The sequence below is a fragment of the Sceloporus occidentalis genome, unplaced genomic scaffold, assembly GCF_023333645.1.
Source record: "Sceloporus occidentalis isolate IW3139 unplaced genomic scaffold, rSceOcc1.0.p SCAF_40, whole genome shotgun sequence".
Taxonomy (NCBI): domain Eukaryota; kingdom Metazoa; phylum Chordata; class Lepidosauria; order Squamata; family Phrynosomatidae; genus Sceloporus; species Sceloporus occidentalis.
Window position 1 is genome coordinate 2,591,544 of NW_028317020.1, and position 288,358 is coordinate 2,879,901.

The window sequence follows — 288,358 nt, forward strand, 5'->3', positions numbered from 1 at the left end:
AGACATTGACGGAGGTATACCCTAACTCCCATCACTGTATACTGAGCCAGGCACTGACAGTGATAAAGCATAACTCTCAATATCACATCAGTATATTAATGGTTCAAGCTTACCCAGTTTTTACACCAAGTAGCTGCATTGTATCCAAATTTGATAAATTTTTATGGTCTTAACAAAGTTAACAAAGAATCAAAAAACAAATAGAAAACTAACAAAGTGTGATCAAGTGAACAATGCACTATATAATTGATGGTCACCCACTGAAGGCCAGCCATGGCACCAAGATTGCATCGACAGGACTTGCCCAGCACCCAGATCGCACTCACAGGACTTGCCGCAACACCTAGGCTCCATCCACTGGATTTGCAGTAGTACCCAGATTACACTCATAGGACTTTCCCAGCACCTAGAATTCACTCATAGGACTTGCATCAGCACCCAGATTGCATCCATGGGACTTGTCCCAGCACCCAGGTTACATCTAAAAAATTTGCTCAGCACCCAGATTGCACATATATGACTTGCCCCAGCACACAGGTTGCACACATGGGATCTGCAACCTTTCTTTTGTTTCCTCGTTAACTCTTCCCTATATGCTTCTCTTTATTTATTTCAATATTCTCACTACCCACTCTTTCTCACTATCTACCACTTCTATAACTATATCTAATTTTATACACCCGTTAGCAATGAGTGCGACTGAAATGCCTAAATTCAATAATTAGGACGGTGTCCTAATACTTTAATAGAAGTTACTTGGGCCTTCCTGTATGACACTGTTTTGCATATGTTAATATTGAGTTGAACTTTTCTCATGTATTTAATCAAATTTGAATTAGAAGAAATGTTGTTCTTGTTGAAAGCCCATATTATACTTATAGGTTTGATGTAATGCGATAGTCAAATGTTATTTCTGGACATGACATCATATTACATAAGCAAACAGTTTTAGAAATGATGTGATCACTCTGAAGTATTTTTACTAATATCTATGAATACTAGATTGGCTATAAGACAGTTAGACTAATTGCTCGTGCAAGTATGTGACACATGACAGTATAAGTCAGAAGTCAATATATAGTTGCCTGTATGCTATTGAACTACAGCAGTAATGATTATCCACTATCTCTGGCTGGCCAATGGTAGCCTGGGAATCATAGATCTTGTATTTGGGAGGCATTTGGAGAGGTTATTGTTGTTTACCCCCGGTATAAATCGAGCCCTTTTAAAGAATACTGAGTTGTTTTTTATACTTGGCCATACATATCGTGCACTAAACTAGAAATGATTACTGCACATGTGAAACCCTTCATATGATCTATACCTGGGAACTTCCTGGAGCTCTCCTGGGGATTGTGGCTTTGGAAGGGCTATGTGTGGTGGCACAGCTAGCTGCACAAAGAACTAGGCTAGCCCCAGATAGCCTTTGATCAATGGTGAGTGGGAGGGAAATGGATAGGGAATGGGAATGGGCAACACCGTTCCCCTACCTGGAGAAAGAATGAGCTTACTGAGAGACCAGGGGAAGCAGGGCTACACTCATTTACTCTAGGACAAATCTGGGGGTTCCAAAGCATGCACATGAGTGCAATTAGCTTGTCTTTCTATTAATGTGCAAGCCACCTTGCTCCCTTTGAGTATAGTATGGTTCACAAGAGAAATGCCACCTTCTCCTTTCTTACCAGTATGTCTTAACCATATAAAGCCAAATGCCTCTCCCACCTCACCATTGCTAACACATACATATCCACTGTAACTCACAGTAACACACACTTACTGTAAACACAGACACTCCCCTTGCATAGAGCCTCTCTTCAGGGCAGTTCACACTTAATGCAAGGGGTAACCCTGGGGTCACATAACATTACATTACATGACCCCGCTGCCAAGATAACAGCTCTTCTCCTAAAATGCCTGATGAGGTTGGAAAATACATGGCAAGGGATTTGAGATCATTCCTCAATACAAGGTCGATATGTCAGATTACCCCAGAGGTCTTCTATTGGGTTCAAGTCAGGCCAATGCGAGGACCTTGATTTTGTGGTCAGTAAACAATTTTGTGTTGATTTTGATGTATGTTTTGGATCATTCTCCTGCTGGGTCCAACCAGGGCCCATTTTAAGCTTTTTCTGGCAGAGGCAATCAGGTGTTCATGTAAAATCTGTTGAGTCCATCTTGCCATGTATCCTAACTAATTGTCCTGGTCCTCTGGCAGAAAAACAGCCCCAAAACATTAAAGACCCATCACCATATTTAACCGTAGGCATGAGGTACTTATTTATATGGCTACCTCTCTGTGTGTGCACCAATCCCACTCCTGGTGTATATTGTCAGAAAGCTATATTTTGGTTTCATCTGAGCATAGAAGTTCTAGTAGAGTCTGGTGATGTAGGTTTCGTTGAATTGTAGTTTTGGAGATTTTCTGACCCTAAGATGCTACTAACTTCTGCAATTCTCCAGCTGTGATCTTTGAAGATTTTTCAGTCACTCAAATCATCCTCTTCACAGTGCATTGAGACAATATAGACACAGGTAATCTTCCAGGTTGATTCATAACATATCCAGTTGACTGGAACGTCTTAATTATTGCTCTGATGGAAATGTCATTTTGAATGCTTTTCCTATTTTCTTATTGCCACTTCCCGCTTTGTGAAGCTTGACAACCTTTTGCGGCACATCACAGCTATATTCCTTGGTCTTACCCATTGTGATGAATGACTAAGGGAATTGGGCCTATGTGTTGCCTAATATTTATACCCCTGTGAAATAAGCAGTCGTGGTTGAACAATTTCCTTTTCCTAGTCACCCAGGTGTACTAAAAATGTAAAATAACAATGGGAATATACTTAAAATATATTTCCTCATATCAATTCATAGGGGTGCCAATAATTATGCCACATGTATATTTCACAATTTTTTTTATTTATTTTTTTATAAACCTGTATTGTGTTTGCAATTGTTTGATTTCCATGAGAGCACGATTCTTGTGTATCAACAGGGTAAACAATAAAGAAATTTTTTCACATCATTCTTCGCTCACGTTTTTCAAGGGTGCCAATATTAGAGGAGGCTACATCTATATAGATAGATATACATATTTATAACACACACGCATACTTTATACATACATATATTCACAGCATCTTTCAAAAATATCCAAACTCTTATGAAGCCTCTGGTGCAGGGTAATCAACAATAAACGAAAGTCTTTTTAACCCCTTCAGTACCGGGACGTACCTGGTACTTCCTGGTTAACAGTCACTGGTAGACCGGGACGTACCAGGTACGTCTCCTCCAAAAAACGCCCCCACATCACCACAATCGCGGTGATCGTGGGGGCGCTGCTGCTGCTGTCTGCCCAGGACTCCTGGGCAGACAGCACAGCCTGTCTAAGACCGCCCCCAAGCCTACGATCGCTCCCACGGAGTGATTTTGTAGGCAGAGGCAGCGATTGCAGAAAAATCTGCAATCGCGGTTTCAGCTGCCACAGGCAGCTTCAGGGAAGGGGGGGTGTTGAATGGGTCACCACACAAGTGTGGGGACCTGATCCAACACCCCCCTGCTGCCTGATCGCTCCATGAGAGCGTCAGTGCAGCGTTAACCCCTTCAATGTCGCGGCATTGAAGGGGTTAATTCCCGTTTTGTAGGGGGCTCTGCTGCTGGTGGTCTGCCTGGAAGCCCAGGCAGACCAGCAACAGCAAAAACGACCCCCCAGACTCCTCCCCTACAATCTCCAGTCTATTGGAGATTGTGTCCCAGCTGCCAGAGGCAGCTTCAGGGACAGGGAGACAGGGTTCTTTGGTCTCATGTGGAGACCAGACCCCCCCCACCCTTCCTCAGTTAACCCCTACCCCACCTCTTCCTCAATTAACCCCTTCAATGCTGCGATTGTGTATGACCCCCATCGCAGCATTGCAAGCTTGTGGGGACTAAATATCAGTCAATGCTGTGCTTCAATGGAGCATCAGCATTGAAAGAGTTAAAAAAAATGTAAAAAAAATAATTATAATAATAAAAAAAATAAATTAAAAAAAATTATAAAATAATAATAATAATAAAAAAAAATAACAGCACTGACCTGAAAGTCCAGGGTGCTTCCAGGTCAAATTCTGGGCTGGGCTGATCAGATCGCTCCTGGCCAATAGGACTGATCGGATCATTATGGCAGCCCACGGATGACCCTGCTCTACAAAGAGAGAGGGGTCATTTAGGGTAATTATGAAAAAACACAAATTATTAATAAATGAAATAATCATAATTATTACCTGATCACTTGTCGGTGACATTTTAAGTCGCTGATTATTGATCGGTCTCCCTGATTGATGTCAGCGGCCTAAACCTGTCACTTACAAGTAATCTGATGAAAAAAAATATTTAAAAAAATGTAAATGCGCATGTTCCAGTTTTGCCCTCATAGCTTCCTCAAAAAGTGCATGAACCATGCATGTGAGGTCTTGTTGGATCAGGGGATCTTGGTGTTTTCTTCCACTGTTGCACTTATGGTGTGCAAGAAATTCAGTGCAACATTGAAATGTATGCGTTAAAAAAGCAGTAAAATAATTTCCCTGTGAAGTTTGGCAGACATAAGTGAAGAAATGGCTAGCTGAAAACTGTCAAAACTACCCTAGTTGAACACCTTGACTTGTCTACTGTTCATAAATATATACTTTTATGGGGTAATTTACAGTGGGGGGCTTCCAAAATGTCCCAAATGGGATATGGGCCCAGGAAACCAATTTCTGAAAATTCCAAATGTGAAAACGAAAATGCGCATGTTCCAGTTTTGCCCTCATAGCTTCCTCAAAAAATGCATGAACCATGCATGTGAGGCCTTGTTGGAACCGGGGGATGTTGGTGAACACAATTTGGTGTTTTTTTCTGCAGTTGCACATATTCTATACAAAATATAATATGAAATCTAAAGCAACATTGCAACATATGCAAAAAAACAAAAAAATATAAAAATACCTCAAAATTTGGCAGCAATTGGTGATAAAATCCCTGTTTGAAAAGTGTCAAAATGACCCTAGTTGTACACCTTGACTTATCTACTTTTCATAAACATATAATTTTGGGGGGATAATCAGTATCTGTGACAACTATTGCAGTTATTAGACTACCATGCCAAATTTGAAAAAAATTACATTTCAAAAACGTGATGCATGCCATGCAATATTTGGCCTATACTGGTCAAAATAGATAAAAATCCTGGCCATGCTGGGTGGTTTCCAAATCAGGACAACTTAATGAATATATTTGGGATAATTTTTTCCCATTGGTTCAATGTGTGTACAATTTGTATGTATACAAAACTGTAAAAAAATGCGTTTTTTTCATTTTTCCCCCACTTTTTCCAGTTTATTTCAAACAAAACAATGTACTACCCAGCTTAATATGGTTTCAAATGAAAGCCCTACTTGTGCTGAAAAAAACAATATATGATTTGTGTGGGTGCACCAATTGATAAGAGAGAAATTACAGTTGAAGAAAGACATGGCAAAAACACAAAAACGGCTCCGGTCCTTTAGCGACACGTTAGTATCAAAATCCCGGTCCTGAAGGGGTTAAGGTTAATGTTTCTCATTCACAGACACTTGGTGGAATTAACTGACTGGACAAAGATAGAGACTGACCAGTAAATGCAGTGAGTTTGTTCTATTCTGGAAAGGCAGCTCCGCCCTTCTCACAAGAAGCAGCAGCTTGGAGTAAGCCTTTTAGAATATGTTTAAATGTTCACACATCCTGTAAACTCACAATCAGTGTATATCCTAAATACCATATTAAATATTTATTCTAAACAAATGAAATACAAAAAGATAATTCTATGGGAACAATCAGCTCCCCACCCCATGGCTGAATTAATGAGGAGCATCCAGACCAGGACAACTTGGGTGTTCAAGGATCATTTACAAGTGACCATTACATAATTTATTTATGACTCATTTATACTGTAAGAGTTAAGTTTCTATACTTAATTGGAAAAGTCTTGGAAGGGGAAACAGGTGTACTCATTAGGACTATACACTACTCTGTGCTCATTTTCAAAGCCCGGGTTGACATTTTCTTCTGTGGTCAGGAACTACTGGTTTAGGAAAATGACATATGTATTTAAAGAAGCCAACAGTGATCTTGATCTGTTAAATATAGTAAATGTATTATGTGTAAAACTGGTAGCATTTCAGAACCATTTAACCGAGGTCAAACTTTTGGCAGAGATTATGGTAAGGAAGTGGGAAGCTCGCATCAAGTTGGATTTTTACATATCTAGCCAAGTTCTCAAACTTACAGTAAGTGAATGGATCATTATGAAGATAAAGCTATATTCAGATGTGAATCAGGTACCTCTGTACTAAGGAGGTGCTTCTTCTTTCTTCAAACTTTGTTATGAATGGTTAGAAAGAGAAAGTATATACATGTAAAAAGTTTTTCCCATGGCAATATATATGTGTGGTGCAACCAAAAAGGATCCAGTATGAGTCCAATGTTACACAGGAGTTCTAGACCACATACCTCCAAACATTTTGAGGCATCCAGAGATTTTGGTAGCGGGGCTTTTGTTAATGTACTTAAGAGTAATGGATTTTATTTACATAATGTAATTTATGAACAAATCCTGTGGTTTTACACATACTGTTTTGCCTTTTAGGTTATGGCCACCAAACATTCTGAACTCGTAGAAAAGAGGGACATCAGGAGAGGAAAAAGGGTTTTCGTCTCTCCTAAAGGGGGACACTTAGGAGACAAATGTGGGCAAGGGTGAAGTGCCAGTTACCATTACCAACATGGATATGGCAAGGAAGCATAAGGAGTATTTCTAAAGCGACATGCTTGTTTTTCTATATTACTCCATATTTTCTTTATTTTCTTTATTTTCTAATGTTTGACTATTTATGAAAATAAATAAATGGACTAGGTACAACTCAGTCTATTGATCGTCACATTTTTTGGCATTAACTTAAATGAGGGAGAAACGCTTTTCTTACTCTTTCATATCCTTTTAAAGGGTTTTTTTCTTGAAGTCTATTTGCTTCAATTTATCCTGTAAAGGCACTTTAGTGGACTGAGTAACTTGGCATGCTTGTCAAGTTATTGCTTGGACTAACTTGGCATGTTTGTCACCTTAGCTTAGCTTCATATTTCATTGACCTTTCACTTGCCCATGATCATTTAGCTTCTACTGCAGTGTACAGTTACATTTATATATAATTGATTTGATTTGCCAGGGCACATTTGAGCTAATACAATCTATGAGGAACTCTAGATGTCTGCATACTGATGCTTTACACAGGTAGAGAAATGGACAGAGTTGTTGGATGGAAGGGTATTTATCTGATGGTTATGGTCTACGAGCCTTATTTACTGTATAAATACTGTATATGAATTTGGCAAATTTGCTATTCATCGGGTATCTCCCAACTTCCACTATTTGCAATGGTCTCACATTCCATAAACTTCTGATGAGGGCTGAACCCACTAGAAATGCCCAACTTGGTGTGATTTACCATATTGTATCTTAGTGTGATCACTATGTCCCCTGCTAATGAATACCTCAAGATGCAAATATTGTCAGTATTCTCAGGACAACACAGCCTTATTTAATATGATCATTATAAAGTATGACAAAATCTACATAAATGGCTTTTGGATTCAACGGGGTTAAAAATCGAAAGTAGCAAAGGTGAGTCTAAAAGTCGGATGGTTGTAATCTGTATTTCTGCATTTATCTAAAAATATAGAAATGCTTATGTTGTTATATTATTTGTAACACCATTATTCCTGATAATAATCATTTCTCTTCTCTCTTATTTCCCCTCATCCCTTCATACTGTCTGTCCAGTGCTGGTTGAAGACTAATGTTTCACTTGTCCTGCGTGTATCACTCCTGAAGCATCAAGGCACCTCCAGATAGTGTAACAGCATGGCTATCTCTTCACGTCTAGCACTATGGGAACAGAAGGAAAGTGTTACTTCTCTCACTCTGAGAACACCTGCATGCCATAATAATCACGCATTAATGTGGGCCATTAGAATTAGGCCATGAGTCCTCGTAAAACTAGAGGTGATATTTACTAACAAAATCTGGTTGCTACATATACCAAGCAGTCAGAAGATTACCTTTTAGGCATGAAACAATTAGCTTTTCTAGTCCCCAGCTTTACACGTCATACATACTCATGTTTTGACAGACATATTTAAGGCCTTGGCTAGGAATTAATTTTATTAGCCCACATTCTGTTACCTCGTCAGGCCCTTTATCATCTTTCTTACATTTAAGTATGTACTCATCCTGTACTTCTTAAATCTAATTTCTTCTTTACACTAACAAGCACAATCTGTATTTTTTTTTAAGAAAAGTTTTTAAGAAAGTTTTTATTTTATTTTCTGACCTATAGTTAATAATAACCTTTAGAATATTTGGGTCAGATCAATCATATATTTTACAATTCATACACACTTTCTGCCTCTACACTGTCCCTGGCTTTCATAGACACCTTATCACCACTCGATGTTCCCTCACAGTTTTCGGTGCAGGAAAGCAACTAAGGACAATAGAGAAGGACAGACAGATGTTGTATATGTACTCTGGGCAGCTAGACATTATAATGGAGATTTTATGTAACTGATGAGAACGAACAGTTGGAATACCCAACAAAGACATGTTTCTGACTAATCATCCATTACTTAATAACAAGGCAGTTAACCTGCATGTGCTTTCTGATAATTATTCTTCATTAATTACATGGCATTTCCTATCCTAATACACTTATTCTGCCACCAGAAGATGCCATTTCACGGTTTATGTTTATCCCTATCATATTATCTGAGTATGCATTTTAATTGAAGGTTATGGTCTATGCTTAAATGTGCCATGATCATATCCATAAATAACTTCCAACATATCTGTCAAGATATATATATACAGTATATAGATTTTGGTCCTAAATATACTTCTATTTGGAAGTAAAATATAGACTGGTTAATATGGTAAAATGCATTTTCTTTATTTTCTAATTGGGCTATTTAACCTCTATCTGATGTTGACTACATTTTTATGTGAATTTAGATAAAACCTAATACATATAAAAACAACACGTTTTTGGTTTCTGGTAGGTAAGGTCTCAACTGGTCACTACCGGTGCATTATGTTAAAGAACATACATTATGGCTGGATTCTTTGTTAAAGAATCAAAGACTATTTTTAGGCTTAAAGATGACTTCATTATTTAAATGATATGTAGTTTATGGACCTAAATAAGGCATCCAAGTTGTTTTATTTTATAAGTAGATAAGAGGCTTATATAACCTCTTATCTACTTCTAATAGCATGCATCATTATGACTGGTTACCTTTCAGGCAAGTTACACCTCTTTAAGCTGCATAATTAAGAATGGCCTAGACTTGACCCTTTGCACATATATATATAGAACAACATAGAGTAGACGTGTTGGCGGGAACTCGTGCATATATCATAGACTAGACATTTCTTTCTTATGTCTTTGTCAGCAATAATATTTACGATAACATAAGCATTTTTCTAACAATATCAATATGTTTTCAGTGGATACAATATACCTTCTATGCTTTCAAGAGCCTATAAAATATTCAAAAACAATATTTATAAATAAATTTATAAAACTTTAAAAAAAAATATTAAAAAACAAGTAATGTTCTAAGAACACTCAATACACTTGAAAGACAAATGTTTTAAAGAATACCCGAGGCTGAATATTTGGATGGCTGCTGTCATATGCTCTGAATCCCTGAAAATAAGGAGCATTTACAAATCCTGAAAGTGATCTGTTTTAGCTTTTGTCTGATATGTTACATTTTACATATAAATAGATCAAGGAAGAAGACAAGGGGCCAACAGTTTCCTCTCCTCCCCCATTGTTTTCTGTAATACCTGGTGGCTTCATCAAACAGCTAGTTAGAGAAACTGAAAAAGAAGCAAAGCAGAAAGAGAAAGAATCGAAGGATAAGCAACCAGTGAGTATAATAAAAATAATGAAGACTAGAGAACCTAACACGTTTATGTCAATGTACTTACATACCTTACAAAGTTATATGCCAAAATATTAGCAGTACAATTTTGCCATGGCTAATATGTATATTTTTTCTGTGAATATGGCTACCTTGGGCCTATATCTTTAACACTGCCAGTTCATTTTCTCTAAGTTGAATCCTATATTTCAGGATAACAAAAAGACAAAATCATTGTATACAAGAAATGATAATAAAGTTTACTTTCTAATATCAATGTATTTTTTTCATTTGTTTATTTTAATTTGGGGGTCTAGAATGTGAAAGAAAATTGTAGCTAGTGTTTATGTCTGCTATGTCCATGTTGAATTATTTAATAGAACAATATTCTTGTTAATCAGTAATGATTCTGTCTATAGGTAAAACAAGAGCCTGCGCCAGAGGTATTAAAGGTACGTCTTTCAAATTTTAATAATTTATTCCATGCATTACAAGGATAGAACACAACCGGGTAATTAGGTATGGATCCAGTCCAGATGCATCTTAGAAAAAATAGAAAACCAACACAAGGAAATCAAATCAAATTTGCATATTAAGGAAACTCAGATGATAATAATGAAAAACAACAGTGTCATAACACTTGCAATATATACCACCAATCATGGTTTCCTTTGTGTAATCTATCTATTATGTTTAAAAAATACTTGAAAAACATAATTAATAGTAAACATCTGAAACTATTAATAACCAGTCCAGACATTGCTTAAACCGAACACCCAGCTTGAAAGTTAAGGTTATTTAGGAAAAATGTCAATGCCTCTGGACCTTTACATATTTAATATTATATTACATAGTTTGATGGTTGCAGTAATTATGTTTTTAAAAGGCAGTTTCCATTTAATATTGACTGCTTCTATGCCAAACTTCACAGCTGTCACAGAGTAAGCTTGGTTGTGTCCTTAAGCGACCCTTTCCATTAGAATAGTATCACAGTGAAGCTAGCATGACACTTTGAGGCGTATTATTCTATGATTTAAAATAAATCAAGCTTTGTGTTTTGCTTGTTAAATATACAGTGACATGTTTCCTTATGCTGAAAATTTAAAAGCCAAGTTAAACAATACTCATTGAAACCAGAATTTATGTCAATGGTCAAACTGTATCTTACATTTTATTTACATGCATTTGTCCAGATTTTTAGAAATTCTACTTTGGAATACTGAACCCAAATTTATATTTGTGTAAGAAAAGTGTAATTTTATTTAAACAGTGTAAATACTAGCATGTAGTATATGAGGTCTTCATGACAGTAAGGTTAAGAAAAAAAAAATAAAACAACTTGGATGCCTTATTTAGGTCCATAAACTACATATCATTTAAATAATGAAGTCATCTTTAAGCCTGAAAATATTCTTTGATTCTGTAACAAAGAGTTATTTTTAGGTGGATCTACTTTTACTATCAGATCTCAGTTGGGGTGTGTGTGAGAATTGTCAAGATCCCAGTATGCCTATTTGCACACGTGTCTGCTGAGGGAAAAGTGACAGGAGCCATGAGCACAGATTCCTGCCATACCCTATTGGCGTTGGACAGTTCACATGCAGACACAAATGTTTGTGTTCCTAGATTTTGTAGGTCTTATAAATGGACATCCTGATAGATACAAAGATAGCACAAAAAGTGTGTTGCTGAAATAAAATGATGGCTACCTAGCACCTGGGATTTGTCAAGCCCCAACAATAACCATTGTATGTCCCAAATGAAAGCTTAGATATAGTTGTTTTTAGTTATTAATTGATCTCATATAGTGTTAGTTGTTGGGTTGGCCATACTTATTTGTTTATACCTTAACTAGTGAAGGATAGGAGAAGTGAAGCAGTAGGCAGTGGCTCAGATGCAGCAGCTGTTTCAAGCAGCTGAAGGTTTACGCAAGCAGAATTTCTTGGGATCATATAACACCCACCTGTTTACCAACAACCTGGAAGACTTTTCAGATGTCTAGAGAAAATCCCATGACTAGAGAAAGTCATAATTTACAAAATAAAGAGATAAATAAAAATTCATCTGTAGTAAGCAATGTTAGGACAAAGGGCCCTTATATTGGGGACACAGATCTATATCATATTTCAACAATATCTTTGTGTGTATCTGAGAATGTAATTACTAAGTGTGTGTATTTGTGATTATTTGATGAAATGTATAATCTGAAATTTTAGTTAAAGAGGGCTAAAACAAACAATCAGAATGCCTTCAAGGCTTAAACCAGCTCAGAATAATTGTTTTACTGTGCATTGAATATATATAAATTTTGGCAAAGCCCTCTACCTTCAAACTAAAACTATTGCACATATTTCCTATGTTGTAAACCAAAGGAAAAACATTAAAGGGACATGAAATACTGGATTTAAACTTCTAATAAGGCTACACGGTATGTGTTATACTGTATTCCATGTTTAAAAGGCTTGTTTTACTCTGTAATGCGCATAAACTAAACATATAAACTAATCTAATAGACATCAATAAAAATCTATTAACATGTTAAATGATTAATGATATTTTTTCATTTTTTTAGTCTCCTAGTAAACTAAGCAACACTCTTGTTGATCAATTTGTCTTCAAAGATGAGAACATTCTTTCAATAGAAGAAGAAATGGCAAATAAAAACAATCTCTTGATGAATGGACTCAATGGGGACAAGCACCCAGCAAAATTACCGGAAAGACCAGCCAAAAAGACAATAAATTTGAAGGCTGTTAGAAGTCCTTCAAAAAGACAGACCCAATCTGAACCTAAAACAACCACAAAAACTGAAGATACTGTCAACCAGTCAGAAGTCTTAACAGGTTGCAAATCTCCTGTTCCGGCAGAAGAAGCAGGACCTTCACAGGCAGCGGAAGAGAAGTTTTCCCAGAAACGTACAAATACTAATGTCCAAGAAAGTAAGATAGAAGTTGTTGAACAAAAAAGCATTGCTTTGAAACATGGGAAACTTGAAGGAAGTAAAAAGGAAGAGGTAGCTGACCAAGAAAATGTAAAGGAACCTGAAGGAAGTAAAAAGGAAGAGGTAGTTGACCAAGAAATTGTAACAACAACTACAGGAAGTAAAGAGCAAGAGGTAGTTGACCATGAAAATGAAAAACGACTTGTAGAAAGCAAAACGGAAGAGTTAGTTGACCATGAAAATGTAAAGAAACTCGAAGGAACTAAAAAGGAAGAAGTAGTTGACCATGAAAATGTAAAGAAACTCGAAGGAACTAAAAAGGAAGAGGTAGTTGACCATGAAAATGTAAAGAAACTCAAAGGAACTAAAAAGGAAGAGGTAGTTGGCCAGGAAAGATCCGAAGAACATGAAAGTACAAGTACAGTAAAGGTAATCATTCCTGGAATAAATGTGTTCAGGTCATAAAGCTTTAACAGGGAGGAAAATGTGATGTCCTTGAGTGTCTTATACTAAAGACAAAAGTTGTTTCCACCATATAAACACAACATTTGTGTATAATATAGTGAATTCACCTAAATTTGATTCATATTATTTGTTGAACTAGTATGGTTTGCTAATAGTTGAGCATACGAGAGCACCTTTCTCAAGACATTTTATCTCTAATATTCTGATTTTAAAGAAAGCATTCCCTGTGTGTGTGATTCTCATGCCATAATTTGACTCACTGAACCTTGAAATCAAAAGTAAAGGCATATACACTATGAATGATGGTAATTAAATATTAAGGATTTTAGTTCCAATTTAAAAACACAACTAATTAATTATGCTACATTTTCCATACCTTGTTGCAACAATCTGGTATTGAAGCATATGTGTGTGGAAACATTATATTGGATGTAAGACAATGGCCCAAACAGATTACAGTGTCAGTATGTGGTTTACAACCTGTCAATCATGAGCGGTAAAATAAAAATCATCAATTTAATGCGTGGTATAGGAAATTGTGCCAATTTCTAGCCAATTACTATTAATGGCCTTAAACAACCATAATACATGTTAATGATATATGTTAAATCATGTACACAGCAGCCCTGGGAAAACAAGGTGAGGCCTGCGGCCCTGATGGAGGTTCCTGTAGGAGGATTGTGGTGTACGTTTCGCTGCAATGAGTTTCACCCCCTGACGAAGCTCATTGCAGCGAAACGTACGTTGGGGTTGGTACGTTTGGACTTGGCAGCATTCATTACCAGGCTTTTTGCTGTTTTCAGCCTTGCTTCTAGGTTTGGTTAGTAACTTCCTATATGCGTCTTGGTGCCGAGATGATTTTATATTATATTTTTTTTTTATATGTATTTAAATCATATTGTTTAATAAAGATTTACTTTGTATATACCTTTTTTCCTTACATGCTCTCCTTGCAATAAGTTTTGGTGTTTATAGAGTCAACTTATTCAATTGTTATATCTACTTTAAGATTTGGAAGCGGCTGGAAGGTTATTTCTTCCTTTGTTCTAATGAGAGAACATTGCCTAGATATAATACCAGCCGTTGCTAAGAGAAGTTCCTTTCAATTCGCAGTTAAAGACAGGTTTGGGATAAAATAGATCCAGAGGGTGTGGATTCTTATTATATGAATGATTTTACTCGGTATTATGCTTTAAGCGCTAGGTAATTATTTTTTACTTTAATACCAAGCAGGTTTTGTCTTTTTTTTTTTCTATATCGGCTGTATAGGTGCATATAGTAAAGTACTGTTCATATTATTTGAGAAGTAAATTAAAGGTTGTGTTTTTTTATTGTCACAAAACGAAAAAAAAGTCTTTGTATTGAAATGAATTAATATTTTGTTAGTTTCATTGTTTTTCTGCATTATATATATATATATATATATATATATATATACCTTTAAATGTGCAAAAGCTTAAACATAATTTACAGGGATCAAGAGTATAAAAACAGCTAAACATAAAACTGTAAGCAGAATAAAACCAAAAAATCACTGGATTTTAACATTCAGCATTTTTAGATTAATTTTCTTTATTAAATAATCCTATGCATGTTTCATTTTTTAAATATATTATTTGATCTATTTCCATTGTAAGTCTATTTTATGTTCTTGTTCAGTGCAAAGTAGATGCATTTATAAAAATAATGATTATTAACATGTCCACTTTGTACCTTGAAGGTAATTTGCAACCATAATTTTGACATAATTGGACTGTTGACGCTACAGTTATATTCTAAACAATTCAAACAATTACAAACTAATTTGCTAGTCTTATGTTCCAAATATGCACTTTTTCCCCTCTATTCCCGAGAATGCAATGAATTCCAGCAAAGGGATTCTGGGCAACAGCACACAGAGAAGCAATGCATCCATTTAGAAGTGGTCACCAGAGAGCACGTTAGAGATGAAAGCCATTTAGCATTGAGGAAATTTTTTCTCAAGATGTGATGTTTTAATGGTTTATAGGAAATGTGCCAGTGCTTTTAGAAAAAGAACAAATTATTTATATTTAATCAGCCAATGCATAATTCACATTTAAATAAGAAAAATGTACTAAAAAAGGAAGTTGTTTCCTTTCATTTCCTCGTTGCTCATAATTGTGATATATCAATATAAGGTTTCTTCCTCCATGCTAAGTAATAATATAAAAGACAAAAGAAAAAACTAAGAAAAAAAAACAAAAGACTGCTATGATAAATAATTCCAGGAATGCAGAAACATGTAGCGGTTCAGTTATTCAATAATGCATGATTGCAGATGAAATGCTTTATTTTACAATGTTCTCTGTTCTTATCTTGACTCAACATCTGCTGGGTAAATCACTCATTAAGGCTGTCTCCCTAGGTGCCTGAAGATGTGTGGTACGAGAGTGAACAAGTTTGGTTCGTTCATAAAGATGGCTTCACGCTGGGTATGTGTGATGTGCACAGTATTATATGAAATGATATATATATATTTATTATCGGACAAAGCGGCCATTTTGGCTACAGTAAACAATTCCCACCTTACACGGAAGAGCGCATATTCCAATCCACAGACTTTTCTCACTTTTCTTACAGCTACAGAGCTAAAGCCAGATGTTGGGACACCAGAGTTAGCAGAAGGCATTGTGAGGATTCGTATAGAGGATGAAAATAAGACTCTAGAAGTGGAAGAAGAAAATATTCACAGAGTGAGTATATATACTTATCTATTTGTCTGTCCATTCATCATTAACCTATTCTTAGCTCTGGCATTACATAGGTTATGAGATACTAAGTTGTATATTGTATTACAAATGGATAAGAAGGCCCTGCTCATAAATTTACAGTTTAACACAGGGGGGGGGCATGTGAAGCACAAAGTTTGGAGGAGCATGTATATATTTGAAATATGGAGAATGAGGGATCTGGTAATGATATGGAAGGGAGTTCTAGAGACACAAGGCATGGGAGACATTTTGAAAGCATAGCAGAGGAGGGAGGCTGTATATGTTTATGAATATAAAAAAAACATTAGATCCATATGTATTGGCGTTACATCCACAAACACCCAACAAATCCACATGACTTTTAGAAGTTGACTCTGATCATTCTCCTAGAATTACACATTAATAAGGGTCACCAGAGGTCCCCAAATGTGGTCTAAAGGAAAATTATATTTTAAGAGCAACTTTAAAAAAGAAATACTATAGTCAGTGGAATTTTAAAAACTAAAACAATGAAACTAACAACTTATTTTACTGACTATCATCCTTAACAGTAGCATCAGTGATACTGAATGTAATTATATTGTTTGCTATGTTTATATCTCAGGCAAACCAAGATTATTTCTGATTACACTTTTTTTATGGATGGACTACTTTTTCAATCCACCAAACAAACATATATGTCCTTAAAGTAAATACTAAATACCATTTCCTACCTATACAACTTCAGATGTTCTACATGTCTATTAACTAACTGTAGCAACCTATACCAGTTTATTTGCTTCAACTAGACACAGTTATTGTTGCTAAATCCATGTGTGGTACATTGCTGGAATATAGACACTTGGTACATATTTCTGTTTTTACATTTTAAAAAATTAAAATAAGTTCAGTGGGAGTGCATCCTGCTTCCTGGATTCAATACACTTACAATATGTAAAATGTGTATGCATTATGTATAAGCAACGTCCTAATGGTCTTCATGCCCTTGTACTTTTATAGGAGACATTTTATTTCTCTACCATGGTGAATGCACAGAGCTAAAAATAAATAATTAGACGAACTAAGTATCTAGAATCGCCTTTATAAAAGTATTTTTACTTCAATTCTTTAGCATGTTTGCAGTACATAGTTGGAATGTTTGACATCTATTAATAAAATAGATGAGGGCTTTAACTTTAGGGCCAATATTATCTTGTTATAAATACTACCCACCAGACTAGTTTGAGCACAAGAAAACTAGAGGTCTGGTCCCAGAAGCTTTCATATGGTAATTCTGCCAATATGCCTACAATGATTCTAATTATGTACATAGTTAAAAATGTCCTTTTTTGGTGGTAAATAATTCTTTAATCACGTGAGTGGGGTATTTACGTTGGAAGATGTCCTAGGCCTGACACTGTGCTTAGTGACCCTGTGCACTATGGAGAGGCTTTAGTAATCCTCTCCATAGTGCAAATGGGCCAGTTATGGGTATCAAATATCCCCGTCCTAACTAGCCCATTGGGCAGTGACACACCAAGCCACTTGATCTCACAGGAGTGCACAGGGACTGAATACATCTGGGCACACCACCCAAGGCTGGGGGTGCATCAAAAGGGGCATAGATGCCCACGACAAGGAAATAATTCTACCCCTGTACAAGTCACTAGTCAGACCACACATGGAATACTGTGTACAGTACTGGGCACCAGTGTACAAGAAAGATATAGTGGAGCTGGAGAGGGTTCAAAGACGGGCAACCAGAGTAATAAGGGGAATGGGAGGACTACAGTACCCAGAAAGATTATCAGAATTAGGGTTATTTAGTTTGGAAAAAAGACGGCTTAGGGGGGATTTAATAACTATGTATAAATATATAAGGGGACAGTACAGAGATCACTCCCAGGACCTATTTATACCCAGGACTGTATCTATAACAAGGGGACATCCTCTACGGTTGGAGGAAAGAAGGTTTCTACACCAGCACAGACGGGGGTTCTTTACAGTAAGAGCGGTGAGATTATGGAACTCTCTGCCAGAGGAAGTGGTTATGGCAAACTCAATAAAAGAGTTCAAAAGGAGCCTGGACGTGTTTCTTGAAAGCAATAATATTACAAGTTATGGATATTAGATTAATAGGGACAGAACGTTGATCCAGGGATTTATTCTGATTGCCATATTTGGAGTCGGGAAGGAATTTTCCCCCTGGTATGGGGCAATTGGCATCTGCTTCATAAGGGTTTTTTTGCCTTCCTCTGGATCAACACAGTAGGGACACAATATGTATATAGGTTGAACTTGATGGACTTTGGTCTTTTTTCAACCTTATGAACTATGTTACTATGTTACTATGTTACTAGGCCACAATATGTATATTTTACCTCATTTATAATGCCACTGGAATACTTAATTGTCTTGTGACAAGAAATAAGGTACTGAAAGTTTGTTGCCAAAAATGAAAAAAAGTATCTTAAAAGTTTCTGTATTGTTTTTTTACATGATTAAACTTTGATTAAAAAGTCAAAACAGCCCTATTTATATTTTCAGACTGAAGGAGTGCAGTAAAGACAAGTTCATATGGATTCCTATCATTAAACAAGACATGAGCATACAAAGTCCCACTTTTCATGTAGGGTATCAGTGTATTTGATCTCACTATTTTGGTCTATTCAGTTATGAAGATGCTATTAGTATTTTTACTTTGTCTCGAGAGTCCAATCATACCCTTTTCTTCATTCTACCTCCACTCTGTCATGAGTCAAGCTTCCCATTTGCATTATTGCTGACACCTCTCTCTGCAATGGAGCTTGCTCATTGTACGCTACTGCTGTTGGGAATTTGACTGCTTTTCTAATTTAATTGACAGATTTAGGTATCATAGATTGAACTAGTTGGAGGAGCAAAAAATGCTTATTACTGCTACATGTAGTAATTAGCACAAAGAAGTATTTAAAATGTCATTTTTCAAAAATAGTTAATGTGCTCACTTGGGAGAAGAATAACGTTGGTATTAGTTTGATCAGTCTAGAAAACAGAATATAAAGTTCCATAACAGATGAAATCCCAAAATCATTGGTACACAGTGGGTAAGTGATTGGCAGTAAAAGGCCAAAGCTCTCCTACCTTAATGAAGCACACAACCCACTCGCCTACATTAGTATTAGTGGTCTGCTTACTTTGTATCTTGTTAGAGATGGTAATTCAGGTATGTATCCAAAATAACAAATAATTACAATGTCTCTTGTGCTTAGTATAGACACATCTCTCAGCAGAAAATGTCTCATACAGTTTGGAATCTCCAGAGATCTCTGTGATGTTTTGGGTGTTGTGTTTATAACGTGATTCTAAAACAAAGTTTCAAATCTGGTTTTATTGCCATAGTAACTTATCCAATTGGCAAATGTTTTTTCTTCTGGTTTCTGTTTAGACTTAATTTACTCTTTACACATAAGCCTTGTTGATTCTAGTATGGACATTGGGTTAAGCATAAGGTCATATATAGTAAACAATGGAATGTACTTTAGGTTTTTACCCCATTTTTTTACTTCGATTTTTTGTACTAAACTCACTGGTAACAAAATGTAAAATATAATGTCATGGCCCAAGTTGATTTGCTGGAGATAGGTAGTGAGACATGCATGCATAATCATATGTGGTGCACCACTTTGCCACTAATACGACTAACATTGAACATGTATGAACTTTTCAAATGAAAAATGTATTGTTATGAATATAATTATGAAAACCTGTTTTCTGTCTTCCCCTTTGAACAGACCAATCCTTCCAAGTTTGATTATGCAGAAGACCTGACAACGCTTATCAGTTTAAACGAGTCCAGCATTATCAATACTCTGCGGCATCGCTACCAATCCCAGCTTATTCACACCAACGCTGGACCTAACCTGATAGTGTTTAAGCCGAACGTTCCCGTCTCCAACTTTTCCGCAAAGGTTTGAGCTGCAGTGCTTCCACTACTTAGTTCAGCTGGATCTTTGTAATACACATGCTCTGGTTAGACTAGCAGTACACTTAATTGTGCTATGCCAATAGAGACCACACCAGGGAACTTACTCCTTTTCACCTAGAATCTGCATTACCAGAGATATCTTCAAAATCCAAGCAGGGGAGACATGTCCACTATCGACCCAAATTGTGCCCACACACGCACACCATCTGTCAAATCCCTACTGCTTTAAAGGTTAATGGGGAAAGCTCAGCCCGTACATGTGGCTATCCCCAATCACTTATCACAGTCGCAACTCAAAAGAAGGGGAGCTCCAGAGAGACAACCCCGGTGAGTTCCTAGGTATGACACAAAAATGGAAAACACGTGGGCATTCAAGAGCATGCCTAGCTACTGCATACCTAATACACACACAGCCAGTTAAATAGTTAGGTGCAAGAATGAGATTCTTTTTACTAAAACTGAGCTAGCAATATTGCATTTTTTAATTTCTAATCTTGTTTTGGTGTTTTGCATAATGTTACAATATGGTACACACAGTAACAATAAGTAACATGACACAAGGGGTATCAACTGAGACTGGCCTCAACAACCAAAGATGATGCATGATCTTAGGTAAAGTAGAGATGCCAGGGTATTCTACCTTGGTGGCTGAGTTTAAAATTAAACCCAGAAGCAAACCCCACTGTGCCATTGGCATGCTGTCTAACTAGGTTAACGCCTTACATACATATTACTAAATACAGCATTGCTGCAGAAAACAATCTGCAGGGTGCAGAGAGGCTAAAATATTTGATTTTGATGTGAAAAACTTCAGTATAGCCATGTACCGGCTTGCTCCGATATAGTCAATACCACTCCCAGTGTTTTGTATGAGACTATATCATCATTTAACACAATTCTAGCGACATGAAACGTACAAGATCACTTGAAGAAGTCTGACCCAGGTTTAAACATAAAATCTCTATTATGTCTGGCCCTATACACCAGGGCAGCACCCGAGGTAAATACATCTCTAAGTGGAGGCTCCTAAGTCATGCCTGTGTGTGATATCATGGGTTGTTTATTCAGAGCATACACTAATGTTCCTTCTATAAAATGAATGTGCCTCTATTAGACAAAAGTAGAACTAAAGCTACTTATACTTTAGAATTCATCCTGGAGAATAAGTTGACATCTCCCACCAAGGCTTACTTAAAACTGCATTTGAGTTGGGCCCTCCTCAGCTTCTGTATCTATAACTCCAGATTGTTGTCTCTTCACCCACTGAGCTGTGCTGCAGAATCTGATGGTGCTATAGAAATCAATACATAATATTATTAATAATAATAATAATGATAATGACAACATGGTTGTGATGGCCCATAGTATTAGGCTACATTGGTAATATATTGCATTTTTCTTTTGGTACACTAGATGGCACCAGATAACTGTTACAAAAAGTCAGCATCAGAAAATCGACATAACTATTTACAATCCGTTCTCATCGCTTTTACTTTTGCTCACAGCCTAATTTGCATGTGGGATTTCTTCTCTAAAGGGAGAGTTGTGAGGAGAGTTTGCAGAAGAGTTGTGGTTGCAACTCACTCATTCGCTATTCATTATAAAGGGTTAACATTAGCAAAAGGTTGCGCTAGCTCTGTATAATGCATAATTCACTGATTCACTGTGCATTATACAGGGCTGGTCATACTCTTCCTGCAGCAGAAGATCACTGGGGTTGGACCTTCATAATGTGTAGGGAAATGCAGGAGCTGAAACACAACTCTCATGCAAACTCTCCTTTTAGTGAATAGACCCCTAGGAGTTATACGTGATCCAAGAGAACTGGATGTAGGAATATAAATGATGTATGTATTGTTAACATCATAGACACACATGGCATACAGAACTGTATTTTAATCATCTGAGTGTTTAGGAGGAATACATGCATTTAATATTAAACATGCTGACTTCGTCTGTAAAGAAGAGAAGCCACTGATGGAGCAGGCCACCTAATATATTTGTGTGCGTTATATTGTACTGTGTGTGGATTGCATGCTAGTAAAAAAAACATGATCCCTGTCACGTTTTTCTCCACTAATTGTCCACTTTTCTAGAATAATGGATGGTGGGAATACATGTATCAGAACGTTCTACAGCGCTAAAAGTCACAATGATGTACAGATACACAAAACATACATTATATTTATGCCAAATATCTTACATAAGTTACATAACTATCTTTCAAAGGTTCACACAATCATTAAATGTCTTGGAAAGGCTTGAAGAGGTTTACTACACAAACAAATGTGTCACCTAAAATGTCAGGAGGTATGGAATCAGATGTCTCATGTGGCTAGATACCTGCTGGAGAGATATTCACACTTATAGAGCTTATTTTGTAGGTGTTTAAGGGAAAGAAAGACAGCATGCCACCTCACATCTGCGCAGTGGCCCAAAAGGCCTACTGGAACATGCTGACACAGCGTCAGGACCAGGCCATTTTACCCATGGGGAGAAGCAGTTCTGGAAAATCAAGTTGTTGCCAGGATGCACTGGAATACCTTGCAGAAGCTGCTGGAAGTGTGGACAACCTAGTAACAGGTACATCCTATCAAAAAGTTTAAAACCAGAATGATAGACATGCTACATGCATATGTTACTGTATAGGTATATATATTTTTAAACCTTTTTACTTATGTGTAAATGTTGTACACATATACATACCTGGGAACTCTCAGGGTGTGACCTGGAATCTCTGGGTGAACCCCATCTTCCCTGTATAGGTTTCTGCTTTTTCTAGTGAGGAGCAGGCACTTTTTGCCTATGCCCCTCCCGTATGTGAGGCTAATCTAGCCCAGCACCTACACAAAGCTACTCACTTAGGCGGGGGTAAGCCTAGGGTTACTGGCATTTGGGTATAGTATTTCTTTGCCACCCATCTGTATCTAACTCCTACACGTATTAACAAACACGCTAACACCAACACTCACACACCCACATGCATACAAAACATACACTAACACACATACTCAGCCATAACAGTATGCAGTAAAGCACAAACTTATGTTAACTCCCCTATACGCTAATACTCAAACATCCATTAATACATACACACTCAATCTGACTCTACCATACACTAACACACACTCTCTCACCCTCCACCCCTTCCCATCACATTCTTTCTCTCTCTCTCTCTCTCTCTCTCTCTTTCACTGTGTTCTTGCACAGTTACATAATGCTGCTTTTTATCAGGTTGACTAGGTACCATATCATGCCCCAGAAGAGGGAGAGCTCTGATACCCTACCTTGGGAAGTTTCTACAATACCTAGATGCATTCTAAATTATTCCAAAGCATTTATAATGCATTCATAATGCATTTTCTACCTGATTTGTAAGAACTTCTCATTCACCAATTTTTCGATAAGTAGTTAACCGCAAAGTACCCCCTTACAAAAGTAAGGATATTGTAAGCAGTGGATGTAATGCATTAAATTAAACGTTTATTTGTTAATCAATATAGTTAAGTGCTAGAATATATGTTAAAGGCCCTGTTACTCTAGAGACTCTAGTAGTCCTATGTGCAATTTAAAGTAAAACGCACAATAAAGCAGCAGACAGCAGCTGAAAATATTTTAATCAGGGCAATCCAGGGAGCAATTTTCCCATTCACCTTGCCCCTCCAATGCTTGTACTTCTCAGGTTTCAGCCATGATCCCCAGGACAGTTTCTTAAGTCTTGGCCTACACCAGTTAAGGGTGTTGGCCCCACTAAATGAAGCCATAAACCTACAAGGGGAGCTCCAGGTACCCTACTCGAGAAAGCCAAGAGCTTTCCCTGGTTGTACTCACATCACTACAACATAGACCATATTATATTATATCCAATATCATGAGATCTCTGTGGAGAGTACACTGTTGCCATCTGTGTACTCTTGCTGTCTCCATTGCTCATTACAGAGTCTAGTTTGCATGTAGTGTCAGCCAGAGAAAGGTTCCACAAATGGGAAAAAGACAGGCAGACATGTGTAGGTTAAAGTTTGAGAAGCAGTGAAATAAATATTTCTGCAGTGATTTGCCCTGTGTTTTTCAGTTGAAAAGATTCAAGCGATGTTCACAATTCTGAAATCCTTTGGTTGTGTTTCTACGAATGAATGTAGTAATTCCACTCGCTTCTCGATGATCATGTCCCTGGACTTCAATGCTGCTGGCCGTATAACAGCAGGACACCTACAGGTATGGACGACAGAAAAGAGATGGATGTTCACATGTACCTAAATAAGACAGGCCATCTTTAATCTCTGAGCAGATCACCTTTGATCCTCATCTTATCCACTGAGTTAGTAGTGTATCAGGGAGTCCTAATTCTCAATAATGCGATCTAGGCCAGAGGCCACAAAGTGCTGCTCCAGATGCAGCAGGTTCTCCTAGAACCTCTGTAGCTTGGCTACTGTAGAGAGAGAGTATTCTTTTTAATTTTATATTGAAATCAGTTTTAAGTTTTTAAACAATATTTTCTATAAACTCTTCTCTCACTGTAAATCAAACTATATTTTCATTAAAATATGAGTTTTAAGTATAACTCAGGGTCTTAATTAGTATTTTTGCTGCGCTAGTGACCTTGGTGTCAAGAAAGGCTGCATAATATTTTACGAATGGGTTATAATTTATGTACGTTAGTTTGTCCTGGAGTAAAGTCTTCTATTTTACAACTCACATCAGAGTATTATTTCTTGAAAGATAAAACGCAGCATTGAATCAATTTCACATTTTATTTGAACTTTCTTTATTTTGACACATTTCACTTTCTACAGAGAAATGTAGCTTACCGTTTAGAGTAATAAATGTAAATGTTTATATGCTAGTGGCAGGAACACCTATTCTTTTGAAGCTTCTGTAAAATTTGAAAGAACAGAAGAAGCTTTAAAGCGTCCTTTTTTAAAAAAAGAAATCATTCTTTTAAAGCTAACTTGAAATGTGTGTCATAAATTTCCAGCGTCCCAGTATCTACTTGTTGTATTTCAGTGCCTATGGCATAAGCTTTGCATTCTTACATTGATATAAGAAGGGGTCCATGGCATATTACCAAGTGCATTAGTGAATTACAGAATTTACTTATTTTTCCTTTCTTTCAAGACTATGCTTTTGGAAAGGATGCGTGTCGCACAACAACCTGATGGAGAAAGTAATTTCAATGTATTTGCTCAGTTGTTGGCTGGAGCAGATTTGGATTGCAGGTAAATAATACTTCAAATGGTACTTAGTTGCTGTGGTTCCAGTTGATGATAAAGTGTCAATTTCTTCAATGGTCTCAATACAATGAATATACCGGGAAATGCAACAAAAATGCAAGTTCCGTATGTGCCTAATGGGAACTAGGACCTTTCTTTATGTCTCTATTTGCATAAGTAGGATTTTATACTGCTAACTGTTAGAGGAACAGTTCTTGACATAAGTTTAAGATGCAACATGCAGAATACTATAATATAACATTTAGAAAATTAGAATATATTTTGAGTACCATGATGTACCCCCATATACCATCCATAGCTAGAATGTTATTTGTACTCTGGTAGAGATTAAGCAAATTTACTAATAGGTGGAAATAAAGGAACAACAAATCAGATTAATTTAGGTCAAGGAACATTTTTTAAATTTGTTTCCCCATGGAATTCTACAGTAATCATTAAAAACTACAAGGTGGGGTCTACCAATGTGGGAAAATCAATCAGTTTGAATCCTCAAGATTGTAAGCTTGCGAGCAGAGCTCTCTCCACCTAATGTATCGGTTTGTCTTAGTCTGTCAATTCTCCTCTTGTCATACCCTTTGAATATATGTATTGTATTAAGCGCTGCGTAAACTGTTGGCACCATATAAATAAAAGATAATAATAATAATAATCTGTTGTGTTAACCACGTGAGTTACATGTGCTTTGTCCTCTCCATCGGTTTACCATGACATTCACAACTTTGCTTAATGGAGGATCCAAGTTTGACAAATTCAGAACACAAAATCTGATGCTTATTGACAGTTCAAGGCAGAAATCTTCTCACTGAAGTTTGAAAGTAAAACATCTCCGTAGAAGATACCAAAAACGATTCCACTCAAGGATTGTGTTAGTTTTCATTTAGTTTTGCTATAAAGCAGTATGGACCAATGTATCACATTGGTTCTGAAATATTTCATCTTCAAAATAAGGTTTCTGACTTCATGTTGCTTTAATTACATTATATGCATTGTGTACATGATTGGAAAGAAGGAGGAAATTGTAATAAAAACTGTTGTGTGCTGGAATCCTATGGGCTAAGTAATTTGTTTCTGTCCATGGAAGCTATTGTTTGAGTCTGCACATTCTGTTCTAAGAATTTTTTCAGCATATTAAGTAATTCATGCCTTCCAATGTTTCAAATATGAATAGACAAGACACTTTTGCACAAAGGGTTGTGTCTGGAGGTAGAGTTAAGGTGCAGGGATCTACCAAGGCTTGCTTCTACAAGCATTACTTCTTCTAGACTACAGGATACAAGGACCACATGGAATATACATGATCATATTATAGCTATACACTCATGTGAAAAAGAAAGTACACCCTCTTTAAATTCTATGGTTTTCATTTGCTTTTCGTTTCAATAGGGTTGAGGTCTTGACTTTGACTGGATGATTGCAACACCTTGATTCTTTTCTTTTTCAGACATTTTGTTGTAGATTTGCTGGTGTGCTTGGGATCATTGTCCTGTTGCATGACCAAATTCCAGCCAAGCTTTAGCTGTCAGAAAGATGGCCTCACGTTTGACACTGTGCATTAAGGCCAAACATCTCCACTGTGGACTTGGCTGTCGTAAGGACTTTGTTCCAAAAATCTTATGGTTTTTCAGATGCAACTTTGAAAACTTAAGCTGTGCTGCCATGTTCTTTTTAGAGAGAAGAGGCTTTCTCCCGGCAACCTTTCCAAACAAACCATACTTGTTTAGTCTTTTTCTAATTGTATTGTCCTGAACTTTAACATTTAACATGCTGAGGTCTGTAGAGTAGAGATGTAACTCTTGAGTTTTTTGCAATTTCTTTGAGCACGGCATGATTTGACCTTGTGGTGAATTTGCTGGGACGTCCGCTCCTGGGAAGATTGGCAACTGTCTTGAATGTTTTCCCCTTGTGGATAATCTTTCTCACTGTAGAATGATGGACATTGTTTTACATTTACATTGTTTTGGAAATGGCCTTACAACCATTTCCACATTGATGGACAGCAACAATTGCTTCTCTAAGATAATTCCTTATGCCTTTCCTCCTTAGCATTGCGTTAACACACACCTGAATGCTCCAGACCAGCAAACTGCTAAAACTTGGACTCTTATAGAGGTGGCCACACTTGCTGATGATCAAGGGCATTTAATTTGCAGCATCTGCCTCCTGCTTAGCATCTTAATTCCTATGGAAGCAGGAAGGGTGTATATAGTTTTTCACAGATGGCTTCTCCATTTTGGCTTTATTTTTGTTGAATAAATCACAACACAATGAAATATGTCATGTGTTGTTGTTCATCTGAGATTTTATTTATGTAATTTTTAGACCTGCTATGGAACAGTTGATTGTTATTACGTTCCTATATGTAAAACCATAGAATTCAAAGAGGGTGTACTTTCTTTTTCATACAACTGTACATTTTGTAGTGGCAGCAGCACATGGGTTCCATCAGAAAAGCCATGAAACACCTTGCACCCATTCTGTTTAATCTGAACATATTTAAATACATTTAGATTAAACTCTTATATTTTTAATAATACAGATTATGCATTAAAAAGTGATATACTTACTAAATGCCCGGCGTGAAGTGAGTATTTAGTTTTGTGTATAATGTTAATCTCTTGATGTATAAGATTCAGCATAGACATAACTGTCCTCACCCTAACATAACAAATGGTTTATACATCTCTTATAGATACTCTTTAAATGGCCTTTTGCAAAATGCACTTAGCACACACAATGACTTTTCAGAAATTGTACCTGCTATTCTGTTGTATGATGTGCTGAGTAGATTTTTTTTAAAAAACAACAACTTTTAAAGTGAAGAACATTAGGGCAGCAGTACAAATGCTGTGAGAGCTGTGTAGGATACAACATGTTTGTTTTCTAATATGGCTGGTGCTTTCAGATTGGAAATAACACTTTCAGGAACATTAAGCAGTTTTAAATAGATACAGATATGTACATTTACCAACGGGGGGGTGAAAGTCTGTAAAATACAGGCTCAAACAGCAAGAACTATACAGACCACTTATACAAGATCCTTTGTTGTAAAAACTATTAGCAGATTATTCACAGATATTGCTATTCACATATTTTGCTGACTCTGAAGCAGAATTGTTGCAGAAGACTGCTGTAACTAGTGCAAGTTGTTATTCTTCTTCCTCTTTTGTACATGATATAAATACATCTATGTATATATATGGTCTGGATAAAGGTCCCCTGTGAGGGACTGAAACGCTGATTTTTATAATAAATTACTGCATCAGGGCATTTATCCCATGTCGTCCAGAGTGTATGGATATATATATATATATATAGTTATATAAGTAAATGGGGGTGCAGGCGCATATTGCGTATACGCACGCACAGATGCTCATGGGAACCACTGCGTCATCACCTACACAACGTAGCAGACATTACTACACAGCACACAATGAAATTGAGAAATAACTTTGCTGAAGAAGGATTATTAATAATTATTAAATAAGTACATTATTCAATAACAAAATAGGGAACCCTTTTCCATTCCTTACTGTAAACTATTTTTCTGTTTCAGTTATGATGTCACCAGCTCTATGTCTTCCAGGCATATAATGGTTGTATTTTTCTGTATGGATTTAAGACTGTGTCTTTCAAATTTACTGTTTTGGGAGGCTACTATTATGTTAACCATGTATTATTGTCCACTCATTTGAACTAAAGTAAATACAATTATACTATTTATTGGTCATCTGCAGATCTTTTCTTGGCAGTGACCAAGCCTTACAGATTTAAAAAAAAAGCTTCTGTCCATTATCGGCTTCAAGCTATATAACAATGCGTCTAAAGAATATGATATGTGGTTCAGGCAATGGGAATTTTACTTTCTGGGAATAGTCTGATTAATGTCCTGTGTCAAGGCACAGTCTAATGGTAATCAGGAGGAGGCACATGCATTGTAAACCTGTAAATAGAGTCTCCTTGTGCTTTACTTTGACATTGTATGGATGGCTCATAGGACACTCGGTGCTGTTTACTCTGTGTGTGGCGCGAAGTGGTTAAAAACATACAATAGGTGACATCAGTAGATTGGAGGGAAGGGGAGATATGTTGGTTTGACCTCATTTATATACTGTTATTGTGAACAAAAGAGATATCGCCTTGCATATAAACAAAAATGATGTTTACATCAGACAAGAACCATTGATTTTTTTTTTTATCTTGAAACCACAAATAATATAAACCTTGATGTATTTTCACTGCTTGGGGATGCTGTTTGTGTATCCTCACCTAGTCACATTTTAACTCCTAGTTATACACATGTGTTTGATCCTAAGTCTCATGGTTTTTGTCCTAACCTTAGAGTCATTTTGTTAGCACATTTTGCGAGTCACTACATAGAATCATCACAATGATATGCTAATATTTCTAGAGTCCCAGGGGTCAGGTTATTTAGAAAGGTACGTAGAAAGGTCACATGAGAAAATATTGATAACGCCCTGTACCTTGGCCCACCTCTAGCCATTGGTCCCTCTTTGGCCATTTGAAATGTTGAAGGTTCATGGAGCATCCAGTGCTAAGGTTAACTAATGATCTGTTGAGTTCACCTAAACCTATTTGAAACACGGCACTATGCTTACTAGGCTTACTAAACACAGCTTTATTTTTCAGTTAAAAAAACTGTAAAGTGCGTATGTATAAACTCACACCGGCAGCATCATAACTTTAATAATATAGAGTAAAATCTGCTGTTGTAGAAAGCTTGATACGTGAGCTTAGTTTGTTTGCTTTCAACACACAGTGTAATTTTTATCTCTTTTTAACAGGTCGGAAATGCACCTGCACCAGATGGCAGAGAACCACTCCTTTGGAATGATGCCATGCGTGAAGGTAGGAAAGGCGCTTTATTATGTAAATACATAGTCCTTGGTTAAATTGCTGCCCCATTCGCATCTACTGCATTTTATTACATGAAATGTAGCAGAATGTATTTTCTTGGGAATTGATTTAGCAGCGGCGCATAGAAAGAAACTATTTAATAAACCTGGCTTCCGGGTCCAAGTCTCTGGGGCACTTACAGACTGAACCTCTTATCTTCTGACTTTTGTCTGCAAAACCAGGGATGTGTTATGTTCAGGGGAGTTATTGGTATTTTACTAGCCATGGTCTATTTATTAGAAAAATATAATATTATAGCTTACTAGTCTTGTAATTATATGTCAATTGTTCAATCATAATGCAAATTTGTTGCATATGAAATAAGATGGCTGAATTTTTAAACTGTATATATATATTAAACTATATAAATAAAAGAGAATAATAATAGTTTCAAACATGTTATAGGCAAGTGAGCAGGAAGTATAAAATATCATATAACATATTGATACAAAGAAATATGTTGGGGTAAAATATACTTGCAAAAAAAAGTGTCCCACAAGTATTTTGAATGTTCTTCAGGTTGCTCTACATCACCTCCACAATATTTAGCAGTATCCCTGGTGTCCCGATGATGTCCTCATTGTGAGGGAGAGGTGGGGATGGGTGGGAAAAAGATGATGGTAGAGGAGAGGGAATGGAGAGATAGAGGGAAGAGATGGAGAGAGAGAACACGTAGATGGGCATGGAGAGGGGAGGGAGAGAAGGAGGGCAAGAGAAGAGGGGGAGGAAAGAGAGAGTTAAATGAGAGAGAGAATTGGGAAAACAAACAGAAAAGGTTGATAGATAGAAGACGGAAAAGGTGGAAAAAAGGGAGATAAATGGTGGGGAAAAGATTTTCGGTCATGTCATTCCAGTGATGGGCACATACACTAGTAAGTTAAATACCGGTAATTATATCACATTGAGCACTAAATCGCTGGTGGACATTTTTTTATTGTTGTAGACTATGATAAAAATCTTATCTATATCTTGCCAGAATAACATCACCTTTGAGGTGTCACTGCTTTTTCAAGTTTTTGAATATACCTGTACAAAGAGTATTCTTACATTAAAAATCTTGAGATTTCCTATATAACTGCGTTGCTTACCACTGTATTTATAATCAGTTTGCAAAGTGAGTTTGTATTATGCTACAATGGATGATTTAGGTGCAGTCTCCAGGGTGCTGAGTTCTACTGATGAGCCCACCTGCATTGCATCCGTAAATTTATAATGAGATAAGTTTCAAAGCCTAACCTAAGCACTGACTTTCTAAGCACAAGTAAATATATTTTGATAATGAAAATGTAAATAACGTTTAAGTGACATGGTCACAGTACAAATAGTCTATTTTGGCTATTTTGAAATGTTTGCTGAGTTACTTGGTGATCTTTGGGTTGGATTCCCTGTGCCTAGACAGTTCTGTATGTACAGTAAATGGGAAGGGGGTTAACTGTACCCACAACTATACATACCATGCTTTGCCACAACTCTTTTGAACAAACAAATGTGGGCCTGAGTGAACCAATACAAGTCCAAAACATAGAGTTTAACATAACTGAGCCTGAAAAGTTGATGTTCACTGTAAATCACAGGCACTATAAAAAATAAATGTATTTCCCTTTTTGGGTTTATCTGCTATATTCATCCTATTTTGCTGCAATAATAGCAAATGCCAATCATATAGCATTTGATGCTTCTGATTAGTCTTTTACAGAATTTTGGTGCTAATAGAATATTTGTTCTGGCCTACCATTTCCTTGCTGTTGTGACATGAGACACAGCTTTAATTTTGTTGCCTGAACCTTATTTACATTTTTAATTTAGCTATTATACGACTAGGAGGTTTAAGGAAATAAATAATAAGCCTAGTGAGCCTCCGTCTGTCTACTTGTAGTTGAACTTATCAAGTGCTATAGAAGGCGTTTTATCAGCCTTGTGCTATCCACTTTTTCCCTAGTGATAAAGAGTATTTCACATTGAGGCACATTAAAAGGAAACCTTTAAATAGGCCAGATGGAGAAGCTGCTATGTTTGTACCTTTTAATACTTCTAAGGGTTGTCAGGCTCAGTGGGGACCAAAATTCAGCTACAGTTTTAGAACTTCTCTAATTAGCATGTAATCAAGAAAGTATTATCGTCAAAGCCTGGTGTGCATGCGACCTTGCAGAACTGGATTCCATCAACTTTGTTTTAACTTAACACCATTACAAAGGCTGCCAGAATCAACAACACTCAGCCATTTGACAATAGAGTAGTGATAACTTAATATCATATTATTTTGTGGTAAAAAAAAATGGAATGGCTCAATCTTAACCACAGTCAGACACTGACTTCGTTAACATTGCCATAAAGAATCAGCTCAGTGTGGTGTTTGAGCCCTAGAAACGTTTAGGTGAAAGGCAGCATGGCAGGGTTAGCCAGCACGACCAAGGGCTTCATGTTTGAGGAAGCAAGCCCGGTCATGGAAAGGTCACTGGATCTCAGAAGAAGGTATAAGTTCAGTGGAGGGAGCTGGAGACTCAGTCTCCTGCCTTCCTGCCCTTGTGATTTGTAGGTGGTGATTTGCAACTGAGATAAGTGGATAAGGGAGAAATATCTGGCCTGATTTTCGGAGTTGATTGGAGTTGATGGTTGATGTCACTACACAGGTAGCCAGAAGGTGGCGGTAATTAGAAAGTTTGAAAAGGGGTGGTACTTCTGAGCTGGTGACTGGCGGCTAGAGGGATGAAAAAGGATGAGTGGCTGGCTTAGTTGAGGGTGACACTGGCTGGATCTCCACAGGGGAGAAAGATCAACCATAAGGCTAGGTTTCCACTTGGGCATTTTTTTGCAAAAACGCCCATAATAACGCCAATTCAGCCACACGGCGTTTTATTAGTGAAAAAAACGCTGCGGCCAGATGTTAGCTGTTCTTCAATAGGAAATCGCACAATGCCATTTCCACTTGGCGTTTTTTCTGTTTGGCGTTTTTCTGTTTGGCGTTTTTTCAGTCCTCTTTGGCGTTTTTTTTTTTTGGTGCTCAGTGGCAGTTTTTCAAAATCGCAGCATGTTGACACTCTGGTGTTTTTTTGCAAGGAAATCTTGGCGTTTTTGTCCAATAGAAGTCTATGGGAGAGAAAAACGCCATAAAAACGCCATGTGGGTTTTGCCTTGGTGTTTTTTATGGCGTCTTTTTCCACAGTTACAAAAAAGGGGCAGGACCCAGGAAGAGGAAGAGCTGCCATTTTCCCAGTACTGTGGTAAAACTTTTATCTGCTTGTACACTGTGTGCTGTCTCTGTGTAATTTATTAGCAGCATGACACCCAGAATTGTCTTTGATGTGTCCAAGCTCATTCAACTAGTGAGTATTTCTTGCAATTTGCACCATCATTTGGGGCCAATCTTCCTAGAGGAGCAGACATTCGGAATAAAGCATGCCTTACAAACCACAGAAAAGAGAAAAAAGGGTCCACCGGGGCGTTTAAGTAGAACTCTTCCAAGGAAATGACATCAGGGGCAGATACTTGCCATTTATCCTAATCCCTTTTAGCTGGGTGAAAATTCTAACTTGTAAAGGCTGGAAAAACTGCCTAAGGTCAAAAAAGCAATTTCCACAAAAAGGCTAAAATGCCAGAAAAAACGCCAAAACTCAGGAAAATGCAGTGGCAGTTTTCCTGGCGTTTTTTATCAAGAAAATAATGCAGGAAAAATACCCAAGTAGAAACCTAGCCTAACCAGGATTGGCTTTGACCGTTTGTTGCAATTACGTCATCAGGCGGCTGTGGCCCTAAAGTGCCAAGACAGGACTGGCGCTGGTGGGGTGGCCTTCACACTTTAAGGTGCCCCACCATCGCCAGTCTGGCCCTGGTGAACACCATTACTTATAATGACTTATTTTATGCATTGAACTTTTGAATTTTAAAAAGGTGATATCATCTATTTAATTTCAAAATACAGCAGAACCTTGCAATAACCCAGATAATTTACCTGTCACAAGTATGCCAGCTAATAATTGATGCCACTGTCATCATTCTGTTTTCTCTGCATATGGAATGACAAAGCAAATTAGCTGCTACAAGTAATCAATTGCAGCGATGTCTGAAGGGAGGAGTTTATATCTCTGGCAGAGAACTAAATAACCAATCAATGCCATTTCAACCTCCACTAATCAGCATCTCATAACTGAGATGCCAAGAGTTAATGAAGCAATCTCATTACAACTCTATCATTGCCTACTGTATTGCCTTGCTGTTATTTTTATCTGTACATGTTCAAACTGCCGAGTAGGCATCTTTTATTTATACAATAATGACTGAAAGACAGTATGCACATAGTATTATTAAATGGAAGATCTTTCAGGATCAATCGTAAGCATGGATGATGATATTAGGAGTCTGTTCTTCACTCGTTATACCTGGAAGGTGGTTAGTTTAATGCAAACCTGCCTTGACAGGAAGGGAAGGGTATTTAGACGCTAGATGTGTCCATCCGATCAGTATCTAGAGTGACACATTTATATAAAGAGAGATAAAATGCCCAGCAGTGGCATATATATATATCTGATAAAATTAGCTAAATTGTTGTGCCTCTCCCCCATTTTTATTTTTTTCCATAATTTCTGGAGGTATATAGAAAAAAACCACACAATTCATCTCAAATAAGCTTACAATCTAGAATGTGCTTATTTAACTGTAGCATTATCTTAATGTTTAATGCATATACACCCTCATCCTCTCTAACAATAAAACTTGTGCTCAATACGATTGTTCCAAGCAACAGCAATGGAGTTATTATTCTTATGGTTTATTTATAAAGCACCAGAAAATTCTGTAATGCTAAGTTCCAATCCATACACAAAGCAAACTGAACTAATAATGGCTTTGCTAGTCTAGAAACTTTAATCTACACTAAGGCAAAACTGCTCGGCACCTAGCGTTATTTCACAAAGGGCTTGGATATAGTGTACTAATGGATTTCTTATTCAACTAATGACAATGCCGTTTAAGCACGGAACAACCTTGCTTGCATGAGACGTACTTAAGTCTTTGAAAGTCTAGTTAAAGTAGTATCATCTGTATTAGACACGGGGTATGTGGAGATCTGATGGGAGCTCGGGAGACGTTACCTTTTTATTGGCCCAACATAGAAAAAGATGTAAAGTAGAAATTCGGATTCATACGAGTTGCAAATGTAACAAAACGTACATATTTTGTCAATTCATAGGAATCTCCGAAAACCCAGAAAACGAATGAAAACACAGCAAAAAAAATTTATTTTGTGGGCTCATTCACTCCTACCCTCTCTCACACTTATGTAATCTTATCATATAATAACTTATCTGCTAGAATGGATCATTTGCAAAGCAGATAGAGCTACTCAGGAACACTCCATAAATACACGGCAGATAACGCCAGTAGAGATGTAGTGCTCTGCTAGTACTATGTCATTTATTTGGAATGGTGACCTTCAAAATGTGATCGTAAACAATAGCTAAGCAAGTCGTACCATAGCTTATACAGTATATAGGTATCTACTTTATGATGTTAATCCAACATAAACTATAAACAGTCTTCGAGCTGGTAATGTTTTTCTTCTTTTTACTAAGTTAACCTGGATAGAAAAGTGGCCAAAAAATGTAATACTTAGTATAGTATATTAAATAGAAAATATTTTATTCAGGAAGCAAAGCAACCACTTTTATGGGTAGACACTCAAAACTCAAAATGTAATTTTTCTTCACATCTTTTATTATAGCCAGGTGTTTGCTGTAGAACAATCAGAGCCCACATTTAACCTTGAGATGCCTGAGTCTACGTTACTGCAGTTTGTGCTTCATCCTCCCCTCCGAAGGATAAACCTTGTACTGACTTCTTTGAGTCCTTGGATGGGTTACAGAGCAAAAAAGTTCATTTTTTAAACTTCACGGACAAATGTCCAATTATAATTAAATTGTCTGCATTAAGCTATGCACATAGCTCCTAATTCTAACACCCGCTGCACATCTGCCATCCATTTGGGTTTGTAATGATTTAGGATATGATTCTGCTAAGGATAATTAGAAAACAGTTGTCTAGTAATGGGAAGCTCTCCATATCTGCTAGTAAGGAGAAATAAAAACAGATTTGGTGAGCATGTTAATACTAACGGTATGTGATATACAGCACAACTAAAAGAGAAACCAACTAAATAGTTATGTTTTCTGTATAAAATACAAATATGTATCCATTTAATTGACATATCATGCAATGCCAATGAATGCAGATTTGTCCAGCATCACATGTTGGCCTAGGTTAACGAGTCTGATGGTGACAGCCCCTGTGCCGCTGTCGGTGGAAAATAATTTTATTGTATTATTAGGATCACAGATTGGGATTTACAGATTTCTGTGGCTAGATAGCTTGTGGAAAATGTCTCTGATGTGCAACATGTGTGGTCAGTAACAAGAGTGCGTGTGGTGCCAAGATGTGGAGACTCTTCTGCAGTTGCGCCATTGCTTGGTCAATCCACCATTGACTTTACCTGGACACCAGACCCAATGGATTAATGATCTGAGTCACACTAATGCTAAGCTTTTAATGCATAGGTGTGCAATAATGGACATCCCATAATCATTTGCAACCCTTATAAGACATTCCTCTTTAGCTATAACAGTTTAACAAAAAACACAATCCTGTGAACAAAATACAATACGTAATCTGCTGATGCTGCGCCTGTTTTTACCCCGTCTAAGACCTATGATATTAAATTAATAAACATTATTAAATGTTGGCTCACCAACTAATAATGCCACAACGTTTAAAGGTATAGCTGCAACATACAAGATTGTTAATGAACCAGTACACAAAGAGCAATAATATCCTTGCAGGGCCAGTTTTGTTATTCTTGCTGGTGTTGGATTTTTGTCAAACTAATTTTGTTTGAGAAAGCTCCTGATAAAGTAGTTAAATACCTGGTTGAATACATTTAAAAGCATTGACATTAAGCCTCATCTAAGTAATTGTTTCTCCAGTGTGCACTGCACACAATACAACAAAAATAGGAGAAACTTAGGGGAGTGCTAGCAAGGAAATGGATGATTTGCTTCTTGTGCTGAACTGGGGATAACTGGGTCCATTTGCCCTCTTGGCTAAACGTTGCCGGCGTACCTTTGAACATAAAAACAGATGTCACATTCAGATTTATACTCAATTTCCAAAATGTAATGTCACCTTACACTACAAGTCAGAGGCCAGCCTTCTAGCGGCAACTGCGGCTAGGCATTTAGTTTGAATATTTCTGTTCGAGTGAAGTTACAGTGTTATCCCTGTACACTGGAAAGCCACACATCTTAATCTGAGTACTAAAGAGCTGCTAAATATTAATTTCCTCTGTTTAATAAAACACAGGTAACAAGCCGGGCTGACGCAGCGCCTGCTCATGCATGCAGTGTTTACTTTCTAATTTGGCTGGAATAGAAATGTTTAACATAAACCCCAATCTGCACAATCATAAAGACAGAGTTATATAGTGCTTTATACTACAGAGGGATATTGGTTTTATGAGCTGGAAAAAAGCTGTTTTAACAGTATCTTTTTATACTGCATTGCATGCCTCAAAGACTACAAACCTTCCACTGCCAGAGGGGCTATAATAAAAGCACAGGAGATCAGCATTTCTAGAAACAGCTAAAAGGATCACCAAGATGCGGGTAACAGGAATATATTGGGCATCTTCAGGTAGAGTATCTGAGAACTCTCTTTCAAGTTCTGCCCTAAAAGTGCAGATTGTGTATTAGTTACATATTTACCTGGGAACTTGGTTCCTCAAAATGGGGGGCATAAACATGTGTTGGAAAAACATTTTGCAAACAAATAGTGTAATATAATATAGCATGGAAAAATTAACAATATATACAGGAATGTATGTACTTAAAATTCTTTAATAGTTAAAAAGAATCATACTCCTTAATTCTGAAAAGATAGGTGGTAACTAATGGCACTGTATCACCGTCCACCATGGCCTGTGTGAATGCATCTTTCATATACTTTCAATATAAACCAGCAGCCATTGTTACTAGTTATAACATTGTTTAATTAAAAATAACAATTCATATTTTGGTATGTTCAGACATAGAATACCAACATGAAAGACATTTTCTGGTAGCCCAATTATATGTTTTGTTAATGGAAAAACAAAAGGTCTAATCCCTGTCAGCTATTATATTTTTTTTGTTTTCCCAACAAGCAAATTAAATAAAATTTAAAAGTTTCTAAGTGAAAAGTTTAATGGACTTCTGAAGATTTGGTTAAAAAGGTTTCTAAAATTGAATTCCTTGGCAGTGGATGTAGTGCATAAAAAGGAGTCTAAACAAAAACAATTAGCACAATTTTAATTATCAAAATGACCCTGCATTTACAGTCTGTGCTTAGTGTGCTTATATGTGTATAGAAGTTATACGAATGGTGCACAAAATAGTTTTTCTACAATGTTTTTATCAGTTGAACAGCAAGAAGAATGTCTTTGAAAATAAATGTTACTCTATTGTATGTATATTATTATCATTATTATTATTAATAAAAATAACAATACAGTATTCAAATGGCAACTCTTTTTTAAGCTGTGCACCAACTAAAAATCTCAACATAGAATTTAACGGCAGTTAAGAACCATTCCATCAGATTTTACTCAGTTGTTGAGCTTATGTTAGGTTTAGGATAGCTTTATGTCTATCCTGTGCATGTTTAAATTCCCTTTACTGTATTAGCCTCTACCACTCCTGATGGGAGGCTGTTCCATTTACCTCCCCCGGGTTAGCCCCCCCATATTAAATTTTTTTACAAAAGATCATGGCATTTGTTAGATCATTGTTAGATCAGGTTTGATCAACTGTTTTTTTCGTTAGATCTACTCTAAAATAGGCAATATTAACAATCTTTTTCAGGGGGGGCTAACCCGTAGCCAGCCCCCCCTCAACAAAAATTTCAACAAAATGTTACTGATTATGATAGCTCTACGTTAGATCAGGTTTGATCAGACAAAATTTTTGTTAGATCTAGTCTAATTACTGAGATATTGCATATTTAATGAGGGGGGGCTGGCCCCCCCTCAACTGAAATTTGGATTTTTTTTAATGGATCTTGGTAGATATTCGTTAGATCAGGTTAGATCAACTGTTTTTTTCGTTAGATCTACCACGCAGGAGGCGGTATTCACAATCCTATTTTGTGTGCGGGGGATGGGTACACATACGGTCTGGCCCCCCCTCAACTGAAATTTTGATTTTTTTTTAATGGATCTTGGTAGATATTCGTTAGATCAGGTTAGATCAACAGTTTTTTTCGTTAGATCTATCACACAGGAGGCGATATTCACAATCCTATTTTGTGTGCGGGGGATGGGTATACATACGGTCTGGCCCCCCCTCAACTGAAATTTGGATTTTTTTTAATGGATCTTGGTAGATATTCGTTAGATCAGGTTAGATCAACAGTTTTTTTCGTTAGATCTACCACGCAGGAGGCGGTATTCACAATCCTATTTTGTGTGCGGGGGATGGGTACACATATGGTCTGGCCCCCCCTCAACTGAAATTTGGATTTTTTTTAATGGATCTTGGTAGATATTCGTTAGATCAGGTTAGATCAACTGTTTTTTTCGTTAGATCTATCACACAGGAGGCGATATTCACAATCCTATTTTGTGTGCGGGGGATGGGTATACATAGGGGCTGGCCCCCCCTCAACTGAAATTTGGATTTTTTTTAATGGATCTTGGTAGATATTCGTTAGATCAGGTTAGATCAACAGTTTTTTTCGTTAGATCTATCACACAGGAGGCGATATTCACAATCCTATTTTGTGTGCGGGTAATGGGTATACATACGAGTTGGCCCCCCCAACTGAAATTTGGATTTTTTTTAATGGATTTTGGTAGATATTCGTTAGATCCGGTTAGATCAACTGTTTTTTTCATTAGATCTATCACACAGGAGGCGGTAATTACAATCCTATTTTATGTGCAGGGGATGGGTATACATACGGGCTGGCCCCCCCTTAACTGAAATTTGGAAAAAAAATTATGGATTTTGGTAGATATTTGTTAGATCTGGTTAGATCAACAGTTTGTTTCGTTAGATCTATCACCCAGTAGGCTGTATTCACAATCCTATTTTGTGTGCGGGGGATGGCAATACATACGGGTTGGCCCCCCTCAACTGAAATTTGGAATTTGTTTAATGGATTTTGGTAGATATTCTTTAGATCTGGTAAGATCAATAGTTTTTTTCGTTAGATCTACCACGCAGGAGGCGGTATTCACAATCCTATTTTTTGTGCGGGGGGTGGGTATACATACGGGTTGGCCCCCCCTCAACTGAAATTTGGAATTTTTTTCATGTATTTTGGTAGATATTCATTAGATCCGGTTAGATCAACTGTTTTTTTTGTTAGATCTATCACACAAGAGGGGGTATTGACAATCCTATATAGTGTGCGGGGGGATGGGAATACATATGGGTTGTCCCTCCAACCGAAACAAACTGTTGATCTAACCAGATCTAACGAATATCTACCAAAATCCATAATTGTTTTTCCAAATTTCAGTTGAGGGGGGGCCAGCCCGTATGTATACCCATCCCCCCGCACATAAAATAGGATTGTGAATACCGCCTCCTGCGTGGTAGATCTAACGAAAAAAACAGTTGATCTAACCGGATCTAACGAATATCTACCAAAATCCATTAAAAAAAATCCAAATTTCAGTTGAGGGGGGGCCAGACCGTATGTGTACCCATCCCCCGCACACAAAAAAGGATTGTGAATACCGCCTCCTGCGTGGTAGATCTAACGAAAAAAACAGTTGATCTAACCTGATGTAATGAATATCTACCAAGATCCATTAAAAAAAATCCAAATTTCAGTTGAGGGGGGGCCAGACCGTATGTGTACCCATCCCCCGCACACAAAATAGGATTGTGAATACCGCCACCTGCGTGGTAGATCTAACGAAAAAAACAGTTGATCTAACCTGATCTAACGAATATCTACCAAGATCCATTAAAAAAAATCCAAATTTCAGTTGAGGGGGGGCCAGACCGTATGTGTACCCATCCACCGCACACAAAATAGGATTGTGAATACCGCCTCCTGCGTGGTAGATCTAACGAAAAAAACTGTTGATCTAACCTGATCTAACGAATATCTACCAAGATCCATTAAAAAAAAATCCAAATTTCAGTTGAGGGGGGGCCCGCCCCTATGTATACCCATTACCCGCACACAAAATAGGATTGTGAATATCGCCTCCTGTGTGATAGATCTAACGAAAAAAACTGTTGATCTAACCTGATCTAACGAATATCTACCAAGATCCATTAAAAAAAATCCAAATTTCAGTTGAGGGGGGGCCAGCCCCTATGTATACCCATCCCCCGCACACAAAATAGGATTGTGAATATCGCCTCCTGTGTGGTAGATCTAACGAAAAAAACAGTTGATCTAACCTGATCTAACGAATATCTACCAAGATCCATTAAAAAAAATCCTAATTTCAGTTGAGGGGGGGCCAGACCGTATGTATACCCATCCCCCGCACACAAAATAGGATTGTGAATATCGCCTCCTGTGTGATAGATCTAACGAAAAAAACTGTTGATCTAACCTGATCTAACGAATATCTACCAAGATCCATTAAAAAAAAATCAAAATTTCAGTTGAGGGGGGGCCAGACCGTATGTGTACCCATCCCCCGCACACAAAATAGGATTGTGAATACCGCCTCCTGCGTGGTAGATCTAACGAAAAAAACAGTTGATCTAACCTGATCTAACGAATATCTACCAAGATCCATTAAAAAAAATCCAAATTTCAGTTGAGGGGGGGCCAGCCCCCCCTCATTAAATATGCAATATCTCAGTAATTAGACTAGATCTAACAAAAATTTTGTCTGATCAAACCTGATCTAACGTAGAGCTATCATAATCAGTAACATTTTGTTGAAATTTTTGTTGAGGGGGGGCTGGCTACGGGTTAGGCTCCCCTGAAAAAGATTGTTAATATTGCCTATTTTAGAGTAGATCTAACGAAAAAAACAGTTGATCAAACCTGATCTAACAATGATCTAACAAATGCCATGATCTTTTGTAAAAAAATTTAATATGGGGGGGCTAACCCGGGGGAGGTTTCCATTTAGCTACCACCCGCACACAGTAAAGCAAAAGTAACATGAAATTTGTAAAATCCAATGATTACGTAAAAACAGATGCTATGTATGTTTTTACCAATGGTAGCTGATCACTTGGAACTTGAAACACCATTGCTTGTGATATACATTGTTTTTTTTGTGTCCAGCATTTCTTGCTGATAATGCTCTGCCATAGTAATAAGACATAATAATAGCAAATCAGTTGTATTCACATGGGTTATTCCACAGTATGAGTTAATGTCCCTTTCCTGTTGTCTCTCTCTTAGCCTGAAGAGAAGCAGAAGGCATCTGCGGCATTTGTTCAACTCCAATCTGCCATGGAGGCTTTGGGATTCACAGTGAATGAGCAGAAGGCCATTTGGCATGTGTTAGCCGGTATCTATCACCTTGGAGCAGCAGGTGCATGCAGAGGTAAGGGAGAAGGTGAAAATTCCTAATTTGTTTTTCTTTGCCAGCTGAACGGCCTACACAAATAAATTTAAAAAGCCATGGCATGGTCTTGATCACACTAACCCCCACAGGTCCTGAATCTTGGCAAATACTGTCCTTAACTAGTCACCCTGCAAGGATGAACTTCTGTGTTAAAATGTTTAAAATGAAAAAAAATAACAAGAATGAGGAATCTGCACACTCCAAAAGAACCCAGGTGTCAGGAAGGGCCAGTTCCCCAGTAAATCCAATAGATAAATAAAGGCTCCAGGCACTCAAGAGTTCTAAGTTCGTCAGGCAGATTTATTGAGATAAAGAACAACGTTTCGACCTCACAATGAGGTATTTTTCAAGTTGAAACTCGTTGTAACTCTTGAGTGCATAGAGCCTTTATTTATCTATAAAATGAAAAAAGTCTTAACACTGGATGTGGGGTAATAATAAATTATAAGATTTTTATGTGGGAAGTTCATCATGATGAGTAGAATGAAGAATGTTTTATCTGGTAACATATTGATACCATTTGAGCAGATGTTGTACACAAGTGTCAAACTATGTTGCCCATAGTTAGTTCTTAAACAAAGAACATTAGTATTTTTACATGAACTATGTCAGGGTCCATCCAGGCTGCGGAGCTGCATTTCTCTGTTTTTCCCTGCCATGTCTCAGTTCCCATGTTTTGCTGTGTTCCTGGATTTCCGTATGCTCTGTCCTGAACCTCTGATTCCTTTATTCCAGTCTGCTCTTTGCTTCAGCTCTGTTTCCTTTATAAGGTGTGTCCAACCCGTTTGTTCTGTTTGTCTCAGTCTGTAGTCTAAAGGTATGTCCTTCTCGGTTCTGTGTTTGGATTCAATGTTTAGTTTATCAGTACTTTCGTATGCAGGGATAAGCGTTAGGACCCACCGTCATTGGAGTACTTTGGCGTAGTGGTGGGCTAAGCATACTATGGCCATACGATGTGACAGAATCTCCAATTGTTATCACATAGTCCTAGGCTAGTTCCTGTATTCATGTTTGTCTGTCTCTTATGTACCTTTGCCATCCTTCCCTGAATCATCTGAGGATTTCGGTTCCTCTCTCCTCTCCTGTGTCCCAGTTAAGTTGTCCTATCCTTGCTTAAAGGAGAAGCGTCCGAGGATTCCAGCTCCTCTCTCCATCCCCTGTGTTCCTTGCCTTGTTCCCTGTCCTTTGTTGTGCCCTGTTTCATGTATGTCTTATCTGGTTATGTTCCTTGCTCGGTCTCCCTGTTCTTTGCTCTGTCCTCCTTGCTTGCTACGTTTCTGTTGATACTCTGCTTAGCTTCCGTACTCCCAGCTTGCAGCATCCTGCACATGAGTCTTGTGCTATGTCTCATGCCTGTTCCAGGGTGCCTGCAGCATATATCCAAGTTCTGATGCTTTGTCAGATCCAAGTTTAGTTTGGATTTCCACATCCAGCCAAGTTTGGTTCTGTCTTGTTCTGGACTACATCAGCTGCTATGTCAGGGTGCTGGTATGTGGCTGCTCAACCCTAGATGCCCACCTGGGAGAGTGCTGTCGCCCTGCACCAGGCCCTGTCCTACTCCACTCCTGCGCAATACCCCCTGAACTCCATATTTGGGCGCGCTGGGTCATTACAGTTGTCTGTATGGACCCAGGTTCCTGACAAACTACATCCTAAGTCCCCCAATTTATCTGAGAGTACATTAGCTGGATTTAATCTAGACTTTAACTTGAACAGCAGTTTTATGGAGAACCTTGGAGGTCTAACCCTGGTATCCATTACATAGCACAAATTGAAAGTAAAGCATGAAGAACATGATTTTTCCTATATTCCTCCATGCTAAATAGTAGCTTAGGATCCTTTGTAAAAGCAAAAATTACATAGAAAGTTACCTAGATATTTCTACACTTTTAAAATGTAAAATTAACCGCTGCTAATCAAGCACCACACCGTAAACTTTTATCATAGAACATGGAAATATATATAGTAAAACTGAGAATGCATTTCAAGGTGATATGAATAATTACATATTTTCGCACAGTTTTCTTTAAATTGTCTGACTATTGAATGAACTAAGTTAATATGCTTTAATTGGTAATAATTGTTTATTGTAAATAAAGGCTGCCCACTGTGAAATTGTGCTTTTAGAATGTGTCCATCCAGTTTGCTCAGCATGAGATATTTCTCAGCAGAAACTTTCATTTATTTCCAACACGTTTCACACAATGAGTAGTTCTCTGAAGGTCATGTGCATTACACACAGTGTAAAGAGGATTTGTGATGTTTTCCTTTTTCATCACCAATAGCTCCTGAGAATGGAAGGGTTAACAATAAATTAATTAGTCTCTCTAACAAGGTTACTGGTTGCCCAGCATGTAAGGTTAAGGGACATCGCCCTTTTTTCCACTTTTAATATTTTACATGAGATCTTGCACTTTCCACATCTAAGTGACATGAACTGACTGGAAAGATGGCCTGTGAATTCTCTCATTTTAAAAAAATGTAATGAAGAAAGCCAATATAGATGGTATGATTTCTGTAACTCTATATCTATCTATTTTCTATATTTTCAAAATAAATATATCTTCAGGTTTGGTAACAGATTATAGTGAACTGTTATATGGATATGTCAACAAATTCCTGTACTTATATCGTGATAGATCAACAAATGGTTAATACACGTGACACATAGTTAGCCATTCCATCTCTTTATATCATGCGATGAGTATTTGGTCAATATGCTAAAATATTATTTAACTCTATGCTACAGCAGCTTGGTTTGGGACAATGGGCCTACTGAATGGAAGCTACAGTGTCCCTGCACCAATTAACTCATTAGATCTGTTTGTCTGTGTCCACAGGTCAGAGGCAACTCAGACTTAAAGTAATATCAAATTCAGGCTCTTTAGAAACATCTTGGAATATATTTAATGGCGGATTCATAAGTAAGTCAAATGTTGTGTTAAACAGAATCACACATTATGACAGAGCTAGATGTACTGTCAAATGGCGATCCCTTATATCATAATGCAGTCATGCCAAGCTGAGGTTCCTAGTCTTTTAGTATACTTTAAGTCCTTTTGTATGACCAGAGCCGGCCTTAGGTGTTCTGGTGCCCCCCCACCCCCCCAAAAAAGGAAAAAAATCTTCTCTCTCTTTCTTTCTTTCTTTCTATCCCCCCTTATCACCATCTACCACCTCTGCCCATTCTCACTGCCTTCCCCCTCTGCCCCTTCTCTCTATCTACCACCTTTGCCCCTTCTCACTGCCTTCCCCCCCTGCCCCTTCTCACCATCTATCACCTCTGCCCCTTCTCACTGCCTCCCCCCTCTGCCCCTTCTCACTGCCTTCCCCTCTGCCCTTTCTCACTATCTACGCCCTCTCCCTACTCTCCTTACTTACCTTGTTGAGTCCTGCGGTGGGAGCGGAAGGCGTCCGTCTTCCCGCGGTGCGCACTTCACAGCTGAGCGCCGGAATATTGTGGCACTCAGCATGAAACGCCGGCACCGCGACGGAGTCACGGAGAGTGAGGGGCGCCAAGTGGTTGCTGCAAAACTTCATGAGCGACCACTCGGCGCACCTACCCGGGACATAAATTAAAACATCGGGGTTTTTTTATTTTAACTTTATTTAACATCCTCCATGTTAAATAAAGTTACAAAAAACTTTATTTAACATGGAGAATGTTAAAAAAAGTAAAAAAACAACCCCCCCCGATGTTTTAATTTAAGTCCCGGGCAGGCACCCCTGTTGCCATGGCGCCCTGTGTGGTCGCACAGGTCGCACACCCCTAAGGCTGGCCCTGTGTATGACATTTGTATTGGGGATGACCTACATGCCATTTATAATAATCTTGAGTCTAGTCAGTAGATCTTTCTAACATGATTGAAATGCAGGGTGGTGTATGTACTCATAACAGGAGGCTTGAATTTAGGAGAACCTTGAATATGAGTTGTCACATCTCAACACATTTCCATGAGACCATTGCTGAAATACATAATTATGACTTGAAAAGATATGTTAGATTTATGTTTTGTCGCAAACTACTTACTACACAAGTTAATAAAAGTGTGTATATGGCAAGACATGAAACCTACAAAATTGTGTTTTAATCCATAAAAGGACTGGGTGACTATATTGTGTTAGAGTTAGGTATATAATCAGATGCCACCTCATGGCTAAAGACTTTAGCTGTATATATTCACACCCACTCATAAATAAATAAGAAATTGAAAGTATGCCACTATATCCTATAATATTTATTAGAAATTATGCACCAAATGGTTCAGTTAGGGTGTATGTGTTGTCTTCACATAGTTTACATTCAGTTTTGTTACTATCATGACATTATTTTCATTGGTGGATTGGGTTGTGGCATGAAGGTATGGTCTACCCACATCGCTATCATGCTATACTCTGCTCATAATATTTCCACACAAAGTCGGTTTCACAAAAAATAAGGCATTAGATATATAGATTAATAAATTGCCATATTAGTTAGGACAGATGGCCTCATAATTCATTGTTGGGAGTGTTTAGAACAAATCGGGACAGTTGGGAAATATGCTCTGAAAATCCACTTGCTCTTCTGCAGACACTCATTATTTTGTAGTAAGGAAACCTTCAAGAAATCTCACTGGTTGAACTTTACATTATATAGAGTTAACTAAGCTCCTGCAGGAGAAACTCATAGTGGTTGGCAACCCTCCTTAAAACCCCTTTAGTGAGTAAGTCCCATAGGCAGTGATTGCTGGAAGGTATTCGCTCTCAATGTGAAAAATGCTGACCTTTCAAAGCCATATCCCTGAATGTTGCAGAATCTGCTTGGCAGAAGGTTGAATGAGGATTGTGAAACGCTGTATGCTATGCTAAGATGCAAAACCAACTCTACCTTTGTTGCTGTGAATGTTGCAAAGCACTCTTTTATATGAGACTGCCTTTTAGCTATAATTTCCCTTTAAAAAAACATGAGCTTTCTTTGACTCTGGGCCATCAGCTGAACCAAAAATGATTGATCTTCATCTGTCACAGGACTCTGAACAAGAATAGTAGATTTTGGTACTCGGCTGACATTGTATGACCTTGTGCTTTTCTGCTTCAATAGCTGAATTGACTGTGATGTGTGTGAGACAGAGGTGGAGAGAGCAGAGCCAATGGTGTGAAACACTCCACCTAATTATTTACTGAGCTTTTAGGAGAAGCTGATCAGTCTAATGTATTAATGGTGAATCGCAAAGCACCATTAATAACCCATTCAGTGGCTTCAGCTGAGAAAATGCCAATGTGTATGGATTCAATTTATGACATCACATTAAAAAAAGGCCTAATGACTCTATATATTACAAATGCTTGTCTCTTAACTTCATGACAAGCTTAAGATGCCTAACATAGTAATAATAAATATTTGCACTTTGTGATGCTACTTAGCAGAAATGACATTAGATTGGGTATCATATTACAGATATGGTATTCAAGGACATTACATTTGGAAATTTAGTTTTTGGACTTTTTCTTATAGACACAATCAGTTCAGAAGCAGCTAATACCTTTATGGTAAAATAACAATTGAATTCCCCCAATGCCTGTTCATGATTCCACAAAACCAAAGAGTCTCAATGATTTGACCCATAACAAATATCTTTAACTACCCAGCTTACTCAGCTCTTAGAAAATAAAGAAAGATAGGATTAAATAGTGTTTTTGGTGTTGTATTCAATATATATAATTTGTTGCATGAAAACTTATGATTCTCATTTGGAAATGTAGTCTAATGGAACCATCCCTTTTAAGATTTTTCATAATACTTATTCTTACTCTTATACAGTGCCTTGCAAAAGTATTCATCCCCTTAGCATTTTTCCTATTTTGTTGCATTACAACCTGGAATTAAAATGAATTTGTTAGGAGTTCGTAAAATTTGATTTACACAACATGCCTACCACTTTGAAGATGCAAAATATGTTTTATTGTAAAGACAACCCCCCCTAGAGAACTTGAAGTGCAATATTAATTTTATTAGTAGGCAAGTATACCTTTCAAGGGCATAACTAGAAAATAAGGGGCACACTCCATCTCACCCCATCTTACACCATTACACATGCATGCTCACACACAAGTCCACATCCATGCACATACAAACACACAATTACACATCCATGCTCACACACATACACAAGTACACATGCATGATCAAGCAAACACAAGTACATATGCTTGCTCACACACACATCAATTTTTTTTAGTTCTATAAATTGAATTATGTATACAATGTAAAGTTGTCTGCTTTGGCCTTATTTTCCTAAGGAAACCTGGACCAACGACTAGAAATTATGTATTGCAGTCCTCATTTGCAACATGGGGCTTATTAAAAGTGTATTAACATGTAGCCAGCCTCTCTGTTTCCATTATCGATTTCCCTGCCTTGTGCCAAAGATAGAAATGAAATGAACGGAAAGGCAGATAAAAAATGAATCAAAGAAGCATGTCTCAGATGAGACCCTTTGAAAGCCATAAACCTTTTAGGACTTGATAGACATTTCTCTCTGCTCTTCCTTTTTGACTGCCTTTGAAGTGATTCATTTTCTGAGACAGTCCTCTGCAACAAGAAGCTGTTTGTGATACATTTTTGCATGTGTCCCACTGGCAAAAGGGATTTGAATTCCTCTATTGACTCTGATGGCTGTGTCAGCTTTTAACCAACCCATATAATAAGCCTTCCTTCTAAACATACTTTACAAGTTCACAAGCCACATCATCACTTTTAGGAGGTCTGGTGGGTACCTATAACACACCACCAAGGGTCACGTGTGCAAGTAGCCACAGTATCTATGTGTACTTCATATATATTGTGAGAGTGTAAACCCCAGGCATTTGGGTACAGGTGCTATCCAGAATGTAAATATGGGTCCCTGGGGTGGAGCAATTGGAGATCAGGGTGGGCCAATGCTCCATTCCCCCATTCTGTGGAAAATCCATGCCGGCTTTTCCAGGAGGCTAGAAGTCTGCAGGATCTGGTCCAAGATTCCTATGGGGCCGGCATTAGGCACAGGTGCCGGGCATTAAAAACCCCTGGAGCCTGATAATCAGGGAGACTGTTGGGGGAAGAGGAAGTATCCCTGCGCTCCCAGGGCAAGGAGAGGCCCTGAAGAAGACCATCCCTGAGCCAAGTGAGGCAATACCTGCCTGGACATTTTGTGTGCTGTCTGGGGGAGGTTTTCCAGAGCCTGGCGTAGCTGGGTCTGGCGGGGAGGTTGAGGTAGTGGGTGATTAGGCTGGTCAGTCTGGACCAGCATAGTTCAGTTAGAGAGGGCTCCAATTGGGAGCTAGGTTTTCTCTTTATGATTTGGTTTTTTGGGGTTTAAGCGATTAAAATAAAGTGCTGTTTTGTTCAAAGCTGGTGTTCCTGACTCTTATTGCCCTAGAGGACTGTGCTTAGGACCCCTAAATGTGACATGTATGGCCCTCATGCAACAGGGTTTGTCACAATATATATATATATATATATATATATGAATTAAAAAAATAATTTGGATTCTTGTTTCCTTAACTGGCCTTTGTGATTACATCAGACATAATATGCAATGCTTTGTAATAAAAAAGTTGTGATTGTTCAAGAAAGAACTTGACCTAATTGTGTCCCAAATTCTCTCATTCTACTCGGGCTAACAGAAAAGTGCTCTTGTATTTAGCATTTGCGTCAAAATCAAAAAGGTTACAACTCTTTGTTCAATAAAGTGACAGGTTGAAATGTAAACTATTGTTAAAAAATTTCACTTTGATAATGCAAATATAAAAATAAATAAATAATTGAGTTGCATACATTTAAAACAGCCTTGAGCTTTCATTAGGAATGTAACCTATGCATTTAATGTGGTGAAGATATTTATTCTAGTTTATTATATTTGTTAAAAAAGCCAAATTCCCTTATTTTGTAATATATTCGAAATGAGCTTAGGTGTACTTATTCATAGTTAAACGGATTCACCCACTGACCCTATTGTTAAACATTTTTATTACACAGTTGGTTTACATCTGGAGTAACAGATCCCTATATAAGTTTTTTTTTTTTAAATACTTTGTTTAGTAAGAATACATTCTTAGACAAATGGGTGCTCTAAAACTAAATGACTCGGTCATGTAATCAAGTTTTCATTGTTGTTTTCTTGTTGACGTTTGTGCTTGATCTATGGCAGTAATGGCTAATGTGTTGTGAACTATCTCTCCCATAATGCAAAGACAGATGGTTTTCCCCAATGTAAGCACCAGGTTGTGTTTAATGTACAATGTGTATAACTGTGATGTAACTAGATTTTTCTTATGAGGTGGATTGCCAAGTTTCTGGGGGATTTATTTTGACCTCTGGGTGAGACATGATGTGAAGCTCCTCTTGTCCAATTTTGCTTTGTCCCTTCTTCTTATACCTGGCAACATCTCTCTTAACCTGCTGCCACATACCTGACCCATATTGTCTCTGCAAGCTGATCTGGTAATGCATGGCTATGAATCGGCCATTATTATACTATTTTGTGTATGGATAGTCATTCTGCTATCCATACAGTCTTTAGCTAAATAACTTTTAACTAGGATGGTGCCAAATTAAATATTCGGTACTTTGACACAGACCACACAAAAACATATTTTCAGAACACCTCTAAATAAATAAGCCCGGACATTTCAGACTGAGCAGCCCATTTTTATGAAAAAACATATATGTACATACATATACATAATACTTGGTCATTCAGCATGGGAAGCCTGAAGCCACAATTTAGTGCGACTAATCCTTGAAATAAATATTATAGAGTAAATAACACAATACCTTATCTTTTCCACTAAATGATTTCAGGGCCTTGAATGTTTTGTCCCCTGAAGTCACTACAAATTCAGGAGGGCATTTTCTCTCTGGATAAGTAAAAATGAAATAGTTCCTACTGTAAATTAAGGAAACAGATAACCAAACACATACCAGGACAGGCTTTTCCACACCGACACCCAGACACACACACCAGGACAGGCCCTGCCACACAGACACCCAAACACACACCAGGACAGGCTCTGCCACACCGACATCCAAACACACATACACCAGGACAGGCTCTGCCACACCGACATCCAAACACACACATACCAGGACAGTTAAAAAAAGAAGAAATGGTTGACAAAGGTTGAGCTTGACAAAGGTCCTGTTTGGCCGAAACGTTGCTTTTTTGTTTTGCTTTCTTTGAATAAAGTAGCCTAAGGATTGGAAGCTGATTGGAGTGCTGGGGTTCTTTTCTGTGTTCGTACACACACCAGGACAGGCTCTGCCACACTGACACCCAAACACACACTAGGACAGGCTCTGCCACACTGACACCCAGACACACACATCAGGAAATGCTCTGCCACACTGACACCAAGACACACACACCAGGACAGGCTCTGGACAGGCACACCGACACCCAAACACACACACACACCAGGACAGGCTCTGTCACACAGACACCAAAACACACACACACACACCAGGACAGGCTCTGTCACACCAACACCCATACACAAACACACACCAGGACAGGCTCTGTTACACTGACACCCACCCACACACACCAGGACAGGATCTGCCACACCGACACCCACACACACCAGAACAGGCTCTGCCACACCGACACCCAAACACACACACACAACAGGACAGGCTCTGCCACACTGACACCAATCACAAACACCAGGACAGGCTTTGCCACTCTAACACCCGCATCCGGAGGGTTTCCACGGACGGTTTCACTCAGCTTGCCTGTGGCATCTTTGCCCCCAAAACAGCTTGCCTGTGGCAACTTTGCCACGAAAACAGCCTGCCTGTGGCATCTTTGCCAACAAAACAGCCTGCCTGTGGCATCTTTGCCAACAAAACAGCCTGCCTGTGGCATCTTTGCCAACAAAGCAGCCTGCCTGTTGCATCTTTGCCCCCCCTTACACATCCATACTATCACACAGACATATTCATTCACTCGTTCACAAATATTTATTCACTAATTCACAGATAATAATTCACTTATTCAGATATTCATTCATACATTGATACTCATTAATTCCCTCATTCAGATACTCATTTACATATACTCATTCACAAACATTTACTCACTCCTTCACACTCATTAATTCACTCTTTCATTCAATCTCACATACTCCATACAGCCTCCCTCACCCCCTTACCTGAACTGATGATGCACGCGCTGCTCGCAGACTTCCGCGGATCTGCACTGGGGAAGCAGACGCGCAGCAGGGTCATGTGAAGTACGTGACGTACGTCACATGGCTCCGTTGGATTCCTGCGTCCCCCTGGCGGTAGAAGACATGCTGCTCACGCGTGTCTGCCAGGTAAGTAGCGGGCCCGCTGCTAGAGTTGCGGGCCCGGTCGCAGTTGCTGCGGGATTAAGGGGCAGGTGCCCCTTTTGCCCTGCGTTAAGGACGACCGCATAGGCCCAGTCAGTCCGGTCCTGACTGGCCCTATTTTAAGGTAGGGGCCTGGAGCTGCAGCTCCATTAGCCCCTAAGTCAATCCGGCCCGGGTGTGCCCGATGGCCAGTCCGGGCCTGGTTACCAGAAACAGGTAATATGTTATACCTTTTTAGTGTGTGGCTTTAAACTAAGTAGTATTGGCATGCCATTAAAGGACACCCAATGGCATTTTAATTATCTAGCCTATGTGGATCATGTGTGCCAGTCGGCCTCACATGAGTGGCTTTTTTTATCCCTTGAATAAGTCACAGCTTGAACTAACTTTATAACTGGTTCTCATCTGCCTATGAGATGTAGTAACCTTTCAATAATTGATGCGGACATGACATTTTCTTTTGATCTTCGCCAAAAGCTAGCTGGCTATAAGTTTTTTCTATTCTGGTTTCTGAAGTGTCACGCAAAATAATGAGAATGGATACATTAAAACCTACATACTGCTGCTGAGGGACTGGTTACAATAATTGCTCCGCAACATGTTGTGCGATGAACTAAACATATAGATGTTGGATATGCAGCTCACCTCCATGTGTTGTATGCATTAGAAACATATTTTATATTTGTAAGGGATCTTAACCCTTCACGACAAAGCTCACAATGCATTGTCCTTAATGGGGTTAAGGTCAACCCGTTGTCCTTAAGGGGTTAAGCAAGTAAACGGTGAAGTTAAAGCACCAAGTTGAGTACTACGATCTCAACTGAAAATTCAATAAACTATTTGTTTTCAGGCAAGGATACATAGAATATCTTGCTTGTTTTGGCACTCAGGTATCGGAATTGTGTACCCCTGGCTTATAGTTTAAGCCATTACAAGCTTATCGGTAGCTTTCTTTCTATGGTTGAACCGTGACTCATAGATAAATATTGGTGCTGAACCATAGGGGTTTTAGATCAACCATAGCAGGTTGGCTGCCTGTTGGGTACACACGGCTTATAAAAGATGTCTGCAATAGAATCATTACAGTTTTGCCTTTTGCTCAGTCAGCAGAAACAATCCATAGAAAGAAAAAATAATGCCTCCCCAATTCATCCATTTTTAGCACTTGGTAATGGAATTGTTTCAGCTTTTCCGTTACAAATATGTCCCAATATGGGATATGTATAAAACTATTACCATCTGCGCATCTGTGTGAAATGATTACCACCAGAATAAAGCATTAGCGTAACAGCTGCTCCATCACAGGAATGTAATCTAATTATTATAAATTTTGTTGCAGACAATGTATAAACTTCACCTTTTTAAAATTTAGATTGCTTTATTCCATTAGAATTCTCAACAATATTATACTTACATGAGTCTGTACACAAACACCAATTACAACTTCAGAATAAAGTGTTGCTGAGTTGCACTTCTATGCCCGAATGTATAAAACCCATACAAAATCCTTATGCATATAAGTACAGAATTGTTATTATTGTTGTTGTTTTTAATGTATATAATGCCAGCAAATTCTGTAGCATTACTGCTGTGAAAAGGAGAAAGCAAAGTTTAACAACAACATGACAAAATGTAAGGCTCACTGCACAGAAAACAATAGAGCCCTGATCTAGTGACCTTACAATCTATTAGAAGGTTAAGGGGATTGAGAAAGAAGGTGGGGGGAGTGCTTAGTGTTAAAAATGACATCATTATTTATATCTCTTGCCATTACACCTTTCACCCTTGGCAAACTATAATTCACCTGTTAAAACATATTTTCGTCTCCATCTTAAATTTATTCCTGGTTTTATCTAAAAAAAAATATTTCTCCTCATTATTTTGGAAAATTATTATTTTTGCTACATTGCAATCTATCAGAAAATGACCAAAAACTTCTTAATATGTGTGACACATTGTGTGATACACAGATCAGCTATTTTGTTCTTGACATTTGAACAACACACATAATTCTAACAAGTCTGTTGGTGCACTGGGCTCGCTAATTGCTCATTCTCCATGGACATTATTGTCAGAAACACATGCTTCCTGCAACTGTACATAAAATATCTTTATTTAAATTAGTTTATATGTCCTTTTTTAGAACATGAAATTCCATGGATAGGATTCCATTTATAGAATTGATACTTGCGTCAAGAAATATTTTTTAATGCAGACTTTATAGAGTTTAGTCAACATCCTTATAAAAGCCAATAAATACTTTGTATGTATGATGCCTTTCCCAATTTACTCTAGTTCTTAATGCTAACATTTCCTGGGCTTGCTTAAAATCCACAAAATGAAACATTTTTTAATAAGTAGCATTAATAAAATATTTTAAGTCAAAGAAGAGTGTTATTTAATGCGTAGTGGGTCAATTCCCGAGATTTCTGTCAACATAATTTCCCTACAAATTTTATTAAACAGCATTGTCCATTTAAAATGGGATTTATTGTTTTTACACATTTGCTGGCACTGTATTTAAACAGTGAATAATTTTTGGATGCTGCACCTATTATATAATGCATCCTAATGACATTTAGAGCCACTAAACTTTTTAGCCTTATTAATTGTATATTATGTAATAAAAATTATGTTTCCCCTCACCATATGGGAGCTGCAAAAGATGGAAGAACTTTCTTAAATATGGCAAATGGATATTTGTAATATCTGATGTGGAAACTATGGATATATTAAAAAAAATGTACAAATAATTAAATTAATAATTAATTTTAATTCCTTTTTGGATAATTCCTTTTTGGATAAATCACAACTTGAGAGGGGGCTTGAAGCAACAAGATACAAGCTCTGGTAGCAAGATGACGGCTCTCCCATACTGTTAAACAGATAATAGGAAATATATTAATTGAGTCAGTACAATCAGCAATATAACTGTCCCTTGTTAAGAAGTGGTACATCACTGTATGAAAGCCATGGAACTGCCAGCATAAACCTGGTAGGGAACCACAAGTGGGAGTTTAGTGATGTTTTCTTTAATCACATTGCAATTTCTTTAAATGATATCCCTTTCTCGCCAAGGGTGGAAATGTGAATCACATGTATATGTGACAAGCTTGTGATTTCTCAAGGCTGCTAATTAGCAAGTGCAAATTTAACACATTTTCAGCATATGAGGTCCAGCACTGTGTGGAATTACCATAACCACTTCTTTGTATTGGAAGCAGCTAGTCCAAAAAAGATAATTTTGCGTGACTTGAATAGCAATTCACTATAAAATATTGTTACGTCCTATGGAAGCTAGGTAGTAGATATGTTACTGTGTTCTTACACTAGTGAATGACTTAACTTTTCTTTGCCGTTATAGAGCTCTTTAACTAAATTGGGAAGCAAATTTGTATTGATGGTTTCCAAACAATTATTGTTACATGAGATTCAGCATTAAGACAGAGTCAAATCAAGGTTATTTTTTCCTGTGCTTTCAGACTTCATCTGTTGATGATAAATCCACTTACCACCATAATCTTTTTGTTCCCAGAAGGTATATGAGGAAGCTGTCTTATTCAAAGAAATATTGAATAATCCAGTCCCCGGGAGATGTAAATCTGGAAATGCAAAACTAACCAACTGATTATATGCAGAACCCAAACGAAATCCAGTTCCTAGCAATGATGCTTATTGCTTTTTTTTTTTTTTTTTTTTAGGATAGATATCATCCACGCGTAGTGGCTTTGTTAAGATGAAGCTCTTCTTCACACCACTTCTTTATTCCATAACTATTAACTCTTTGCTTGCTAGCCTTGAACAAGCTCAGGGTTGATTTGCATTTATTTGTTAATAAAAGAAATGATGCAGATAAAAACATGGTAACTGTACCATATCCCATTTGGGAGATTTTGGAAGCCCCCCACTGTAAATTACCCCATAAAAGTATATATTTATGAACAGTAGACAAGTCAAGGTGTTCAACTAGGGTAGTTTTGACAGTTTTCAGCTACCCATTTCTTCACTGATGTCTACCAAAGTTCACGGAAAATTTATTTTATTGCGTTTTTAACTAATACATTTCAATGTTAAAATGTATTTCTCGCACACCATATGTGCAACAGTGGAAGAAAACACCACATTTTGTTCACCAACATCCCCCGGTTCCAACAAGGCCTCACATGCATTTTTTGAGGAAGCTATGAGGGCAAAACAGGAACATGCGCATTTTTGTTTTCACATTTTGAATTTTCAGAAATTGGTTTCCTGGGCCCATATCCCATTTGGGACATTTTGGAAGCCCCCCCACTGTAAATTACCCCATAAAAGTATATATTTATGAACAGTAGACAAGTCAAGGTGTTCAACTAGGGTAGTTTTGACAGTTTTCAGCTAGCCATTTCTTCACTGATGTCTGCCAAACTTATTTTAAAATTATTTTATTGCGTTTTTAACGCATACATTTCAATGTTGCACTGAATTTCTTGCACACCATAAGTGCAACAGTGGAAGAAAACACCATATCTTGTTCACCAATATCCCCCGATTCCAACAAGGCCTCACATGCATGGTTCATGCATTTTTTGAGGAAGCCATGAGGCCATAACTGGAACATGCGCAAGTTTTCAGGAATTGGTTTACTGGGCCCATATCCCATTTGGGACATTTTGGAAGCCCCCACTGTAAAGTACCCCAAAATAGTATATATTTATGAACAGTAGATTAAGGACAGTAGATTAAGAACGATTAAGAAAAATTAAGATTAAGAAAAAATGAAATTATTTTTTGTAACTGGCAACTGTAAGAAAGATTAAGATTAAGAAACAATTAAATTATTTTTTGTACCTGGCAACTGTATGAAATTCCTTAAAACAGTTGCCAATGCACAGACCGGGCTTATCAGGGGAACCAGTAAAATACTGTGTCCTTCCTGTGCCCTTTGGCATAACACACCCTGCACCGTATTTGTGTTTTGGATTTTTTGGAGGTTGGAGGAAATTTGAAAGGGAAATGTTATTCCTGAATTATGAGAGACGCTGAGGGGCCTCGTTCAGCTGGAGCCAAGATTTCCTTGAGTAACAAAAACTGAAAAGATAAAAATGTGTTTTTTTTGGCAGGGTGTATTTTTTTTTAAAGTAAGAATGCATTGTGAGTTGCAATCTGCATTATATAAATGGCTACCTTTTTATACCACGTATTGGTTTTTCTCATTATGAGGTATGGCTGCAATAATTGATCGGCCAAATCCACTCCCCCCATATGCCTATTGTAGGCCTTGATGCAGGTAGGCTTTCTTCGGACCTGAGTTTTGCCCCGGACAGGAACAGGAACAGTGGCATCGTCATGAATTGTGCTTAACATGCACACATCTTTCTTGTCCCTATATTTTACAGCCAAAAGTTCTTGTTGGCGTAAAGCTAAGGATGCCCCAATTTTTAATTTGGTTTCTCTAATCTGTTTTGGGACCCCTATTCTGCTCTGCCTTATGGTGCCACAGGCCAAGGTGTCCATGCAAAACAACAACTTGAACAAAGGGACACTTGTGTGACAGGGCCAGGCTAGCTGGCTCATATGTCATATGAAGTTTAGCCGGGTCACGGAGCACTTTTGTGTCCGGTTCTGTATACCGTGACCCGGTAATATATTATATTGTGTGTTATTGTGTAACCGGCCCAGAGACTGATGTGGCTTCAGCTCCAGCCTTCAAAGAGACGATCCTATAATCTGGCTGGGGCTCTTAATCAGCCAACACAGCCCTGTCTGCCCAGACGGCACCCGCACTACAGGGAGGATAACACAGGTGGGGGAACCCATTGTATTCTGTAATCCCCTCACCTGATACATCCCCTGTATACTGATGGGATTTGTGATGGGATGTGGCTGATGGGATTGGGGGTTGGGTTCGGTACACATTGCATTGAGCTTGTATATAAGTTCTGTGTGTTTGTAATAAAGAAGTTCTTCTTGGTTTACTACGAATGGTGGTCTGGATGATCCGTGGATAGCTGAGTGCGATCCGTATGAGGGACTGACTGGTGATTCCTCAGCCCTCAAACAGGGGGACCCAGCCTTGGGTACGGTGACCCTGTAACATTGGTTGGCAGCGGTGGGAAGAATCCCACGATTTGGGTGAAATCCAAACCACCAACTGGGATTGCAGACGAGAGACACCAAGAGAGCTCCTGGAGGTTTGTAGCAAAGGAAAGGCTACTCTGATTGCGGACTGCAGAGAGATGGACCGGCACCAGGATGCCCCAGAGGAGAGCCTCGGACTGAGTGCTCTACAAAAGAACATTCTATGGCACCTATCCCTGTACCCAGGAGGGGCTACATCGGAGCAAGTGACGGCGGTGATTGAAATGTGTCACCAGGAACTGAGCCAGAGTGGGTCTGTATCTCCCAGACTAGGGGAACAGACCACCAAAATATCATACCAGGATATCCAACCCTTCCGAGAACCAGAGGGTGAGACAGACTGGGTTACAGCCGAGGTGTGTGAGCTGGAACACCAGCAGAGGCAGTTAGAGTCTGCGCCTGCAGACTGGAGGGATGATTTCTCCCATCCCCACTTTGAAACGTACTGGGCACAGTACTGGACAATGTGGGATCTACGAGTTCCACTCCTGGGGGACAACCCGTTGCCGGAGTGGGAAGACGAATTGAGGGGTCTCATATATGCAGAGCTCGACCTCCAGAGCCGCTACCAGGGATTCTCCCAGCAGTTAGCAGGTGAAGACCACAGCGACCCTCTGATGCTGTATAGCCCCGTCGACCCAGGACTGATATATGATGCCTTCCAATTTGACTCGTCCTTCGGAAGCCCCTGCCAGTACCGCAGGGATACAATCTGGGACAACCGTGCAGAAGTCCTGGTTTATGCTATTCCCCCCGAGCTGGAGGCTGTTATGGATTGCCTGGTCCAAGAGGAATGGCAGCTCGAGAGGGACTATAAAGAATTGCTGCGGAGAGTGGAGCTCCAGGAGTTACAAGGAGACTGGGAGCATGGTACTACAACTTGCGGGAGTGGGACCGAGGTCCTCTTCACCTACTCCTCGGCCCCTGCCCTGGCGAGAAGAACCGAGGTCCTCGCCAGCAAAAAGAAGCGGAGGAGGAAGCCAAAAGCTCCGACCCAAGTCCTCACCAACAACCCTGGCTGCTATACCACGGCAGAAGAGATGACTGTCCCCACCTCCCGAGTAAGTGGCACAATTCCCCTCACCAAACCCCTAGCTATTCCCGTAGAAGCCAGGGCCCCAGATTGTCCCCCTGATTTCCCGAGTGTCCTGGGAGAAGCCCGGGTCACTGCCCCAGAGGTTCCCACTGAAGTCCCCAGTGTCCCGGTAGAGGCCTCGCTTACTACCTCTACGTGTTTCCCTGGTTCCCCGAGTGCCCCCGGCCCGATCAGCAGGGTTTTCCTTCCATGCAACCACCCTGGCCTGGCAGCTGCCCCAGACTCAGTTCCCAAGACTAGGGAGCAAGAGTCTCCACGTGCCCCTGTTACCCCGGTGAGGGGGATAGCCATGTGCCCCCGGCTGAGCTGGGACCGTCCTCCAATTCAAAGAGGACTACTGACTATCCTTTTGGGCAACCAGGGCCCTGGCCCACCTTCAATGGATGATTCTGACAAAGGGGGCCATGAACTAAGGCCTGCACCTTTGAACTTTGTCCACTCGGACAGCCTGCAGCAGACCCGTGTGGATCTGCCTGGTCTGCCGGACCGTTGGTCAAGGGGGAGATCTGTGACAGGGCCAGGCTAGCTGGCTCATATGTCATATGAAGTTTAGCCGGGTCACGGAGCACTTTTGTGTCCGGTTCTGTATACCGTGACCCGGTAATATATTATATTGTGTGTTATTGTGTAACCGGCCCAGAGACTGATGTGGCTTCAGCTCCAGCCTTCAAAGAGACGATCCTATAATCTGGCTGGGGCTCTTAATCAGCCAACACAGCCCTGTCTGCCCAGACGGCACCCGCACTACAGGGGGGATAACACAGGTGGGGGAACCCATTGTATTCTGTAATCCCCTCACCTGATACATCCCCTGTATACTGATGGGATTTGTGATGGGATGTGGCTGATGGGATTGGGGGTTGGGTTCGGTACACATTGCATTGAGCTTGTATATAAGTTCTGTGTGTTTGTAATAAAGAAGTTCTTCTTGGTTTACTACGAATGGTGGTCTGGATGATCCGTGGATAGCTGAGTGCGATCCGTATGAGGGACTGACTGGTGATTCCTCAGCCCTCAAACAGGGGGACCCAGCCTTGGGTACGGTGACCCTGTAACAACTTGTATAATAGTTGTCCATGTACAAGTGGTACCCTTTGTTCAGTAAGGGGCAAACAAGGTCCCAGACAATTTTTTCACTTATGCCCAGATGGTCTGGGCAACCTGGTGGGTCAAGCTTGGCATCTTTCCCCTCATAAACCCGGAAGGAATATGTGTAGCCACTACTGCTCTCACATAATTAAAATTTTACCCCATACCAGGAGCGTTTAGAGGGAATGTATTGCTTGAACCCTAACCGGCCTTTAAATTTCATTAGGGACTCATCAATACTAATTTCTCGCTTGGGGGTATAAACGGCAGCAAATTTAGTTTGGAAGTGAGAAATAAGGGGGCGAATTTTAAAAAGCCTGTCATATGTGGGGTCATGTTTGGGAAGGCACTGGGTATTGTCATTGAAATGTAAAAAGCGGAGGAGGAGTTCATACCTTCCCCTTTTCATGGTGTTGGAGAAAATTGGGGTTGAAATAATGGAGTCTGTGCTCCAGTACGACTTTAAAGTGGGCTTTTTTATTATCCCCATTATCATGGTGAGTGCCCAGAATGTTTTTAACTCGCACACATCAGTGGGAGTCCATGCCTTTTGCTTGTTTGCTTTATTTGTAAATTCCTGGGCAGCGTACAAGTTAGTTTGGTAAACTAACGCCTCCCAAAACTCATTGCCCATGAACAGCTCCATAAACTGGCTTGGGGTATATTCTGCGACATCCGGATGAATGCCGGAATTGGCAGTGAAGGGGGGAACATCTGGAAAAGTGCCAGCTGCAGGGATCCACTCATCAGAGGGATCAGGAGGAGTAGTAGTAATAGTAGTAGAAACAACACGGCTCCTTTTAACTGGGGGTGCAGCATCATCAGAGCTGCTGGTAAACTGGCCCACATCAAAATCTGACGCAGTGTCAGTGGCAGAGTCTGACGCAGTGTCAGTGTCTGAGGCCAACATTTTATATGCCTCTTCCACCGTATAAAACCTATCCAAATTTTATTATTATTTTTTTTTTATATATATATATATTTTTTTTTCCCCCTACCTAACCCTAGACCCTAACCCTAATCCCTACCTAATCAATTCCCCACTAACTGATAAATTCCCCACTAACTAATCAATTCCCCACTAACTAACCCACCCACAGCCACCCACCCACAATTTTAAGAAAAAAAAAGAATTAACCCCTTAGGGTCAAATGCTGCTGATCAGAACACTGATCAGCAGTGAAAAAATTATATAAAAATTTTTTTTTAATTTTTTTTTTAATACAAAACGCTCGGGACTCTCTCCAACAACGTGTTCTGTCTCTCTCCAACTCACAACCACGAGTGAGGAGGAGGGAGACAGGGTAATATAGGCAGACACAATGTTTACAAACATTGTATCTGTCAATATTCAAAATCATGCACGTGATTCGCTTTTAAAGCGACGGCGATTGGCTGCTGCACGATCGATGGGGTCGCCCAGGGGTCAGTAGCAGCCAGCCCTTCGCGATCCCGGCGTTCTGTGCAACACGGTACCTGGTACGTCCCGGTCTACCGGCGAATGTTAACCAGGAAGTACCAGGTACGTCCCGGTAGTGAAGGGGTTAAGGCTAATAGCCTGATGATGTAAGTGCTGTCGATGGCTGGTTATGAGCTGCTGCATGTTTTTACAGTCACTTAGTGCATGTGGCCAAACACTGCAGCACCCAATCTGCAGCTAGAGAGGCAGATCAAATAATATAGGGCAATGTCTGCTAACTACCCTCTGGACGTTTGCCTGGTGTGCCAGATGGCTTGTCTGGGCCTGGCTGATAATGTTAGAAATGGCCACCTTAAGCATGAACCTTACTCTGCTAGTGCCCATGTGTAATTTAAGTACCTGATCTCTTATGAGTGTATTTGAAATTAAATACAGGAAAAGTCCAGCACCAATATGCGTCTTTGTGAGTCTTAATAAACATAAACAAGGCCATAGCAGTGCCAGAATCAGGGTTTCTCCATTCCATGAACACGTGGGCCATGAAGCCTTGTTTCTGAACATTACCCACTTGTGGTTGGATAGACCTGTAATGTTTCAGATGGTAGAATATAAGTTTATTGTTGTTTTTTAAAGTGACACATATTCTGTTCATTAAGAAAACCATGATAGCTGTTTGTTCCGCTGTTGAGAATGCAAGAAAGTGTTAAGAAGATCTTCCTGTAAGAGTTTTCCAAATTTTTTGAGACAAAGCAATTGTTTTTACCCAGCTGTACTAGTTATTGACATACCCGCTATTAAATGTTTTACACAGAATGAGAACAAACAGGTATGAGAATCCCACAATGGAGAAATTTATGAAAGAGAATTGATTTTGTTGAACACAAGTGAAGACTTTTTCTTTGCGGTTAATCACTTCCCCTAATGACCGATAAGCAAAAGCTAAAGCATGAGAGACAGTGTTAGTGATGTATACTGGCTTTTTATGGATGTTTAAAAGTATACTTAACTCAAACAGGATTAGAAAGTCTACCAAGAGACCTATAAGGATGTTCACCTTGGACAAGGGGGGATCAATTGCTCCCTGTGCTGGTCTTATTTAAAGATATCGGGCTGCTGCCTAAAGCCTTTTCTTGAGTTTGAACTGCAATTCTGCATAATGCCACCAGGGTGTCTAGGTTTACATGGCAGCATTTACCCTGGTTGGATCCTTTCCATGTTCCTTGTATGTGTTTTCTAAGCAGTCTCTTAGGGAATGTGTGTAGGACAGGCCTGGATGGTACCAACTGAGTGCATTGTTTGCCCTATATTACTAGGCCACTCCGTGGAATCAGCCATCCTCTGATCTTAAGAATTATTTATGGGTTTTTTTTAATGAACTTACATTCTTTGAATGTTTTTCTGCTACTGAGTATCCTAATAGTTTTGAGCAGTAAGAAAGAGACCCAAAATATATTTTTGCCACAATAAATGTGTTTTTTGAACTCCTATGGTGTCTGTGAAAGATGGGGCTAAATACTTTTTCCTCTAGAGTAGACACTGGTTAAGTAAACAGTATACCAGTGAGAATTACCAATTCTTCTACTGAACTTACTGTTTCTCAAAGCATTAATGAACGGGAATTTTACCCTGTGTGTAACTGGAAATGATCTAATCGAATTGAATGCTTCTTCAAGCTTCTGAAAAAAAGAATAAATACATGTATCATATTTTTTACCTGTTAATGTACTGCCAAGCAGATAGCAGGCTAGTGATTGATTCATACTTGTTAAGTGCTAGAAAAACATCTGCAAATGGAAACATTTAGAATGTCTTAATCGTGTACTGTAAGGTTCCATCAATTTGCTAAAAATCAGATGTAGAAACATTGTAATCCACTATGTAATAGCTAACGGAGACATTCACTTATCAGTTCCATAAACATATATAGGTAGAAAGCCACAGGCCAAGTGGTTTTATGTATCATTGTTATATTGCATTGCGAGTAGAAATATTAGAAAAAAAATATTAGAAAAAAGTAGAAATTATACACACAATGTAATGAGATAAACTTGCGTATTAAATTAACAAACTGCTGAGCATTCTTGGTGCTGTTTTATTGTTTTGTGAAAATCAAAGCTGCCATTTTAGACATCGTTATTTTTATGTATAGAAGTGGGGCACATATGACTGCACTTATAGCGTACTTATGTATCATGTATTGATTGGTGTTTATTGACGTACTTGTTTGATGTCTTTATGGTTCCAGTGGGCAGGAAGCAGTTCATGAGGTTTGAGTGGGCAAACAATGCAGCCAATGTGTTGGGATGCGATTGTGAAGAGCTTTCCACAGCAGTCTTCAAACACCACCTCAAGCAGATAATTGAACAAGTAACCTCAGGAACAAGGGGTGGGAGCCAAGACGATGACACAAAGACAGGTAAGGGTGTCCTCCAATTATTGGGTTATTTATAGATTCAACTATACAGATTTTGCACCTATTATTTCAGAAACACTGACTTACACTAATTGTGTGGCTATTCTGTCAAACAAACTATTGTCATTTGTACAATCCGTAATGAAAATGTTAACTGATTAGTTAGGTAGTAGTAGTAGTAGTAGTAACCTTGGAGTTGTTTGTGTAACTATGTATATAAATTTAACAGATTTACTCGTGTACATTTTACATGTTTTTTTTTTTACCTTTAAATCATTTTCTTTAAACGGGCACATGAAGAAGGATGACACCTATGAGATAATATGTTAATAGTCCTTTGAGTTATTGAATGTAGAATCTATCATCTATTTTTGCTTCCAATTATATATCTGGACTTCACAGGGCCGTCTAATTTAATGTAAGTTGCAGGCTTCTCTTTTAATAAGCTAGATTCACAACCTTATATGTTTTTATATTACCTTCTCATAGCATCTGAAAGGCATATATGAGTCTAGCAAGATGTTTAGTTACATATGGCACAAAGAAAAAGCCTCACTTTTTGTGATATATCATAGAAGACCAAGATGCCTGTCCCAGCTTTTTTGAGGAATTCAAAGATTTTAGGGACTATTATCAAGAAATAAAAATGTGAATTTCAACTCAATGCCAAATTTGTAAATAGTCTGTCCTGATATCCTCATTAAATTACAAATGATGCCTATTCTCATGATTCTGTAATTTCTGCATATTCATAAATGATAGTATTAAACTTTTAATCTAAAGGATCTCTAATATAAACGATATAGTACACAACATACTGTATTTGCATACAAACCTTTATAAGATTATATGATTGCAATTAACTAGATAGCAGCATCTAAAAATGAACTTGTGAAATGTGGGAAGCAATTAAGTCTTGTTAACAATTCTTTGTCCAACAAAAAATAGTCTTTTAGAAAAAAACAAAAACAAAAAAAAACTCCACGTCATTCCATAGAAGGAAACATTGGGTACCTATGTTTAACTATTGCTTCTTGTAGATTTTCTCAAATGTTTCTCATTCCATCTGTTTTGATTCCTGCATCTTTCTGTATGTTTGAGCATTTGCATGAGGCTATGTTCGAGGACCTTGGCATTTTCAGTTTAATGACCAGCGCTTTTATTATTCTGATATCTGCCAAATAAAGAACCCAGAAGACTGTGAAGATGATCTGTTTCCTAGCAACTGACCCAGGTGTACAGAAAATACTCAGTCGGGATTTAAAAAATAGGAACATAGAAATTGGCAACAGATAAATACCTTTTGGATTGCACATATCCTCTGCATCCAATGTGCGCCTATTATTTATTATTTTTTGATTGATTCTGCTCCATACATCATGATATATTACCCAAATGTGTACTTGCCTGCAACAGTGCGTCTAAAAATCACTCAATCTCATTTCTCCTTTTATGCTTTAATACCAGTAACAGTATCATTGTTCCCCCTGTGGGTTACTTGTATCCATAGCATTGAGCTTCTTATATTGATTGTTCTTAAGGGCATATTTATGAAAATGAAAACTCGGCTGTAGCAGCTAAAGTGCAGAACATTACCACATCAAGTATTGTAATAAATTATTAATCTGACATGTATTCAAATATGGAATTTTATCATCTAAGTATATATACACTTTCATTGTAATATGATATTTTTAACATTATTTTTTTCTACGTCTTTTACGATCCAGAGTGGTTATATTTTTTTGTGTAAACTCTGGGACACATAAGTAAAAAGTGATCTATTGCAATGGTTCAAAACAAGGATCTATAAATTGAGATGTCATAAGGTTACTTAATGTAGAATATAATAAATATTATTTATTGATTTAGGTATCACCATCATTTTCTGCAATTCTGTTTGTACAGTTATTGTAATCAAATAGGTATGTCAACATATCTGAGTTTACATTAAAATATTCAGTATCATTATTTTTATGAAAGCACCTTTAAGTCTCTAGGTTCATCTGAGCTGGAGAACATGAGCAATTTATTGAAAATATATATTTAGACTTTTATGTGATGTGGGATACAGCTGTCTATATACCACATGTCGCAGCTGGAGTCAAATGCCACCTAATGGTAATTACTATTTGTGCTCCTTAGCATACAAATCCACATAATGGTAAGGAACGAATGAATAATGGAAAGGAAAGAATAAACGTGGCTGCAGAAACAAATGTAGCTACTACTATGAAGTGGTAAATATCTTTAAGGAGCAGATGGTGCAACTACTATGAAGGTGGCACTTAGGTTGCTTGTATCGGTGCACCACTCATTGCAAAGGATCCGGTATGGTTGTTAGTGCAATTTAAAGCTTGTTTGGCTACAAAGGCACAAATGTACAGTAGCTTTTAGTATTCAAGTGGCTAAAGACCAGAAGCCCCATGTGCCTGCAAATAGTATAAAGTAACCTTCTAATAGAAACCTTAGAATGATATGCTGGTTATTACAATTGATTGTACTAATGCTTTATTAATGCTGCATCTGTAAATGTTTGTTGCAGGACCGAAAATGACTGGTATAGAATGTGTAGAAGGGATGGCAGCTGGTCTTTACGAAGAACTTTTCGCAGCCATTGTCTCTCTTATAAACAGGTACAATATACTGCTTTGTATAACAGTGTTTAAAATGAGATTTCTGAGGGAAAAACAAGCCTTCTGGCTTGTCTGGTGTCTGTAGATGAGTGTTTAATAATGCTTCTACTAGTGTTTAAAATCGAATACAGTTCAGATTTATCATCCAAGTGAGCTTCTCCTACAGGTTTATCTGAGTTTTCACTGCATGATGCATACATAATACGAAATACGTTTTCTGAAAACTCTTCCCACGGAGTTAAATGCAGGAAGAGATGGATATTTATACTAATGCTAATACAAGTCTGATGGTCTTCATAATCATAATGTGCTTATTGATAAATATTAATAACCATGAATGTTAACGAGCATTGCTTCTGGTCCCATTTGAAAATGGGAATACATCTTATCCAAGTAGCTATGTATTTAGTGTAGAGCAGCATTTACTCCTCCAAACACTAATGTTATACCATAAGTCTCTGGATGCACTTGACCATACCCAAAAAGCATGCAAATCTTACTATATCTTATCTTGACATGGAAATCATTTAACTTAAACCTGTTGCAGGGACACTGCAAAAAGCATGACTTGATATGTGAATGAAATGTACCCTTTAAGAAATGCTCAAATAATAAAAAAAGAAATATATAGTAATTCATTCTATTTGTTTGTACAACTTTCCTTTTAAGGTCTTTGTCATCAACTCTCTTGACCCTTGCTTCCATTATGGTGGTTGATAATCCTGGATTCCAAAATCCACGCCACCAGAAGAAGGAGAGGGCAGCCACCTTTGAAGAGCTTTGTCATAACTATGTACAAGAGCGTTTGCAGGGTCTATATTACAAGAGGACTTTTACTGCCACAATAGAGAGGTTCAGAGAGGTAAGATTAAAGTCACTGCAAATTCTGCAAGCTTTACATTTTCTGTCATGTTGGACCCCTTTAAACTGGGATTGTGAGATTGTCTTGCTATAGCATAGAGTATGTTCTTAGTGTAGTTCTCAAACTGTGATCCTATTTATATTATTTTTTTATATTGGTCATTTGGTATAAAAGCTGTAGGCAACACAATGCAGTCTGCAAAATTTCATGTCAAATACACTGTATTCCAAATCATAACATGTATCACTAGTTTTTATAACAAAATGTTCTGTTGGCGTCTATGGGAGACTTTCTGCCCAAATACCAGAGGTAAATATGTATCGGGTAACTGAATCCAGGCTATTGTGCATGCCATATTTCATATCATAAGCAGAACTGGTTTTATAGGATTAGGCACTCCCTATGGTTGGCATTTTAACCAGAGCAACTCCATTTTACTCATATTTATTATGAGAGGCTTCGGTATCAAGGCTTAGCATTCTTTTTTGTATGCATTTTCAAGGAGAATATTGAGGTGCCTTTTGAACTGCCAGATGACTCCCCATTTACCACAACCTCTATCATTGACCAGACTTCATTACAGGTAAGGAACAATCAATCTCCTAATTTGTAACATAAACCGGGATGGAAGACAAGTCTGTCCCATTTCCATGCACTGAAAATGTAACTTGTATTAAATGCTTATGTTACAATAGTGTGGACAGGGAACTGCTGGGTTCAATGTGTAAACCAGAGGTAGGTAAACCAATCTAAAGTGTGCCAGAAATAAGCAATGGAGTTGGTATGCAAGCGCAGGCAGGCTCTAACACTCCTCAATGAAAATGATAACAAGTGAGAAGATATTACTGATAGAAATGCTTTTCAATATTAGCACAATTAAAATTATATACATAGGCTTAGGAAAGCTAAGGTGTACATCATTTATTGTCAGTTTAAGATTTTGTCATCCGCCTCCTGGATTTCACTGAGACAGGAGCACATTCTTCATTCTTTCTTAGCAAAAGTGCCATATGATCTCATCTCGGGCTAAGCCTCTCTGTGAAGTACAGATCTTGATCAATTTAATCTCCATAACTGGCCAATGATCCCCCCTGCCAGCAAAAGTGACACAGCTGGGCATTCAAGCATAAGAGCAGGACAGTGCCTGAAAATCAGACAATGGGAGTAGCAGCAGCAAATTACACGTACTGTATACCATCTGAGCAACCATGAATGCTGGCATACTGGTGATTAGCTACTAAGTCAATTAATTCAATGGAGGAGGTACTGAGCACATGCAGGAAGTGTACATACCAATGCTTTCTGGTTTCAGTAGGGCTAGTCAGGGGAGGATTTACTGTAAATTAGACAGAAGTCTAATTTTCTGATTTCAATAACCAAAGTATATATGCGCCAATTTGTGTCTGAGTCTATGCAAAATGGAAGTCTGTAATGTCATCGGAATCTCAATTAAGTGAAAGAATAGGAAAGTTGTTGCCTTTGAGAAGCTGTGCAATTTAGTTTTCCTTTTTTTAAGATACATTTAAGATGAGAGTAATATCTGAAATCTTAGCTGAGAGCTCAAAATACTGATAAAATATTTTATCAATGGTTCTTATCTGCCGTCAAATTCTGTCGTCAAATGTTTCTATGTTAAAATAGTTAGCTTTCAAGTAGATTTACCATTTAAAATAAGCATGAATACAGCATACAGAAACAAACTATGGTAATTATCTGTTGATTAGTGCCCTTTTGTTTTGGTGGCATCATTCCTACTCTTATTATACTATAATATAGAACCCAATATGTGTCCATTGCAAACAGTCCCCCCATTCTTCCTTTCAGGTTACTTGTCTAATCCCCCAGGGCCCCTAGTCTTTTTCATTATTCATGAATGACCCACCCAGGGTCTCTAATACTGTTCATATGTATGCAGATGACACCATAATCTACACTGAAACACCAACCATTTCTTTGTAAAGCTGCTTCCCTACCTGAGCAATATGGTTACTTAAACTCCCTATACATCCTACACCCTCTGATGCCCTTTCAGCAACTCATTAATGGTCATTAACAGAAAAAAGCAGTTCAATCCACCTTCTTAAATCTTTCATAATTGTGGAGTAACCTTCCAGAAAACATAAAATCTCCCTACACTATTACATCACCGGGACTGAAAAATTATTAATGTATAATGCTTATTCCTTTGTATGTACTTATTTTACAATGTAACCTTTTATTGTGTTGCTTTATTTGCCACTCTCCAGGACATTCTTGAAAATAAATTTCAGTGTATTGTTTCTGGTAAAAAATTTTCTAAATAAACAAATGACAATTCTGACAGGTAATTGAGATGTACACACTGTGAAATAAGGTCCAGATGTTGTAATATTCTAAAGCTGTCAGCAGGAATACAATACTTCGGGGCTTACCACCTGCTCAATATTTTTTCATGGATCTAATACACAAATGGATTCAAAATCCATACTGTAGCTTTTTTGTCTCTTTGATGAGATACGTAGAATGTCAAAATTATATTACACGGTGAATTTAAGAGTTGAGATTACTTTAAGCTAATATCACTCCCCTAGCTATATGCTTAAATATATTTAATACACAACAAATATATGTATATTTATTATTGAGAAAGCTTGGTCACAGTAATGGGCTCCATTAACTATATACACTTATCAGCCATAACATTATGATCACTGACAGGTGAAGTAAATAACTCTGATAATCTTGTTATCATGGCACCTGTCAGTGGGTGGGATCTTTTCGGGATCAAGTGAACATTTCATCCTCAAAGAGAAAAAAAATGCACAAGCATATGAGCGAGTTTGACAAGGGCCAAATTGTGATGGCTAGACGACTGGGTCAGAGCATCTCCAAAACTGCAGCTCTTGTGGGTGGTCAATACCTACCAACAGGGCCGGCCTTAGGGGTGTGCGGCCGCACAGGGCGCCATGGCAACAGGGGCGCCTGCCCAGGACTTAAATTAAAACATAGTTTTTTTTTTGTTTTGTTTTGTTTTTACTTTATTTAACATCCTCCATGTTAAATAAAGGTTTTTTTTTACTTTATTTAACATGGAGGATGTTAAATAAAGTTGAAACAAAAAACCCCCCGATGTTTTAATTTAAGTCCCAGGCAGAGGCGCGGAGCGGTCGCTGGTGAAGTTTTCAGCAACCGCTCGCGCCCCTCACTCTCCATGACTCTGTCGCGCTGCCGGCGTTTCACGCTCCCACCGCAGGACTCAACAAGGTAAGTAAGGATAATGGGAAGTAGGGAGAGGGGGGAGGGGAAGGCAGTGAGAAGGGGCAGAGGGGGGAAGGCAGTGAGAAGGGGCAGAGGGGGGGAAGGCAGTGAGAAGGGGCAGAGGGGGGAAGGCAGTGAGAAGGGGCAGAGGGGGGGAAGGCAGTGAGAAGGGACAGAGGGGGGGAAGGCAGTGAGAAGGGGCAGAGGGGGGGAGGCAGTGAGAAGAGGCAGGGGGGAAGGCAGTGAGAAGGGGCAGAGGTGGTAGATAGTGAGAAGGGGCAGAGGGGGGAAGGCAGTCAGAAGGGACAGAGGGGGGAAGGCAGTCAGAAGGGGCAGAGGTGGTAGATAGTGATAAAGGGGGAGAGGGGATAGATAGTGACAAGATTTTTTTCCTTTCTTTTTTTGGGATGGGGCGTCAGAGGAGTAGTTCGCACAGGGCGCCAGAACACCTAAGGCCGGCTCTGCCTACCAAGGAAGGAAAAGCAGTGAACCTGTGACAGCGTCATGGGCGGCCAAGGCTGACTCATGGGCTTTAAAGTGCCAGGGCTGCCGCATCATTACCAGTCCGACCCTGCTTCTATAATTTTTATGTGCTCACTTTTTTTATTTTTTTTTTCCAAAAATATAGATTTTGTACAGGTCATTGAATTGAGCCCCATTTCTCTGGACTGAATTGCTCACAGAAAGAACAATTCTGATTGCAAAATGCAATTTCCGGACTATTCCACTGACCGAGGGATGCTTGGGAGACATAGAAGCCATTTTTATTTTCATTTGACCTTGATATTTAATTATGAAAATGGGGATATAGGAAGTGGAAGCAAGCACAAAAGAAAATAGTGTCAGTCAAATGTCTTTAATTAGGAATGTTCCATTTTTATTATATGGTTTCTTAATATGTGTGGCAATGACTTTCATCTTACCTGGCAAAAAAATCCCTCTGTGATAAATGGCTTTTCTGATATTCAAACATAAGTGGACAGTAACTTGTAGATACCATTTGTTATTTACGACATGAAAAAAAACACAAAATTGGGGCTCTGTGAAGTTTATGAATAGCTATTTTATCTGAGTGATGCATCTCATGAGACACAGACATTATGCAGAATAACATTAAGCAAATGTGTCTGGAGACATAAAGGCAGCCGTATGTCTTCTGAACTTTATAAAAGGCAACACTGAAAAAATAGATTTAAGCGGTGCCAAGAAGCAGAGACTGAAATCATTAAGGAGCATACTCTTATTTATGACTTTGCTTGACAGACCAGCGAGGGCCCATAAATATGCTAAATGCTTTAAAATCTCCCGTGGTGACTAGCGAGTTTTAGTGTTCTAGAGACATTAGTTATTTGGTTAGCATAAAAAGAAGAGTAAAAAATGTATAAAATAAAAATGTTGTGTAATGATGGTAGTCAAGGTGGCCACTGTGGAGATGGTGACCAAGGAGACTACATATTAAGATACCAAAATCTGTGCTCATTATGTGATTTTATGGCTCAGGTGAAATGTATTTGTTGCTTTGCTTAATAAAGTTAGGCGGTTTTCACATAACCTAGATTTTAGAGAAAATAAGGTTTTGATAATGCAAACGGAACATTTTTAGCCATGTTCACTTTCTGTATTACTACAGGGTTTTGCTTGGAAAGTGCACTTAAAGGGTACCTGTCATGAAAAAAATGTCAGGATACACTTTGTGTGTGAGGAAATTTTAAGTATACATCATGCTAGCTTACATACAGATGAAATGTTGAAATGTTATTATTAGTTGACTTTCCTTCCTGTAACCATTGCTTTTGGCATTAACCGCATTCTCATAATGTAGTGTTCACGATAACATGCATTTCGTTTTTTCATGGATCAAAGTGCATTTCAGATGCCTGTGGATGCATTCATTTCTTCCGACTACACTGTTGCCTGTTATTTTACTTTGTGAAATGTGCTTTTTAATTGCATATGCACATTCAAATTGCTTTCTTTACCTTGAGTCGATGACCAGGGATTCCTTCAACTCCCTTCTTCACCCATTTATTTTTTTCTCATATTATAGTGAAAATAGAACAACAATCACATGTATATGTATATATTAAGGTCACTGAGGCTTTGTGATCTGCTATTAAAACCAAAGTCTTTGGATGTACAGCTGGAGTTTGAGGAACATAGTCTGTCAAAAAATGAAGACCTTTATGTCCATCAGGGAATGCCATTTAATGTTCATTTGCATCTAAGAGTAAATAAAAGGGAAATTTGCGTATGGGCTTCATAACGAACCAGTATCAATGAATAAAATACTTACTGTTTGCCAGGAAGTATTGCACAAAATATCATCTGCTTTGTCCAAATGTGGAGGTAGTGAATAATTCATTGTAGTACCTTTTTCTTCTATTTGTGATTCTAGCATTACTGATCAATGTGGTATTTTTAAGGTCTTGAAATAAATTAGATACTTTAGACACTGATTACATTTTTACTTGGCAGTTAAACATTCAAGCCAGCAATCAAATGGAAGAGAAGAAGGGTCTCTTTTCGATTCTTGATGAAGATGTCCTAATCCAAGGTTCCAGTGATAACACTGTTCTCCAACGCTTATGCTCTTATTATGAAAACAAAGGTGATGACAAGCAAGGTGAGCAAGCTGTGGGCATATATTATTTTGGAGTTCAAATATGTTAATGAGAATGTATTCTTGTTTTTAACAGAAGAACTTAGGTCACATATAAATCTGGATAATACAAGGTTATCCAGCCTTGCCCTTCAAAGCCATTCACTTGTCAGAACTTAATGATTACTGATCACACAACAATATTATAATTATTGCATTCTTGTGGTATTTGGGGACTGACAAGTTGATAAGTTATTGCCTTACCAGTTATGAATTAGGGTCTTAGCTTAAAGCAGGTTTATATCAATAAGGTTTCATAGTAGAACAATATAAGAAATATATGATATTGATTTTGTACTACTGTTCAAATGCATATCTGCACATAAGTTTGCAAAAGAAAGCATAAAACAAATTTTAAATTATGTGTCGATGTGTAAAGAGCGAATACTATACCTTTTGCTGTAAAACTGTAAGAAAAATGGTCTTGCATGCTTCCAAAAGCCATATATTTTTTTTGTAATTTTCCTGATTTGCAATCACCTATAAAAAACCTTTCATACAATCCTTTCTAAACGATGCTTTTAAACAACCTGATTAAATGTTTAATCTCACCCCAATCGCCTGGAACTCACTGTTAGCTAATAAATAGTTAGACCCTATACATTAACAAAAGTAGTTTATTACATCAAAAGCTAACTGTACACACTGTATATAATTCCATGCATACTATACCTGCTTTCAATCAAGCCGGCCTGTACAGAAAATATATTAATATGTTGTGTGCCAGAGCTTATTTGTTGTGTTTGTATTATGACCTAAAATATGGGACAGTACTTGCTTACTTGATAATTTAACCTTTTACTGTTTCTGGTTGATGTATTTTGCAGTTAATGGACCCCTCCGTAAATGTGAACAAGCACTTCAGTTTGAAATCCACCATCAGCTGGGTAAGGACCCGGTTCGATATGATGTTACAAATTGGATCAATAAAGCCAAACTAAACCTCTCTGCCGAAAATGCCATTGAGGTACTCCAGCTGTCGAAAATGTAAGTCTACAGATCAGTATATATATATATATATATATATATATATATATATATATATACACACACACAGTAATGAACCATAAAAGCTGTCCGAATTATTTTTGGCCCATTTGCACATGTCTACTGCCTATTCTTCACTGTGAAGGAAGTGAACACAAACTCTATCCTGGAATGTGTTAGGCCATCAGGGCTGCCCCATGAAAAGTTGATGGAGTCAGGCCCAATCTGCCTATATCATCCCTCAGGGACACCTCTGATATTGTCTTTCTTAGAAGCTAGGAAGCCTTGTGCATCTTATCTATACAAACAGAGAAGCTACATCCCCCAATCAGTGAATAGTGATCTGGTGCTTTCCAACTGGGTCCTCAGGTTCTGGAAGAGTTCAAGACGTTCCTTGCCATTTGCAGAGGCATACATGGAGTTAAGCCTCACAGGCTCACCTGCCCTGATCAGAAGTCAACCACAGACTATGTCTCCTGAACAAAGTCAACTATGAAAATGCCCCCCACCCCCAGATTAGAACAGCAACTCTCGCAGGCCTGCTTCTGTACCAGTATATCTTATGTGAATAAGTACTAGGACTCGAATAGCATATTTCAAATCAGACGCTTGCATAAGCAGCTATATAATTAGGGGGAAGCACGTGATGGGGCCAAATTTATTCTTGCTCAATCATGTCCTCTCTCCTTCCAGTTCTCCCCAAACGTTGCTTCCTTCTTAGATTATACTCGACATCCTCCAACCTGTGTCCCCACAATTTTATTTAATGGGATTGCTGATGGAGGCTGCAGAATCGCTAACCATCCACTGGCCATCGTACCCTCTAGATTAAAATAAAAAAATCCTTACCCTGAGCTCTTAACAGCACTGCACCCACTAAAGCTCTGATCTATCAATTAACAGAGAAAAAACATCAATTATGCAGATAGACACTTTAATTGTACTGCCCAATTTCAACGATGTGCATGAACATTTTTAACTCTCTGTACTGGTTTTATATCTCCATTAGAAGTTATAATCACTCCTTTAGAATAATTATGTATTCAATACAATTTGCCTTTGTAGCTGAAAGAATAAGACAAGTTACACTCAGGAAGGCATTGTATTCAGGTGGCAGTAGAAATATGGACTCGTACTGCATTCTGTCAGACCTTAAATGATTAGCTTCATTAAAACTCACTTTAAGCCAGCTGATTTTTATAGCTTTATCGGGAAAGCACCTACATGCAATTTCAATTGAAACATAATCAGGACATTATGCTTTTTTACACCTCTAATCAATATAACTTGCAGTGACATAAGTTGAAACAATTTGATTTTGTTCATTTGTTTTAGTAATGTCTTTAATTCCTGCAGTAGAAGAGGAAAACAGATTAGCAGAGGTTTTAGATCCTGATTGGAATGAGCCTAGCACAATATTTCAGACCAACATGAGTCTCACTGTACTCACAGCAGTTTTTACAGAGCCATTTTATCATAGGATTATTATTGCATACCGAACATCGTTGGTGCGAAAGAGTATCTAAGAACCAGGTTTATTAAAGACTCTGGTAGAGAGAATCTAAGTCATAAGGAAGGGGATAATATTTACATAGAAACATAGAATTTGACCGTAGATAAGAACCATTCAGCCAATCTAGCCTGCCCATTTTTCCTGATGTAGGAACTCATTGGTCTTGTCTTAGATTCACGATACCTATTCCCATGCATGTTTAAATTCCCTCGCTGTATTAGCCTCCACCAATTCTGATGAGAGGCTGTTCCATTAATCTACCACCCTCTCTGTAAAATAAAAAGTTCCTTACATTACATCTAAACCGCTGATCCTCTAGTTTTAGACTATGACCTTTTTTTTTTTACATTTCTCCTCTGAAATAAACTTCCTTTCAGTAAGTATTTAAATGTTCACATCTCCCGTATCTCTACTTTACTATAGAGGCTATACATATTAAGATTCTTTAGTCTTTCCTGATCATTTTTAACCTGCACACCTTTTACTGTTTTTTACTTACAAGTCTGAAACAGTAAACAATGTAAACATTAGTCTTTCATGGGAATTTTTGTCTGGTCATCTGAATGATGAATGGTGGAAAGGAATTTACCACTAATAAAGTCATGTGAAACAAAAGTACACCCTCTTTCAATTAATAACAACCATCTGTTACTTAGCAGCAAATAAAACCTCAGATGAACAACAACACGTGTCATGATTTATTCAACAAAAAAAAAAAGCCAAAATGGAGAAGCCATGTGTGAAAAACTAAGTACACCTTATGATTCAATTGCTTGTAGAACCACTTTTACCAGCAATAGCTTGAAATAATCGTTTTCTGTATGACTTTATCAGTCTCTCACATCATTGTGTAGGAACTTTGGCCCATTCTTCTTCACAACTATGCTTCAGTTCATTGGGTTTTGTAGGTATTTGTTTATGCACAGCTCTCTTAAGGTCCCGCAACAGCATTTCAATCCAGTTGTGGTCTGGACTTTGACTGCCATTCTTTTCTTTTTCACCCATTCTGTTATATAATTGCTGGTATGCTTGGGATTATTGTCCTGTTTCATGACCCAATATTGGCCAAGCTTTAGTTGCAGACAGATATTTGTTATACTGTTACCTTTCTCTCGAGGCTCCGATGCTTCCACGAACATGGGAGCTGAGACTCAGCCTGTGCGTTTAGCCCCCTGCTTGTTCCGTTCGCGGGAGACGCCGTCAGGTCCTTCCTGCCTCTAGACGTGCGCCCCCGCAAGGATCGAGGGATCAAGACGCATGCGCGAACGGCTATCTCATGAATATTCATGTGGCTTCTTAAAGCAACAGTTATCTTTTTTCCTCCTCCCCCTAATTAGGTGGGTAGGAGGATCTAGGAGTAAGGAGGGATATTTAAACCCTCAGTTGGTATTCCACCATTGCCTCTGATAGTGCCTTATTGCCTACACTAGCGTTTTGACTTTCTTTGTATTTATTGGTTCTCTGAATTCTGTTTGTTCCTGACTATCTGTTGTTTGCCGCCTGCCCAGACCTTTGCTCGAGACCCCGACTATTCTTTTGCCTGATCCCTGAAATTACCAACTTGTTCCTGTACTATTTGGGACCCCGTATGGTTACCGGTTCTGCTATCCGTTACCTCGAGTCTTGCGGAGCTCTCCATCACCGCTTGGGGCGCCTTTCAAAATTACTGCAGTGAGGATCCGCTTCCTGACCAGCCAAAAGTGACATATACAGATTAGTTAATGGTCCACTCAATGACTGCAATGACTGTGGATGCAAAACAAGCCCAAATCATCACCCCTCCACCACCATGCTTGACTGTTGGTATGAGGTCTTTGTGCTGATATACTGTGTTTGGCTTTCGCCGAACATGACGCTGTACATTATGGCCAAACATCTCCATTTTGGTCTCATCTGTCCAAGGGATGTTGTTCCAGAAGTCTTGTGGTTTGTTTAGATGTAACTTTGCAAACCTAAGCCATGCTGCTGTTCTTTTTAGAAAGAAGAGACTTTCTCCTGGCAACACAAACCATACTTGTTCAGTCTTTTTCTAATCATACAGTTATGAACTTTAACATTTAACATGCAAGCTGAAGCCTGTCTGAGATGTAACTCTTGGGTCTTTTGCAATTTCTCTGAGTACGGCAAGGTTTGACCTTTGGGTGAATTTGCTGGGATGTTCACTCCTGGGAAGATTGGTAACTGTCTTTAATATTTTCCACTTTTGAATAATTTTTCTCGCTGTAGAATGATAGACTTTATATTGTTTGGAAATGGCCTTATAACTCTTCCCAGATTGATGGGGCAGCAACAATTGCTTCTCTAAGATCATTGCTAACGTCTTTCCTCCTTGGCATTGTGTTAACACACACCTGAATGATCCAGACCAGCAAACTGCTAAAACTTCAGCTTTTATAGTGGTGGTCACACTTGATGATCAATGAATTAAGGGCATTTGATTAGCAGCACCTGCTACTTAGCATCTTAATTACTATGGAAGCAGTAAGGGTGTACTTCGTTTTTCACAGATGGCGTCTCCGTTTTTGCTTTATTTTTGTTTAATAAATCATGACATGTTGTAATATGTCATGTGTTGTCCATCTGAGATTGTATTTTCCTAATCTTCAGACCTGCTAAGGAATGATTGTTATTATGTCCTGATATGTAAACTCATAGAATTCAGAGTGGGTGTACTTTCTTTTTCACACGACTGTATATAATGTACATGATCCTGCCTTTTTAAGGTTTCTTTGGATGTTACTAAAATACTAGAATACAGTGTTACTCAACCACCTGGCAACTCAAAATTTAAACTCTTTATAGTCACTTTCTTGATGTTTTCTTTTTTTTAATAAAAAAAACTTGTCATTAATCGAAGACTTCTATCTTTCAGAGCCAAAGCAGCTCTAAGTGGTATAACTTGTTAATTGTTGATGCACATTCTTCTTTATAAATACATGTAAGGTTGCCTCCAGGGGAACTACCATTAAGATATAATAATATATTATTTTTGCGTTCTTATGTTGTGTTACAGACTAATCAAGTGCCGTAAATGTGTTTTCCAGTGTTTCTATTATACTAAATTAGTTTAACTGGTCTCTTGTTGATAGGAACATTGAAAAAAAGTTTGATGGTAGATAACAACCATTCAGCCCATCTAGTCTGCCAGTAGTCATTCAATAACTATATATTCATTTAAAAAAAATCAGTTATGTGATATTTGAATGCATTTTCTTAGGGGAATGATTCGGTCCAGTTGTAATACTTCCACCCTGTTAGGCCCTGGTATGAAATGCAAACATTTCATATGCATTCATATGCATTGATATGAATCTGAATGCATTAGTCTAATAGATATATTTGGCACAATACAAACACATATTTGTAAGGTTTATTGATGTGGAGCTTTAATACATTTTGAGCTTCTGGAAAAGAGATATGCCAGAATGTAAATGAAAAACAGATGGACCTGGTCCTCAGAGATGGACTTTTTCTCCAATAGAAGGACAATCGGGAAGTCTATGTCTGCATTCTTATCAGTAAATCAACAGAATAGGCTCTTTGCTGGATCATCTGGCAAGAAAGAAACTGGCAAAAAGCTTGTTACGTCTCGTAATGATCTGTCTTGATTTTGTGTGCCAGGGACTATGTGAAGGACTTGTTTTTACCTCGAGCAAAGTTTCCACTGATATGTCGCTCTGTGGCTGGCATGGAGGGAAAGTCACAGCAATCCTTGCAGAGAATTGGTTGTGTGAGAAAAACCTTTGCCAGCAGCTTTGCAGCTGTAAGGAGGAGGTCAGTGTGCGCCCAAATCAAGCTTCAGATGGTGAGTACTGCGGGGCGTCATCTTCAGAAAGTTGAGCCTTTGACAGAGTATGCTTCTGAGAGAGAGATGTTGAAGTAAAAGTGTTTGTTTTTAACGTAGGAATTCTGCTTTTAATTCATAAATTATAATTATACCCTTTCTAGTTTTGTGCTTATGTCATATACCACAATTAAAGCTGTGAGGACCATTAGCAACAAATATCACAACTGCGAATTATCATTCTGCTTTAAAGTCTTTACTGAAGACTAGTGTATTTCAGTAATAGCATGCACTGTATAATTTCTATATTGTTTTTTTTTTAAATAAACATGGTAACATTTGCATATTAAAGAAAGTCTTGTTTACTAAACATTTTTAACTTTAAAATGGAAAGTATAAAACCATGCCTACCCTTTTGAGTTTTATTTTAACATTTGGTGATGACCCACATTGCCAAGTTTTCATTAAAAACTAAAGTTTCCAGCATGGCAGGAAATATTTGATTTCCTTTTTTTTTTTAACCTTCACATGAATTGACAAAAAGGCTCAAAGAATTGCCAGACTTTCAAGGCTGTATATCTAAAGTTTGAGACAGAATGTTATATGAGTTGGAGAGATGCTTGAAGCAAATTACCTTGCAGCTGCGCATCCTCTCACACATTTATGATTTTAAACAGGATGGCAGCTTGGACCTTAAACTCTTTATGTGCCACCTACACCTGTCTACAAAGTGGACTCTCCATGATTGAAGTCTGTTTGTTTTCATACTGGCAGCATTTGTTTCTGGGTGTCTTTCTTAATCCAACATATAGGTTATGAATGTAGTTTAAGGCAGACTATCTGATTGCCTAGAGCAGTGGTTTTAAGAGTACCTACATTAAGATGTCATTTAGGAAATCTATAGAAACAAAAGGCTCAAAGTTTGTGCATTCGTACATTTTCCACTTGTGTTACATAGAAACATAAAATTTGTCGGCAGATAAGAACCATTCAGCCCAATCTACCTAATTAATTCACTGTACACTGTACTGACAACTACCACCTCTGCTGGAAGGTTATTCCAAGCACCCCCCCCGTAAAGTACTATTTCCTGATATTACGTTTAAACCTTTGGCCCTTTAATTTAAGAATGTTGTGGTAGTTTTTCTTCTTTTAAATATACTCTCCTCCTTTATCTTGTTGATCCCTTTATGTATTTAAATGTTTCTATCATATACCCCCTGTCATGCTATACGTGTTTAGCTATACATGTTTTGATCCCTTAACCTTTTCTGGTTTTGGCCCCTTAATCTTCCCTTTTAGGATCCTATACATTGCACTCAACAAATTTAGTCAACAAATTAAATAATTAAGAGTCATACATTTAACATGTTACATTATAGCCAGGGGAGGGCTGCTACCTTCTGGCTCAGAGGGCAAGTGGCCCCATTGGCTCTTTTCCCACCCCCCATAACACGTACACATTAGCACACATATTTACACACACAACTTACAAACTCACGCTAACACACATAACACACAGATACACTATGCTTAGACATACTGACTAGGTTATTATTTACGACACCCCACTCAACCCCCCCCTCTTATACCATCACTTGTTTTAAGTTGTAACCTCTATCATGTTGATTAGTATTGCTTCAGACCTGATGAAGGGAGGATAACTCTCGAAAGGTTGTCTTTTTAATATTATGTTAGTCCAATAAAAAAAGGTATCACCGCATACTCTGCAACACTCTATTTTTTGACATCGTGTCTACTGGACTAATACGGCTTCACCCTTTTACATTATATATATATATATATATATACTGCCTTACCCTCTCACACACCCCCTGTCAGCTTTCCTTCTGGCTGCTCAGCAGCCTTGTTTTTAATGCATGGTCATCTAACATTGTGTTCCTGCCTCCCTAGGCCGGTCAAAAATTGTTCACAAATGACTTGTCTGACCTGTTCTCCAAGCCAGCCCACCCCTGATTACAGGCATGTAGCCTGATATAAAGGAACAACATTAGATTTTTTCAAATCTAATTGCATTAAAAAGTCTGTATTTGCCTTGATGTACATGCAAAGGAGACGGCAATAATATATAACATACCGTAGTAGCATATGTTTTGTTTTAGCATATAATGACAATGGTAATGATTTTTACTTTTCTTGTTTGCTCTAGGATGCTTTGATGAATTTGCTTAAACGGTCCCAGGTACATTTTGTACACTGTCTGGTCCCAAGACTGGGGTTGGATGGTACAGAATGTAAAGTCATGCCACTGAGCAAAGGAGCAGCAGGAGACCCAATTAATGTTGCTATTGATGTCCCCAATGTAAGGAATCAGCTTGCGGGAGCCCAGCTATTAGATGCTATACGTCTCTGCAGGATAGGTAAGAGATTTGTACTTCATGGCTAGACAGAGCTGCGTTTAAAAGGTGGATATATTGCCTCTACAATGTGGGCTCTGCCTAGTTTTATTTTCATTCATGATTTTTCCAGGTTAAATGTGTTGTTCATATATATATATATTATATACATTATGACCACTGACATGCACCTCTCAGTGGGGGGTGGGATATATTAGGCAGCAATTGAACATTTCATATTTAAAGTTGATGATGTTAGAAGATGGGGAGGACCAGAGAGACTTTGACAAGGGCCAAATTGTGATGGCTTAGATGACTGGGTCAGAGCATCTCCAAAACTGTCCACTATCAAAAGTGGCCCAAGGAAGGAAAAGTGGTGAACTGGCGACAAGGTTATGAGTGGCCAGGCTCATTGATGCATGTGGGGGGTGTTTGAAAGCTTGCCCGTGGGCAAATTCAACCGATGAGCTACTGAAGCTCAAATTTCTGAAAAAAGTTAATGCTGGTTCTGATAGAAAGGTATCAAAAAACACAGTGCATCACAGTTTGTTGTGTATGGGGCTGCATAGCTGCAGGCCGGTCAGGGTGCCCATGTTGACCCCTGTCCACTGCCGAAAGCTCCTACAATGGGCATGTGAGCATAAGAACAGGACCACAGAGCAATGGAAAAAGTCTAATGAATCACATTTTCTTTTACATCATGTGGATGGCCAGGTGTGTGTGTGTGTACATACCTTACCAGGCACCAGTGGCACCAGGATGCATCCATGGAAGCCCCACCTTGCAATTGCATATCACATAGAAGGAGGTGGACTTTGCTTTCCTAATAGTCCTGGCTTATTTAGAGATGGTCAGAGAACCTAAATATTGTGCATAAGCCACTATAGGTAATGTGTGTCCTGGAAAACATGTTATCGTAGTGGAAGATGAAGTCCATTTTCTTCTAGATGAAGATGCTGCATTCCCTACCAGGAGGACTACCTGCACTCTTCCCATTTTGACCAAACTCTATCCACTTCTATCCACTTTCTGCCCGTACCCCATCCATTTTTCAAAATCATTCCAACAAACAGTTTTTAATCAATAGTTTCCAACTCCAATACGCAAGGACTGCAGCTTGAGGACACGCATCTCAATAAACCTTTAAACTAAATGTTTTCAGTGAAAGATACAAAGAGATCATGGCCTGTTGGTGGAAACTGCTGCTTTAAAAAATGCAACATTATCAACAAGGTACAAAAGGTGTAAATATATTAGGAAAGAAGTCAGTTGCAGAAGTCTGTGTGCAGTGTAAAAATAATTGAAAACACAGATTCAGCAGCACTTTTCAGCTGAGGTGGGATACATGGCTGCATGCTGCCTCAGAACATAATAATCAAACATTATTTCTAGACTTGGGCACCAGGGGGCTCTTTGTCTTCGTGCTCGTCTTCGTAAAAAAAAAAATCTTCGTGTTCCGCGAATATTCGCCCGTTCCTGTTTTCTCTTCGGGCGAATATTCGTTTTTTCTTCGTTTTTTCCGGTTAAGGGCTTAATACGGGGTTAACGCGTACCGCAGCAGCTCTGGCGCCAGTAGTTTAAATGTGCGTATCAGCAACTCTATTGGTCGCCAGCAGGGGGCCTCCTGCTGGTGACCAATGAGCTCACTACCATATATATAGATAATATATTCTCGGGCAGAATATTATGCTACTCAGTGTAAAACCAACAGTAAATAAATAACTGGATTTCAAGCATATGGAACAATGCTACTTAATGTAAAACCAACAGAGGGCAGCATTCTGTCCGAACATATATTAGCCATATGTGGCAGTGTGTTCATTTTCATTTATTAATTATTTAAATAAAATATAGTCCCATGATCCGCTGGTCTCCCCGCTGCAACAGTTAAATGTCCGCACTCGCGGACATTAATTCTGTCGAGCTTGCAAACTATTTTTTTCTATTTATTTGGGGGGTTTTTTGTATTAAACCATTACACGAAAGGATCATGGGAATATATTTTATTTGAATAAATGCAAATGAGCACACTGCCACATATGGCTAATATATGTTCGGACAGAATGCTGCCCTCTGTTGGTTTTACATTAAGTAGCATTGTTCCATATGCTGGAAATCCAGTTATTTATTATGCTACCTAATGTAAAAACAACAGAGGGCAGCATTCTGTCCGAACATATATGGCTAATATATGTTCGGACAGAATGCTGCCCTCTGTTGGTTTTACATTAAGTAGCATTGTTCCATATGCTTGAAAGAAATCCAAAGTTATTATGCAACTTAATGTAAAACCAACAGAGGGCAGCATTCTGTCTGAACATATATTAGCCATATGTGGCAGTGTGCTCATTTGCATTTATTCAAATAAAATACATTCCCATGATGCTTTCGTCTAACAGTTTAATACAAAAAACCCCCAAAATAAATAGAAAAAAAGAGTTTGCAAGTTCGACAGAATTAATGTCCGCGAGTGCGGACATTTAACTCTTGCAGTGGGGAGACCAGCGGATCATGGGGATATATTTTATTTAAATAATTAATAGATGAAAATGAACACACTGCCACATATGGCTAATATATCTTCGGACAGAATGCTGCCCTCTGTTGGTTTTACATTGAGTAGCATAATAACTTTGGATTTCAAGCATATGCTACTTAATGTAAAACCAACAGAGGGCAGCATTGTGTCCGAAGTTATAGTAAGTTATTTATGCTAAGTTAAATGTCCGTACCGGCGACTTTGTTGGTCGCTGGCACTGACATTTAACTGACACAGCGGGGAGACCACTGGTGTCCCTGCTGTGTCAGTTAAATGTCCGTACCAGCGACTTTGTTGGTCGCTGGCACGGACTTTTAACTGTTGCAGCAGGGTCCCAGGTTGCTTTATTTTTTTTTTCTGCCTAGCAACTAGTGGTAAGGGGCCGTGCGAGTGAGCCTATTGGTCGCTTGCACAGCCCTTTACCCTACGGATTTCTGCTCCCGTTATCCAACGCAGGGGTTAACGGGAGCGGAAATCAGGAGTTAAAAAGGCAGTGCGAGTGAGCCCTATTGGTAACCTGCAGGGTCTTCCTCTGGCATCAACCAATTGGTTGATGCCAGAGGAAGACCCTGCAGGTGACCAATAGGCTCACTCACACTGCCCTGTAACCCCTGACGACGAACCTGCTGATTTCCACTTCAGTCAACTTCCGCGATGCTGTGAAGATAAGATAAGTTAGATGGGGAAGGGACCAGGGAGAATAGTAGACGAAGGCGAAGATTCTTCGTGTGTGAGTCTTCGTCTTCGCCTACGTTTTACCAGCACTGTCTTCTCTTCTTCATGTCTTCGGAATGAACACGAAAACGCACTCTTCGTGTTCGTTTTCATGTTCGCCCGAAGACGAATGCACAAGTCTAATTATTACATATATTAGGAACAATTTATGTCAAAAAGCTATAGCATAATGAGAGTTTCTGCCACCTAATGTTTGTCTTTGTAAATTAGCCTCTGGGCACAATATATTTTTTATGTGCTACATTTACACATACAACTATATGCTATTATATACTATTTTTATGAACTTAGTTCAGAATAAATATTTATAGATATTGGGTTCTAGCTGTACACACAGAACAATCATCAAGGCGTATAGAAAAATGCTGCTAGGGCACCAAATATCTAATCAATATATAGGCGGTTTAATAGACTGTAAGCACATTGTTTTTGTTATTTTTCTAGTTTAGTTATTGTTCATTTTGTATTCTCCTTTCATTGTAATAGCATTATGGAATCTGCTGGTGCTTTATAAATATAATGTAATAACAAAGTAACATAAGATTAGCAGGAGTTAAAAACATTGGCTTTAATTTTCTACATAAATGGGGAAAACATAATAATGTTACTTTCAGTTTGTTTTAAATACTCTTTGGAAATGTATTTAATATGCAAGCATCCAACAAAATCATTACCTCCTAGGAGAGCAAAACTCATTTCTGAAACACTTCTAAAACCAAACAAAAGCCAATATTTATGCCGAAGAAAAAAGATTAATGAAATATTTTACAAATTCCACATATTCTATTGGCAAGAGGTAACGGCAGTGGTTGTGACATTATAGCTCATGAGACACAGCCAAACACAAGCTGTCTGAAGATGATAGTAGGGGTCAAGCAGGTGTCCCTCAGCTCTCCCATTCTATACCCCTTCCTTCTTTTGCCTTTGAAGATGTAATGGTTAGTTCGTATAAGAATATATTAATTAAAGGCTGGGGTGGACCAGCTGCCATTCGAGATTAATTATATGTCTTTCACTCTCAGGTTTTCAATAATTAAAATGTACGGTAGAAGCAATGGTGTCGCTCACAGGACTCGTATATATGTTTTTGATGAGCTATATCAAATCTTCACCTTGCACATTTAAAGAGACACTCCAGTGTCCTAGGCAGGATACTTAACAGAGAATGAATATTAAGGTACTTTGATGATATATCACATGGCAGAAGATCTGTTCGGCCAAACCTACTTCCTACATGGCAAATAGCCGGGCAACAGGGAAAGGGGCAAATGTATATTGGGGGATTCTGCACAATCCCTCAGTTTACAAAGATGGCACCATGAATTGGTGCTACTAAGCTACCGATGCATTAAAATACACTAAACACTAATGCAGTTATTGCATCAGTAGTGGTCACTTTCATTTATAGCTTTATTTTCTCTTATGTTTCCTCCTTTTGTATATCTTCTATTTTGTGTTGTTGGTATAATGTCCCTTTTGAAGTATACTTACCCTGACTATTACCCTTTTAACAAACGCTCTTACCCGGTTGGATTATTTTTGGTATTATTTGGGTATTTTGCTTTCTTTTTCCCCATCTATATTGAGTGGTCTTTCAAGATATTTTCCATTAGACAGAACTAAATTTAGAATTATGCCACTGTATTTTGTTAATTTTTTTTACTGCCACATAAGAGAACTCCAAAAATATCAATAGCAGTACATTTTCCCTGAATCTATGTGCTCATTAGATTCCTGTAACTTTGAAGATAGCATGAACTGGGTAAGATGTACTTGCTTAAAAAAATATCACATTTCGTACCAAAATATTTTTTCATGAAACTGATGTGTCTTTATCTCCTGAGAGTGTTTTTTTTAACAAGTTAGTAAATAGTTTTGGTAATGTTTTACATAATACATGAAAACTTTTTGGGAACTTTTTCCCCCGTTTTCAGTGGCACCAGATAATACACCTAAGTTAAATCACAGAGTAGCCTCTCTCACAGACCCTAAGCAGCTCGCAGTAGGGTAGGGACAGTAAATCCAACAAATGTTCCTTGTGGATTATTAAACTTATTATTAAGTTACTATTACCTGTGGTACAAAGGGTTATAAAAATTGTTCAGAGTGGAATAACAGCAGACTTATGGAAGAAATGTAGGAAATTATTTATTGTTAGGGCACTATGGGGGTGGTGAAAAGGCTGAGGTACGAGGACTGAGCGCCCATTACTGAATGGGCCAGGGGACATGACAACCCAATAGTGTATATGTACGGACGAGTAAGCTTATAGCGCTCGTGGTCCTATATTTATATATGTATTTATTTACTGGGCCATGTGGGCCATGTGATTTGGCATCCTGTTATCCATGTTTAATAGTTCCCTGATCACAAAACCATGAGCTGAACGGGGTAACCACCTGCTTGGTTCACCCTACAGGTCTCTACTGTTTTTATGAAGTCTGTGCTAGACTGTCCAGTAATTTTAATACTTTATATTTAAATTTGAATCTAATTAACATGAATATTTTAATTTGTTCATGCTTGTTTGCCTTTAGGGCTTAGAAATCTGCCAGCATGGACCCCCTGCTTCTGCAGCAGACAACATTAAACCCGAACCCAGTGTCAGTCAGGAGTATTTCACTGTATTTAGAACAGACGGATTTTCTATACTTTTGTTCTCGCTGACTTGCTGTTGTGACATATAGAATAATTTATTTATCAAAGCTAATCTAGGACATTCAGCTGTCAAAAAGAAAACTGACAATATTGCAGAGAAAATGTTTAAAACGTAAATAATGTTATATGTTTGACATTAAGATAAAAAAAAGTAGCATGTTTTCTTCAGATTTGTCAGGATAAATACAACCTTTAATTGTGAAATGTGTGCCAGATCTGCTTCCAATGATACTGAGAAACAAAACAAGCTCATCAAAAATAAATAAAAGTTAACCAGTGATTATCATAAATTTTATATAACTGTATTTAAAATCCTAAAATCCCACAACACTCACGAGAACTGACGGAATACCCACTGTAAGAAAAATCTATATTAGATTTGTAACATTTGTATATGTGTGAATATATGTTGATGTCCATCCACAAAAATGGGTTTAAATTGAAACAGATATTACAAATACTAGTTGCAACATACACCGGTTGGGCACTAGCAATATATGGAAATTTTAACCTAATGTGATCAGATTTGTGTAAGATTCAGAGACTTTTTATGCAGTTATGTGGATACAGTGTAAGTAACTATGCTAAAACCATGCTTGATATGTATGCACATTTGTGTAATTTTTTGTGAATACTATTATTTGTGTGTTTTTAATAAAATATATAAAATGTAAAATTTTATATATATATATATATATATATATTCATAGTAACCACGTATATTTTTCATATATGGTAACTTTGAAATAGAATTTATCTCGTACAACTTCAGGAAATGTTTCTAGGGACCGAAGGTGACTGCTCCCTGGAAATGGAGATATCCAGTCAGTCGACATTAACCTAGTAAAACATAACATGGAAATATACAGTCTGGAATGGGATATGAGGTGGCAAAGACTATTGCTATTGCTGGTACCAGGGCCGGCCCGACAATGGAGCCAAGTGGGGCAACCGCTCCAGGCGGCACTTTTAAAAAAAAAAAGCGAAAGAGAGAGAAAGGGGCGCCGAGTGGTTTTCGCTTACCAAGCTGTCAGTACCCGCTCGGCGCCCCTCTCTCTCTCCTCTGCGGCGAGTCTTCCTGTTCGGTCTCGGTGCCGGCTTGTAATGCTGAGTGCCGGAAGATTTCCGGCGCTCAGCATTACAAGCCGGCACTGAGACCGAACAGGGAGACTCGCCGCAGGACTGCTGAAAGGTAAGTACAAGGGGGGGGGCACGGAGAGAGAGGAAGGGTAGATAATGGGGGGGGGCGGCAGGGACGGAGGGAGAGGAAGGGTAGATAAGGGGGGGGCGGCATTTTAAAATTCGCCCCAGGCGGCATTTTGCCTTGGGCTGGCTCTGGCTGGTACGTTAGATAATGGAAGATATGTGCCTTATTCTGGAAATAGTGCTACTCGGATTTATTTGATGAATGCGGCTATTGGCAACCAAGTCATGCAGCAGTGCGCAATTTTGTAATATATATATATATTTATTTGTGAAACAAATAAATGGATGCAAGCGTTTATTAGTAATGATCATTGTAGTCTATATAATAATATTTTTACATGGTTGATTTTACATCAGTTCGTGCCAACTCAAAGGAAAAATTAACTAAACTGCTATTAAATAAAAGAGAAAGGCTGGCCTTTCCTTCAGTCACATTTCATTATATAGAGAAAGTTAAATGATCCTTTTTCTGTTGGTGTGAATTAGTCAATATTAGTTTGCATAGAGCTCGTTAACCTTTTGTTTAATTGTAATGTGTAATTGATTTCTTGCAGAATCATATTAACGTTAATTTTATTAGTGCCGTAAATACCTGAAGTTACCATTCTTGAAGACATATAGTATAAATTGACAGGCTTGACCTAACTAGAGACCGTTTTATTTGATAGTAGTGTCCGAGTGTAGAGACATATCAAAATATTACTTAACTGATCCCATTCTCTCATTTGAGTCAATAGAAATGAAGCTGTTGAAATCCCAACTGCTTCACAGTCATAGACGGAATAAAAACCACTCAATGAATGCAATTCAGAAAGTTAATGTGTAGGTTACTTGAAAGTGATCTTGCTGATATCATACAGAGTCATTGCCGCTGTGAAGGCAGTGAGTTGAAATGCTCAACTCCAATGCATTTGGGTACCTAAAAATATTTTTCCAAGGCCTAGTGCCCTTAATTTAAAACACACAGAGCTTCCACAATATGAGAATGCTCATCATCTATATAATCTGTTATTTTATATAGATATTATTTATAGATATTTTTGTATTTATCATATCATGTGCAGAATTCCCTCTTCTACTAAGCCTATCCTTCAAGAAGACCCTATATGGATGGGTCTTCTTGAAGGATATATCAGTGTATCCAGTGTAAAATACATGTATTCTATAAAGCTGGTGATAATATAGGTATATATGTGTATGTATGTTTTTTGATATTCTATCATTCTAATAAACCAAAATCTATAAAACAATTTACACATTTCTAAGTGTCCATAATATACTGTAAGTGTTATTTTAGTTTCAGAGTCTCTGTTACCCAGTTGACTCTACTATTCCTTTGTCCTTGCCGCTTTATTTTAGTTCTTGAACCACCTAGTTAGTAATTGCTACATTGCATCCTTGACTTAAGGTTTCATAGACTAGACCTTGATAGAAGAGTTTTCTCTATATGAAAAGAGATTTCTTTCTATAATATCCAAAATGAGATTTTTCTGAATTTGAAATTCAAGTTTTCAACATTTTCCATCAGACGGAGAGTGCTATCTTTATTTTTCCACCTCTTCTTTGACCAAAGAACATGAAGTTTGCCAAACAAAATATACCCCATTAGTTCCGAAATGCACATAGAGTTGTTTTATTTAACAAACGGTGACCCATGTTTCATACTGCATATATATTTTTTTTTACCATAGGTATTCTGGTTGTTTTGGGAGGTTGAGGTGTGTGTATTCTACACTAGTATTTAATAAATTCTCCCAGCCTTATCCACAACACTTGTAATTATTTTGTAATGTGCTATATCAATATCCCATCACCTGGCTGGCAGTGTCTGTTTGCAGTTGTAGTCCATGGACTTGCTCTTCCTTTGCACATCGGAGAACTGTGTACTGGTCCCCATAATCTTCACAGAGTTATGTTAAGTGTCTCCTGGCTCCTCACTGGGGAAAAAACATTTTTAAGACAAATAACTGTATATTTCCCAGGAAAATGAATTTCTAAGAACTATACTCCTACAGAAAATGTATTCATGTGTTGAAGGATTTTTAGAATAAGAAAAAGAAACCCTATAGCCAAGATAACGTAACATGCACATCCTCAGTCCAAATCCTATTTTGGAATTTAGCAACGCCCTTGACTATCGCCCTATAAGTCTAAAAAAATGTGTATACTGCCAGGTTCTGTACTGGCAAGTTTCAGGTGATATCAGTAAATGTTTCAGAGGTGTACTTTTTATATCAGCTCATAGCAGCACCATAAGCACGGCTGTACTTTCGATGGATATCGGTTATCACTATTTTAAACATTGTGTCATCTTGCTTTTGTTTTATATTCATGCTATGTATTTATCCATGCCTTATTGAATATACTCTCATTCTTGCTTGAGGTCTGAATATTATACCCCAAGTTATACTTCAATGAATTAAACAATGAATAAGTAAACACCCTCATCCCAAAAAGTGTCTAAGCTCTGAATATATGTTCCTGTTTATAATAATTAGTTTGTAATGAGTATTTTATATTATAATCGATACAATTGATTCTTATTCGTTATTTGTCTGTTGAATATGTTTTCTTTTGCTATGAGTATTTATATTGTAATTGAAAATATCATGATGTAAAGGGCCATTTTTAATCAATAACGTTGTTTATCGTCTCACCTCTGTCAAATTTGAAAGGGTATATTTTCACATTGTCATTGTGAAGCCTTTGGGAAATCATAGGTTCTGGCAGCAAGTGGCCAAGCAGGGGATTCCATAAAGTAATAAGAATGACTGCACATGTTGCTATTGATTTTAATGTTTCACGGAAAGTATGAAGTTATAATTCTTCAAGTGAAAATGCATTTTACAGTATGTTTTTGTCCCATTGTTGATATCGTCAGGTGTTCAAGTTACAAACCAGCTACCAGTTTATTGCCTACATCCGTTTGAGTACACAATACAACGATCTGACTCCAGAAGTGTTAACTCGTCTCCATTTCCTCTTCTTCTACACGATAACACTGTATATTATATTCTAGAAAAATAAATATTAACTATATTATAATCATATTATATTCATTGATGTTGAACAAAAATGTAATGTTTTTTTTCTTTTAAACTGTGTTTTTCCACAGGTTATGCTGACAGGATTGGCCTAACTGAATTCCGACTTCGCTTTCAAGTACTGGCATTACCGGTCATGAAGAAATATATTTCCACCTACGAGCCTGTGGATGAGAGAAAGGTATGGTAAATAATTGAAAACATGAAGTAGTTTGTAGTTGATGTTCAAGTGGAGGGCTATTTCAACTAAAGTAGAAGTCCCTTTAGTTATTTAGTTTATTTTAACGTTAAATTCAGTACTGTACATATTAACGTAAATTAGCACAGGATTTGATTTTGTTTCAATAAACTCCCTTTATCTACAGACCTGGAGGCTGCCTTTGTAGACAGTCGTGATGATACACTGAGCTCATTTTTTTTATAGAAGAGATAATAAAGCTCTGCTTTCTTAATGTAGTTCTTTTATGCTTCTGGGTCATTAAGACTGAGATGTTCTACGGTTTACCACAAGACAATATGGTAAGGAGTTGGTGTCTCTTGTATACTGGACAGCAGAGCTACAACACATTCACATGCAGCTGTCCAAAAACATTTTGTAATGTAAAAAGTAGAATTATTTTAAAATGCGAAGAAGCTCAACAGCCACTACAATGGTTTAGAAAGGCTAAGAGGAGAAGTCTGATCTTGGCAGGAGGAGTTTTTTGAGATAGACTGTGGGACCTGCATTTTGTGTTTTGATGTGCCTGCTTACCTTTGCCATCCCATGAGTAGCCCCATTGTTTTTGGGCATTAAATCTGTTTTTGCTATACATACTATGTTGGGCTCTCCTTCTTACAGGATAATGATGATATTTGAATGGTTGGCTGGGTTACCTATTGACAGGGCCGGCCTTTGGGGTGCGCGACCGCACAGGGCGCCACACTCCAGGGGGCGCCGCCGCCACCGTAGCGTACCGCTGCCGCCAGCAGCGTACCTAGCGGCGGGGGGGGGCGAGCGGCACCCGGTGCTGCTCATCAGGGGGGCACCCGGCACCCCTCCAGAGACGGACAGTAATGTCCGCCGCTGGAGGAGCAGGCTCGCAAGGGAGCGGTATCGGAGGTCTTTAACAGACCTCCGGCTCCCTTGAGTGATTTTAAGCCGGTTCAAGGATCTCCCTTGAACCCGGCTTAACATCACTCAAGGGAGCCGGAGGTCTGTTAAAGACCTCCGATACCGCTCCCTTGTGATCCGCGCGGCAACAGCTGCTGTGCGCCGGGGTTTGTTGTCAGATCCCGGCGCACAGCACTGAAGCCGCGCCCACCGCTGTCCGTGCCCTCTGAACCGGAAGAAGACAGAAGAACTGAAGAAGAAGAACGAAGAGGAGGAAAAGGAGCTGTAAGGAGAAAAGAGGAAAGGTAGGAAAGCATTCAGTGAGAGTGGATTGGTATGTGTGTGGATTAGTGTATATGTGTGGATTGGTATATATGTGGATTGGTATACATGTGGATTGGTATACGTCTGGATTGGTATATATGTGTGGATTGGTATATATGTGTGGATTGGTATACATGTGTGGATTGGTAAGTGTGGATTGGTATATATGTGTGGATTAGTGTATACGTGTGGATTGGTATACGTGTGGATTGGCATACGTGTGGATTGGTATGCGTGTAGAGTGATGGGTGTTATGCTGTACCATTTCCAATGTCTTTTTCATGATCTAATTATGCTCTAAAAGTACATCATAACTCCCATCACTCTATACTGTTCCATACAGTGGCAGAGCTGGGAGGCAGAGGCTTTGCACCCCCACCGCAGGACTCCTGAAAGGTAAGTGAACTTCAAAGAGGGAAAGGGTAGATAGTTAGGAGGCCGTATATAGGGAGAAGGGAGTGAGACAGGGGAAAGGGGGTAGATAGGGAGAAGGGAGTGAGAAGGGGTAGATACGGCAGAAGAGAGTGAGAAGGGGTAGATAGGGCAATCATACTCCTATCATGCCAAGTCTGCGAGTAAATCCTGGAATCTGGGTATGCCTGGGCATGATAGGAATGTGATTGCTGTTAATCATATATATATATGATATATATAGACTTGAAAACCGAAGTTGTTTGTGTGGTTATTTGGAAAGTCCCTGGAGTGCCGGTAACTATTTTTGGACTTTATATATATATATATATATATAATATTATTTAATTGTTTTCTCCTATTTTGGTGTGTTACTTACTTTAAATAAAAGTGTTAGATTTTTTATGGCGTTGGGGGGGTCATATTCGGTTTTGGCCAGGTAAATGCTGCACTTTCGGTTTCAGTCCAGAATTCGTTTCGGTGCATCCCTACTACTAAGCCAGACAATTAAGTGGTAGGCCTAGACCACATCAATGTTTGGCGTAGTATATAGTGATTGGGGTTTTGTTACAAGTTTTTATTCCTTTCTTTTTTTGGGATGGGGGGGCGCCAGAGGAGTAGTCCGCACAGGGCGCCAGAACACCTAAGGCCGGCTCTGCCTATTGATATAGAACTCTGCTGCTTATATATCTATATCTATCTCTATCTATCTATCTATATATATATATAAATATATATAATATCTGATTACATTTATTTCTCTATTTAAGTGACCATTCAATCACCTGTATTTTTGTCCCATAGCCTTCTTCTTTTTGGCTGTGGGTGTTTATTTAAGTGAGAGTTTTTAACTACTTCACTGCCTGCTTTATGTAAAATTGGCCAACACAATATTTTTAAAACTCATTTCAATATGATACTACTGATAAAATATTGTTATTATAAGAATCATTCTCATTATGGCCTTATATTGAGGCAGACAACAAATGACATATCACAGGACTATATGTTAGCAGATCAATAGAACTTGTAAAACAACTTGTAAAACAGGTACACGTAGTTAGTAACCATTTGTAGCAAATGTGCTTCCTATAAATGTAGTGCTTGACAGGCAATACAGCCCTGAAAGAGAAACAGCAAGGACCACACACAGTCCAGGCAGATTGGGATTTGAGGCATCAAGGTACCTAACAAACTCCTGACTTTATTAAAATCATGTTTTATAAAACCCACCGTAGCTAAGGGGCATTTGTGACTCACCATAGGTCAGTCATGAAGGACTTTTTGCAGTCCCTCTACAAATCCTATTCTTTTAAAACCCTATGGACATAATAAAAAATGTAATCTAATGAGTGGATGAATCAATACTGATTCAATTCTATAAAGGAAATATGACAAGATGTTTTGGCGGTGGGAAATATGCCCCCCCCATGAATTTGACCCCCACAGCTAAAATGTTTTACTCTTTCATTAATTGATTCAGGATCTAGTCATTCATTAGTTGATTACATGCAGGCTGAGTGATCAATTTTATATTTTATGCAAATCTGAGGCTAGGTGGGGAAAACGTAAGGGCTGTATCTTTGTTCTTCTTCACAACTCTTGTTCCAGGAAGAAATACTTATTCAAACCCAGGGAGTGTCAGATCTGTACTCTCACTAGTGTTCATTAGCTGTTTCAAAACAAGTACGCTTGTAGAGTGATCAGTATACACCTCATTTGGCAAAAATAAGCATATGAAGAGATTCCAGTGATGTTATTATGATCTTATCAGGTGTTCTCACAATGAAGATCCCTGGGCTAGAAGATACCTCGAGAGAGTCTCTAGTCATGTTGCAATGCTCTCTGATGAGAGTCGTGAGAAAAAGTTGAAACAAGTAAAATAAACAATACATTTTAAAACACCCCCGTCAATAATTGATGTTTCCTTTATGATTCTTAACCCCTTAAGGACAATGGGCGGTCCCTAAACCCATTGAAAACAATGCATTTTGAGCCCGTACATGTACGGGCTGTCATTAAAGGGTTAAGGACATTCTTAAGCAAAATTACAAAGGCTGTAAGAAAAGTGACGATTCATTTTTTTGTCCCATGCGTTATGAAACGTTGGTCAAGAAATAGCTGCATGAAAATGTTGCCATGACCCTTGCGAAATTCCCTAGGTTGCTGTGCTTTCAAAAATAGATACTTTCGCGGAATGCTTTTGCAACGTGTGAATCCTATTACAGCCTATTATAGTCCCAGCATACCAGATATGAAAGTCACACAAACTGATATTTGTCTGTAAATACTAAGCGTGGGTGTTAGCAAATGTAAAACCTTTTCATTTGCTGTGTACAATTTAAAATAGGTAGAAATTATTTTGAAAAATTGGACCAATTTTTACATTATTTTTGTACTAAATTGCTTATATAAGTTTGGACGTGTACTTTAAAAGAGAAAAGGAATATATATTGTTGGCAAGGGAGGTGTGAAAATACTGACAACACTCATCCTCAAGTGTGAAAATGCCTTCATCCTTAAGGGGTTACGTGCAGAATGCTACACTCGGTTAGGATTGCTCTTTAACGAATTAACCTTGCAGGGATCTATTCACTAAACTGCAGGTTGCCCCCAAAAATGTGAAATTCAGTGGGTAAACTTCCTTAGTAAAATTTAACAATATTACCTGTAGCAAAGTCATCCCATCCAACCGGAGAACAGATGCATGAATAAGAGATCCAGTGTTTCATCACATCTCATGTGTAATTTATTCTTTAAATAACCCCTTTTGAGTTAAGGGTTTATCTAGTAGCCATGTTTCATCCTCATACCAGGTACACATGATATATTATGAAATATTAGCACCAACAGAAATGCACAAAACAACTGCAGAGCTAATTTATGGTTTCATTATAGTTTATAGTTGTTGTTTTTTTTATTGCATTATTGTTATCTTTTTACAGAATAATTCTGTATATTATTATTGTTTTTTAATCTTTTCATCGTGAATGTAATTTATATGCAAAGACCCTGGTGAGAAACAAAGCAGATGGAAAGACTATTCATTGATTCGGGTGAATAATTTAAACAAAAGGTAGAAGGAAGTACAGTTTCTTCTGAAAGGAGAGTTTTAACATTCAGTTTCCTGTAGCTATGCGTAAAATAAATCCGAGTGCTGGGATTTAATGTTCAGTGTGGAATATCCTCGCTTTTTGACACAAATAATTAAATATATATTTATATATTATAACTTATAGACATCATTGCCAGTGTGTTCAGTGATATAACTGCTTCTAATATTTCTAACTTCACTCTGGATATATGAGTCTATGATAATATCTCTCCATGGGATACGTAATGGCCTAAAAGTAACTCTAATTTAGTAGCGCTGCAGAAATATGGTAGAAATCATTCTTTTAATACCGTATTTGCTCGATTATAAGACGACCCTGATTATAAGACGACCCCCCAAATCTTAATATTAATTTAGGAAAAAAAGAAAAAGCCTGAATATAAGACGACCCTATAGGAAAAAAGTTTTACCAGTAAATGTTAATTCATTTAAACACTTTTTTTAATAAAAGCTATGCTTGAGAAAAATATTTTGGTTTTATTTCCTTCTATTTTCCAACCTGTCCCCCAGTTATGCACATCTGCCCCAGAAGTGCCTTATACCCCCTATATGCCACTGTGCCCCATGATATGCCTTTTAACCCTCTAAATGCCACAGTGCCCCATAATATGCCTTTTAACCCTATATGCCACTGTGCCCCATGATATGCCTTTTAACCCTATATGCCACTCTGGCACTTAGAGGGTTAAAAGGCATATTATGGGGAAGAGTGGCATATAGGGAGGTTTAAGGCATTTCAGGAGGCAGAGTGGCATTAAAGGGGTTAAAAGGCATTTCACAGAGCACTCTGCCTCCAGAAATGCCTCAAACCCACATTTAACACTCCCCCTCCCTCCTCCAAACTTACCGGTGCTTCTGAGTTGGGGGGGGCGCATAACACAGGAGGGTCCAGGTCCCCTGCATCTGAGCCCCAGGTGCTTAGTCCGGGCAGCATGTAGAGCTCCACGCGAATCGCGTAGAGCTCTAAGCACCGGGGACTCAGAAGCACCGGTACGTTGGAGGGGGCATAACACAGGAGGATGCAGGTCCCCTGCATCCTCCTGTGTTATGCCCCCCCCCCAACTTACCGGTGCTTCTGAGTCCCCGGTGCTTAGTCCGGGCAGCGTTTAGAGCTCTACGCGATTGTATCGTGTAGAGCGTAGAGCTCTACACGATACAATCGCGTAGAGCTCTACACGCAGCCCGGACTAAGCACCGGGGACTCAGATGCACCGGTAAGTTGGGTCGGGGGTTAACACAGGAGGATCCAGGTCCCCTGCATCTGGGTCCCCAGTGCTTAGTCCGGGAAGCGTGTAGAGCTCTACGCGATTGTATCGCGTAGAGCTCTACACGCAGCCCGGACTAAGCACCGGGGACTCAGAAGCACCGGTAAATTGGGGGGGGGGGATTAACACAGGAGGATCCAGGTCCTCTGCATCGCTGCGGGGGATCTGGATCTTAGTCTCATAATCAGACCTATTTGAGGTCTGATTATAAGACGACCCTGATTATAAGACGAGGGGTATTTTTCAGAGCATTTGCTCTGGAAAAAACCTCGTCTTATAATCGAGCAAATACGGTAGTCAAAGTGATGCATCTATAGAGGACAGTAACCTCCACTAATTTTTCAAATATAGATATAAAGTTGGCCATAATGTTGGGCGAAATTGGTTTTCTTACCGTAAGCCTACCCTCTATTTTATTGTGTTACAGATTCCACGGAACATATTCTTTTTGAGACATGTTGGTGATCTCTTATGTTAAAATCAAATTTACCGTTTTGGAGGATGCCTTTTTTTAAACACGGTTCTATTTCACAAAATGAGAAATTTAAAATGACATTAAATAACATTAAAATTTGAACCAAGGGTGCATTCTCAGTCAAGGGTGAAGTCTCATTAAGCACCTTCCGTGAGTCAACATATCTGAGTGAGGGGTCTCTTAAAGGCAAGGGTTTTTATTTACTGGGCAGAGTAAACCCAAGGGATAATAACAACAGGAGTTTCATTCTTTAGATGATTTACTTGGTGTTACACTTTTCAGATCAGAGCAGACAGTGTCCGTACTCATTCTCATTTTACTCCTATATTGTAAAAACTGTTGTTGAATCATCAGTCTTAGCTGAAGTGTCTGTGTTTTGGCTAGTTTAAATAGCATTCATTAGTAAGTAAGGAATGATAACCAATACTTTTCCACAGTTTTCTGCTATTCAAAAAATGGAAGAAGAACAAAGAAGCCTGTGTTAAAAAAAAAATCAATTTGAGTAAGCTACTAAATATTCAACACTTATTAAAGCCACTTCGGAGATGAATAATGCATTTTACAAGCCACATTGGACAAGGCTGTCAATACAAGTGTGTAGCTTCATTTAGAACTATAGGCTTTTAATAAGGTGTTTTCTTTCCCACACTTTGTAAAGGTCAATATTGTTATCACATGCTATCACAAGACAACATGGCAAAATGTGAAACGGAAGATACACAGGCACTTTTTTCAATATAGATACTTCACAAACCTCCTGATCAAATTCTGCATTATCATTAAAAAGCGATACGGAACAGTTTCCTTACCATCTATTTGGATAAGAAGACCTTACATTTTCTTTGTTTATCTCTAGCGAGATATGATGAATTGTGAGAACTGTGAAGAATTATAGCATTTGGCTAAATGTTAGACCTGTTCTTCGCCATGTAGTGGATTTATCAGGACACATCATTAAAAATGTCATCCCGTGGCCTCTTCATGTCTTTAAAATGCCAGCAGTCATATTATCTTGTGTTATAGCAGAAAATGAATAGAAGTCCTCAGATGGTAGATATGATATGGGTTCCGTGCAATTACTCACAGTAATTCCTGATACAGCTTTGCAGACTTCAAGCAGATGTTAATGTGCATGCACGTTTTTAGGGTATGGAAATGCTGTCATCTGACATTAAATGTCCATGGTGGTGCGTGCCAGCATTCAGACTATGCTCTTACCTTGCAATGCCTGTAGCCCATCTCCTCGTGAATGATATTTACCAGTAGAGGTGACTGCATTGGATATATAATGTGTTTAAAGCCCATGTCTGTTATGGGAAGCTTCACATTTGGAAGACTATAAGAATACGTGAGGAAACACTACAATGTTTAAATTGAATGAATGCAAAATGTCTGGATGTAGTGTCTGCAGAATGCATTTGAGGATTATCCAGTGAGGAGCCTAACAATATCTAGTGTTTGCCAACATAGGCAACTTAATTAAATGGCAGTAGTCAGCTATTGGCATTTCATATGCCCCCTAAAATGTTGGCCAACGAGAAATCAAAGTAAAAAAACTTATTTCTCCTGCAGGGAGGGTTGTACACAGTTCCATTTTAGATATCTGTATCTATTTAAAAAGAAGTCACTGTCTTTTGGAAACAGCCATTTCAAATTTTTTCATACCTATTAGATGCATACATGTGTGTAACTGTCCTTTTTGGATCCAAAGCCATTTTCCCCTTCATAATCACTGTCCTTTGCAAAATGTTTCAGACAGAGAGTACTGTGTTCCAGGTGGGCTGACACTCAAAGACCATACATAGACATGCAATGAGGGGAACATGGGCAAGAAAATAAAAGTAGATAGTGATCCTTCAAAAATGACAGGGTTTCGATTAAACTCTCGTTGTTTCCTTTAAACATATGGCTTGGATCCCTTTAGGCTGAAATACTTTTGTTTTCCATAGAAAGACTGAAGGGAGAGTGATTGATTAGTTTATAGCGTTCTTGGTGGCGAACACCTTATAAGGAGGGTGAAACCTCTTACCTTTCTCAATGACAGTTGTATATCATGGCATCTAGTCAGAGAAACGACGATACATTTGGTTTAAAAAAGTATGTGTCGTCTGGAGCTATGTAGGCTGTCCCCATAGACAAAAAACAGAGTCTGTTTAAATATTCGTTTGTCATGGACGAGCTAATAGCTCCAAGTGCACATACCAAAAACACATTTAGAAACATAAAATGTGTCGGTAGATAAGAACCAATCAGCCCATCTGGCCTGCCCAATACTTGATTATGCTTAACACATGCTTTAAAGATAATTCCTGTTTAAGTCATTTGACTTAATCATCACTAAGATGCACACTGAACATTAGTGAGACATAATGTTGGCTGCAATATGATTCAGCAAAGCAATATTTTACAAGACCTTGGATAATGATTAGCAGAGGTACATTTGTGATGTGACTGTAAAATATGGTTTATCTGCCCTTGAGTGCACCTCTGCCTTAGGAAAGTTATTCCTCTATCACATGGATTTATGGCATGATGGAAATCAATTTCTTTTACTTTGTCATGATGGCTCCTTGCAGCATTGTGCCGTTTTTAGCTGATTTTGAAATAGTATGTTAACAATGCATGTCCACCCCTCTGGCACTCACAAAGTTATTCCTACAGTCTCAAGTTTGGCGTCATGCATTCAGATGAGCAGTTTTATGCCTTTACTTCAATATTGCTAGTTTTCCATTTGACTGATGTCTCATCAGGTGTGATAATAGTCTAGCTGGCAGCTAGAAAAATAAGGGCCGTATTTGTACTGATCTCTCAAATCCAAGTCATTACAAATAAAATTTATACAAATACAATTATATCCAGTTGGGAACAGTCCTTTTTCTTTACATGATATACTAAATAGTCATATAAAGTGATCAAAAGATCTACTAAGCCACTAGGAATCAAGGATTGTCCTCAATTGTTTATTGGACTTTGTTAAACTCTGCTGCAAATTTCTAACCTCTTCATGTCTTTAAAATGCCAGCAGTCATATTATCTTGTGTTATAGCAGAAAATGAATAGAAGTCCTCAGATGGTAGATATGATATGGATTCAGTGCAATTACTCACAGTAATTCCTGATACAGCTTTGCAGACTTCAAGCAGATGTTAATGTGCATGCACGTTTTTAGGGTATGGAAATGCTGTCATCTGACATTGAATGTCCATGGTGGTGCGTGCCAGCATTCAGACTATGCTCTTACCTTGCAATGCCTGTAGCCCATCTCCTCGTGAATGGAAAAACTACAATGATTACATTGAATGAATGCAAAATGTCTGGATGTAGTGTCTGCAGAATGCATTTGAGGATTATCCAGTGAGGAGCCTAACAATATCCAAGTCATTACAAATAAAAATGTATACAAATACAATTATATCCAGTTGGGAACGGTCCTTTTTCTTTACATGATATACTAAATAGTCATATAAAGTGATCAAAAGATCTACTAAGCCACTAGGAATCAAGGGTTGTCCTCAATTGTTTATTGGACTTGGTTAAACTCTGCTGCAAATGTCTAATCTCCATAGATAGAACTTGGGTTTTATACTGAAATTATTCAGGTGCAGAGTTTGCAGCCAACTGAATCACCCAGGAGTTTGGAGTGAAGTTGATATAACCATTATGAGCAATGTTCCATCTAATTCTTCTTAGTTGGCGTGCGCAGAAAATTTCTCTTGTGCAAAAATTTTCACAGAGCAAAAATTTTGTGCGCACAATATCTGCGCCGCATAAAGTTTAAAAAAAATTATTATTTTTTCTTTTTTTGGGAAAAACTATTGTGCGCACAACACTGATTATGAGTAGAACCCTATTCACTCGGGTGGCAGGATTCTATTTGAAATAATTTAGGCAGGACTAATTCTAATTCTTTGCCTGTGGAATTTTCTATTGAAGGGCAGTTGAAGAGTGAATATTTATTATATAAGGTACATGTAAATCTATACTATACTTTTTATAGGTAATTATATAGTTGAATTTATACTGATATTAAAATATTCTTTTTTGCTATTTAAATATATATATATCTATATATTTCTAATACTGAATGCTTTTTCTAAGGTTGAAAGAAATCAACCTTCTGCTATGTAGGCATCAGTATAAGGATAGTATATTATTCCTTAAAACGCTCTTGGTCAAATATTTTTAGTGTACACAGAATCATGCATATGCCTTTTACATTTTAGAATCTAATCAGTTTTGCCCTGCAGCGCAAAATATGTGCTGTAAAAGTAATACAGGAGACTAGAAGGAAAAGTAAATAAAACAAGGTAATTAAATACCTGGACCAATCAGCTTTTAATGTGTCAACTTAGCAGACCATGCCAGCACCTGGGACCGTTCTTAGTTTAAACAATGTTTCCAAGGTACTCAACTAGGATGACTATGAGTAAAACTATGATTAAGTAGGCACTCATGCTCAAGTTGACTTAACGTCCTACTTCTCACTTGAGTTCACGTGTAAATCCTATAAAATAATTCTCTACACATTATAATCATGGTGGAAAAAGCCTTTTTCCCTCTGTTCTCTTTTCATAAGATGAGAGTAGGAACGAATGTTATAGAATCTCAAATACATCTATATTGAGTGGCTAGATACTTCATCCCCACCTCGGCAACTTTTTATTACTGAAATGAAATTTAATCTTGGTCTGCTGAAAGCCAAGTACAGTACACTTTATCCCTGTCTTGCAGATAATGCTTCTTCTGGCTAATATGTAATGTTACTGTTTTTTATTTTCTCCAGGCTGTCGAAGAACTTCTTCAAATGCTTGACTTGGAAAAGAAGAGTGTTGTGATGGGTCGAACACAGGTACAGTATGTTACTGAACGCTTACACATAAAAGGATGTGTATTTACAATTAGGAAGAAAATTTAACTAATCCTCTGTTGTCATGTAAGGGTATTTATCAGAAGCCACATATTACAAATCTGAAAAAATCTGATGCTTTACTATTTCAAGAATCTCCATAGGATAATTTCACTTACAATGGTTTTAGAGAAGAGTTGCAAATTTATACTATGCATGATAAAGCGCTAACAACTTTAAGCCACTCCCCTGTGTTGCATAGGTAATATGGAAAGATTTTTGGAAAACCATTGCATGGCCAACCCAGCCTCTGCTAATCTCACAGTTATTTGCACTTCATCATGCATAGTGAAGTCATAGAGCTAAATGTTCAACTCAACTTCAAACTCTGGGGTTAATAAATCCAATCCTACATATCTGTTTTTGTCTAGTACTAAAGATTGTATATTGTATAAACGTCATGCATTCTGAGGGCATGCAAATTCCCCAATTCGTTTGACTATGCCAGATCCCATTATCCCCTTAGATCTCCTATATACCTCCATAATTGTTTACAAGGACATGCCTCCTTTGGCCAAGAGAAAAAAAAAATCAAGTGTAACATTAAGGAGATAGAGGACAGGCTGTCATTAAATGGGAAGTCTCGTGGGAAAAAAAAATATTTTTCACCTTAGGTAGAACATGATTGAAAAACCTAGTTTTATCTGATTTTGTTCCCATAAACTCCCATTATCTGCAGACCTGAAGGCTGCCATTGTTGTCAGTCATTCAATACTTTGGGTGACTTTGCCTGCTTGAACACCGAAGTGAGCTGCCTTCGTATATTAATGCTAAAGTATTCCATTCCTCCACAGACTTTAATTATTGAGATTGTCTGGCTGGGTGATTAACAGTGAGCCATTGAATTGTTTACAGCAGACAGCATGATAAGGAGTAAGGATGTGTGTCTAGTAGACTGGGCTAACAGCTAGAATATATATATAAATTGCTGAAAACATATCATGCAAAAACTAAACCTTTTTTAAAAAAGAAAACAGCACAATATTTTTTAAAACATTTTAAATCTGATATAAGTAATTAAAAATGGTGAATAATGACGAAATACCAATTTTTTTAACAGAACAAATAGATCTATTCATGTGCGGCCCATAGACCTAGGCATATAAGCTAGATGCCTAGCCCTTACCTGGGTTATTGTTGGAAATTGTTTAATTTGTGAGCTACTGTTTTTCGAAGTATCAGCGCTTAAATTATTCCTCAATCCAGTCCTGGTTGTCTATAAGTATATCTTCATAAACACTTGGGCTGCTTAGCGCTTGTATCAAAAAAAAATAATTATCTATGCAAAAAGGAACCCCAGCATTCATGGAAACTGGCTGTTTCAGCCATTTTCAAGAAAGATTGATTGGACGTGTTACAAGCTTATTTCCATACTATTATTGAAAAACAAAAATTAGTAAATCATTAATACACGAATGTACTTAGGCTATAAAATGCTGTATACTCATGATATACGCAATGATCGTCTGATTCTTATGAAGTATATTTTCTGTATAATTTCTAAAAAGCTACACTGATAATCGCAGTGCTTGGAAATGATTGCCGATTCATAGAAATGTCTATTTCTATGAAATCACCTTGTGCTTTATTTTTGGAGCCATGATTTTCATTTTTATGGCGTTATGTTGCTATGCCTGTTTAATATATTAGGGAGTTGGCACCAGCAGTCTGATGACATAGAGGTAAAGCCATTAGTATGAACATTGATCCTGCAGCAGCTTTGAAGAACTCATGGGCTGTGCTGTTAATGCAGTCATTATTGAAGCAATCAAACCTCTAATGAGGCATAACTCCATCGCCACTAATTCTCAATCTATTGTTGCCGGGTACATTTATGTCAGTGAAATGTTAGAGGAGATCAAATAAAAAGAGATACCTTTATCTATGAAGGATATTTTAGCAGATGTTAATGCTTTATTAAAATGTTTCAGATCTGCATTCAATTAAAGGGATAGTTTTTTTCTGTTCAAAATGCAGATTTTAGGAAGTGTTTCTATTACAAACGACTGGCATCCTCCATAATTATATTATCGGATCTAAAAAACTATCCGGCTTTGTATATGTATAACAAAACACGATGGTTAATATAGAAACCTTAAAGAACAGTTTTTCTTTCTTTTGGCATCATTTCTATGTGAAATTCTCAGCATAACACCTAACCCACACGTTTTTCTTTTGTAACATTGTGTTCTGCCTAGCAGGCTAATTTGCCAATGGTCCAGGAGGGCCATAGAGGGTCCCTATCATGAGACCTGCCTCGATGGGCGAATGCATTGAGAGCATTTAAAAGTTCAAGCTTTTTCCTATGTGCAATGTTACATGAGCATATACAGAAGATCCAGGGGGACTGCCTGACGGAGCTAAGGAAATAGCAACATGGGGATTAAATGAACAGGAGTAAATTTGATAAAAGGTCATTCTTAATATGAATTTAGGGTGACGACTGGAAACAGTTTCTGATTATTTGTTGATATTAAAATACTTGGCTGATGTACTCATAAGTTTATATAAACTCTTTCTGGTGGGACCACAAGTGTAGTGCCAAATGGTGCTTTGATAATCTGATGGATCTAAATGAAACCAAAGTTTTTTTTAAATTGTATGCTTTTTCCTATAGATTTTTATGAAGTCCGGTGTGCTGTCTAGACTGGAGAAACAGCGCGAGAAGATGTTTTCCCAAAACATGATCCTGTTTCAGGCAGCCTGCAGGGGTTTCCTCTGTCGGCAAAAATTCAAGAAACTAAAGGCAAGCAAATCCATAAATTTTGCTAATAATATGGCTGAATGTCAAATTACCCAGAATGTCATACTAGCTCATATTTATTCCATGTTGACTCCTCAATTAAAAAGAATACAGTTTCATCGTCTGATTTTGAATAGTATTTATCCATCATTAGCTTGACTGTAAGCTCTTGGGCATACTGTAGCTCCTGCCAACAATAAAGGACATATTGATGACGCCAGAAAATTGTGCAGTACATGCTACTATACTGACATAAACATAACATGTACTAATTTATTTCCCTTGTAACCTGATGGCAAATGCTATGGTCCAGTACAGCACAGCAAATTTCCTCCTATTATAATAAAGCTGTTACCAACTGGTAAGAGTAGGCTAGACTAACCCATCAAGAACCTGCAGGATATAAACCATTGACGTGCATTAGTGGTGTAAAATGGTCATCTGATATTTATTACACCACCCTCATTAAAACACTGGACAAAGCCAAATCAATATAAACTAATAAGGACTCTTTTTCATTTAGCATATTGATCATTAATAGCAGCCTCCCAGATACTACGATGGTTAGGTGCGGAATGTAGGTTGTAAATTGTAATAACAACAATAGCAAGCATACTAACAATTATTCTCCTTTATATGCAAAGCCCCATACAGATTAAAAATAGAAATATTATGCGATGTGGTAATGTGGTGAACTATGCAGGTGGGATTAAAAAATCCATATTATGTAAAGTGTATTTATATTTTTGTTCCTGTTTAGATTCAAATGGTTGCTCTAAAATGCATCCAGAAGAATATTAGGAAGTTCTACTGCATTAGAGATTGGCTGTGGTGGAAGCTTATGTGCCATGTTCGCCCTATGCTAACCGTTAACGTGGATGAAGAGAAGTTCCGGGTCAAGGAGGTGCGTAAAGCTTGGCGTAAAGCTTATCCTTTTTTGCCTCACAGAAATATATAAGCTTCTACAACTTGCCCATATTACAATTACTAAATCTGTTCCATAGGATGAAATTATTGCGCTAACGACGAAGTTTAGGAAATCTGAAAAATCGAGAAATGAGTTACGACAGAATGTTGATCTGCTGGAAAGCAAGGTGAGTTTCCGCAAGAAATGGCTGTTTTCATACTAAGTTTCTCAATATACACTTCCTACTCTGAAACCCATCCAGGAAGTTAATAAATGAGCTAACCCTGAGAGTCCTCACACATTAAAACTTTAATAGTCAATCAAAAAGATTCAGTTACTTTGATAAATTAATGGTAACAACCAAATAGTGGTCCTTAGGAAACCTTTTACTTGTCAAAATGTATTAGGGAGGGGTTTCAACTGCAAGATGTCAGTGAGAAGATACCAGGTATCTTAAAATTGGAACAGAATAAGGAGCCGGCTTCAGAATATGTGATTCTTTTATAGAATAGTGACCAATTGAAAAACAATACATATTTTGTTTTTTTAATGGATAAAGGATGTAAAGTTTGTTGTCTGTTGTGAGGCTTCTGCAGTTATAATGCAGGAAATGCTGGAATATGTTTTTTTCCATATATTTTATATGTGTGTATATATATATATATATATATATATATATATATATATATAAGTAGTAGTCATGTCTATTTTGTAATATTGTTCATATGGTTTACCTTTACTTTTTAAAACTTGATTTTTTCGTTATTTAAAGAAGAATGCTATTTGATCCTCATTTTAGGCAAGTGAATGAAGAGAAAGTGATTATCAGTTACTCCTGAGAGATTCTTCATATTTTCTTAATTGGTTTTCTTGTGTGTTTATTGAACACACTGCTTCTGCTTCACAGAGACACTACATTTAAAACATGCAAAGGAGGAAAAGCCCAAAACACACCATTTGCAAAAAAAAATAATCCAGAATTTAGTTCCTGTATACAATCATAGCCGATGCAGACAGGGCCGGCCCAAGGCAAAATGCCGCCTGGGGCGAATTTTAAAATGCCGCCCCCCCCCTTATCTACCCTTCCTCTCCCTCCGTCCCTGCCACCCCCCCCCCCCCTTGTACTTACCTTTCAGCAGTCCTGCGGCGAGTCTCCCTGTTCGGTCTCGGTGCCGGCTTGTAATGCTGAGCGCCGGAAATCTTCCGGCACTCAGCATTACAAGCCGGCACCGAGACCGAACAGGAAGACTCGCCGCAGAGGAGAGAGAGAGGGGCGCCGAGCGGGTACTGACAGCTTGGTAAGCGAAAACCACTCGGCGCCCCTTTCTCTCTCTTTCGCTTTAAAAAAAAAAAAGGCCTTGGGGGCGGCAAAGTGCCACCCCTTCAAAAGTGCCGCCTGGAGCGGCTGCCCCACTCGGCCCCATTGTCAAAGTCATCATTTAAAGGTTCTCACTCAATTTTAAAGATCGTTTTGAACATTTTAAATGTTTCTATTAAAAAATTAGGTCTTTTTCAGTTGCCTTATTTTGAAATAGAATGTTTCCTATCTTTGGTTCATTGCAATGGCGGAGTATTCACTGATGGAATTGGGTGGATCTTCATTCATGTTCTATAAAGCTATTTTCTTTTGTAGTGCTTTAAGTGCAAAACTGCAATGTTAAATGGGGTTGTGTGGGAACTATCCTTGGGTTCATCCTATAACATCAAGACAGCATCACTAGTCACCCATACCCTTCTATTATGTCCTGAAAAATATACACAGGACTTGTTGATAATCTTTCACTTGTATTTGATTTACCGTAGCCACCATGGTTATGTTTAAAGAAAATAAAAGTGTAACTGATAAAGCAATTCACTTCATTGGCAATGTACAAAAATGTAATCAGGTCATTGTGATCTGCAGAAGCACATCTTCCATAATTAAAATGGAATGTTGGGGTGATGGAATGAATGTGGGTGATCACAAAAGACTGCCAGGGAGGGCAATGTTTCTCAGACTGTTATTTATTTAAATAATATTTTTGGAATAGGGAGAAATATGATTAACGCATATCCATAAGGAGGTCTTTTTAACCGAGTGTGCATTGGGAAGTAAGCAAGGCAGCACATTGGGTTAAGTCATTTTGTATTGTTGATAGAAGTATTGTTTTGCAGGCATTAGTAGCCTAAAGTTACCATGGGAACTGAATAGACAGCAGTAACATTTCTTTAACCTCCCAGACATTACATGTTTCAACTGCTCATATCATTTCGACGAAGTGTCAATAAAGCACTCTGGGAAGAAGAAAAAAGTGTTTTCTTTTATGCTTAATGCATATACATATATACATATATACATATACACGCATACATGCATTCTGGAAGAATGCTTAAGTCATTCGCATTCACATGGTTATACAAATCTTAGTTGCGGGTCAGAGCGCTTCTGAAAAAAACAATCAGTGAACAATACACTGTCTATTAAGTGCAAGCACACATTTTGCTCAAGACATACCGTGTTATTTTCTATAGATGATTGATTTAATAACTCGACAGGATGCAGGTCATTATCTGAGAGCCATGGAGCCAAATACACAATAGGTCGGTGCATTTTTCTCCTAAGTAACAAAAGCAAGTGAAACACAGTATTTGGTTCTTATTAAATGCAATTTGTTAGCATGCACAGTTTCTTGTTTGTCAAATAACCTGGTAAGACTATTTACACTTTAAAATTATTGTCTCCCTGCACATTTATTTTGCTCAATAATGGAAGCAGCAGAATAATTCAGAAAATGAAGATTGCATTTTTAGTAAACCTGTATTTCTGGTGGAACATGGAAAAAGATTTAACAATCTCAAAACATTTTTCATTTTCAAATAGGAAAACTGACCGATGGTCATGCCTGGCAGTCTCCCAGGGTTGCTACCTGGAGTGTTTGCTCTTCTGGTGAAGTGGCTTCATATGAAGGCAGGACTAGTTGCATGTAGGGGTGGGTTAGCCCCAGACAAAATGTAGTGGGACAGAACTGGCAGAGGAGCAGGGGAAAGTGGGCAGACAATAGGCAAGAGTGGATGAGGTCCCCTACCACTCAACTGACCCAGGAAGACAAAGCTTCAGCCAGAGTCAAACCTGGAGAGTTCCTAGGTATGCAGATAGTTACATAGTTCATAAGGTTGAAAAAAGACCTAAGTCCATCAAGTTCAACCCTTCTACCCAACCTTCCTACTCTTGATCCAAAAGAAGGCAAAAAACCCTAATTAAGCTACTTCAAATTCTGCCATCAGGGGAAAAAATTCCTTCTTGACTCCAAGAGGCAATCGGATTTCTCCTTGGATCAAGAAGCTCTAAAATATTAATGTTATTCTATTTATAGACCTGTATGTCATGCCTTTCTAAAAAAAAATATCCAGACCCCTTTAGAAGGCAACTAATGTATTTGATACTAGTTATGAAGAAAGACTAAAAAAGTTAAAAATCTGCTAAAACTGAAGGGTTTACACAAGGTGCCTTTATGTTAAGGGTGTTCAAAATTTCTCTTTGTGAGTGAATTTTATTTTGCTAACAGGAGCATTATTGGTAGAAAATATGAAATGTAATCATCTCCATATGGGCATTTTGTATAAGCACTGCAGAATCCCTCACTTAAATCTGTGACACCTGTTTAGTTATAAAGAATTCCATGGCAATATTCTACACATCAGAGTTCACCCTGCTGTTACCTGTGCGTCACTCCTACATCTCTATTTTACACAGAGGATTATGGGAATTGTATTATATACTCTTTACATTGTTACAGCTTTATCTTTATAACATGTGCAAGCTGTATACTATTGGAATCTGTTGTTCTTTGTGTGTAATGTAATTGGTTAGTGATACTTTTGTTCCATTCTATTTTTGACAATATAAAAGAAAATACAAATTACTTGTTAAAAAATTAATGTAAACAGCAAATATTTATTTTCATGAATCATAATTTTAAGTCATCTAAGTGGTATATAATAAACATTTTGTGACATGCTGAGGTTCATACGGACTCATACATATACTGTTTCCAGTAGGTTGGGAAAATACTTTCTACTTACTTTGATGGTCAGTCAATGTTGCTGCTCCTCTTCCCTGGATGGCTGGAGCCCTGTTGCTCTAAAGATCCTGAAGAAATACCTCTTTTTAAATAGTGAAAACTGACCCAAAAACTAGCCAAATGTAGAAAACGAGCACAGCCAGCTGTTCTTAGCATTTACATTATCGTGGAAGGTTGTCTATATAGTCGCCTGCATCTGCTCACAGTTAATTTCCTGATTAGAAACACAATTAATGATAAACATAGCTAGAAAATATGTTTTGGAGTCAATATTTCTTTACTTTTCCCTATTAATAGTTCTAACAGGATAACTCTTGAGGATAAACATTTACAACAAACTTTTATCAAGGGTAAAATATATTGCATTGCGTGAAAACATATTCATGAATTCAAGGCATCAATCTGATTTTTAACGGAATCTTTCTTATTGTTCTCTTTATATTGTTTCTTTCATCTGCGTATGCGTTCTTTGTTATCAAGGTGTCAAAACTTTTATTATATTGAATTTAAATTACAGTCGATTTTGTTTGTATTAGGGAGCTGTATGAAGGCAATCTGTTTTTGATAGAATTATTGTTCTTTTCAGCTGAATATTGATTTTTTTTATTAGAGTTGATTCACAGAGTTGATTCACAAGGATCAGTTGCTTCTTTCTATGAAAGGGGATAGTCAGAGTTTCATTAAATTGTTTGGTGACAGCGTGAGAGTACAAAAATTAACTTTTGTGTAATAGTACTGAATGTTCTCTTTGACATATTCTAAGAATTTTTGATGTTTGAAGCCAAAAAAGCGTGCTTACAACCTTTGCATATATGAATATTAATCAGAGTCATAAGGAAATTATAATATATATATATATATATATATATATATATATATATATATATATATATATATATATATATATATATATATATATAAAATAACATAATATAGTTAATGATTTACAAATTGGTGGGAGGTGTGTTACCCTGGTGCATATATAATGAGTAATGTGATCAGAAGAATAATTTTACAAAATATTTAGCAATGATTTGTAAGGTGAAGTGTAAATTGCATCAACTACATTTTAACCAAATAATGTGATAGAAAAAGGACAGGGGCCTTTATGACTTGTGAAATCTGCCTGTTTTAATCTTATGATAATTTATTTGTTCCCCCACACTCTCAACTTCAGTTCAAAAATGTGAATAGAAAATACAATTTTCCCCAGTGAATGAGAAAAATCTAATAAATGTAATGCAAAAAAATATATATTTTTGTTAACTTAAGTGGTCAGTAAAGTTGTAAAGAGTAAAGCTCTCGTTCAATACCACATTTTTCACAAACTCAAGGGAATCCATCTTCTGCTTAGATTTCTTCCATTTCAGCTGCCAAGTTGAAGGTGGACAATGTTATGTGACCCTGCAATAAAAGATGTAATTAATAGAGTGGTGTATGATGGAATGAGTATGTTTTAGTGTGAAAGGGAGTGCATACATGTTTGTATGTGTTACAGTAAGTGTGCAGGACTAAGTGTGTGTTAGTGTGTCTGCTACTGTTAGTGGAAGAGGGCAAGGGGCTGGTGGGCCACTCTGCTGTACCAGTTCTCCCCCGGTGGGTTTGCTGGTTTGCATGAGACATGGGCTGAGCAGGAAGTGAGTTTGACCCCAGGCTTGGCTTGGCAAGTCAGACTCACCTACAATTTAAATACAAAGGGAAATTAATGAGAAGAGCATTTATAGCTAGCTTGATGCTATGATGTTATTTAAAATAAATTAATTGTAGCAAACCCACTTCTAGTCAAGGTGAACCAAACTCTAAACAGACAAAACCGGAAGCGGGCCAAAATATAAAAACAAATTTATCAGGCGCGCAGGAGCAATGTATAGCATATCAGGGGATTAATTATATCTGAGCACAGAGCATGTCACCAGAATGGTTTATGAAGCCCAGGCATGACAGACATGCAGGAAGCATCTTCCTTTAAAATGGTGCTTGTGCACCAAAAGGTCATGGCTCCGAGGTCACAAAAGACTCTGTGTTACTGTCACGTACAAGTAGTAGGAGACAGCGTAGTCAGGTAGGACTCCAGGACAGAACAAGTTCAAACAAGCCGAGGTCAGGATTCCGGAGAGCAGGATAATTGATAAACGTAGCCGAGGTCAGGATTCAGGAGATCAATGTAGTCAGGCGAGCCAAAGTCAGAACACGGGAAAACATTAATGAAAATGCTATCTGGGCACTAGCACAAGGCATAGACAACCATCAGAAGGCAAGGTCTGGCTGAACTGAGGAGGTTTAAATAGGGAACCGCAGGGGACGTTCGAATCTCCCGCCAAACAGTCATGACGTCACTTCCGGTGTCCGGGAATCGTGGCCATCATGAGTGTGGCGTAATCTCCCTTCATACAGTCCTGCAGTTCGGGAGTTCACCACTAGAAGGCGTGCGAGCGCTGAAGCAGGACGCCGTGTACCAGGAGGTCTGCCACTCCTGTGCGGCACTTCAGAGGACGGCGGCGGAAGTGGCTGTGCGGTGGAGGGGGGTCTCCCTCTCCCCCGTGGCGGCTGCTGCGGAGGTGGCCGTGCGTTGGAGGGGGGTCTCCCTCTCCTTCGTGGCGGCTGCTGCGGAGCTGGCCGTGCGTTGGAGGGGGGGTCTCCCTCTCCTTCGTGGCGGCTGCTGCGGAGGTGCGTGTGCATTGGAGGGTGGTCTACCTCTCCTACGCGGCGGCTGTTGCGGCAACGTGGGAGCCGAGGACAGGTGAGTAACAGTTACATATTAATTTGGTCTGTTACAGTACTTCATTAATAAAATCCAAATATTAATAGGGCCATGCATATTAAATGCATTGTTTTAATATCTCTTATAACTAAATTACATATTTACACATGACGTTTTGGATATATAAATAATGGAAGAATAGCTCTCAGTATAAAATGTAAGCTTTATTTTTCTTCAAGCATATAATAGTAAGGAGTATACTCACAAGCACATGAGTTATGGTGGCTCAGCTATGCCAACTGGCATAGAGTGTAGGAGGTGTGTGTTAAAAAAATGTGAAGAGCGCTGTTTGTCCTAGTTTTCTCTGTTGGAGCCGTACAAGGCAAAATGCTCAGTATCTTCCAAACATAAAAGTGTTTAGTCTTACAATTGCAAATATTTCAATAAATACCAACTGATCTGCGAGTTTATTATGGAAATCCTGAAACCCTTCTGCAGTTATTCAAGCTCATTGGTCAATTTTTCAGCTCATAGAACTTGAAGATCATCACCTAATCTTATGATTCTATTACAATTAGAATGGAAAATAAGGTTTAGTATCAATTGAAGTTGTGTGATTTCTAATACAGAGAAAAGTAAAAGTGCTTGACCAGAATGAATGTTTAATTTTGTTGAAATTATGTTTTGTTATTATAATGAATTCATTTTTCGGTTGGTTGTTTAGGTAGAGCAGAAAACCATGTTGATTAGAAATACATCAGAATCACCTTCATAATAATCCATAAGCTATTTTGAGGAGGAGATAAAGGGGTCACAATTATCCACACATAATTAGTGACCATTTCAGCTTCCATTAATGAGTAGTTACTCTGCTGTTCTTCGGTAGAGAGAGGTCCAAATTGTTATGTGACCTACTACTTGTTATGCCTTGTTTGTGTGTTGTACAGCACTGCAGAATATGATGGTGCTATGTAAATCAATAATAATAATATAGTAATTGAACATTGTGATGAACGATATGAGTGTTTAATTGTTTGGTTAATATACAGTTGAGTCCAGAATAGGTATAGATATTTTTCTAAAAAGTGGTTTAGTTGTAGCATTCACACATTTATGCCAAAAGACAAACAGTAACCAATATATTCATTTTTGTAGTTAATTTTTGTAATGAAAAAAGTTTAAACATTGACTCATTCATACTTTATATTCCATACAATATATTTATCTCAAGTTATATTGTCAGCCTTAAAACATGTGATCATAGTTACTTTTTATATTAAAAGTTTTTCTTACAGCTAGTCTGCTACTTATCATTAATACTGAGAACAAAGATCCTCTGATGTAGTAAACACACATTATCAGCCACATTACTTGTGTGATAGGATATGTCTTATTTAAGTAGCACTTCACTAAATGATTTCACAGTATATTCTTAACAACAAAATGTGCATAATTTGTAATGCCGACTTTACAAGGTGTTAAGAAGGCTTTTTTTTCCGAATTACTCTATTTAACTAAAGAACTCTTTTTCTCGCCTCTATATAAATCCTCATTAACCATTAACGGCTGGCTTTTAGAAGCCATGGTGGGTTTTTTTGCAAGCTTTGGGACATCACATCATTGGATTATTAATGAAAACAAAGTATGGTATTTCAAATAATAAACAAAGTAAATGCCAAATAACAATTATAATGCTACATTTTCCTTTGTTGCTTTCACATTGGTTACACTACTTAAAAGACAGCAGAAAACCATTCATGAAAATTTTGAATTTGGTAATAAATTTCTATTATTTCCTGCATGCCAGTGGGTGGAAAAAGCAACAATAGAACAAAAAGGGGGGGGGGGAGAATATAACTCTAATTCAGGCAAGAACAAGCAATGTTCCTAGTTAAAGGAAAAATATTTTGTATTGTTTACTTATTAAGTTCTTGAGAAGCAAGAGTCCTAATGCACTGATAAGTTACTGTTCCTCTGATGGTGGGCTGGGAGCAGTTCGTGTAATAAAATAATAAAAAGGTCTCCTAAAAAGCAAAACAGAAATATTTAGCCACATATTCATATATTTTGTATTTTCTATACTGCACACTCTGTGTCTTACATTTACTGCATTATATAGCTGTTTGCTACTTAAGGATTTAGTCAACTAAGCTTCCTTGAAAATGATGTCATCTAAGAACGACAAATTCTTTTTAACAAGAAATGACTATTTAACTAGTTGGATAATTTTGCTCATTTCCCTTTAACCCAAACGGTTAAAGTCAAGGAAATCCAAGCATAGATTTTAATGTCAGATGATGTATGAGTCAAGGCTCTAGAATATATGTTCTTGTCCTCTTTGAACATGAACATTTAGAATAAAAATCAAAATCTGACAGCAGATTAAGAGCACTTGACCATTTTCCAAACTCCTGTTAAACCTTAGACCTTCTCTGACACATTGATTTTTTTTGTTCTTTATTCATCTGATATGTTTGAATTTTCTATGCAATAGCTGGAGAATTCAAAAGATTCACCTTAACCATACATAGTATTTATTAATTTCTCTCTATATAGAACAATTTAGTCAAACATTTAGTATATATTTGTCTCCAGATCATTGTTGGTAGCACTCAAAGGTAGGTGCTTGAGGGTCCTGTTCTCTTGACACAGATTTATACATGTTCCTTGTAAATGTTTTGTTATCCCATATTGTGTATATATGTTTTCATGAGATTAAAACATTTGCAAAAATAAATATCATCCCTTTACTTCTTTTTCCCCCTAATATCTATTAATATATCCAGTGTTAATTTAAGCAGGGTCATAATTGGCATTTTGGTATTTTATTACCTAAAACACATCACAATGTTTAAGTTTGTGTGGGTAAAACCATTATATCCACATTATTGCACATGGTGCATCAGTGGTCAAGCAGGGAAGTCTATACAGCACTGTTTGATGGCCCAAAGTTACCTGCCAGAAATGCCTGTTTTAGGACTGTACCATTTTTTTTGCATTTCTTTTACAGATTACCGATTTAACCACTGAACTGTCCGACGAACGATTTAAAGGGGAAGTGGCGTGCCAAGTTTTAGAAGCAGAACGAGCTGAAAGGCTAAAGCTATCACGAGAGATTAAGGAGATGCAGGTAAGTGCCAAACATGGCTAATAAGTAACTTTAAGTGAAAGGTAGTTAGGAAACACTTTTGCTCTTTCATGTAATCTTGTAGCAGGGCTTTGTATGCAGTTTTGATATATAAAATATTTCATGAAAAAGACTGTTGATAAACTGAGCAACGAACGGCAATAAAAGTAAGTAAAAGTAAGTTAATAGTTACAAACTGTAAGACGCATTAGAGCCCCATTGCTAATAGATCAAGACCAAAGTATAATTAAAGAAACTAAACAATCCATAAACCAAAAGCCGCTATGGGATTGCTAAACATTATAGAACTGTTGTATCTATCTATTATCTTTTTCTGCCAGAAACCTATATTGTCTTGATTAAGGAAAAACTCTCTTGTTCATTAGGGCAAGTATGAGCTCATTCAGAAAAACCTGGAGACTGTTTCAAAGCAGCTAGAAGAAGCTCAGCAGCAAATCCAGCTCCGAGAACTAAACACGGGCATTTCGGGAGGAGGTAAAGAAATATCACATAAGTCCACTAAACTAGTCTGAGATCTAGCACACTGACATTTACTGCTATTACAATCATTTTTTGTATACATTTTGTGGAAGTAATTTTAAACACGTATAATGCATGCTTGTCAAATACTGTAATTATACTGTATATATATATATACTGTAATTGCTGTACTCATGTTACAATATAAGGCAGGTTAAACCATACACAATGTCCCTTATGTGAAAACAAATATTTGCAGCTAATTCAGACAATCCACGGTTCTAGGCAACCCCCTAAACAATGCATTTATGAGAAGGTAGTTTGTACTATCATATACATTAATTTAACCTGCAGTTCTGCCTTCTACAGTATCTAATTTTAACATGAAATGGGTCAACAAGGTGCGACTTTTGCTCTGTAAATAGTTCAAGCCAATACATTATATACAGTATGTAGAGTTTGTTCACTAAATAGTGTCATTGAGTAGGTCATTGAGAAAGTAGCTCACTGAGAAAGTAAATTTGGTAAAAATTTTACTGGCAAGCTGAAATATAATGGATTGAATGAATCGTCTAAATGTTGTATGATTCCGTACGTTTTGCAGCAGATGAGTGGCAGATACGTTTCGACTGCGCCCAAACAGAAATCGATTTTTTGAGAAAAAGACTGACACAATTTGAAGAAAGACTGGAGTCTGAGAAAACCTACAGAAAGGAACTGGAGGAGAAGGTAAGCATGGATCTAGAACAAAAGCCATCTTTTAAAAAATCTCTAAATGAACCTTTGTTTCTGAAATTATACTTCATATATAATTATATAGACAGATGTACAATGCTGCAGATGTACCATGATGGAGAGGCAACTGAAGCCCATTTTATGCTCTTTGCTATTCATGTTCTTTGCTATTCGCACCCTGTGAGATCCTGGCAAGTTTGTGATGTGCCTCTGATACATTTTTTAATGTTCATCATGCAGTCCGAGAATACATAGATAAAGTGGTGTCTTGTATAGAGCGTTTTGCAGTTCAATGTGAGCGCTGATTGAAAAACTGACTATAATGTTACTAGTATATAATAAAGTACCAGCCAACACCATCTCAGTATGATCCAAACAACAAAATATCCTAAAACCTGCAGGATCCAATTTTTCTTTCTGGATATTTCTAACGCACTTCATGATTTCAAAGATTTCATGCAAAACAGCGTTGTCAGACTTGGCATGGACGTATGTCCTTATTAATGCAGATTGAACCCAATAAAATATGATGCCATTAATCGTGTCTTTATGCAGAATTCTCAGTATGTGTTTTTGCACACATCATGTTTCTCATTTAAATTTCTTCCGGAAGATAAAACACCCACGACTGACACAGAAGCGGTTGCGGAGATAGTGAGTAGCAAATGTTCTGTAAGGTCTCATAGACCAGTAGAGTTTACTGTCTCCTTAGGCTTGAGCTCATTAATGTTTTTACTTCATTTCTAATACGACTATGCTATCCAGTACAGCCTGCAAACATAAAAAAATACAACTTTATGGGACGTCATGTGCATCCCAGCTGGCACAATACCCAAACAAAAGGTCATAGGCATTAAAAACACAAAGGCATCTGAAAGAAGAAGAAATCAAGAGGTCTATAATCTTGTAAACCGGGTTGAAAAGCAGCAGATAGAATGTCTGAACATTAACAGCACCTGTGATGACAGATTATGGGTTATTGGCGTAATGTGTACAAGTGAAAAATCGAAAGGCAATATCCACTTCTTTTTCCTTGTCATGCCCGTAAAAGAATGGCTAGAATACTGTACATGCCCTATAGGGAATCTGAACATGGCTTCAGATGAGTTGAAACCGTGGCTATAGCCAAACCAAAACACACCGTTGACAGTTTTATTAAAGGTTACCAAATTGAGTCCCTTAGAGAGAAAAAGAGTAACCGTCTAGTGTCTACGTCTGACACAAAAAGAAGCCTCCTGTTAAGGATTTCGTTTAAAACTTAGTAATAACTAAAAAAAAAATCACAGCCGTTTCCTATAAATATAAGCTGGATTTTTATGTCTGATTGTCTCCTGTCCTCAGGCTGATGGTAAACCACAGAGACAGCAGTTGTTAAAATGTTACAAAAGAAATTTATATATTGAACAAAAGCTTCTCTTTCCTAAAATGAACCCTTTGATTACTCAGTTTAGCTAGTTTATAGTTGAGCCTATTTGTGCATGTGTGTGCTTTTTGTAGTAGTTTAGTGGGTGAATTTGGGGTTGTCTTACTATTTGTATATATATATATATATTATAGTGGAACTAGGGATATGGGTTTGGTGGGCTTGGTAGGTGGATAGTTTAGGGGTGGATTGTAGAGCACTTAGTGTTAGGTGGAGAGAAAAAAATCTTTGTTGCTAAATATCATACAAGGCTGTAGAATATGGTGGCTCTATATAAATCAATAACTATTAAAATATAAAATATTTTTTTTGTGAGAAACATTGAAGGGAGATAAATTCAGGAACGCGTCACATATGTTAAATTATTTGTTTAAAAACAAATTATACTAAAGAAAGTCGTACTTGCAAAGGTCCCTCTCCAGCATCCTGTCATGGGGGTCGGATAAATCACTGTGTGCCATAGGCAGTTGCTTATTCCGCTTTAATAGTAACCTCTGGAGCGACCCATCACCTTTATTCAGTCATATGATTTAAATTCAGTGCACTGAAGCCATTAGATGATTTTACAATTACACAGTAATTACCCTTGTATATTGTGCCTGTGTATAAATGAAATAAAATATAAACTAATTAAAACACGAGCAGCCATACCTCAATAAGGGCCCTGATAGCCAAATCCCATACCTGATGATGATGCTGTCAAGGAAAGAGAACAATATACTGCAAATGTTACTAATCTGTTGTTTGAAGATAAGTGTAAAGGGCTTAATAGCTTATTTAGTTTGACTCTTAACAGTAGCAGATTGTAACCGGGGTACTGTTTAATTGTTTACAGTTCAACAACAAACCTTTTAAATATTTAATGCCAAATGCCATATCCTTCAAATAAAAAAAAAAAAGCAGATTTACTTATTAGGAGCCTGGAATCCATTGCCAAGACCATTATAACTTCATTTTAATTGTTACCTAGAGAACTGCAAACTTCAAACTCTAGCAATAAAACCTTTAAGTGAGGTCAGTTCCCCCAATGTAAAAAAAAGACTGATCTCTGGGCATTAAAGTATAATTAAAATGCAACTTTTTTTTCATACATGGTGTGAAAGAAAGCATCCCTTTTGATTTCAAATGCTCATTGTCTAATTACAGGCCTCATTAACTCAACATTTTGCTTATTTAATGCAACTTCATAATGACTGTAGTTTTTCATTTTCACCAGACGGACGAACCGGGTGACCCCGAATGTTCATACACTCGTAGCTCTATTTTATTTCAAATTAGCATAGCTTTTCCACCATGCATATTTCCATCTTAACGTCTCATCAGTAAACATAGTCTTTCTTACTGTTCCTTTCCCTGCATCCTTTCCTTCGCATTAGTTTGCCCCTGGACGATCTATTGTCCCTCACCAAACACTACTTAGAGAGTGCTTTAATATGCATATGCACGTTTTACTTTTCCCATGTCACCATAGCGCTTATGGAAGCTTCCAGTACAGTCTAAATTGTTTTGGCCCACTCTGGGAGTTAAAGGGGTTATGTAACATGACACTAGGTTCAAGCGGGGCTGAAGACTCCATGCAAGGCAACTTGATATGTGTATGTTATTGAGTACGTGTAAGTCCAAGGAAGGGAAGGCACCATACCTGGGAACTTTCTGGCTCTGGCTATCTGGAGACTTACATTGGTCGGCAGTCCTACTGATATTGTGGGTGGTCCCGCTGACGTCGTGGGACACATGAGGTTGTTAATGGGGAAGCGGGAGAGGAGCCGGGTGTGCGACAACACCTCTCCTGGGACACAGAGTTTCCCTGTACTGCCTCGGGGGAAGCGGCGCTTCACCCAGGTATGGCAAGCAGCAGGAGCTTTACTGCTATCCCTGCTTCCAAAAGATGTCAGCCCTCAATCGCAAAGCATTTGTAGTCATTTTAGAAACTGCAAATTGACAGCAGAGAAGAACCATTAGGGCCATCTAGTCTGTCGTTATTTTCCTGTTCTTTGACTGCTATAAAAGCCTCAAACCTTAATGGTCCTTCACAGGAATAACCACAAACATTGCTCATGGCAGACATTTTTTAAGTTACTGGATTCAGTGAAGGACACTATAATTTTTTTTAAAACTTAAAATAATTTTAAATAGCTTTCCTGGATTAAAATGTGTTCAAATTAATCTTTCTATTCTCTATACAAATGCTCAATACAGAAATAGTAATGTTTAGACTGTAAAGATACACATACAGTCTATACTCTTGCCCTTATATTTGCTCATACACATACACACCATACACATTCATACTTGGCCTTACAACCAAATATTCTAGCATGCACTAGCCCTAACATACACACACTTACTTGTCCTAACACAGACACACTTGTCCTTACATATAAACGTTCCTTCACACAAAAGCTTTCAAACCAAACACACACACTTTCACATGTTCACCAAACATGTTCACACAAATTGAGGGGCAAAGCACAGTGATGGACACCATAAATGGTGGTGATGGATACCAGTCTCTGTGAACGGATACCTTGCCTACACATGGTCCTTGATCTTGTCTTATTCTATTCCATGCATGTTTAAATTCCCTCACTGTACTAACATTTACCACTTCTGCTGAAAGGCTGTTCCAGTTTAGGCCATAGAAGCAGTATTTCTGAATAAACTTACAGTTCCATTTTAGCAGCATCTGAAGGAGAACAGAAATCAACTGAACTTTAGAGGAATTTTAGTTTGTCATAAAGTTGAAGGAGTCTGTAAAGAACTTGGTATAAAGAACTGGAAGACTACATGTTGCATATCAGCTAGGATTTAAAAGCCTCATTTTCAGTGTGGTGTTAACCCTTTGAATGATAGAGAATTATAGTCCATTAATATTATATGTCATTTTCTAAGCTGTTGCTCAGTGGGTTAAAAAACGAATTTCTATCAAAACAGTATGTTCGATAATTGAAATAAGATTACATTTTGGAATGATAAATTCAATTATTTAACAACCATTGTGATTCTGTATTATATTGTAAGTCATTATTGCAGTGTGCCTTTTCCATTTGTCTTTTTTTTCTATAGATAGCTCACTGTTTAATGCTCATCAAATGGTTTTATGCAAAACAGAATAACGCATATACAGAATCAAATGCATGAGCTCTTTCTAAGATTTATAGATTGCGATGACAATATCCTATTGGAACCTGGCAGTGGTTTTTGAATGCATAAAATCCAGTTATTTCCATAATCATTGCCTTGGCTGGTGACTGATTTATAAAGGAGGTTTTCTTGTGCTTGTTTCCATCACAGATGGCAATAAAGCTAAAGAAAAAGAATAGTACAGTTGCTTTGGGGTTATCTGTCCATTAAAAAGCAATTCAGCCTGTAAAAATGTGTGCTACAGAGCATAAATTGTGGCCTAAAATTGCAGGTGACATTTTCCTACTATGTCTTGCCTCCACAGATCAGTGATTTGCAAGGTGCGTATGAAAATGCCAGGCGGACTGCTCAACAGGCAACGAGAAAGTGCAAACATGTGACCTCTGACCTGGAGGACACCAGGGTACTAATGGAAAACCAGCAGATCCGAAACCACGAACTGGAGAAAAGACAGAGGAAGTAAGGGGCATGGCATAGATAAACCTTTCAGAAATGTGCCTGGTGCTTCTGCTGCCCTTTACTAATAGCGCATGTATCGTGTATTTAGGTATTATATTGCAGGCGCAGCCAGAGTGCTATGTGAGCTGTAGAGAGGAGTGCGCTTAGAGCCAGAGAGCTCAGCACCATAGCTCTGTATTATTGAGGCATTCTTAGTAAATAAGAACTGCAGTGTATGGAGTAGGACACACCCAATTAGTACGGATTTTGTTGGAGCCTCTACAAGAAAACTTGTATTGCTGTACTGGTCCTAGAAAGGATGGATAGTGAAACATTGGACCTGGCATGTTAAGGCTAGTGGCTGATAAATGACATGCATGCATCCTCCGGCTCGATATGGTCTACCGCATGCTATACTCTTACACTGTTGCAGTGTGTGGCAACTTCTCTAGATTGTAAGCTCCTTTGAGCAGGGCCCTCCTCACCTGTTGTTTCTGAATTGTTTCTACGGAATTTGATGGCGCTATATAAAACAATAGCAGGTGGCTATAATCTAAAGGACGGAGACAGCTGCTCAAGCGGCAATAAGTACATGAGAAGCACCATGGGACACCAGCCCGATGAAAGTTACCTACTGGCACTCAGCGCTTATTGATTCACCACTTCTGCTTAATAACCAGATCAGCAGTGTTTCCATGGCTTCACACTTGAACAATTTGTATTATAACAATAATTAAAAAAAAAATTCGGCCACCAAAGATATGAAAATACTGCCTGGCACATTTCGAGCCCCAGGCACTTAAACATAGACTAGAAAATGTGACCAATGGCCAATCCAGCCACGTTAAGTTTTAAGATAGTCAGCCAGCATAAGAAGTTACCAGGAGACCTAATCTTTCTTTTTTGATGTCAAGGTCCATATGTCAATGTCATTAAAGAATGAATACTTATGAAGAGCATGAAAAGAATTGCGGGAATTTTAATATGTTAAAGCTACTAATTAGCCATAGGAGTATATAACAGAATGTACCATAACTACAGCAATTAAGCAGTCAGCCTAATGTGTCCCTCCTTGCATGCTATTCTCTTTTCAGATGTACTTAATGTTAAAATATAATATACTGTACCTTATAACCATTTAAATGGTGGACCAATAAATGATTTTCAATATGACAGGATTGATCAATATGCAGTTTACATCAAGGTACAATGAACTATATGGTCATTTCAAAATTATAACTTTTCAGGTTGATACAGATACTCACTCTTTTTACCAGTGCATTGACTGTCTATTGTCTCTACCTTAATGCTTATTCGTTAAACATGCAAAGTTAAAATAAATACATAAAAAAATGTGATCAATGCATTTGAAAGGAATTTGACTGCCATGATGCCATCAAAAATGTTTCTTTTTAAAGTGCACGTAGAATTTCTTAATGATAGATACCCTTAGTCAGAACTCTATATTCAGACAATTCACTCTAAACCACGTTCCGGTAAACCTTCTAATATTGTGAATTTCTGTTATATCCTGATATAGTCCCTGGTCCCTTGTTTCTAAAATTGATTGTGTCAGGAGGGACACAAGAAAGAGCAACGGCTGAATAAAGAAAGTCTGCTTTAAAAATTAAATTGTTTTATTTTATATTATGTCTCATATTTCCAGGTAAAGGTTGGTAGAGATAACTGCAACAGTGTTAGGTATTCGTAACATTGCTTTAGGGAGGTTCTGCAGGATTAAATGTGAGCACTGTTCTTTTGAATAGAAATGACTAATTTCCATGATTTTGTCACTTTTCACAGCAATGTATGATTCATGATTTAAGCATTTTGCCAACTAGGGATATTTTATCATGCTTTATAGTGACAGAAGTGAAATGTCACCCTCCAAACATTTGGAAAGTAACTTACCAAGTTAATGATATTGCTTTAGCTTGCTACTTTAATTTCTGCACATCTAATCTTTCTGTAACATTTGTCTGAAGCGCTGATCCCATTCTAGCCCTCCAGGAGAAAATTAGGTAATTGAATGCTTTCTTGTGCAGGTTCGATATGCAGTTAGCTCAGGCGATCGGAGAAGCAGCTTTTGAGAAGAGCTTGCGTGAGAAGGTGACACAGGAAAATACATCCTGCCTCTGGGAATTAGGTAAACTCCGGCAAAATTTACAGGTGAGATCACTGGAAAAATTTCAAGTAGGTCAAAGAAACATAAGCACAATATTGTAATATCCATTTATAATGTCCATTTGATATAAACCTCAGCTACATAATCCCTATGATATATTCAGGTTCACAAAAACCCCATGCCCATTCAAATGAATGCTACATTTTCAAAGTCTTTATTTTTATAAACCACATCAATTTGCATTAAATGCAGTGTTCATCAGTATACTTGTATGATTTGTTTTTTAAAGTTATATTATTAAAAAGCCACAGATATCTGAAAATGGAAACATGTTGTTCAGAGTGAAGTTTCCAACGATTAGATATCAATAGGGTCCTATTGTTACGTTCTATAATACTAAAGGTGCTGTATTTTGGGAGAAATAGTGCTTTGATAGAGATTGGCCCATTGGCATGCCAGTGAACTGGTGACTGTATGTAAAAGTAAAGGATGAACATCATGTCCTAAAAAGGTTTGAAATATTGCGTATAAATGTCTTCCAAAGAGCTACAAGTTGGTACATAACTAAATACAGGAGATTATTCTTAAAACATTGAGTTGCATTCAGATAAATTATTTTCTTGCCCTACATATTACACAATATGATGGCCAACTTTGACCCATGACAGCTTCAGCTTTTGCCTTGATGATATGACCCTTAGTCTAATAACATGTTGAGTGTTAGGTATATTACAAATTAACAGGTTAAACTCTGTCATGTCTGTTGGGAAACAAATCAATGAATCCACTACCACTTAGTTAAATTACTAAATGTTCAGACACCTCTCCCCTATTCTTAAAGCATAAGTATAAATTACCAATTTTATTTAATGCATTTGCAATTCCGCTTTTTTTTACCAAACCCTAATTTCACATGTGGTTAATGAAATGGCTTTTTATTCACATCTATATTTTGTATATATAACAGATTTTTCAGCCCATGAGGTTATTCTCAGATTGTACAGAAATACTTCTCGGCTTGTGTTGAAATTAATCCTCTAATTCTTAAATGGAGGAAAAGCATATGGGAGCTTACTGTGCTAAGGCTGCGTTGGTCATGTATATAGATTTTATTTCATTCTTTGGAATATGATTTAGTAAAAGAAGTGTATACAGTATTATTGTTAAATGCACAAAAATGTTTTATCGGCTTTTCAGGCAGTCAAATATCATTGATCTTAGTGACAATCTGCATGTAACAGCGTATTTTAGCCTAGTTCGAATACGCAGGTCTGGGGCCACATTGAGCAATTTGGCTCAATAAGCAATTTTATTTTTTTTAAAGTCTATGTAAATGATCCAATTTTATGCGAAGCCCAAAAAAACATGACATACTATGGCATATGAGGTGTTTCTGAATCACGACAATCACTGGCTGTGAGACTTCGCACAAGTCACAAAACGAGGAGGGACCCCCAACAAAACAAACTAAAATGAAGCAAAGAGCTCTGACTTTTCATTATAATTTCACTCACAGTGTCATTCACTCTGTCTCATGCTCTCTTATAAAGTTTCCCTACCTTCTCTGTGACTGCTTTTGTGTCCCTGCCTCCATGCTGCGCAGCTCCGATTCTCATCTTCTGTCGTCTTCCACTGCTCCAAAAAGCCTTTGTTGTTCGTCCACTTCTTTGTGGACAACCTTGAAGTGATTGTAGGATCGGGGGAGATGATGTGCCCGGAAGCTCCACCATTTTTTTAACCATTTTACTAGGAGGTTATTTGAGGCAAACGAGCGGACCCACCTTGCACACCCTCTCCCTGTTTCTCCAATCGGGGGAGAGGATGTACCCGGAAGTGAAAGTTCACCTGTCTCGTTGTCCAGGGGGAAGTGAGCGAAGAACAAAGTATTTTCGGAGCAGAGGAAGAATACAGAAGAACAAGAAGATGCAAGATTAGAAGCGGAGCTGTGCGGCAGAAAGACACATGGAAACAGTGGATGTAGGGACACATTCCGAGAGAGGGTGAATGAGAGTGTGAGAGACTGAATGAGTTTGAATGACGACAAATTGTGATTTCTGAATGTAAACAGCGCCCCCCCTAAAATATAGCAAAGACCCTTTAGTCCTTAAGTGTAAAAAATCCCCTTAGTTATTAAGACGTTAAAGACACATGGTACCTGCAAACAGCATCCTATGAAGGCTGCGCCACCCTTGTAACCAGCTGATAGTTGTAAGGGAGGTGGCTGGTCTGCGCATGGCCTGAGGCCAGTGCTGAAGATAAATATGCTACTGCCTCCATGGACAGCAGAAAGGGGTTTATTCACTAAAGGAAGAATTGGCTTAAGTGGTTGCTTTTAACCCACTCGCTTCACTATTCATCCCAAAGGTCAAACTTTAGCGAGCTTCTAAAACAGTGAGATTACTCATTATGCCATGCCATCTCAACCCTTCTAGCTAGAGAAACTTGCAAATGTAAAGGAGTTAAAACCAGAACTCTCCTGCCAACTCCCTCTTTAGTTTATAAACCCCTTGGTGGCCACTTTTAATTTAGGGAATTATAACTGTTGTAGACCAGGTGACCCTACTATGTAAAAGCTTGGTCACTGGTGAGTTTAAGACTCAACTGGAGAACCGAGTCCATCATCTACACAAACATAAATATGCTATGTACTTCTTCACATTTGCATCTCCAATATTTTATGTGTGCTGTTCCAGCTCTCTGGAATTCATTACCTTATTTTGTCAGACTTTCCCCTTCCTGTTCTAACTTAAAACAATCACTAAGAACCCATGTGTCCAGAGAAGCATACAGTTTGTCCTTCCATACACCAAACCTGCATTCTAAAAGAAACCATCTATTCTCCCCACATTTGAGATCACCGGCCACTGATTTTCCACATGACCCTCACTACAATAAAATCATCCACATGACCTTCACTGCAATGAAATCATCCACTTCCAAACACGTCTACGTAATCTTCTGGCGCTCTATAGATAAAATGCAATGGAAAATGGCTGGATTGTTCTCCCCTAGGAGTGGGGATTAGCACTGGAGTCAAGATGGAGTCAAGTAAAACTCAGAAGATTAATAAGAAATACTTTAAATAAAATGTCTGCGTCTACATACAATATATAATGCAACTTTAAGTAGTACATACATACACATTCATATGCCATGTTATACATGAACTTAAATTGGAGACAATCAGGAACAATGATGCTGTCTTGTATTATGGCAGCCTACTGTCCTTATAACATAATATAAGGTTACATAATCCTTCTTAATACATAATACCATGCAGACCTCCAACGCAAATGAAAAGATTATTTTCCTCTAAGAAGCTATCTCATAAAACCAGAGTTAACTTTGAAACATACATATCTTGTCTAACCAACTTCATACTTTATTTCGCCTATGGTGGTGATGATAGCTTCTAAAATTTTGCTACTGTTCCTAACCATTATTGATACAGTATCTTAGGTTTTCCTCTACTATTGTACCTTTTTTCAGCTTGTTTCTCAGAAATGTTTTCTCGTTATGAGGTTTATCTCTAACTCTCTGTTACCCCTCGCTAGTAAGTAAAGAGTCTTGTTGAGATGGAAATGTTTGCGAGAGGGCGACGCGGAGGGGTTTATTGACTAATGCATAACATTGAGTGAGCTTATTATGCAAGAATGGGGGTATAGTTTATGTGGAGAGGTTTTGTGAAATTCATCTAAAAGATTTTAAATGAAATTATTCAGGATCAGCCAAACTTCTTCATAATGCATAGTGAAGTTTGCAACTTTACCGCAACTCCTACCCTCCCTGAGGGAAGCTGGCACACAACAGGAAAACAATACCATTCGGGAATAAAAATCATTAGAAACTTTTTTTTTTTTTTACGGAGCATCGATAATTGTTTGGCAAACGCAAAGAGCACCTGCTTATTTGACAGAATGAAGGAATGTACAGACTGAAGGAGAAGAGGGAAAAATAAGTACTGTTGTGGCTTTGAAACCAAACATGTTAAATACAATCGTGAAATGTCTTTAAATAGAATAAATGAGGCACTGACTGAGCTAGGCTACTGTTGACCTTTTTAGTTACGGTGCCTTTTTTGTAAATCAGTCCAAGTCTCCTAAATCACGGAGCTCACATTTCCAAAGTCGTGTACTGTATAATTATACCTTGGAAGAATGTTCAAGTTGTCTAGTGACAGGTATAAAAACATGCAGAGCCTGCCCCCCCCCGATCAATGTGTCTGCTGCAGCTCTCTGCTGAGTTTATTAACCAATCAAATTCATGTCAGCTGTAAACAAAATTTAGTATTGGGTAAATAGTAAAGGGTTCAATGAAAAGTCTCCAAACGGCTCTGTTATAGAAATACGACTGTTGGCGGAGCCAGAGTCAATTAATCTGAATGTTAGGTCATATATAAAGACATTTGTATGTGCACATAACAGTGAAATAGCACCTTGTCTTTCCCACCTAATATATATATATATATATATATACCATAATTCAGTAGATCACAGAAGTACTTCAGATTAACATTGCGAACATTAAAAAAAAAAACACTGGCCTGTTTAATATATCACAGTACTCAAACAATTTTAATATTCTAATAACTATGGTCAGAGCCATTTCCCATTTATTCTCATTCTCTAAGAGCTTGGATGATCTTCACGTCTTAAATGTTTCTTGAACATTATTATGACGTTAATGTTTTTTTACCCCCCCCAATGTAACCATTGCAACAATTTAAATGGGTTGTTTTGAATGGTACAGTTACTCCCTTCACAAATTGAATTGATATAGTGTCTTTAAAATGCCTCATAATAGAAAAAAACTAGGACAAAATATAGGCTTGGGTAGTCCATAGTTTTAACGGATTGCTCTCCAAATAATAAATATGGCCAGGACCAGTGGTGTTGTGCAATATGATAAATGGTAAACATAAAATATGAGAAACTAAACTATTTTATTGTAGTGAATTAACTTATTAATAATTCATATCCTTAGATTCTACATTATTATGTACTAGACTCACCATGCCCAAATGATAAGCCAGTTTATAATGGGATATATAAAAATGTATTTTTATAACTAGGTTTTCATCTCTTTTAGTTTAGTGACATAAACAAGGGGAATATAAATATCCATCTGCAATCTAATTAGAGGAAACATTTTTAACAGCAAAAAAATATATATTTGGATGCAAAACTTACTGTTTCATATGCAGTTGTTGTTACATGTGATAGTTTGAATATATTTCAGATGATTTGGGTTGAACTCCTGTGCATTTGGCGAGAAACCATCATCCAATTTGCAGCAGGTGTGCAAATTGAATTTTGCATTATTTACAGTGTATGTATTTCTTTTTAATTGCTTATTTTTTCCTACAGCAAAAAGAGCTGGAAACAAGCAATTTGACAAAGCAGTTGGAGGTGCTAAGAAAGCAAATTCAAGACCTTTCCTGTTCTGGAGGGGTGGATAGCGGTTCCGTGTCTTGCCTGAAGAAGAAAGTATGGGACCTAGAATCCAGTGTATCCGAACAAAATCAACAATTGGCTGAGCAGGAAAATGCTATACAGAAACTTGAGCAGGTAATTGTGTGAGACACCGGAAAAAAAACCATTGCTTGACAAATAGAAGGATAAATAATAAAGGACACAACACCCATTAACTAACAATCTTAAGAAAAATGTAATATATTGATTTGAAAAAAGTGTTCCATGTAATTCAAATAAAAGTAGTAGTATATTTGACAAGTTTCTGACCATCAAGTCTACCCTGTACTGTGTGAGACGTGTAAGCAATTTATTGATGTGAATTTATACATCCCATGTACTGCAGGGTTGATGTAGCATATGTTAGTGCCATATTGCCCCGAAATAACCATAATCTGGAACTCACTTTATAGATACTATGCAGAATAAGAATTATGCAGGTAGTGATCCATGAACGATTGGTGCTACGTGTTTAGTACATGACCGTTCATGTTGTGTCAATAATTCTGCTGTCATAATATGATTGGTGGTATATGCAGCTGCAAAATGCTATTAAAAAATAGATTAGTGTCACTGCTAGGACTGGAATTATAACAGGGAAAGGCATGTTTTATATGCAGGTCACTACAGTCACTAGAACTAGATTAACCAGCTGCCCAAAGGGAAAACTACTTAGTGGTTTGTAGTATCTCCAGGTAAATGAGTTGTAAATCATGGAGGGGGGTTTCGTAGATTATTGTGGTACCATGCACCATTCTCGGGGCTTCTGTCCAAAGGCTATGTATTTGTACAGGTTCATCCATCAGAATAACTGAATTACTTTAACTGATCTACCTGCACATCTCAGGAGAACTTAATGTTGTCTGCTGATGTAGAAAGGGCTGTACAATGACCATTATCCTAATATCGTATTAACAGATGCGCCTTAGATTCGAGATGGAAATTGAGCGAATGAAGCAGATGCATCTAAAAGAACTTGAAGATAAAGAAGAGGAATTAGAGGATATTCGTCAATCATGTCAAAGACGGGTATGCTAATGACCATTTCCATAGCTACAATTATTATTAGTAATAATATTCTTTACTATTTATTGATTTATATAGCACCATCATATTTCGTACAGTGGACAAACAGGTCATAAATAGTAGCGCATAACTTGTTTTTACAGAAACAAACGGTAAGGAGGGCCCTGCTCAATTTTTTACAGTGGACCAACCACATAAATGTATCTTATTGCAAACACTGGTTAAATAATAATAATATTGCTCAATCTAAGCACAGCCTGACAGCAGGAGAGGGACTAGGATGGTGAGCTAGAGGTAAGGAGTTATCCCGTCAATTAACAGGTGTCCCTAAGAAAAGTGGGTCTTGAGGGCTTAAGCCAAGGAAGGGCATTCCAGAGGACGAGAGCAGCCCGACAGATGTCTTGTAGGTGTGCATGAGGACAAACGAAGATCATTAGATGAGTGGAGAGCGTGTCATACAGGTGGTACTGAAAGCCAATGGATGAAATTAGTTTGTCAAGGGAGATGAGGAGGTGCTAGAACTGAGTTTTGGGGTAAACCCACCAGCTGAGAGGGGAATGGGAGAGGAAAAGGGGACGCTGAAGGTGTCATTAGAAAGGTAGGAAGGAAGGAGAGTATATGAGTGTATGTGATGGAACAGAGTCAATATCAAAAGATTAATGGCATTTTTACTTCATAGCAATGTGTATTTGACAGAGTTTCACTTGTTCTTAACACTCTATTGTTGGTACCATTTTTAACACTTCTCAGTATCAAAGTAAAGTAATATTGCATCCCTTGCTGATACATCATTCACTTCCTCAAAGGGTTTCAAGAATAGCGTAAGGAAACAAATAGTACCATAGGCCAAAAAAATCACTCCACATCAGAAACCATTAAAGATACAGGGTAATTATACACGCAGTATCTAGGATACATATATCTTAATTATGTTATTACTTTGCACATGTTATTAGAAACTAATAATGACTTGTGCTTTATTGATTATTACTTTGTATACAAATTAACGATATTGATTGTTTGATGATAAGCAATCTTCCCTTTTTATTCATTCGTCACTTGACATTTTTATAACCTGTAGGGGTCAGTAATATGATGCATTAATAGAATACAACATTAACAACAACTTTGGGGTTAATAAATCTGTTGCATTTATATCATGAGAGGTGAGGATCCACGCAACCAAAGTGCAAAAATAGCTACGGTACAAGAAAAAACAAACCTAGAGAGCTTCAAATGCCAAGCCATCTGTTTCTTGGTTGTACAAATAGAACCAAGCAAAGGCAATTATTGTGAAGCTGGTCATTAATTAATCACATGCAAATGTGTGGGAGTGTGTATCCAATACACCCAATGTTATTCCATAGTTTAACTGCTGACAACCCTTCTGTCAGGTCTTTTGGTGTCGTCTTCAGTTGGGGGGGGGGGTTTAAGAACGGCTAGTGTTGTTGGTTTAACCCTTGATAAATAAAAAGAGTTATATCAAATGTATGACAAATGTAATCCAATAAAGTGTATCACTGAGAAGGTGGACACCTGGAATAAACTTCCGGTGGAAATGATGGAGGTTAATACAGGGGCATTTAAATATGCATGAAATAGGTACGAAGATCACCCTGAACACAAGCCAAAACCAAAGGATCAAGTAAAGTATGAGATCTTACAGAAAAATAAGCACAGCAGATGGACCAGATGGCTTTTATCTGCTGTCAGATGCTATGTTTCTCTGTATCTATGGTTTCTCTGTCAATTAGTATGAAAACTGAGCAAAGTTCTGAATCATCAAGCCTTATATAAGTAGTCCCCCCCCCCCATATCTTACATGTATGTCTATTTTTAGCTCCGACAGTTTGAAATGCAATTGGAACAGGAATATGAAGAGAAACAGATGGTACTTCATGAAAAACAAGATTTGGAAGGACTTATCGGAACCCTGTGTGAGCAGGTAGAGTAAGAGACCAGTGCCAAGTTCCCCAAAAGACATTCAATGTGCTCCGTGAGAAACCACCGTTGCACCCTTTCATTGCATCCTTTCAGCCCTCACAAACAAATACTACGATGCTTACAACGATCCACATACTCACAAGCCCATAAAAAGAACAGCCAGATGTCATTACCCTTTCTTGATATTTAAATGCATAAACGTGGGAGAATAAACATTTCCATTTGCTTAAGACTGCAATTAGGATATCAACAGTAAACTAATGACTGATAAGACTAATCACTCTTTTTGTTAGGTAGATAATTCAAACCACTAGGCAAGCTCTGTGTTTGTTAAAAGCTATCATTGGGGTACGCAGATTCCAGAAATTGTGCTGTGTTCTCTGATAGCAAAGCATAAATAGTTGCTTAATAAGCCCATATTATTTCTTATGCTTCTTGTTAATTTAGAGAGGTCATGTACAGTGTCATCATTAATGTGTATATATCTCTTCTTAACAAGGCCTACTTCTGATTAAAGCTTAAGAAATAGTTTTCTTCAAAGCAGTATCGGCTCAGAGTTTTAACTATTTAATGGAGCAAGGTTGATTGAACACACTCCTAAGATAAAATATTGACCAAAAACACCACTGTTTCATTTAGCCATGGTATTGCACGATTATTCAGGCATATTATTCCACATATCACAGGCTGTTACAGGATTTTCCGTTAGCTGGGAATCACATGAGTGTTTCACTTTTGAAAATAGATAAGAGGATGTCCTAATGTCACATACTGTGTAGAATATATAAAGTAATAAGTTCCATACTTTTACAACTTGCAGGCAACAAGGTTCATGGGCAAGTTGGGGAGATCCTCTCGGTAATATGTCAATATCCTACTGGAGATTGGGTCTTCATACAGTACCCTAGGTGCATCTTGACCAGGGATCTGTAAAGTGGCAACACCTCTGCTACTAATGCCTCTAGATCTTCACGTAATGTTGGTGGGTGGCCATTACCCTGACCACTTTTGCCACCGATCTGCCCTTCCTCATCTCTAGCCACACACCCCAACAAAGTTGTCCTGATTTGGACACCTGACATTCTGGAGAGCATGAGATTGTTAAAAACCTTTTTCGGAAGGCCATATTTTCAGGTATGCCCACTAACTGCTGCTCTTGACAAAAACATCATACGTCATACAGCAGCTTTTGCACAGATCCTGTGTGATTTTATTTGTATATAACTACAAAGTACTAACTATAAGTACCTTCTCCTTCTGAGCATTCAAAATGTTAAATATTTACAAAACCTCACCGCAAGGTATAATTGTTATAATGCTACAGTGACCCTTGAGAAAAGGTGAAGCTGTAAATGCATTTTGACTACAGAAATTAAATAATTGTGGTAGTGCAGGATGAATCAGCTGTCTATGTCTAGATGCTTGACGCACAGCAAAGGACAATTATTCCCTTAGAGATTTTTTTTTTGCTCTGTTGACTGATACCATTACTTAATTGCCTTGCCTACCTGGTTTATACAGTACATATATTCTGTCATCTCATCATCAATCCCCCTCAGTTCAATTTTGCCAACCTGACAGCCTGACTGTAGATCAATACAAGGTGTAACAAATCCCCATCCAGTCAACCAAAGCAAAACTGCTCTTTTTCCGCTGTCACCTTAAATGCATGTTCCTATGCTCCTCCTGTCTCCTGATCTCAATCAATGTACACATTTCTCCACACTTTCCCAAAGAGCCCTGCTTGATATGCCTGTTACATAGACTGCAAACTTTAAAACAGCAGAGGTTAAAGGCACGGCCATACTTTCCATCGTGTATGAAGCACCGATTCAACAACAGACTGAGCTTCGTACTATTTGCTCTCCAAGTCAGAGAACACTACAGGCTAATTAGTATTACAGCAAAGCATTATGCATCAGTGGGAGAACTGAGGACAATTAGTCCACATCTTCATAGCTTTTCAACTGGCTTTAATGAACTAGTTATGATTTCCAGGAATGTTCCATTCCTCCAATTTTATCCATATAAAAAAATAATAACCATCATCATGTTAATAAAATAAATAGCTACCAAAGCTTTCCTGGCTGCTGGCCACCGCTTTTTTCTAAGTATGCCCATACTGTCAAGATATCATTTCTCTATATCTTGCTTACCCTGCCACTACGTCTGGTTACCTTATATTCCAAACCAACAACTGTATCCTATTTGTTCCAGTGTGCTTCCTAGAATCTGAAAAATGTGCACTTGTTTGGCAGTATGCCCAGTCCAGCCATCTGGCGAACTGTGGAAATGCCCGGTGGGCTGTTGGCTGTCAACGCCCCATACGCACCCGATCTGCCACACCAGGGTCAGATTAGGTGCTGCAAAGTGTGGCCACCAGCTGGATTTGCCCCGCCCCATTCTAAGTGAGCATACAAATGCGTGGCCATGCATATGCGGTCGACGGCCACAACTACGTCATAAGGCAGCTAGTGGCCTTAAAGTGCCAAGGCCGCTCCATCATCGCCAGTCTGGCCTTGATTAAAAAAAATATCATTAGTTCCACCAAGGGGAAGGAACATCTTAACAAGGTTAATTAAGCCCTGCATTTCATATGACAAATAATTTAGTCGGCTACTTTCTCTGACCAAAGGGCAATGGTGATATTAAGTATTAAAAAAAATTAATTAGGTATAATGAGAAATAAAATATATGATTTGGCCCATCTTAAGAGCCACACAAAACAAGTCACCAGATTAAGTTACAACTCTGTCTAATACTATGTAAATCGTTCCTGTTAGACAAAAAAAGGTTTTATTTTGTTGTATGTGGTCAGATTCATACACCTAATCCAACCTCTGGCCCTCCAGATGTAGTCCTGCAGCAGCTGGAGGGCCGCGGGTTGGACACCCCTGACCTAACCAAAGCTTAGTTATGCATTCCATATATTTGTAAAAGGCACTACAGTCCATGCAGCATAATAAAATATTGTGCAAATGCCTAGTGCAGTGCCAAAGAAATAGAACTAGTAACCATTATTACCTTGGCTTCATTCTTTTTTACTGCCCACCATGAAAATGAAAGCATGTCTGATATGACACAGATCTCTTTTTCTCTGTGACATTTGTAAGATGAGCAGGTAATTGTACCAGCCTAGCATCCCCAAAGCCAAAACAAATTAATTTTCTAGAAAACCAACTCCAACCTAGCACCATAGCCACTGGCTACTGTATTTTCTAATCACACCATTAATCTCTGTAGTAGATTACAAGTGTGATAAATCATGTAGCTTTGAAACCAAAAGGGGATTGTTTAAAAAGTAATTCAATTTCTCACTAAGAGCATAATGAGCAAAGGAATGGGGTTGTTGGACATACTTGATGCTATCTTAGACTGACCCAGATCAAGTCCCTGGGCATCATGCTGAATATACAGTAACTGTTATTGTAAACTTTCGTAGGAAAAAAGCAGTACATACAGACATGGTTTGAAACAGTGGCTAACTGGCCACGCTGTCTCCGTATGAGTATTGTTTCTAAAACTATGGCACCTTTAGAAGTCCTTATTTCTAGTTAATTAAAATGTATATAAAACCATTAAAAATCTGAAAATCACCCAAAACTAGAAGTAGATGTATAGTATTCCTAATAAGTATAACAGATCAGCTATATTTCACAATCTAGGCTATATCATCCCCTAATACATATATAGTATGTAGTGGGCTCTTTTATGTATTGTTCTTTTTTCTTCTTCTCAGATTGGACATAGAGACTTTGATGTTGAGAAACGACTTCGCAGGGACCTTAAGAGGACACATGCCTTGCTTGCTGATCTGCAGCTTCTGGTGGCCTCCATGGGAGATTCTGGACCACCAGTGGACCGTGGGGAACTAGAGAGAGTTCATATCCAGGTAAAATTTTATTTTTGTGTAACCATAGTTGATTACATGTCTTAATGATCTTGTGCATACCACCTGACTGTCATAGGGTGTGTTTTAGTGCATCAACATGGTTTTTATTACACACGCTTCTTTACTGTGTATTGCTTAGGGAAAATCAGATTAATTGCAGTATGTAATAATTAAGCTTATATATACTAATGTTAGTAAGGATAGTGGTCTTGACATATCACAAATACATATGTATCCTTAAAATATCATTAATTATTTATAAATTATTGTGACATCTGTACCCTTAACATTTAGCTATAGATTATCTACACTGGTGCTTTGCAAAGGTTTCCTATGTCTGCATTTGAAAAAGGTGATTACAGAGAAAACCAACATGGTGTTTTCTTGAAAACTTACAGTAGTGTGGCTTATGTTTTCACATTTCGGTGCCAACCAGGTATGTGATACATGGTTGGCAAAATGGATCCCAAATATCTCTGTGATCACTACAGGTAATTCCTAAGCAATTATTTCTGCAGGGGATGCTGCCGATCGGCTCCTAAACCTATGATATGACATCATCCCAATGTTTCACCTCACGTATAGTAGAAAGGGAAAGGAGGGGCAGTTACAAGGGATATAATCGATATCCACAACTGCCCTATTGACAGCTATGGTGAGCTACCAAGTCTTATTGCCTAATAGGATGATTAGCCCCTAGTAAAGGGCCTAGGGCTAGTCGACAAAGGTCACAATATGCCACTGGGGACAGTACCAGCATTATCGGATCAACTTTCTGTCTGAAAGCCTGTCACTTCTTCGCACATCATTAAAATATTGCATGAACCGATCAATCAACAATCAGAAAAATAACAACAGAGATTCCAATGGGGAGGAATAAGCATATAAGTGCAGATATCGTGCCATTTCTGCACACAGGTGATATATTGCTTATTTTCATCTCTAAACATGATAGCATAAATTTGAGTATATAATACTGTAAAATGTGGGGTTTGGGAAGAGTAATGGATATAATTTAATTGTTCATATTGCTGTATACTTGTTACAGTTAAATATAGGTAATTGTCTTAATTGGCAATAAAATCATTACAAATTACATTTCATTTAACAGGAAATATGATATTGACACCTACTTTAATACAACGTAGCACTACTATGTACCTTTTATTTACATTGACAGAAATATGACAATAAATAAGTGACACATCTATGTAAACTAACAGAAACAGAAAGAAATCTTGATGTTTAAATGAGAAAGAAACAGTGTGGCCATATAATAAATTAGAAACACTGTCACAGATCAGATTATCCCTGATCCTAGTTCTTTTACCATTGTACAACATACAATGAATAATATACAATATTCTGACCCAATATAAACATTACCGCTGTTATGTTTCCATTGTGTTGTATGTGAAAGCTGCCATATTGCTGTGATATAAAGAGGAACTGCATGGTAATAAAAATCCCTAGGAAGTGTATTGCAGCTATCTGCTTGGATGTGATGGATGTGATAGGAAGCTACTAATATAATCTTCATGGAAGAATCATGGGAAATAAGAGCAAATTAGTATGAAATGACCTGGCTATGTTGTATGCCAGTGATTGTAATAACCTAAAAGTAAAACTTTAAATGATAATACACCCTAACTGCCTTTAGATTGTAAGCTCCTTTGAGCAGGGCCCTCCTCACCTGTTTTTTCTGTACATCAAATTGTTCTGTTACATACTACTTACGTCCTGTTTACCCATTGTACAGCGCTATGGAATTTAATGGTGCTATATAAAACAATAAATAATAATAACGTCAGATGTGACTGTCGCACTTTAAATTAGTTGAGTAGTGCAGAGAAAATCACTTTATATTTCAATGGTCCCATGTAAAAGAGCTGTCCAAAAATAACCCCATATGAGTCCGCCAGTAGAAGCATTCATTTATCCAACGGGCAATACGTGAGTAAGAAAAGTGGGAAATTATTACAAGTACAAATGCTTACGAGTTTGTGTGAACAAGGAAAACCCAAAGATAGTCCATATGTACTGATGACAGGGCCGGCCCAAGGCAAAATGCCGCCTGGGGCGAATTTTAAAATGCCGCCCCCCCCTTATCTACCCTTCCTCTCCCTCCGTCCCTGCCGCCCCCCCATTATCTACCCTTCCTTTCCCTCCGTCCCTGCCGCCCCCCCCATTATCTTCCTCTCCCTCCCCCCCCCCTCCCCCCCGTGCTTACCTTTCAGCAGTCCTGCGGCGAGTCTCCCTGTTCGGTCTCGGTGCCGGCTTGTAATGCTGAGCGCCGGAAATCTTCCGGCACTCAGCATTACAAGCCGGCACCGAGACCGAACAGGGAGACTCGCCGCAGAGGAGAGAGAGAGGGGCGCCGAGCGGGTACTGACAGCTTGGTAAGCGAAAACCACTCGGCGCCCCTTTCTCTCTTTCGCTTTTTTTTTTTAAAAAAAGGGCTTGGGGCGGCAAAGTGCCGCCCCTTCAAAAGTGCCGCCTGGAGCGGTTGCCCCACTTGGCTCCATTGTCGGGCCGGCCCTGACTGATGACATGCGTTGCAGTGCCCTGCATGCCTTCTCATCTAGAACACAATTCTGAATAGGTTTGGCTTTGAGTGCAGACTAACACTAAACTTATTATAATAATGACCAATATCAGTTTCTGATGAGTTAGGTGGTTGACTTATTTTGAATTTCTGCACAACTCGTCCCAATCATTGTTTGTCGACCCTTATGGTCTCTTCTGTCTTCTCCACTATTAATGCAGCCATGTTTTTTATTATAAGAAAAACGTAACTTATGACATCTTAGTGCAGGCCTGAACTGGCCATTGGGCAATCCAAGCATATGCCTGGTGGGCTAGTGCTCAATGGTACCTCTCCCAAAACCTGTGCAGCAGATCCTGTTCTCCTTCAGCCGCTGGTATCATAAACATTCATGAGCGTTGTAATAATGTATGCTCTAGCTTGAGGCTACATGTCTCAAGCAGGTGGCGGCTGCACAGACATTTTATCGGCCGCTGGCCTTGTATTGCCAAAGCCAACGTTAATCCCCAGTCTGGCTGTGTCTGACACTGAGCTACAGAATGCAGCAGGATATCTCAACTCACCTTTTACATCATAGGAATAATTTTTGAGTTAAATTATGTTTTTTATAAGACTGCAAAGTAATTCTTGGTTGTAGTCGGGAGAGGGCATTTATCAATATAAAGCAAAAAATATGTTTATTCAATTATAGATGCAGAACAAGTTAAGAGTTGCCAGCAGTGTGTCCTTTGCTTTTTCAGCATTAATTACTTGAATGTCAATACTGTTGACATGTGAGAGGTCCACACCAAATGGAATTATTTATGTTTAATGTGCTTTATATGTGTATTTCACAGGGAGGTTTTGATAAGTGGATCAACCTTTCAACAGAAGTGGTACAGGTGAATACACAGAGGGGACTTAAAATGCATTAGGATAGGCATACGACTTTCAAACATAATGCAAAATCAAGAACCAAAGGTAAAGGTTCTTATCTGCCCTCAAATTCTGTGCTCTAGAGCAAAGTTTGAAAAGCAGTCTTATTATTATAGCAACCAGCAGACTGGACCATTCTATTGGTTGAAATGGTGATTATACTGTTCAATCTTTGCACCAGATTTAGCATTTTGCACCAGAATTACTACATATTTATCAAGAAAATATATACCTGGCTTAACCATATCTTAGAGCCTTGCAGACTAGGCTACCCACCATCACCTTCATCAGCTCACCATCATCTAGGGGCCTATCCCTCAACAGCCTGCATCGTGAGGGAAATGGGTGGAGAACAGGGGAAAGTGGGTTGGTAGTTGGCAGAATGTGGGTGAAGAATGGACATGACAACACTGCTCCCTTTCCCAAAGACAGGAGAAATTGATTCAGAGACCCATGGAAGTGGGGCTTCATTTGGAGACTTTAGGTCAAAGCCAGAGAGATCCCAGGTATACCAATTTCTATCATCAATGGAATATTTATGCTGAGCCATTCATATATAGCACTTTAGCCTATATATTTTATTTTTATAAATAAGGCCATAATTATTTAGTTTGATGTGCACTGTGTGATCTCTTCAATATTTGTGCACATAGCAAATACATTTTAGAATTCTGTATGAGAATAAAGCGCTATATTAGAAAATAGTTTGCAAAGAACAGATGATATAGCTGTTACCCAGTCTATAAAGAATTCGCTGTTAAGCGATCTGCCAGGAGAGCATCCAAAAGGATTGAGAAAATGAATGAACCAATGGGCTCTTTGCCGCATCCTGTTGTGTTAAGTGTAGTAAATATGTTCAGTCTGTTATAGCACAGCTTGCCTCTGTGTGCACAGTTTCTCAGCCCACTTATAGACTGATCTGTGCTTCGGCGTTTGGATGGCATTTGTTTAAACTAGGATTGTGCATTGGTGGTCACTGCAAAGGGTTGTTACTGGCCCGAAACAGTTGGAATTGTCCTACTCTGTAGCTAAAAACACCAAAGCCAAGAACTAAAAGCCAGTATAGAGCAAAGGGGTAGTTCATAAATCATTTAAACAGCGTCAGAGGTTTGAGAAGACAAAAAAATAATTGTATTAATAATAGTTTTAATGGAGATTCTCTGAAAATGAGTATTCATATAGAATACATAGCACATCAACTTAATTTTTTTCATGTATGCATCACATGACCATAACATTACGCTCATTTCTCTTTACTCTGTGTATAAGAACATTTAACGGTTTAAAAGTTGTTTTATTTTCCTTATGACCCCCTTTTCCCACTTAAGATTTGTATTAAAGATAATTTTCATACATATTAAAGGAAACATCAGATGGTTACATGTTTGATCACATATTTATGCAAGGATTCCGCACAGCGGCGCAATGTTCCAAATTACAGAGGAAACAAAGTGCAACATACATCCTATGGCCCTTACTTTTGAAGTTCCTACAGATACTGTGGCACAAAATTCTAAACAAATGGATACAAAAAGTGGGGGGCTACCTTTTTAGAGGGCCTTCAGAGTAGCATTGCAAAAAAGCCAAGGTTCCTTTTTTAAAAAAAAAATAAGGCTGGAAATAACTTGTAGGTGTACAAAAACTCTGTATGTTGTTTTTGGGTGTTGGACTGGTAAGAATTTACACTATTTTCTTGTAAGGTATTGACAGTTTTCATCAGTTTGGAAGCAAAGGCCAAGGCAATTTGAGGGACACAGACTAATAGTTAGCAGCTGTGATTGAAAAGAAAATGGAATTTGGATGTGTTCTATTTCAGAAAAGGTATCGAAATGGTCCAAAAGATAACTAATAGGCGCACAGAAGTGAGAGCATCCTGTGCAATTTACTGCCGTTGAACAAATAATAGAATTGAGCTACACAAGTGAAAGCAGAGGGCTGCAAAACCCAGTACAAAAAACAATGTTTACTCTCTATCCAAAGAACATTTAGATGCCTGCTGGAGAAACAAAGATTTATGCCAAGATTCGCTAATCATTATTAGATTGAGAGCAAAGTTAATTATCCTCCAAAATAATACTATACTTGTTAAGCTAATGCTGCTAAAATATAAAGGCTTTTTGCACAAGCCAAAGCTCTCTGTTCCCTGCCTGAAAGGGTTAATAAAGCAATGTAAGCTCTTTCCAGGTGAAAAGGCTCTGCAGACATTTGGGTGTCTGACAGTAGGAGGGAGAGTAGGCTGTCAGCCTGTATAGGATACTTTGCGGAAACCTGTTTTGGATATTTATTCTGTTTTTTTGTAACTGGGAACAGAGTAGCTGGCCAGAGTGCTAGAAATGAAAGTGTTTGTTTAGTTAATCTCCAAACTGGATTAGGATTTGATTTTGTTTATGTGTCGGATGCTTAATGTAATGACACAGTCCTTTGTATAAAATAAAGTTTGAATTTGAAGGCCACAACTCGGCCAACCTGTCATAATATGGTTAGGTTTTATTGTAATATTCTAATTCCCAAATAGCTTTGGGAAATGGGTGGTCTGCTGTGTACAATCTCAGGACAGGTGACCCACATGGCTTGCACAGGGCTCTCCAAAAAGGAGTAAAACATTCAGAACCAGAGAGACTTCATGAAACTATCTGAAAATACTAGAGATTAAAAAACAAAATAGTAATAATAGTGAAACTGTACACAGCTACAGAAACACTTATTTTAGGTTCCCAAATAATATATAATTGTCCCAAGAACTAAACAAAACTAATCTATGGCAATCTCTTTCTAAAAAGAGTCACTTACAAACAGTAGAATGTGGATTAACAGGAAACGTAAAAGCGAAATAAAACAGCAAAGAAACACTGTAAAAATCAGAGATGTCCATGGACATGCAGAGGCTTGGCTACCTCGTGTATCCTGCACTCAGGACAATAAAGGACAACATCCAGAAAAGCAGAAAACATGCCCTACAAGAAAGAACTGAAATGTGGCAAATTACTATATTAGGAACACATTGGGCTTGAGTCAAAGACCACAATCAAGAAACAGTGGAAATAGCACCTATGAAATTCAACTTAGTAGCCATGCTGTTGCTCCGAGCACGGGTCCCCCAACCCAACCTCAAATGGCACACAGAGAAATTGAAACAAAATGCCCATCAATAGAGTGGATTACCTTACAGAAGAGGCGTGCTGCACTGGGTCCTCATACTTAGCATTCATTTTAAAAGTTAAAAGTCCACATACAAAATGCCGACATTTCCACTTTTACCTTGCCCTCAAGTTAATACATACAGCAAGCAGCCATACCATCAGCCAAATAGGCTTCAATTGACAGGAGCATTTATCTTGTAGACTTCAGTGCCTTATAGTAAATGTTCATGTTTCATTATTTTACATTAATAGTTATGAAAGGAAATGTAGAATAAAACTAATATATAAAAACAACTGCCAGCCTTAAAAATTTAATTGCTTCACAATTTCATGGTTTTTTTTTAACCAGAAATGTCTAGTCCTAAAACAAAAACAGTTTTCTCTTTCAATATACTCAGGTAAATATGTTTTCATACATTTTTTTTTTATAGGTAGTTAATTCAAGTTAATGTAATGTTAAATAATGTGAAGTGGTTTTTCTTAGAAATATGAGGCAGACAGGATAGACTTGCTGAAGACAGACTTCTCAATGTCAAGGACAAAAGGTTTGAACTCATCAAAGGAACTGTTGTAGAACTGAACTGCATAGGATTTGCCTAGAGTCATGCAATATTATACATAATCTAGCCACACAAAGCAAGTCCTGGTTCAGAGCCTACTATGTTATCAAGTGCAAAAAAATATGATTAGTGCCTAAGTGATAGCTAATTAAAAATAGGGGTTATTCACTAAATAGAGACTATGAATTTTACATGACAGTAGACTTGTAAATTCGGATTCTTCCCAATTTGAATTTTAACAAAATTTGCCAATTCCATCATTTCTCACTCACTCTTACTCACACTTTCTCAAGCTCTCTTACACTATTATTCATGCTTTCTCACTCTCTCTTACACTCTCATTCACAATCTCCCGTGCTCTCTCTCAATGTCTCCCTACCTTCTCCACAGACTGATTCCATGCCCCAGTCTCAACCAGAGGGTTGCAAAACCTTGCACAACGAACATTGTTTACTCTCTAGGCAAAGAGCATTTAGATACCCACTGGCAAAACAAAGATGTGTGCCAAGATTTGATAATTATTATTAGATTTGGAACAAAGTTAATTATCCTCCAAAATAATGCTTTACTCGTTAAGCTAATGTTGTTAAAATATAAGGCAAAGGCTGGAAGCCAATCCTTCAGAATATTTATTTTATTATAGGTAGTTAGTTGAAGTTAATTGAACGTAATGTAATGTTAAATAATGGAGTAGTGGGGGAACGGGGGAGAGGCAGGAAATGAAATATGTTGTGCTAAAAAGAATGGTCCAAAAACAAAATGAAAAATGAATTCAAATCTTTTTGGTCCATTGCACAAGTCTTATGACCAGTTTGTCCCTTATTGTAGTAGAAAATCTCTGGAGTGGCCACTTATGATCATACCTGGCAACTTCCTAGGGTAGGCTGACCCAGAGCTCAAGAATGTTAATAGCACAAAACAAAGTAAGGCAATTAAGATTCAATCCCAGTTTGGGATTGAAACTATCATTGATCATAATTTCTAAATGTCAAGGTAAGAGGGTTTGTGGCTATATAATGCATTCACTAACAACCTTAAGTAATAGATTTATTACTGTGGGAGTGGAATTACACTCAAGGAGACCAAATGGCAAGGACATGTGCCAAAACCTTTTTATAACAGAAAGACAATGAAGTGCTTCAGGAGGTCAGATCTAGTAATACAGTTGAGTATTAAGCACATATGGCTATTTTATTAGTCTGCTGCCTCTCAGAACAGTGATTACGCAGATGCAATAAAGAAGATTTGTTGGAACTGTAGAGCAAAATTTTCACCACTGGCTATTATGATATTAACTGGCTGCAAATGTCTTATATTGATTTTTTCAAATGAGAGTTATAATGTGGGACTAGAAATTGTAGTAAAGGGCATGCAAAGAGAAAGAATAAAAGGGTCATTGAAAAGCAATGCAATCCTGACTTTAGTATACACATATTTGCACACTCCTTGAACAACAAATAATCAATACTAGAGATAGGTACTATAATGTTGCAAATTGTTTAGCCAGGGAAAAACGTATGCATCTCAATGTAGTACTATCACTAGTACTATTGTTTCGCCAAACACATCTCCTGGAAAGCCTAGGAGCTCTGGGGCAAGTATGTGTGAGTGTGTGTGTTTCTGCAGAATCCCTCCATTCATTCCGAGGGGGACCACATGAATAACTGGAATGTACCTTAAACTCCACAACCATACTTAGCTCTGATATATAAAGCCAGGATACTACATTTTCATTCTACACATGGACTTGTTAATTTAATTAAAAATCTTAGTTGTATTGAGACCAAACACATCTCTTGCTCAGAAAATATCTGGTGGCAGACAAAAGTGCAAATGCATATGTGGGATTGTGCAAAGTGCCTTATGCAGTGGCAAGGTTAATAACACATACATTAAACAAGACTTCTTTGCTCTTATATACATTATAGAACCTGCTTAGACTAAACTCAAGAGCGTGTCGTTGGCTTTCGTTTTCAGCCAATGGATTAAATAATGACTCACAAAATATATTTTCTGTTTTAATGTGCTTTTCTTGTATAGATGTATATATTTCACAACGCCTCGAGCAATAAACTTATTGCATTAGGCTGCCAGACCAAAAAGCTGGTGCAGTAATTAACTCATATTGTATGTATTTTTACCAGTAGCAAGCTCAACCTTTGCAATCAGCAATTAAAATTTAATGTATGCATATAGCAAGGGACATGATAATGCTGCACAAATCACATCTGTGTGTGGCAGATGTTTACACCTGTCTCCAAGGAGCAACAGAGGATTGGAAATAGAAATACTTGGTAATTTTGGATCACATCGTTTAAACAATCGGCATGAAAAGGGGGTTGAATATGTGCTGACATGTTTTTATTGTAGCGGACAGATTTTCTCCCCACTGTTTATTGTAAAGATTATGTCGTAAAACCCAGTATTGCACATCCTCATAAAAACAGCAAATTTTTTTTTTACCCAAATTAAAAAAAAATCGGCTAAAAAGTCTGCATAGCTTCTAATAGTACGTTTTACCCGCTTGCTGTCAGAAAAACATACTCAGTTGTTTATTACTCTACATTTGGACAGCAGCATAATAAATAAAACTACAATGATATTTGACTAAATACCCCACCTTGATCCATATAATTACATGTAATTGTAGAAGAATATACATGAAGATTTGAAAACATTGTATCTGATTTTTATGGCTGACATTCAGTTAAGTAACACATGGGGTATTCTATTTAATCGTAATGTTTTACTTTACCACAGTACAGCTAATTAGGATTTGGGTTCGCAAAGTTTTTCTCACCGCTGTGTGAGAGCCTTAAGTTCACATTGCCCACGTTTCTAAACGACTCCTTTAACATAACCGGAATTTGCATGATTTCAGATCGCTTAACGTATCCACATGAATTTTAATGCCATACGACTACCACAGTCATGTACCAGTAGAGTTCTCTGCATTTCAGCAGTATTCATATACAGGTGTACAGGTATGATGCCAAATAGTAGTGAAGCACTACTACAGCACTATCTAGGACTGTCTTGTCTGCTGCAGAAGAATGAAATAATGGATACTTTTTGCCCAGAAGAGGTATGAAATACCTACAGAAACTCAAATTCTGCAGGTGGCTGGTAGACCAACAGGAAATATCTTTCCACTGATTAACTGGTTTATGTAAAAATAAATAAATAAAAAAACGCATTAAAAAAATGGTGCTAATACTAGCAAATTAAACAAAATATAGACATTGATGATAATTAGAAGTTTGCTACAAAAAGAGTGGCTTTTCATTTGACATCTTGGTTTAGCAATGATTTAGTGGGCTTATTAATCTGACATCACAATGTTTCTTGAAAAGTTTATAAACTGGATATTATTTAGGAACTCAACAGAGTCACAGGTGATGGCCACCTGCACAGTTAATGCACACCTTAATTGTTTAGTCACCATAGCACATCCATGAGGTGTGTCCAGAAAATCCCATGAAATGTTATAATACTGGCTACGCTACCTTGTATATCCTATTTCATGGCCCCTCTGTATTAGGTAACATACCCACAATAGTAAGGTTTTAAGTGTTCTCCTTATTTGAGTAACTAAACTATTGCTCAGCCAGTAGGGTATCTAATGACTGACAGGGCATATGTGGTTATGGCGTGGATCTTGTTCTTCCCATTGAGATGGCTCTTCAGTAGTTGCCTTATCCTTTGGTGGTACTTAAATTTTGCTGCCTTCCTTGCCTTCTCATCATGATTCCCATGTGACTGTGGGATACCAAGTCTCACCGCTGCGGGTCCCCTCACTGGCGGACGGAGGTCTGTCCGCAGCTCACGGAGACCCGATGTCTCTGCCGCGGGCTCCGATACTGTAACCCCGGGTTCTGTGGGCTGCCGGGCGCTCCCCCCGCTCGTGGCGCACGGATGCTCGGGGCGCCACTTGTTCCCACCGGTGGTCGATCTCTTGACCGCCGGTACGGGAGAAGGAGGGGCTGTTTGGGGAACTCCTCGACGAGCAATCCTATGATTGCCCGTCAGCTCAGGAGTTCCCAGGGAGTTACTTACCTCCCCTCCGGTCGTCTGTCACTTCTCTGGGGGAGCAGCTGTGCTGCGAGGCAGGTCCCGGGGAATTGATGGACGGCTGAGAGTCGTGGCCATGACGTCAGCTGGAGGTGGGGCTTGAGAGTGGCCAGATTTAAAAGCCAGTCTGTGCTACTCTCAGGCACCCTGTTGTGGTCTATTCTAGTGCTCCTGTGTTTTGCTGCGAATTGATCTGTGTTTTTGACCCTTGCATTTCCTGACTACGTTTTGCCTTACGATTCTGTACCTCTGCCCGTGATTCCTGTGTACCGACCCGGCTTGCCTGACTACCTCCTCGTGTTTTGAACCTCGGCTTGTCTGACTACCTGCTTCGTTACCGACCTGGCTACCCCGACCATGCTTCTGTGATAAACCCCTTCTGTTCTGATCTGCTGGTATACTGCATATTGCTGTTCACCTTGCATAGAACTCAGTGCATACCTACATTCTGCCTACACAGAGGCCTCCTCACTGTTGGGATCATCTAAGTCCTGGATTATCGCTGTCGAGGGCCCCTCTCTCTTCAGCGGTTCTCTGGGCAGAATAACTTCTGCGGTGAGTGCCTCAGGTGTAGCAGACGCTACATTACAACAGGGTCATGGATCCTTCTGAGTTAAGCAAGGTGTTATCCTCCCATGAACAGTTGCACCCCCAGAGAAGTGACGGATGACCGGAGGGGAGGTAAGTAACTCCCTGGGAACTCCTGAGCTGACGAGCAATCGTAGGATTGCTTGTCGAGTAGTTTCCCAAACAGACCCTCCTTCTCCCGTACCGGTGGTCAAGAGATCGGCCGCCGGCGGGAACAAGCGGCACACCGAGCATCCGCACGCCGCGAGCGGGGGGAGCGCCTGCAGCCCACGGAACCCGGGGTTACAGTATCGGGTCTCCGCGAGCTGCGGACGGACCCCCGTCCACCAGCCCCGGAGCCCGCGGCAGAGACATCGGGTCTCCGTGAGCTGCGGACGGACCTCTGTCCGCCAGCGACGGGACCCGCGGCGGTGACACCAAGAAACTTGTAGCTTGTCTGCTATGTGCCCTGCTGGTAGTTCCATCCCATCAGTGTCTTCCCTCTTTTTACTACAATCCAGCTGCACTTCTCCAGTCCAAATGACACCCCAATGTCTTCACTGTAAATCAGTGTTAGGTATTAGTGAGTCTATGTCTCAATCACTATTGGCATACAGCTTAATGCCATCCATGTAGAGGAGTTGGCTGATGGATGTTCCACTGTTGAACTTGAACCTGTATCTGGTCCTTGTAATTAGCTGTCTGAGGGGGTTCAAGCCTATGCAGAACAGCAGCAGGTACAGTGGATCACACTTGGTATATGCTGCACTTGATGTCACTTGTGCTAGCGTTCTTGAATTGGCTTCCTATGTTGTCTTCCAGACTCCCATTGAGCTCTTCGTGTCCTGTTGACTTTGTATAACTTTAGGCATTCACAGAGCTGTTCACAGAGGTTATTGGCCGGTAGTTGGAGATTGTTGTACCCTTATAAGGGTCTTTTATAATCAGCAAGAAAGTTGGCTACTGGATCAAACTATCCATGGACAAAACTAACTAGTATCTCTACTCGTGTGGAATTTTGTGGGTCTCTTTGCTTTGAGCACTACTTTGAGCACTACTTAGGCAGGGGAGAAGACAAATAACACAGAAGTCTCAGAATGTAATTTTTATGATAAATAGAATATACTTGGTTTTCATGGCAAGTCTTGTCTTAAACCCATTGTTATATGAAAAAACCCTTGTTATTTAAAAGGCTTCCTTGTAATAGTTCTAAATTGCTTTACTTGCCAAAGTAAAAGTAAAATAAAATGGGAAGGTGCATGCTAAAGCAGTACTTTTTGTAATTATTTTATGCATTAATATGCGCTTCAAACATGCATAAAAATGATGTCAGACTTTATTCCCAATGAGGTCAAATGCAGGTTAGCACAACCATTGTGGAACATTATCTCTTTTGATACTTCCTTAGTCAGCAATTAACTTTTACACAACTGTGAATTTTATTAGTGTTCTTAAGATGCTTTTTTTAATCTTAGTATACTGGCGCACAGAGCAGCACATACATCGACTTTAATATGATACTACAAAATTTGGTATCATGCTGTGAACGTCTTTAGAAATAATCCTGTGTATCTCCAATACAATGTGCAGAAATAATGTTAACATACGGGAAATGAGTGTCTTAATCTTGTCTGTTTTAGGACTGGTCTAATTTAAGTTTAACTTATTGGCATAGTACATTTTATTCTTTTATACAGTATTTTAATGTATCCGTATTAAATATGAAAGAAGCTAAATGGTTACATTAACTATCGGCCTATCTCAGTTCTTTGACACATTACCAGCCTGAAGGAACAATTTTAAGGCTGTGGCAGGTATGCACTACTTGTAGTATAGGAAGACCTCAAACTGATACGGTGTCTGGGTTCCTACCCAGAAGCCCACTAATCCAAGTGCCATAATCAGGGAATACAACATTTACTGGCATAGAAAATGGTGAGATGGAGCTATTACCACATTCCTTGTTATGAATTCCTACATATAAGTATCAGGACATTGGCGGAGTGGGCTCATTGATACCCCTGACAAGGAAAGACCACCAATGATATACATAATTTACATATTTTAAGTATTCACAGTATTTCATCTCCAGACAATTTACTTCATAATCATACTTAAGTAATTCATCCTAGAATGCAAAAGAAGGGAAAAAAGACATTCACTAGTTTTTCATTCATCTATTTTTTCCTAATATAAAATGATTGCTTGTGTATATCAAGCATATAGCATTAAGGATTATATAAGAACATTAATTATAACCTTTGTTGGAGCATATATTGCTAAAACATTTAAAAACAAAACACTATATTTAATATAAAATATTTAATATAAAATACAACAAAAAATCCCAAAAATGTTTATTGTATACTTTCCTTTTATAGCATTATTTCATGTATTATTTGAAAAAGTTTTACACATATCGAGCCAGGTCACATTACTTTGTTTCTGTTTAGCGTTAGATAAGTCATTGATTTTCTTATAGAACCGTGGTTCTTTTGTTAGCATAAATTATGCTATGTTTCTCACTTGGTCTTTCTTTTATCTCTCCACATAATAAAACACCGGAGAATAATTTTGAAAGATTATAAAGCTCTGAAGACTGATGATGCCCATTCAAACTCTCTTTTTACTTCTGCAAATTATAATTGGGCAATTTGTCACAATTTGACAAATGCTTATACAATATGCCCAATTTAAAAATAATAATCTAGTATGTAAAGATTGTGATAAATTGAGTTAAACCATTGCTGAGAGTGGAAACAAACAAAAACATGGCAAAGTAAATAATCAATGTACTTTTTTTTGTAGTTTTTTTGGGAGGGCTGGAGGTTTGAAATGTTTAACAAGGTGAATATTTTGCATATAAAAGTATTTTCACCAAGGGAATAGTCTTCATGCCATCTGAAAATCCAGAGTGGAGGTGGCTGGATGTTCTTGTTAAGATCTACACTGTTTGATCTTCCATTAATATGGGAAAGATATGTTTTTGCGGTGATTCGGTACTGGTAGTGATGTAATAGAGGAGATGGTGCGTGTTGTAAAGTGCAGTGTATAAGACATTGGGGCGCATTCACATCTAAGTTTATGCAGTGTAGGACATTAATGAAAGAGATACGTACACAATTTTAATGACCATTTTATGTGCTACTAAAATTATAGTACTGTGTTTTTAGTCAGGGACAGCATAATACAGTTTCTTACTCATTCTGGAGAATCTAGAAAGCCCATTAAATAATCATGTTGTTAAAATGTCAAAAAAAGTCAGATTTTATGGTTAAAAGGGCAAAGGTTTGTAAGGCTCTATTTGAAATGTGCTTCATCTGATAAAGCCTTGGTTAAAAAAAAAAAATCACATATGTCTAGATTAGGAACTACTTAGCCTGAAGGTAAATAAATAGGGCAGTGTCATGTAAACAAAAGGATCTAGACCTTTGAATGACAATAGATTGTTGCCAATGGTTGAAAATAAGGGATCGTTATACTGCAGCATATACACTTACCCTATAGTTTCATTTTTTTCATGATTCTGACTGATTCTGAGTCACTGCCCCTGTGGCATTATGGAGAAGACTATTTGGCAAAGCAAGAGTAGAGAGATAAGCTGTGTCTGAAGCACCTAAATTGGATATCATGCAACCTAAGTTAAAAACACAAATTATCATAATTGTCCCTTCCTCTATTAAATTTTTCAAACTGATCTTAGCGGTTTCATAACTAAACATAAAAAATGCAAATGCTTTTTCTTTGTATCCCTATAGGTTTTCTGCAGTACCACCAAGGACTCCTTGGGCTGGATTCAGTTGCCAGAAGTAAATCTATAACAAGTAATGAATAGCAATTCTACACTAGACTGCAATGGAATAAAATGATAAAACCAGTGATACATCTTATCCAAGTTAATAAATGCAAACCAATCTATTCCAGTTTTTGCTCACATTTTGCAAACCATGGGAGGATTGTTATTCAGTTACTTGTGACAGATTTTGAATAGAATCCAGACCATTATCGCCAGATAGCCATCTTTGTAGGAAAAGGAGGGGTGGAAATTAGTAGTGAAGGGGGCTGGAGGTTTAGGACCTTCCACTGGTTAAATACACTGCTCATTGCATTCTTTTTACACAGGGCCCTGTGAATCTCACATTTTGAAGATCCATATTTGACGTGGAATTTAATGCTTTTTACCTTGTACTACTATTTGGGAATCAATACAGGCATATTACAGGAATATTTAAGTCCAGGAAAGTTCATCTTTCAATTAAAACTTTTATAAAAATCTCTTGATTATTTTAAGGGGTTTTTGATAGGCTATTAAAAAGTTAATATTCTAATGGCTCTCAGGTCCGCTTCAGTTAAACATTTCCTATGCACGAAATACAAACTAAATTTATATGGTAAATTAGCATTTTTTTGGCACACTGAGCACATCGATTTTTCTTCCCAAAACCAATTATTTGATGTTGGATTTAAGATATCTCTTGTATTTTGTGCTCTTGGAAATAGGATATGAAGGAGGCAATTTTTTTAATGGTTCAGTATGATAGAAAAGAAAGAACTCCCTCACAGATCATAAACTCTCGCACTGAGTGTTTACCTTGATAAACGGACCTTATTCTATTACCTGTGAAGCATTTATCACTGGCTTTTGTCTACAGATTTCCACATAGATCATACTAAGTATTTTCGCAGATGAAAAACAATGATGAGCTTTCACTAGTAAAATAAGGCCCTGTGTCCGGACGCTATTAATCATACTAGGCTGCTTGGCGTGTGTCGAACCTCTGTGCTATGCATCTCCATGTCTTTGCCAGCATGTAATGACATACATGGCAACACTTCAGTGATAACCCACATATTTACCTGTCAGTGGTGGATATGAGATGCTTGTTTCTGAAATAAATTAATTCATCTGTTTAAGGTTTAAACTTGAAATTGGTGCAAGTGTCTTACAAGTTTAACATAACATTACAAGGACCCAAACTGTGCCTTCTTGCGTGCTTAATTAATGTGGTAAGATGACTTACCTAGAGCTTTATTTAATATATATATCCTGTATATCCTATATATCCTGCTTTCTCTCTTCCTCCCTCCCTTCCTCTCTCTCTTTTTCTTCCTCTCTCTCCACAAGACACAATGGAGTTGGAAATCTCCTTGTTTTTGAAAGAAAAGAAAATTTTGTCCATTAAAGTAACATCTAATGGATCAGAAATACAGTGATTTTTAATGGAATATCTTCATAGGCGTACAGGAGTCAGTGTGTATTCATGTGTGTATGTAGCTATGACACTTTAAATGGCATATCTGTGTATGCATTATACGTACATTATGACTTGGTGTCTCTATATCTGTTCGGCAGCATAGGGAAAGAATCAATATCTGCTCTTATGCCATGTGGATATTGATTTTTAATACTTGGTTATCTTTGGACTTTCAGTTAACTTGCGGGGAAAAAACCTTGCTTTTCATGTTGTTCCCCCTAGCTTTTATGTGGTCCTCTTAAAAATGGGATCTCACCTTAGTTTGATATACTCCTGCACACTTGACCAGAGATTCAAAGTATTGGTCCTCAAGTAGCCAAAAGAGTGAATAGTTTTTAGATCTCCTCTGGTGAGCACAGGTTTCAGCATGTTTTCAGATCTCCTAATAAAGGATCCATGACTGCTTATGCACGGAAGTACAGACAATCCAGGTGATTAATTGGCTGAACATGAGAGTCTTTATGCCTGAAAAGCATTGAGAAGTGCTTAATTATATACAGGACTTGAAGTTCTTTCATAGTTTCAACAAATTAGGGTTTATTTCCTAAAGAAAGAAGTCGCAGAAGAGTTTGTTTGAGAGTTGAGTTCAACTGTTTGACTCCACTGTGCATTATGAAGGGCCAACCCCAGTGAGCTTCTGCTGCAGGAAGACCTAGGCTGGCCCTGTATAATGTTTTGCTAAATCAGCAAGAGTTCTTCAAAGTCCCCTCACAAATTGGATTATATATTAAACAAAACCAGCTTGGCCCTTTTTGCTGGATTAGTCATTTATAATGAATAATACAGTGAAGGAAATCTCCTGACAACTCGCCCTTTAGTGAATAAACCCCATCGTGTCTATATAGACCCTCTAGTCTTTTAGTAAGTATATTATTACAAGGGATTTGGCAAGTGGGCCACACGGGTACTCTTTAGGCAGACTTAATGGGTTTTATTAACTAAAGGTCCACGTGTTAGTACAACCTGCAGGACAGCTGAGATTTCAACTTCATTGTACATGATAAAGGCACATCCCCAGTGACCATATGCTTCAAGAAAACCTTGGCTGGCCCTGTATAATAAAATCATTAAGCATTCTTGAAAGTTACTTTTGAGCAATGCATTGTGCAATGCCCTTGTAGCAGGAAAAAGTTGCCAAGTATGGCCCTTCATCATATAAATAAATTCAGTATGTGAAGACCACAATTCTCCCGCCTTCTGTTTTATTGAGGTTAGCATTTATATTGAAAATTAGTAAAAACTGTGCAACCCTTAAATATTGCATAATCCTTATAAAAAATTATTCCACTTTAGCCAACATGTAACGAGAGAAATTCTGTGCAGACTTTAATAGAACCTACTGGATCAGCAGAATTGAATGTCACCTTTTTCTTATAGAATTAGTCAGCAATTGCAGTTGAAACATAGAAAACTCAATTGTTAATCAATAAACCAAATTTGATTTGAAGACTGAATATGAAGATACTGTAGCTAGTGACTACCAATGCTTGGTTCTTAATAAGAAGCTCCCAACAACATTAATTGTCAAGAAATAACCTGATGCACATACAATGCAAAAAAAAAAAAAAGATATTGTCAACAGTACTTTGATACACTGCCTGTTTTACCCTAAAGGCAAAGGTAATGCAAAATGTATGATAACCAGTGGCATATTAATCCAGAGCCACCAATTGCCCCCTTCTGCATAGAGATACTTCTTCTGAGTGCCAAGATATAACATCATATCCTGGTGCTCCCCCTTTTATGGAGTTGCAGCGCTGGACAGAGGTAAGAAGAGGAAGGCTGTGCCAACATGGCACACTCGTCTATGGTGTTAAAGGGCCGATTGGGGAAACTAGTAATCTCCCTTTTAACTGGCCCATTGAGCACTGGAAATGCTGCCCTAGGCCAAAATGCATTACTGATAATAAGCACGCCTTGGGAACTCTGTGTTCGCCCTGAATTCCTGAAGATAAAGCTCTTCTTCCATGGGCAGGGGGACCATGTGTGGTTATGAGCACTCACTGTCCACGTTCTGCCTACTCCCTACCCACTTCTTCTGCAAGGTAAGATGCAGTGCAAAATATCCTAAACAAAGCAGGAATTCAGTGCATACCCAGTGAATACCATTCAAAAAACACCTCCAGGTACAAATACTGGGTATTCTGTCTCACTATAAGGCCATATATTGCTTATTGGCTGTATTGCTTACTAAGGAGCTGAATCTGTGGGACTGCTTTGCATTTTAACTCAATGAGTCTCTCATGCAATTTTAAACCTTCTCTGGACACCATTATGTCACCTGTGTGTCAGGAAGGGATGCTCAATCCTAAGGTTGGGTCAGAACCTGCAAATATGCACTGCAAAAAAATATACAGAAAGCGGAACGCACAACCTAAAACGCACACAAGGCATACGCATTCAGGTTCCCGGGTTGCTGCTAGAATTATATTGACCATTAAGTACACAAAACAAAGTAAGAATTTAGTGCATACCCAGTGAATACCATTAAAAAATATTGGGGGTTCCGTCACGCTATATGGCCATATAATGCTTAGCCTGCCACTACGTCAAGGTACATTATAACATTTTTTTTGAATTTAAGTTAACAAACCAAGGGATAATATGTAACACGTATGTTACCTGGACTGCCAAATGGCAAATACCCTTTGGAAGCTGAAACTCTATATATACTCTATATATCAATGGATTGTGTGACGAATCTTTCCAAGAAGATGAAATACAGCTATAACCTTCAAACTTCTCCTACATTTCTGCTGTTGGAAAACAGAAGGGAATTAGCATTTGCTCAAACTGTCCATCTGTTCATAAAAATTATTCATGAAGTCAGTGAACGTGCGTAAAATAAAGGTTTGTTCCTAGATTTCCTCTCATTGTCACACAGTAGTAATTTCATCATCTGGAACAGCAACGCTAAAGTGGTTTTAGGAGAAACTCAGAAGGCTGCATTACCTGGTTCCAGTAGATATGCCATTTATTTTTGATTGATGGTAGAATTGGGACCAAAATTGCTAGCCCATACTGGGACTGAAGGCATAATGTTACTGATCTGTAGGCCTCGTCAGGCATAGTTACATAGTTCATAAGGTTGTAAAAAATACCTAAGTCCATCAAGTTCAACCCTTCTACCTAACCTTTCCTATTCTTCCTACGTAGCCATGATGTATCGCCAAGAACACAAGGTCTTATAATCATTCCTTCCTACAGTCCCAGTCCTTGCATACAGTCTCAACTTTTGGGTACTGTCCAGTGTAGGTCGCCCTCTGTCCACTTTTGCAGGCAGTGGGGAGCATGGGCTGGTTGTGGGCATCCCTTGAAATATTGGAGGTATGTATAACTTTTGCTTGCAATCTGGAAATTAAGGCTGAAAACTGTTAGTATTTTAATTTGTAAGATTTTTTAAAATATTTTCAAAATTAAGTTCCAACAGAACAAATTATATCAAACTAGTGGAGTAATCAATGGTACGTGTTTCCTAATAATAGTATAACCATTGACCAAAATGGTAAATCTCTAGATTGTAAGCTCGTTGGAGCAGGGCCCTCCTCAGTTGTCTCTGTACGTCATATTGTTATGTTACATACTACTTGTTATGTCCTGTCCACCCATTGTACAGCGCTACGGAATTTGATGGCGCTATATAAAACAATAAATAATAATATTAATAAAACTACGTTTTCAGCAATGGTGGATATATGCTTACAGTGCCACCACGTATGAGCCAAGCAATAGGCAAACTTGGCCCACCTTGCCAACCACGTATCATATTCATGATTGGCACCGAAGGGGTTGAAAGTCATGAAATGCACATTTTTCACACTGTTTTTTGCATTTAGCTGTTTAACTCACTAGCTAATTAACTCATTGCTTCTGCTACCCAGGAGTTGGGTTTTTTTTGTCTTTGCAGCTTTCTATCCATGTGTTTATTATCTCTTGACAAATTGCATATTTCAGTGATAACAAATGCGGTTCATTAATGTTTACAGACGTAATTTACTAGACACAAAAAGACCATTTGCAGATTAAATGCCAAATTAGTTGCACAATGAATTATACAGGCCTTAGCCTCTGCAATGGGACAATGAGTGCTTTTTGCTTATTTATTTATTGGTGTTGGTCTGTTTCATATTTGGAAAGAATTTGGTTACATATAAAAGGTGATTATGGTGCAGAGTTTGAAAGAGATTTTCTTACCATAGAACCATGTCCTATCAACAAGGCCATTCAATTTGTTGCCATATTAAAAAGATCATGGACATCATACATGTGTCCATACAACAGAAAAAGAGGTAGAGCGGATGGTATTTGTGGTCTTTAAATCTGGCACTTTTCAGAAATTCTGCATTTTACAATACCACACACCAAAGTAAGCAACGTATAATGTAAATCCCACCTTGTTTATCTTTATACCATGGGGAAAAGGCATTTTAACTTCCTTTCTCAGGATCTTTATGATTATTCCTGCCCGCTAATACTTCCTTCCTTGTTAAGTTCCTAGAAGTTGTTGGTTGGCCATGGCAGCCTTTGTAAGGCAGGTACAACTTCTTCAAAGAGGGAAAGGAAAATCGGAATGTTCTCTTAAGGCTATGCAGAATGCATTCTTAGAAAATGTGTTGTATGACTTTTCTAACATGTTCATTGGTCTCCCTAATCCCCAATAAGCTGGAAGAGAGCGAGGCCAGGTTTGCAGAGGCAGACAAGTCTCACAAATCCCTGCACTTAGAGTTGGAAAGCCTGCGCATGGAACTTGACAACATATCCAGGAACAAGGCCATGGTAAGAACATCTGACTATTGTATGGTTAAAAGTGTTGTCATATATCATCCTCTAAAATCAAATTAACCAGATGAGATCAGATTACCATCATAAAAGAATACATTTTCAGGATGCTAGCTGTTGATCTGTTTGTTACGTGAAACACGTCAAAGCCTCTGGTTGTGTAGAAGGATCTGCCTGTGCATGACATTACATTGTGTTTATAAGCGCTAGCAGATTCCTTGGTGCTTGTACAATAGGGAAAAATGAAAATTAACAATTGCAGTTGAGAATATGCAAATTGACAAAAGCCAGACCATACTTTAAGGCATGCTAGTAGAGAAGAAGAGTGCCCTGCTCTTGCACTGGAGGTTGAGAAGGAATGATACAGAAAGTGAGGAGTTGTTTGAGCAAGGATGTTTTGATGGCAATTTGATTTCTAGGAATGATCATGTCGATGTTGTTAAGATCTCAGAAGTAGGGAGAAGAAATGGTTTCTTTTCATAACGCATGTTGTAGTTATAACAACGAAATGCTTTTCTGAACAGGGGTGTCTTAGTGGGTTTAAAGTTTGAATAAGTAGAGGACAGTTAGATAAAATAAAGTAGAGAATTCCTGTATATATGTACATCATGGGTAAGATCCTGGAGACATTATCGGAAGAGGTGATCAAGGATAGGCTGTTATGTGCATTGTAGAATTCTCAACAGTGATCAGGAATTTAGGATTGGGGAGATGAAGGAATAACTAGAAGCTCTTGAGATGTTGAGCTTCAAGTAGTGGAATGCCATCAAGGATGCAATTTAAAAGAGGGATTTTGTGAGTTGGGTTAGAAGAAAGGGCTAGAGGTCAGGAGAGTTGTTGTTATCATATAAATGGTAGTGGTGGAATCCGAAAGAAGAGATTAGTTGTCCAAGAGATGAGGTAAGGATAAAGAATAGGTTCTGCAGGACCAGCCCTGAGGCACAACAACAGAAAGGAGACATCAGAGAAGGGGACACTAAACGAACAGTCAAGCAAGTAGGATTTTAATCTGATGAGAACTGGGTCATAGATGCCACAAGAACAAAATTTTTGCAGGAGAAGATAATGATCAAATATCTAGGGTACACCAGAGTGGTGCAAGCTATCTGTTCTGTCCATTACTGGCAATGCAAGTGTTAAGGGCTGAAAAAACTTTATCGTTTCATATTTAATGAGGGAGAGCTATTATATATTAAACAGAACATGTAACAAAATATTTATAATGTTTGGGCATATGGAGCACATGAATTAAAAGCTTCTTTTCATTATTACTGGTGAATTTGCTCGGAATAAACCTAGGACATTAATCAGAGGCTGTGGAAAAGATGATAGGGCTTTTAAACAAGCTCATTCTTTACAAGAACACCAGTTTATCACAACTCAAGATTATTATCAGCCCAACTTAATATCAAATGATCACTCCTTGATTAATATTTAAAGTATGTTCTGCAAGTTCTATCAATTGTGGTTTAGGACTACTTTGTCTGATAAATGTTAAGTGCTAATAGCTTTGAACAGATACATCTATTTAAAATGTATTATTTTTTTGTGGAAAGAAATCTCTAGGGTACAACAGAGACAGAATAGACTATTTCAGTAGATATCACCAATTGCTACTTTGATATCATGTGCATAGGGTCAAGAAGCTATGTATTTCAACATGTAATGGCAAATGACACCAAGATGACGTGAAGTACATAAATGTTATACTGATGTAAATTCTGATTTAAGCAGAGTTGTGACCTTTGAGCTTACATTTAAATTTGAATTGCTAGGTATATTTGACACTGATTAGACTAATAAACATTGATGATGTTATAAATGCATAAAGAAAGTCAAGAAGAGAAGCAGTACTGGAGTGTTGCATAGTTTGGGGCTGTTGCATGAAATAGCTAGCAGCTAGAATTACAGTTAAATAGCACATGATGTTTAAGAATGTAAAAGGAGAGATTTTAAATGCTGAGTAAATGACCCCTATGGGAACTTAACCAGCATATGAGTAAATGGCGATTGTCACTATTTTTTTATGCAATTATGCTCTAACCTTTTCTCATGTTTTGTTTTTGTGTCAGGCGGATGAACAATTGTTCCAGCTGCAGCATGAGAAAACTGATCTTCTAAAACGTATCGATGAGGATCAGGAGGACCTGAATGAGCTGATGAAGAAACACAAAGCTCTTATTGCCCAGGTGGGGAAAATGTTTGTGCAGAAGAGCGTTTGCCTGCAAATGTAGAAAATCTTTTGAAAGGAGTCAGAAGTCTTAATTATTAAGGAATGGCTCTGATCGGCATAAGAAAAAGGAGGTGTGACATTAGGTTGACACTTTGGGATAGATATGGCACATTCCCAAATCTTGTTGACATCCATGTTATACCTTATGTCACTGCATGATGACTTTGGACCTTTTCATTTTAAAAAGACTAATAGTATTAGAGTAATTTTCTACTGAGCACTTTAATTGCGTTTTCTGGTAAAGTTACTGTATGACTTGTTTTTAAGACACTTTTATTGTATATTGATGCAATCACATCGCTATAATGTTTAAAATTTCTCCCCCATAGTGTTTCCTGTGCTGGTCCTGCAAAAATGAAGTCAAAGAATACTGTAAATGTGTCAAATACAATAGTTTTGTAGTTAATAATTGTTAACATTGCATGTTCTCTCTTTTCTTCTACATGAAACTAGTCGGCAACTGATATCACACATATAAGGGAACTGCAGACTAAACTAGAAGAAACTGAGAAAGACAAACACAACCTGCAGGAGAAGGTGAGACCTGTGTCACACTATTGCAAACGTTATCATTGTAGCAATCAGTGAAGTTCCTTCTGACTGGCTCATTCCATTGGTTTGCCAGCTTGAAAAGTCCACTTTTCAAACTATACAAGGATTTGATTTTATATAAACTTTTTCCTCTCTCTCTGGACCAGGAGCTGGCTGGTCCCTACGCTAGTAAGAATTCATAACATAACATAACATGTTATGTGATCCTGCATTAGTTGAGCAGTAACTTGTGTTGTGTCATGGAGTGTTGGGAGGTAAGCTGATATAAAATATGGGGAGGAAGCAGGGGGCCATTTATATGTATTTACATGTGGGCAGTGTTCCTTTAAAGATTTCCTCTAAAGTCCTTTTGTTGTATAGGTTCTAATATATGGGCACAAATAATATGAAAAAAATGATATTACTGTTTTAATTATCTTTAATTGTTATCTTTATACTTTATAAGACATTGGGTGTATTGGGTATATTTTTCTCCATTTTTAAATGAGATCTTTTGGTTTCTTAAGCCCTTCATTTTATGGTTCAGTGTACATAATAAGGGCTGGCATGGTCTGCAGGGTGCTAATCTTACATTGTTTCATGTGATTTGAAGCTCTTATGCCCCCAAGATGTTTGCGTTAGACATCTCCGCTGAGGTGTTTAAACTACTCAATGCAACATTCACAGAGGCAGACTGCTTACAAATGGGCAGTCATGTCAAGTTTCTAAGGCAAAATTGTGCAACTTGGACTAAGTTGTTGCCAACTGAACAAACCGTAACACAACTGTTTATTTACAATATGCTTTCGAGTTAGTACTTGCTATGCTGAGTCTCATGGATTGTAGTGAGCTCCAAAACGATGCAAGATATAGTCCTGCTTTTGACAGGATATGTTATATACAAACAGAAATGTGGAAAACCAATAGCCATTTTAGGGTCCCGCTTTTAATTCATAATGCACGTTACTTATAGATATGCCACTCTCCCTTCCAGATATGTTTTATAATGCCAGATATGCCACTCTGCCCCCTAGATATGCCACTCTGCTCCCCAGATATGCCCCTGCCAGACTTACCAATGCATCCCGAGCCTTGACCCCCTGGTGTCTAGTGGAGGCTTCTACAACGGAGCGCCAGCGTGACATGACCTTCCGGTGCTCCACCATAAAAGCCCCGGCAGAAGTCCCGACAGCAGCAGAGGTTGTCTGTGCACATCACGCAGACATCCACCCGCTGCTGGAGTGGAGGATCCAATTCCCCTGCAGCGCTGTGGGGAACCTGGATCCTAACCCTGCAGCAGGGATAAATGTAAAAAAAAAATACCTTTCCAGCACCCGGAACTGCATGTCCCAGGTGTCGGGCGATACAAATTGCGCATCCCTGTGCTAAATTGGGCCAATACGGTATTACTGTCCATGTATTTAGAATGCAATGTCATAAAAGTCCCTGTTAGTTTAACCCCTTCAGTACCGGGACGTACCTGGTACTTCCTGGTTAACAGTCACCGGTAGACCGGGACGTACCAGGTACGTCTCCTCCAAAAAACGCCCCCACATCACCACAATCGCGGTGATCGTGGGGGCGCTGCTGCTGCTGTCTGCCCAGGAGTCCTGGGCAGACAGCACAGCCTGTCTAAGCCCGCCCCCAAGCCCACGATCACTCCCACGGAGTGATTCTCTAGGCAGAAACTGCGATTGCAGAAAAATCTGCAATCGCGGTTTCAGCTGCCACAGGCAGCTTCAGGGAAGGGTGGGGGGGGTATTGAATGGGTCCCCACACAAGTGTGGGGACCTGATCCAACACCCCCCTGCTGCCTGATCGCTCCATGAGAGCGTCAGTGCAGCGTTAACCCCTTCAATGCCGCGTTTTTTAGGGGGTTCTGCTGCTGGTGGTCTGCCTGGAGGCAGACCAGCAACAGCAAAAACGAGCCCCCAGAAGTCCTCTGATCAGTCCTGTAGGACTGATCAGAGAGACTCCTCCCCTACAATCTCCAGTCTATTGGAGATTGTGTCCCAGCTGCCAGAGGCAGCTTCAGGGACAGGGAGACAGGGTTCTTTGGTCTCCACATGAGTGTGGAGACCAGACCTCCCCCACCCCCACCCTTCCTCAGTTAACCTCTACCCCCCTCTTCCTCAATTAACCCCTTCAATGCTGCGATTGTGTATGACCCCCATCGCAGCATTGCAGGGGTTAATATTAGTCCCCACAAGCTTGTGGGGACTAAATATCAATCAATGCTGTGCTTCAATGGAGCATCAGCATTGAAAGAGTTAAAAAAAATAATGTAAAAAATAATAATTAAAAACTTTTTTTTAAAAATAAATAAATTAAAAAAATAAAATAAAATAATAATAATAATAAAAAAATAACAGCACTGACCTGAAAGTCCAGGGTGCTTCCAGGTCAAATGCTGGGCTGATCAGATCACTCCTGGCCAATAGGAGTGATCGGATCATTATGGCAGCCCACGGATGACCCTGCTCTACAAAGAGAGAGGGGTCATCTAGGGTAATTATGAAAAAACACAAATTATTAATAAATGAAAAAATCATAATTATTACCTGATCACTTGTCGGTGACATTTTAAGTCGCTGATTATTGATCGGTCTCCCTGATTGATGTCAGCGGCCTAAACCTGTCACTTACAAGTAATCTGATGAAAAAAAATATAAAAAAAAATGTAAATGCACATGTTCCAGTTTTGCCCTCATAGCTTCCTCAAAAAATACATGAACCATGCATGTGAGGCCTTGTTGGTGAACAAAATGTGGTGTTTTTTTTCCAGTGTTACACATATGCTGTGCAAGAAATAAATTGCAACATTGAAATGTATGCGTTAAAAACGCAATAAAATAATTTCCCTGTGAAGTTTGGCAGACATCAGTGAAGAAATGGCTGGCTGAAAACTGTCAAAACTACCCTAGTTGAACACCTTGACTCGTCTACTGTTCATAAATATATACTTTTATGGGGTAATTTACAGTGGGGGGGCTTCCAAAATGTCCCAAATGGGATATGGGCCCAGGAAACCAATTTCTGAAAACTTGCGCATGTTCCAGTTATGGCCTCATGGCTTCCTCAAAAAATGCATGAACCATGCATGTGAGGCCGTGTTGGAACCGGGGGGTGTTGGTGAACAAAATGTGGTGCTTTCTTCCACTGTTGCACATATGCTGTGCAAGAAATAAATTTTAACATTGAAATGTATTTGTTAAAAACGCAATAAAATAAATTTTCCGTGAACTTTGGCAGACATCAGTGAAGAAAAGGCTAGCTGAAAACTGTCAAAACTTCCCTAGTTGAACACCTTGACTTGTCTACTGTTCATAAATATATACTTTTATGGGGTAATTTACAGCAGGGGGCTTCCAAAATGTCCCAAATGGGATATGGGCCCAGGAAACCAATTTCTGAAAATTCCAAATGTGAAAACGAAAATGCGCATGTTCCAGTTTTGCCCTCATAGCTTCCTCAAAAAATGCATGAACCATGCATGTGAGGCCTTGTTGGAACCGGGGGATGTTGGTGAACACAATTTGGTGTTTTGTTCTGCAGTTGCACATATTCTATACAAAATATAATATAAAATCTAAAGCAACATTGCAACATATGCAAAAAAAAACCCCAAAAATATAAAAATACCTCAAAATTTGGCAGCAATTGGCGATAAAATCCCTGTTTGAAAAGTGTCAAAATGACCCTAGTTGTACACCTTGACTTATCTACTTTTCATAAACATATAATTTTGGGGGGATAATCAGTATTTGTGACAACTATTGCAGTTATTAGACTACCATGCCAAATTTGAAAAAAATTACATTTCAAAAACGTGATGCATGCCTTGCAATATTTGCCCTATACTGGTCAAAATAGATAAAAATCCTAGCCATGTTGGGTGGTTTCCAAATCAGGACAAGTTAATGAATATATTTGGGATAATTTTTTCCCATTGGTTTAATGTGTGTACAATTTGTATGTATACAAAACTGTAAAAAAATGCGTTTTTTTTTCATTTTTTCCCCACTTTTTCCAGTTTTTTTCAAACAAAACAATGTACTACCCAGCTTACTATGGTTTCAAATGAAAGCCCTACTTGTGCTGAAAAAATCAATATATGATTTGTGTGGGTGCACCAATTGATAAGAGAGAAATTATAGTTGAAGAAAGACATGGCAAAAACACAAAAACGGCTCCGGTCCTTTAGCGACACCCTAGCTTAAAAATCCCGGTCCTGAAGGGGTTAATGGTCAGATGTCCCAATATGTTTGTCCATATAGAGCATATAATGAGTGGTTGAAAATCAAACCTGTTATTACATTTACCTATGTTTCCATTTGGATGGACATTAGATTGTGTAGTTAGATATGTTTCTAGAGTTTAGGGATGGTTTTGTAACCTTTTAAGAGCTATTTATATAAGGTAAGTAAGGTATTAGGAATATTACACAATATGTAAACACAGGTCCTTCTTCTGATATATACATTATTCTACAATTTAGGGCTATAATTTGTGAGCTCCTAGAAAAGCAGGGCATCTCGGATTAAAATATGGGTTTGGGTCTCAAATGGGAACTGTGCCCTTAAAGATGGACAGCTGGGATGTATAATAAGATCATATGATGAGAAATGTTCACATTTTATTGTAACATTTCTGCCCTAAGATTAACACCAAAGTAGGAATACTCTGCTTGGCTGTAAAGAAGAGCCTTCTCACTAGCTCAGCACTGAGCGCTGTTGCTTCCCTACTGATGAAAGAATTGTTATACAAGTGTTTTATTTTTTCTGCTTTCGGCTGTTCACCTGATTGCTTCAATGCCATGAAGATATTTTCTAGTAATCAGCGTAACCTGCAATTTCAATCATTGGTCACCAGAAAAATGGTTTGGAGTCTGAATGGGAAATAATTTATTCAGCATCCCTTCCTCAATCATTCCTCTAACATTTGAAGGCTAAATGGAAAAAATGAGAGCATTACTCTCTTTTTCATTTTTAAATCAGAATTAGACAACTACATAATGTCACAGGCAGATATGTCACTTTCTACAGTGAGACATCGCAGGGCACTTATTAACTATCTTCAGTGGCAGGCAAACAAATGTAACATGAAATATTTTGGAGGTAGTGGCAGAGAATACCCTCTGAGTCCTACATCACTTTCTGGGAAGTTCTAGCAACCTTCAGCCGGGGACCAAGCCTTGCCAAATGGCCTAGTAATATAATGACCCAAGACACTCTAAGCATAATAACTATTCTTGCCCAATACACATTCAGCAGAAGAAACTGCAGATAAAATCAATGTAAAAAATATGCAAATTACTGCCTAACTTTTTAGATAGGATGTAGAAGAAATTAAAGAGAAAAATAAACTTGTGATGATGGCTCAACATCTTTAAATCAGAATAGCCCAGATGGCAACTGATCCCTTTGCTATGCCATCCCTAAGTGCCCCGCTCTTGCCATACTACCACATTTTGTGGCATTGTGGAAGGAACCCTCCTTCCACAATTATTCTCCCGTCACCGGAACGGTGAAATCACTCTGTTTCACCGATCCACTCCCTTCTACAACTAATGGTGCAGCACAGAACGCAGGGGTTGATGGAGGCTCCCTGCGAACTACAACATTAATGGAGGGTACTCTTCCCTGCCTTTTCCATATTCCCTTCATCTGAACTTTAAGTGCCTATGTGGTGAGAAAAGCTCACTCACGCAATGGCACGTAAAGGCTTAGAGAATATTTTTCTTTATATTTAGTGAAAATAAATGAATCTATTTATTTAAAAGGCAGTCATTATGGAGCTATCCCCTCGTTACTGCTCAGCCAAGTGGTAAAGCATTCCTCAAAATGTTAGTCTTACTTTATTATTTATCATGCAAGTAGCTTATTGATTTAGCACAGTGCGTCTATTTTCTCCGTAGTATAGTAGTAGTAATAAAAAAAAAAAATCCCTGGATTTCATTGATTTTGGAAATCAACAAATCATTTTTGACAGAAACGTACATAACTAGAAGTAATTGATAAAAACTTTCAAAAAAATAATTATGGTGGTCCATATTTATTGATGTATTTATGTATGTTGGGTTAAAACAGCTGCAGGTGGCCCAGAGTCGAATTGACTTTCTGGAACATTCTATGGTGGAACGTTCAATTGTCAGCCGTCAAGAAGCGGTAATTTGTGATTTGGAAAACAAGATGGAGTTTCAAAGGGCTCAGATCAAAAGGTTTGAGGTAAGTGGAGAAGTCTATATATTATGTGCCTTTTTTATGAAAAGTTCCCCTTCACAAATCTGGCTGAGAAGCAGTCCTTTTACATAGACCTTTGCAACCAGAAAATATGTTGTGCTAACTGATTAACTGATCTCACCCAAAACCAAAATGTCAAAATGGTATTTCCAGCCTCCCAGAGGTCCATGCAATCCATTTTGGTTTTTAGCCTGTCTTCCTACCTTAGTTTACAGAGGTTCTATAATAGTGTTATACGCTGTATGGAAATTGACTTAGTAAAGTTTAACAGGGAATTCCTGTAACAAGGAGGATGTTTGCAGTTCAAAACCATGTGAGCAAACCCAAGAATTCTCACCAATCCCTTCCCATGGAGGAATCTTTCTATGGACTCTCCTGACATGACATTATCTTTCTGTCTTTAATGTGTCTGAGAAGCAGGGCTGAGCTGGTACAGGACATTATTCCACTAGGTTTTAATAAAAATCACCACCTTGATTAATAAAGAAATGTAAATATCACATTTATCCAAGTACATCTAATAGGGTACCCAAGGCATTCATTTAGTGATTCTCTATGAGATTCTCTTTGTGGACTTTGTTAAATAGCTTGGACCGGTGCACTTTCTGTAGTGATGACATGTAAATGTAAAGGATTATGTGATATATTGATTTCCTGAAACTGCAGATAAATTTGTGCTTTCTTTTCTTTGACCTGCTTATTTTTATTTATAAGAATTTAGTATTTCATAAATATGTATACCCAAACTTTTAAAATAGTTTCCTAATGTAAGACAAACTTTGAGAAACACAGAGATTCAAAAATTGTTCATGAGGCGCGGACTGAGCAGTGTATAATGTCAGTGGAAAACTGTCAAAGAGTATCATGAATGAGGGGGAAGTGAGATGTAATTTTGAAGGCTGCAGCTTTTTCTTGCAGGGTAAAGATTGTGCTCTTTGTAATCTTACTATATGATAAGTGATGATCAAAATGAATCCTGCTTGGTACATTTTACTTCACAACTGTGCGTCAGGTAGACAGACAGGTTTGGAGATAATCATTATATGAGTTATATATATATAAAACTTATGCAGGTGTTTAAAAGCCAGTGGAATTAATAGAATTGGGGTTAAGTAGTAAAAACTGGTTGGTCAAGTGGTATTAAGAAAGATTGTACAGATAAAGAGGAGCTCAGCCAGTAAAAATGACAATATAAGGGGTTTGATTATTTAAATGGGACTAGAATATACCTGAAAAGTAAATTGACCATTCCTCTGGCACTCAAAGGGTTGAATGAGTCTGTACAAAAGGAAGAAACAATGTAGTCAATAGACAACGATTGATACCACTCTTATGTGATGCCTAGATCAAACTAATGTGTTCTTTCATAATACTTTGCACTTAGTGTGAATTCTGACCATGTGATTTGGACTGAGGATATTGGGCCCAAATTGATGACTCTAGACTCTAAAAAGAACAAATGTTAAGTTGTTATTCACTAGTCAGTGATCCAACTCCTAACAAACACAGTGAAGTACCGGTAAAATGCACTAACCACTTGTATGCACATTTATTGAGCATACTGTAACTAAACATTCTCTCTAAAACAAATGCTATTTTCAATCATTGTAATCAAAACAGATCAAAGTAAACAACTGGGTAGACAGTGAAGTTCAGTTAAGCTAAATTAGCTGTAAAATTGAGTCCAGATCCACTTGATACAAAAATATATATAAATATGCGTGTATGTATCCAGAGGAGGTGACCTTCCTGTATCCTCCTCAATCCAGCCTTGATTGTAAAGGGTTATTTTTAAAACCTTTATATGTTTAGTGCAGTCTGTCAGTCTCTATTGCTGGAAGTCTTGAATAAATACATTTGTAGCAAAGTGTGCATTATAGCAACCAAACTAAATGTAAAAAAAACAATTATGTAACCCTTTACAATCAAGGCTGGATTGAGGAGCTTTGTCCCGAGGAACAATTATACAGGAAGGTCATTATGGAAGGTTGAATTGGGCCCACTGTTCTGAAGGTGTAAAACAACCCCCACCAAGTGGCCTAGTAATAAAATGACCCAAGACACTCGAAGCATAACAATTATTGCACAATACACATTAAATAGAAGAAACTGCATAGAAAACCAATTCAAGGAACATGGAGAGAACTGCCTACAATTTTAGATATAATGTAGAACAAATTGAAAAAAAAATTGTGATGATGACTAAAAATCTTTAAATCAGAACCAGGTGGCAACTCATCCCCTTGCCACTCCATCCCTAACTGAGCCGCTCTGGGCCACACTACCATATTGGACAATTACAGCTCACTTTCAATATTCCCCTTTTTAGATTATCTTTCAAGCTGTAACCCCAAATTTAAGCCTAAAGCACTCTTTCCACAATTATTCTCCCCATACTTAGTGACCTCTCCCATAATTGCTCCATTTTCCACCCTATTCTAATCTACAACTAGTAGTGCAGCACAGAACGCTGGAGCCTTTTCCATGTTTCCTCCACCGAAACTTTAACCTCATAAGGTGTGAGAACAGCTTACTCACGTAAAGGCTAAGGGAATACTTTTCTTTATCTATATTTAGTGAAAAGAAAAGAATCCATGTATTATCAGGTTGTAATTATGGATCTCTTCTCACGTTACTGCTCTGCTAATTTCCAAACTATGTCCATAAACAACAAAGTGGTTGTAAAGCATTTCTAAAACATTAGACCCTAGGAATTATTAAATTGTTGTGTCAAACTGTCTAGGTGCTGATTTTACGCTTGAGGGACAGCGTGATAAAAATGGGAGAGGAGCTGGAGAAGGCAGCAGATTCTGAGGCTCGAGAGAAGGAAAATGCCAAGTATTATCAGCTGCGCATGGAAGAGATGAAGGCGGAAATGAATGAACTGTTGCAGAGGGAGATGGAAGCATGTCGTAGACGCATGGAGTTGGTAAGCGCAATATGTGCACAACAGCATGGAGTATTTTAAAGTCATGACCATTATAATGAAACCAAGGGAACTCATTCATGCTATCAAAGTTTACCACAGATACAGTGCTTTTGAAAAGTAACAAAACAATGTTTTTGCGTGCATTGTTATTTCACTGAAAAATCTGCCCTTTTTAAACATTTGTATAAAGTTAGTTTATAATAACCTTCTGGTAAAAAAAGCAAACCGAATGCTAGTGTTAAAAATATGAATTATGTTTCATCACGATGAACGGCGACGGTAAATTCACAAAAAAATAGCAATAATTAAACTTCAGATTTGGCTAAAACTAAACTATACCAACAGTAAAATGACATTTTATTTTTCTCTTACATTTAGGATTGTAGATGCAAGGTTACAATCGGCAACCCTTGTAATGCTTGTTTTTCTCCTTTAATCCTACATGATAGATAGGCCCTCAAAGAAACCAATTTACCACAATTAATGAGATGATTGTTTGAACATGATTGTTGAATCGCCATGAGGGGACTGTTTATTGACCTGTCCGTGCCCATGGACTGGTTTCCTTAGAATCGTGGTCTGCCATGAATAAATGAGAAATGGATTTGGGCGCCACTGCTCAACATCTTAACCTTCATGTCATCAATGGTCAGGATTATGCTTTACAAAATAAAGGAAGGGAATTTCAGATATGCTTAAGCTAATATGGAACAGCATTACTGACAATGTATTTAATCATCAGACATTTTATAAGTCTTATGTAGCATAGTTAACAATATAACATTTTACAAGAAACCCTGCTTTTTACATATTACCTTTCTTTACCATAAAAAAAAAAAATACTATTTTGAATATAAACTTTCCTCTAGCAATAAAAGCTAAGCTGTGTCATCTGGAAAGTTTTATATTAACAGATTCCAAAAAAGTCATTTGCACAGGCCTTGAATATATTTTCCTATTTTACTCATATTCCACGTAGTCATCTCGTTTAACCCATTTTAATTTGGAATCTGGAAACTGAAGTGAATATTATGTGCATAAATGTGCATGTATAACAAAATGAATTTATTGTGAGTGTACATAAGAGAGAATGCTTCCTATGTGGTTTGTGTAGAAAAAAGGTGGTTATAGTTGATCCATTCCCCTGGAGGTTAAAAATCTAATTTTAGAGGCTTGAGGTAGTAATGAAGAAACAATGTCACGCTTTGCAGTGAACTCTACCCGGTTGCAGAAATTGCGGTGTTAACCACCACAGTGATTGGCATTCCATGAAAAAACCTTGTTCACATTTCCACAAGTGAAAAGCGGTGACCTTAACTCAATCTGAGTTCTTTTTATTACCTCGATTTGGAAGACTATTCCTTGTAATAACTGATCGCTGTCAGGTCAGTGTATTAAACACTGGATGCTGGTATTAGCTCATAAACCAAATCTCTTGGGTTAGCACTCGGAATAGTGGGAACTGTACTTACACAGTTCAGCAGATGCTATAGCAGAGGAGTTTCTCATTAATCCAGTCATAGAATAGCAGATATTACACAAGGCAAGCCGTATTCATGATAAACTGGTAAACTGGATGAGGTGATAAACTGTGTTTAATTACAGAAACATACTAGAAGAAAGTAATGGGTGTTATTTTTTAGTTTCTTTTTTTAGTAAACACTTGAAAGTAAAAAAAAATCATAAATCAGCTTCTTGCTTATTGTTATTGTAATTTTGGTTATCGGAACCCACTGTCATTCATGGCCAGGGTTTTTGCACACCTCAGTGCCCAAAGCTTTTTTGCCATGTTGGTTCCCTTTTTTCATGTTTTCTCTACCCACACAAATCTTATATTGTTTCTTTCAAGGACAGGTATGGCTTTATATTCAACACCATTCCTCGAGTCCACATACATAGGTTTTAAGATATATATGGTGAGCCAAACAATCCTTTTAATGTTGCTTTGCAAAAAGGTTTTTTAGATTTCTAGTAGAAGGGACATTTGTCTACCTTTTTTATTTCTTTATACGTTTTCCATTTTATTATTTTGATAGGATATTAATTTGGGGTGTTTACAGACCACAGGGTAATTATCTCATAACTAGATAGTACCTCTTATGGTGACATGAATGTCATTAATTTTTATTTTTAATTTTTTAAAAATAATGTTACAACTATTCTGTTAATATCTATTTTTGCAGAGGGAGAAACTTCTCTTTTTTCATCCCCTCTGCAGCTGTACAGTTGTGAGTGTAGTATTTGTGGAGGGACACTCAGAGATCCCAACAGAGTATCATTTCTGTTTGTGTGCACTCAAAATGCCACAGTAGAGTTGGACCCTTGAAGACTGTTTTTGGTAGGGCAGATGGACTGGTCTTTTGCCTCCCAAACATCAGTGATTTCTCCAGCAGGGGCCAAAAGGATCCTGCTGGCCGTTTGGTCGGGAATGAAAGGAAAGGGGTCATACCTCGATTTGAGACTACAGGAAAATGAAGATTGGGCACTCTACTGTGTCTCATTTTGGCTTTGGCACAGGATTCTAACAAATCCTTAATGGAAGTCCTGCACTTCGTGCTTCATTACTGAGTACTGTTAAATTCCCATTTCCTATAAATCTTTATTTAATCAAGTAAAATTTTGTTTGGTTCATATTTTTGAAATGTCATGTGACGCAAAAGTAGGTGTTGTATTATAGAGACTTAAATGACAAAATGCCTAAACGTTTCTATGCTGTTTTTATGGAATTTTTCAAGTGAAAATAAAAAAAAAAAAATCTGCTAAGGATGCCTATGAAGGAACAAATCACAAAATATCCTCCTGGACTTCGGACATTTTCTCTTATTTTAAAGGGGGAAAAAAATAATTACATTCATAAATACCAAGACAGGGATTGAATTATTCTAGTTACTCTACCTCTATATATTAACAGATATGAATTCTTTAGCATATACAGGCAGCATCGCATATTTAGAAGGTGTTATTGATTTTTTTTTTCACCATCCCTGTGTGTCTGTACATTAATCGAGAATACAGACTTTAATAAACAGTATAAGGGTCACATAGTGGTACTTAAAAAACGTCTCGTTTCTCAAATCAATATATGCAGGCGCGCACACTAAAACAATATGATAACATGTACACCCGTTACAGTTCAAAGTCTTCAATGATTCATTTTGTATTCATGACACAGCCAGAATTCACAGGATGTCACTAATAACTTCTATTAAACCTTACACTAGATTATCTTCGTGTTACATGAAGAATCCCTCCCATAAAAGTCGATTGGGATATGGGGGAAGGTAATACATCTAAAAACGGTTTATGGTTCTAGCGTGCCCCTATGCCCTGGGACTGCTATTAAGACTGTGTTAATTGCATACTATGTTACAATTCACTTCGATAACAGGTAGTTTACTGAATTTGTAACTAGAGTATGCCAGTTTTTCATGGCATTATAAACCAGACCTAACATCATATGTCTTCACGTTTCTTAACATTGTTATTATTTTCAACTCAAACATGTCTGTCAAGTTGTTGTCAAGAGTTATCTAGAACACTCTGGCAACTGATTATCCTGCAACACTGTAGGAGTGGGACAAAAATCACAATATAAATTTCTATAGGTGACCCGCTGAGTATCCATAAATGGAATTTCTTGTGGATGTTGAATGGAAAAATCATGTCATGGGTAATTTATTGCAGTAAATGCAAGCCTTCTAAATAGGTCAATACATCATGTCTCCAGAGAAACAAACTTGTTCCATTGTGCCTAAATAAGTGAAATTGAAGTATTATTTCTGAGAAATTGTGCTTCCTTTCTTATCTGATAGCTCCCCCCCTGATATTTCTGATGGACAGGTACCTGAGAGACTCATATGAGCAGAAATTCACACTCTGAATGTGTTTTTGACGTGTCACTGGATTCTGTAGTTATTATAATTCCAGCAGCACCAAGAAATCTATATTTATATTGTTGCTGAGAGTCCTTTTTTATTTTATGGGTTCGGTAAAGGCCCTTGCTGTCCTCAGTCCTTTGCAGTTAGCTAAGTGGAGGGGGTTAGCAGCCCTAAAAAACCTTTTATCATAAAACCTCACTGCAGGGCACTGGGATGTGGGTGGTGGACTTCTTTTTTTAAACAGTACGTTTAGATTGTCCAATTTTTGACAGGTCTGTCTCTTTAATTTATTGTCTATATGCAGACCATAAATATAGAAGCAAGAATTACTCGCTGATACAAACAAGAACATACATGTCAACCATGATTCCTGTGAACAAAAGCCATGTCTGCATTTAATGTTAAAAACTGATTTCAGAGCTTTCCGTGTGTCAGCCACTTCTCTCTCTCCTCCACTCTCAAAATATATAGCCTGGAAGGCATAGCATTCTCAGAGGTACCATATATTCTACAACACTATATTTATAGGACGCCTCTTGGATATTCTGAATGGCTCATAATTTTGTCCAGCGCTGCATGTTTTATCCTTTCTCTGTTTGAGACAGAAGCAACTAATCAACTTGAGATTTGGCCCTGAAGCACACAAACAAGTTATGTTTCACAGTTCGATGGTTTCTGCTGTTGCTCATGTCCTATAGCCTCCTCATATAATCCAAATATTTTATTTGACCCTCTGGGCAATTGGATTAGCAGGCATATTATAGCGTTTTTCATTTAGCTTTGGAAATGTGGGGCTATGTTTGCTTCATGAACCAGTTGACATATATGGGTCTTGTTTCTAATGAAAATACAAGAAAACAATGAAAAACATTATACTGATTGTCTTTACAAAGAAATAAGAAGCCTATGCAAGAGAGCTTATATTCTTGAGTTGTCTACTTGGCTCTGTGGCTACTACCATGTCTATACTACCCTTAGATCAGCGCACATTTAATCCAAATGAAAGGTTGATTCAGTCAAGTGGATGGACATTAAATAATATATAATGTTTATGTCAGGTGTCCTATACATATGGAAAAAAAACATATTTTAATCTGTTGGAATGTTACATTTTGCACTGTATGTTGTACTGATATATGACAACTTGTCACCAAGCAAAGTAATGTTCATCTAAACAAAAAGTATACAGTATATTCTGTAGGACACAAGCTACGTCTGAAAATAAAAAAGAGAACAAGGTTGATTGAATTCATTATTTTTTGGGGGTTATGGGGTCTCTAGTGTCTGCGTATCACTCCAAAACATTCTGTTTACCGATGACATCCAAAAGAAGAACTGATATCAAAACAAGCAAGATTCTAGTTTCTTTTTGAATTATCCTACTTATAAAATGTTGGTCTTATAAAAGGATTAAAATGCATCAGGAGGAATACACTGTAGTTGTTTTTTTCTCTTTGAGGTTTACAAAGCATGTTTAAAAGACATGCTAAAGCCAATTAATGACATGCCGAGTATAAAGTGAGAGTCATTACTTTCCCAAGGCCAAAATAAAAAAGAGTTTGCATATTGAGTTTGCTGTACCACATTTTTCTACCCAGAAATTATCACTTATTCTGCTGGGCCTGTTTCCTGTTATTGTTAGTTCTCCAAGATGTTTGGAAAAACCTACATGCCAAGTTCCTTTAAAAAAACAAAAAAAAACGCGTGCAAGTGTACTTAGAAGAATTGTTATTGTTTTGAAGACAAAAGGTGGTCACACCAAATATTGATTTAATTTAGATTTTTTTGTTTTATCCACTCAATTTGCATTTTGTTAAATGATAAAATAAACTATTAACATGTCTATTTTTTAAAGCATTCTAACTTTACAGCTTTCCTCCACACCTGCCTAAAACGTTTGTGCGGTACTGCACATATATATATATATATATATATATATACTGTATATACATATAACTATTATTATATAGATAGAATAATATACTACTCAGTGGGACATGATTTGGGCACTGTTCCATAGGGCATAGAACAATTCAAATTTGTTGTGTTGAAATTCCTCAGCCTGTTTTATGTAGGCATTAAAAGTGTTAAAATAACATAGTGGGTATATTTCTTCTTTACGCAGCTTTATAAATACTGTCCACACTATAAAAAGACATGAGTAGGGAGATCATTCTTGTAGTTAAAATATAGCACTATTACGAATAGGTCTCCAATTGTATTTTATTCATTTAATCAAGAAAGTAATGCATCTGAGCTTAGAACAGTAGCTCTCAGCTGGACACATGAGTAGAATATAATTTAGCTGCATGACTCATAGAAAATTGAAGTTTTTATAATGAACTTATATCTTCTGCCCTCTAAAACATTGTGACCTTTTTGTTCTCTGAGATTTTAGTCGTCTGATCACATTATCCTGGAGCACTTATAACTACTACATCAATGGTCATCAACGCAATAATAAAGACTTATGGAACATTTTATATGTATTCCCAGCTCTCTCATATTCAGTTTTAAAAATATGGTAATGGTTTAATTTTGAAGGCTTAAATAAGTAGTGTTATCAAACCAGCAAATTCAAGATTACTTAAAGCATGTTAAAAAGCCTAAATGGAAACACCATAAAAAGGTTACGCTACTTTTTGTTAAAACAATCCATAGTAAGTGTTGTATACGGTTTTTGAATAGAGTGAGCTGGTCAGCAGCGCTGCCTGGAGGTGAAAGCTATTGTAATAAAAAATCTACCCATGCCCTGGCACCCATTGGACTCTGCTGCTCAGCCTAGTACCTAGTAAGTACTCTGTAATGTAAGAATTTTTTGTATCACACATCCTCAAGAACAGTTTGCTGAGAATATAGATAACCGTGTCATGTTTTCCAATTAACAATTGGCTTTGATTAGAGTTTATTGTGTTGGCTTTGGGTTTCATTTAGCAAGTTTGGAGTAATTGTTCACTTGAATAATGCAAGGGACAGATCTCAAGCCATAAGGGGTTTTTTTTCCTGCTAAATCAGTGTGAACAAAGACTATGTACATGACTTACAAAATAATCTATGAGGCCTTCACTGAACAGTTGAGTGGAGCATTCTCAGAACATGTGAGTAGAATGGCATGGATGGGGCTCAAAGCTCTGAGACATCTTTGCAATGAGCCAATTTGCTTTTGGAGCCCTAAACAAAGTGTGTTTTTGACACCCATCTCAACTACGTGTATCCATTAAGGCATTTTGTCTTTGGCATTGTTTGGTTTATCAAATTGTTTACTTCATCTTGGCTGTTGATGAAACCTAAATTGGTAGAAAGTCCATATCAAGCCCTAACTCTAATCAAACAGAAAATACTGAAACGGAAACATTTATGTCCTTCTTTAATGTGACTAAACCTTCAGGGAAAAGATAAAATGTCAACTCATGCTTATTTTTGAAGATGCTAGAGAGTGCAATTAATATTTTGTCTTAGTGGAACAGCACCTTTAAAGAGGTTAATGTTAACAGTTATGTGACCTAGGAAGAGCTACCTGGAGATTTGCCTCTTTTTAAAGTATGTCTGCAATCGCTGGATAGGGCTAGCTGTACATAAGGGTGATACTAGCACTAGACAGACTCCAGTGGGCAGAGAATGGGCAGGAAAGTGGCACCACCTAGGCGGGGATTGGGCATGACCCTGAGAGTCCCAGCAGCTCTTCACCCTGGGACTGTGGCTCCCAGGTATACATATAAACTAAAGTCTCCCACGCTGCACCATCTTGCATAAAACAGTTCAAATAGCATGAAATTGTTGAGGATAAACAATATATATATGCCCTTTCTTTTCACCCAGTGCTGGTCATGCTTTGGTGCACACCAACTTCAATTTCATCTGTCTCTGTTAAATTTTCCTTTTTGATAAAATAACTTAGTGAAATTCACTGTTTATCCTGATATTCTAAAAGTTAAGAGCAACACTTAAAACTGCCCTTTACTCATTTTAAAATGACAAAACATCTGGCTTACTGTGTAGTGCTGCTGTTGTAAAGGTGGTGGTATTGTTACTGACTGTTGAAAGCATTAACGGCCTGTGCAGAATAATTGTGATCCCCCATTATAGTATTAATGGAAAAGTGGAAAAGACAGTGGGGGTACCAATTTATTACACTTACTCGGGTGCACTTGAATATCAATCAGGCTGTGATGTCTTTATACTGTTTTTAATGCATTTTTATTTGTTATCTACATTATTATGTTCTGGTTTTTGTAAATAACAGGTGCCGTATCACAAAGCACTTGCTCCTGCTACAAAACTAGTTTATATATATAAATAGACAAGAAACTTTTTTCCTAGAAATCCATATACTGCAGGATATAACCTATTTACGGCAAAAAAAAATTCAATTATGTACCTTAGTTGTACACAGCTAAAATGATTATAGACAATGGTGGTTTAAAGATAGCTGGCCCACAAAAAAAATGTGTAACCTGTGTCTGTGCATGTCTAGTACAAACATTACTTTTTCAAAAAAATAAGGCCTAAGGTCCAGTATCTGTTGAATATAATTGTTCTAACCTGGGTGGGGGGAGGTTGCTGCTTTACTAGGGCCGATTGCTGCACCGGGAAACTGGCCTCGCTAGTACATTGTAGCTGGGCTGGTTGGAGATCTCTCTCTAAACTGGGCCATTTATACCACAGACCTCTGTAGTAGAGGACTGCATTGGGAGGCGGGTCCTGCGGAACCCGCCAAAAAACTTGCGGGCACAGGCGCTCTTGCTGGGGTTGCGGGCGGTCAGGCACTGTACCTGCGGGTCCCGGTAATCCTGCGCAGTCCCGCAAGGCTGCCTTCTCGCTACTCCCTTACAGTGTCTCCTCTCTTGCTCCGCCCAGGAACAAAACGGAGTCATGTGATGTGACGTTACTTCCCGTGACTCTGCCTTGTTCCTGGGCGGAGCAAGAGAAGAGACGCTGTGAGGGAGCAACTCCAGGGCAGCCTTGCGGGAAATCTGCCATTCGGGTAAGGAGGTGGGCTTGATTGGCCACAAATGTGGTGGGAGCGGGCGGGATTGGCCACAAATGTGGCGGGAGTGGGTGGGAGTGGAACACCCACATTGCGGGAGCGGGCGGGATTGGGCAAAAAATCAGCAGGAGCGGGATTAAAAAAGCAGTCCCACGCAGGGCTCTACTCTGTAGTATCTTTACAGTGTGCCCTAAGGAGGGAGAGCATAGGGATATGATATTCTGGTTTTCCATATAACAAACAAGCAAGGATCAACTACAAAACAATTCAGGTTGGATTCATTTACAACCTAGAGTTTTGGGAAGAATATGCTAATATTTCCCACTACTGGGTTCCAGCCTTAAAAAAAAACAAACATCATACATACATAAATTATTCTGCAGATACAGTCACCAGAAAATGATTCTCCACATGGCAGACCGGGCATGACCATAGAATGCCAGTTTTCATGTAAAAAAGGGAAGAGATTCACAGTAATTTATAAATGTTTCGGCTGTAGTCCACCCTTTTGAACATTTTCCAAACAGTCCCAGCCAATACCTACCTACATTTTTTATTTAATCTTTTATTTTTTATTTTTTTAACCTATTTAATTTTTTTAATTATTTTTAAGCCTAGTGGAGCCTGAAATATAAACTGCCCCAGATGGTCACTAATGTCCTTGTGAATTATTCAGGCCACAGCCCAAATGTGTAAATTTTCTCAACAACTGCATAGCTACAACTTAAGCAGCAGCCCATTTAGTTCACGTTGTCTGGTAGCTTTCTTACATATGTGTGCTTGAGTTACAGATATTTTAAAAAATAATCCTTGTGCACATCTTGTAATTTATTTTAGGATGATTCTGATAAACAGGAAGTCCCACCACCATGTTATGTGACTCTGAGTTAGTATCAAGGCAGCTTACACATGCCCCATTGACAGGCTTAAGGTGTGGGCTAATTGATTAAGTGTGTCTGTGTGTTACAGTAGGTGAATCTGTGTGTAAGTGTTTGTATGTGTGTTAGTTATGGGGGACACTTGGCTTTGCATGACCGAAGGTACCAACTCTCCGGCATCAATCGGTCACTTGGCTGAGCTTGCCATATGGGCTGAAAGTTGACAGCTATCTACTGCCTGCACCCTATTTGACACTGTTCCCTTATCTTATTTTTACCTGCCAAACTCATAGATAGAGTCTGTATGGTTTTAATAATGAAAATAAGGCATCAATTCTGATCATGGAATAATGTAATCCTGGTTCTCGCAAGCATCTTGGGAAATCAATATTTTTCAGATAAAATAAGAAAGAAAAAAGGGTTTATGTAATCCGAGAGCAATTCAATTTATGTCCCATGACTAGCTGAGTCTGCACCATATATAGAAACAAGCCTGCTCCAATATACATCAGATGACGTGATTAGAGATTAGCAGGGGTCGTGTGAATTAGTTCCAGAAGATATGCAGCAAAATTGTGTTGCACATATCGCAATCACTTAACGTAATATACCAGTACCTCATATACACAGAGGTTGCAAAAGGGGTGGATGGGCAATTCCTTTTTTTTTGCAGCTTAAAGTGCACTGGTTACTCAAAATGGTGAGTAAATTAAGAAACTCCACTGAACCAAGTGGTCTACCTAGGCCTAAGGCGGCACTCTTAGAGTGGGATCTCGTGTAAAACTTATATACTGAGTTAGCTGGAACACAGCCTCTAGTAGGGTCAGATGACAGATCTCTTCCTTTAGAGGTACGGATCTCCATAATTGCACCACTAAACGTATCTGCTAAGTACATAAAAAATGTGATGCCATAAAGATAAAAACAACAAATATGGTTTCTGAGTGGGGGGTCACTCGTAAGTGGGTATGGGCTATTTGGCAAATGTAAATTTGTTGGGTTCTATACCTTTGAGCAAATCGGTAAGTTTACTGAATGTGGTCTTGATGAGTGTGACAGTTGCATGGGTTGCTGGGATATTCTACTCAATTGCTGTGTAATTGTCTTGAAGCTAAATCAGGTCATGAATTGAAAAAAAATAATTTAATTTCAGCATTTCAGCAGTTTTGAGACGCAAAGTGAGTGTACGGATCCTCTTACAGGCAGAATGACTCCTGGCAATGTCATGGAATGTCATGCAACTGTGCACATTACATTCTTGCATAGAACAGAGGCCATTGTTCAAGACAATAATCCGTGCTGCTTTGTGGTTTTTCCATTGTCGTTCTTCTATTCTTACTATCCTCAATTTTTGTCTCTTTAAATAAAATTATTATTTAAATTTATAACAAAAGCTTCATTGGGCATTTCTTTTTTCCCAAATAGTGTCATGATGAAATGCTAAGTGATCCACAAAGCTAATTGATTAATTACCAATAAGAGACATCCTAAGGTTAGCGGTCTTCAGAACGGAGGCAGATAGCTGTCATCTAACAAATCAATAACATGATCTGAGTTATGTGTGTGTACAGTCTGCAGCACAAATCGTATTACAAGATGTTAACACGGAACACCTTGCAAAGCGAAACAACATGATCCAGTAACACTGCGCACATTTTATTAAATGCTAAAATGTTTGGTCTGAACCTCAGGGATTTGTTTACAGTCTACTGTCAATAAACTGACTTTGCTAACGCAAATACTTGTTAGATGTTTTAAGAACAAAAACACCTCCATAAAAAAAATATATATTTTATCATGATGTGTCCAGTGCTAGTTGTAGCTTTGTCAAAAGGCCATAAGCAATAAATATGTTTTATTCAAATTATAGGCTGCATTCCTGATATAAGAAGTTAAATTCAGGGAAATGGCCTATATTCAAAATAGTCAAAGCAGAAGAAATTCATACTCCTCCGTATCAAAGGGAAATACTCTTTATGCAGCTTGGGACTCTCCACCATTCTCTGTCTGTCATCAAATTCTTGAATAATGTAGGTGACAAATTTCAACCCTACAAGGAAACTGAAAGTTTAGGGGACTCATTGCCAAGATCAGGCACCTTGAGCATGTGAGAACACACTGTATGTTAGGTAATAAGCAAAACCTGGTCAAGGCCTAGTATATCTAATTTTCAACAGTACCAAATGCTGAATTTACTCTACTTATATTCAAAGGACTGTGTAAGAGGGTCTTAGCAGAAAATAAGTAGGTGATGATTGGCAAAAAAAAATATAGGTATTTATAGGTATTTAAAAAAAAAAAATAGCTTAACATAAAATATTGTGCATTCTGCATATGGCACAGTGTGTGTAAATATATATATATATATATATATATATATATATATATATATATATATATATAATGTGCCAGCGTTCCTTGTGTGGATATTAAAAAAGGCTTCTTACTGAACTATGCTTACAGAACTATGAAATATGAAATAATAATCATAGTATTTTCCTCGTTACGATCCATTCTTCATATATTTATTCATTTATATTTTTCATACATTTATTCATAAGACTAAAATAATCTTTGATGATGAAGGAAAGAATATATTTAGCTTTGTTTGCTTGAAAATGCTTGCCTTCTGAGTGCAGTTTTCAATTGATCTGTGGGTGGTATAGTGTTTTACATTTATTCAATAATTTTCTGTTTTATCGGATATGCTACTAATCAGCTGCACAGATTATATTTTTATGGGGGGCAACTGCTAAAGTTCTCTCTTGTTTTGTATAAGATCCCTTCTCTGCCATATTGTTAAGACAAACATGTAGACATATATACCATGTTTATTTGTTTATAAGTATGCTCATTTTCTTACCTTACAATCCTCAGAAAATATTTTAGCGTCTCTATTGTTTGCTCTTGATTTTAACACACAGTTGCCATATCAGCTTTAACAATTTGATATCGGTAACTTTACATGTGTCGATGTCCCCATATCTATCATGACAACTTAATGGGTTAACGATTCAAAGTCAATTTTTAAACCCTATTGATTACATAACATTCTATTAACAGAATGATTAAAACCTGTCCCTTCTTGAAATATTTTACATTTTTATTTTTGAAAATGCAGCCAGCATAACTCTACATAAGCAATGCGTGTCAGAACCCTAGAGCCACAAAAGAGTTAAAATGAACCTATCCAATCAAATAGGACGAAATTAGATCAGTAATCCAACATACGATGGTTTAAAATATGCCATGAGCTATAGTAATAGAATAAGCGTTTCCTTCAGCTACAAGCAAACCATTTATCTTAATGAAAACCAATGAAACTGGGATGTGTGGATGTGAAGGCAGCTGTGCTCTCTTGTTATATAATTATAGCCCATCTCATAAGCCTTCAGGGTATAATAAAAGGTTGATGCAAAGCTGGCTTGACCCATACGAAACAAGAATCTAGAAATAAAAAAATACTCACAAGTATGAGAGAGAAATGAAACCGCAACTCCAATTAAGACAAATCTCTAGTTATGGACGTCACTACAAAAGATACTATTTTTATCTCACAGCTTTGTTCTTCTCTTTATAGAAACAAATAAGTAAAAAGAACAAAAGCAAAATGGCTTTAAATGCCTAGCATGCTATGAATCAGTAGTTTGCGTGAATCACATCTTATTAAATTGTATGCTGTGTTTCCCCAACCTTCCATTCCATTATTGTGTATGCCAAAATTCACAAAATATCATCAATATCAATACGTATTCCATACGTCCTTTGATTACATCTCACTAAAAGCATATTTCCCATGCCCGTACAACCTCTCGCTTAATGACATGGCCTATGTTGAAGTACACTGGATTTTTGAGACGCATCACTTGAGCCAATATAGTTGGTGCTTCACATCTCAATACACCATAGTGTGTAGGCTACATCTCATTTTACTATAGTGTGTATATATAGGTTTTGTAGAAGAAGTATAGTCTTACAATGAAAGGAATGTAAAAGTGGGGAGAGTTTGGGCCTAAACATAAGTTTTGGTGCAGCAGTTAAGCTCCATTATTTGCCTTTCACATCCCCTCTAAAACCTGGCACTGTAGGCACATGCTAGTCTGCTCAATGGGGATCCTGGCCATGTGTGGTCCACACTTCACTTCACATTATAACATGAGGTGTGACCCATGCCATTGTGTGTGATGTCACATACTTTAGTGCACATATACCTTTACAACTCTTTTGCGTGAATTACATTATAGTAGTAGTATCCCTTGTGGCATTTCACACATAATTATACTGTATCATGTTCTACACCGTAAAATACCCCATACCTACTCACATGTTGTATTAGTTTTTTAAGACTTGGCCCTCCGTGTCTTATACTCTGGGGTCTTTAAATTTTGGTTATTTATCAGAACTATGGAATATAGGGAGTCTTTGAAAACCAAATCAAAGTAATAGCATGATGCCTGAATGGTTTGTGTTGTATGTACTTTATGTAACTTGCATTATTCAAGATGGATTCAGCACCATGGACAGGGACCAGTCCTGTCACTGACTGGCAATAGGACTCTCCTGTTTTTGCAGTCAGTATAATTTTCTTAGAATTTTTTCTGTATATTTTATAGCACCCTGTCCCACTACTCCCTAAAAGCTTGGCATAATATGTATTGGAACTGGAGGTCCTGCTACGTGTTTACTGTTTAATTTAAGGGAACTGGATTGCTCTGTTTAAGAAAGATATGTAACATGTTAAACTAAAATGGTCATTTGAAATTATATTTACTATTCCCTCTTTAAGCAATACAAAATGTTGCAAGTTTATCCGCTTGTTGGAGTATTCTACACACACAGATATTCTAATGTATTTTGAGCCTGGAACCCTAGAGACTAAAACCTAGGAAAAATAATTAAAATATGGATTGAGGAGAACCGCATATGTCTCTCCAGAGTCCCAAAATGTCTCTTTAAATGATTTTACCATTCTGCCTCCGGTGTAGCGCCTCAATATATTATTCATAAAACTAATGATATGGACTTTACCGCAGCCTGTACCTTGATCTGCTTCATAATTGGTTGCCCTAATGCCAAAATATGATGAGTGCTGTTGATATTATAGGAAGTTGATCAGGCACACGATAAACCATCTCTTTGCAATTCTCCTTTCGCTCTCTCACTCAGAAGAAAATATTTTTTTTATTGACCAACATACATCTCTTAACATTACTGTAACAGTAATACAGCTTTGCGGTATTATTTCTGTTGGTGTACATGAAAAAAAGGTCCAGAGCTTCACAATCATCATCTTGAAATCCATGTTTTGGAATTTTCTGTCGCATTCAAGTGTTGCAGCCAAAAGAAAGTGATAAATGGTCTTTTTTGTTATAATATCCATCTAATTTTCAGCCCTTGGCTATGTCACTGTATCCAGCAATAACCTACATTCAAAAGACAGATTACAAAAGACCAGTTTAATTAGTGCTTAATAAGTAGAATGCACATTTCACATTCAATTAAAATAACATTTTTCAGACTGAGATTGTAATTGCACCTTTCATTTCCAGTGACTTGGCATTAGTTTTTGTTGTTTGCTTCTGTATCAAAAACAAGGAGCTTATTTGAAATTACTAGTTGGATTTGTATAATTGCAGTCAAGAATATTTCATTCAATGTTATAGTCTTGATTTTGTTTAGTATGTGAGATATAATTACAAAATCAATGTGCATGTGCAGATGGGTTCCATTGTTTAATATTTTCCAATTGGTTTTCTGCCTTTTAAATTATTTACAAATTATGATATTTTTTATTATTTTTATTTGAGGCATTGTCTCCTTTTACTAGGCATCTATGTTCAAGCTGAGCTGAAAGGGACATGTCGGATTCATTTAGCATGCATCCACAGCTAATTTTGGAAGTAATTAAATATTTGCATGGTAAAAGTTATTGAACATAATTATTTTACATTACTTTACAGAGATTAAACTTACTCGTATTGTGTGAACTAAATTTATCTGTACCAAAATTCAAAAAAGTCTCTGGAGTAAGACATCTATTTTTACCTATTCTCTCAATCTATCTAAACTTTGTTTTGTAACAAATACCTCCTTGAGGCTGATCTTACTGTAAAATAAGTATTTTCTTTGTTAATCATGGAGCCTTCTGTCCTCTAATGTTAAGAGCTTTCTCCATCATTCACCTTTAATAGTTGACATTTAATGTACACTCCAGCCATAATATGCACTTTAATGTATATGGAAGGTGCATGGTCCATTTTGTATGCGAACATGCATGAAAGCTTGAAAATTATGCTTATTTCCCCCACCTCCCAGCCAAATGCCCTGCAAGAGATGCATTCAACCAAATGATGTACTCACCTCCAGTCAGCTCCAACGCTGGCTCTGCTGAACGCTGTGTGCAGAGGTTTAGACCCCAATACGCATGTGTAAAGTCTTTTGATTGATTTTAGAGGGACCTCTACTTTCCTGCCACTGATTGGCGGCTTAAACTTTCAATCAGTGATAAGAACATGCTCCCATTTATTCCATTGGGGGCACTGACAGCCAATCAGTGGCAAGTTATTTTCGCTATGGCGAAAGAAAAAAGATTTTGGAGAATGGCTGCAAATTCTGTGTCAGGTATGTGTTTTCTTTGTTGGAATAATACATATTAAAGTACTTTAATATGCATTCTTCTATAGTAGAGGTCCCAGGAGAAGTCTGGACCTACATCTCTTTTTTTATAACATATAGATTGATCTAAGTTTATGACAACAAAGTAATTTACACTGATACTTATATATTTACACTCATCACTGTCTTTTTTCACCTATTATACTGCATACGTTAAATCTCAGTGAACGTATCCTGTGTGCCGAAGAGTTTACATTTATTTATTGTACTCAACCATAAAATGTATTATCTGTGGAAAGTGACAGATTCCCTTGTTGAAGTATATACCAAAAATCTAAAACGTTTGTTGGATGGTTCTGTAGGAGAACAATATATACAACTGGTCCTTCTTAATAAGCAATGACACCCGTGATGTAGCAGAACACAGAAGCTAAATCAACATTTGCAAAAGTAACTCGAATTTTCCAATATTTGATGTTTTCATTTTACTCTGTGTAGGCAAAAAACCTAGATGCCTGTCAAACTGCGGATATCACCCTCTAGCTATTGTCTGGAATATTGACTGCAGAAGCAAATAAAAAAATGAGTATGTGCTGAAAATATTTCTTGGCGTGTTACAGAGAACCTAAATGCAGACATGATGTGCTGCATTAAGTAAGCAATGAATATTAACCGTGTGCTGTCACAAAACACAGGGTGATTCCAAAACTTTGTAACACATTAACTTGAGTATTTATCTGGACTGCTTCATACACCCCCATAGGACAAGGTGTAGCTGTCAGAGCATAAACCTCCTTAGATAACATACGTGACTGCACTGTGACATCTATCCAATAGATACATATACTAAAACTATCATTTAGCCCCTATGGATCTGTTGTCATAGCCTGCCCGCACAGTGCCCATCTGTGTATACATAAGGTTAAGTGAAGTCATAAGGAATGGATATAGAGCTAAGATGAAAAGTTGGTGGTCCATGTGAGAGCCAAAGACTGTTGGTAGGTATGGAATAGGGACCAATGTTTTTTCCTACTGAAGTATAATTAATTTGTTTTTGGCCAAAGGTCCTGGGGGTATCACATATTTCTAACTTCAGGGTTCCTGATTTCAGCTTCTAATCCCCAGCTAGCTATGGGAAATGGTGTATTCATGGGACACTGCCCTTGGTCTCACCCAGTCGAATAGTATCTTTTTTCCTTGATAATGTCTTCTTGCATTGCGTTTCTGCTAGGCCATTATGTTTTTTTCCATTGCTCCGCCTTGTAAGAACATGGGGAATAAAGATACCACTGAGACTTTTGCTAGCTCGACATAGACATTCCTAGTGCAAGTGAGCTGATTACAGACCTTACAGATCTATGACCGTCCCAACCAGCCATTGAGTGGTGGGACACCTGGTGTCTTGGTTGCCCAATGGGAAACTGTCTCTAGTTGGCCTAGATCAGAATATGCAACTGAACATTTACTTAGTGTATTGTCCTGTAGTTTGTTTTTTTTGTTCCTAAAATAAGAGCAATTAATACATATGTTTGGAACATACGTCATGATATTCTGCTTTAACATATTAGAATAAGGTTATATTATATACTACTATATAATGCCGTATAACATGATTTCACTTCTGTGGCTCCTATCCAGAAAGCAGGCTTAATGGCATAGTAACCATTCCAAAATATGTCACTCAATCCACATTGATCATTATTTCTGCTAGATTGTTTAAATTTTTTACTCAAATCTTGGTTTCAAGGTTATGAGTGAATATTGTTCCTATGTGAACTTTCTTGATATTCTCTTTGGCCCTGCTTACCCCACAGAAACTGGGTTTGCATTATTTATTTTGACAGTCTGTTGGCTATGGCACCCAGGGCTGTCACTGCATGTGCCACAAATCATCTCTCACCCTGTCACCACCGACATGGCAATTTTACAGGTGGCAACTTGAATCATATTAAATGCGAAGGGTACATTTTGCTGTAGATGTGAGTTTTTAGAACAACTCTTTGCAAATAGCCTCACATCACACTCTTAAAATCTTAGCTCAATCGTAGTTGAGGTTTTCAAAGGATTCTAAAAATATTTTTATCCACTGTTTTCAGGGAAAGAAATGGTCAATATAATAAAAAATTTCTGGAGCTACATCAGCGATTTGTACTATGTGTATGGTACTCAAGTTACATAAAAGTGAGAACAAAAAAAATAATTAAATAAACCATAACATCCTAGCTTCTCTAAATAATATAGAATCATTAATTGTCCAATTAGGAGTGGATTTCCTTGTAGTTCTCCTCTAGAAGCAAATGTATTGTTACATAGTTACATAGTTATATAGGCTGAAAAAAGACATGCGCCCATCAAGTTCAGCCTTTCCTATATCTGTTAATTTGTTGCTATTGATCCAAAAGAAGGCAAAAAAAACCCGGTTTCGCTCTTTCCAATTGTGAAAATTATAACCTGGAAGCAGCCGTTCTAGTACTTGTCCTTGGTGCTGAGATCTCTATATATGGGGGGGGGCATGTGTTCAGGGGGTTCAATCAGTATCACCAGGGTTCAAAAAAAATAATAATGAAGCCATTGAAACATGGAGCCATATCACTGTGCTATAAATACACCACGTGATTAATTTAAATGCTATTTTTTTTAATTCCCTAATTCCCATACCCATAATGATCGCTTCTTTTTCAACTGATCTGTCAGTCCTGTAACCATAATGGAATTCTATATAACTACATGAAAGTTCTATATAACTACATGAAAGCACGGTAAGCTAGTATATATATATAACACCATTTTAATGGGAGCTATGGGAAGCTGTATTTTAACCAGCCTTTCTGGGAACTGTTAAGTCTTGCTTTTTTTTTCTGGATGAGCTTTTCTTCTTGATGTCTCTAGAGATGGACAAACACCTTCCATTATTGCGGTAGAAATGACAACGACCCATCATGGTACAGTTTCTGACTTATCTTAAATATGCTTTTAAAACATCTTTGTTCTGTTTCAGAGTTGTATGAAAGAGCTCCTTTAAGTGGAGGAGTTACGTTTATCCTAACAATTGTATTTGTGACCCACATCTCTTAGGTCCTTTGCTTTTGTTGACTGACCTCATTCCTTCATCTTTTTTTATCTACATTAGACATGCTTTTCCACTTTTATTACGTCTTACACAGGAATTTGTAAATACATTACTTGCTGTCCAAAGAGTGAAAACGCATTACTTCAGAGATATATTCTTTAAATTGTATATAGTGAAGGAAATGGCTTAACCTGTTCAATTTGCTTTTAAGTGCAAATTCAAGATTCATTTCTATCAAAACGATAGAAAAGGTGGTTTCAAGGGTGGTAAACAGTGTCTGATTTCCTGTATATATAACAATATAATTACATACTGTAGTAAGGTACCTGCTAGGACACTTCTAGTGCAGCGGGGACAGTAGGAGACCCAATATGTTTCCAGGCTTTTATTGCACCAAATCAATCAAACACACAAAGAAAAACCTACTCCTATTTAGGAGACTTACTATACACCAGTCTTCCCTGGCTAACAAAGAACTGGCCAGCTAAGCTGGTTCCCAGTATAAAATAAAACAGAATATACATCAAACAGATTCTCAAGAGTAGTCTCTCCTACCAGCCCACCTTGTTGGTCCCTGTTCCTTCCAAGATGTAGACAAAATGCAGTGGGCTGTTTTCAGTCCGAGAGAGAGGCTGTCTCATCCACCCTGCATTTATCTCACAGTGCAGATTTAAACCTGGGGCACCTGTGTTAATGGGATCAGCAGTTAACCCATTAGTCACTGGGATAAACTGCCCTTTCCAATCTCCTGCTTACATCTTTCACCCTGTCACATAACCTAACAATAGTGAAATATTCTCATTCTGTGCATTAATGATTGATTCAGATCTTAAACATTGGTGCCTGTAGATACCCTGATGACTTAACAGTTCCACACTGGAATTTCTTGCTTCCATGTGCTTAAAAGAAGCACTTCACAGTAAGCTAGTATACATATAGAACCATTTAATGGGAGCTATGGGAAGCAATTCAAAGTAGATACATTTTATCCCCATGAAGTCCACTCCTATGTTTGTCTATAGTCCCATCCATTTGTCTAATCACCCTTACCTATGACTTTAGTCATTGGTTTGAGACTTTGGTAGGGACCTTGAAACATTGGGGGGAATGTAATTCCCATTTTATGAGAATGTAAGACTCAGAACATTAGGTAAACAGTGATGTGTTTGTAGTTCCTGGAGGCTTAAACAGTACTTTGGGATTTCTGGTAAGCTATAGATCAATTAAAGAAACATATTGAAAACAAAACCTGAAGTGTAATCTCTCTCATTTAATTTGAATACCATGTCTTTTTTTTAAGATTAAGGTCCTTTGAGTACTCAGCATTTGTCTAGCGTCTTGTGATTCAAAGTGTTGCTGGTTTCACAGCTTACAAAATACCTAATACTGTTTCACCCATTACCTACTAAAAGCTGTATTTAATTACAAATACATAGTTTTTCTGTTCCTTAATTTGTAGCACCACCTTTTATTTTCTTGAACTTAACTCTGCTTTTGCTTTATAAAAACACAGTATCTACTTGATCATAGCACTTATAACTGAGCTGGTTGTATTTCTAGATAAAGATCCTGTCGGCAGCCTCTGGACTCAAAACAAATTAGCTTATGTTTCTTTATGTATCAAAGAGCCTTGGGTTGTGATAATGCCTGCCAAGTACTATAAAATACATTGAGCATTTGTATTTTGCCATGTTTGCATTACTTGGGCAAAATCTGGAGAGAAGTTTTTAATATCTAGTGAAGAAAAGACGAAACCATCAAAAGTTATTGTTTAGAGGAATGGTTTTGTTCACCCATTTACAATACAAAGGGTTTAACTCATACATACATGACAGTTGCACAAATCTTTCAAAATATTACTTTTAGAAGAAATGTTTTATGTGTTCCGCTTTCTCTTCTTCAATAATAATATTTGCAATTATTTCTTAGGAAACACAAGTGTATGAACTGTCGGGGATGAGACAAGCATTACAAGCTGACCTAGAGACAGCTATTAGACGGATTGCAGATCTACAGGCTGCATTAGAGGAAGTTGACTCCAGTGATGGCAGCGATACTGAAAGGTAACACAATAGATATTTTCTATGCTGGTCAGCTCCTTCGCTGGCTTGTGGAATGTTGCAAGCAGGGGTCTGTTCAGATTGATATCAATTGAAGTGCTTTCCTGCCACTGATTGGCTGCCTCAAGCAGCCAATCAGTGGTAAGAATTGTTGGACCACGGCATAGGTGGGTAGCTGACGAAGACTGTCCCTTTAAGGCAGCATGAGGGCTGTGGTTTACAAACAAAATCCAATGTGAATGAGGTGCAACAACTGAAATGAATTGTTAGACAATCTGGTAGCAGAAAAATAATGTTCTCTTCAGCATTGCAGACCATTGATTGTATAAGGAATTCACACATTCACACGTTTTTTTTGTATTGTAGTTAAGAATGGCCATTGCCATTTGTATTCCTAAAATTATTGTAGAAACTCACAATTTCTGTATTATAAAAATGGTTTCCCTAAAGAGAGCAGGTCAATAGGCATGGGTTAGTATTCTTAAAAATAACAGTTGTTTTGGGAGTTTACTCTTATCTGGCAGTTTAGTGTAACTATAAGCAAACGTTTACAGAATCACTCCAGAAGGGAGAAGTGTCTCATTCTTTCTTTCAGAAAAGATCTTAGCTATTGATTGAACATGCTGCATTTGCCTTGGTGAGTGAAGGTGCTGTAGGAGTATAATGAGTTATTGTAGCCTTTGTTTAATATTTTGTAGCTTTCATAAAATAGCCAGCATGTTTATAATTCTTGCTTGTGCTTCTGATACTTTCTGTAAAATAAAAACATCTGCTTTATTTGTGCTTGTAAAAAAAGCAATGATGGACTGTTATGTTTTGTTTTAAAATAACAAATATATATATATATATATATATATATATATATATATATTCAGCAGCTCGGAACATTCTTTTTTGAGTACTATGTGTTATTTGCCACTTAAGGCTATGACTTTCTATACAAAGAATACAAGTTTATGACATTGGGAACAATGTGCCAGCTGTGAGTAATTAAGATAAAATATTTTCATATTTGTGTCCCTATGAGGCATACTCAATTGTTTGCTTTGTTTTATTATTTATTTTTCCATTGGTTTTATTGGTACAGATACATTTATGTTATATGTATTTAAAGTGCTTGGATATTTTTAGGACAAGTACTATGTTTATGATGTCTATATATTATGTGTGTCACTACACTTTTTTCAGAATATGTATTTTAATATAACATGTTTGATTATTGTGATATTTTTTCCATAGAGAAAGTAATTAATTCACCTTTGTATGATTTCTTTTTTTTCATTTTCAAAACTATGATTTTTCAATGTAGTAGAAACAAAACTAATGTTTAGTTTGGACTACAGACCTCTTGTGAAATTAGCTTTTTTATTGTATTGTAAAAAAAAAATAGTTGACTCAAGTTGCCAGTTTCGTTTGCTGAGGCCCACTTAACTGAGTTCATTTTTATGGAATAACATATGTATTCACAAAAATCAGCTAGTTGACCTAGAACGAGTCAAATTGTCAGTACCTCACAGACTGTCCGAACCAAATGCTAAATATTTTAAAGGTGTTTATTATGTAGTATAACTGGAACAGGGTAAAACTTCAAAGTTGTTTTTCGATGTTGTAAGCATGATATTTCGTCTTTTCAAATACAGTAAACAAAAAATTCCACACTCCATAGGCAGACGAAGGCAAACCAATACAGTAGGTTGTAAGTTCACAACCCAGCAAGGTTCAGGCAAGGAAACCACAGGCCAAAAATCTATTTTGTTGTAAATATTTTGTATTAAGTTATAAATGTACATTTGAGCATTTCATAAAATTACACATCTGATGATTCTGTCATTTGTGACTATTGAAGGATGTGGTAGGATCCCCAATTGTAATCACAGAGATATGAATAGGTCACAATGGCACATAAAATGTCTTGATAGAGCCCCCTCCCTGGCCACAACTACACCCTCTAACAAGGCACGCACTGCCTGTAGATAAGGTAGGCGCTGCCCTAGAGCCTGCACTCCCATGAAGATCTGCTGGAGAAGTTGGTGAGATCATGAATCTCCCACCAACCAGCCCACAATAAAAGGAATGTGATCCTGCCGGCATAGGCATAGGCGAATCGATCCCCCCTCAGGGTCCTGCAGGTAGCGCTAGGTTCTGGGATAAGTGAGCTGCGTGTATCATAGTATCTGTGTGGGTATGTATGTAGGTATTTTAATGTGTGTGTGTTTGTATGTAAGTGTGTGTCTGCTGGGGTATGTATGTTAGTGTCTGTCTAGGTATGCATGTGTGTCTGTCTAGGTATATATGTTAGTGTCTGTTGTGGTCGTGGCCTGTTTTATGCAAAATTATGCTAATATTTAAATACACAATTTAGACAAAACACATCTAACAATACAACAATAAATTTGATTCAGGAATACAGTTAAATTATGTAAAGACGAATACCAACAGATGTTATGATGTATAATGATATACTTTATTAATACCTCTAGCGGTAAAAACAATATATCGAAAAAGGTTACCATAACAAAGTTACAGACAGTCAACAATTATATTCTAATAACATTGTAATAACATATGTACTTAACTTCAGAGAGTATCAGCATATCAAATGACTCCTTTGGTGTTCAGTTTCCAAAATGGCTCTAGATACCAGGATCATATAGAAGACTTTAAAGGATTCTTTCAGTAGTTGTTTTCTAATTCTTAGTTACAATACTAGGCACTTAACTAGTCCTAGCTTCTTGGTACTTAACTAGCCCAAGATGGAAGAGCAGCTTTTTATTTCATACTTTTCTCTGGCAAACTTTCACAGCTCCCTTAGCTTCTGCCATGCTGCTTCCTTCTTGTCCTTCCAGTCTCCTCTGCTCCCCCCCCTTCTTCCTGGAGTTCCTGATATCCCATTGTTCCTGGCATAGCCCACATGGCTTTTCATGTAGGTAGCCATTATCTATGGTCTTAGATAAACAATAGATGTACACATCACTCACTCTCTAGTGCTACCTGGTGGTAGAGGCAAGGCACTTCTTAAACAATAGAACTAATTGGTATTGTAATGTATGCCACAGTTAGGGGAGTGGTTTATCCAAAGGGAGATACAGATATTGCGTCTGTGACGTGAATCACTAATAATGGACGATGCAATCCATGTCCACAACATTCCACCTCTTGATTCACATCATATATTAATAATACATAAATGTATCTCTCCAGAAAATAATCCCCCCCCCATGGCACTCATTTCACAGATATCTTGTACATACAAACATATAAAAAACATAACAGTTATAATAACCCTAAATGTTATTCCCAAAAGATTGTCCAACTGAATCTTTCCCTCGTGTGACACTCCTCTTGCTCTTGATCGATCTTGATCCTGTCAAGACAGCAATTCCAATAAAATCCCTGCGAGTGGAACTCCATGCTCCCATCTGCGTGAAATGTCTTATCCTCAATAGAAAGCCAGGATCTCTTAAAAAGGACACCAATCTGCTAAAGAGAAAAGAGGACACGGTGAAGCATCACACTTATCATTGCACTACAAATCATGCACAACAGTACATTTGCTGCCTTCCTGACTAAAGCCTAGTCCTCCATCTTCCTAGAACAGCATTATCCCTCGGTCATCCTTATACTACCAGGGCTGATTTGGATATCCAAATGGATTTCTAATCCAATTCAGTTCCCGGGGTTCTGAAAACAATACAACCCTCTTCCACAAAGCAAACATCAATGTTTCATTTCTTTACATCAACCCCTCATGTTTCATACTCTGACATCCTCTTCAACCCAAATTCCCACACTATAATATTTTGTAGTCAGTACTTTACTAAAGAATAATGGTTGCAAACCCTTTCCCACTCTCTATCACTACTGGGGACAGTACTCGAATGAGCTCTCCTAAAAACTCTTTGCACCACTCTACCATCCTAGTAGCTTTAGGTGGTAGGCAAGGGACCACTATATGCTTAGTGGTAATTGGATAATACAAAAGTCCATATATGCAAACGTTCATCTCTTTTGGTTCTTTCTTGAATTCTTTTAACAGTCTCTTCTTGCTGGATCCACAACAAGCCACAACTCTTCTGGCAATTCAATCCACCTCTTGGTCTTCAGTCTCCACAGCTGAACTGCCTAATCTGCCCATCTTTTTTTCTTTAGGGCTACTTTGTGCGGCCACCCTCTTCATGAGGAATCAACTACTCATTCTCTTTCTCTGAGTAAATTGACATGTTCTGTGAGCCATTTTTTAACAGGTTTGCAGCTGCAGGAGTACGGAATTACAATGTACTCTGTGACTGGCAACCTTGCTCGATGTTTCTTCTTTGTATCTTTATAATCTGCCACTGTTAATTGTTCTTGCATTATGCTCAAATATACTCAGTCCACTGTGTCTTGATGCACTACCTGTATGTATACAATTTCTTCTTCCAGGCAGAGCCAACTTGTTTGTTCACCACTGGTGCAATGAGAATTAAAGAGAGCATTCGCTTATTCAATCCCAGCCTGCCACGTGTCTGCCTGTTTACATATACATTCATCTGCATTGACTTACTCTGAACCGCAGCACTCACTAAATGGTGCTGCTGCATCCACATCCAGATCGTCAGCAGTCAACCCAGAGTCATCCGACTTTTAAAACAAGCAAGACAAACGTGTTAATAGAGCTGTCAGCTGGTCGAATATCTACCTCTTTTCTGTCCTCCAGGCTGTCGGTTCTGCACATGGCAAACCAGCATGGCCGAGGAAGAAACATTTACAGGTTTTACATGTTCCCTTAAGTGGTTTTTACTAGGGACGCACGAAAACAAACACCCCTCACTAATAGTTTCCGTACTGTCCCGCTTAATATGATTAAACCCTGACTTCTGACTTGCAAATTTGGAAAGAGTTAAAACACCTGCAGGCACTTCGATTGTCAAAGGGCTGTCCTGCAACACCTCTTTAGTTTCTGCCCCCCTTATCCATACCCCATTCTGTTTCCTTGCCTTATCCCTCCCCCCAGCAACCTGTTGGCACCGATCTCTAGTTGATACTGTTGCCACATTTACCACTGGGAGCACACCATCTTGTAATAATGGGGAGGTCATGGCCCTGTTAATCGTCCTGCCATCTTTATCATTAGGTAGGGGTGGCTCTTCTAAATTTACATTGGTATGTATGTTTAAATGTGGAGAAGTCTTTGTCAGTGACTCACTAATACTACAAGGGTTGTAAGCAACTTTGTGTACCTGCCTAAGCCTTCTCACTACCGATTTCCACTTTTTAAACATCTCTGCAGTAGAAATACCATTTATCTCTTCTCTGGGTACACCATTCTGTAACAAGTCATGCCACATTTGCCTTCTAGTCATCCTACTCGGATTCCCATCCGACTTTTGTGCTGAAAATTGCACTCTAGCCTTTTCTGCTGTATAAACCCTATTAGTGTCCTTGGTTTCCATGTTTAACTCTTCTATCTCAGCCAATAGGGTGGTTACATGGTGTATTTTTCTATTGTTTCCCATTCCATGGAGCAGAGATAGCAGGGGAACTTTTAGATATGGCGGTGCAGTCTTTAGAAGCTTTGACCGCATGCTAGCTGTAAAATCCTCCATATCAGGGCCTTCCCAATTACCCTTGTTCAATCCTGCAACACAACCCATAATCCTTACATGATTTATGGCATCTTTAATTGTTACCCATGGGGTTGATGGCTCAATATCTGAGTGTGATGGATAAACTTGTAATAAAGCATGGCGAACCATGTCTAGCAATGAAAAGTTCCCCCTAATCTCTCTCACCCTCCGTAATGCCTGCATGAGCTGCAGATTCAGTGTCAGCTGCCCCATACTTATGGCTTCCCTTGCACTCAACAGCACACTGTCAGCTCCTCCATCCCACATGCGTAGTAACCACTCGCCCACATTTTCACTAGACTTGTGCATTCGTCTTCGGGCGAACATGAAAACGAGCACGAAGAGGCCGTTTTTTTGTTCGTTCCGAAGGAACGTAGAACAGAATACAGTGCCGGCAAACCGTAGGCGAAGACGAAGACTCACAATCACGAAGATTCGAAGATTCTTCGTGATCGTCTTCGTTTTTGCCGCGCAACCGCCAAAATTTCAAACAGGAGTGAGCTGATCCTCGTCTGTCCAATCAGCTCACTCTTGTGACGTAACGCTAAGGGTCTCGTCCAATGCCTGTGCTGCTGTTTTTTTAATTCTGAAGGCGCCTTTATAAGACCAGAGCTTGCCTGAGAGATCCATTCATTTTTCGCTGTGACTGCTTTGGCAACACTGCTGTGCTGCATCCGAGCGTTACAGAGAGAGATTGTTCTGTTCTGTGTGAGACTGGTAAGCCTTAGCCTGCCATTTCTCACTGTGTACTTCATCCTCACTTCAGTGCTACTTAATTAATATATTTAATAATAATAATTTGATTAATTTAATTTTTTTAAAATTAATTTGTCATCAACTTTAGTGTAAGTGCTGTTGAGTTGACAGTGCACCCAGTGCCTCAGTGGCACTGGGGTGCCCTTGCCCTGGGCTGGCACTAGTGCCTATTGCCTGTCCTGCTTAAATAAATTAAATAGAATTTATAAATTACAATTTAATAGAATCTATAATTTAATAGTTCATTATAATATTATATATATATATATATATTTGTCAGTCATATATATATATATATACTATAGTATACTAGTGTAGAGTGTACTGTAGACATTCATCTACTAGTGTCTAATTTAAAATCAGTAATATTAATTAATATAATTAATAATTGAATTCATTATAAAATTATATATATATTTGTCAGTTATAGTTAGTAATAGTATACTAGTGTAGAGTGTACTGTAGACATTCAGAACATCTACTAGTGTCTAATCTAAAATCAGTAATATCAATAATTCTCTAATTCTTTCTTATCTTAATAGTTAATTAAATTAGCTATAAATAAAAGTAATAATATTAATTAATTACTACTAGCGTATAGTTCAGCTAATCTTATTAGTACTGGTGCTGCAGCTCTATAGTTTGTGCTTTGTTTTAGCAACAGTAAGAGACCAAGTCAATTTTTCTTAATTAATCTTTCATTTTATTTCATTTGTTTTGCTCACCTCAGTCCATCAGTGAAGTGAACTTGTTGGGCTAGTGAGTGCAGCCGCATAAGTGCTGTGTTTTTTTTTGATCAGCAAGCAGTGACGTTAACTGTTTTGCAAAGATTTTCTCATTTATTTTACATTTTATTTCAATTTTATTAAAAGTACCCTTAGTGTTTTGCTCACCTCAGTCCATCAGTGAAGTGAACTTGTTGGGCTAGTGAGTGCAGCAAGCAGTGAAGATAACTGTTTTGCTGTGACATTTTATTTTATTTCTAATTCTTTTCAAGAAAAATTGACTGTGACGAGCTGTACTAAGCAAAGCTTCAAGCTACTAGCTGTAGTACTAAAATAATTCTAATCTTCTTTAATCTTAATCTATAATATATTATAAATAATAATATTCTAATTCATAATCTATAATATAAGTAATTCTAATTCTAAATTCTAATTCATAATCTATATTCTTCTATCTATAATACATAATATATAAGTAAATTAGTTCTAATCTATTAATATTATATAACTTAATATTAATTAATAAATCATATACTGAATCTGATTTAACCTCACTTTAGCTTAGTGGGTTTGAGAGCGTCTGCCTAGAGGTAGACTTATAGTAAGGAAATATAGCTTTAGGCTAGCATAGTGGTAGGCTAAGCTCTTAGGCCCGTGTAAATTCAAATTAAAAATAAAATACTGCTAGTTATTAAATAGTTAATCTTGAGTTAATAATTTCAATAACTTTAGGATTTTGGCAGATTGCACACAGCACAGTGCAGTAGTGCATAGTTTTACTTTTTAAGCAGTAGCACTGAAGAGAACTTCCTCTAATTTTTTTGTCTTTAATTCGTTTTTCCTTTTTTTTATTTTTATTTTTTTATTTTTTTTTTTATAGTTTTTTAAACACTACACTACACTACACTACACTACACTACACACACAACACAAAATTTGAAATGGATCCTCCTTTTGGGACTAAGGAGGGACAAGCTCCATCTACCACCACCACCACCACCACCAGCACCACCACCAGCACCACCACCAGCTCTAAGATGCAGCCTTTGCGTCAGTCTAGTCGGCCAAGTAGGCCAAGCTCTCGCTTATCATTTGGGGAAGCATTGCTTGAAGGATCATCAAGTAAAGGAAAGGCACCAAAAGCAGGCAGTAGTAGTGCGGCTAGGCCCACAAGCTCTATGGTTTTTTACGGAAAGCCTAAAGCACCAGAAGCACGTTCAAAGTTAAAGGGTAGCACAAGTAGTACCAGCCCAGTGACTAAAAAGAAGTGCCTTTTGCCCCAAGCAGCATCTTCCCCATCCACCAGCAGCATGCAAGGTACCAAGCAGAGCCAAATTAGCAGCAAGACTCAGAGGGGTCCCAAACCAAAGCGATCTCATTCCTTTGTAGGGAAAACCACCACCACCACCACCCCCGCCTCTACCACCACTAGTGCTGCGCCTACTGTTCCCACTGGTACCGCCACGCCATGTCCTCCTAGTACCTCTAGCAAGCCACCAAGTCCTTACAAAATTTTTGTAAAGACAGTTAGAGAGAGGGCTACACATAGTGGAACTCCACCTAGCGAGGTAGCAGAGGAGCCTGAGACTGAGAGGCCAAGTGCAGAGTCTATTCTTCCTGCTCGCACTACTACTAGTCACGAGTCTCACGACGATATCAGTCTTAGCTCCAGCCTAGCAGGAATTCCATTCGATCTGGCTAATGAAGAGCTAGACTATGAGCCAGAGGAAGTAGAGGAGATGAGTGGTCAGGAATCAGATTCCTCAGGGAGCAGTGTCCAAATGACTAGTGCACAATTTTCCCCTGAGCCTCCACCTTCTCCGCTACGATCATCACCATCACCACCACCAGCAGCAGCAGCAAAACCTAGCAAATCTAAAGCAATTAGCAGTCCCACTATGGCCAGTACTGTTACCACCAGTCCCACCACCACTAGTTCTGCCTCTGTTCATCCACCCCGAGCAGTAAGAGCAGCACCCAAGGCACACTCCAAGGCTATGCGCGCCCCAATTTGGGAGCACTTTGAAAATGTTGAAGAAGGGCGCTATGGAAAGTGCAAACATTGTGGGAAGCTAATAAGCAGAGGGAAAGTGTCTGGCCATTTTACCAGTGCTAGCATGAAGCATCACCTCAGCACTCAACACAACGCTGTGCTATTGGGGAAAGATGCAGAGGTAAAACTTAGTGCAGGCAGCATAGCTGGTGGCCGTGGAAAAACCCCAACAGCTTCTTCTTCTGAGCCAATAGCAGCAGCAGCAGCAGCAGCAACTAGTGCTGGCAGCCAGAGACCAAGGCAGGTTGGAGCACTGCATGCCCAGCCCACCCTGGAAGAATTTGGGGCATTCCACTCCAAGAGAACGATGCCCAAACAGCAGGCCAATAAAGTAACGCGACTTATTGGTCAGTTCATTGCTGTTGGAGGGGCATCCTTCTCCATGATTGAAGGGGAGCCTTTCAAACAATTGATGGCGGCTGTGGCTCCACAATACACAGTTCCGTCACGTTCCACTTTCAGCAGGAACATTGTCCCCTCGCTGTATCGGTCCTGTGTTGCAGCAGTGAAAGAGGAGCTTTCCAAGGCTGCTGGTCAGTGTGTTCATTTCACTACAGATTTGTGGAGTGCACCTAGCGCCCAGCATGCCTTTCTTTCTTTGACAGCACACTGGTGGCAGCCCGGTGTGTCTAAGGAAGTTGCTGCAGCAGGCTACCGATCATTCCTTCTCCATGCAGAAGTGATGGATGAAAAGCACACTTCCCAAAATATTCTGCATGCGATTAGGAAAATGTTTAGCCTTTGGGTGGGAGCAGAGGCGGGCACCAATGTTGAAGTTGGTTTTGTGGTAACTGACGGAGGTGCCAATATGGTGAAAGCGCTGCGAGATGGTCATATTGTTGGTGTGCGCTGTGCAGCCCACATCATCCATCTTGTAGTGAAGGCAGCAATGTCAGAAGGAACTAATGTGGCAGCAGTAGTTCTGTCCCGCTGCAGAAAGATCGCTGGGCACTTTCACCATAGTGTTAAGGCTAGCCAACTTTTGAGGGAAGAGCAAGAGAGGTCAGGTCTTCCCGTACACTGCCTACGTCAGGATGTCAGTACACGGTGGAACTCCACGTTAGACATGCTAGAGAGGATTTTGGAGCAGCAGAGGGCAATCCATAATCTTGCCTCAGAGCACAATATTGGGATTACCTCTCCATTGAATAGGGAGGATTGGACAGTGATCGCCCAGCTAGTGGCAGTCCTTAAACCATTCAGGGATGCCACAGAAAATTTAAGCTCAAACACTGCCAGTCTGGCCCAGGTAATCCCAGTGTTCTCCCATCTAGGCAGCAAGATGGATGTGTTCCTTGGAAACCGTGAGGCTGTTCAAGGTGGCACTCTACATCCTGACGTAGCAGCCATAGTCAGGAAGCTGAAGGATCTGCTAAAAGTACACCTTCGCAAGCGAATGGAAGAGAGTCCCGAAATGATGCTAGCGTGCCTTTGTGATCCAAGAATTAAGGGAAAGCTAGCTTTGAAATTCAATGTTCTCAGTAGCTACCGGGAGCAATTGGTCAACAAGGTGCGTGACTGGCAGCGTAAAATGGGAATGCTGTCCGAGGAGGGTGAGGTGCAGGAGGAGGAAGAGATGATGTGGTCTGCTACCCCTAGCAGCAGCATCAGCAGCAGTGCCACAAGCAGCACAACACAGCTGAGTGGAGCAGCTGCGTTTTGGGAAGAGGCACTTGGCAGTATAGTTGGACCATCTGACAGAGCTAGCAGCAGAAAGGAGAGTAGTGCTGCTGAAATGGTCAAACTTTACCTCTGTGAAGTTCCTTCTGCTCCTAATGTTGATCCTCTTAGCTACTGGGATGAAAAGAAGAGTGTGTGGCCTGCACTCTCATGGGTTGCGCAGCAGCTTCTATCATGTCCGCCAACCACTGTTCAAAGTGAGCGCGTGTTTTCTATGACTGGAAACATACTGAGTCCACAGCGCTCACGCATGGCACCTCATCTGATGGAGCAGATTGCCTTTCTTAAATTCAATCTGCCCAAATTGGGTTACCCAGCTCTTAGCTTGGAAAGTTAAATTTTTTCTCTCTAATGTTTAAGGTAGTTTCTCCCCCTGGTTGCACTTGCTGCGGTGTGGCAATGCCTGCTACCTCCGCTGGTGTAGCCAATTTACGCTAGGGCCTAGTGTCTGAGCTCTGTAAGTCCGCTCCCAAACGCCTAGGACTGACAGTCTTTGGATGCTTTGCCCTGGGGTGAAACAGGTGAGTGGGTCGTCAATTGCCCACTCATTCACCTTTTTCCGTTTCCAACGCTGCTGCTGGTGGTGGTGCCAGTATCTTTTGCCAGTTCGCTTCCTGGCTGAAATCATGCCTCAGATGTCCCTAATGGAAAGGGTAGTTTCTCCCCCCTGGTTGCACTTGCTGCGGTGTGGCAACGCCTGCTACCTCCGCCGGTGTAGCTAGATTATGCTAGGGCCTTGTGTCTGAGTTCTGTAGGTCTGCTCCCAAACGCCAAGGACTGACAGTGCTTGGATGCTTTGCCCTGGGGTGAAACAGGTGAGCGGGTCGTCAATTGCCCACTCATTCGCCTTTCCCAATTCTGCTGCTGCTGGTGGTGGTGCCAGTGTCTCTCTTCAATGCCAGTTCGCTTCCTGGCTAGTGTCATGCCTCGAATGTCCCTGATGGTAAGGGTAGTTTCTCCCCCCTGGTTGCACTTGTTGCGGTGTGGCAACGCCTGCTACCTCCGCCGGTGTAGCCAGCTTACGCTAGGGCCTTGTGTCTGAGTTCTGGAAGTCCGCTCCCAAACGCCAAGGACTGACAGTTTTTGGATGCTTTGCCCTGGGGTGAAACAGGTGAGCGGGTCGTCAATTGCCCACTCATTCGCCTTTTCCAATGCTGCTGCTGCTGCTGCTGGTGGTGGTGCCAGTGTCTCTTCTCTGCCAGTTCGCTTCCTGGCTAGTGTCATGCCTCAAATGTCCCTTATGGTAAGGGCAGTTTCTCCCCCCTGGTTGCACTTGCTGCGGTGTGGCAACGCCTGCTACCTCCGCCAATGTAGCCAGCTTACGCTAGGGCCTTGTGTCTGAGCTCTGGAAGTCCGCTCCCAAACGCCAAGGACTGACAGTGTTTGGATGCTTTGCTCTGGGGTGAAACAGGTGAGTGGGTCGCCAATTGCCCACTCATTCGCCTTTCCCAATTCTGCTGCTGCTGCTGCTGGTGGTGGTGCCAGTGTCTCTTCGATGCCAGTTCGCTTCCTGGCTAGTGTCATGAATCAAATGTCCCTAATGGTAAGGGCAGTTTCTCCCCCCTGGCTGCCTCTGTCTGCGGTGTGGCAACGCCTGCTACCTCCGCCGGAGTGGCCAGCTTACGCTAGGGCCTTGTGTCTGAGCTCTGGAAGTCTGCTGCCAAACGTCTAAGACTGACAGTGTTTGGGTGCTTTGCCCTGGGGTGAAACAGGTGAGCGGGTCGCCAATTGCCCTCTCATTCGCCTTTCCAATTTTTCAATGCTGCTGGTGGTGGTGGTGGTGGTGGTGGTGCCAGCATCTCTTCTCTGCCAGTTCGCTTCCTGGCTAGAGTCATGCCCAAAATGTCCCTAATTGTAAGGGCAGTTTCTCCCCCCTGGCTGCCTCTGTCTGCGGTGTGGCAACGCCTGCTACCTCCGCCGGAGTGGCCAGCTTACGCTAGGGCCTTGTGTCTGAGCTCTGGAAGTCTGCTGCCAAACGTCTAAGACTGACAGTGTTTGGGTGCTTTGCCCTGGGGTGAAACAGGTGAGTGGGTCGCCAATTGCCCACTCATTCGCCTTTTCAATGCTGCTGCTGGTGGTGGTGCCAGCATCTCTTCTCTGCCAGTTCGCTTCCTGGCTAGAGTCATGCCCAAAATGTCCCTAATGGTAAGGGCAGTTTCTCCCCCCTGGCTGCCTCTGTCTGCGGTGTGGCAACGCCTGCTACCTCCGCCGGAGTGGCCAGCTTACGCTAGGGCCTTGTGTCTGAGCTCTGGAAGTCTGCTGCCAAACGTCTAAGACTGACAGTGTTTGGGTGCTTTGCCCTGGGGTGAAACAGGTGAGTGGGTCGCCAATTGCCCACTCATTCGCCTTTTCAATGCTGCTGCTGGTGGTGGTGCCAGCATCTCTTCTCTGCCAGTTCGCTTCCTGGCTAGTGTCATGCCTCAAATGTCCCTAATTGTAAGGGCAGTTTCTCCCCCCTGGCTGCCTCTGTCTGCGGTGTGGCAACGCCTGCTACCTCCGCCGGAGTGGCCAGCTTACGCTAGGGCCTTGTGTCTGAGCTCTGGAAGTCTGCTGCCAAACGTCTAAGACTGACAGTGTTTGGGTGCTTTGCCCTGGGGTGAAACAGGTGAGCGGGTCGCCAATTGCCCTCTCATTCGCCTTTCCAATTTTTCAATGCTGCTGGTGGTGGTGGTGGTGGTGGTGGTGCCAGCATCTCTTCTCTGCCAGTTCGCTTCCTGGCTAGAGTCATGCCCAAAATGTCCCTAATTGTAAGGGCAGTGTCTCCCCCCTGGCTGCCTCTGTCTGCGGTGTGGCAACGCCTGCTACCTCCGCCGGAGTGGCCAGCTTACGCTAGGGCCTTGTGTCTGAGCTCTGGAAGTCTGCTGCCAAACGTCTAAGACTGACAGTGTTTGGGTGCTTTGCCCTGGGGTGAAACAGGTGAGTGGGTCGCCAATTGCCCACTCATTCGCCTTTTCAATGCTGCTGCTGGTGGTGGTGCCAGCATCTCTTCTCTGCCAGTTCGCTTCCTGGCTAGAGTCATGCCCAAAATGTCCCTAATGGTAAGGGCAGTTTCTCCCCCCTGGCTGCCTCTGTTTGCGGTGTGGCAACGCCTGCTACCTCCGCCGGAGTGGCCAGCTTACGCTAGGGCCTTGTGTCTGAGCTCTGGAAGTCTGCTGCCAAACGTCTAAGACTGACAGTGTTTGGGTGCTTTGCCCTGGGGTGAAACAGGTGAGCGGGTCGCCAATTGCCCACTCATTTGCCTTTCCCATTTCCTTTTCCATTTCATTATTTTCCTTCTGATACACAACCAACCAAACATAACACACACAATAACACATATAACACATATAACACACAGTGACATCACACATAACACACATACACACACACTTACAATGCACAAAACACAAGGACCTTTTCCTTGTTATTTGCCCTGGCCTTCACTCACTAATAGCATTACATTAACACTATAACTCACACTTCACCCTATAACATTTTTCCATCCACATACCTGCCAACAGACCCAACTTTTTCAGGGACAGTCCTGCTTTTTTCCAGTCCTGTCCCATCTAATTTAGCTAAACTAGGTATGCAAAATGCAAATACACATAGGTAGTTATAGCTCGGTAGGTAACGCTACTATAAACATTTAATAAATATAATCAAGTACTAAATAATAAATCTAACTTTAAAATACATTTAAATAAACCCCTATTTTTTTTTTAAAAAAAACATTAAAATTAAATTATTATTATTTAGACATAATCCATCTTTAACCAAACCAGCGCACTGCTACTAATCTTAAACATAACCGTACATTAACCCTAAGCTATTTTTTAGTTCTTGTCCAACATTTTTCCATCAGCATACCTGCCAACACACCCAAGATTTTGGTGGACAGTCCTGCTATTTTCCAGTCCTGTCCAATAAGTAAGTTGGGTTGTTGCAAAGTATGCCATTGTAAATAGGTAGCAAATGTTAGGCATGTAAAGTGGTCCAAAATCAATTTAAAAATGTAAAATATTCCCTATTCTTTTATTAAACATCTATGGACAGTACACCTCGGTATGTGTGTGCAACTCTATTGGTCGTTTCGGCAGGGGGCTCGCCTGCCATCAACGAATGAAGTGCATTCTGCAGTTCTGCAATTCACTCGTTGATGCCAGACCAGCCCCCTGCCGAAACGACCAATAGAGCTGCACACACGTACCTTCACGGCAGCTGCTGCTGCTGTGATGTGTTATTAACCCCGTATTAACCCCTGCTAGGCAACCAGGAGGAAAACGAAGATTAAACGAGCACGAAGAATGTCCGCGAATATTCGCCCGAAGAGAAGACAGGAACGGGCGAATATTCGCGGAATACGAAGATTTTTTTTTCCCCGAAGACGAGCACGAAGACGAACACGAAGAGCCCCCTGGTGCCCAAGTCTAATTTTCACCCACTTGCTGTTTATGTGTCTTAGCCAGCTCAATGAGCTCCATATGTGTGTAACTCTTTACCACTTCCTTCATCTCATCACGTGCACCATTTCTCCAACCATGCTCCCTATCTTGGTCGCAGTGTATTCTCCTTTTCTGCTGTTGTATAATGATAGGACAGGCCTGTCGCCGGTCCAGTTCATTATCATCTTCACAAAAGGACACATACGCATCATCGGATGACCGGAGAGTCTCTGCAGGATCCCATGTGGGATCTGCCACCATTGCTCGCACCTTACTTACAGGCTCTAGTTTTCTATATCTCTGCAACCTCCTGTGCTTGATCTTGCTTACCATTAAGTTAGTACATTTCTCTTCTAGAGCAGCCACATGGCACGCATTACTACGCATACATTCTTTCGTCATAACTAAAGAATCTTTGACTTCCTGCAACTCTTTCTTTAATGCTTCATTTCTCTGCACCTCGCGGCTAAGGGCCTGCACAACTATCCAGCCTGTGGTGGCAGCGGCTTTCTGCTCTTTCTTGGAGTAAACTCCTAGGTCTAAACGTAATGCCTGCACACCAAGTTCAGTACCAGCATCAGGATAGACTGGAGCTGCATATTTTATCAGTTCCTCAGCAATGGCTTTCCAACTACCAAATTCTGCCCATACAGGAATTGTTCCATATTTTGATCTTTCTTGCCCTGCTACAGCTGCTTTCTGTTTGAATGTTCTGAACATCTTTACACACTATTACAAGCGAGTTCTATGCACTAGACTCTCTACTGTAATATAGGGGTTATGCACTAGAGTTTAAACACACAAACACATGGCTTTAGAGCACTAGAGCATAAACATACAAATCTGTAACTTTATGCGATAAATGCACAGTAAATACACGGTATTCTCATTAATAATCTTTACTGTATCCTGCCGACTACGCCAGTTGTTGTGGTCGTGGCCTGTTTTATGCAAAATTATGCTAATATTTAAATACACAATTTAGACAAAACACATCTAACAATACAACAATAAATTTGATTCAGGAATACAGTTAAATTATGTAAAGACGAATACCAACAGATGTTATGATGTATAATGATATACTTTATTAATACCTCTAGCGGTAAAAACAATATATCGAAAAAGGTTACCATAACAAAGTTACAGACAGTCAACAATTATATTCTAATAACATTGTAATAACATATGTACTTAACTTCAGAGAGTATCAGCATATCAAATGACTCCTTTGGTGTTCAGTTTCCAAAATGGCTCTAGATACCAGGATCATATAGAAGACTTTAAAGGATTCTTTCAGTAGTTGTTTTCTAATTCTTAGTTACAATACTAGGCACTTAACTAGTCCTAGCTTCTTGGTACTTAACTAGCCCAAGATGGAAGAGCAGCTTTTTATTTCATACTTTTCTCTGGCAAACTTTCACAGCTCCCTTAGCTTCTGCCATGCTGCTTCCTTCTTGTCCTTCCAGTCTCCTCTGCCCCTCCCCCTTCTTCCTGGAGTTCCTGATATCCCATTGTTCCTGGCATAGCCCACATGGCTTTTCATGTAGGTAGCCATTATCTATGGTCTTAGATAAACAATAGATGTACACATCACTCACTCTCTAGTGCTACCTGGTGGTAGAGGTAAGGCACTTCTTAAACAATAGAACTAATTGGTATTGTAATGTATGCCACAGTTAGGGGAGTGGTTTATCCAAAGGGAGATACAGATATTGCGTCTGTGACGTGAATCACTAATAATGGACGATGCAATCCATGTCCACAACAGTGTCTATCTGGGTATGTTAGTCTGTATCTTCCTGGGTACGTTAGTGTGTTAGTGTGTTAACATGTTTCTGCCTGGGTATGTTAGTGTCTGTAATATGTATATGTACATATGGGTGTCTGTTTGTGTTAGGATGTGTATCTGGGTATGATAGTGAAAGTGTGTGTATGTTAGTATGTAAACATGTGCATTTGGGTATTTTAGTGAAAGTGTGTCTGTAAGTTAGTTTGTGTGAACAAGTGTCTTTGGGTATGTTAGTGTGGGTGTATCTGCGTATGTTATTGTGTGAACATGTGTCTTTGGGTATATTAGTATGTCTGTGTCTACTTGTGTTAGTTTAAGTATCTTTGGGTATGTTTGCGTGGGTGTCTGGGTGTGTATATAAGTTTGTGTTAGCATTGAGTGTCTGGATGTGTGTGTTAGTGCCGAGTGTCTAATTGTGTTGGTGTGAGTGTCTGTGTGCATATGTGTTAGTGTGAGAGTCTGGGAGTGTGTTAGTGATAGTAAGGAAGTTAGTTAGGAAGAGATAGTCAAAAGATTGTGTGCTTGGCAAGTCCTGTGTGTGCAATATGGGTACAAGGGCTGGTGCTTGGGGTGTGCGACCTGTGATCTATGACTGCAATGTAGGCCCCATCACGTGTATGATGGGCGGTAAATAAGGGGCGGAGCAAAGGTTTTGCCTGCAGTGAAAAAAATCCTTGCACCAGCCCTGCCCCCTAAGACGAAATCTTCCCTCTTTGGCCATTTAAAGTACTGAGAAATAAGGAGCCCCTAGTTGCACCAGTGCAGTATGACCATTAGGAAATGAACATGTATTTATTACATGCTACAGAAAATTCCTCTCAATGATAAACACTTCCCTTTGGATCACAGAACTACTCAGTCATGCAGCTCTGCAGTGCTTCATAAACTGCTCTGGCAGAGTTAGTGTGATGAGACTGCATGTATACCACTGAAGTGTTAATCTCTTGGCAGCGCACATGTACCGAACCACTCTGACTACAGCGCTTGCTTGATTAATGAGATTGCAGAACTTCTCCCAGCGCTACTAAGAAAGGGACAGGATTTGGGAAGTAAACATTTTGACAGAATTAAGTTAGTAGAACATATAGTTAGGCAAAATCACTTTACGTCTATTACTGTTATGTTTTAAGTGATTGTATTGCTCGAAAAAGAATACAATAGCATATAGTGGTATATGCAGAGATTGAAGGAGACGTCACCTTCTCTTTCTTGAACCAAAAATTCCATGCACTGTGATTTGTCTGAAATGACAGATATTACAGATATCTCTCACATATTCTTAAGCTGGTGTTTGTGACTAATTGGTTCAAGAAGCCTTTGTAAGGGGTAGGAAGAGAGGGAAGAGAACGCCATGACAGCGTGTCGATCAGATAATGGTGGCCCCGTCACAGGTTGTCTCTGATTTCAACCTCCATGATGTGAATTTATAAAGTAGCTATTTCCAAAACACTTAGATTGATAGTCAAACAAAATGCACAAGCGATAGATATTTTAATAAATCACTGTAAAAGGGGGTGGGTTATGTCGATCTATAAAAGACCAAAAAGCAATATAATGATAACGGAGAGATAAAGGGAAGCTAGGGAAGATTTTGTAAATGATCTTAGCAACCCTAAACTGCTTTGTTTATACCAGCACTGCATCAAAGCAGGACTCACAATTATGTTCTGAATATATATATATATATCCACATACTTCTGGTATGTTTGTAGATTAAAATAATCTGTTCACATATTTCTTCTAAACATAACGGTCTCCAGGAGACGGATTAAAGATTTTCAATACATTGCTCAGTGGTTCAATGAAAGCCCTATGTTTGCATGTCACATTTCATTTATAGCACAATGTGCTCTGAGCTCTAGTTACTGTGAGCAATTTCAAGCAGGGTCCATGCTGCAGAACTTTATCAATATCGCTCGCTGTTCCAACTCTTTTCCCATTACTTTGCTGTCCAGACTTTCTCTTACACTTGAAAACAAATCCCTCTACAGAACAATAAACAATACACTGCAGCTTCGCCAATTACAGGATTCAGGCAGAGTATATTCTGTATTCTTCAGCGTTCATTTTAATATCGGAGTTGGCAGAGGGAACTGCCGCACTCTGCATTGTCTGGGTCCTGTGCTCATATTAACTCTTTGTAACAATCTACATTATTTTATTTATAACGGAGATAATTAAGGGGACACTCCAGCCATCATATGCACTTTAATGCATATAATAGCTAAGAGGTCTATTAATATTTACACTGTGTCCTCCTTTTTTTGCGGAATCCCTCCATTTGCCCTTTTTAGCACCACTGAATTGTAGAAATCTAGTGGCATCAGCTTTTTGTGGAGAATAAACCAGATGACCCCATAGAGCACACTTTGACACGAAAGGCAATCACAACTACACTTCTAAATGGCAACAAATCAAAAGAATTGACTCTCCCTCGGGCAAAAACAACGCAGCAACCCATATAGGCCAACAGCTCAATTTGTCCAGTAATTCCAACAGGGAAACGGATGATAAGCTAAGACACTAACGTTTTGGTTAAATCCTGTTGACATTAATGGCTACCCTGATTACCATAGACAGTGGAAAAAATAAGAATTTTAGACATTTCACTGTAGATGTCTGTATACTGCGATTTCTGGGTACTGCTAACGATAATTCTTAACCTGTGCTTTTTAAAAGGACCTTCCACCCATAACCTTGGCTGCCACCATTCCTGAAGAATAAAGCATTATCCTTATGATATCTTATGTTTTCTATGGAGGCAAGGGTTTTGCTACATGAGAAAATGGCACTAAACAGTTAATCGGGAGAGAAATTATGCTACTCAATTTCACAGATTTAAACCAAAGAACATTTTTAAGTATTCCAACCACCTGTTTTTGTATGAGGGATGCTCCAGCGCTCATATCTCTGTGATATTACAGATGGCATATTGGCAATTTACTTTTTCTTTCAGCATATACAAAATATGGGGCTCTTACATGCCTGTGCTACACTGCACTTTTCTCTCATTTATTCAATAACATTTAACAACTATGGGCATATGTCCAAATGGTTATTCTGATTTCAAATTTGCCAATTAGATTTTCTAGCTGTGCTTACATTGAGTGCTACTGCTGCTCCGAAAAGCTGTTTTTATGTCAGTGCCCTTACTAATCACATGGACACTTATCACTCATTCAACACTAAACATTCTTCTAGTTATTGAAAAACACAAAGTACAGACCTCCTTTTAATAACTAACACAATGATCTAATAACACAGTGAATATAGCGTGTTTACATTCTTTAACTACTGAAATAAGGTTATGCCATAGAAATGTAGATGCTGTGGATGCTTGTTTTCTCTGGCATACAATATTAGGTGATTTTATTGTGATATAGATATTAGATCATGTTGAATAAGAGCATCAAGGTTAAAAAGATACCATTTTGGCCATTTTTACGCCTGTGCCATTTGTCAAATGAAGACGGGACTTGTGAAGCATTGAAAGCATGTGTGACTCTACAAGTTGCTCTGTAAATGTTGGTCTTCCAAAAAGCGCTGGACTGTTACCAAGTGAACAATGTAATACTTGTGTCTGTTTACATGTATATAGATTATATTGTATCATCTGTGGTCAACAATTCAGAAAGTCAGAGACCCCACACCATCTTAAGGATTTGGTAAACAGAAGTTTATGTTAATTCTTAAACACTGATTGAAATGCTTCTGGTGGTGTCCATAGTGAGCTACTTAAAATAAGGTGCAATATTAATTGCAAAGTTAACTTCTACCTAACAAGTGACATTATTTACCTAGCGTGGAGTTTAAAAGTGATACTGTTTCCCTGTGTTTTGTTTCTAGAGATGACCAGTCATGTTTGGGGTCTGTGATGGGCTCAGAAAAGACAGAGAGTGTCCGATCCTGGCTTGGGTCCTCATCCAGCTGGACGTTACCTTCTGGGAGCAGTGTGGATGGACGACTGTCAAGGCAATCAACATCTGATAATATAAGTGTTCAAAGTTTAAGGTAAATATTTGCGTAAATGTGTTTTTGTAGCATTATGCGACCTAGTGGCATGTATTATATAGCTGGAGTACTGGTGCTTAAAAACATGAATATTTTGTTAATTTGTTAACTTTTTACTCCCAGACGAGCCTTGGAACAGCAGCATTGTCAGGAGCCAAATAGTAACCAAACCAAAGGGGCTGTTTCTCCCCATGAACTATAAATATATATAGTTATTATATATGTATATATATATTTTTTTTAAAAACCCCAAAAAACAAATGTTGTGCTTTGTTGCCATGATGAATTTCAGAAGTTGTGTGTATTTTTTTTCATTTGTTTTCAGTTTTATGTTTGAAAAGAGCTAAACAATATCACAAATATTCAGTGTTAAAACTAAGAAACGTGATAACATTTGTAAAATCATTAGGGCCCATTCATGCACCAGTGCTGCCATTTAATATGGAATTTATACAGGTAAACTGTCAAATTAAATATTAAAGTAGAATATTGGAGAATCCCCTCGTTGCAAAATAAAGCACTCATCATAAATCTGTACATCTCAAACCTCATGTGAGAAGAAATTAAATAACAGATTTCATCCTGCTTTACAATATGAATTCCCAGCTTTGAAAGATTAATTTCATCATTTGTGGTTTGAATGGTGTATATTTCACTGTACCAGTGAGTAATCACATACAGCTTGTGTTATAGCAAGAATATGTTAATGGTCAACGGTATCCTGACCATTCTGGGAAATATAATACTAATGAGATATTTGATATTACAATGCTGGTCTCTTAGGTCTCTTCAGTTGGAATTTAGAAGTTAGAATCATGTCAGACTTGCTTATATCACTTTTTTTGGGGAAACGCAAATATAGGTCCCCAGCCTAACCATGCCCTGTAGAAATGATTCTGCCATCCCCTTCGTTTATGGTACTAGCATGCTGGTGGCACAAGGTGGTGCACCTGGGTTCAATCTTGGGCAAAGCTACCAAAAGGAAAATGTGGAACCCTTATACCAGAGGCCAGCTGTTCAGACGGATGCTTGGTTTACTGAAAACTGTGCACAGTTACCTTTTAAACACCAAAAAGCGTCTGTGAAAGAATTTACCAGGCAACAGAATGATCTGATCAGAAAAAAACTGATTGACCATGTTGTTTACTAGATGGATGTGACGTAGACCACAGAACATAGTCATTTCAAAACATCAATGTTGTCAAGCTGTCTGCAAAAAGTAATCGGTATTCTTTGTAATTAATATTTGCTGAACCAGTTGAATAAATAGATATCTATGCATTAGTGCATATAATGAATAAGGTGGATGTTTTTCCAGGGTTGTATCTTATAAATGATCAACATCTCTGCTGCTGAGTTGCACCTATTAATTTTCCAGAACCTGGTTGGTTGACATTGTCAGCTTCTCAATATATTTAAAGATAGGTGATAATAAAGTTGTAGACTGGAGCACCCAGTAAAGGGAAGATATGGAATAGCTTAGTTACTAAAAAAGTGGTGGAAACTGATACATATAGGATTGTGCCTATCATTAAGCACCCTAAGTACAAAATTATTATTAATAATGCATTCATTTTGCATTCAAAGAACACTAGAAGTTACTTCTTCTATGTGATGCATGATCCCTTTATAGCTACTATATGCATGTGTACAAAATCACTATCGCACTCAGCCTTTGTGTAAAGTAAAGATACCGAAACTAATTTAAGTTTTAAAAATTAAAACGTGTGTGGTTTTTGTGGAAAGATGGTTCCTTTAATTAAAGATATCGTAACAGCACAGTGTGCAGCCATTGAGAACAAGTTTGACAATGTCACTATTCCTGTAAAAAAAGTGTAGTAGAAGTATTATTAAACACTCATCTACAGACACCAGACAAGCCAGAAGGCTTGGGTTTCCATCACCTTTTACCCACCATAACTTATGTAAATGTAAAAAAAGTGCAAATATGTATATACGTTTTATCCCAGTTATTCAACATAAACCTTAGTTTTTTAAGCCTACTGATTTCCCATTTTGTATGCGTAACTTGGCAAGTAGCTGTTTTACCTAAAGCTACTGAAGGTTTCAAGAGCAATCAAAGGAGAACAAAGCTGGATGTATTCATGGGAGGCATTTATTTTACTGCAAAGGAATCACCATAAATATCAATTGAAGGAGTAGAAATCAAGAAAAAGCCATGTGCAAGTTTAGAGTTATAGCTCAGAAAAAAATGATTTCTGGAGCTTGAAATGTAATTTTCCTGTTTAGACTCTAAGACTTTGTTGAGAAATGTTTAATGATGCCGTGAACAGTAAAGTGTCTGTGCTCTAACTTCCGAAGCGATTTCCACTCTCTTTGTCACAGGCTGTGTGACAAATGCAGCCACGGGTCCTCTGTAATTTCTTGCAAGTTCTCTTTGATAAACCAGCTTTTAGCCTTCACTTGAATATATTAAATTGGAGAAATAAAACAATATATGTACTTTATAGTCACAGTTCCATTTAAATGGACTGTCATTCACATTTTTTACATTGGAAAATTAATCCAAGCTAGATTTTGTTCTTTTATTTCCACAAATTCCATGGTAGAATAAAGTTAATTCCCATGGAATCAGGTTTTGCCCTTGATCTACCCGTGTTCTTGCTATTGATCCAGAAGAAGACAAATACCCCACACTGAAACTACTTCAATTTATACTTCAAAAGGAGGAAACTTCCTTCCTGACTCCAAAACAGAATTACTCAGATTCTTATTAAAAGATGCTGTTCCACCTACTCTGCTGAAATGTAATACTTTTATAACTCAATGCAGCATTAAAAACATGTATTATTATATATAATTATTAACAATAAGAATTATTATTTTTCCTAGTTGGATGCCCAGACCTTTTGTAGAAATAACTCTTTAACCATTTTAACTCATTATTGACATTCATCATTTTGGCTGGGAACAGTTAATTGTCATATGGATGTTACAATAGAAACGGAAAGAAGCTTATTTAACATTTCTGGGTTTTTTATGTGATTAAACCTTTAGTGGAAGGAATACAGTGATGATCTTCAAATTTAATTTAAGTTTATTTAAGCTATTTGGGAAGTGGAACGTCACCATTAAAATTTGTATCCCTGTATATTCTGCTTTCTTTCAAATAAAACATGTATGTAGTTGTTAAAAGCATTAATTGATTTTGATGGTACAATAACTGTAGGTAGTGAATTCAGCTGATTTAGGTGAATACACCTTTCCTTGGGGTCCTTGTACAGTTATGTCAATGGACAGGTCACTAGTATATTTTATTTCCAAATTGCTTCTTGTTTAATGATTGTTTACAATTTCCAAGTGCATTCCGTTCCAACTCGATTTCCCAAGAAATAACATCTATTTGCTACTGTATTACTAAACATAATTGTGTACTACACGCAAACAGTGAGATGCGGCTTTTAATGCATCCTGTAAGTTCATTTATACAGAAATTAAAAAGAAATGGGGATAAGAGAGAACCTTGATGTACTTTACTTACCACTGTTTATCAAATGGACGACTTTCCATTAACAACAACCCCCTGAACCGTTTCTTAAACCAGTTTTCAGTACAAAACTATCCCCTTAGTCTGTCTTTGAATTTGTAGAGTAACCTTCTCAGTGAAACGGTATCCAGTGCTTTGGCAAAAGAAAATAAAACACATCCAGTGCAACAGCCTGATCTATATTTTACTTGCTTCTTCATAGAACACAATTAAATTAGCCAAACACGATCTCTCTTTAATTAAACTGAGAAAAAGGGGGATGTGTGCACAATGAAGGAGTAATAACTGTATTAGCATCTACTTCTAATAGAGGTTGGTCAATTCATGTACAACTCTCTTTGTAAAGTAAAACTTCTTTACATTACATCTAAACCCTTGACCCTCACGTTTTAGACTATGGCCTCCTGTTCGTACATTTCTTATCTGAAATTAACTTCCCTCCTGTACTTTGTTAAATCCCTTGTTAAATCTTCTTTCCTCCAGGGTATGCATATTAAGGTCCCTTAATTTTTCCTGACCGTTTTTATCCTGCAAGCCATTTACCATTTTTGTAGCGCTCGTCTGAACTTGTCTCCAGAACTGTACACAATACTCTAGGTGAGGTCTGACCAGAGAATCGAAACGTGGCAGAACCACCAATCTTTCTGTTACTAATGCTCCTAGCTAAACAACAAAAAGACATATGTATTGTTGCCATTTAAAATTAGGTAGGTTTATAGCATAATGTGGGAGAATGGAAAGTGAGCTCTCACCACAATAATAGGAAAAAAAAGTATAAAAAGTATCTTAAAATTCCAGTAAAAAACATATCTTAAATTTACGGTATATAGCATATTCCACGCACTATAGATCACGCAGTACAATAGTGTATAGAATACACACACTGGCCTAAATATAGTAATTTGGTTCCTTCACTCACCGTAGACTGGTCTATCCACTGGCCTGTATTAAATGGACAATATGAGGACAATCAAGACTATTGCAAATGTATATGTATATTTACAGACAATCATTTCAAAGTTTCTTTTGCCAAATAGCAAATCACTAGCTTACCAATTCAATATTCAGATTGTTTGGTAATTAATAATCATAATATGTGAAAATCGAATTGGATCTGAATAAGAAACTCTAGAATAGTTTTTATTGGCGAAATAAATGAGTACAATATAGTTTGTCAGTTTGAAACATAGTTGAGTGTGCCCTTTTATATCCCCATCATATGCATTTGCCTCTTACAATAACGTGAGTGTCCCTTTAACTGTGTACAACCTTAGTTGAGGAATTGAGTAGATTAGACCACTCTGGCTGTGGATTCTTGACTAAAAAGATGAGTATAAAGATTATTAAGTATTGGCAGCCAGGGGCCCCACATAAATGTATCAATGGAGTCCACTGCTTTGTCAAAATGCACATTGCCTTTCCGTCTCTCTGTATCTGTCTTTCCACCCATCCATCTATCTATACATCTGCCTATCAAGCCATCCATCCATCATAGCCAGCATATAGTGAAAAATGGAAAACATAATGAATTTTAACGTCCAGACTTATTATCTAACTCATTCTAAATGAACAGAGGAAGCAATTTTTGTGCAATATACATTTTGTCCTTGATAAGGTATTCCGGATTATATTTTGTTTTCTTGGAAATTCACATCAAAGCCAGCATGTTCTTTATGTCTCTCGATCAATTTATATCTCTTATTTCTACAGAAAATCCAGCTGGTGGTTTTGTTTCCTTTTTGTTCTTGAATGTGAACATTTGGCTTCAGTGTGCCGTTCTTGGCTGATTTTCATAAACCTACTTTATTCCGCTTGCAGATTGTAAATCATTTTTCATTTCATATGCAGCCCTAACAGAAAATAGTTGGAAATAAATTATGATAACAACTTCGTACAATCTCTTTTTTTCAAGCAGGGTTTTTACATTTTTTTCAGCTCTCAAAAAGAAAAAAATAAATAAATCAGAAAACATTAGAAACCAATGCATTTTATTATTGCTATTATCATTAAAGAGTAATGATGATGATAAAAACAATGGTTTCCATTGGTGCCTCTAGACCGGTTTTATCAGCTTCCTTAATACATTCTGGCGGGGCTTAACTCTAATTGCACAAAGATTTAAGGTACGTGTACAAGCTGCCACTTTTCTACTCTCCACATATTATACATACAATCAATCAATTTTTTTCAGCAAAATTCAGAATGAACAATTGTGATTTGGCATTCAAAACACATTTAATCTCCATTCTAAAATACAGCCTTGAAACACATTTCTGTAAGCACATTTTAGATGAACTATGAGCATACATCAATCCTAAATAGAATGATACCTATTTATATATCATTGACAATTGCCTTTCCTTTTTATTCTTCCTCAAGACCTGAATGTTAACAATCCGATACCAAATTGATCTAAATCACTTGAAAAAATTTGGGGTCACAAAAAGCAGTAATGGCACTGCAGTGCACATGCACACATTTTAACAATTGAATACATTATTGTTATTTAATTCACACTGGTTATTCATTTTTGTGCTTGTATGAAATGAACAAAGGGAAATACGGTTCCAGTAATATGCGTTTGTTTCTAGCACATCAACATATAGAATGTTGCAGAGATATTCACACCTGCTATGTACAACACCATTACCCAGTTGTAAACTTACCAGTTTGTGAATTAACAGTGCTGCAGTTGTTAAAATAATTGTTTTAGGAGATATCCATTCTCCACTAGGTGACCCAAGATACCTGCGTGGGCTTCAGAAAACTTGTCATACAGAACAGTAATGTACTGAAGCAAATGTTGGGAGGCTTTCCAGAAATCGCTGGCTAGTGTTGTGTCAATCGTGGTTATGTATTATCGATGACCATGCCTAACAATAACAGTACTTTTTTTCATATTATTGATGAAGTTAACCCAATGTAGCTATTAATGGAATTGTTCTTGTATTCTACATTTTTTGATCCAGATAGTGGGACTGATTTAATTCTGTAGTTTTGGTGGAAGTTTACTACATTATTAATAATTTCCTATATAAGTTTTTACCTTTGGGAGTTTTGTATATAAGGCATGGAATGTGTTGAAAACACAGTGTATGCAACCTGCAATTCCTGATCTTGTTATGAAATAGTGTCCTTAATGACAGCTGTGCCTTGTGGGGGTGGTTTGATGTCTTAGGTGTATACAGTTAATAGGACAATGGAAGGCAGCAAAAACAACACATCTCTTATTGGTATCTGCATTAGCTGACATACAGTACATAATATAGCTTTAAAATGATATCCGCAAGCACGCAGTATTATGTTGCAGTTATCACAATATTGTGGAAGCTAAACCAATAGCATTTTAAGTGTTACATTAAACATGTTACAAATTATATAAAATACAGTAGCTTTAACACCATCAAGAAGCTGAAGTGTGTGGATGAAATAACCCAATTGTGTATTACTGTCCAATAAAAACATTGTACTGTATATTTAGAAACGCATGCAGGTTTATTCACTAAACCATAAGTTCCATGTCAATTCACAAACTATGAATTATAAAGGGCTGGGTCCAGTGAGCCTCTTCTCCATTAGTGGATTTCTGAGGGTTCATGATTATCACGTCACAGATGTAGCTATGCACTTGAGGGTCATCTCAACCCTTCAGCAGGATAACTGAGGTTTAGCCTTTTATAACATTTTATCTCATTTTGCACAGTGGATTTTTATTGTGATCTGTACGTTTCACAGTTATATTGGTACCCGATGGGTGTTAAAAGATAATAATGTTACTGGTAGCACAGCTCGGAAGACAAGAGATCTTCCTTGTAACTGGCTTTTTAAGCAGAGGCACGCGTGGGAGGGGGTAATCACTTTTAAGGTAAAGCAGTTCCGTTATATATGATGTTATCTCCCAACTTTGTATGACAAGTATGACAAGTTAATAGTAATAATTACTTGCCTCTGACTCTTCAACCTCGCTTACATACTTGGGTATCTTCAATCTGAAACCACCGCTTGTCTAAGTAGATTAAAGCAAATGACTGGGAAGTTAATTAAGACCGAAGCAGTTGAACAATTAGGTAATGCTAAACTATCCCTAAAAATGCGTTCAAATCCCCTTGATATGTTAAATATTAGATATGTTATAGAGCAGATTAGTTTGCACAAAAGCCATCTCACAATATCTATTCTGAAGCCTTTTCCATTCTTACATTTGCCATGTAGTGTACATTTACTGATGCAAATGTTAGCCTTTATTTTACAAGTTTAGTTTGGGTATCAGTGACTTAATATAGGACCTTTTTGTGCTGCCTCTCCCCAGGTCACAGGGAGTCCCTTAATGATAACACTACAATTAATAATTTCTGTCATTTGTTGTTTTTTTAGGATCAAGGACCCACAAGATCAAGATGTTAGCAGGCCAAGTTCGGCATTAAGCGCCAAAGGGAAGATATATGGAAATAATATAGGCAACTCAGAAAATGAGAACACAACAAACCAATCTGAGCTGGGAGCTAAGATGGGTAATGTAACACCAACACTAGGAAGGAGACACATACCAACAGCAGATGATAAGCTGCCTCGTTCATCATCGGCACTCTCTGAGTTTCTAGATGAGTTGAGAAAGAAAAGGGCCTCTGAAAAGGATCAGGCATCTCTAGTATTAGAAGAAGCATCGTCATTACCAATTTACCGAACTACTGGTGCTTCCTCCCTTAGACGCCGCGCCAGTCTGAAGGATGACAAAGAAGATGATTTATCTCTTACACTTGATAAACTCTCAGGTGATAGGCCATCTACAAGCCAAGGATTAATGCGTTCATCAAGTCTACGATGTCTGCCATCTGAAAAAAATGACCCATCACTGTCTCCAGCTGTTAAACGAATTGCAAAGTTTGGATCCTGTGAATCTCTCAACCAACCTCAAAACGTTGTAGGCATCAAGAACACCTCCAGTACATTTGTCCAAGATGCTGTCCCTTCTGTTAGACTAAAGCCGTGGAGATCTTGTCTTGAAACACCAGTGGAAGACGCTGCAGAAAACGTATTAGGGAACCAACCTCTTGTATTCCAAAACAAACGCTATTCCAGCTTGGCTGAGGGTCTGAATGAGAACAGTCCATCAACCTGGAAAGTGTCAAGTCTGAGTTATGAGAGAAAGTTTCCAGATGATGCAGAACACATTCTTCCTGCTCTTCGAAAGGCTCACTCAACTCAAAATATATCCAAATTTTCCAAGGATAGGCGAGAGGGCCAGCGACCATTGAGTGTCCATTTTGGAGATCTACCTAGAAATGAACCAAGCACTTCATCAGGGGTTTTAAAAAGTGCTCTTAAAAAAATCCCAAGCATTGGGGAAGATTTAGGTAATCTGTCTGATTCATCTTCATCTTCTGGTTCGGTCATTTCATGCAAAAGCGTTGACAGCATCAAAAGCAGACCTTCGGTCCAAAGACTGGAGGGAGAAGGCTATCCTGGAAAACCGATAACATCTGAAATTACACACGAAAATAAGAGGCCTGAAGCAGAAGGCAAAGAGGATGATGTAAATAGCATAATGAGGAAATATCTTCGAAAATCTGATGAAGAACAAGGTAAATATTTCTAATAAAAAGAACATAAACCTTCAGCTTCATGACTCCTTCAAGTAGTCATGTAAAATGTACAGATGTCATAAAGATTAGTTCTGGTTGAAACTGGTAAAAAGTGGTGTAATCATCAATTTGTTGCTATGGTGATTGCTCTACTTTTTCCACATTGTACTTAAGTTGTTAAACGATTGACAATTGTGTTAAGTTTCTCATGTAAAGCTAGCATGAGTCCAGCCCTTGATTCCTCTGGTCTAATGACTCTAAATGCTGTTTTGTGCAATTCATTTCCCTACATATTACCTGTTATTAAAATTAATATCAACATGCTCAAGTCAAGATTTTTAGCGTATGACATGGTCATGAATTAAAATGCAGATTGAAATTCCATCAATGGCAATTATGCATACTAATGAATAATATTAGAAATTTTATTATGTATGATAAATGTTAACAACTGTTGTGTTGTGCGGTGACATCCTCGCTCCCAGTACAAATTGAATGAAGGCTTTTAAAATGGTCGTCTTTAATATATTAACAATTAATACATTAACATAGCAAGTCACAGTTAACTGGTAATCCAATCAACAGTTAAGTGTGTGTGATAAGTTGATTTACTCTTCATATAGTGACAGAGATGTACATAGTACATATTTATTTAATCAGATGAAAATATCAGATTCAATCAAGCAGAATATAACCTTGCAGTATCAAAACTAGATTGAGTCCCTGAACATTACAGCAAGCAGATGGATAGCTTTTCCAACAGTCTGTAGCCTTGAATGCGTTGCCTTGTGTCCTCATCCATTTAGATTGTACACATACATTGTTTTTCAGTATTTTTTTTAGGAAAACAGCATATGTGCACACTAGTTTAAAGGTGTGCTGCAATGTTATAGCACATAACTCTACATTTCGAGTGGCCAAAAGGAGAGATTGTTTGTTTTATGGGGTGTTAGGAACATGGCTAGGGGACAGGGCTTTACAAACGCTATTTATGTACTTTAAGTATTTTTTATTTAAGTTTAATATAAACTAAAATACACATGATCATTTTAGCAATGCTTTAGAACATATTACTAATAAACTCTAATAACATCTTATGGTGGAAATATTCATACCCTATACACATACCTAGGAACTTCTGAGCTCCGGCTACCTGGAGCCTTCCTTTGCAGGAAGCGGCCAGGACTGCCCACTGACGTCAGCAGGTGGTCCCGCTTACGTCGGTGGGAGGTCCCGCTGACGTCGGTGGGAGTTCCCGCTAACGTTGGTGGGATTTCTTGCTGACGTTGGAGGCGTTCCCGCTGACGTCAGCGGGAAATACCTCCATTGAAAGGGAAAATGGGCAGGGAGCGGGGCGTGTCAAGACCCCGCTCCCGCAACCTGGAGGATTCAGGTCAAACCCGGAGAGTTCCCAGGTATGCCTATACAGGGTGGATACCTTGTCCTTACTGTCATTTATTGTCATCAATTGTATGTAATTGTAAAATGTAATCTACTGTGAAAAGATTAGCTCAATTTACAAAGAAAATAATGCACAACCAAATGAACAGGTAGTTTATAAGTTGATTTCCATGATGCCTCTCTGGAAACTTTAAGACATGCAAAGAACTGTCCTTTTTTATAGATGTTATCTATTCACCAGGAGAGCAAGCGTGACAATCAAATGCAGGTATATAGTGTGACAGTGTTCTAAAAATACATTAGTATTGCTGAAAAGTTTTGAAGAAATATTTGCTTCCATTATGAATGCATTTGGCATCACACCTGACTGATGTTTCCTATTTCTCGTCCATCTCATTAAATCTTTTCATTACCAAGTGCAGGCTGACTAAGTTCATGGTCCATGCCTCATTAGACGACGATGAATTTTCCCAGTTAGCACAAGTATATAGCAGTTGTAGACAACAGAGCTCCGATGGAAAAATGAATCCAAAACCCATTAGTTATCTAATACAAAAAGATCCAGATACTAAGGACAGTGAACAACATGCTGTGCGGGCCTAGTAACCAAGCTGTCAATAATTTACCAAGAATTTGTAATTTGTCTCTTGAATCCAACCAATGCTTTTCAGCTTCACTAATTTGATTATCAACCTGTGCTCCTGTGTGTACTTAGAGGCATGAAAAGTAAACATATTTGGTTTTTCTAGTGGGTTCTACCCATGTTGCAACCAGAGGGGCACATTATCGACCCATGCATTACCCCAAAAGGTTTGTGTTGTACAAGTGGGTTCTGCTGCCAGTGGGTTCTGTATTTATTGCCAGACTTCATATCATACAGTATAACCAGCGTAGTATTATGGTCATGTAGGGTGGGGGAGGAGACAGTCATTTCTGTTAAGTAACTGCAGATTATATGTCAGGTAAAAATCCATGCCAAAGAGAACTGATGAAAAACGAGTGAAGGAATCAATGCACGGTGTAAAAAAAAAGTTTTGACTAAATGGTGAAATTCATATCAAACTTACTGACGTAAAAATAATTTTATGGAAAGTAGCAACTGTGTGTTTATATCAGCAATATGATCATTTAAAATAGCTTAATGACCTGATTAGGACAGCAAGGGTTAACACAGAAATGAAAGATTTTTATGCATTTGTCAAATCATTAATTTTCTGGAACTCAATGAATAGAAAGCCTGTGATTTAGATTTGCCGTGACTAAATTAGAGTGGTAATGAAAGTCAGTTGTAGGTCTTATCTCCTCCCATAACCAATTCATGAAGAAGCCTTTTTAATTGTGAGACTTTCTAAGATTAGTTGCGGTGAAGGCATCACTTGCAATGCTGACGATCTTCTGACATAATGTATGTATTTTCTGTACAGGTATCCCGAAATGAGAGTCCCTGAGTCAGCGTTCTGCATCGTATCTCAGAGCACGAGAATGTAAAGATGAATATATGACGAAGAAAAGATGTTGGTTTCTTTCAATTATTGTGTTTCTTAAAAATAAAATAGTAGTTTTCTCACCTTTAGTATGCTTGTATTGTGTTATGTTATTGGGGTAAAAATAAATCAAGCATGATGCATGTACATATGATACAAATCTACCTGGTTCGATTATGCAGGACCGTATACAAACCAAGGTGTTATAAGTACGTAGGAATATTTTTATAGTTTAATATGTTTTTTATAGTGTTAACCATTTTTAGATATATTACTGCGGCTATTCACTATATATAATGTTTACTATTGTGTCTTTGAAACAAGGTTACTTTATGAATGTGAGACCTTGCAATTGAATGGGTCATATATAAATATCTAGCTATTGCCAGACTTCTACAAAAGCGTGTGTCTTAAATGAATTATTACCTACCCTTACACAAACAATGAACTAGGCACAAGGGGATCATCAGTGTCAATAAGTGTTTTTTGTTTGCCTTTACGGTGATCACTCTCTGACCATGCTTCATCCTAAAGCGAGCTTTAATACCCTCACCCGACGAGTGCATAATTAACAGAAGTAGGGCGTTGTTATCCCTTATACCTCTACTCCCCATTAATCACTTGATACAAAAAATATATTAAAGCCTAGTGTTTAAGGTAATCCTAGTTGGTGCTTTTAGCAGCACTGGTGATGATACAAGCCAACAGTGTTCATTGCGAGAGCTTATTGCGAGCTGGTGTTCAAATGAACAATACAAATTTGCAAACATTGTAAACAATTTTGAATAAAGGTTTCCATCAATTCATTCACAAAATGCTGAACATCAACTAACTATTAAATACAATATATTCAAACACATAAGTCAAGCAGCATGATACCACAAGCAGTGAAATCGAAAGACACATGTGCCCTTTTGCAGATCATAAACTGTCCAGTGCATATGTGTGATATATTACATCTACATAGATACTGTCTGATGGGTTGAATAACATGAACTGTTAACATATGATGTCACTACATCAAACCCTTGAGTGCAGTCCGCAGTAAAATTAAGGTGGAGTGAACTTACAGCAACATGCAGAGATAGAGAAGAATTTAAAAATGATTTAATTGTTCCCCTACAATTAAAATGTGCTAAAATGAAAAGTAAGACCCAAACTAGATTAAATGGTTATGCTAGCTTGAGTGCTATATAGGATCCCGTTTTGGATTGGAAACCAGGATTTAAGATCAAAATGATTACTTAAACTAAACATATTATTTCCTGAATATGCTTTTAATGTTTACAAAATAAATGTTATGTGATATTAGTTTTTTTATTCTGAAAGGACATCTTATTTGTACCCTCATGTAGATAACCCTTTTGTATTAGGGACTGTTTTTTGTCTGTATTTCTTAAATATAGCAACTTTTCCTGCCCCCTTAACCAAGCTTTCATTCACCGAGCCACTGAGGTGCCATCACTTTCCGAAATGCTACTCAACTACTCTTACTGTACACATTTATTATGATACAAATGCAGACGCTGCAACATAAGACTCCGTGGCACTTTGATTTGTTGAGCTTACAGGTGTAAACTGTAAATATGCGTATGTCTCCGACGTGTAGCCAGTTTTATGAAATATAGGTAACAGGTTTTTTGCTCAAACAAGCACAATGTGCTAGAAAGATTGTCCCTCTTTTCCCTTGGGAGTTGTATATCATTAATGACATGGAATAACTTAAAAAATATAACTTCTAGATACACAGAATTTATATGCTATATGACCATTTTGGATGGGGTGGAAACACACAGAGAAATGTACACTTTAGTTATTAGGAGTATGTACACTACATTGCATTACCTTGTATTACATAGCTACTTTCTGAGTCTCTGACGTTCCAGGAGAACAAAGGTTCAACTTGTTAACCCAAAGAAAGCTTTTAAGATCAAACCTGTAGGATTACAGCTTTGTGACATTCCATATTATGAAATGATCTAATTCTGAATTGGTCTATACTGGGAGACAAGGCCTATCATATAGTAAGTTCAAGAAACTACAATAAAGGTGCTTTCTTAAGTATTCTTATAGTTTTATGTGTGCAATCTATAGCTTACTTCATGAAATTATGTAAGGTAGTAAAGTCTGTGCAGGATGTCATTTCTCTGCAGATGGATTTAGGTAAAATTGAAGAATGGGCAGTTAATTTACAGATGTGTTTCAATATAGATAAATGTAAAACTATGCACTTGGGTGAGAAAAACAAAAATGCTAATTATGTTCTAGATTGTGTGTTGGTTAAATCATCTATGTAAGAGGATTTAGGTCTGTTGACAAAAGATCATCGCAGGCAGCTGTTCCCAATACAAGCAAGATGGTGTCATGTATTAAAAGGGAATATGCTAAAGAGATCAGAACATAATTTTACTCCTTTACGAATCATTGATAAGACCGCATCTAGAATATGTAGTGCACTTTTGGGCTCCAAAACAAAAAAGCACATCCTAAAAATAGAAATGGTTCAAAGAAGGGTTACAAAAATGAAAATTTCAGATATGAAGAAAGGGTGTCAAAATTGAGATTTTTTTTGTCTGGAGAAAAGACCTATTTGTGGGGATATGATAAACCTTTACACATATGTTAAAGGTCAATATAAAGATCTTCCATAAGATCTTCCATAGATCATACCTTCCAGACAATACATGGGCATCTCTCAAGATTGGAAGAAGGAGCTTTTGTCTTAAACATAGGGAAGGTTTCTTTACTGTTAGGGCAGTTAAATTGTAGAATAGACATCTAATGTAGTTTGGGCCAATTCAGTGAATATATTACAAAAAAGTTTGGATCCACATTAAATGGATATAGGGTTACCACAAGTAAAAGTATATAATGTTGATCCAGTGTGAGTTTGACTTCCTTTTTCCCTTTAATATGACGTAAGTGTCTCAGTGGGTTGTTTTGTCTACATCTGAATCAACTAATGTAGAGGGCAGTTCTGGATAGAATTTGTTCCAGGTTCTGTATCACCTACTGATTTAAAAAAATAAAATATTATAAGCCACCAAATTAATTTTAAGTAAAAAAGTACATAGAATGACATACAAAATACCACAAATGCATTATAAATGGATACGTGACTTTCATCCCTGCTGTAAAAAAATGCTTGAGAATGACTCTGAAAAGCAAAAAAAAGAAGAATTACGTGTCAGCAATGTTGTTCTGTTAAAATAAAAGCCCTGCTTCCTAAAGTTAATTGTGTGGAAATGACTGTCTATTTGTAAGTGATACAAGATGCCCTGGGTCCATATGTATTTTAGCCAAATTTCCACTGAGAAACCAGTGCAGCTGATAGCAGTAATAGTGTACCTGGGTCACTAAATAGCCAGCTAAAAATAGACAACAAAATAAAAGCTGATTATTCTGTAAAGATACATTTATGACCATAGTGCCATCTGTTATCTCATAGACAGGTTAGATGCACCACTGACTCAAATGCTTGAAGTGAGCACATTGTTGCATCTTTGTAGCTTTCATGCAGTGGAACCATACAAATTGCACTTAGAACAGAAAAAAGAGAAAAAACATTCTCTATGTATCGATTTAATGTACTTCACTGAACAAATAATGGATCATTCTCCTTGGGACCAGCCAGGGACTTTGATAATGTGAAAAAAAGTTTTTTTTATAGATTTTTCTTAAGTACCGTATATTCCGGCGTATAAGACGACCCCCAACTTTTCCAATTAAAATATAGAGTTTGGGCTATAACTTGCCATATAAGACTACCCCTCTACCCAGTATACAACAACCAGCCAATCACGGCAAGCAATGTACCTTACTAGTGATTGGCTGGTTGTTGTATACAAAGCCTGCTTGGATTGGGTGGGTCAGCTCTCCCTAACATATGCCTGTCCACACACACACATGTATAGACATACACTGCCCTCACACACCCCTTCCTTTACACACATATACACGTGCACAACAGCTTACAAACACACATATACACATACACTGCCCATACACAGACATATACATACATACACTGCCCTTACACACATATATATATATATATATATATATCTACACATACTAGCATACGCCTGTCCATACATACACAATTATACACTGCCCTCACCACACACCCCTGCCTTTACACACACTGCCACTCTGTGTATGTGTCCCCCCCGAGATATGCTGCCACTCTGTGTCCCCCCCCCCGAGATGTGCCCCCCTCCCCTAGACTTACCAGTGCAGACTCCCGGAGTCCAGGGTGTCTTGCGGGGCCGGCAGGGGACATCTATTCTACGCAGAACGGTATACAACTTCCAGTGCCGGCACTTCCGCCTGCACTGGTAAGGAGGATTGTTAAAGCTTACCACGCAGACGTTTACCGGCGAGCTTAAACAACCTCCGCTGCCGGCACGTCTGCACGATGCGCTTAGACAACCTCCCGTGCCGGCACTCCCCCCGTGGAAAGTGCTGGCAGGGGAGGCTGTCTGAGCATATCAGAGAGTAGGATGCAAGTCCCCTGCACCGCTGCGGGGGATCTGTATCCTAACCCTGCCAGACCTCGAGCTCCCTAATGCTAGTTAGAGGGAAATCGTGATCTCCCCAACCAGCCCTGCTCATCGGGCGCCTGCTGATCAGGGCTAGTTGGGGAGATCACAATCTTGCACCTACCTCGGCACGGCCCTGAAGACCGGCCCAGGGGAGGCGGCTTCTCCGCTTGCCCCTCCCCTAGAGATTTGTGATTCTCCTGTCCGGCTCAGTAAGTTTTAGTACCCGGCGTATAACGGTATATACGGAATATACGGTAACCGGAATATACGGTAACACATAGAACATTTGCTATGTCATATAAACTCAGAATAATTGAAGTTTAATTAACCCCTTGATGACAGTTGATGTGCAAGGCATGTCACAAAAATGCATCCCCTTAACGACAATTGACATGCCTGGCACATCATGGGTTAAACAAGCATAGCAAACAATCAAATCTTTGCTCGGCTGGTGTTGCTGCAGTGCCTCAACATTGAGGCATCCAGCAACACCAAAAACATGCCATGGTCCCATATGATCACTCCAAGGAGTGGTAGTATTCCCCATAATGAAAGACTGTATGGCTTTCAATTATGCCGGTGGTTAAAAAAAAAGTAATCAACGATCACCTCCTAAGCTTAGCCAGAGGCCTCGTTTGAACGCTCCTATGAGTGTTTCAAATGGCCACCTGCAGACATGCTGCCTCTTATAAGATGGCAGCGCCCAAAGGGTCTTTCCAGAGAACTATGCCAGATATATGAGAGCTGTGATACTGCAGCCAGCCATGCAGGTCAATGGAGGAAGTCCTAAAATTGGCACTGTATCCTTCCAAAAATCCTGCAATTAAAATAATTAAAATACCAGCCCTTGAAATACCCTGGGGGGGGGGTAATCTATTTTTCAAACATATATGGTTTGATTGGGTAAATTGAATTGGACGCATTTAAAGTTCAACATTCAAAAATGTGCACTTCCCTTATGTGTGCCCTTTTGCCCCCAAACAACTAGGCAAACCTATGCATAGGTGGTATCACTGTACTCAGGAGATGTTGCTGAGCACATATTGTGTTGTTTCAAAGTGACATATAACAGGAGCCGTTAATTCATACCCAAAGCAGAATGTGTGTGAAAAAAAACACAAACAAGAAGTACTACGGCAAACTTTGACAAAGGTGGATGGTAAAATACGTGCATGGAAATAGGTAAAATATCAGCATTTTAAATACCCTAGGGTGTCTACTTTTTAAAAATATATGGTTTGATGGGGCAGCATTCAAAGATGTCTCAAATGGATGGGCACAGGATCACCAAATGTTAAAGTTCAATATTAAAAAAAATGTGTGCCCTTTTGCCCCCAAACAACTAGGCAAACCTATTGAACATGAAAATATTAGGTATTTCTAAACTCAGGACAAATAGTAGAATCTATTTAGCATTTTTTTTCATTATCTTTTGTAAATGTGTAAAAGATTTTTCAAATAAAAGTAAAAAAAAGAATTTTTTTCAAATTTTTTATCATATTTTATATTTTTTTATAGTAAATAAGATGATATGCTCAAAGAAATAAATCTAAACATAGGCCTTCTTGTCCTGAAAGAAACAAAAATCAATATATAACTTGTGTGGGTACATTAAATAAGAGAGGGACAAAAATTACAGCTTAACACAAGCATTACAGAAAACTTAATACAGCCGTTGTCACAAAGGGAATAAAAAAATTAAATTGAAGGGGTTAACATAATAATGGTTTCATCATAATAATAGAGATGAAATGAAACATATCAGCTCATTGACAAAACTATACATCGATTGATTAACCAACCCTGACAAGGTTTTCCTGCAACAAAGGTCACTCTTCAAAGCAAGAAATGTTTAGCAAATAAACCAATAAATGGTAACATTCTAATACAATCCGAACTTGGCCAGCATGCATGATGGCCACACGCTAGAGATGCTCTGCATATTTAGTATCCTGAAATTAGTGTCAAAACACTCAGACATAATAATCTTAGAGGAAAGGTAAAATTAATTTCATCCAGCCAGTAGATGCAGTCACTATTTTTAATAATGAATTAATGCCTTAAGGCAAGCTGGTGGGATTCTGACTAAATGCTGAATTCATACACTGTGTCCCTAAGCTGAAGACAGAAAATATTATACAGGTATAATTGTATATTAATGTTGACAGACAACAAGCCAGACGTGCTTAGGTTTTATCCAATATCTACGTTACCTGCCTTTTGTCATGCAGAGGGATGCACGGAACTGGAAAACATAGTGTTGGAGAGATGAACGGCACTAGGGCCATAACTGCGAGGTGATGGGTAAGCTTGAGCAGCCTAGCCAATGCCTATGCTTATTCTTATTCTTCATGTGGCATCAGTCTTGGGCACACAACCTCTTACTACACACCAGACACATTGATGGCATGTTATCCTTTTTTTTGACCAGCACAAATACATGGAACGGTCATATTCAGTTTATTATATATGATATACATATGTTATCATTAAAAAATACAAAAAAAATACAAATTATACAACCCCCATTGCAAATCAGGTTTGTTGTAAAAATTTACAGATTTTCAGCTGTTTGCAATGAACAAAAGCAATTGAAATAGCTCAACACAAAAATGCAATTTATAATGACTTCTCCAGTCTCAAAATTATTCAACCCCCTGAACAGAATCCCTCATAGCACAAATATGCAGAACAGATGTTGTCTCAAGCACACCTGATGCAACTAATCAATGGCTTCATTAGTTGCATCATGGAGCTTGAGCTGCAACACATGAAATACCTGAACTACCTATGGGTTTGTTGAGTGTCACGTTCGCCTGCATGTCAGAAATATGGTCAAAAGTCAAAAGAAGGGTCCAAAAAGTTAAGAGAAGAGATCACTGCAGGGGCATGCTTAGAGTATTTGGCACCCGGGGCAGGTCCTGTATGTGGGACCCTCTACAAAAATAATAATAAATACGTTTAAAAAAATAACATTTACTGGACAGATATGGTACAGCATAACTCCTATCACTGTATACTGAGCCAGACATTTATGGTGGTACAGCATATACCTAAGATAGACATTGACGTGGAAAGACCTAAAACAGCCTGCCTCTGCCACCTCTGCCCGTTTAACAGCCTGTCTTTGCTGCCTCTGCCCCTGAAACAGGCTTCCTGTGCCACCTCTGCCCCTGAAACAGCCTGCCTGTGCCACCTCTGCCCCTGAAACAGCTTTCTTGTGCCACCTCTGCCCCTGAACCAGCCTGCCTTTGCCACTTCTGCCCCTGAACCAGCCTGCCTGTGCCACCTCTGCCCCTGAAACACCCTGCTTGCACCCCCTCTGTCCCTGAAGTAGCCTGCCTGTGCCACCTCTGCCCCTGAAACAGCCTGCCTGTGCCACCCCTGCCTCTGAAGCAGCCTGCCTGTGCCAACTCTGCCCCAAAACAGCTTCCTTGTACCATTTCTGCCCGCGTTAGACGGCTGTTGCCTGATGCGTGGTACCCGGGGCGGCAGATGAAAAATACCCCCAAGTGACTGCAAAAGTCCTGCAGCAAGACTTGGTGGCAACAGGCACTGAGGTTTCAGTGAGCACAGTAAGGCGCATACTAAACGCAGAAGGTTTCCATGCAAGAACTCCAAGACGTATACCACTACTGATCCAAAAGCACAAAATAGTCATCACAAATAAGCCACAGAAGTTTTGGGGTTCTGCTCTGTAGAACGGTGAAACAAAACTGGAACTTTTCGGCCGATGGATCAGAGGTATGTCTGGAGGAAAAAAAATGAAGCATATGCTGAAAAGATCACTCTGTCTGCAGTTAAGCATGGTGGTGGCTTAGTGATGCTTTGGGGCTGCTTTGCATCCTCTGGCACTGGAAACCTGCACTTTGTGGATGGCAAGATAATTTAATTGAAGTATCAGGAAATCCTAGGAGAAAATATCATGCCATATATATATAATTAATTTGAATGCAAAACTTCATTATTATAACTGTGAGGGAAAATTTTTTCCTATTTTGAAGCTCATATCTCTATCTCTGTATTTATCTATCTGCACACATGTATGATCTTTTACTAGTGATCCTCTTTGCTTGAGAAAAAACAAATAGCCACCTCTTTATTTATATAATTATATAAACACAACACCATTGCAAATTTCAGTGCATTGGCATTCATCTCATGAATAATTCTTTGCATCCAAGAATAAATGAATCATTATATAGAATAAACCAAGCTCTGCCCCGGTACTGCGTAAGAGAGCATTTCAACATTACCACCTACTGTACATTTTATGCCCTTCAGCCAATGAAACGCTCCTGCTGTCTTCTGAGGAATCATCAACAATGCCTTCAGGGCTTTGTCATATGAATTCATTATATATATTAACTCAATGACCTATTCTTCTTCTTCATGGCTTTATATTAATATTACAAGCAGGGAAGGTTTCTCCACATCAGTCGAAATGGACCGGTTGGAGAGATCAGAGATCTCCCATGTAATCAGCCCATATAGAAGAAGTGCATGGGGGGGGCATGATAGTTGGCTTAGGCCAGAATACATAGCTAGAGAAGTTACACTAGATGAAGCCCAGTGACGGGTGAAACGCATCCTTAAGAACTTATTTTTTACCTAGTATTCTGGAGGATATCATTTGATTTTAATGTAAGATATATGCTGCATTGATTTTGTGGAATAAAACACTTTTTATCTCCATGGGTGTTTAGGTCTGGAGTTTGGAGCAGGGAACACAATAACCTTATGGGTCTCCATTATATGGGATGTGGATCAAATGAGCAGTGTTCTGCTTATTCAGAGCGGGTGGTCACTGCCTACAACATTCATGGCTGTTGCTTTGCATTAAGAAAGTATTTGCAAATCCAGAAGCATCTGCATGATCCACTTGTCTGCTGTGTAATTTTGGATTACATTGTGGATTTTCACTTTTGCATACAATCCCTAAATGCTTTAATTTTCTGTATGTCTAATTCCACAGAAGAACCTACCTGCCAAGTGCCTCAAAGAACTGATGCTGTTTTGAAAGCAATGGGTGGTCACACCAAATATTGATTTGATTTAGATTGTTATTCTGTTGACTCACTTTGCATTTTGTTAAATGATAAAAATAAATAAATAAATAAAAAATAAAAGCATTTTTTCACACCTGCCTGAAACTTTTGCACAGTACTGTGTATATATCATAAGACAGACTTCAGTAACTAACAGCGTAACACAGTATTCCATTGCATACGGCTTTAACAGCTTTTTAAAGCTAAATTAACAGCAAAACTGTTAATGTAAAATACATTGTTGAATATAATTGATTGATTACCAGAGACAATTTAACTGGCATTTTGCACTTACGTCCTTGAACCAGAATTTAAGTAAGGATGGTATATATTAGTCCCAAGACTTATATGGATAATTGAATGTCAGTTTTTTCTAGAGATACAGCTGAAATGATGTCCACGGGTGGCCAGCATGGGCTATAGTGGGCCCTGACTGTGGTGCAGAGGAGGGGTAGGCTTTTTGGCAGGTATTTAGGGGGTGGAGTTGGGATATTATTATTTAAGGGGCTGTTTTCCCAGGTTTTGGGACCATTCTTGTGGTAAGCTTTGTATTTGTATCCTAGTTTTGGGTTTGTGGTGGGGCGGCAGCTTGCCATGTATCCAAGGGGTTAATGTGGTGGTAAGTGAATTGTTGGTAACAACTGGTGGGCGGTCCTTGGCTGTCAGTGCTGGGAACCTTAGGTCAGGGTGGGGGCATCCGGGTATGTGCCTTCCTTAAGTGGTATTTGGTTATGGTACCTGGATTACTTGGCAAGCTTGGGTGTTTGTTGTATATATTTACATGTTTTGAGTGTTTTGAGTCATTGTGCTTGTTAACGCACCTTTGTTTATTGTTTCAGGTTTTGGCGTGACAATGACTTTAATAAATAAAATTGGTTGTGGCCTTTTCTTATCCATATTCAATGGTGTGTGGTGTCATTATTGGGGTTAATGGGGGGGGGTTAAGCCTAGCCCGAAAAATTGAGGCTACAACAGTAAAGGCAGTTAAGGTGACTATTCTTCATGCTTTTACTTAAAGTTCTTTATACCCCTAATAAACTTTACAAAGAGATTTTTGATATGTAAGAATTATCATTCTGTCCATTGTGTCCACGTTACTACAGGCTGTCTTATCTAGTATATACCGTATTGGCTCGGATATAGGCCGCCCCCGTATATAGGCCGCACCCTAAAAGTTTGATGCTTTTTTAAAGAAAAAGTTTTTTTCTTTAAAAAAGCACCAAAAAAACATGCTGCCACTCTGTCCCCCCCCCAGATATGCTGCCACTGTCCTCCCTCCCCGAGATATGCTGCCACTGTCCTCCCTCCCCGAGATATGCTGCCACTGTCCTCCCTCCCTGCCCGAGATATGCTGCCACTGTCCTCCCCCCGAGATATGCTGCCACTGTCCTCCCCCCGAGATATGCTGCCACTGTCCTCCCTCCCCGAGATATGCTGCCACTGTCCTCCCTCCCCGAGATATGCTACCACTGTCCTCCTCCCTGCCCGAGATATGCTGTCACTGTCCTCCTCACTTACCGGAGCAGACTCCCGGGTGTCTTGCGGGGCCGGCGGGGGACATCTACGCAATACGCGTATACAACTTCCGGTGCCGGCACCGGAAGTTGTATACGCGTATTACGTAGATGTCCCCCGCCGGCCCCGCAAGACACCCGGGAGTCTGCTCCGGTAAGTCGGGGGGGGGCAGAGGTAAAACGCATCGTGCGGACGGTCCGCACGATGCACTTAGACAACCTCCCGTGCCGGCACCCCCCCCCGTGGGAAGTTCTGGCAGGGGAGGCTGTCTGAGCGTATCGGGGATTAGGATGCAGGTCCCCTGCACCGCTGCGGGGGATCTGTATCCAAACCCCGCTGCCTGCCCGGCGCCCGGGACTGCATGTCCCGGGCGTCGGGCGCTAGACCTCGAATATAGGCCGCACCCCCACTTAAAAAACTTAAAGTGGGGGAAAAAAGTGCGGCCTATATTCGAGCCAATACGGTATATATTAGTGCATTATAATTAGCACAGTCAAACAATGGATGAAGATATATAAGAAGATATATTTAGCTTAGTTTGCCTGTTTTCTAATAGTAAGGCCCGCTAGGACATTCTAAAAAGAGTTGAGGATGTCTTTTAAGGCCAATTTGCTTTTCCATCATCAGAACATAAAGCACCCCCTTAGGCTAGGATTATACAAACGTATTCATCTTCAAACACCACAGAAACAGACCACAGAAACAGACCATGATCCACTTGTCTGCTGTGTAATTTTGGATTACATTGTGGATTTTCACTTTTGCATACAATCCCTAAATGCTTTAATTTTCTGTATGTCTAATTCCACAGAAGAACCTACCTGCCAAGTGCCTCAAAGAACTGATGCTGTTTTGAAAGCAATGGGTGGTCACACCAAATATTGATTTGATTTAGATTGTTATTCTGTTGACTCACTTTGCATTTTGTTAAATGATAAAAATAAATAAATAAATAAAAAATAAAAGCATTTTTTCACACCTGCCTGAAACTTTTGCACAGTACTGTGTATATATCATAAGACAGACTTCAGTAACTAACAGCGTAACACAGTATTCCATTGCATACGGCTTTAACAGCTTTTTAAAGCTAAATTAACAGCAAAACTGTTAATGTAAAATACATTGTTGAATATAATTGATTGATTACCAGAGACAATTTAACTGGCATTTTGCACTTACGTCCTTGAACCAGAATTTAAGTAAGGATGGTATATATTAGTCCCAAGACTTATATGGATAATTGAATGTCAGTTTTTTCTAGAGATACAGCTGAAATGATGTCCACGGGTGGCCAGCATGGGCTATAGTGGGCCCTGACTGTGGTGCAGAGGAGGGGTAGGCTTTTTGGCAGGTATTTAGGGGGTGGAGTTGGGATATTATTATTTAAGGGGCTGTTTTCCCAGGTTTTGGGACCATTCTTGTGGTAAGCTTTGTATTTGTATCCTAGTTTTGGGTTTGTGGTGGGGCGGCAGCTTGCCATGTATCCAAGGGGTTAATGTGGTGGTAAGTGAATTGTTGGTAACAACTGGTGGGCGGTCCTTGGCTGTCAGTGCTGGGAACCTTAGGTCAGGGTGGGGGCATCCGGGTATGTGCCTTCCTTAAGTGGTATTTGGTTATGGTACCTGGATTACTTGGCAAGCTTGGGTGTTTGTTGTATATATTTACATGTTTTGAGTGTTTTGAGTCATTGTGCTTGTTAACGCACCTTTGTTTATTGTTTCAGGTTTTGGCGTGACAATGACTTTAATAAATAAAATTGGTTGTGGCCTTTTCTTATCCATATTCAATGGTGTGTGGTGTCATTATTGGGGTTAATGGGGGGGGGGTTAAGCCTAGCCCGAAAAATTGAGGCTACAACAGTAAAGGCAGTTAAGGTGACTATTCTTCATGCTTTTACTTAAAGTTCTTTATACCCCTAATAAACTTTACAAAGAGATTTTTGATATGTAAGAATTATCATTCTGTCCATTGTGTCCACGTTACTACAGGCTGTCTTATCTAGTATATACCGTATTGGCTCGGATATAGGCCGCCCCCGTATATAGGCCGCACCCTAAAAGTTTGATGCTTTTTTAAAGAAAAAGTTTTTTTCTTTAAAAAAGCACCAAAAAAACATGCTGCCACTCTGTCCCCCCCCCAGATATGCTGCCACTGTCCTCCCTCCCCGAGATATGCTGCCACTGTCCTCCCTCCCCGAGATATGCTGCCACTGTCCTCCCTCCCTGCCCGAGATATGCTGCCACTGTCCTCCCCCCGAGATATGCTGCCACTGTCCTCCCCCCGAGATATGCTGCCACTGTCCTCCCTCCCCGAGATATGCTGCCACTGTCCTCCCTCCCCGAGATATGCTACCACTGTCCTCCTCCCTGCCCGAGATATGCTGTCACTGTCCTCCTCACTTACCGGAGCAGACTCCCGGGTGTCTTGCGGGGCCGGCGGGGGACATCTACGCAATACGCGTATACAACTTCCGGTGCCGGCACCGGAAGTTGTATACGCGTATTACGTAGATGTCCCCCGCCGGCCCCGCAAGACACCCGGGAGTCTGCTCCGGTAAGTCGGGGGGGGGCAGAGGTAAAACGCATCGTGCGGACGGTCCGCACGATGCACTTAGACAACCTCCCGTGCCGGCACCCCCCCCCGTGGGAAGTTCTGGCAGGGGAGGCTGTCTGAGCGTATCGGGGATTAGGATGCAGGTCCCCTGCACCGCTGCGGGGGATCTGTATCCAAACCCCGCTGCCTGCCCGGCGCCCGGGACTGCATGTCCCGGGCGTCGGGCGCTAGACCTCGAATATAGGCCGCACCCCCACTTAAAAAACTTAAAGTGGGGGAAAAAAGTGCGGCCTATATTCGAGCCAATACGGTATATATTAGTGCATTATAATTAGCACAGTCAAACAATGGATGAAGATATATAAGAAGATATATTTAGCTTAGTTTGCCTGTTTTCTAATAGTAAGGCCCGCTAGGACATTCTAAAAAGAGTTGAGGATGTCTTTTAAGGCCAATTTGCTTTTCCATCATCAGAACATAAAGCACCCCCTTAGGCTAGGATTATACAAACGTATTCATCTTCAAACACCACAGAAACAGACCATCCCGCATAATTTTTGCAATTAAACCATGAGCCCCAGGTGTCGTTTTTGACATTCCCTGGGATGTGAAAGATGGGCTTATGGTCAGAATGTGGCCTCTGAGAAGCGTCTGATGAATTTAAACATTAAATCAATTTACCATAAGTAGACTAAAGATATCTTACGCCAATGAAATACTACCAGCACCAGTAGTACAGCTATCAAAAAATATACACAACGTATCCTAAACACTGAGGTTATAGTTATGTAATAATACCATAGAATGTGCCCCTTATCCATCATAGGTTTCTAAACCTTCGTCTGCTGCATTGCACCATTGTTGGTTCTGCATCTGCATTGGCCATCATAGAACATATAATAATACGTGATATTTTTGGTAAACTAAGCAAGTTGCAATATCTTGATAGCAGGCAGAATCCGTATGCTTGGTTAGTGCATTTTTTTATACATAACACCGCAGCTAGCTGTTCGTCTCCTTCTGTCTGCACTTTTATAACTTTGTGGCAAAAAGACTCCCAGAAGTGAATATGCAAGAGCTGGCACCTCTGTATTATGGGAGGATCGGCGGAGCAGTGCAATGATTCTGATTGATTGGTTCTGCAATGCAGAGATCACACAGAGTAGAGAAATTCAAGATCATTCCTTCCGAAGATATGGTATTTCATATGAAGCAGATAGCTTTTTCAGATCACTATTGACCAGTAAATGTGCAAAGCATATACTAAAAGTACATTTGTATAACTTATGTTGCAATGATTGCACAGGCTACATAGCGCAATGTGTATAGTACCCTTGCCACAGTTGCTTAAGATCAGAAATGACAGTTTTGACTTTTATTGGCTCTATGGAATGTCTACTAAAAAATCTTGAAACACAAATAAAATAAAATCTCTGAGAAATAATTGCATGGCGAGGCATTTAAAATGTGCAGTGCCTATATCAGAAATATACTGCAGGAAGACAAAAAAAGTCATGACAAGAGTGAAAAGAATGAGCTGAAATGTAAACAAGTAGTATGTTTTTTGCTGATACTGATGTAAATATATTGAAAAGTACTAATAAATTGAATTATTGTACTGATTGTTGATTCTTCCCAGAGTAATTGTTTATCACTCTTTGAACTTTGCACCAGGAGCACTTTTTATGCAACAATTACTATAAATGCCTGATAGCGGCTAGTAATTTCCCTCTAGTTTCCTAAACTAGTGTCTAGGCCAGGACTGGCCATTTGACACACCAGGCAAATGTCTGATGGGTAGCTGACCACTAACTCCTGATCCCTTCTGCTTCAGTGGCAAATCGGGTGCCCTATAGCTGTCTGCAGTCAGAGGCCCAGGAGTTCACCTGCACTGCATCGGGTTCTGAGTGTTGCTGCGCAGAGACTCCAGCCTCACTTTGCACCCCCTGTTTTGACATAGGGTTAAAGATTTTGCCATGTCTGTCTGCCTACATAGCGTTAACCCCGTATTAACCCATTCCACAAAAAAAACGTGGGGAAAACGAACACGAAGAATGTACACGAATATTCGTCCAAACTGAACACAGGAATGGGCGATTATTTGTGGAACACAAAGTTTTTTTTCCCCACGAAAACAAACATGAAGATGAACACGAAGAGTTGGCCGGCTCCCAAGTCTAGTATATATGTATATTTTATAATATATGTATAATTTAATCACTCAACTTTCCTTTTTTTAAAAATAATTTTTAAAAAGCAAAACAGGTACCATGTATATGTATAAAATTAACAATTCTAATATCAGACATACCACTCACCAGCCAAGAGAATACAAAGTTAAAATCTCCAAGAGTTCCCAGATGGCATCACAATAAAATATATAATGCCAATTTGACTTCATGAAAGCAATATAAGCCAAAAGTGCAGTTCTGCAGATCGGTAGTAATTTCCTAAATAAAAGGAGCCAGGGGCTTGATTCAATGACCAGTCTAATCCTTAATTGGTGCGAACGGTGGCTGAAAATGCATGGCTGGCTATTTAACTCCCTGCTTAAACCCCTAATTGAGGTTGTGGATTGCAGACTGTGACTGCTAAAAAAGGTATATTGAAATAAATAGAAAAACTAAGTGACTCAATTGGGTGTGCAGAGTTTTAGAGCAACTGTTCATAACATCTATCTGTCATGATCATGCTGAAAATCAGCAAAGACGCACCGAAATGGTAGTGGGACATAACAAAAGAGAAGGAGAAATTTTTTTGAGCCAGAAAAATGTTCCAGTACAACCTGCTATTTTTCATTCCTTTTGAACATAAAAAATATGAACATCTATAGCTACTGTATCTTGTAAGGGTTATGACTCGACTAAGGAGGGAAAGACTGAAAATATGAGTGGGTGAGCGGTAAAGTCAGAGGGGATAGGATTGAAGGGATATGTGATTGGGCAAGAGGAAAGGAGTAGAGCAAAAACATTGTCTTCAGTGACCAGATGGAAATGGTTTAATGTAGAGGAGGGAGGAGGGTCAAAGGGAGGGTTAGACCAGGGGGAGACTGTGAAAAATATTTCACATTGCAAAGTCAGAGGCAGTTAGTTTAGTGTAAGGAATAGTTGTGACGGGGCAAACAAGGGGATTGAAAGTACTGAAGAGTTGTTAAGGGTTATGAGACAAAGAGGAGATGAGGGAGGTGAAGATGGACTCCAGGGGGTATCCTCACCACCTTACCCCTTTCCCACCCCAATACCTCCGTACCTCCTCCATTGCCTACTTTTGTTAGTTCTACAATTCCTATGGCGTCCAGCCAGTAACGCTGACTGTATATCATGGGGGCTGCAGTGAACAACAAAAAAGTTAGTGTGTAATACAGGCCACTACAACCTAGTCTATAACTACAATTCCTATGAAGGTCAGCTAGCAGTACGGCTGGGTGAAAGCTCTGAAAAATACAGCTCGTCTTTTAGTCAAGGTAGAGGTCTGACTACAAGATTAAGATCCAGATCTCCCTCAGCGCTGCAGGGCACCTGGATCCTCCTCAGCTGGTGGACGAATGTGTGATGTGCGCAGACAACCTCCGCTTCTGCCGGCACTTCCTCTGAAGCTTCTATGACGGAGCTCCAGCGTGACCTTTTCGGTGCTCTGCCATAGAAGCCCCAGCGGAAGTTCCGGGTAGCAGCAGAGGTTGTTCGTGCGCATCGCCTAGCCGTTCACCACCTGCAAGAGAGGAGGATTCCCAGCAGCGCTGCAGGGGACCCAGATCCTCCATATCTGGGGGGCTGAGTGGCATATAGGGGGCAGATGTGGATAACTAGGGGGGGCAGGTTGGCAAATAAAAGGACATAAAAACAATAAATGCATTTTGCTTAATCTTAGTTTTTATTAAATAGAAAAAATAGTTTACATGTGAATTAATAATTACTTGTAAAACTTTTTTCCTATAGGGTCATCTTATATTCAGGCTTTCTTTCTTTCCTAAATTAATATTCAAATTTTGGGGGGCATCTTATAATCAGGGTCGTCTTATAATCGAGCAAATGCAGTATTACTGTAGTATATGCAGTCAACAAGAGTTAGGATTTGTACTGTAGACTTAGTGTAGCCCCCCATCCCAATCTACAGTTACCAGCTAATGTTCCCATAATAATCAACTATCAATGTTGCTGCTCAACATCATGGGAATTGCAGTCAAGAAAATACCAAGTGTCCTATTTTGCTTCCAAGTCTTTACATCTTTTCTTGACTGCAACTCCCATGATGTTGAGCAGTCAAGAAAAGACATAAAGACCAAAATAGGACACTGGGTAGTTTTCAAGCAGTTGTGGTACTGGCACTCAAAGTGGTGTTATGACATTTGTCATAATGTTCAGCCAACTAAATGAATGGCTGAGAGTCATGATATGTGCATGAGAGTCAGAAAATGTAGTCTCAATAGATGGAGTATTAACTAACCTTAGCTTCAATACATTATATAAACTACCTGTGTGTCTGTAGTCTGGAGGCCCAGGGGTGTAACTAGAAACCACAAGGCCCCGGTGCGAAAACTGCCCTGGGGTCCTTCAACTTTACAAAAAGCACCATTTCCCACAGTGACAACTTTGTCCCTAAATATCTTGTTAGTGGCACCTTTGCCCCTAAATATCTTGTTAGTGGCACCTTTGCCCCTAAGCAGCTTATCAGTGCCATTGTTCAATGATTGCATACACTTACACATAGACAGTCATGCTCACATACACTGATACATACATACTGATACATACATACATTCATGCTCACATACCTATAAACATACACTATATGGATAAAAGGGCTGGTACATACCTCATAATTATTCAATCAGACCCATTGCCACAAGTGCTTAATATCAAGCACCTAGCCATGCAGTCTGCATTACAAACATTTATGAAAAAATGGGTGTCACGGTCAGGACTACTTGCCAAGCCGTGACTGTGTGGAGGGCGTGGGCATGAAGGGGTTAATAGCACCAGGCCTCTGGATTTACTAACTTCACCCCTTAACAAGGCATAAATTACACCAAATTAACCCCCAAATCCTGCCTGTATCCCCCCAGGTAGTCTGCCACCACTCACGATTTTGATACCGGATTCGTGAGAAATCCGAATTAGAACCTTTATCTCTCTATATATATCAACCCACCCCGGGCAAACAACATATATATATCCTGTAGAACTTAATAACAATATGGTAACGTGTTATCCTCTCTTAGGGTTCGTGGATATCAATACTAGAGCCCAAAGACAGACTTAGATTTTGAATATTTTAATAACAAAAAGACAAATATTACACAGTGCCAGATTTACAAAAACAAGACATTCAAAATAAAAGTAAAACAGCACCCTCACTCACGAGTTTCTCCAATAAGTAGGCCTGTGGGAACTCCTTAAGTCCAGATGGTTTCTTATGATGTTGTTCTGATCACAGAATATCGTGGAGTTCTGCTTTGAGGTCGCTGCATTGTCCCTAAATCAGACTTTTGCAAGCAAACGCCCCTCTGACCACATGACATGAAATTGTGAAATTTCATCGCTTCTAGATATTCTACGGTCAACTGTAAGTGATATCAGTGGAAGTGTTTAGCAACAGTAGCACCTCAAAGCAGCCACATAGCAGAAGACCATGTAAACTCTGCACTGTGCAGGGTCTTCGAGTGCTGATGGGAGGGAAGGGGGATGGTATATGTGTGTGTACTTGTGTGTAGGCATGCATGTGCACTTGTGTGTGTTTGATCATGGATGTGTCATTGTGTGTTTGTGTGAGCATGGATGTGTACTCGTGTGTGTGTGAGCATGGATGTGTACTCGTGTGTGTGTGAGCATGGATGTGTACTCGTATGTGTGTGAGCATGGATGTGTACTTAAGCGTGTGTATGTGTGTGAGAGCATGAATGTGTAATTGCATAAGTGGGGTGAGATGGAGTGTGTGTATGGAGTGAGTATGAGTAAGTCTGTGTAATTTGTGTAAGTGTGTTTACATATGTTGTATGTTGGGGGAAGGGGCAAAGAAGGCACAGACCAGTTGTGTGGGGGCAATGATGATACAGACCAGGTGTTGGAGTTGGGGGGCCCGGAGCAATTTTTCACACCAGGGCAGTGGTTTCTAGTTACGCCCCTAAAAGTAGGAGGTAATGGAAAGGAATTTAGAGGACATGGAACTCAAATAGGTGTCTACTGGGATGTTAAAGTCTCCAAGGGTGAGAGAGAGTACATCAGAAGAGAGGAAGTGAGGAAGCCATGACAAGAAGTGATCAAGAAAGGTAGCAGTACCATACAACAGTAATGTGTAAAGATACAAGATTGAATAGCCACATGGCATGGACCTCACAGGAGGAAAATGGAGTAATGGAGCAGGGAGAATAGGTTAAAAAGTACTACTTGGGGAAAGTAGGACGCCTACACTTTAACCCTTTCATCGTGTCTGTGAGTGTGAGTAAGGTGGAGGCCATCAGAGGATTTGAGAATAAGCCTTGAGGATCTGATGTAGTTTCATATCCATTTATGAAACAGGGGCACTATGCAGCAATGTCATGGTCATCTAGTCTTACATTTAAATGGTTGGCCACTTGGGAGGCTTATCCATCTCAGGCCTTTTTCCCACAAGTACCACTGGTTACATCACCAAAACCATGGCTATTGGATATCAGAATCTGAAAGCCTATACTACTGGAGTTAAAATGTCAATTAATCATCAAGTTACATACCTGAGCAGTCTTTGAATTTTTTTAAAAGCTCTATAAATCAGGTATTTCTGGACTGTTTGACTGATGCTTGGACATGTCCAGTCCACTTTCAAGTTCATTGAGGCTAGCCACTCTCCCTTAACGCTTCCATTCCCCTTGCCTCATATATGGAGCAGGCCTATTGCACATGCTCCCAGGGTCAATGTGGCAGTAGAAGGCATGTTGAAGAGACCAAAGTATCTCCTCTGACTGTCCCCTAGGTGATTATTGTATATGAGAAAGGTCTATGTTTGTTTCTGAGCTCTCTCTGTCACAATGAAAACATATGACGTAATACTCCAGATCTCTGACATGGCACCAAGACCACAAGAAAAAAATGGGCAGACTAGATGTGCTTGATGGTTCTTTTCATTTCTTTAAATATGTACAAGAACTTCAAATACATTTAAGAAGCATTAACATTAAACAGTCCGTAAACATAGGGTTTAAATAAATAAATCCTTAGTGGATCACTTCTACCAAGCAATGCAGAAAAGAGTTGTAACCACATCTAATCATCAAATACATACATATAAAAAAATCTTCACTTGGACAAAATTCATGATATTTGAAATGACATTGCTGTTTCTAGAATGCCGGGAAACAATTTTGCTTAGCTGTCTCCATTCCTGCTGTGCATTATATCAGAAAGAGCTCTTAGGAGCTCATTCAAAGGAACATTGCTTTCACAAGTGTTTCTCAGTGAGGTCTAAAATACCTAAATTATATTTCATTTCTAATTTTTGTATACTGATTAAATGGCTTTCATTTATCTGCTAGCTGCATCCTTATGTATACTGATGTCTTCATAGACAATAAGATTACTTTATTTTAGAAACACTGTATCTGAATAAACACAACATGGTCAAATTGCCATTAAACTTTGATCCAGTTTTACTCCCATATCTGTTTTGACAAATTCATTGCTTTAAATTGTATTCATAAGGAAATATTTAAAGTACATCTCTTTCTGACTTTAGAGAGGAACTGCCACATCTGAGATAAAACCCATATTTGATCCATCACTTGTGTCATTATTATTTAATTATTGTGTTGCAATGTTATTCAGAATCCTGTTTTTCCAGCAATGGCATCACATCTCCCAGCACCAAAGGCATAGCAAGGACACTAAATGCAAATCTTCCTCCATTCGCCGTGATTGCTGACAGAAGATCCTATTACACTCCTACTGTTAGCGCAAGTTGGAAGCTATAACATACTTCCTGGACCCTGCATTGTTTATTCAGACAATATCACTGCTTATGGGCAAGCTGGCATTGGCTCAGACCAGCCAACACATGGTTTAGCCAGGGAGATGGAGATGTATAATGTTCAAACTAATCCTCAATAGTACTTTCTGCTCATAAGCAATTTGTTGACACCAAAAGAAAATAAAAATTATATTTTTCAGATGCTAACCTTTTTACTTAAATGTATGATTTTTTCTTATCTTAGCAAATGCTTGTTGGTTGTTATTGTTACATACTTTGTACACTTATGGATTATGGTGTCAGGATATACTAGGGGGCTTTTATGTTGATGCTGTTGTTCCCCCAGTTTGGGTATTACAGATGATCAGAACTTTAGTTTATATTAATCTGGTAACGCCGCAACCCTCTTCAAAATGTTACATCGTTGGTAGTTGTCAGATTTCTTTTAAACAAAGGTTTGCCTATTCCTCCACAATAATTTGCCAATGTTAACATTATGTATCAATTCTAGACATTATACTTGTAATGATTCCACTCATATTGTACACAGCTTAATTCACAAATATGTAGGAATGCTCAATTGAACATGTCCGGATGTGATTATGGTTGGGGCTAATCATAAACTTTCCAGGTGAATCTCTGCTTCTCCAGGTCTCCAAGTCACTTTCCTCTTTATCCGGACAAGAAATGGGTGTTTGTTCATCCACCACTTCTGCCACTTTCCCTCCAACTTAAGCCTGGGTACAGGGGCGTAACTAGACGCCTCAGGGCCCGGGTGCGAGAATCTGTTAAGGGCCCCCCCACCCTCTCACCCCCCCACCCTCTCACCCCCCCAAAAAAAACATGATTTTTACCCAACAATTTTTTTTCAACTAATTCAACAAATTCTATTTACATATTGAATCATATCTGTAAAAAAATCAAAGAAAAAGGGGCGCATGTACAAAGGGCATAATCCAGGGGTGTCCAAGTTTTTTCTGCAGTGGGCCACTTCATCAGAATTGTATACGTGCACGGGCCGCACTCATTTTTCACTGTGACAAAAAATATGGCCTTTAATAAAATATGCAGATTAAAATAAAGTAAAATGACACAAAACCTTTACTCTTCCTCTCACTGATTTCTGGGCCTTGAAAGTTTTGCGACTACAAATTCAGGATTCCCTAGATTTATTCTAGGGATGAACTAAAATGAAAATTCTGGACCAAAACATTCAGGGTTCACTTAGCCAAAACCAAAAATGACCCCCGCCTTTAAAAATAATAATAAAAACTCACATGTTTAATAAAAGCAGGTAACACACAATTGGACAAAATTAGCAATATGACTTGGCATGATAGGAGTGTAATTGCTAACAGCAATCACACTCCTATCATACCCAGGCAACCAGTAAATGCTGGTACCTAGGCATGATGGGACTGTGCTCGCTGTGATTGCTGTTAGCAATCACACTCCTATCATGCCAAGTCAGCCAGTACATGCTGGTACAGGGTGGCTGTAAGTGATGTGCAGACCCCATACTGCTGGCAGCATCACTACACAAGGGGGGCAGCTAGCTAGGTTTCAGCATGTACTGGCTGACTTGGCATGATAGGAGTGTGATTGCTAACAGTAGTCACAGTCCCATCATGCCTAGGTTCCAGCACTTACACATCCATCCAGTAAATGCTGGAACCTAGGCATGATGGGACTGTGATTGCTGTTAGCAATCACACTCCTATCATGCCAAGTCAGCCAATACACGCTGGTACAGGATGGCTGTAAGTGATGTGCAGACCCCATACTGCTGGCAGCATCAATACACAAGGGGGGCAGCTAGCCAGGTTTCAGCATGTACTGGCTGACTTGGCATGATAGGAGTGTGATTGCTAACAGCAATCACAGTCCCATCATGCCTAGGTTCCAGCACTTACACATCCATCCAGTAAATGCTGGAACCTAGGCATTATGGGACTGTGATTGCTGTTAGCAATCACACTCCTATCATGCCAAGTCAGCCAGTACATGCTGGTACAGGGTGGCTGTAAGTGCAGACCCCATACTGCTGGCAGCATCACTACACAAGGGGGGCAGCTGGCCAGGTTTCAGCATGTACTGGCTGACTTGGCATGATAGGAGTGTGATTGCTAACAGCAATCACAGTCCCATCATGCCTAGGTTCCAGCACTTACACATCCATGCTATCACACACACACACACTCATTTATTCATATAATCATTAATTCACAGATTCATTCCCTCAATCACACACACTCATTCAAACACCCTCCCCACCCCCTTACCTGCACTGCAGCTCCCTCGATGCCGCTCACAGACTTCAGCAGGGGGCGCTAAAGCACAGAGGAAGTAGGATGTCACGTGAACTCCGCTTCCTCTGTGCTGTCCAGAAGACCCTCCCACAAGTAAGTAGCAGGGCTTGAGGTGCGGCTCGTGTAAGATCGGTTGCCCTGGCTGCCGATCTTACGCGGGCCACACCTCGAGGTCTCGCGGGCCGCATTTGGCCCGCGGGCCGCATGTTGGACGCCCCTGCCTTATTTAAAAAAAAAAAAAAAAAAGATTTCGGGCGGCCCCTTGGCTTGGGCCCCCCTGCTGCCGGGGCCCGGTCACAGTCGCGACCCCTGCGACCCCGGTAGATCCGCCACTGCCTGGGTAGGCCCATCACAAAGCCATTTGCTCACAGTAACCTACCATGGTATATTCCCAGATATCAGTTTAACCTCATGAGGCATATCCATCTCCGCTAAATTAGTTATCAGTGCACAGAGATGATAATAGACTTCACAGACATAACTCACAGTATTGCAGTATCTTATAGACTGCATTGATTGGTCTCTAATGAAATAAATTCCAACCACTATAATCATCGGGATATCAGGAGTATATTAAGCTTTAGTACAGATTTAACTGACCGATATTTCACTTTGTTTCTTTGTATTTGATTGGATTCAATTTCATGCTTATTTGGGTACTGCAAGTCAATGCTAAATTGTGGTACTGCATTGAACTTCTGTGCCAACTAAATACGGCCTTTCAAAGGAGATCAACACAATTGAAATAATTTTCACTGCGGGCAGTTCACCAAGCGAAGACTGGCACTGTTCTAAATTCTTGCTGCTATACTCAGCAGACAAATTCCCTGCCATCTCTGTCAGAAAAAAATAGACATATATTTCATCGAATTGTTGGTGATCTTCAAAAGTGGGAAGTTAGTTATTTCCTTATTTCTTATGAGTGACTAGGAATGATACTTGCCTAAATTTTCAGTCAGACTCAAGGTAACTAAAAAGATGAGTTGCAATTTGACATTTCATTAGACCTACTATGTTTTTACAGTATGAGTGAGCGTTTATATATCTATGCAAAAATACATTGCATTATCCCAGTGGCAAGATGAGCAGCAAATGGATTTTGGCCTTCAAAAGCTCAGCAATGAGCTTTTGAATTTACCTTCAACTGTCCTTACTGCCACTGTTCTCTAAGTTAAGGACATGTGGCTCCTGAGAACAGCATGTTATGTAAACTGTACAGGTTTGACACAGTCTTCCATCGCATAAATAGGCCAGAAGAGATAGCTCCCATGCACCTGGCCCATTCAGCATCAGTGCAAAGCCATATTGCTCAAAAGAGCAATCTTGCCTTTCTTTAGTGTCAGAGAGATGCCTTCCCCAAGACTTGGCACCCTGGGCCTTGACTAGGTCGACTTCCACAAGAACACTCCACTAACCATAACGCCATTATCATTGTGTGGTTGGCATTATCAGCATAGCTTCATCATGTCTTCCGAAAGTGGTCAGTGAATTGATGTAGTAAGTGAACATAACTTAGATACGTTTAGGGCTCGAATAGAGGCCCAGTTTTGCTAAACGCATTTATAGCAGGGTTACATGGAATGTGAATTTTACCCTGTTCATAGCAATGTATGGTTTTCACGTGACTAGAGAGGCCTAGGATATACAGCCCCTACTCAACAAATCTCTATGTTTTGAGGATGTACTCATAGTGCTCACTACTCCCTTGCGATATCGCGTCTGGGTTATTGCAAATCCCTACTAACTGGTCTCCCCCTCTCTCTTCTCCTTTCATTATATCTTCCAGCTCCCATATTCAGAATTTCATATGTGCTTCTCCAGAATTCCCTACCTCGTTCCACCTTCAAAATCTCTCTAAAAACCCACCTTTTTTTTCCTAAAAGCATACAACTTTTCTTCCTAACACTAAGCCAGCATGCTAATCAAGCTCCCATGGCTGTGGGTACTGAAATAGTTGGGAGTTTATGTGCAGGGACAGGTTCGGCTCAGAACCCTGTGTGGGGCAGGACAGTATAGAAGTGCCTGATTGTAAAAGGAAGTCTGTAACAGCTGTAGGCTTCTTCCTAGGTGCTATCTCGAGGAACAGGACTGGCAGACAGCAGTGGGCCAGGTAACCGGCAGCAGAGATACGCTCCTGTCTCCCCGTGCCGGTTCAAAATAGTTTAGAAAGGGCCCTTCTGACCTGGATCATTGCTGTCCAGGTCAGAAGACTCCTTTCTAAACAATATTAAGCCAGAACAAGGAGACAGAAAGAAGGGGTCACATCGGGCCCTGTAATTACACCAGTGATGGGTAGGAGAATGGTCTCCCATGCTCAGGGTTGCTGATTCTAATCCCAAGGATCCTGACACAAGCCATCTGAAGGATCAACTGCCTCTATTGATCATCCTGACTCGATCAACTCATCCTGATCCGCACAGTCCTCTCTTACTGTTTCACTTCCCCCTCAGACACCGACTAGAGCTTAAGCTCACAAAAGCAGGGCCCTCTTCTCCTTTTGTACCAGTGTGTTATTGTGTCTGATTTTAAATTATTTTACTGTTGTAACAGCGCTATGACACTAGACACTAGCCCTTCATACCGTCCTTTGCCGCAGGGCACCATGTCTAATTAAATACTTAGTCAACATATGGTTTGGGTCCAGGAATGACAATAAAGGCCCTTTAAAATTATTTTCTCCTATGGTGATCTGTAGTAATAGTCATAATTATAATCCTGGGCCTTATTAGACCACAAGATGTGCTTTTCTGTATGTTGTTTGACATTTTAATTGTTTCCAGATTGTGACAGTGCTCTCCTAGGTGTTTGCGCTGAGTACTATAAGATGCTTTGGCTGATGAGTACATTTTTGGTTGCACCATTAACATGCAGACAATAAAAAGTGTCACAAGTGGAATAGATAAAGTAGCTGACATATAATTAACAATTAACACTGCTATGGCCTTTGTGTGTCAAGTGATGAAAACCAAGGTTGCTAGGCAACTCTATGTATCATGTCCTCTCTAATGTAGAACAACTAATCAGAGATTTGCTCTTGTAATACACATTTTAAATGAGTATTAGTGTTGTGGTTTGCGGCAAGGTAGAAATTTCTACTGTTACAAACTAGGTTTTTAGATGAGTTGAAGACATGTTAAAAAAACCTTTGTACATATGAATCAGTAGTTTTGGAAATCTTAATCATTAGTATTTTACTTCGGCAATCAAATCTGCAATCCGTTTATGTACTCTAGAATATTCTGCAATCAGGGCACTGCATCTTAACACTTTCTGTAGATGCTCCAGCTTATTCAGGAAGTTTTTTTTAGAATGACTACCGTATCACGGCTCACATAAGCTAACAGATCTTCTGAGAGACACTGTTTAATACAGAGGATCAGAAGACTGTTTATTTCTGTGGAACATTTTGAAAATTCCTTCCTGAAAAAGTTGGGTCAACCCAGGGAAACGCTTTGAGGGATCAAGGACTGCCATTTCTGGATGGTGGACTCTTATTTGCTCCAGTTTTACTGATATTCTGCTGCTAATTTGCGCCATTTGCACATCTGGATGTCCAATATATATTGTAAGTGTCTCTTAATAATATAATTGTATATATATATATATATATATATATATATATATATATATATATAGTGATATTGTGTTTTACTGTGTTTTTGGGGAGGGGAATTATGGAATTAAAGGATTTTTTATGAGCCCATTATCACTGACTAAATATCACTCCCACCTTGATATATTTTGCTGTCACAGTATTTAGCTATTGTTATTTATATGTTTTCTCCACATGTATTTGCTCCCCATCTTTTGAAGGAGTGCTCAGTAGGGTGCTGCATTTATTATTTAGAATTAGATTTTCATTATCAATCACCTGTAGTATGTGTGTGTGTATTTGTGGTTCCATAAACACACACATGCCCTTACACATCCTGGCTTACATTTGTCCTTGCATCCACACACTTGCTGTAACATATAATAACATATAAGCACTTTCAAAACACACTCTGTCTCTCCCCTTTCTCATGATTTCTCCCCTATCTCATGATCTCCCCTGTTTCTCATTATCTCTTTGATTTCTCTTTATCTCAGCTCTCCCTTTGCCCTTTATCTCTACACTTGGTCCCATCTCTTTTCCATCTCATTATCTCTCTCCTTTCTCTCTCTCTCTTTCTCTCTCTCTCTCTCTCTCTCTCTCTCTCTCTCTCTCTCTCTCTCTCTCTCTCTCTCTCTCTCTCTCTCTCTCTCTCTCTCTCTCATCTCTCCTCATATTCATTATTATATCTGGCACCCCCAGTTTTCCCTTGTCTCTTCCCTGTAACACACATATGCCCCACCCTAGTGATGCCACTGTTTTTGATCACAACATGTTGAGCAGACCAATTTCAGAATTTGTGTGCCACCAGAGCTGATGTTGCAGCACTGCTACCTTCACTAAAGAGGCAAGGTGATGATAAGGACAATTGCTTTAGCGTTTCGGATCTTTGTAGACATATGCTCAGAACAGTGTGACCTGAATTCAATGGCAAAAAACAGCTGGAAGTTCAGGAAAGTACTGCAAAACGAGTCCCCAGTAAGGATGGCTTAACCCCTTAATGACATTAACTCTACAATGTTTGGTCATCCTGCTATTACTGAAATTATAGTAAAATGCTTGTAATGAAAACTACTATAATGTAAGCCAAGTTATTTTACAACTATTTAAGTTTTAAGCCTGTCTTCTGGTAAGCAAGACAGCATTTTTGACTGAATGACAGCAATTTCATTTATTTGTGCCCTGCATTTTTAATCACGCCATTGTGATTTTGCAAACCTCTTCAACATAGCCGGTTTCAAAAAAGCTATGGCTGACCCCAGGTTCACAGAACAAATTGCATTCTCCTCATTATCAGTAAGAGCTTAGGCAATCAGCTGATACACTGCAGATTGATGTACTACTCTTATTTTTTAAAGTATATTTTAATTTTCTAGAGAGGCTGTTAACCTCTTGAGTGCTACAGTACATGGATGATCAATATAGTAAAACCTCTATTACATAGCAAAATAAAAAAAACATTACTTTTCTATGTTTTCGCAAAAATGTTTGTTGAGTGTGCTGTACAGCAAAAAAGTGCTTTTATGTCAAATTATTTTTGAAATCATAATGAACGAAGCATTTTTTAGTACAACTAGTACAACTAGACTGCCTGTGGATGGTAAACTGGTACCCTGCATCATCCCACAACATAAATACCGCATTCTGAGACGATGACTAGGAGGTATTCATTGCACTGATGGTTTATTCACCCAAATTTCCGCACCTTTGGTAATTCCGATTCAGTGGTGTATTTTGGTTGAGGGTGTTCTAGGCCTGACCTGTTACGTACTTCAGCAGCTGGCATCCTCTGTCTTAATCTTGTATTATCCACCTTTTAGTCGCCTTGAAGATAACTTTTACATTTGCTGATTTCCTAAATGAACAGATATGAAGCAGACATAAGAAAAACATCAGCAATAATGTATGTATTCAGTGTAATGGTTAGACATAGAATAATAAACACAGCCCGAAACATAGATAACTGAAGGCTTAAAGAAAAGCCCTACATTTAAGCATTGATGAAAGGGCTGCATGACTGAGCATGGGAAAGTCTATGATATGAGTGGTAGTTACATATTGCTCATTCTAGAAAAGCCCTGTAAGTACGCAGTCAAAAAATGGCTGCTTTGTGGAGTATGAAACAGCAATGACATACAGAGTACATGGTTTAGTTTTTTTAAGACTAGGAATCTTCATTACCATGGTTGTACATTCAATAACAGCCCTGGCAGTAAGCCTTGATAAAAAAAAAGGTTGGTTTAATGATTAAAGAAACAGAATATAATGTACAGAACACGGGTTTGGGTTCTTTAAATTTGGACTAAAGTCTTGAGTGGGACCGACCAGATTGTATTTAAGGCCATGCTAGGCTATACAAGGAAGCACTAGAATGGGGCTTGCCCTCTTTGGATATGTTGGCACATGGATGTTTCTCTCCCTCCCCCTTTTTCTCTTTCAGGTTAATTAAAGTGACATGGGTCTTTGAGGTCTGACATCTGTGCAGGAGTTTGCTGTCTGAGGTACAGCTAACTTCTGTGGCACTAGCAAGGTAGCAAAGTGCACGACTCTCCAGGGATCTGGGACCATGGAGGGTAGTTTTGTGGCGGCAATGAAGAGGAGATAACGGCAGTAACCACCCAGCAAGATCAATATTATGGACCACATTTCAGAATTTTTAGGGGGAAATTTGGTAAACCAGTTCAGGCTGCCAAGTTGGTAATAAACTAAGCTGGTATAAGATTATATTTGTTAGTTTGTTAAATATACAATAAAAATGTTGCAGTGTTTTCATAAACATTGTGGCCATTATAATCCAGCATGCCTCTGTGTCTTTATTATAGATAGATTAATAACATTTTGACATTGCACAGCCGTGAGTAATATTGTTGTCTCTAAACATCAGAGTAAAACATGGAATATACATAATCCTATCAGTTTAAAATAGGGGACTATGGACAACAGCTACAGAAGTGAGATCTTTAAGTCCCACTTTAAGCAATGCTTCTCCGGTTCTCCAGGTCAACACCTGAATCCTCCAGGATGGGGGCATTTTCCCGGCCTCCTGGCCGCGTCCTACAAGGTTAGGCTTCGGGTTGTCGGAGTCCACAAGTTCCCAGGAATGACTATAGGTACCTCAGATAACTAAAACTGGCCTTGACAGTAATGAAAGTGTTTCATATGCTATAGCAAAAATATAAACTTCCTAGGTCAGTTAGGTTTCACTTTCCTGGTTAACTAATAGGTGACATGAGAAGGGTAGTTCTCAATTGATGTAAAAACACAAATTAAATTGAAATAAAACACAATCATCAATATGTGACTACAACATGTATGCATTTCAGGTAAGCAGAAATGATGACAGATCTGAGCTTGGCACAGGTTTAATAGAACGTGTGAGGTCTGTGCGCATTACTCCCCATGTAAATCAATCACAATGTAATGCAGACTGAAACGTTAATTCTATTTTCTAGACAGTTTTCCTTTGAACAAAACTCGTAAGAGGAAATGCCAGAGCTTATCAACTTAAATGTCATTTATTCATCCTTTAAACTAGTATGTAACCCATTGCACCATCTACATATTGACTTTTGGAATGTGATATGGCAAAGGAATTATTAAAGAAACCAAAAAGCAGTGCTCTTTAAAAAAAAAGTTGGTCTTGCAAAAGCATAAAAGCTCTTGTTTTTACATTAAGCTGTTCACACTACCATTTAAAAAAAAAAATCATTATGAATAACTTTTGTTATGCTTTACCATAGTTTTATGGAAAGTTTGGGGCAAATCAATTAATTGATGAATTCATTTTTGTAAGTTAAGTCACAATAAGCTCTCCAAACAGTGCTTAATGCCATTCATTTGCAATTTGGGGAATCAAAATCTATGAAAGTTTTAGAGGCCAGCATGTCTGCTCGTCTTTTGAGTGTTATTTGAACATTTCAGGTTTTGTGGTGCAAATCACCTTACGATTGCAAATGAAAAAAGGTAGTGCTCCACTTTAACCCCTTCAATCCCAGGGGTTTTTGGTACCTCAAAGCCCAGAGCAATTTTGCCATTTTTGGGGTATGTCGGTTTAGCGATGATTCTCTGTGAATAGTGTACCCATGTAAATTATATATTGTTTTTTTCAAGGAGAGATAGAGCTTTCGTTTGATACCACAGTTGGATGATTAGCTGAAAATTTAGAATGAGAAATTTAGTAAAAACTAGCGAAGATAAAGAAAAATAAACTAATTTGTTTTTACATTTTCCCTCTGAATCCTCGCAAAATTAGGTAAAGTGATGGAAAATCCCCTCCAAGTTTATCAATTCAGGTGTCCTGATTTCAGAAATACCTAATTTATATAGATTTTCCAGACTTTCCCAGCACCAGGGAGCATACTATTAGGTGTACAATTTTGTATAATTTTCATGCCTATGGCTTAACGGGTTTGGGGGTTGTGAACGGGGGCAGGAGGGTTATACTGGCAAGATGCTATGCTAGGGCAATGGGAAGTAAGGTTTTTTAAGATTTTTTTTATTATCTTTTTTTATATATTATTATATAATTTATATAATTTTTTTTTATTTTAATTTTTTTACATTTTTTTTGTATTTTTTATCTATTTTTTTTTTTACACAGTAATGGTTAGAGGTCCTCCTAGGGACCTCCTGAACATGCCAGTGATGTCACAATGACATCACAACTCACATTATAATTTTTTTTTAGTATTATTTATATTATTATTTTAATGATTTATTTAATATTATTTTTTAAATGGTTTAACTTTTTTTTTTCCAGCTTTTCTGTTACCGGACGGGAGGGGGAGTGAGAGACATGGTTTCTCACTCCCCTCCCCGCGATCCCCCTGCAACGATCACACTGTGATCTCTATGCAGGTCCTCACAGACCTGCATAGAGATCGCAGCGTCTCTGTGCATCTCTGCGTCTCTGTGCATCCTGTCCTCTGATGACCTTCCAGGTCATGTCAGCAGTGACGCAACCCGGAAGGGAATGCCATATCGCGCGTTTGCAACTGCGCAATCGCGCGATCGGGCACTTTCAAATGTAACAGCTTACCGGCTTTCATGCCGGAAGCTGTTACAGGAGATCGGGCAGCAGAAAGCCGGCTTCTGCTGCCAGGGGGGAGTCCAGGCTGTCAAACGACAGCCTGGTCTCCCGTGCAGCGGCAGGGATGTGTCCCTGACGCTGCACGAAGGGCTGGACGTACCGGGACGTCCATAGGGGTTTCTTAGTGGGCGTTTTTTGGACGTCCCGGTACGTCTATAGGGGATTGAAGGGGTTAAGTACATTGTTGCTTTATATACATGCTCTGGACCCCATTGTGTACATTAATGTGGGGTATGCCTGTATTAGTATGTGGGTTTGGCTATATCAGTGTGTGTGGGTGTCAGGGTATATTAGTATATGTTTGTCTGATTATGTTAATATATGTGGGGGGGTGTCGTTACGTCAGTGTGTATCTGGGTATATTAGATCGTGTGTGTCTGGGTATATTAGCGTGTGTATGTCCAGGTACATTACCGTGTGTGTATGTCTGGGTACATTACCATGTGTGTATGTCTGGGTACATTAGCATTTATGTGTGTGTCTTGGTGTGTATGTTGGTGTGTGTCGCTGGGTATGTTAGGGTTAGTCTCTGGGTGTGTATGTTAGTGTGTGTAATATTTAGTGTCTGGATGTATGTGTGTTTTTGTGTGAGTATCTGGGTGTATCATTCTCTTTTTTGTGTGTAAACCATGGCATCTAATACATAAATGACCTTAAAAATCTTTCAGTTTCTAATGGAATTTAGCCCTAAAGAGATGTGCAAGGATGCTGGGTAAGGTAGTCTCTGATTAAGAATGCTGTAGAGATGAATCCACTGGTTGTAGAACATAAACCAAATTCAAGAGGCACAGACCTGCTTAATACGTAGATTAGTAAAATATAAAGTTCCTGATAAATTCACTTCTGCTTCATGTTCCGAAATGCATAATTACCAAATTTGTCTTTGTATTTTATTTATTTATGTGCATTGCCATGCAGACAATTGAATTTTTGGAATTTATTGGAAAACATTAGCTGAGGAAATATAGAAAGCAATATCTTATGTATACACTCAGGGGTAACACATTAACAGTACACAAATTATAAAGAGCCTGACATATAGGAGGCTAATGGGAATATAATGCCCATTGTAAGGAGTGCTACTAGACTTGGTCTTTGGCTTACTGCTAGGTTGTCATAATTCATTATTTGTGTCTAACATACCGACTGGGAACTACATACACATTTGTTTGGAGTCTCTGTCAATCTAACTCTATGAAAGAGATTGGGTTACTCACTAAAATGTGCATACCTGAACAATTAACTATGTATTTTGAAGAACAAGCCAAAATGGGCTTCATATGCAAGAGTTTAACTGGCCTTGCACAATGCATAGCTACATCAATGTGATTTCATCTTTCATGAATTGAACTCTGTATTATGATGGGCATTTCCTGTATAATAAGTTTGTCAGTGCTGAGTCTTCATAATGCATAAGGAAGTGAGCTGCTCCTGCATTGTCACACTTTAGTAATGATCCCTTAACGGGGGCTTCTTCAATGGTCATCTGTGGTACAGAGAGGTTCTGACATCCTATGAGGACATTATGAAGTCAGAACTGTTCTATTCTCATTACTATACTAAGAGCAACAACAAATGAAAGGAATGTGTTCTAAATGACTACCTGCAACATATGGATATCCATTTCCAATGACTACTGCTCAAACTAATGGCTAATTTTCACTTGAAATGGTAGTATTTCTCACAATGCCAGCGGGAATTCCCACTGATGTGGGCGGGAACACCCACTGACATCAGTGCCCCCCCCCGAAGTCAGCGGAACTGCCCACTGATACCAGCTCTTTCACCATTTCCCCAAGAAACAGCCACACTGCAACCAGAACCAGATGAGCATCTTCATCACTCCAGACGTCCTCACAGACCTGCCAAGGCAAACATCATCAGGGGCTGAATTCTTATGGCCATGTTTTCTGTAGGTATTGCTTCTTAAAGGAGAGTCTTGTCAGGATGCTGCGATTATCTTGGCCACGTGTGGAGGTCTCCACATTTCATCATAAAGGCAACTTGTTGAATTTTCTCCCAAATCACTGTGAAGCACTATTGGAAGCCCCTTAGATGGTGAATGCATTGAGTCAGTTTGGGAAAGGCACCTCCTCCTCCATTTTCAGCCTTTGAAACCCTATCCAAGTTAAATTATTCCAGTAGAGCAACACAGCTCCACACATCAGCCAACTGAAGGAAGAGGTCAGGGGCACAGTCACTGGAACTCAGGAAAGCCATTCAGAGTGATCAGCAGCAGCAATGCAGGATATAAGTTGGGAACAGACCAGGACTGGAGGCAGACCAAACAAAGAATAGGCGATAGCAAAGTCAAATAGGCAGGCCAAAAGTAACACACAGTAAATTCAGACACACATGCCAAAAACAGACAGTCCAGGTAGGGTCAGACAGGAAAAACGCTGATCACCCAAGCCAATATCATGCATGGTAGTTTAATCCAAATTGGGAGGGGTTAGCATGTAAAAGGGACCAATGGCAGTGGTAACTAGGAAAAGGATACTGGGAAGAATGGTCAGGAGCACAAACTGCCAAGTGGATACAGTAGACCCTAGAAACCACCCTCCATGCATTAACAGTTTATATAGTGGAAATGCATTCACATGGAAGGACTCTACGCATCTATCTTATCTATCCCTTTTTCTTGATGTAGAGACTCAGACCCCAAATAATGTTGATCTTCTACTAAAGCACCACTAGAGAGGTCATGGTAGAGCCTGGACCAAAGAGTCAACCTGCAACAAACAATTCTAGAGCAGAAATAAAATGCTACAATACAATAATAATGTGTAAAGTGCTTATGAACCGATTGCAGTCATCACAATCTGGATCATAAAAATCATACATAATAAAAATCCTATTTATTTGCCATCACCGGCCCTGATGGAGCTAGATAAATAGCACGCGTATTGCTGGAGAGAGTCTTTAGGGCCCAAATTGATTACTAAGATAATGGATGTGAAATATGAATACGAATCTCCAAGGTAAAAAGCTGACAATGTCTGACTATTTATGTGTATGGAGCACATCCAAACTGATGTATACACAAATGTATAAGGTGTGTATCCTCTATAATACATCTAGGCAAATGCAGGTAAAGCAATACATTATAAAATACCCTGCAGCAATGTAAATAAATAATTAGTCGATGTACTGAGATGCCTTAATGCTGTTCTTCTACCTGTCAGTTCGATGACATACACAAAGAACTTTATATGATGACTATTAAGCTTTGTTAAAAGTTCTGCAGGATGCTACATCAGAGCATCCAGGACATCATTCTGGCAAAGCCCTGCAGAATAAACCCATTTAAATGGCTGATCCTACAGCATCTTGAGCTCACCAGTGTCTGTCAATGTCATTGTAATTTGCAGTGACTTCTTCTGAAGATATTATTTTAGTTCACTTTTTACAGAATGTACGGGATGACAATGTTGACAATAACAGAGAAAAGAGAGGGCTGTTTGTAAAGTAGATATGGTTAGTATAAAAGGATTATGCTCATTTTAACTTAAATACAATGATCACGGATGAGCAAATGATACACGCATTACCTGAGACATTGCTAAAATGTGTGTAGTTAATGTACCGTATTGGCTCGGATATAGGCCGCCCCCGTATATAGGCCGCACCCTAAAAGTTTGGTGCTTTTTTAAAGAAAAAACGCTGCGGGGGGATCTGTATCCTAACCCCGCTGCCTGTCCGGCACCCAGGACTGCGTGTCCCGGGCGTCGGGTGCTAGACCCCGAATATAAAGTGCGGCCTATATTCGAGCCAAAACGGTATATCACAACAAAGGAAAGAAATGTCCTTTGTTACTCCAAAACTAAAAAAAATTCTGGAGTCATTGTTCATGCTTTATTATTTCTCTAACAATTATTAGAATATTAGCAGGGTCTTTGGGAATGCTACTTAGGAAAGTGGTACGACATCTGAAAGGCAAGTATTTATGTTTTTATTTCTTGAGGTTATTGGAGGTTTGCATAAGAGTGGCATTTCAAACTCATCTATTATATTAACCATTATGAATGGCCAAACCAGGGAGTTTTCCATTTCAAAGCAAATGCTGCGATCAAAGACTGTTGAATTCTTCTGATCCTTAGTAACTCAATCAGATGCATTTCTATGAAGGAAAAAAAGCAAAGTGGTTGCAGAGTTGGCAGCTCAGTGACGCTGTTGATTACCATGGCAACATGTTAAAATACTTGCAGTCCCTGCATGCTGGCAGCTGATTTTTTGTTAGATTGACTTGTCAGCGGAGAGGTTAAGTTATCTGATCGCTGCTTACATGCAGAGATCAGACATCGTAATGTGAGAGATGCACCCGCACCTATCAAGTTCCCAATAAGTAAGTTTAACAAATGAATGCACACCACATACAATCTTTATACAAATATATACTTTGTAATTATAAACCCATGCCATGATACCATTGAATTCTAACCCACAAGAGTGTATGAAATATCTAAAACGGGTAACATAAATGGTTAAAACATATTTTATACCTAGTTTGAGGGGTTTTTAGTATGATTATGGAACATAGGCCCCGTTTTATATGTCTACCCTGCAATGTGCTGTGCAGTGTCCACACATATATATTTGACTCATTTACAAAGGGTGTTCAGGGCTTTAAATTTCTGTTTCATTTATTATACAGTATTTTGTTTTTACTAGTACCATTACATTATATGATGTTAAACTAGGCATCTATGAATAGCATAACCTGACCTGAAAAATATATACAGGCTTCTTTTGGTAAAGTACCGTAAAGCTCTGTTTAATAAGTCTGTTACTAACATATAACTATAGTAAAACTATATAAAAAAAAATCCATTCAATGTTATCTCTTTTGACGAAGCACTTGCTGAAGACCATACCTGGGAACTCTCCGGATTTTGACCGAAGGTTCCGAGTGAAGCGCCTATTTTCTGTGTCTCTGTGTTATTAAGGGCAAACTTCGGATTGTGGGAGCAGCGTTGTAGCACCCCCCCCACCTAAAAACAACATGTACTTTGGAGAGAATACATACTGATGTCAGCAGGACAGTCCACAATGTCAGCTGGACCTCCTACCCGCATCCAGGTAGACAGAAACAGAAAGTTCCTAGGTATGCTGAAGACTAATTAGGTCCCTTTTACTGACACTGAAATGTATTTAATCCTTCAGACAAAAAGCAGTAGTACTGTTAATTCAGAATAACATGACACAACTCCTTGCGCTCTTATCTTATATGAATATGGGACAGATTGGGGAGGCATGATTGGAATTGGAATGCTGGTGTCCAGCAAGGGGAGAAAGAGTCTCCATATAACAAAAGTTGGGTGGGGTTGTCTGTGTTGATTCACAACAAATAATACAAAGAAGACAGGCACTTCTCTAGTCGTTCTTCCCCATAGAATAACATGGAGATGGTAGGCACCCCTCCTATGGGTCGCCCCTCTACCCAGAAGAGGAGTCATCTTATCTCAACTCTGAGTGTGTGCAATGATCTACCTTTCCTCATTTGTTGATTTCTGTAAATCCTTCTGTTTTTTTGTTTTATTTGTTCCTAAATTTAAGTACTATCTATATCTATTGTTTTATCATATTCCCATTGTTCTGCAGTGTAAGGTACACGTTTGTTCCTAATAAATGAGTGCTTGTTTAGCTACACCCAGTACTAGTAGTTGTCTATTTTATTGGGTAGGAAAGCTGTTAACAGGCACCTGCAAACGAGCTATATTGGTTTCTAGTCCTGAAGATTGAGCTCTTTTGTCTTTAGGAAATCATTCCCAAAGTACCAAAGAAGGCTGTCAACATAACGGCCAGGGATCCCAGGTAAAGACCCCTGGTTCCAATTACAAAAAATGATATATACTATCCAGTTCTCAGTAAGATGCATGGGTTGCACACCACTAAAGGCTGGAAAGGCTGACATGAACTCCTCAAGGGAAATGCCAGTAAAGAAACTCAGGCTTTGACTGAGTGAATATAATTATCTATGTGTATGTTTGGCAACATTATGCCAATCAAACTATATAAAATGATTGCGTGAGTTATTAATGATGTATTTGTTTCACAAATGAGGAATAATAATTATGCATGCGTATTTTTTAAACCTTCTTAATGTTATTTTTTGTAAATAATGAATAATGTGTTAGGCTTGCATAATGCATATTTTCATGTGACAGGATAATATTATTGAAATGTCATTTACCAAGGTATGTGGGGGCGAAAAAAAAGAATTTAAGAAAATATTTGGCAAGAAAGAGAGCAACATCCAAAAGAGAACAAGCCAAAGCAAACTTTTAAAGTTTCGCTGGATTTCCTGCATGTTTGTGGGTACTGCTTGGAGCAGAAAAAGAGGAGCTTATTTTAGTAGCCCTTCTTTGAACGTTCTCCAAAGTATCCTTCTGGAGATATGGCCTCCAGTACTGTACACAATACTCCAATTGAGGTCTCACCAGTGCTCTGTACAACAGCATGCACACTTACCTTTTTCTAATTCTAATTCCTCTCCCTGTACATCTACCACAGAAGGACACGCAGCTTTGGGCATGGATATTATGAAAGCTATATCTAGTTACAGATCTCCATAATGTAACTGGAATGCATACAAGGGAGATAACCCATAGAGCAGTGGCATACTGGGGACTCAAGGTGATCTAACTTTGATTTTACAAAAGAGGGGACGCCACATGTGGTCCTTGAACCCTAGGCCTATTCCTGTACATGCCATTGGTAAGCCACACCCACTTTTTATACCATGCACATGCCTGTCCATGTTAGAGCAGTCACAAGTAACTAGGACTATAAGGGGCAATGGGTCTAATCTTTTTGTTCTCTCCTATAAGAGATAACCACTCTATTATATAAAATTATACTAACCTATTCTTTATTAAAATGATGTGCACTTTCTTTCTCCCTTCCTTCCCTCTTGTTCTCTCTTTTGCTCTATTAATCTTTACTTTTTCTTTGTTGTACCCTCTGTCATTGTCACGGTTTGGCAGAACTGCTCTGTGTTTTTAAAATCAGCTGATGAATAACAAGCAGCTTTGTCTTCCCTGTGTCAGACTGACTCAGCTGATATTTAATGAATTGCCTTTACTCCTTTGTTACCATGGTTACTCACAATAAAGGTGTTTTTGTGTCCATTTGGTTCCTGGTCCCTAACAGTCCTTCTTTCTCTTGCTTCCTCTCTCTCTCTCTTCTTTCTCACTATCCCCCTCTTTGTTTCTATGTTTCTCCCCCTTTGTTTCAATCTGATTTTTCCTTAATCCTCTTTCTTTTTTCACTTTATCTTTCTGTCTTCTATTTTTCTTTCCTCTTTCTCTTCCTTCTCTCCCCCAACCCTTTCTTTCTTTCTCTTCCTTCTCTCCTCCCTACGCCCTTTCTTTCTTTCATTCTTTGTTTCTTTCTTTCTTTCTTTCTTTCTTTCGATTATCAATCCTTGTCAATCAATGTCTTATAGAACCCTCTTAAATGGTACTTGTAAAATGGAATATATAAATTGGTATTCATTTTTAGAACAGCCACTGATATAAATTTTACTGGATATTAACATTTGAAGATCTAAAAGTTTTATTAGTTTACTTATTGATTCAAGATTAACAAAATATGTGATCTGATTTTTTGTTTAACTTACAAAATGCAAGCTGGCATTAAAGGGTCATTGCTTTGGCCATTTTTAGGTAATCCACCTCTAAGAAAATAGTTCATATCAGATATGAACTAGGATCATTATTAATGATTTCAAAAAGTTTCTTGTAAGAATTTTGAACTTGTCCACTGGAAGCATGACAAATGTGTTACTATTATCTTGGACATTTAGAAAACTAGAAACAGGTATTGCTTTCAGATTTCCGACAAGGCTTTTGAAAGAGGACACAAGAAAACAGAGTGTTATGAGGAGCTGAGGTTACATATCATACTACACAGAAAGTACAAAGCAGCTGGGCTTTACAAATGGGAATTCATCTCAGTGTGTGATTAGTTACTGTGCTTCAAATAGAAAATACAAAAACCCACAAATACCCCAATTTTTTTTTTGCATTCATAATACATTTTTTCATCACACAGAAACCAAAATGTACTATAATTTTTCTTCAGATTAATAGGTAGTGTATACACAAAACACATGGATCAGCACTGCACAGACTATGTAACACCAGTAGCTACATGCTACAATTATTAACATGTGTATTGATTTTGAAAGAAACCATAATATTGATGTCTAAGAACAGACTAATGGTCTACATTTACTGATCATACAGCTGCATAGTACAGCTGCAGCTGCATAGTACAGCTGCAGCTGCATAGTACAGCTGCAGCTGCATAGTACAGCTGCAGCTTCATAGTACAAAACGTATATGGTAGTACCTTTAGTTATTAGTGCTACTTGTTTTTTTTTAGTTGTTTTGCATGTTTATGTTTAATCCCTTTGTAAAATTATATTATAGCTAAGGCTTTACAGCAAACACCTTGGTATATATATACAGGCTATAGATGCATATAACACATTATACATATAACACTGGCTTTGTTTGTAAATACATATAAATAAGTATACATGTACACACTAAAAAGCATAAATCCAGATTCCAGGGTGCTGCTGAACATGTTTGCAATTACTGCAGCACCCCAGAATGTGAATAGGGTTTACTCCTTTGTTACCATGGTTACTCACAATAAAGGTGTTTTTGTGTCCATTTGGTTCCTGGTCCCTAACAGTCCTTCTTTCTCTTGCTTCCTCTCTCTCTCTCTTCTTTCTCACTATCCCCCTCTTCGTTTCTATGTTTCTCCCCCTTTGTTTCAATCTGATTTTTCCTTAATCCTCTTTCTTTTTTCACTTTATCTTTCTGTCTTCTATTTTTCTTTCCTCTTTCTCTTCCTTCTCTCCATGGCTCCATGGAAAATTAGATAGTACTTGCAAAAATTTTACCTACTGTCGCGCTAAGCAATATTTTGGTCATATATCTCCAATATTTATGCTTCAGATAGGTACTCTTGAATGGTATTTGCTCTGGACGTGGTCTCACACAGGTGGTGGTCTAGATATTCTGGTTCTTAGGAAGCAATTGGAAGTTCAACAATCCTTAAAGATCTTTTCATGTGGCCTGTGACATGGCATTGCTTCGCATGTGCCTCTGTCAAAATGATATACCAGGCAAATTTGCTGGGACAGTCCTATTTTTTCTGGGGTTTTGTTTTTTTTTGCTTCCTATGCCCAGTCTGTCCTGGCATAAAAATACTGCCTATGCACAATGCATTACGTTTAAGCCGTGTACGTTTGAGAGACACTTACAGTCTAAAAGCTACTAAACGAGCCACCCAAGAACAGAAGAGGTGGGGCCTAAAGTAGGTGGAGTCATGCAGCACTTAAATTACTCCGCCTACTTTATGTCCTGGGGCACCTGGAGCAGAAGTTGGCAAGTATGAAATCACTGCAGCAATGCATTTTATTACATGGTTACAAATTATGTTTTCTCTACTAAATGTAATTTTTTATCATTGGGTATTATGCCTTTAAGTCATATTATGGATTTAAAGAAAACAAAATAATGAATCAGTGACTGTTTCTAGACCAAAAGTCATTCTTGAGTTGGCATTACTGCAATGCTTGTGAGCTGGCAAAAAAATTGCAAACATTATTTCAGAATCCTAGAGGTTTGCAAGGTGACTTGTGAGTCCTTTCCACTGCCCATCCCCCCTAAGGTTGGGCTTCATAGATTTGAACAAGACACATGGAAATCAATAGAGATACAATACAATATGCAGGAGAATATAAGAATGCTCCTGCGCAGCCAGCAGCCGGTCTAATGGACAAAGATGGATTACTTTTTTAATGGCATTTTTTTAATAGCTGAAATCCGAGGAGCCCAATTTTTGTGGACCAGTGCTGGATGGGCCCTTAAAAAGGTTAAGTGACCTGGATGAATTGTATTCTCCCTCACCCAGATGGCCTGGGTACATTATTTAAATTTTAATGGCCTCGTCCCACAAGGAAAAGGATGGGGATAAGGAGGAGGCACTGCTGGGGCTGCCCATGGGGCTTTTTTATTATTTAAACCCCATCCTCTGCTAATAGGGTTATGAAGGGGCATATACCTCTTACGGGTTACTTTCAGTCTACAGGAGAGGTTTAGAGTGTCCAGGTAGCTTGATGTTTTAATAGCCCCCTCTATGACCATTATACTTATTCAATTGATCGCAAAAAAACAAAACCTCCTACTTTCTGGAGAAGAAGGCAGTAAAATGCTTCTTCCGTACGTGGAACAACATGCGTGAAGGCTACAGGATAGAGCCACATGCCTCTTGAAAAATTGGATGCTGGTCCCAGCCAGGCCCACTGGTCATTTGGCAAACCAGGTGCCATACACTTACCTTTACTGCAGATCTGGCCTTTCAGTGTTCCATAGCGTATTAAGCCAGAAGCAATACAGTATATCATTACAGTATATCATTAACAAACTGCCGTTTTTCATCCTCGGTAAACCACTGTTTTTTATGTGACCTGATCATTAAAAAAAAAAAAACAGAGAAGAGTACGAGATATATATTCTTTGGCTGGTGAAAAAACAACTACATGTGTAATTTTAGCCAAATTTCCTGATCTTTAAACAAGTCGTTACTGCCTAATAGTGAATCTGCCACTAAATGTGCCCACTGACCAAGACATGGCATCAGATTATAAAGCTTCGAAATACACCCAACCTGCTGAGAGTAATTGAAAAGGTCTTCATTTACGTTGCTATTGGTCCCTGTGTATTTAATTTAGAACTTGTATAACACACAGATGTCTCGTGCAGATGGTATAGTAGCCTCACACTGTCAGTTAAAATAACTTTTCAGCTCGCTGTGAGGACCACAGATTCATAGACCTATTAAATGCCAATTAGTCATGCATTGCAATTATTAGAAAATATTTAGAAAGTTGAAAATGAAAATTGAAAAAGTCAATCAAAGGCTGTTATTCCTAATTTCATTAAAATATGTTTATTTTTTTATTTAGTCATCAGAAAAATAAACAAATCTTTTTTCGCTACAGTTCTACCTGCTATGTGGAACGAGGCTGCATGACTAGGAGTCCAAATAACCTCTAGTTAGGTCACAGAGATTAGTCTTGTATCACCTACATAAGCAGTAACAAGCCGTAGAAAAGTAGAGCATAGAATTAAGAAATGATGAACAGTGTCGGTGAAACTCCGGGGGGGAGTTCAGATAAAAAGGAAATACTCTGAGCTCCTGACCAGAGCAGTTGGTGACCCCCATCCACTGACCTTCACTCATTTTAACAATGTTGCACCTTTTGGTTTTTAGACAGTATTTAATACGTTCAGATATGCATTTGCTGCACATGCCATTTTTAACATGGATTTATATAGGGTCTGATGAGATTGCCTTTGGACATCTTGAATTTCATTAATATATAACTTTTCATGTACCTATGAATTTTGCAAATACGTGTTGGATGTTTTGGCAATCACAGAGACTTTCTACAATTTCTACATGTATAGAGAATGGTACTACAGCCCAGTGTACTGGACTTTGCACGTTGTCATAAGGTGTCTCTTAATAAACATCAATATTGCTTTAAGATTACTTGAGACTGGTAAATAATTTTAGCTTCACCTTAACCATCCTGGGAATATCTACGTCATTTATGTATTTTATTTACTTTTATTTTTTATTTATTATTTATTAGGGCTGTAGAACACTGTGATACTCCCAGGGAAGTAGGACATCAAGGGAGGAAAGTGAGAACCAAGAGATTTGGTCCCAAAGAAGTTATGTGCTCAAAATGTCATAAATGTAATAAATAAGACAAACTAAAAATAGCAATATTTACTGACCTTTTAGCAGCAACATCTAACAGCAACAGATCATTTGCAACCTTTAACAAAATTTCCCGTATAAATGAAGTACCCTTTCAACAGCGCTTGAAAGCAAAAATCAGCTTCACTAAAACATACAGTTTCCAAAAAAGCTCATATTATCACCTCAATGTTTTGGGGGGCAGCTCAATTTTTTTTATATTGTGATATCATTTTATTTGCTTCCATTACTTTCAAGTGTAATCGTCTCAGGTTTTACTCGCATTCAGCCAATCCCATTTTACATATTGCGGCATTGCATATGTATTATAATGGGGTTTTTTTTATTATTATTTTGAAAAAATTGTTCTTTCAGATGTTTACATATGCCATGGAATGGTAGATATTTTGGGTGAGAGGTGAGATACATTCACATGGCTTTTGGTAAAAGAGAATCTCACAGTGATAGAGGAAAAACAGTAAGGGAATTTGTCACAGCTTGGGACAAACTGCAGGAATTCAAAAAATAAAAATAAAAACCAAGCTGCAATAAAGCTTGAAATTTCCAAACAGATAGGAGAATGGGCACAGTAGGCGAGTCTAATGATTTTTAATGTACTGTCAATTTTTATGACATTTTTCTATGATTTAAGCCCTGTGTGAACTGTCATTGTTGATGACAGTTGGAGATACAGGCTAGTTCATGCAATTTGCAAATGTCCTGAAAATTAATTTCTTCTGTTTATCAAAAGTGTAATTGTAGATTAGGTAGAAATTGACTTTCAGATTTCTGCATCTCTTGAACAAGCAGGTCTTATTATGTAGACAAAAAACAATAAAGTATCTAATATTTGTATATTTATATATATAATGATAGTATATATCTGTAAATATTATATATATCTGTGTTACGTTTGCAAAGGTGTGGAAACCAGGATGCAGGATACAAATGGACCAGTCTCTATGTGGTCAGATAGTCCAGGTCAGGAGCAGAGGAGTAACGAGGTCAGGAAACAAGCCGAGATCGGAACCAGGTATCAGGCAGAGAATGGTCAAAAACAATCCGGGTCAGGAGCTGAGAGGTCAACGTGGTCAGAGATCAAGCCAAGGTCGGTAACAGGCAGCAGGCAGAGAATGGTCGAACAATCCGGGTCAGGAGCTGAGAGGTTAACGTGGTCAGGAATCAAGCAAAGGTCGGTAGCAGGCAGCAGGCAGAGAATGGTCAAACAATCCAGGTCAGGAGCTGAGAGGTCAACGTGGTCAGGGATCAAGCCAAGGTCGGTAACAGGAATCAATATAACAGGTAAGTAACAGGTAAGCACCAGGTAAGAACAACAGCTAGTTGTAAAAACAACTGAGCACTGAACTGGCATCAGTGCTCTGCTTTTAAACCTGCCGCCCTTCCAGATCCCGCCTCCAACTATGAGGACGTCCAATGGGCGCGTTTCTTCTCCATAGGGGTAAGAGAACGGCAGGGGGGCGTGTCTTGGGATACTGGAGGTGTCCATTACTGTGCGGCGGTTCATTCTTGTGAACCGCCGCGGAAGAGGACCTTGCATGGCTGGATCGACCCGGGAGGGGTAAGTACCGAGTACCCGCCACTCGGGGGTACTCGGGAGATGCACTTCGCACCGGAGCGCGACGCCACGGGCACCCGGGCGACACGTCCCGGACGGGGCTGTGACGCCGCGGGTACTCAGGCGACGCACTCCGCACGGGAGCGCGACGCCACGAGCACCCGGGCGACGCATCCCGGACGGGGCTGTGACGCCGCGGGTACTCGGGCGACGCACCCCGCACGGGAGCGCGATGCGGTGAGTCCTCCCGGACCGTACTACGGCCGGGATCGTGACAGGCTCCCCTCCTGAGGAGGGGCCTCCGGCCCCTCAAGGGTCCAGGGCGACTGGGATGACCAGAATGAAATGCCTTTATCAGGTCTTCAGCGTGTAGTCCACGGGCGTCTTCCCATGAATTGTGACTGACATCATATCCTTTCCACTGGATGAGGTATTGAAGACGTCCTCGATATCGTCTGGAATCCAAGATGCTGGCTATCTCATATTCCTCCGTATCGTCTATGGTAACCGGAGCTGGAGGGTCGGGACTGCGTCCCGGGAAAGGATTAGCGTGATAAGGCTTTAGCAAAGATACGTGAAAGATGGGATGGATCCTCATCGTCTGGGGTAATTGTAGTTTAACAGTTACTGATGAGGGTGTGCTTAACACGACATACGGTCCTACGTATTTAGGTCCTAATTTTTTAGTGGGACAACACAGTTTGAGATGGATGGTTGATAACCATACCTTGTCTCCTGGTTTGTAGACCGGGGCAGCGGAACGCCGTCTGTCTGCTTGTGCCTTATATCGCTCTTGTGCCCTATGGAGGGTGTTGCGTAACATTTTGTGTGTCTCGAGTATGTTCTTTACGCGTTCCGTCACAGAAGGGACCACACTACGGATCGGAGAACCAGGAAGCATGGATGGATGTAGTCCGTACATCGAAAAGAAGGGAGACAAACGCGTAGAGGAGTGGATATGGTTGTTGTATGCAAATTCGGCGATGGGGAGCATCTCATACCAGTCATCTTGGAGATGGGTGGTAAAGCAGCGGAGGTATTGCTCTAGCGTTTGATTAGTCCGCTCCGTTTGGCCGTTGCTTTGTGGATGGAATGATGTAGACATGGAGCGGTGGATGTGGAGTGTGTCACAGAAGGCCTTCCATATTTTTGACGTAAATTGGGTTCCCCTATCTGACACAACAGTCTCTGGTAATCCATGTAAACGAAATATGTTGCGTATAAAAAGAGAGGCTGTTTCAGCAGCTGAGGGTAAGCGTTTGGCTGGTATGAAGTGGCCCATCTTCGTGAATCTGTCAACTACCACCATGAGGGTGGTGTGATGATGTGATACCGGTAGGTCTGTGATGAAGTCAATTGACAGGTCTGTCCAGGGTGTCGCGGGGACCGGGAGTGGGCATAGAAGACCAGCCGGCTTGTTCCGAGTGCCTTTGGCCCTGGCGCAAACAGTACAGGATCGAACGAATCGAAGGACGTCGTTGCGTACTGTGGGCCACCAAAACGATCTGTTTATCAGGTCCATAGTCTGAGTCATACCACCATGTCCTGCTGCTGGTGTGTCATGGCAGTATTGTAGAACTTGGAGACGTGCGGCAGGAGGTACATAAAGCAGGTCTCCGCGGTAGTAGTACCCGTTCCTCTTGCGTAATTGGAGGTTCTCTGGAGGGACGGTGTCAGATGCTTGGAAGTGGAACAAGTCCCAGAAAGAGTGGGTACCAGCCAAAAAATGCCCGGGCTTTAACACGGTCTCCTCGTCTTGTTGACGAGACGAGGATACGTCACACATGCGGGACAGTGAGTCCGCCTTGGTGTTCTTTGCGCCTGGTCTATAGGTTATATGAAGTTGGAACCTGGTGAAGAATAAGGACCATCTTGCGAGTCTAGGTTTCAGCCGTTTGGCGGTCCTGTAATACTCCATATTTTTGTGGTCGGTGAAAACGGTAATGGGGTGTTGCGTCCCCTCCAACAGATGTCTCCACTCTTCTAGTGCTAATTTCATGGCTAACATCTCTTTTTCTCCGACTCCGTAATTCCGTTCTGCAGGAGTCATAGTACGCGAGAAGAAGGCCACCGGGTGGAGTTGGTTGTCGACATCGGCCCTTTGCGAGAGAACAGCACCGACCGCCGTGTCAGAGGCATCAACCTCCAACGTATATGGCTTTTGGTGCATCGGATGGATCAATATGGGGGCTGATGTGAATCGCTCCTTCAGAAAAAGAAATGCTCTCTGTGCGTCTTCAGACCAGTAGAATTTTCGTTTGACGGACGTGAGAGCGGTGATGGGCTGTATGACTTTAGAGAAGTTGCGGATAAACTTCCGATAAAAGTTCGCAAAGCCGACAAACCTTTGAACGCTCTTTCGATCCCTCGGGGCAGGCCACTGTAGGATGGCCTGAACCTTCTTTGGATCCATCTCTACTCGTGTAGGTGTCAAAATGAAGCCCAAGAACTCCACGGTCTGTGTTTCAAACACGCACTTCTCGGGTTTTGCGTATAGTTCGTTTTCTCGAAGACGTTCCAGTACCCTGGAAACGTGTTCTCTGTGTTCAACTAGCGATGGTGAGTAGATCAGTATATCATCGAGATAGACCACAACAAAACGATCTAACATGTCTCTGAACACGTCGTTCATAAAATGCTGGAACGTGGCTGGGGCGTTGCATAGCCCGTAAGGCATTACTAGATACTCGAAATGTCCATACCGGGATCGGAATGCTGTCTTCCACTCATGCTCCTCTTTTATTCTCACCAGATTGTATGCGCCTCTCAGGTCAATCTTGGTGAAGTAGGAGGCAGTGCCAACTCGTTCCATAAGTTCTGGGATCAACGGCAGAGGATATCGATTCTTTACTGTCACTTTGTTTAGTTCCCGATAGTCGACACAAGGACGTAATCCTCCGTCCTTCTTGGGAACAAAGAAAATCCCTGCTCCAGCGGGGGAGGTGGATGGTCGGATAAAGCCTTTGGCTAGATTCTCGTCGATGTAGGCCTTGAGGGTGACGAGTTCAGGTTCGGACATAGGATACAAACGGCCGAACGGAATAGGGGCTCCTGGGAACAAGTCGATCGGACAGTCGTACTCCCTGTGGGGTGGCAATCTGTTGGCTGCTTTTTTCTCGAACACATCAGCAAATCGGCTGTAATGACTCGGAATCGTGGGTATCGGAAGGGAGCTGTAGTCGTGTGCTATATTGATGGACGGAGGCGGTTTGTGTGAACAAGGGTCTTTATTGATATGAAACGACACAGAGTTGGATGTCCAGTCAATGTGAGGGTTTTGAGTTCGTAACCAGGGGAGTCCCAAGATAACTGGAAACACAGGAGAGGGTATAACATCGAATGATATGTACTCCGTATGATCAGGATCAACGTGCATGTGCAAGGGTGATGTCTCTGTGGTGATGGGACCGGACTGTAGAGGACGTCCGTCCACTAACTGAAGCAGTAGAGGTGTGGTCTTCTTCTGGACGGGTATGCCGTGTTGGCGGGTCACGTCTGTGTCGAGTATGTTACTGCTGGCACCCGAGTCAATCATAGCTGCGAGAGCGACGGTATTCCCCTTCCACTGTAAGGTAATGGAGAGGGACAGATGATGTGGTAAATGTGGAGAAACACCATGGGTGGCCGGAATGGATAATGAGGGTAGCTTACCCCGAGATGGTCGTCTCTTGTTTTGGCACTCGTTGGCGTAGTGGCCTGGGGTACCACAATACAGACAGAGATCAAGAGACCGACGTCGGTCCTTCTCGGCACCTGACAACGGGCCTCGGATGAGTCCCAACTGCATAGGTTCTTCTGGGGTCTCTTTGGGTGTGGTTTTTGGTGGTGGTCTGGCGGTGGACCAGGTGTGAGAAGGAGAGGCTAAGCGTTCGGCCTTTCTTTCTCTTAACCTCCGGTCGATTTGTATACACAATGTGGCGAAGTCTTCCAAAGATGACGGGATAGCGGAGCGAGCAAGTTCATCTCGTATCGAATCCGACAGACCCAGCCGGAACTGGTCGTGTAAAGCCGCCTCATTCCATGTTGTCTCGAGGGAGACACGTCGGAATTCGGCTATGTAGTTCTCTACTGGACGTTTCCCTTGGCGAAGGGCTCTTAAGGCACTGGTAGCGGACGTGGTCTGGAACGTATCGGCGTATAGTGCATCCATGGCCTGCCGGAAAGTGTTCCATGTGTCAAGCACCGGACTATTGTTACGGATCAGATGATGGGCCCAGAGTTGGGGTTCTTCAGACAAGAGGGCTATGACCGTGTGAATTTTGATGTAGTCATTAGCATAAGTTCTGGGTTTGAGACGGAACAATATTTGGCATGAGGTCATAAAAGTCTGGTACTTTGTGCGGTCTCCAGTGTACTTGTCTGGCAAGGGCACTTGCGGTTCCAGCGCTGTTGCTCCGTGAAGTACTGGTGGTTCAGGCACTTCGACTGGTGCTGGAGGCAGGTTGCCAGGTACTTGGAGAGCACCTTGAATTTGCACAATCTGTTGTTGCTGTTGATGTTGTCCGGTTTGGATCTCATGAAGGGATTGTGTAATTGTCGCCATCTGTTGGGCGAGAGCAGCGACAGCATCAGCTAATCCTGCGGTTTCCATGCGGGCTCAGTTGTTATGTTACGTTTGCAAAGGTGTGGAAACCAGGATGCAGGATACAAATGGACCAGTCTCTATGTGGTCAGATAGTCCAGGTCAGGAGCAGAGGAGTAACGAGGTCAGGAAACAAGCCGAGATCGGAACCAGGTATCAGGCAGAGAATGGTCAAAAACAATCCGGGTCAGGAGCTGAGAGGTCAACGTGGTCAGAGATCAAGCCAAGGTCGGTAACAGGCAGCAGGCAGAGAATGGTCGAACAATCCGGGTCAGGAGCTGAGAGGTTAACGTGGTCAGGAATCAAGCAAAGGTCGGTAGCAGGCAGCAGGCAGAGAATGGTCAAACAATCCAGGTCAGGAGCTGAGAGGTCAACGTGGTCAGGGATCAAGCCAAGGTCGGTAACAGGAATCAATATAACAGGTAAGTAACAGGTAAGCACCAGGTAAGAACAACAGCTAGTTGTAAAAACAACTGAGCACTGAACTGGCATCAGTGCTCTGCTTTTAAACCTGCCGCCCTTCCAGATCCCGCCTCCAACTATGAGGACGTCCAATGGGCGCGTTTCTTCTCCATAGGGGTAAGAGAACGGCAGGGGGGCGTGTCTTGGGATACTGGAGGTGTCCATTACTGTGCGGCGGTTCATTCTTGTGAACCGCCGCGGAAGAGGACCTTGCATGGCTGGATCGACCCGGGAGGGGTAAGTACCGAGTACCCGCCACTCGGGGGTACTCGGGAGATGCACTTCGCACCGGAGCGCGACGCCACGGGCACCCGGGCGACACGTCCCGGACGGGGCTGTGACGCCGCGGGTACTCAGGCGACGCACTCCGCACGGGAGCGCGACGCCACGAGCACCCGGGCGACGCATCCCGGACGGGGCTGTGACGCCGCGGGTACTCGGGCGACGCACCCCGCACGGGAGCGCGATGCGGTGAGTCCTCCCGGACCGTACTACGGCCGGGATCGTGACAATCTGTAAATATAATATATATATATATGTATATATATATATATATATATATATATATATATATAGTACAGGACATAACAATAATCTGTTCCTTAGCAGGTCTAAAAAAATACATAAATACAGCCTCATACAACAACACAGGACATATTACAGTAAAGCCAAAATGGAGAAGCCATGTGTGAAAAACCAAGTACACCCTTACTGGTTCCATATGAATTAAGATGTGAAGTAGCAGACAGGTGCTGCTAATCAAATGACCTTGATTAATTGATCTTTAGCAAGTGTGACCACCTCTATAAAAGCTTAAGTTTTCGCAGTTTGCTGGTCTGGAGCATTTAGATGTGTGTTAACACAATGCCCTTAGAGGAAATACATCAGCAGATACATACATCAGATCTTAGGGAAGCAATTGTTGCTGCCCATCAATCAAATCAAAGAGGGTGTACCTACTTTTTCACAGGGATATTTGAAAGGGATATTTTTTTACCAAACAGTGTGGCAAAAAAAGTAAAACCAAATGTGCCTTATATTTTTTAAGCTCAATACTCACAGCTGGTTATGGCATCATATGACCATTTCTTTCACCTGTTGGCAAAATTTTCTAAACTGGTTTTTGACAATTTACCACACTGTGAAATAATCAGAAGGTTAAAATCTAAATGTGAAATGTAGGAGCAAATGTGTAAACACATTTTACTCATTCCCATGGATACATTTGAATATCAAGCAATACATAAATTTGGAGCTTTACTGTAACATCAGGTGACGCTATAGATTTTACTGATTTTACTGATTTATATCAGTGTTTTGGGGGTTTTTTTCCGAATGACATAGTTACCATATGTAGTCTATCCAAATATAAAAATTTGCCTTAAATAAAGCTAAGCTTTGCATGCTGCTTAAATTATGTTTTTATTAAATTGTATTTATTTATACCTTACTATGTTTCTACAGGGCCAGTAAAATGCATTAACAGTATTTGAAACTAAATGTGATAATGTCAAGAGTCAACGTATGGCATAAAAAAATGGTACCTAAAGGTAAAGTAGGGTGCAGACAAAATGAGAATAGGCATTTGTTGACTTTAGTTTCATGAAATATTTTGGGAAGATGCCATATATGGCATTGTGTAAAATTATGTAAAGAGGGGCTTGGGTTTTATAGGTTTCATCCTCCCTGTTGGAATCATGTATTATTATGCTGTCTTGCTATGTTGCAGCAAGAATGTGGTCTAAATGAAAAGATTACATGTTTTACTGTTTTAATTAAGGCAGAAAAACTGATTTCCAAACAAATGGCAATGCATTCTATGCCTGCTAGCATGCCATCTGTTTATACAATATTCTTTTTAGGGAGCAAGATAATATATTCACCAATTACCATAGAATCTGAAGTACAATACTTATAATACAGTTCTCACATATTTAGGGAGAATGTTGCTGCATTGTGTGTATGTGCATATATATACATGTCCTGATGAAAGTCAGTAATGACTGAAACGTTGACTTTGAATAAAATGAAATTGTCTATTTAAAGACCTGGAGTGCTGACCATCTTTTTGAAAGTGTTTTACATGGAAACTGCTGGTTACTAGCACCGGGCTTGGAATATTTGGAATGGTGTGCAATGGACTCTGTGAGTAAATATATATATATATATATATATATATATATATATGTATATATATATATATATATATATATATATATATATATATATATATATGCACATACACACAATGCAGCAACATTCTCCCTAAATATGTGAGAACATATTCATATATATATATATATATATATACAGCATTTATAAAAACTTCATACAAAGTGGTGTCTAAATTACCATGCCCCTACATGTAATCACAGGACTTATATTCAGTAAATTACTGTATAATTGCTTTCTTATATTCAGAAGGTTCAATACATGTAACAGAACAGATTTGTGAATTATTATTACATTTTATTTATCGAGAACCAGTAGATTCTGTAGCATTATGACAGGAAAATACATAATTAACAATAACATGAATTAACATATGACTTACTTATACAGAAGGAGATGAGGCCCCTCATCTTGTGATTGTAAGATCTTTAACCTTACATTCAATACAATACAATATATTTTTACTCCAAGATCTTTTTTTAAGATTAGGAATGAAACACTCTTGTTCCCTGTACCTTCTCGCCCTAACTGGTATCTGGCTAACCTCTTGTAACACTGCCTCTCATGCTGTTCACTCCTACAGTGGCCTCCACCTCACTCACATTCCCAGACCTGATGACCCTACTTGGGAACTGTTGGGGTTTTTCCCAGAGAACTCTGGGAGAAGTACTGCTTCTTTGGTTCGACACCCAGATATTCTGGGCCGTGGGAATGGGGTCCTCACACGCCCCATTCTCTGCTCATTTCCCTGGTTTACCACCAATGCCAGAGAGACCACCCATCGTTGTCAGTGGGCAGTCCTAGCTGCATCCCACTATTGTAGCCAGAGCCCACAAGTTTCCAGGGTGATGGTGTAGGCTTCCTACTCTCACCAACTTGTACTTTTCAACCTATTCCTTCTGTGCCCTCACCCTCCCTGCCTTGGTGTCACCCTTGACTCTGATCTCTTGTTAACCCCATATTCTGTCTATATCTTAAAAACATTGCCCAGATTAGTCCCTTCCTAACACAAGATACCACTTAGGCTCTTGTCCATGCCCTGATTATCTCCTGTCCTGACTACTGTAACCCTGTTTTAGCTGGTCTCCATTTTAACCACATCTCCCCTCTATCAGTCTCTTCACTGGCTGCCTGCGTGGATCATAATTCATTTCAAAGTCCTGACTCTTACTTTCAAAGCCATTCATAGCCCTTCTCCTACTTACATCTTATTACTGATCTCTAAATACATGTCTAACAGGTCTCTATGGCCCTATTACAGAAGGGAGGGGTAATAAGAACCTGCAGAAGCTCAGGAATACCTGTTATAGCTAACATGGAGGTAACCAAGCCAAGTACTAGCTCTGGATTAGTCCAAAAGAAGGTTATAAATGGAGGAATTGCTGAAATCAGTTGGGGAATACTAAGCACTGAAAACAAGCACTAGGTAAGACTGGTTTACTGAAATCTTTAAATGGTCCAACAAGTAGTCTCATAATGATTCAGCTAGAACTGAATCGAATTAGAATTGAACAGAGTAAAGTTGACTTTATCTTCACTCAAGACAGCCAGCTTTGTAATAAAGAAAAAACAGTAACACTTAAATAGCTGCTGTATGCATTTAAATGTCCATTAACATGTCTTTGAGAGACTAGGGGTTATTCTAATAATAAGCAGAAAATAGAAATCACAGGTTGTGCTGTGTCAATAGAATTCTGTTGTGTCAAGTGTAGTTATGGATCTGTTTCACATACATACAGTACATTACAATTGTGCAATTATATTGTCTGTGGTCGCAGCTCTCTGAAGAATACACTTCAAACAACATTGATTTTCTTCTAGACCAAGAAAGACCTTGTAATGACAAGTTATGTTTGCACACTTTTGAAAAGTTTAGTGGGGTATCTCATTTATATAGTGTTTGAGCTGGCAGATTCCTGAGTTACCTAAAGATTTTTTAACAGGTTGGGTCTAAGGATGTGAAGAAATAGAAGAAATAAGAAGCGAGTAGAGAAAAAGAGAAATTATACAAGAGAAAGGGTAGGAGAGACTTGAAACATTATAAACAAAGGAAAGGAGAAAGATAGAGAGAGAATACTGTAGCTCCACCTTATTCCTACATGTCAGCGGGGGCATGCACAGAACTCTCCCCAACCCACGCTGACTATGGTCCCTCCATCATGTCCCAGAGCCCTATTAAGTGCAGCAATAAGCCACTTTTAATTTGTCCAAATGCTGCCCTTCTTTGCAGACTATAGAGCCACATAGGCACTCACCTGCATTGCCTGAGACATAACGAGGTAAATCCGGAACATACCTCTTTATACCGGGACTGTCCAGAGGAAACCTGAACAGATGGTAAGCCTGATGTCAGGACCAATTAAAGTGGACAGGCCTGGATATACAAGTCCTCATCTCTGGTTTGGGGGGTCTTTTCCTATAGCCACATCTGCAGATATGTCCCTAGTAAGAGTTCCTAGATTACAGAGAGACTGTCTTAAAGAAAATGGAGAGGTATGTAGAGGGCTGGGAAAATGTGGATAGAATGACTTGGCAACTGGCAGGTTAGGTTGCTATGTACATGCTTATAATGTTATGGAATGCTATGTGATTTGATAAAGCTTGGGACCAAACATGTTTACTAAACTATGTGGTCAATAAGGTTCATAGATTTAAAGTAGTGAGAGAGAGACAGAGAGAGAGAGAGATAATTTTGTTGTTTAGCAAATTATGAACAACATCAACATCAATATATGTTAAAAATATGAATTATTTTTAACATATGTACTTAGAAAGTAATTGATATCTGTCAAAAATGTGGCAAAACTAGCATCTCCCTTCCCTATAACCAACCCTTATAAAGGCTATTTATTAAACGTGTGTGTGTGTATATATATATATATATATATATATATATATATGTATATATATGTCTTGTACAGGGGGCAATTACTTTCAAGGGTTCCATGTATAAAGTGGATATAGAGGCAAAAGGTGATAATTGTTGACCTTATTTGCATGCGCCTACCCAGAATCCAGAAGCACCATGAGATTTCGGAGGGCAAAACAAGCCTTCTGGCTTGTCTGGTATCTGTACCAGAATACATTCATTTTTGCATTTTTCAAAAAGATTCTCAAAGGCATTCAAAATAGCCATACACATACTTTATCTACAGCTTTGTGGTGATTTTGTGGGGAGTAAAGTTAATTCAGGGGTTTAGGGCAATAGTTATTTTATTGGCAATTTAGTCACTGACTACTCTACAGACTTGGGTCTGCAGTATTTACTTGCAGAACCACCTGGGAGTCAACAGGCAGTGAGAGAGCTACATGCGCATGCACTTTAGCTGGTTCTCAGTGGTTCTATAATTATGTGAGTGTATTCGAAATAAATGTATACTTTGGTTTCAAGTAATTTAGGAATTAAATTAAATAATAAAAATTGCAGAGAAATGGTTCCTTTAAAAGCCCCACACTTTTCACGCACCTAACTCCAAAATCAGTTTTATTGTAACCAATACCCATCTCTTCCACCACTCCTTCCTGGTAAAGAGGAATTTTGTAACCCCTGTAATTTACTATCAAGGTCAAGGCTGTCCCATGTCATCAGTGAGGCCCATTAAACTGCCAGAATTTTATGACCATATAAACATGGAATGCCTCTGGTATACTGGATTAAAATGAGACATTAATGCTCCATGTGAAATAGAAAAAGAAACAATAAAAAGGTCAAATAAATAAATCATTTAGATACATAGTTACCAATAGCGAAGGTTAGAAAACAGTGGCCTTGTGCTGTTGTACAACAGCATTGTGTATGGTTTTAAATTGCTGGTAGTTTTGTATTTAGTGTCAAATTTAGTGTCTTCAGTGCAGCCCTGGGTCTTACCCAGGGCAGAGCCCCTAACCAGGCCAGGCATCACTTTGATCCTCCAAACATATAGTACACACTGTGCCCACCACATCTGCAGTTTTAAGCAGAGGACATAAGCATGCTTTTAAGCATAGGACATTATAAACATCAATGACTCGTTCCTTATAACTAGAAGAGTTAACAGAAAACCTTTATTTTTGTTCTCAAATTCACCAATCGGTATATTTATGTTGGGTGCTGCCTTAGACCTGATCCTGAGGAAGGTCCAATGCCTCTACCTCTGCAGCCACTGTAAACTAACCTAGGCCAGAACATGCTAGTCAAAATCCTCCAGTTAACCCTCCAGCCGTAGAACATGATTTGGAAGCCACTGGGAAGTTTCTGCTCAAATGCTTCTGTCAAGGGAACAAACTGCTGATGTTAACCGACGGCTACAGAGGATGAGCCAACGGAGAGATTCAGCAACTCCCATATAACTGCGCCAATGTTTAGTCGGGACCCCCAGGATAACTGGGCACTCTGCAAACACATAGTGTATCTTGTGGATGAGGCTTTGTCTTGCATCAGAAACTATTTGCTTACTATCTATTTTAAGCTGTAAAGAGTAGTGACGTGGGTTGAAATCGCAACACTTAGGGTGAGTGGTTAGGATAACTGAAGCAATTCTGATTTGGAGGCTTAGGTGGGTTAAAATTATTTTATGTGTATTAAACTAAGAGGGATGAAGATTTAGGTTACGGTTAGGGGTGAACCTCAGGTAAAAAATTCTACTCTTGTTTAATATGCATGCCTAACTTAAATCTTCAAATAATCGTCAGGAAAACGTTACACAGATGTTGTTTTATTTTATCTATAATACTCTCATTAAGTGCCTTAAAAAAGGAAAAAAAGGAAAATATTATATGTGATAATATGTGTAATATTGGCTTAGCATCACAAATAATCTATATTCCTAACATCTATAGAAAAGGTCAACATGATTTCACTACTCGATGCGAATGGGGAGGGCATCACACAAACAAGGTGCCTTAGGCATTCATGTACTATTTTTAGTAAACTAATGAAACTGATTTTTTTTTTCTACTTTCCTCCGGCATTCTTGATCCACTATGTTTAGATAATAATACATCAAGCTGAAAAGTGGGTCGTCAAACCATTTCCAGGAATTTGCTTGACAAAGATAGAGAGTACGCGGTATTATTTTGGACCAGAGTCAGCCATATGAGAAGTGGGATGCGCACAATGGTATAGTCTGGGTCAATGAACACATATCATTGAATTACTTATAGTTACTACCAAGCACAATAACCTAGAAGTTGCAAGAGCAGTATAGCTTACAAACAGTCTTAAATTTGTCTGGACTACTCCGGGCTGTCAAATGTCAGAATGATCCACGGAGAGAGTGATGTCATGATGAGGAGCCGTGTGTCATATTATACACTAACTGGAGTGACAGCAGGGGACTGGTGAAAGTTGGCAAGTGTGGTACAGTTGTACTGTATAGGTATGGGATCCTGTGAAATGTGACCCTCATTGAGCTAGAAGAGCTTTTACTCTTACCATGCACTATAGAGAGGTACATTTGATTTTTAAAAAACATTCTTCAGAAAATATAAACACTGAAATTTACTGGTGTGATGTACTATAAAAACAGACGCTGAAGAACCTGCCTGATTATCGCTTTAAAGGATTAGCCGGTTCCGTGTTAATTTCAGTTAATTATGCCAGAAAAGCCATTGATTTGCAATTTTAATTCCTAAGATTTACAATGAGTTGATTCTGAACTAATATTAGCTGTTCCTTTTTTGTGCTAGATTGCCGCATCATTTTCCACAAAGTTAGATTTTATTTCTAGTCGTCAGTATCCTTACTAGACTGCACTGCCAAATATATTGTGTAGTCAAGTGCAGCACTCGCAGTTTTCAATAGTGTAGCACTTATAAATCCTTCTCTTATCAGCCCCGCTGACTAGGCGATACACGGGCATGCCACCAATTAAATCAATAATTATTCACTCCAAAAAATTTTTTCCAGCTCAAAGGAGCAGAGTAGAATACAGAGCTGTTGAGGGATTTTGACAATACAGTAGTGAAATTTCCTGGGAGACATGGCAACGGTGAAGTGACTTTGGTTCCTCAGATATAGAGAAAAGAACTTCTAATTAGAGCTGTCAAGAAATTTCAAAGAGCCGAACACAAAAACAGAGGATTGACATAGTTTGTTTCCTCTCTCTGCTGATGCTGGAATTTACATTTGAAGACTGTCTTCACCACACCTCCAATTTGTGAATAGAGTGGCAGGAGAAGGAAACAAGCGATAATAACTTTTTGCAGGGGAGTTGTGTTCCCTCCTCTCTTTGTTATGCATTGTGAAAGTCCATCCCTAGTGAGCTTCTGCTGCAGAGCTTGTCTGGCCCTGTATAATGTACGATTAACTCAGTGAGAGTCTCGTCATCCAATAAATTATGCATTATGTAAGGCAAACTCAGCCGTTCATGTTGAAGAAATTTGCTGATGCGGACCCATCATAATGAATATCAGATTTGTGCACATAGACCAAAAATTATTTGAACATTTTTTTTGTTTTGTTTTTGGTCCATTTGTTTTCGGAAATCAATTTTGCCTCCTGTCCTCCAGAGCACACCATTCCTTTCCAGACACCTGCTTGGTTTTTCAAGTTGAAACATAATGTAGTCCAAATGTGAAAGCATTTCAAGATCTATCTAATCTATGTTTAACTTAAACAAAACTAGTCCCTACCCTACTTGCATAGTTAGCATTATGTTAGATATTTCATGCTACCCACCTAGAAGCATTTTCACTACTCAGACAGAAGCTACCCATCAAATCACATCATATATCCATCTTTGCAAGATTGTCATTACAGCATTACAGCATGAACACACTCACAACTAGCAGACATAACTTGAACTGGATATAGACTTACTTCACTTGAAATGTAGACCCTTGTCCATCAACACTGCTTAGGGAAAATCATGTGGCTACATCCATGTCTTGTCTGATCCCGAATTGTATAGTACCTAATTTTGACTCCAATTTTCTCCTAAATAATTAACTAATATTTTGCTGCACATACTTTTGCTCCACGTATGGCATATAAGCCATTACTTTTTGAGAAAACAAACATTTTGAACAGTTTTGGTTGACTTATTTTATGCCATCCCATCTGTCAGTATTCGATCTATCAGTATTTTGCCATTATGCCTCCAGAGGAAGGCTTACAGTATTCTGCCAGGGTGTGCTCGCTTAGCTACAGACTCAAATTTATTGAACAAGAGGAAAAATCCTTAATGTGCACAATCCTATCCAATTCATATTTGCCAAGATGGACTGCAGAAATGGAGGGATACCGCCAGGATGTTAGTGGTAATTAAAGCCCTTGTTATGCTGGACTCTGGAGGCTATATGGGGATTTGCAAGTGAAACATACAGAAAAGGTCTCTTGCAGTGGCCCAAAAACTACAGTACCTTGCTCGTTGTTCCCTGCATATTTCTCAAATTGTTGTTTGGGTGCAGAGAGGCTTGTTGATCTATCTGTCTATATGTTAATGGTAATAATAATATGATACAATCTGTATATATCGGTTGCATTGCTAAAAGTGTGCCTTGAACAAAAACGTCCTTGAAGAGATATATTTCTGTCTCTGTTTCAGTGGTTCCAAGCACTCCAAGTATTCCCAAACACCTATAAATACTCAAGTTTCTAATGAACATCAGTCTGTCTTATAAAAATATTTAGTGGCTGA

General features: G+C 38.8%; 1 protein-coding gene across 1 annotated transcript; it reads left to right on the top strand.

Annotated features, from left to right (window-relative positions):
• Positions 1–7,918: 7,918 nt before the first annotated feature.
• Positions 7,919–227,588, top strand: LOC149290215 (unconventional myosin-XVIIIb-like). Its single transcript, XM_089489442.1, has 43 exons — positions 7,919–7,963; positions 9,850–9,987; positions 10,401–10,433; positions 12,554–13,351; positions 15,774–15,840; positions 15,989–16,101; positions 19,872–20,048; positions 22,450–22,648; positions 24,138–24,280; positions 25,181–25,281; positions 30,099–30,162; positions 42,619–42,763; positions 65,105–65,275; positions 67,818–67,908; positions 68,578–68,770; positions 69,273–69,353; positions 74,483–74,630; positions 75,494–75,653; positions 80,788–80,971; positions 83,121–83,331; positions 93,561–93,670; positions 104,953–105,018; positions 107,693–107,821; positions 108,579–108,722; positions 108,823–108,912; positions 118,498–118,617; positions 119,001–119,109; positions 119,699–119,823; positions 124,701–124,855; positions 126,880–127,003; positions 132,326–132,526; positions 133,349–133,459; positions 135,297–135,401; positions 139,140–139,292; positions 161,008–161,121; positions 163,197–163,313; positions 163,811–163,894; positions 169,978–170,115; positions 172,874–173,059; positions 194,417–194,550; positions 215,430–215,594; positions 223,477–224,684; positions 227,510–227,588. The coding sequence occupies exons 1-43, from the start codon at positions 7,919–7,921 to the stop codon at positions 227,521–227,523; spliced, it is 7,164 nt and encodes a 2,387-aa protein (XP_089345568.1). The 3' UTR covers positions 227,524–227,588.
• Positions 227,589–288,358: the final 60,770 nt, after the last annotated feature.

What these genes read in the sequence shown, in the direction of transcription:
- LOC149290215 (XM_089489442.1), top strand. Translation starts at nt 7,919, where the DNA reads ATGGCTATCTCTTCACGTCTAGCACTATGGGAACAGAAGGAAAGT. An exon ending in TTGACCAGACTTCATTACAG is followed by an intron (nt 69,354 to 74,482) that starts GTAAGGAACAAT and finishes TTTACTTGGCAG; the next exon opens with TTAAACATTCAAGCCAGCAA. An exon ending in TAGAGAGAGTTCATATCCAG is followed by an intron (nt 139,293 to 161,007) that starts GTAAAATTTTAT and finishes ATCCCCAATAAG; the next exon opens with CTGGAAGAGAGCGAGGCCAG.